This window comes from Tachypleus tridentatus, chromosome 7, assembly GCF_004210375.1.
Source record: "Tachypleus tridentatus isolate NWPU-2018 chromosome 7, ASM421037v1, whole genome shotgun sequence".
Taxonomy (NCBI): domain Eukaryota; kingdom Metazoa; phylum Arthropoda; class Merostomata; order Xiphosura; family Limulidae; genus Tachypleus; species Tachypleus tridentatus.
Window position 1 is genome coordinate 48,436,762 of NC_134831.1, and position 244,308 is coordinate 48,681,069.

Here is a 244,308-nt window from a genome sequence, read left to right on the forward strand (position 1 = left end):
ATAATACGGGCACAGAAATTATGAAAAGTTAACAAAGTTCTGCAATGTTCACTAGTGATTCTTGTCACACACACTGACTGTTTTCAACCCAGTGGGGCAATAATTTTTCCAAATAATATACTAAATTTCCAAGAAAAAAAAATCCTATATAATATTTTATAACAAAAACAAAAGTTCTGATGTCGTATTCATAAACACTGGCATATGACAAACTAACAAAAACAGTACCTGACACTGAGAAGAATCTGATTCTTTCAAAGATGTAGCATTGACAGAAGGAAATAACTCTGCACAGTGACACAATTCTGCATTCATAGAACTTGAATGTTGCTGTAGTAACTTTTTCATCTTCTCAGCTGAAATATCTTCAATTCTTTTCATACAGGATAGAAAGTACTCATCTGTGTAAACAAACATAATATCCTATATAGCTGAAACAAAATTTTCTAGTACTTTAGGACAATTTCAAAGTATTGAAAAATAATTAAATATGAACCCAAATACAGTGTAGCAATTGCTTTTGTATTAACTGTTCATTGATAAACATACATATGTTACAGAGTTTATGGGTTAGTAAAATGGAAAGTCTGATTAGACAACAAAGAAAAGCATGGTTTCCTTAACCTTCTAGACACAAGTATGTCAAAGTGAATGCACCATACTTTTTACAATTACATTAAAAATTTAAATAAACTACCGAATTATCATTGAATGTCATTTTATATCCCACATTATAGCATATACCCTGGCATTCTTTCACTTAGTGCAGTGTTTTTTTACTTTATTTTTGTTTCAATATGTTTTTGGTTATAACAAACTAATATAATTACTCAGAAGTTTAAATTTGCTATTTTTAATGCAGTCCTTCCCTTTGTTTTAAATTACTTAACTCTATCAGTATTAACATTCTCTAAAAATATATATGATATATATATATATATATATATATATACACACACACACACACCCATGGGAGAAAAAACAGGTTTTAAAAGAGATAGAGCATAATATATCTTCAGTACTATATGTACATTTAAACATGAATATTTGCTAAAGATTATAACATCAATATCTATGTGCATTTTGTATATATACTAATGTGATGCAGTATATTTTTGGTATATTTTGCATGATACAGCTGAAAGGATAGTAACTCATTTCATCTTTAAAATTCAGAATGTCTGTCAGTATTTCATGTATTTATATGAGAATATTACAAGAAGATAACAAGTGCATGTTTCTGAAAGAACAAACTGCTAGATATGTACAAAATAAAAAAATCATTTCTTTCTGGTTTATCCAGATTTAAAAGGAGAAGTTAGTGGATGTACTACCATAAATTGGTTTTCTAGACACCCTGAAAAGTCATGAAAGATAACCTATGACATGTTACAACTGTTATTTGTACAACATGATCATTAGAACTATCAGGTCATTGTCATGGTTTCAATCTGAATTTGAGACCACTTTTTATTGGTTACCTGTGAGAAAGTGATAAGTAACAAACTTCATCTATTTAACTTAAGGAATAAGACATATTTCAACTATGCAGCTGAACATTTGAGTTGAAATAGCTTTGTTTTGATCAAATTTATGGGATGCAATTATGTAATAACTTGTACCAAAAAAACTACTAAAATTCTATAATAATAATTACAATGGACTAAAAACTCTTACTACTGAACAAAACACAAACTACAAAAAAATTATATACCATTCTGATCCTGTTAATTAAGATGGAAAAAGTGAAAACGTAAAAAATTGTGCATAGTTATAACATGGAAAGTCTCATACTGCAGCACCAGATTCTGTTGGTGAAGTATGAAGCACAAGGCAACAGAAAGAATAGTGGTAAAACAGTGCACTCCCAAAATAAAGCAGTGGAACTGAGAAATTTTTTATCAGATGATAAAGTAGTGCGAGCACAATGATTGGGATCAAAACTGCAAATAATATATAGGGGAGGTTTTCAAAATGTATGTGAGATTATAATGACCAAAATTGTGGGAAAAATTTAAAAATGCAACAATTTCCAAAGAAAGACATGGTAGTGGGTGAGAAAGTGTGAAGAAGAAGATGATGAAATTGAACAGATTATAGTAAAGCAATGAAAAATGAGGTTCTGAAGTAAGACAAAAAAAGATGGCACTGGCTACTACTACCAAACATAGGTTGTATGCAAAGTTGTTTAAAATGTTGAAGGAAAGATGGGATGGAGGAGAAAACTTGTTTGCAGACTAGCCAAAAACCAGGGGGAAGGAGATTAAGGTATAAACAAGGAAGTGAATTCAGTTGAGGAAAATAATGACAAAATGATTGCAAATGTTGCAAACATCAAAAATAGATGGGATGCATACTTCGCCTATTAATACTTTCCACATGGGACACAAGTCAAATACCATGTTATAGCATTTGTTGCCTCACATCCAAAATTTTACTGAACTTTTATTTTACAAAAGTATTTCAGTAAGTTTGGTATTAAACTGTATATTACTATTTAGAATACTATTTTAGTATTATATATTATTTATTATTTTAATTTAAAACTAAATATTAAAAAAATCTTAAATATTAATTTTTCTGTATCACATAGTATGGTGAATGCAGCACTATTTCAAATAAAATGTTTGTGATGTCCAAGTGCAAATCTGTAGTTTCTTATGAATTAGTAATTCAAATTACTGATATTGAAAAGTTATAACATAAAATCAGAACTCCTACTTTTTCCATTTGCTGAGATGCAGCTCACATACTAAATCAAATAGAATGGTCCAGTTCACCTCTTTCCATTTTTTGAAAACACTTTCTCATAAAAACTGCTTCTGTCTGTTACAAGCCAATAACTAATCAAAAGCTCAGAATTATCCCCTAGTGTCTTTTGTAACAATTTTCAAGTATTATAATGTTAACTTTTTTTTTTTATACAAGACTTCAAGTTGATAAAATTGAGACTTTAGTATGCTCAAAACTATATTTTTAGACCCAAATACAGCTCAATTACTAAACTTAATAACTTATAGGGAAATTCTATGATACTCTATAGTAATCTATGATTTTTTTTTGGTTGTTTCAAACAAATGTATCAATACAAAATCTAAAAAAAACTTTTATTTCTCACCCTTCATGAGCAAAATTTTATAATACTAAGCAACCTATGGCAAGCAGCAAACAAGTACAAAGGTAATAAATGGAAGAGAGAATTGTTTGCTATACTTATTTGTAAATAGTAATAACCATATATACATATATAACACTATGTAACAAAATTTTTACTTTTTCTTGTTTCTGGTCATTAAGTGTTATTTCCCAATTGCTTATGCCTAAAGTAAATGGAAAATACCTATTTTTCTCTTCAAACTTTGCTCTTGTGACCTGGGTAATGACATTTTCAAATTTACCCATTTTCCAGAAAATTCCAGGTAGAGTCAGTGCTGAGTAGCTAACAGAGAATTTTCTCGAACTGACAAGAGTCTTCTAGAATGTTGTAGAACTTACAAGAATTTTCAAGAACATTTTAGAATGTTACAGAACCTTCCATAGTAATATATATATACAGGGGCTCACCACTCACCACTTCAGTTTAGTTCTAGCTGCCTAAGCGAACACATAGACCTATCTGATTTTATCAGAGATGACATCAAGAAGCTGCAAGCATTCTCAAGATGCATTCTGCTATTATGTGGCCAATTTATCAAGACAAGAGCAAAAAAGTACTCTGTGAAAGAGGAACACAACAGCATCAAGACCTTGTTAGAAGCCTTGAAGTATTATAAGTATGGCTGGGAGGTTACAGAAGACTTCAAAATGGTGGCATTCTTGATGGGTCTCCAAGGAGGCTTTACTGAGTTTTCCTGTTATCTTTGTCTTTCAGACAGCAGGGATACCGCAGCACATTACAACAGGAAGTACTGGTCACAATGGACCGAGTTCTCTGTGGGGAGGTACAATGTCAAATGTGAATCACTAGTGGACCTCCAGGAGGTGTTGTTCCTACCATTGCACATAAAATTGAGTCTTATGAAACAATATGTCACAGCTTTTGATAAGGAGTCTGCAGACTTCAAGTAATTTCAAGACTTCTTCCTTAAGCTGTCTGAGGCAAAGGTCAAAGCTGGTGTCTTCGTTGGACCACAAATAAAGATGATCCTGAAGTGTACAGAATTTCCCAAGCTCAGTAGGAAGAAAAATAAGCCTCGGACATCTATGTCGCAGTGGTTTGGGGATTCATAAGGCCAAAAATTATGTGGAACTGGTTAAGGCTCTGGTGAAGAACTATAGCAAAATGTGCTGCAGGATGTCCCATAAAGTCCATATCCTTGATGCTCATCTTGATAAGTTCAAGGAGAATGTGGGAGCCTACTCAGAGGAGCAGGGTGATCACTTCTAACCAAGATATACTGGACTTTGAATGCCGCTACCAAGGAGCATATAAAAAAAACATAATGAGAGACTATATTTGGGGGCTGACATGTGAAAGTGATTTACATTACAGTTGCAAATCTTGAAAAATTACTCACTTCTAAACATTTTTATAGAACTTTAGTATAAATACATGTAAATGTTGATTCATATGTTGTTTTATTCAGACCTTATGTAAATGAAAATGTGCAAATTTGCTTGTTTTTACATAGAAAATAGGTTAATTTCTAAATTTCATTATCCAAGTCACAAAAGCAAAGTTTGAAGAGAATAATGGCCATTTTCTGTACTTTTACAACATAAGCAATTAAGAAATAACACACACTATCCAGGAACAAAATTTGTGTTACATAGTCTAATGTATTATAACTGAAATGTGACTGCATTTTATAAAATTGTAATCCACTAAAACAAAGCCAAGACAGGTTACTTTGTAAAGACTAAAGGTCATTTTTACACTCTTGGACACAGTAATATGGGTGCACATGTGCCACATCATTTAACTTCTGTAATGTTAGCCAGGCATGACTGCAAAGTCAGTATAATAAAAATAATACATATATATAAAAGTACTATGTTATGGCATTTAAGCTATTTAGACTAAATATTTGTGTTTTTGAGTCATAATATGTAGTCATTCTAGAATGAAAAAAGCATAAGTAATATTTATTTCCTAATTTTTACGGTGGTTATTAGATCAGTCAAACATACTAAACCTGTACAGAGATTCAACAGTAAAAATGACAGATAAAATTTAAAGTTTTTTCTTTAAAAATATTTGTCAATTACCTGGAAGCTAAAGATTTCAAATATGAAATCTGAAAATATTCGAAGGCAAAACTATTCTAAATCTTAAAATGAAAATTACCTTTCATGTTGGATAGGCAACAAGTGAAAAGAAAAAAAGGCATAAGACAAACATTTCCTTAAAAGCCTTAAGACTTTATAATAAAAATGTGATATTTTGTGCAACAAAGCTTTTTAATGTTTACCAATAATATGAGTTATAGCATTAAAGCTATAACAAGCACAAAATGGTTACAAGATTGGTGCTAGGGACCAAGCCTGTTCTGAAAGAGTTAAATGAATAGAACAAATGGAAACCAAACAAAAGCAAAAAAAAAAACAAAAAAAACAGGGAACTGACTGAACATATTACACTGGTGGAAGTACAGAAAGAATGTCAGAGAAAACGAAAAAAAGGAAAAGCATCAGGATAAATAATATATGTATTAAAGCACTTTAATAATAAAATAGACAAATTAGGACCTTAAGTGTTGTTTAGGCTTTTCAATGCTCTAATAACAAAAAAAAAATATATGCCTGGAGGGAAAGTATTCTTGTACAAACATCCAAAAGGATAGGTGAAATGTAACCATTAAAGCAGTGGTTCTTAACCTTGTTGGAGGAACTGAACCCTGGAAGTTTCATACTTGCATTCACTGAACCCTTCGTAATTGGAAAAATAAAATATGATTTTTTCAAATTCAAAACATAAGTAGATATTTCATTAGTGCACAAAATGAACCATGCATCAGTTGCATACAATATCAGTGTTCAAAGAACAAAACCAACAAAACACGAATTTCACACAAAATCAAAAACATAACTCAATGAACATTTACTGCAAATCAATGTGACTTTTGCTGCTGCCTTTCAGAGACAAGTTCAGAAATGCACGGCTTCACTTTGGTGAGTGCCACTCTTATATTATTTTTGCAACAAAGTCTGTTCTTTTTCTTTGTTTTTATGTCTACCATCCTCGAAAAGGATTGCTCACAAAGATACGTTGTAACAAACAGTATGAGTATCTCAAGGGCTTTCTTAGCAATAAGAGGGTAGGCTATGATTTGGTGACACCAAAACATTGAGAGCATTGTTGTTCTGAAAAGTTGCTGCTGAACCTGGCTCTGCTGAAGTTCAATGATTTCGAGATATTCATTATTGACATCTGCTGTCGCAACACTAAATGTGAACGGCTGTCTCACCCATGCTGGATATGACTCTCTGGTGGGGAAGTATCCGTCGAGAAACTTTGTGGGCTCATCTAAGAGCATGGCAATTGCTTGTTTCAGTTCCCCAGGTACAGAAATGTCTCCAATATCAAACACATCTTCAATCTTACTTATACAGTCGTCCAGCAGGGGAAAGTTTGCAAAGTTATCATTCTCTATTCATCGTTTCCATAACGGTAGCTATTTTTGAAAAGTCTTCAGGATTTCTTCCGCTTTGATGATGTTGACACGACTGCCCTGCATCTGTTGATTGAGAGCACTGAAGATACCGGCCATGTACGCCAAAATGAGAATGAACTCAGATTTTTCGAAGCAATCTGCATGACAATGTTGGTGCTCTCACAAAAACAGGGCTAATTCCACACGCATGGCAAAAACACGATTCAGCACCTTTCCTCGGGATAACCACCAAACATTAAAATGGTACAGAAGTACCTCAAACTTATAGCCCAATTCATTTCACAGCTCTTTGAAGATGCGGTGCTTCAGGGCACTATTTCGCACAAAGTTCACACATTCCACTACAATTTTTAATACTTCTGCCAATTTTGAAGGCAAGGTTTTTGTTGCCAATACATGCCTGTGCAGAATACAGTGCATTACAATAATGTGTGGTGCATAGGCTTTAACCAGCACACTAAAACCAGAATTTCGTCCCAGCATGACTGGAGCTCTGTCCAAACAAACTGCAGAAACCATATCCCACAAAAGATCATTGTCTCTGAAGAAGTCATCCACAAGTTTCTTCACCTCCGCTGCTTTAGCTGTTGTTGTAAGAGGCTTACAAAATAAAAAAATCTTCTTTTATCTCGTCATTCTTCACATAGTGCACGAATACAACAAGCTGGCTTAGATTAGAAACATTGGTGGTCAAGATGAAGGCTGAATTTTGCTGGGCTTGAAATCAGATCTGCAACTATTTGAGTCGAGATGTCATCGCTCATGTCATCTATTCTGCTGCTGATGGTGTCACTTGAAAGAGGAATTTGGGATAACCTATTTTCAGCAGCTTTTCCCAGCATGATATGTGCCATTTTCAATCCAGCTGGTTTTACGAGTGCTTCACCAATGGTGTGTGGTTTGCTCTGCTTTGCAATCAAGTACACAACTTCATACGATGATGTGAAGATCGGTTTGTCGATGGGTACAAAGCCGAGAACAGGCAAAATAGCCTTTTCATCGAACCTGGCTCTCTTTACCTTGAATTCAGCAAATATTATGTTTTTGTATTTCCCATCTCCATGCAACTTTAAGGAATGTTCTCTTAGTTTTGCCAGTGCTAGACTAGAATTGCTCAACTTGGCATTGCAAATCATGCATTGAGGACGCTGACTCTCATCATGTTCCGTTATATATGTGAATCCATATTGTATGTATTCATCCGACCACTTTCTGTTTTTGCTTGACATAATTAGTATGAAGGGATTGAAAGATTAAGAAAAAAAATCACAAATGATGCACGATTACTACAGTCACAAGTTGACTACTAAGAGCACGAAGTTCCCTGCAGCACAGATATTAAGGCAAAGTGATGTGACATGATCAGCCACAGCCAATGATGGCCAAGTGGAGCATGACTTTACGAATCATACAAGTGGGGTGAATGGAATGGACACACACACAGTGTGTGTGTCTTGACCTCTGCTGATCCCTGAGACTGACTCACCGAACCCCTGGGGTTTGATTGAATCCAGGTTAAGAACTACTGTGTTAAAGCATAAATTTGTTGTTTCATACAAGGATGCTTTGAAAAAGTGCTATGGATATAAGATAGAGAGCTATGATAGGAATAGGGACAGAAACTTTTGAGTATCTGCCTGGTAGATCAACAACAGATGTCACATTTAATTAATTTCTGTACAGTACATTGGTTTACAGAAGACATTTTAATAATGGAAATGAGGTATCTTATAAAACTAAATTCATTTTCTTAAACTGGCTACTAAACATTTCACTATGCTACTTCTTCAAGAGTGGCCCACCAAACTAGTGGAATGTTCATGAAGGAGCTGTTACTTGAAACACTGAGTGTCCAGTTAAAAAAAGATAAACGAATTTGGTGTTATAAGGTCATTTATCTCTAATATTAGGATACCATATATTTATTGAGAGGGTTGACAGAGAAAAGTCTGATAAAAGTGGAAAAGACCTCTATGTGGCATTCACTGACAAGGAAAAAGCTCATAACAGAGTGCCAAGGAAGTTGATATACTAGTGCTTAAGAAAAAGGAATGCACCAGAGCTATGTATGAGGCTGATCATCAATATGTATGAAGTAGCAGCAATATTTGCAAAGTGTGTGGTTGGTGCTGGACCCAATATTTAAAAGAATAAAGACAAGTGCCATGATCTATGTCATTTGCACACAATGGCGTATCTTGTGAATAGAACATAAGTGAAGTCAGAAAGGTTGAAAGGTTGTCTAGGGATACACTTTAAAAATACGTAGGACAGGATACATGGTAGCAAAATTCAGTGGAGAGGAAGTAAAAGATGATGAGATGCTTCTTGATGGTTATGAGTTAAAGAAAATGGAGATATTTACATATCTTAAATAAACTAAGAAAGCAGACAAAGGAGTAAATTAAGAGGCCAAGAAAAGAATAAACAAGGTATAGATGAAGCAGAAAGAAGGTAATGGAGCAGCATGTGATAAAAAGATGTCAAAAAAGTTGAAAGGGAAGATTTATGAAATAGTGGTAAGACCATTCATACTGTATGGACTTAATGCTAAAGTTCAAGAAAGAAAGAAGAGCAGAATGATGAACATGGCAGAAATGTAGATGTCAAGGCATCAAAGAAAGACTGATGTAGAAAACAAAATATTAGTGAGAGGAATGAAAGTACCCTCAATTATGGAGAAGGTAAAAGAACTCAGCTGCATGATAAGACAAAATATGTTGGTAAGAGAGTGATAAATGTAACAGTAGAAGGGCAAGAAGAAAACTGAAGAAAAGGTGGATGGATGTAGTGAGAAAAGACCTAAGAAAATATGGTCTGAATGTAGCCATGACACTGAACAAGAATGTTGAATGTGTGACTAAGTTCAACGATAGGAAATGTAGCTTATAACAAACATAATTTGCTTTTTGAAGAAATAAACTAATTTATTATCATCAGCAGAACTGGAATTGGCATTATGTTCACCAAATAATCTAAAAGAACCCACAGAATGATAGAATATGTTAGAATTATCCTTCATAAATTTTATGTGACAACCAAAGATGTTTTTTTTTAAAGAAGTTTACTCACCTATTATATTCTGCTCTTAGATTTCCATAGAATGAAAGAAATGTGTGGTTAAATTTAAAAAATGATAGTATTATATGGTTTACAAAGCTGCATGTATTATTTCTACATTTATAAAATTCTGGCAAATAAAGCATTAAAAATTTATCTTGGCCATTATGATAAATCCCCTTTTCTATAAAAGCTATTCAGAGAATCTTATCAACTAATGTGAAAACTTTTTGAATTTATAAATGTATATGATAATATTTTATCAAGATGCTACACTTGTCTAAGCTTTATAAACACCATTACTTATATTTCAATTAAAAAAAAAACCTTTGGAAAAATCTCCCTGTAGGTAGTTAAAAACCTGTGTGAAAAGTTTTGTACATAACATGTTCTCAGGGAGCAGATAAATCCAAGTTTAGTGTGTGGTCTCTGTATGCATGATTACAATAATACAGTGCATCTCATGGTTTTGTGGTGTTAGAAATGAAACATTTCTATCTCAACTTCTGCTCCTTTCTGGTCCACTACTTTACATACTTTTGTAAATTTTTAACATATACAAAGCATGATTAGAATTGAAATTTAATAAATACTCTTACTTGTTGAACTGACAATTTCATGTGACAAACTTATATGCTCTCAGTATATAAGCTGTTTATTATGCAGCTTCTTACAAATAATCTAAAGTAAACTGTCAATTGTTTTTCAAACACAGCTTTATTTCAAAACTATTATTTTTGGGTGTTAAACTACATGGAACCTGTAGTAGATTTGCATATGTCAGGTTGCTCTATGAAACTAACAGTGGCATTTTGGAGTAAATTATTTTACACTTACAAACCTTGCTATACATGATAATCTAGAACAGGAAATATCTATTTGTATTATCGTATCTACACAAGTAACCAATGCCAATCATATCTTCATTCAATACAAGCAGCTGAAAATTAATCAACTAAATTCCATCAAATGATATCTTAATTTTCTACGTATGTAACCATGGAACACAGTTCACTTAAGAAGTACCTTCATCTTTTATTTATGATTTCCAAAACGAGTAATTAAAACAAGCAACATACATTATCTTTAAAAGGGAAGAGACATGAGTGATAAATGCTATTGAATATCAGCAATGAAACACCATTACAGCTATATATCGAAGAATAAGTACTGGTCAAAAGTAAGGAAGAGCCACAGTTATTCCAAATGCTGGAATGCAACTATTCTTGAATATTTTGAATAGATCTAAACACTCTTTCATCACATTATTAAAAAAAAAAGGTTTTATATCCGTTTCAGATTAATTTGATTCTTTATGTTTAAGCACAAAAATACACAGTGGGTTGTCTATGCTTTGCCCACCACAAATATCAAAATCTGGTTTTCAGAGTTATACATCTTTCAACTTACCATTGAGCTACTGGATGACATCTTGGAATAATAAATATAAGCAGTCAAAAAGCAGGGAAAATTATTATACTTCTATTCATTAACAGGTAAAAAATACAACAAATGAGAACTGACACAAAAAAGCAACAAACAGTAAACAACATTAACCTGAACTAAGATTTGACACTGCAGCACATACATTTCAAGTCTTTATGAACATTTCTTTGATAATTTTAATGGTGAATTAGTCTCTACAGTCACTATGCTACATTTTAATTGGTTGTTTAATATTTATTGGCTAAAGCAACTGAGCTATCTGCACCAAACAACCAGTAAAAAAAAATGTAATATAAAAGTAAAATCTTTACAAAATATAAAAATTAATCAAGGTAAAAATAAAGAAAGTTCATAAAGTAGATAAAAAACCTTAAATAGAATTAAAACGGCAAATGGCTCTCAACAATTTAAATTCACAAGGTAAATAATGTCCAGTATTAGGAGTAAACCTATGGAAAAAAACATGTAAAAAACAGTACCATCATTTAGAGTCATAATGATGTTATAACAGTATAACATGAGCTATTTTCAGTTTAGTGTCACAAATGCCACACATTGGTAGATAATTCTTATATAAAACACAAAACAAGTTAAAAAACTGTGATCAATGTATAGGCTATCCAGGACAACTCCCTTTTTCTGACCCTTATGGAAACAAGACAGCCAAAGAGCAACAGAAGGTTTGATCTGAAAAAGCTTGTTACCATGTAGCTCACTCCAAGTCTAATACGAAGTAGCATCAGATGAGACTTCAATACAGAACAGTAGTCCATATATGGGATAGCATCTTCAAGACAGAGGGCCTGGCAGAACCACAAATCAGAGATCCATAATACAGCTTGAAACATGAGGGCTTGATAGATCTTCAACACAGAATATCAGTCTGATCCCCAAGAGGTAGAAGAGAGGATGCAGAGGATGTTCAGTGCCCCTGTACAATTGAAACGTAGCTGCTTGATGTGTGTAATGAAGGTCAGCTTAAGGTTAAAGATTAGCACCAAGATCTTTGACTCAGGAACCATGGGAAGAACATCATTACTGAGATGGATCTCGAAATCAGGGTAAATACCCCATTGGCAGCAAAAAGTGCATGCAATCAGTTTTAGAGAAAGAAAAGGTAAAACAGCTTGTTGTGGTCCACTTCAACAAAGAATTGAAGGCAGTCTGAAGTTGCTGCTCAATAAACTTCCCTCCAGTTAAATAACTGATACAAAATGAGTAAATTGTTGACATAGAGCCAGTTTGCAATGGTACGAAGAAGTTGTGCAGTTATGCAGTAATATTCACACTGAAAAATGTGACATTAAAGACACAGCCCTAAGAACTGGTGATGCACCAGGCATAAATAACTTTCTAATCAGAAAACAAGATCAAAAGGACAAGGGAAATATACTGCCCACTGACTTTACAAATCTTGTCTCACAAGATTTTGTAACTGGTAGTGGAAGAGGTACTAGTTGTGAGCTTAACTCGAAGATTCCTTCTGCCTTCGACATCTTACCCATTGATCATGGACATGGGCCTGCTGGAAAACAATATGGTTTGAAAGTGTGAGATACCTATGAAAGATATCCCAGTCCCATTTTTGAGCCTTCCATCCCATTTGGCTGGCAGGATGTCTCCATGAATGAGAATACCATGGAAAAATATGTCTAGGTTTTAGAAATAGACTGAGCAGCTGCATGTACAATATAGCAGTCACTGCTACCACAAAGTCATCTATCAACAACATACAGAAAATGGCAGGATCAAGTTCTGAAAGAGCAGTAAAAGAAGGCCATTTAGCCTGGTCCAATTTTCATCTAGGCACATGAGCTGGTTGACATCAGTCACTGCCAGTCTCCCTCAAAATGATAGGAAAATGATCACTGCCCTGTGGGTTACTGTCAACCCTCCAGTAAAAGTGAGAGAAAAGTGAAGGGTAGCAGATACAGAGACCAATTGCAGTAAAAAGACTGACTAGGTGCATGAAAATAAGTATAAGAACTGGTACTGAAAAGAGAAGGGTTGTGATCTGAGAGCATACATTCTACAGAATAACCCCTCCCATCAATATTAGCACCACTCCAGAGGGGATTGTGTCCATTAAAGTTCCCCAGGTTAAAAACAAAGGAAAGCATCAACATGTGATTGATCATAGGTCTCTCCAGCCAACAGGTAGAGAGAACAAACAGTAATGGTATGACCCAAGGAAGCACAGATGTTTTCAGCCTCCAATGTTAAAGACAGGGCAGTAACATGTTGGTCAACCAGCAGTGCTACCCCTCTATGCACTCATTCATCACACAATCTGTCAATCCAGCATAAAGAAAACTGCCAAAACATGACTGTATCAGCAGGTTTTAGAAATGTTTCCTGCAAGAAAATACACATAGGATGATAGGAATCAATAAAGGCTTTAATGTCATCTAAATTAGAATGCATTAATAATGACAATTTTATTTAGGTGGAGAAACCTTTGATTTATGACCACATCATTTTTCTTTATTAGAAGGAAATCTTTCAACCTTCATGGCTTCTGCCCTGGATCAAGTGGGCAGGTTTCTATCAGTGGATTTAGGTTCCACCAAATAAGGGGGAGAATGAATAACCATTCTACATCTCAAGACCAAATAAAGTGAACCCAAGTAGTCACCAAAAGTAATGGTAGGAAGAGAGGAAAAGTAAATGTGAACTTGTCAACATGCTTATCAAAAGAGCACAACAGACTCTGCATACAGTTTGAGAATGACTCTGTTGGAGGCATGGAAAGACCTGTCTGCACTCCTACTGAAGCAGTGAAAATAGTGCATCAGCAAATGTCTGAGATTGAGGTGGGGACAATAACTTCTGATGCTTGGGTTGAGAAATGTTGTGAACTGTTTTAAAATGTTGTACCTCTTTCTTCTCCAACCACATTTGGCAAGAATGAAAGTAAAAAGGGTGAGAGCCACTACGACTAAAATAGTAAGGGTCCAGTTCATACTCACAGACATAATGGTCTTTGCCAACTCAACAAGCATATGTCAAAGAACCATGACTTGATGTCTTCAAGTGACCAAACTGCTGACATTGGAAACATTAGAGAGAGTAGGGAATACATGGCAATACCGTACAATTCAAATAACCCCGCTTGACAGCTGTGGTGACATAAATGTCAAAATTAGAACACTGGTAGGCAGCATAATTCAATGCTTCAGCGTGAAGACATGCCTCACTGCAGAAACCAGCAAGATCTCTGATTTTGGGAATTCCAAGAAGCATGGGGAGTAACCTCAATGGGTATATCCCGAACTGCCTTCAAATTCAAGAGGAGTTCACTGTATTTTGGAGTAGATATTTCCACCAAGATGTCCCAAGAATACAGCTTCTTGAATGACTTAGGAGAGCCAGCAAGTACCTCTAATTCCATCTGAACAAAAAAGGGAGACTTTTGCCCTAAACATTTGTCTGACAAAGAATGTAGTATGAGAAAATAAAGTACAGGTTTAGAAGAAGGTGAAGACTGTTGTTCAGAGTTTTTAAAACAGGGCCATTTACCAATGAGTTGTTTTTATTTGCAGAATCCATAATAAAAGAAGAAAGATTCAGTACATACTAATCCCATCCACCATTATATTTAGCATTATATTGCCAAACAACAACACTGCAGCAATGCCAGGGTTTCGTAATCACTATACCCTAACACCAGCATAAGACACAACACAATGTCCACAACACCTGTTGAGAACATCCAACTCTAGTTTTCAGTTGACATTTGATCCTGGGAAGGGGGCACTCCAAGGCTATCTATTTACAGAAATTCAAGGTCAAAGCAGTGTGTTAGGGTTAGATCCCTAAATCATGAGGATCCTCTCCTCCCCTTCATGGGTTGCCACTCATGGCCAACACGAGTGAATATTCAGACCCCAGGAAGTAAAATGAAAGTACATTTCAGTACAGAACCTTCTCTAGGAGGTTCCCTCACCACGTGCAGGAATCCACCTCAAAAGGTAAAAGGCTAAATCTAATTACTTAAAAAACCTAATGGCACATGGAAAATCTGAAATGATACAGAGATGTAATGGTCTAAGATGTGTCTGTGTTGGTAGTTTCCCACTTTAAATAAAGTACCATATTAAAATGTATTATAGCTGTTAAAAATTAAGAGAAATAAGCACTTAAAATGTGGTGAAAAGATACTGCTTGCTGTTTTTATCCAATGTCACCTTGCTCTTTATCAGTATCAGAATTTGAATGTTTAACTCTCTCACTACAGGCTCAGACCAAAGAAACAACTTTATAACCATTCTGTGCTTGTTAGTTTTCATACTATAACTTTAATACAGTACAAAGTGACTTGTCTTGACTGTGTTCTACTGAACCAGTATTTTGTCAAATAGAGTCACATAACAGTAACAATACATTACACATGTGAGTGTGTGTGTGTGTGTGTGTGTATATATATATATATATATATATTACTATTTGCAAATAAATCCTTAAATTTCAGTTACATTTTTAAAACAGAAAACATTAAATATACAAATACAGAAAACAATAATTTCTATTACTTAAGATTGTAAAGAAGTTTGCACTTGCTTGCTATACATCTTGCATATTAAGCCTTGATGAATTTTGCATGTTGAATATGTAAAACTTTTTAGAATTTAGACATACATTTTAGAATGAAATAATTATAAGGTACTCCTCAAAAATAATAAAATTCCAACATAATGTATCAGGCTTACAAACAAAACTGTATTTGGGTCTAAAAAATACTGTTTTACAGACAACATTTTCACTCCTCCTTTCCTTTCCAGATTATAGACAAAGCAAATAATCTTGGGAAATTATCACCTCAAAAAGGCTGATAAAACCAAGTGGAGAAAACTCAGAGTTTCTAACTGGCTATAAAAACATGATAGAGCAAAGCAGGTATAGATAAGCAAGTATTTTTTTAAATGTAAGAAGTGGGTGGAGCCACCTTGGATGATTCTATAAATATATTAATATCACAAAAAATAGAAGAAATAGGAGGTTCTTAACTTATATCCTAGCTTGTCAATATTGATAATTTAAGTATCTAATTCATAATAAACTACAGACACAGTATTTGGACATCACAAACACCAATTCTGCATTCAACAACACACAAGACACAAAAAAATCAATATTTAGGATTCTCTTTTTAATATTTACTTTTAAATTAAGATTTTTTTTCTGTTTAACTTATACACTTCTATATATCTGTAGAGTTAGTATTTAACTTATAATAGTGCCATTAAGCCATATTTTATTTTGCTGCAATTGATTAGCAAGATCTGTATATATTGTTGGTCTAACTAGATCTTGATATTCAGGAGGGAAAAATGTCATTCAGACTTTTTGTTCATGTTGAGCTATATATGCAATAAGATTTTATCAGATCTTCAGGTATTATTTTATTTATATAAGAAGTACTAAATGATGTTTTGTTTTCATGTGTATAATTGACAAGATCTTTCTTAATCAGCTTCCTGTAAATGATTGTTGTAATTATATGATAACGTTTTATCTGACATCACTCAGATTAGAAGTATTAAATTATATGTTTTAGTTGCATGTGATTAGCAATATCTGTGTAACCTTCTTCCTTTGTGTGGTTGATCTAATCAGATCTTGATATGCAAGATGAAGAAATGTCACTCAGATTTTGTGTTTATGGTGAATAAAACCTTACGATGCTGATTATTTTTTTGTTTAGAAAGTCAGCCATATCATGGCTAACAACTTATGATGGAATTATGGCCCATAGGAAAATATTAAAACCTTTTATTAATGAAATCAGCAGAAGTAAGTTTATTTTCACAAAATATTTGCTGTTATAAAGTGTTAGTTTGACACATTTTTAAAAAAACAGAACAAAATATAACTGTACCTAAATGACTATTACGAATAATGGATATAGAAGTTAATATTAAAATTTTGTCAACAAATGTAAAACTTGCTGTTAAAAGTTTTTTTTATTTACTAAATAACACTGCTTCCATGTGCAGGAGACAATAGCATGGAATTTAAATGTACAAGTTATCCAAGAGTAAATATTGTGTAATTGTCTGCTGCAGTGTTCATACATTTTTGAATAGGGGGAAGATAGTATTTTAAGCTTATTTTGTAATTTTTATAGTAGTTATGAGACCAGTCAAATTAACTGAGTCTGCACAGTTAGAGTACAGAAAATAACAAATAAAATATCAAGTTTTGCTGCAAAAAAAAAAAGCAGAAACATTTGATATTCATTTAGGAGATTTTTATAGGTTAAAGAAATGAAAACTAAAAACTGCAAGATAAAGTATTTTCAATTTTAACATGAAAATCATTTTGCACTTGGACTTGTCAACACTCTGACTATACACTTCTGAAGAAATTTCTATACAAAAGGCTTGTAACATTTACCGAAAATTGGTTAAATTTTGTGAAAATACATTTAGTGTTTTCAGAGTTATAGTATATATAATGCAATGGTTTCATAGTGGTTACAGTGTTTTGTAAAATACACAAGCCAATATTCATAGGGTCAGAAAACAAAACCTATATATTTTTCATCAGATACTAATGATTTATAAAAAAAAGTTAAAAATCATTATTCTTTGCATAACGTTTTTCCATGGTATCTTTTATCTGAGTAAATCTTTGTCAGTAATGGGCAAGAGTAAATTTAAATGTTTGGTATTTGTTAGATATTCTTTTAACTTGTAAAGGCCATACTGTCATCTAAGAAAAGCAATGCCACTCACTATAAAATTCCTGTAGAACGTGGTATACATACTTAATTTTATCTATTTTGATTCAAAATAATATCTTGTTCACTTGCCGACTACGGCTACAATACACTTTAAATTCTGAGGAAACATAAGCACACTTCAGGTGAATTTTTATATCAAAACTTACCATTTTCTGTAGTGATCTCATTCATGAAGTTAGAATCAAGTACTTGACTGAGAAGGGCCTGTAAAACAATTTCAAAACTCTCCCGTTATGACTCTGTTCCTTTCTTTACTGCAGAATCAGATTCTCCATTCCTAGATATATTTCAAAATAAGCATTTATGCATATGAAATACACATATCACTTACATGCCTAAAAAGTTACATTATGCATTTTTCAAACGAAAGAAAATGTGCATTTTTATGAAATTATCATCAAGCTAAAATACTAGAAAACTAAAACATGCATACCTTCATTTTTAATTAGCTAAATAACATAATAATTATACAAATACAAAATTAGAATATATTACATTAAAACAATATTTAGCATCATTACACTGTTACAGTCCATACCATTTACATCTAACCATGTTCTATCTCATGCCTGTGTAGTTTCCATTAAAAAGATTCCATGATAACTGTTATATTCAAGGCATACCCACCTCCTGCCTAATGCTTTCCATAATTCACCTATAAGAGGGTGATTGTTTTGCAGCATATATTTCAAAAGTCTGATTTTAAAAAAATCCATAAGCTTATATTAAGCAACTTGACTTGCATGTATTTTCACAGAGTAGCATAAATACCAAAATATAGACAAAACAGTACTGATATTTTGTAAAAGCAACGTGCATAAATTACTTGCGTCACAATACAAATTGTAATTCTACTTGATTGTGTTACATACTGGTATCTGAGATACGTGGAATGTTTTTGACACTGAATTTGAAGTTTGTGGACTCTCATCTCTTACAAAACACTTTGCTTACTACAGCTGTGATACATCTTGTTTCATGTTTCTTTCTCTTACTCCACGTAACCTGTTTACCAATGACATTCAGTATAAAGAATAGCTTCATCTTGAAAAGTTACAATTCCCAATCTGTACATGCCTTTATGATCCAACGATATGAATACTTTCCATGGAATTGGCTATAACACACTTTTACTACAGTATCACAGTATCTTAAAAAATGCCTATGTCAAAATACAAAACATTTCATTCCACTGAAACATCATATTTGCTGTACTGTCATATGTCTTGGTTACTTGCATATTAAAAATTGTTTTAATATAATGTACTCAACTTGTTATTACATTGCACAGACATAAAAGTTCACTCACGATGTATTATCTTTTCTCTCTTCCTCTTGAATTTCTAGAAGCTCAACAACAGCACTGTCACGTGTGCTTGAAATTAGACGAACTGTTGCTCCAATATACTGACTTGGATCAATTAAGTTCCATGACGTGTACTAAAAGTAAAAAAAAAAAAAAAAACTTCTTAACAGATACAAGATGCAAGTCTATATTCATAAAACAAATTGTGAAATTATGCTAGTATAATATTTGGTAAGAATATGTCTTTGGTAGGCTTAAAGCCTGGATTTTAAATGAATAACATTAAAAATATGTGCCACTGACACACCAAAATGTAGATTAGGTCAAAAAAAAATATTTATGTTTTTCATTACAATGAATTTAAAGTTGGGAAGGTTATGCAGTAATTTGTTTTTCTTTTAAAATAATCCTAACTAACAGCTTAAATTTAAGAGTAGGTAGTTTCTGATACTCTTCTTCATTATTTCCTGCAAAGTATTTTTATCCACCCATATACACCTTAACCTCCAGACATTCCTTTTGGTAACTCATCTAATATAACTGAGTAATCAGAAGAAAAAAAATGTAGGTTAGTAATACAGTTATCACTTATGGTGTGTGTGTTTATATATATAGGCCTATTGCATTACACTTAAGAATTATTTGTTGTTTAGCTGATGACTCAATGAAAATCTCTTTTTAACAAGCTCCACAATACATATTAGTAATAAATAACACTATTAATATTGTCAGCATAATAGCAATATGAAAAAATGTCATGTTGACTCTTTAAGAATGCAACCTCAGGCTTAAAGGTTCTTAAGCTAGTTTATTCTTACCTTGCTACTTTTTAAAACCAGTTTATGATCTTGATCTTGAATAAAATATAGTTTGATTGTTTGTTTTTAAATTCTGTGCAAAGCTACAAGATGATTATCTGTGTTAACCACACCTAATTTAGCAGAGTAAATCCAGAGAAAAGGCAGTTAGTCATTCCCACCCACCACCAATTAATTGAACTACTCTTTTACTGATGAATGGTAGGATTGACCATCACATAATAATGCCCCAAAAGTTGAAAGGGTGAGCATGTTTGATGTGATAGGGATTTGAACACACAACCCTCAGATTATGAATTGAGGACCCTAACCAACTGGTCATGCTAGTCCACAAAATATTGATTTTTTTTAAATAAATACATGGTATATGACAATCAATAAAAATATCTAAAAAACTGAAGAGAAAATTCAGATGCAAGTCAGTAACATGCCTACGTGAGGTTGCTGAGTCTGCTCAAGCCCCAGCCTATTTCTTGTGCCACAAAAGTGTCCTTTTTATCATCTATAAAAATTTTCCACAACTACTAAAATACATTCCTAATTTCACATCTGATGTCACAGTTTATATTAAAAAATAACTGTGATATGCTATTATGTGTTAATAAGCAAGAATTCATCAGATAGTTTCGATTTTAATTGTTTATAAGACCAACTGAATGGGAAAAAATGAAGATCAATTTGTTTCTCATGGTTTTCTACTCTATGTATACTACAGCTAACTCCCAGTTCTCATAGTCTCTCTATAAACCTCCCTCCAAAACAAATCTTATGTTTTGCTTTTGCAACTTCTTCAGGACTCGTCTATAAAACTGCTTATTATCAAACTATTATCAACAGGACACAAGGTTGTCTTTTTCAAATGTTATGTGTGTGCATAAGTATACAATGTTTCATTAACAGTTTCAGCATCCAATTTGTATGGGAGGTGCACTTTGCAGCTGAAGGCAACTTTTGATGATTATGATCACAGCAAAATACAACAGTTTATTAACTACTGTGTTCAAGCAATCATTCACTGTATTAAAAGACTAAGAATTTACAGCAGTGAATGAAAGCATTGGTTTTACAGTTCAGATATTTTGTTGTACTGCAGAGAATCCATTTCCTACTCTGTTTTGCATATGGAAGCACATATAAGCAAAATAATCGTACATCAGATTGAACAACCAAATGAAAGAAAAAATGTAAGATATATTAATGCTGCTGTTGAGTACATATTAGGTTACTTACATCTACCTACAACTAAGGGTCTTAATGAATCTCTGTCAGAAGATGTAATATTACAGTCAGAAGAGAAAACACTAAAAATATCTGGGCCAGAAATACCCAGACAAAGAGGAGCAAGAAAAATGGCACACAGAAGAAAAAGAAATACAAGAGTAGCATTTCAAAACTTAATTAAACAACTTTACTGTCAAAGCATGTTAGTGAAATAGCATTATAATGTTTGTTATAATTCAAATGTTTTATGTTACCCGAGTTTTATTTCCTTTATTTAAAAAAAAACTTTAAAAAAATTAACCTTCAGTTTTGTACTCACATAATGCATGAGTGTTCACAAATCTGAACTTTCACAATCTCTAACTTAAACCAAAGAACTAGTGTATGTAGATATACAGCTAAGCTAAAACTACATTTATTGCAGTATTTCAATGTTTGTTCCAGAGTACTTCGGCTGAATGCATTTGAAAAAAGGGATAAATTTTACCAACCTCTAAAAGGTATTATGCCAAACTTGCCATATTTAGCAATGAAATTAAAAACCAACATCTACTTATTTGATACATGTATTTTAACCATCAAAAAGAGTTAATTTCACACAATAATCCACAAATAGTTATTCTGAAATTTCTCATCTAGTAGGTGTAAGTACCAGTAATATTGTTGGTTACTTTGTCCACAACAGCTCTTAGGTTATTTTTTACCTAAATATTTTATTTTTAGAGAAGCTGTTAAACTATATTAAAGTTCTGCTTTCATATTTTAGTGAATATATATTATAACATGCCCCGATGATACTCCTTACTTGTGTCAAGATAAACAATACAATGAAAATAAAATTAAAAATTCACCATATGCAAAAAGAAAATATCTGAAATTACAAATATCACCAAAAGATGATCTTTTAGGATATTCTCTTTTTTAATTTCAAACATTTCATAAGGCATTATGTGGATAACAATACCTACAGTTAGTAATATAGTAGAGAAAATAAAAATATACAAATATTTACTGCAAAAAACTTTTGATATTCACTAAGGAGATTCTATAGATTATGCAAATAAAACTCAAAACTGTAAAATGAAAAAAACTATGTTTATACTTTAAAAGAAAATCATATTCAATTGCACTCAAACTATTCAGAGTTTAAGTACAAATAACTACAATCTCAACAGTTTTGTTTTAGGATAAATTTAGAAAGCTCAGAGTTACCATACATACTGTTAGAAACTATCCTTCTCAAAAAAAAACTTGAGTATTTTGCAAAAGGGTTAATAAACAGTCAGTGATCTAAGTCCAGTGTAGTAATTTCTTAATCTTTGAATTGTATCAAAATATGTACTGTTTCTAAAACTTACAAAATACAACAGAAAATATATGTAACAAGACTGTTATGTGTTGTTCTTCTAAAAACAGCACAACCTCAGAATATGATAGTAACAGTTAGACTTGTCATGAAGACATGCCCCTGAAAGAGAAGAGGTATATCACAGTCTCAAGAAGTGAAGAATAGCAACAGATTATTGTCAATATCTTGACAAAAAAGAAAAAAGAAACCAATACCCAAAAAAAGAGAAAAAAAGATGAATGAATAAAATACAGTCCCAGTGCTCAACAGATGAAGTACCTTCACCTGATGACAAGGCAGACATGCAGGAAAAAGGGAGATGCAGGTTAAAAGGGTAGGTTTCTGGATTTGGTGTTTTATGGCACAAAGCAACTATGCTATCTGCACCAAACATCTTGCAAAAAGTTAAAATTAAAGCAAAATTATTAAAATTTGAATTATAAACATAAACAGCATTAAATCCAATTTCTACATCTAGTCTACAGCAGTAATAGAAAAACTACATTAATACAAGTTGTAAAGGATTTTCTGTAGCATAACTGTAATTATCATAACTCACTAGTAAGACCAACAGAACCATAGTCCATGTATGGAACAGACACAGCAGTGATAGTGACAGAGGAGACAGATTTAGCCTCGATGTTGACAAGTTCGTTCGTGCGAATACCAATGTGGCCCGGTATCCAGAAAAACTGCACAGAAGTAGATATTAAAGAGAAATGAGTCAGTCTGTTTTGAATATCTGCAAGAACAGGGTGTGAACTAACATGAAGTGATTCCAGGGCCACTAGAGAACTAACTGAGCCAGTATAAATAGTGCAATTTGAGTACTGCTGATCCAGGCCAAGAGAAATGGTGTATAGTTCAGAAGTGAACACAAAAGCTGTAGGGGGGGGATTCTGCATGCAACCACCGAACCATAACAAACCATGGCAGAGCCCAAATGTGACTTATCTAGAAGTCATCTGAGAAAAGCAGAAACTCCCAATTGGAAATACTGTCTGTTACTTGATGGACACCTTTCGAACCATCTGTCCATTCCTATTTATACAGATGGTTTGAAAGATGTTCAGCAAATAACAGAGAGTATTTCTAATTGGGAGTGTCTGCTTTTCTCAGATGACTTAAAGATACGTTACATTTGAGGACTGTAATAAGCCGTAGTGTAATGGGGTGACCAGTGAATACAGCAATGTTTTCCAAGGACAGACCCAATTCATTCAATTGTACCTGGATACAAAGGCCAAAAGGAGCAATGGCAGATCATCTATTCTGAAAAGGTATGGCCCACCAAGGGAGAAAAACACAACCCTGGGAGAGATGATTTAGTAATGAACAAAATTTCGAAGCATACAGTATATACAGTTGCAAATGGCACAAGTGCAAAGAACGTTCATGAGACTCTGTGTATAAGCTCTGAACTGGGGGAAGTGCCAAAAGTCCTAATACAGATCCAAAGTCCCAGATGATGAACAGGATCCAGCATCTTTAAGGCCAAGGTCCTGGCAGAGCCCTAGACCAGTAATTCATAATCTAGTTTTGATCAAATAAAAGCACAATATATCTTTATCATAGAACATCGATCTGCCTCCCAAGTTGTGGAAGAGAGGGCACGGAGGATGCTCAGAGCTCTTATACATTTGACCCGTAGCTCCTTGATGTGTGGTATAAAGGTCAGCTTACGGTTAAAGATAAGCCCCAAGAGCTTTGCCTCAGGGTCTATGGGAAACACAACTTCACCAAAATGAGCTTCAGGATCAGGATGATTTCCCCTTCAGCAACAAAAATGCATGCAAACTGTTTTAGAGAGAGAGAAGTTAAAGCAGTTTGCTGTGGTATACTTCAGTAAATGATTGAGGATAGTCTGTAGCTGCCGCTCAATATATCTCATGTTTGACGACTGAAATGAGATATGAAAGTTGTTGACATAGAACCCGTTTGCAACAGTAAGAGGGAGTTGTTCAGTGATGGCATTAATCTTTATAATGAAAAGTGTGACACTCAAAACACAGCCCTGAGAAGCTCCAAGTTCCAAAAGAAAAGAATGTGAAAGTGTCGAACTTGGAATCGCTTGTCCATTAGCAATTTTTTAATAACAATGGGCAAATGGCTACGTAACCCATATATATGGAGGTGTCACAAAATGTCATACTTCCAAGTTGTATCATAAGCCTTCTCAATGTCGAAGAATACTGATACAAGCTGTTGTCTTTTGAGAAAGGCTCTCTGACTGATGTTTCAAGTTGAATAACGTGGTCCACGGTGGAGCACTGTCGTTGAAACCCACACTGGGTGAGTGAGAGGAGGTTGTTTGATTAGAAAAACCAAACAAGACGAGCATTACCCATCCTCTCTAAAGTCTTACAGAGACAGCTCATCAAAGCAATTGGACAGTAGTTTGAAGGATTCTTGGAATCCTAAATTCCTCCGTGAATACATCAGTTTTTATATCACTGGCCAAATTAACAACACTGTGTGAACTGGTGAAATTGCATCCATATGTGGAGATGAATGCACTGGGTGTTGCCTTTTCCTTTTCCAAACACCAGCACTTAGACAATATGATCAGGCTTTTTACAAAATTGGCACACAGACCTTGTTTGTTTTGATGCAATCATTAGAAAGAGCAGCTGCCTCCTGTAAGTGATTCAACTTTCCTTAAGTTAAAGTTAAGTTTTAAGGTTGTCACATGCACAATGTTTAAATTCCTGAAATAGACATAACTGTCTTAATTTATCAAAATTGTTGCCAATATGAATAGAATTACATGATCCATTAAAATAAACCTCTTTTTCGTGGGCAAATTCCACAAAGATTTCATTATCTTGCTCAAAATAACATCTACAATTTTGGTGATAAGCCTCTTGTACTAACACGTATGTTTTGATAATAACTGCTTTAACCTTATCATAACTGATCCAGTCTTCGACAGAAAGAATAGCATAAACATTCTTTACTTTACCAGAAAAACACTATGTAATAATGATGATCATTTATTGGTGAGCCATTCTATGGTTCAGGCAACCTTCTCTAAATATTGAATATATTTATCAACTTCATTTTTATTGAATGGTGGTATTTAACATATTGATTAAGTTAAAAGTTGTGATTTTGCATTGGTCGATTGGAGCAGAGTCTAATTTCCATTTCTTTCAGTCTAACTACTTCAATGCAAGCTTGTTTTTCTTGGCTTTGATATGGGCTTGATCCTTCCCTACTTCAATATGAGCTTGTTCACCCTTATGACGTTTTTTTCTCTTTCAGCTTTAATACAAGCTTGTTTTAAGCTCAAATTGTCTGAATCTTACCTGGATCTCTAGCTTATCTTTATCATGCAACTCTGACTGGCAAGATGGGACTCTATAGTGTTCCTGTAATGCTTCCTCAGACAACAAATCATCACCACCTAGTGTTTGAGGAAGGTTGATTCATAGAAACCTTGAATAATTAGCCATAATTTTATCTTGTTGGCACTGATAAATATAAACTGAATTATAATTTGAATTTATTTCAAATTTTATCTCTGGTTTTTCTCTCAGACATGAGCCCCCAATTTATTATGTTAAGTATTTTAATTTATCTCAGACAAGACTCTGATCTATCATGTTACATAATAAGATTTCAAATAACTGAAAATGTTAATTTTAATACAGAAGTTAATTAAATATTGATATGTATCACATGTATTATGTTTGCCAACAAGACTAATACACACAACTTTCTGTCTTAACACATATATATTTTAATATACAAATAATAATACAACTGATAATAACAGTTATTACAAATAATGGTTTGTATACAAGAGTTTCACAAAACTCTTAAACACAATACTCAGTCTCCTATATGGTCTAGAACTGAGCATTTTATTGACAGTCCAGGTCCATAATGAGCAAATTAATTCTGAATTTATAGTTACACTTTACTTAAACTAGCTAGCTCTTTATTCTTGGTTGGCCTCACAGCACTTACAAGCTCTTACCAACTAAGATATTTAATGTCCTTGTAGAAATACTAATGTCTGAAGTTAATTCACAGGAGTTTCTAATGTTCAAAAGCTATGAATGTTCCTGGTTAAATATCTGTAGTTTTCCGATTAACAAGCACTTACCACAATTATAGTTTCCGAGGCTTACAGTATATTGACTGTAGCAACCAAACAATACATATCTTTCTCTCTTGGCACTTTGATTTATAAACTATTTAGGAGACATTCTCAAAAGTACACTTGGCAAAAACACTGTCAATCACCAGTGCTACATACACACCTAGTATATTGTTGATTCCAATGCTCAGGAATCTTCTACAAATTTAGAGAACAGGTGCGACACATTAAATAATATATGTTACATGCAATAAACTGAAACAAACAGATATTAAAATAAATGTATAATAGTAAATCCATTATGCTATGGATGAAGGTTATTGACTTACATGAATAACATATAATTTTTGCTACCCAAATATTTTATGTATCCAAATTATCCTTGTTTTTTTTGTTACTTGCAGTTTAATATATTCTGTGTCCATTACATTTCACAAAGAAATTTACCACATCAGTTCTAATGAAGCATCCTGATGTATTACAGTAAAATAAGAATTTTCTTCCATCAAGTAAGCTTTTCGCTTTAACGTTTAGTTTAATTTTTAAATAAGTATTTTAATGTACCATTACATCATACTTGTATATTTCAAATTTTCAAATCTACATATGTAGATTTTGTTTAGTAAAAGAAAAAAATTATGAATCTTGTATTGTTAAATTTGAAAGATATGATAAAACAAGGTAAACTTTTGGTTTCATTCACCAAGCAGTACAATGAACTGTTGCAAACTTAAAACCAAGTCAGTTTTAGTTTGCAAGTTTTTCTTAATGTTACCTGGTAGGCTTGTCTGCTCTACATCTCCAGTGAGGATCTTATTCTGTATTCTACACTCTAAGTTACTTTCATCCCTTTATTAATCTTGCTTCCATAAAAGTGGTAAAAACATAAAGAAAGAGATATAAATATAAAATTCAGTAAATGCATATACATATGATTTACATGAAATGAATTTTTAAAAGTGGTGTCACACCACAAAATACTAGTTTTATGGGAAACAGAAGTACCCCAATAAAAATAAAAAACTTTACACTAGATGTCCATTGAAATATCAACTCTATATTAGCTAAGAATTGATATTGGGGTCTCAGTGAGATAATAAACAACTTTATGTATTCAGTACTTGTATATGCAAGTTATTTTTAATAATTACAATCCAGTAACTAAATCAGATGTCTCTACATATATTGATATTAACCAATTTGAGAAGACAAACAACATATTTTGTCTTCACAAAATGTATCCTAGCTTTATGCATATTTAATATAGTTCAATTTTAGGGAAATTTAGAGGTTGTCCGAGAGGTTTATAAAAACTGCATATAAAAAACAACAAAGACCCTAAAAAAAGATTAAACTATGACAGCTTTAAAAAACAGCTTAAAATTTTCTTTATGTTTTATGTCTTATTTTTTCTGAAAAGTACAAAAAATAATGTTGAGTTAGCAATTTTGCACCTTTATTCAACTAATTTTTTTATGCGTTATTTCCTAAGAAGGTTTATTACATTGGAAAAATAAGCTCAGACCAGGCTAATGTGAGTTGAAAACACAAGTTAAAAACATACATCACCTACATACATGTTAAGTGGTTGAACCAGCAATAAAAAATTGAGAAGAGTAAGGAGTAAAATGATTCAGTGAAAGCATCATGTCATATAAACTTAACCCAGAGAATAAAAAGAAGATCATGAAAGTTCCTCTCTGGTTGTTCATAGACAGTCAGAAAAGAAAAGACAGTAAAAAAACAGTTCAGCTGATGTAAAAGATTTGCTGCAGTGTCATCAGAGCTGACACCAAAGCTTATCAGCTAGCAGAACTACCTTAAAAACTCAGGTCACTGTTATGCATGGCTTGGGAGTCTAAGAGAGACAACAAATCATAGCTTTCTATCCTTATGTTATTTATTATAAAGGGGATTTGTGTGATTATCTTACAGAACAGGTTAGCTGTATGATATTTTTGGAGATGGAAGTTAGTGTGGTGGTAAGAGTCTTCAAAAAGGGAGTCACTCTCCTTACTTCCCAAATTATATTGTGGAATTACACAGTAAAATACTTATTTTGTTTAAGACAGTAGTAATTTTCAATATGAATGACAATGGTACAAAAATTAATAATTACTAAAAAAAATGAACACACTAAGAGACTAAAAGAGTTCTGTGCTCCTTGGTTTTAAAGCAATTAGGAGGAATTTCATAATAAAATTAGCAAATATTTATACAAGAGACTTCTTGTGTATTGTGACTACACTTAGGTTGAGCTTCCATTTTTGGATGTGATACATCTGCACCAATCTTCATGATGTACAGTAAAAGAGTTGTGCCTTTAAACAGTACAAGTAACTCAGGCTTTTATTTAATAAAACATGGTGGAAAAGTCCTTCTTGGTGTCCTTTATTTCCATTCCATCTCAGAGTTAAATACATTTTTACAATATTGATAATGTATGCTGAATGCCCAATGTAATATTTATGGTATAAAAAATGACAAATCTAGACCATTTGAAAGACAATGTAGGTTCATTCAAGAGGTTGTGTACCTTCTAAGGACTTACAAGTTACCCTGGTAACAAAAAAAACTAAATCATGTGAAGCATGCCAAATGCATTGCAGTATATATGGCAATTTCTTTACACAAAAGTAACCACTTAAAGCCAATAAATAACTAAGTTAAAATCATTAAGTTGTTAAATTAGCTAAAAAGTAATGATAGGATGAGTCAGTGAAGTTCAATCAGCTAAGCTGGCCTTTTTTTGCTTTATAAGAAAACAGAGAAGTGGCAACTAGTGAAAAGATAATGAAAAATGACTGTACAAATTTGGACACTATCAAGTTATAATGAACAGAAAAGTTATATTTAAGATAAAAGAAAAAAAGTAACAGATGCAAGTCCACTTTTTATATTTCAGGAAAAACATTTCAAATTTGTTTATTCATGTGTGTGTGTAATTTCTGCAAAAATAATGATCAATAAAATCATTAAGTTGATTCTGTTCTGACCACCTTTGTTTCAATTTCATTCCCTTACAAATAACACCTGGTCTGTCCATGAAATTTATGGCTGTAAAGTTGCACATTGTGAATGAAGGTTGACACCAGTGTCCTCTAATGATAGTAAGATGATATTCTGAGGTTAAAACCTCCTTACTGTTAAACAGGAATAACCAGTCACGTGAATAGTATCAGTTGCTCTGGACACGAATAAAATCACTGATTCAACAAAGTAATATAAGATTTAGACATTCTAAAATAGCATTTTGAATAAATAAAACCAGCCTGATCAATCCAAAATTTGTGAAGGCAACTGTCCACCATCCAATGTTAGCACATACACATAACGTTTGGATTTGAATAAAAACTGTTTTTATTGCGTATCATACTCGATTTCCAGTCCAGTTATTTCTCAACACAGACTCAGTAGTTTTAGGGAAAATTAGCATTATTTTGTAATTTATATTGCTGAACTTCCAATTACATGGCAGACCTACCTGATCATCTTTTGGGAAAGTATCACACCAGGTTGCTAATGATGAATTTCTATTTCTTAACATTTTACTTAGTTTATTAGGCATCACATATTCATTCAAAAGGTATTTCCTCCTGAATAGGAACACTTTTGTCAAACTGATGTGTCCCAAGTTCATATGGTTAAATTTAATGGATTAAGAAATTTGTATTTTGTTTTTGTTTTTTTGTTATAATACTCATAACTTGATTACTTTATTCTTTAAATTCATTTAGAAACCACGACAAATTTCAGTTTATTTCAATCATTCCATCAACCTATACATTTAAGTAAAACAGTCTTGTAGACCATTTAAACAACTTTAAGATATTTACAGAAATTTTAAGTTAACATTTTCATGAACTGAAAATTTATTTCCAACAGATACTTATTTCTTTCCACAAAATATCTTTTCTCAATTAGTACTGCCATTGCCCTCAATCGGTACTGATTTTTAATGCTTGACACTAGTCTTTTACCTCTTGCTTCTGCATATCCATATGTGAGTGAATATGCAGCAGCTGTCCACCAACAGGAGTACGACACTACCCCTATTGTAACCAGCACCCTCTCCACATCTGCAATTTTTAATCACTTTGAGATTCATCAGAAGCCTTAAATCACACATCACTGCCAGTGGAGAGGATAAGTGGAGGTAATTCTCTGTTATAAATACAGTTTTAAAAATATGCTAACTTCTGATACAATATCTTCCCACCCTTACAAAATAACTAGAAACCCACAATGAACAGGTGGAAGGCCAGGAAAAAAAAAGATCTAACTTTAGGAAGTGTCAAACAGAGACCACGAGGTGTGGAAACAAAGAAGAAAATATTTGACCTAAGCAGGAGACTGTGCCACATTTGATCCAGATATACTATTTGCCCTTTCCTAAATGTGTGACAAATATAAACAGTAAAAAAACATGAAGTAAAGCAACAATATGTATTACTGATTAATAGGACCACTAGGTATCTCGTGGCTAGGGGATGACAGACCACAATGTTAGTTTGACCTCATCCAATAACACCTAGTAGCATGTGGAGTTTTACACCAGTTCCACAGTAGGTGGAGAACAGAGAACCACCTACCCTTTCACCTCAAAACCTGAATTAATAAGGAAGATGAATTTCTGTACCATGATCTGTCTCCACTTGTGTGCATTTCCAACCTAAACAACACTTAATTCACCATAAACTAATATCCATTGGATGGTAGGAAGGATGAAAGCTCCAGCATGATGACATCTCTAGTCCAAAACTTGGTGGCACTGGCCATTTTCCATGCTGTCTGCAGTAGGAAAAGAGATGCTGGCCAGAATACATGTGAGGACTTTCTTAACTGGACTGTCTCCAACCAACATGAGAGGCCCTGAAAAATGGTATTGGTAAATAGGAATAACGTCTCAGCCTGAAAGACAAAGTCAATAAATAAATATATATAGTTGTGACATGAAGGAGTTCTTCAATCAAAATCTAGTATCAGAAACACAATTCTCATAGGAAGGGAGAAAGAATAAAAGCCACAATGGAAAAAAGCAATGTGTTAAATATATATATAAATACAGTGTAGTGCTATACTATAACCAAACCTTGGTAGCATAGGGTATTGTACATCAGGCTTGCAGAAGGAAGTGCCACACACAATCAACCCCTACAGAATGCTACCACTCTATTCCCAATTGAGTGATAAGATGCATCATTTAGGATGAAAGCCCTCCATGGTCCACCATCCTAAAGGCTAGGAACTGATAAGTGGCAAGAAATCTCATGATCCACAAGAAGAAAGTAGAGAAAAATTCACTGGAGAATCTGGAGAACCATATCACCCAAGACAGCATTAACAGTTGACCATAATACATGATTTCAAATGACAGAATTACCATGACAACAGAGTTAATCACCCAACACGCAGTAGCATCTAGAAATGTACATCAGATTCACAGCAGAAAAAGACTCAATCCAATGGATAATCAGGGATAGAAAGTAATCCTTGTCTGTTTTACTCATGTCTGCATATAAGCATACAGTCTGCAATGAATTTACTTATGACCCAAAAGATGACTAAAGAGAATAACTAGTGGTCCTACAGAACACGTCATCTCTATCATGTGCATAACCTAATCTTGTAATTTAATTGGTTTCACACAAACAACAAATGAATGGAAACACACAACCAAAACCAGGCAGCATTTGTAATTGTACCTCAAGTCCACAGTAGGAAAAGCTACAATGTAACTGCATTGGTCACAGAATAGACAGTACTGATTTTGAAAAAAAATTTACTTGATCATGTGTCACTCGCCACGGAGCAAGATCCACTATACTCTATAAAAAGGCCCCAGTATATAAAGAAAACAAACACATAGTGAAGGCAAACTAAGTCTGTAGTATAAAAACAAACATCAACAAATTTGTGAGCCAAAACAAACATGCTTTTAAGGTACTACTGCTAATCAAGAAGTGATTAATGAGTGCAAATGTGTAGCGGCGACTGGCTACAATCGTAGTTGTGTCATGCCCTTACTGGTGAAGAGCTACTACACAGTTGTTTACATATGGATATACAGAAACAAGAGGTAGAAGACCAGTGACAAGTGTTGAAAACTTTCACTGATAGAGGGCACTACTAATGAAAAAAAAGGTATTTATTGAAAGGAGGTAAGACATCATGTTTAAGAAAATTTATAGCTAAAGCCAAGCACATTTTTACTTTCCCAGTGATTTTCTTTATATTTATTAGTGATTTTATTTGTAAGTTCCTCTTTCTATTATATTCACATGTTAAGTTTTTGTAATTGCCATTTTATGGCAACCTACTCAAGTCATTTCAAGCTGTACAAGCAACTTGGTACTGTGAGTTCTCTGAGCAGTTGATTTTTTCTTACAGTATAATGATAAACAGGTCTTTAATTTTCCAAGTCTTGTCTTGGCAATAGCTTAAATCTAGCTTTTTAAAATTGCTTTATATTTGCAATAGGTACCGCCCCATAATACATTTCGAAATCACTTAAGAGCATATGATATTATGATTTTAATGCTTCAACTGCTTTTCAATATTCATAAGCATAACAAAAATAGTACAGATATATTTGTCCAATTAAATGATGTAATAAATAAAATGACACAAAAGTCAATTATCAATATGGTGTTGCTTTGTTTGTTTTGAATTTTGTGCAAAGCTACACAAAGGCTATCTGCGCTAGCCGTCCTTAATTTAGCAGTGTAAGACTAGAAGGAAGGCAGCTAGTCATCATCACCCACCGCCAACTCTTGAGCTACTCTTTTACCAACAAATAGTGGGATTGACCATCATATTATAATGCCCCCATGGCTGAAAGGGCGAGCATGTTTGGTGCGACCGGGATTCAAGCCTGCAACCCTCAGATTGCGGGCCTGTGTTGCTTTGTGTTTGTTTATTGCTAAACACTAAACTATATTTGCTCTGCCTACATCAGGTATCAAAACCCAATTTTTAGAAATAGAAGGCCTCAGACTTACCACTGAACAACAAGGTGGCCTGCCTAGTGTTGATATTAAAATCATGAGAATATTGCACAAACACATAACAGTAAGTACCTTAATATGTACTTTTCTTAAACCAAGAATTCTGGCACAAGAATACTACGACCCTCTACAAGGGAAACCTTAACATGAGACTAACCACACTGGCATTATAAGGTTAAAAAAACTAAATAAATGGTTTTGAATTGTTTTGTCATTACTTAATACTACACCATTTGCTGACATACTTGTAATAATGTATTTATATAGTGTTGATCTTTTGATTTAAAATACTCATAAGGAATTAATAAAAGTATTCACTTGGAAAACAGGTAATAATACAATGATACGTACAGAGCTTGAATTTTTATATAACACCTTGCCATCACTATTGTAGGGTTCAAACCTCTGCAGCAGTGTTTTTCCTTCTATTCTCCAGATTGGAGGATGTTTAGCAAGTTTATCATCAACATGCAGGGTGAAATCACCTGGCTAAAAAACAAAAACAAACAATGACATATATATTGCCTTTGTATGTTAATGTGCTTATTCTGTTGGATAAGCTTGTTTGTTAAAATATATTATACTTTACACAGGTTAACTCTGCCAAACCATTTTTGAATCATCACATTATAGGTGGTGGTTTTGAAATCAATAAAACATTTACAAAAATCAATGAAAACTTTAATGTTAAGAAAAACAAAAAACATTAATTTGGATGAATATATTACATATTTTTGCTTACACTGATATAACTTACAGTAATGCATAACCATAACATTCAATACAATTACATATACAATCAGGATTTCAGTATGCTTCACATAAACAATTTTTTAAAAAATACCAAAAGGAAACATATCAAATTATAAGTTACATCTTTATTATGCATTTCAGCAACTCCAAATCAAATTGATTCATTTTAACAGAACAAGTCAACACATACCAAATAAACAAAACTAAAATAATGCTTTCACTGTATATATGAATGTTTAACTGATGAAATACCCACTTAATCAAATATAATGAAAAAAATAAATACATGAAATTAAACTAACCTTTTATAATTGTAACCAAATGTTTAAATTCAATAAAAAACTGCAATTACAGTTATTCACAAAAGACTGTAGCTTGAACCATAAGTTAAGGAAATTCCACAAATGAATAAAGTAACAGAAATAATGGTGAAAAAAGTTAAACAGATCAATTTGTAATTATTTATCATTGCTTGTCATTACCCACTCAATTAATGAAATTTTACGTTCTATTATTATTACATGAAACTGACATACTTTTAACATTAATTATCACTACCTGTACAATTCATCAGATTCAAGGTATTCTACTTTCAGCACTATTATTCATTTAATGCTATCTGCCTGAGCATCATTTACCTTGCATATCACAAAGTTTTAGTGGCTTATATTCAAAATTTTATTCAGCTACTTTTTGTTTTGTTTACACCATATTAGTATAGCATAAAATTGGGGCTAATAAACCATATTTTAATAGTATACAAGTTTTAATTTTATAGGGAAATATTTTAATATATCCTGAATTCCTCTGGTGTGTGACAGTTGACAAACATTCTCTGGGCATACCACCATCTTTATTCTATTCAACATCCCTCCAGTACGTACTAAATTCAATAATGTACTCACTATAACACTGTCAAAGCTCAGAAACTTTATAATTTTCACAGCTTTCAATTTTGTTTAGTTACCGAAACATCAAATAGAAAATTGAGCCCTCTTGCCACACCTGTCATATCCTCTCTTTGAAGATTTGTTAATAGTTCTCAATAAAGTTTAATTCTATATTATCAATAACCAATAGAAAACCAATGTTTTCATCTATCAAATGACATATTGTCTTATGTTGTTTTTTTTTAAAAGAGAATTTTCAATTTCTCTTTTGTTTCAAGCTTCATTCCCATGGCTTTTGTCACGTAGTTAAAAAGCCAAAAAAACTGTAATAGTTATGAGAAATTGTCTGATTTTTGTATGTTTTTTAGTCTGTGTTATTATTTCCAATATCTGATTAAATAAAAACTATTATCTGCATCACTACCATTAGTATAAAAAAGTAGGATTGAGTGTTGTCCACTGTCAGCACAAAATCAAACAAAAAAACAAACCAACATTTGGAAAAAACTTACAACAAAACATAACATTCCAGTAAACACTAAGTTTAATTAAAAACCAGAAACAAAACTAAAATCTATAATGTGTAAAAACTACTCTGACAAACATAACACCAACATTATTTATAAAATACAATGCAACAACTGCCACAACTTCCATATTGAAAAAACAAAACAAAAATAGAAACCAGATTCAATAACACAACAAAAAGACCTTTCTGCACTTTTGAACATTGCAAATCACACAAGCACAGCCTAACCAGAGAAAGCATCAACATAGTAAGGAAATGAATACAAACAAATGCAAAATCAAATCCCTACTATACAAGAACTCAAACCAAAATTAAACCAATATAAGGGAATACCTTTATACCTATATTAATTAATAACCTGACATCTAACTGCAACACCCCCTACAACCTTATACCCATTTATACTCTTGTCCCTAAGACACACCCAGCAACAGGCAGTTGCAAACTCTGTTAACCTGAAGATGACTTAAGAAAGTCAAAACATTGTTCTGTACTTTAAAGTTTTAAAACCCTTACCAGCCATCTTTAAAATGTATTTTTACTTCAAACGAGTTCCTCATCACCATGAAACGCTTCAAAGAGTAATAAAATAAAATTTTATGATAAATAAGTGTATGTTGTTACAAGCTTAATGTTACTTAGGATAAATAGATGTTGTTTCATGTTACATTTGAAGTTATTCCATAAGGAAAAAGAGTTTAATGTTAATTTATTTTGATTTTTTTAACGGTTATGTGGTCAATCAAACTGGCAAATCTGGTATACAGAGTAGCAAAAATAAAAGATAAAATATAGTTTTACTGAAAACAAACACTAGGGGTTTTTAGAGAATACACAAACAAAGTGTGTGATTTCTGAGATGAAATGAAATATTTTTTAATCTTAATATAACAGTAAATCACTTTGCACACACACTATTCAAAATGAATATTTGATATATTTACAGAAAAACTCTTCTTTAGCTTACTGAAAATACTTACCTAAAAAATATGATTTTGTTTTAGTGAAAGACTCACAATGTTTACTGAAAGACTGCCAAATTTTGTGAAGATATACACACCATATCAAAATTAATGATATCAAATGTATAAAGACTTTGAACAAGTACAAAAAAGTTATGTGGTTGGTTGAGAGAGTTATATGAAATCAAGTAAAGCAGAAATTTACTTCATTCCTTTATATATATGTTTCTACTTAATATTAGTAAAATGTACACAATATACACTAGCATTTCATACTAAATTGTCATATTATTTTACTCCATCATGCTCATATATTTTTCTTGACTTTATTCCTCTTATTTCAACCTTTCCTTAACTTTTATTGCAAAGACATTTTAATATCATGTGGACCACCTTATGAAGATGTACTTCTACTAAATAACAGCCCACACACTCAAAACAGTGGATTTGATGTTATAGCAAATTATAAGAAAATAATTTTACAGTGATAGATTACACTTTTAATTGTACAAGATGGCCAAATTTTCAAACTGAATCAGAATCTACATCAGTGTTTTTCAACTAATGGGAAGCATTCCACTAATGGAAAACAAGGTTGAAAGTTGAAAATAATTATCAAGAACTCCAAATAAATGGCATTACCTTGCTGTGTCTTTTGTACCTACTAGTAATTTTTTTAACCTACAAGAAATAGAGAATATTTTTTTTTAAGTTAAGATATTAATTGTTTATACAAATAAATATATTCGACTCAGTTGCAAGTAGGGGGAAAAGGGTATGTTTGAGACAACTACATTTCTAAGAAAGGAGAGTGGTCCATGGGCTCTAGAATGAGAGAGAAAGAGCATGATGTTTTGATGATGTCATAGCCACCATTAGCACAGAGCTGTCCCACAACATAGCTTCTACACATAAAATTTTACATTTGTCTACTTTTTCTATGTAATTTTTGGGTTGCTTTTTGCTAGCCTTAATTTTCAGAATATAGTAGATGTTGCTCACATATCAACTGCAGTGTATCCTTAAAGTATTAAGCTTCTCCCTAACACATCCCAATACAATTGTGCCTTTTCAGTCCAATCTGTGACCTTCACAAACTATTAATATGAAACTAATTATTTTCCTTTAAGTATATATTTCATGATTTTTATTTTTATTTTTCTTTAATTTTATTTATCTGTTTACATGAATGTACACATTTTGTGCAATCTCACATTTTGAAAACTACCCAACATTTTGTGTTTTGTAAAATTTTGCAGTGTAGGGCTTCCATTTACCAAGAAATTTCCTCATTTTCAGAAAATTAGATATTTTTTAAAGAAAAATGTAAACAATCAAAAACAAAGGAAATTTTAAAGAAATCAGACTTCACTGTAACAATTCAAACATTTTATGAAAAAAAAATGTCTAAAAGATGTTTCAACTAATGATAATTTGAATTCCATGATTCACAAAACTGAAAAATGTCACTCTGTACACTTAGTCAAATATGGTCAACCATTTGATGATAATAACCAATGAAGTGGCAGGTACTAGCTTTATATGCTTGTAATCAAAATTTATATCATGTTACCTCACCAAATGCATTGTAACTTATTTTACTTAAGTATGATTTGACTCCTCATATTAAAAGTGCAGTGCAAGATAATTTTTTTTTACTCATATTATGCTTACCATGTATCAGGTCATCCCTTAAGTAATGTTCGATTTTAGTTTCAGAAAAAGAGAAAGGATTTCAAATGCTTTTAATGTTATTTAATCAATAATGTATGTTCCATTATTATTAATTACTTCCTGCCATCGATTCACAAGCTTCTTAGTACCACTTCTATAAAATTCTTGGGGTTTGGAGGAAAAGAATGTAGAGAGGGTAGTTTTTACATCTTCATCTGTTCCAAGCTCTTTTCCACTAAGATAGTTCTGCAAACTTTGGAATAGATGATAATCAGATGGGGCAAGTTCTAGAAAATAAGGAGGATGTGCAATCTTTTCCCAGTCTTGCTCTTCAATCTTTGTGGATATGATCCTTGCTGTACTGGGCCATGCATTATCCTGGTGTAACATAACACCTTTACAATTGATCAAAGCAGGCCTCTTTGCTTTCAGTGCAACATTCAAGTGTTCTAACTGTTGACAATAGAAGTCTGATATAATTGTTACACTGAATGGCAGCAACTCAAAGTGGATCAACACCAACAATATCCCACCAAGTGCTTAACAAGATTTTCCTTGGGTAGAGGTCCACTTTGGGTTGTGATTGAGCCAGTTTACCTGCACTGAGCCATTGTCTGCAGTGTTTAACATTTGTATAAGATATCCTGTCCAATAAAGGTAAGTTACGTTCACGAGAGTGCAGAGAAGTGCAAATGTCCACTCTTGCTCTAAGGTTGGTTTCTGTCAAATCATGGGAGACCCATTTTCCAAGTTTTGACACCTTTCCAAGCTGTTGAAGATGACAGTGAATGATTGAATGGCTTGAATTAGGCTTCTGTACTAGTTTTTCAACTGTTAGAGCACAACCTTCATCAAATGCAGCCAGCAGCAAGTCATCATTAAACTCAACAGGATGACCTGAACATGGCACATCACTTAAGCTGTAGTCACCTGATCTGAACTTCTGAAACCACCTTTGACATTTTCTTTCATTGAGAGACTCAGCACCATAAACACCTTGAATGTTTCGTGTAGTTTCTGCTACACTATTGCCTTTTTTTAATTCCTAAAGCACTATATGCTTAATGTGCTCCTCAGACACATCCATCTTCATAAGGGTTTATTTGATTAATGATCTGAAAAAGTGGAGTTGGGTTAGTTTATTTTATTTGTCTGAACATCTTTATACACAGCTTACTAGATATTTTAGTCATTAAACCCTTCTACAATGACAGAAATGATGAATGATGCATTTTCTGTATTAAATTTTCAGACATTACTTATCGGATGGCCTAATACTTAGCTAGGAGGAGTTAAAATACATGAGCTGATATTCAAATGCTAGCTTCATTTTTATTTCCACTACGTTTATTATAGTTTCTTTTAAAGACTTATGTTCTCACTACTTATGAGGGCTACAGATGTTGTTTCAAATTTTTTCTTTTCTTTTAAAATATAAATACAATTATTCTACTATTTTTTAAATTGTGGATTTTCTCTACATTTACTTATATATTGTTTGCAAATGATTTGTTTGTAAGTGTTTTGTACATTTATTTTTTGACAGTTGTGACATACTAATATTGTGAAATTGTAAGTTTGCATTACTTTGCTTTCACCTCTTAGAAACCCGAAAAAAATCTGATTGAGGTATTCCAGCCAGAAAGAAACAGAAGAACATTGTTAACAGGAAGTATAACAATAACGACACTCAGTGCGAAGTCTCAAAGACTGGAAATAATAATGCATCTATTCCATTATTTGTTTTAAGTGGAGAAAAATTAACCAGTTCTGGAAAGAAATCTCACAATTTGAGGCAAAGGCATGCTCACTTCAAGAATAAAACTAGTGACTATTTTCAATGTTTAAAGTCAGCAACAAAAACTCAACAAAAAAGATATGTTTGCTTTGACAAATACTGGCACCATCATACTTTGGTCAGCCTTTATAGTCTCCTTGCAAATTACTAAATGCAAAAAGCCATACACAATAGGAGACCATTGGTGAAGTCAACAATGTATGATGCCAAGAAAGAGTATTTTAGTGGTGGAAAGGCAAATAAACTTTCTAATATCCCACTTTCAAATAATGCAGTTAGATGTTACAATTAAAGCTTGTCTTATGATATTTAAATTGAAGTCATTGTCCAACTGATAAAATTAAAGTTGTTTGCACTTCAAATGGATGAATCACCAGATCTTAAACAATGCAATTTTGATGGGATTTGTTTGATATATGAATGAAAAGAAAGTGCTCTAGGATATTTTTTGTTTGGTTCAGAACATGCTCACACAAACAATAAGTTCAGAGATATTTCATACTCTTGATAAGTATTTTTGAAAGAACAGCCTGGACTGCAAATGCATTGTTGGTATCTATAAAGTGACAGGCATTCATTCTGAGGTTGCTGCAAAAAAGTTGCAAATGCTGCTTTGTAAGCTACATACTGCACAAGCCTTCATGAAATGCTTGCAAGCAAATAAATAGTTCTGAAACCATCTGATATGGTATCTGATTGCATAAATGTAGTAAATCTTGTTAAAGCCAATGCAATGAACAGTCCAATCTTCAAAAGATATCTAAGCAAGCAGTTATTTGACAATAACACTCATTGAATTTCACCATTAGTACACATAACAAGCATATATGACCTCCTGAACAAACTAAATTTGCAGATGCAAAGTCCAGTAATTTCATCCTTCCACCTTACGACCAAGGTAAAAGTTTCTAGAAATAAAATGTTTTTGGAAAATAAAAAGATTGATTATGGAATATATGATATATTTCATCGCTTTGCAGACATAACAGAGAACACTAAATGAACCATCCATAATATTGTTAAGCTTGTTTTCAAACATTTGGATAAACATGAGGCCTAGATGATTCATGATTTTCATACTGAACTTTTGTGGGTTATGGATCCATTCATTATCTCCACCAGTAAAAACATAAAACTTGTTACTTTCACTCTCAGAAAAGAGTAGTCTCGTTGAATTGGCAAGTGATCCAAGAATTATTCAAAAGTCTGCCTTTGAACATTTTTTGGCTTAAAGTAAAGAAAGAATACAAAAACTTAACAAAAAGTTATTAAGACTCTACTATCCTTTTCTTGCTCATATCTTTATGAGCACCTACTGACTATAGTATTTATACCTCTTTGAAAAAACGTTTTACAAAAGTGAACATTTTCTATAAAAAAAATGATTTTTCTCTGAGATGAACTACATGGGAAAAATTGCTCAGCTTGTTTTCTTTAGTCATATGAAATTCACTGCATAAAAATAATTTAATGTACAGAACTCAAAATTTCATAAATTTCATTGATATAAACTGTAACGTGTTTATACATTTCTACTCTTTATTGAAAAAGTAATAGTTTTTTAAGAACTCCAGTTTCTTATTACTACATTTGAAAATTATATCAATAAAGATAAAATCAAACCCTCATGTACAATCCTAGTGAAAGTAGTAGGTTCGTGTTTTGGTTTGTTTAGAATTTCACACAAAGTTACCCAAGGGCTATCTGTTCTAATCATCCTTAAATTAGCAGTGTAAGACTAAATGGAAGGCAGCTATTTATCACCACCCATAGCCAACTCTTGAGCTACTCTTTTACCAATGAACAGTTGAATTAACCCTTACATTATAATGTCCCCATGGCTGTTTGATGTTTGATGTGACAGGGATTTCAACCTGCAACCTCAGATTATGCATTGAGCACCCTAATCACATGACCATGCTGGGCCAGTCTTATTGTCAGGAGAGTACTTATATTTAGCACTGTTTTCTAATACAAGGAAATGTTGTCTAAATCTTGAATACCCAAAGTGAAAATTTTTTTACAGATTTTTATTTGTAGTGCCATTTTGTAGAGGGCACATTTTTTTTTGGTTACATAAATAGATACTGTTATATACACACACTGTCCATTACAAAAAGATTATCAGAAAAATATATATCAATTTCTAAGAATATATATTTTCTCATATATTTTTATTTCTCTCTCTCTACATGGGCTTGATCAATTTAACTGACCATGTGACCTCTTTGTACTCATTTAAAATCTTTATGGATTATATACTAATAACGTTTAATATATGTATCTTTACAAGATTCTGCAGACTTTCAATAAACATTATAGGTTTTACACATACAAAAAAATAACATATTTTAGGAAATTACTTTTAATAAACTAAGAAAATATTTGCCCATGAATATATCTTGTTCTTTGTTTTACTTGTCTTTCATGTACAAAGTGATTCTCATGTTAAGATTAAAAATACTTTTCTTTGTCTCAAGAATCTCAAAATTAATTTGTGAAATCTTTAAAAATCCTAAATACATTTCAAATGTTTGTTGTAAATATAACATTATATTTTACCTGTTATTTTCTCTACTATAATTCTATACAAAATTGGTCAATTTGACCAACCACTTAAACAACAAAGAAAACAAATCAAAATAAATCTAAATAGCTTTTTTCTTTCCGAGTACAAATCATAACACAAAACTGTGTGTGTTGATTCTACATAGCTTTAAACAATATACATTTATTTATACTTAAATTTTATTGCTTTATTGCTATATGATTGTTCTATGAACCATGTCTAACTGGTACTATTCATGCTATTATAGGTTGTAAATCCCTTGGGAAACATGCATCTCATGTTACATTACTAAATTACATTATCCATGAATTGCTCATGCAGATTTTTTATCATATTTTAACTAACCTAAAGAAATTCCTAATTCTTACATTTTTAGTTACTTTATTATAACAATAAATAAAGAATAAACATGAAAAAAGTACCTATCCAGATTTTTTTTTTTTCCTGTAGACTGTCGATGAAACTTAACCCTACTTTTTTATACTAATGGTAATAATCCACTATATAATATTAACTTAATTAAATAATCCATCAAAGAACATAGAATAATAATATGCAAAAATCAGAAAACTTCCCATACCTATCACGTTTTCTACTTTCTGACTATGTGACAAGAGAGATTACAATATCATCTATGCTAGTCATCTTTTTTCATAAGAACAAAACATGTACTAACAGAAAAAATAACTATTCTCTGTTCTGAAAACAAAATATTATGATACATCATTTGACAAATGAAACCCTTGGCTTTCAACTGATTATACATAATACAGTATTAAGAATAACCTAAAACTATTTACTTTTCCTGATTCAATACTGCCCTCTATACACACAATTTTTACTCTTCACTAAACATGTAACTCTCACCTAATACAGTAAAACCTGTCTAAGCCAGAAAATGCATAAGGCAAAAACTTGTACAAGCCAGAATATGAAAATTTTGCAGCATTATTTTAAGATTTCTCTTATAAAAGCCCTCTATATGGCAGAACCTGCATAATGCATATGGAAAACTATCTTTCAACTACCTCATCTATCAACAAGTAGGATTAGAACCTGAATAAGGCAGAAAAATGTTTTTGATTAAATATTAATTTCTTATTTAATTAATAATTTCTTTAATCATCAATAACTTTTTATTTAATTAATAATTTGTTCAAATATTAATAAATTCTCTGATATTTTGTTACAGTAAGCATTAGTTAAATATATTCTGTTCTTTTTTCTGCCGTCATTATTCTGGAGGTTGCTATTCAAAAGAGCGACTGACTGTACTTTTGGTCGCATTTGTTTATGGAAAACTGGACAAACCATTGGTAATAGGTAAATGTGAAAATCTGGACTGTTTCAAAAATTTAAGGAAGAATCAACTTCCTGTGGAATGGAAAGTAAGTAATAAAGCATGGATGACAAATACTATATTCATGGAATCTTTGAACAAATTAAACAAAAGAAGAGAACAAGCAAATAGGAATATTCTACTTTTCCAAGATAATGCAACTGTCACCCAAAAGTTCAACTTTCAAATGTTCATTTAGTCTTTCTACCTCCATGTACAACATCAGTCCTACAGTCACTAGATAATGGAACTATACAGTGTATAAAATTGAAATACAGAAAATTGATGCTTTAGCATATTATTGCAAACATAGATGACTGTAAGAAAGCATCTGAAATGACCAAGAAAATTGACATGTTAGATTCAATTGTATTTTTAAGTCATTCAAATCAAATGCATAAAAGATGAATGTGTAATAAAGTGCTTTCAAAACTGTGGATTTATTCTTGATAATGGCAGGGATTGTGGAGAAGTTGTTATGACAATTCCAGTGAAATCCAACCTCTGATTGAGAAGATTGATGCAGATGATTCTGTGAATGCAGAAGGTTTTGTGAATGTTGACAAGAATGTTTTAACAGAAACTGATAAAATTGACTTAGAATCTATAATAGAATTGCAAGATGGTAACAGTGTAAGAGATTCAGAATATGAACAAAATGGAAAAGATAGTGAGGAAATAGAAATTCCTACTTCATAAAAAGTGTTAAATTATATTAACATTATTAAATTGTCTGCAAAAATGAAGGGGGAAATAAACTTCATGAAAAGGTCATAGAATTGGTGTTGTCTTTTAACCACATGAGAAAGCCCATTAAAAAAACAAAACTGTTGAAACTGGACACTTTCTTCAAATACATTTGATTAAGATTTTTTGTACTTATGTATATTTTGAATGTATATTTTTGTTCTTGTTCTAATAAATATAGCATGAAGAGTATACTAACTCTATTCAGAAACGTCTTATTTCCCTTGAGTCAAACAAAAATAACGTTCCACTCAAAAATTATATGTAATTAAGGAAATGCATGTTTACTATCTAAGCCGGAAAACCTGCTTAAGCCTGAAATTTTACTCAGTCCTATGTGATTTGGCCTTAGACAAGTTTTACTGTATAACAAGTTTCCATGTGATATTGCTGCATTGTTTCATGCAAATGGTCATGCAACAATGCTCCACCAACAGGAGTGCAACATACTCTCCTAGAGATACTCTCCTTCTACTCTGATTGTTCAATCACCACTTTGAGATTAAGCAAGAAATAATGCACCAAAATGAGAAGTACAAATGGAATATGTACCTAATGGAAATATGTTTTCAGTGTTGGAAAATGTTAACTTCCAAAACAATGCCTCATCTAACTCTCACATATTAGTTACAATTCATCACTGAAGTGATGGAAAGACTGGTGCAAAAGTTACCCAAATGAGCTCCATTCAGAAAATGCCTGAGGGAAACACATGGAGAGTAACATTATATAGAAAAAAACAAAACATATAGAAACATATCTATGGGAAACTGCACCTCATCTCTAGAAGGGCACACTCATTGTTCATCATTTATGTTGCTATATCAGGCAGAAAACAAGCACAATCTAGAGCATCAGTATGAAACACAGAGAAGCCAAATGGTGTAACATACATGATGGGTCAATGCCAATCAAAACCCAGGTATTTTTCATCCAGTCTGAAGTAACAGGAGAGTCTCCATCATCTTCACCTCAGTTCCAAGAATAAAAAATGAAAAGGAAACTCCATTCCATCAACATTGGGAGTGCATATGTGTGCTTTACATGCACACATCCAATATCAAGTTTCCCAGGAACCTGACATCCAGGCAATGGTAGGATGGGGTGAAAGCATACAGATAGGTCAATTTCAGTCCAAAACCAAGTGGAATCAGATACTGAACACCAAGTTTGCAGTAGAGTAGAATTCCCATCAATCACATGAATAAGGACTTATATTGTCTGATTCTGTATCTATCCAACACCAGACCACATGAGAAATAATATCCATACAGCACTAGGATGGAGAAAGATGAGTTGAAAAAGTCAAACTGTGAGAATAATGGGAGAAATATTTCAGACAGAGGAAGAATTCCAAGGTATAAGCAGATAACCACAAAAACATGCAGTGCAGGCCAAATAACATTGAACAGCACAGACAAGAAAGGTGATCAGGACCACAAGTGAGAAATGGATGGAATTCCATAGTACTAAATACACTGGTCTTGAAAAAGAGCCACAATTTTTTCAAGTAGAAAAGTATGATCAGGATAAAGAAGAATAAAATAACAATGGAAAAACACAAGATGATTCAAAGGCATATGCATCAAAATATTGAAGGACACAAGCAAAAAGGAGTAAGTAATACATTTTACGAGAAAGATGGTATAAAGAACAAAAAGGATGTGTGGAGAATGAAATTCAGGTCCCAATTATGAAGGAAAGCATGATGGGTAGAAAAAACTGTTAAAAAGAATAGAAGAGCATATAAAGGAAATGAGAAGTAAATGCATGGTAGTAATTGGTAAAACTGAAAGTATTAGATTATGCTACTCAATAACCAGCAATGGTCAAAAGGAAAAAAAACTTTGGTCAAATAACCATGAAAAAAATGGAAAAGAAGAAAAAGAATAGGGCAATGAACAACAGCAAAAAATGCACTACTTTCTTTCACAGACAAGGAAGGTGGAATGAGAAAGAAGGAATCTACACATGAATATAGTTTGGATCATTTTGCAAAGGACTAGAAAAACTTCATGCATGAGGTCAGAGTGACTATACAGCAGAATGTAAGACAGAAGAAAGAGGTTGAAAAAATAGTGAGTATGACAAAGGTAGAGGAAGTTGAGGACTGAATAAAGTTCAACAGAGAAAACCACAGATGAGCCAGCCAAAATGAGAGGCTATCAAAAGGACTCAACACAGAGTCTTGAATGAAAAAATAATTCGAAAGAGAAGATGAAAAGAAGGGAAATCAAAGACAAAAATATTGGACCAGTCCTGACTGAACACATTTCTTAGTTAGAGTTGATGGGTGAAGAACAAAGAACCACAGAAAGGGAAGTCTGAAGTTTAGATGAGTGGGAAATGCATCTATAAGAGGAGTGTTCAAATGAAAGCATGGTCACTTGAATGCTCAAGGATCAATGGTTGGTTGGTTGTTTGGTACTGAATGGTACAAAGCAGCTATGCTATCTGCACTAGACAACTAGAATAACAAGTAAAATACAATAAAAAGCAAAGAGATAAAATTGAGTGAAAGTTAAAAAATATCCATTCTAAATAAAATTAAACAGAATTAAAAAGAACCATGACCTGCAAAAAATAAAAACATTATCAAACCAGACAGCATCCCCATTGCCAATGGCACTATCCAACATCAAAGGTTAATCTATACAACATACATGACTAAAATGGTGTTGCTGCTCACAGTCACAATGATGGCATGACAGCAATACATGGATTATTCTGATTTCAGTTTCACTATGACCACACATTAGTATATCAGTTCAAAATAAAAGAAAACAGTAAGTTGAACTGTTGCTCTTTGGTTGTTTTGCCTCCATAAGGATCAGAAGGAGGAAGTTGTTTTGGCTAGGCTATGCATTGGCAAAGTTTCCCAAGTAAAGTTTCATTGATTATGCAGAGACTACTGAAAATGTTGCACATAAGCACAAATCAAAAGAATAAAGAATTCCAGAAAAGTTAAAGTTCCAAAACAGAGAGAAACTCTCATACATTGAGAGAAGAAATGTATAGCACATTAGGAACTGTTTCATGTCTCCCAAATGAAGAGAAAGGCAGGACCCTACCAGATGCAAATTGCAAAACAAACTCAAATGAATGAGATGCTGAGTGGGTGTGATTTTTGATTTTTGCAGTTTGACTAAACAAACACACACACAACATCTCTTGAAAAAGGAGAAGAGTAAAATACTTGATGAGACTGAGTCAAAAGAAGACAGTTGTGAAACAACAATGGTGAAACCTCAGTCCCAAGTCATGCATGTGCCAAGATAAAAACTTTCATTATCTGACCAAAATCTTGTGTGGTTGAAGCTATGCTGAGAGGAAGAGAGTGGAATTGAAAAACATGATCCCATTGAACAAACTGAAAGTAATGTCTGGATGCATGAAAAATCGAAAGGTGAAGGTAAGCATCCAAGACATCCACCTTTCTCATTCAAAGACCTAAACAATAAGACAATCAGAAAGTGAAAAAAGTACATGGTAAAACTAAGGCATAAAATATCTATGACTTTGGAATGAGGAACAGATGAAAAACAGGTCTGGAAGAAAGATGAAAAGCCTGTTTGATAGTGCCTTTTGCCAATTGGTCCAACACTACCTCAGATAAGCGAGGCATCAAATTAGATCTCTTAAACAAGGTAAAGAAAGTGAATAAGAGACAGAGGAAGAAGAGAAGAAAAATAAAAAGTCAGACCATCTGACAGTACTTGAAGAACCTAACAATTGACTGCAAATAGGTGCCAAAGGTCTGCAAATGGAGTCAATGGTGCTCCTACTATATCTAAGCCTAAATGACAGTCAACATCAGTTCTGATTGTTCTGAAACCTGCAAGTACTATAATGATAGACAGAAGCAGAAACATGAGATGAAGGAGAATAGAGGAAGCAGGGTAACAGGGTACAAAAATGGATGCAAAAGAAGTGTGCAAAAGATTGGGAACAAAGAAAGAAATGGAAAAATGTTAGTATGCAGATCTACAAAAGATTCAAGAGAGTCTATAACTCCCGAAGAAATATGCTGGTGGATTAAAGGAACAAGATAACACCCACTAAGTGAGAAAAATATCCTTGTCTAACAAATCAACCATGTACAAAAGGAAAGAAGGCAATTGTACCAAAGTGTAAAAGATAAAAGAAAGATTATCTACCCAAAATCTATCCTTTGAAAAGTAAATTGCCTTTGAAAAGAGATGAGTATAAGAAGGATAGTACAGAGGAGTAGTAAGTGTGAAATGAAACATTAGAACTGAGATGGCAAAAAATGAAGAGAAGATAATGGTGTTACCCTAAAGATTGAATAAATTACTACAAATTCTGTGTCCAGAAAGGGAAAATCAGCTTTATGAAAGGTCAAAGCACGTGTATCCACCAAGTGAAGAGAACAAGGCATGAAGTATGAAGTTAAAAGTGAAAATGAGAAGGACTGAAATCATAACAATTATCAGCAGTACAGGGGCCAAATGAAGAAGAGAGGAAGAAGAATTATAAGACAGCTGGCAAAAGAAGTATAAAAGTAACAAATTTGTGAAATCATATCCAGGAAAATCAATGGCAGTGGAAGTTATAACAAAAATATCTGATTGGAAAGGGCTATTAAAACAGTTGTCTCCATGAACTAATTCAACCAGGTAGGTATTATCTGTTACCGGAACATGCAACAAGTAGGAATCCAACCCTTCATGCACAATGGCTGACATCTGCTCATGAGGAACCCAACACCATAGTTAAATATATCCAGCTTGAATAATATCTTGTTGATAAACACCAGACAAAGGAGAAATAACTTGAACATGTGAGTTTAAATTAGCCAGAATAATCTTTACAATACTAATCAAAGACAGCAATAAATTTTGTTGTTAAAATTTTAAAAATTTTTTGGAAAAGAATGCAAATTTAACTAACTTCACTATGAATAAACAGATATTTGAACACATAACTGCTAAATCAGAAATAATGAATAAACATTCAATATAGCAGAAGCTAGCTGTGCTAGGAAGATGTGTTGCACTCACTGATTGGTGGAAGGTTGTTAAATACTCATTTCTTACATGGAACAGAGTAGCAACACTACATGAAGAGGCATGATTTTAGGTGAAAGTTATAAGTCTGGTGGCAAGCATAAATTGTGCATAAAGAAGATACCAAATCAGGAAAGCTAACTGTAAACAGAGGTATCATATTTTAATTATTTTCAGCTTACTAAATCAGTTAAAATTTCATTACTTTTAAGAAGAATGTCTTTAATCCAAACATAAACTTTCAATGCAAATTATTGGCATTTACCTCTTAAACAAAAGAAGTAACTGTCTGGTCTAAGTAGTGTATAATGAGTTTATTTTCTATTGGTTATAAACATGTTCAACAGCAATGTCAAAATTACAGATGTTTCTGAAAGACAGGGGATATAGAAGTGCATCTAAAAATGTTGAACAAATACAATGATAGGCCAATAAAGCAATAAGATAAAATGTTGACATTTTATACTCTGACTTGTCATTATCTATAACATGTGTTTCTCATTGGTTGAACAATTTTCTAAAGGAAAATAAAAAATCTATAAATGAGGAGTCATGGTACCACCAATTCATGTGACTCAGAAAGGTGTGAATTGAGAATTTATTTAAATATTTCTTTCTAAAATAAAGAAAATAAAACATGGATAATATAAAAAGTTGAACCATAAACTACATTTTGATGCCAAGCTTATTGACACACATTGATAATAAAGTAGTTCACTTACAATTTGAATGTGATTCTTTAAAAAATTATGACCTTCACAGTTTCACCCAATCATTACACTGATGGCCAACGTCTTAAGGCCAATGAACATAAAGACAAAATATACATTTTGCGTTTTAGACTCAAACACTTATTTGAGTACAGCTTTGAAAGATGGAAATAAGAAAAGTGAAAATAAAAATAAAAAACCTTTTAGCATTTAATAGGGAAAATGTGAACACTATAAAATTAGCCTAAATACTAGCTTGTCAAAAGTTTAAGACCATACAAAAAAGACATCCTAAACAGGTTAGGAAATGCCCAACAAAAGGTCTCAGAAATGAGTTGCACAGCCGTCATTGTGAATAACTTCAAACATTCGCTTTGGCATGGTCGACATTAGCGTTTGCAGAAGGCTGGCTGGAATGTTATTCCAAGTGGTGAAGATGGCTTCATGAAGAACATGCACTGTTTGGAATTGATGTCCATTTCTACAAATTTCCCTTGCCATTCACCACCAAACATTTTCAATGGGGTTCAGTTTGAGTGAACACACTGGATGGTCCAAAAGAATCACGTTATTTGCCATGAAAAAGTCCTTTGTCCTGTGGGCATTGTAGATCCAGTCATTTCCACACATGCAAGGGCCTTCAGTCAATAATGGTGCTCTCTCCAACATGCCAATGTAGCCAACTGCTGTTTCATGCCCCTGTAAAACCTGAAGCTCCATTGTTCCATGGAAGGAGAAAGCACCCCAGATCATGATGGAACCTCCTCCACATTGTCGTGTAGAAAATGCCTCTGGTGGGATATCCTTACCGTGCCAGTAATGTTGGAAGCCATCTGGACCATCCAGGTTACATTTTTTCTCATCAGAGAACAAAACTTTTGTCCACTTTTCTACGTCCCATGTTTGGTGCTTCTCAGCAAAGTTTAACCGAGCTGTTTCATGGTGTGGAAGGAGGCATGGCCTTTGAAAATGTTTACGGTTTTAAAACCTTTCTCTCATAGATGCCGTCTTATTGTTCTTGAGCTGCATTCTTCGTCCGTAAGGGCCTTAATCTGGTTCAACAATTGGCTGGTGTCTTGCTGGACAACCTGTTGAATCCTCCTGCTCAATGCCAGCTGAAATTTTCTTGGGCCAACCATTTAAAATTATTGTTCCATATCCCTCAGGGTCTTTTAAGAAATTTACAACAGCAGTTTTACTATGCCCAATCTCACCAGCAATGGCACGTTGAGAGAGACCTTGCTTTTGTAGCTCGACAATTCTGCCATGTTCAAACTCTGTCAACTTTTTAGCCTTTGCCATGTTTTTAGCCAATGTAACACAGGAGATGTCAGTGGGAGATGTTGACAACACAAATGACTAAATTTTGTTTCGTGTTTACTGATTAATGCTTCATTTCAGTATAGTCTTAAACTTTTGTAAAGAAACCTTTACAAAGATAATATTCTGTATACTTCCAGAAGATCCACAGTAACACTTAGAAATATCTACCAACTTTATTAAAGTTAGTTTAACCTATCTATGCTATCTTTATTCTTCAACAGTTCAGTTTTAATGCCCTCTTCCAAATTTAAGGATTTTGGTGTTTACTTGCCAATCCTAAAACTGGTTTTCATAATGCTCAACAGCCATATACATCACCAGATAAAAGCTTTCTCTTCATAATGGAAACAAAAACATTGTTTGCATTTAGTTGTGCTATGATATAACCTCTTATAACTGCTTTTCTTACAGCCTTTAAAAGCACTAGGAAATGTTGTTAAATAGATTTTTTCCATTAGGAGCGAAACTGTTCATCTCTAAAACTAATTTAACTGTCTTAACCAGTTATCTAATGCACTAAGTGTTAACAGAAAGTTAAACATCCTTTGAGTCTTGTATTCTTTCAAATAATTTTGACTATCAATGCCCACTCTAACTACAGGTAATAGTGTTTATTCTAAATACTTTAAACACATTAAAAGATACTCTAATTGAGCAGAAACTGGTTTATACAATTTCTTGCTACTGACAGTCAACATACATAAAAGAAAAATATGATTATAAGTTACTCTCTGAGCAATGAAAGCTGGCAAAGCATTAGAAACCATTAGGAATACATCTTTCATTAACCATAGGCAATAAAAGTAGAAAAACAATCTCTTATTTGACTTCATGGCCTTTTTCAGAGAATAAAGCAATACAAGTATTAAAAGACTTTCTGTGGCATAATTTTAATTATTATAACTGCCAGGATGAATAATGGGTGAGTTCAAACATCAGTCAGTCACATCAGTGTTATGTGATGTTACAGCTATTTTCTAATTTCATCACCTACTAAAAAAAAGTCTAATCTATGAATAAAAAACTTAAATAGCATTAAAAAGGTCAATGGCCTTTAAGAAACTAAAAACATTTGTAACGTGGACAGTGTCACCATCAGCAATGACATTGTTAAATGTTATGGAAAAACCTTGGGATAAAATGTCTACAATGGTGCCGTCACTGAGAGTCTTAACGATGACAAGACAGTGAAATGTAGCTTATTGTCACCTGAGTGTCACATAGATGACACATTAGTGCATCAGTCCCAGATAAAAGAAAATAAGTTAAAAACTGACCAATGAGTAGTCTAGTTAGGACAACTTTCTCTTTTCGTTCCTTATGGAAACAAGACAGTCAAAGACCAACTGAGGGTTTTATTTGGAAAAGCGTGTTTTCACATTGCTCACTCCAAGTTGACAACCAATTGGCATGGAGCCAAGCCTTGAATACAGGACCATAGTCCATGTATGAAACAGGCAGAGCAGTGACAGTGCCAGAACAGACATACTTAACTGCTGTGTTGGCAAGCTCGTTCCTACAAATACCAATGTGGCCTGGTAACCAGAAGAACTGGAAAGAAGTAGATGCTAAAGAGAAATGAGCCAGTCAGTTTTGAGTATTAGAGAGATCAGGTTGACAACTAACATGAAGTGGTTCCAGGACCAGTAAAGAACTAAGCGAGTCAGTATAAATAGTGCAATTTGAGTACTGCTTAGCTTCTATGCAATCCAGGACAAAAAAAATGATATAAAGTTAAGCAGAGTTCAGGATTGGGATGAATACCCCATAGGCAGCAAAAGTGCATGCAAACGGTTTTAGAGAGGGAGAAGATTAAAGCTGCTTGTTGTGGTCCACCTCAATAAATGACTGAAGGCAGCCTATAGCTGCTGTTCAATATACCTTATGTTCGACAACCGACGAGATGTGAAAGTCATCAACATAGAGCCTGTTCACAACAGTAAGAAAAAGTTGTTTAGTATTTGCATTAATCTTTATATTGAAAAGTGTGACACTCAAGACACAGCCCTGAGGGACTCCAAATTCCTGTAGAAAAGAACAGGAAAGTGTCAAACCCACACAAACTTGAAATCATCTGTCCATTAAAAAAAATGTTAATAAAAATGTGTAAATGGCCACGTACCCCATATAAGTGGAAATCTTGCAAAATTCTTTACTTTGTCAAAGTTGAAGATTATTAATATTAGATATTGTCATTTGAAAAAGGCTTCTCTGACATTTCAAGTCAAATCAGATGGTCCATGGTGGAGTATTGTCATAGGAACCCAAACTGGGTGGGCTAGAGAAGGTTGTTTGATTTGAGGAACCAAACAAGACAAACATTAACCATCTTCTCTAAGGCCTCACAGATACAACTTGTCAAAGTAATTAGAAAGTACTTTGAAAGAATCTTAAAATCCTTCCCAGGCTTAGAGAAAGGTAGGATAATAGGCATCAGGAAAAACATTTTCCTGCCAGAACCAGTTAAAAACAATCAGAAGAACAGCAACAGAAGTAGGAGAGAGATAGCGCAGCATTTTTTGTGTGTATTATTAGGTATGACCAATGTACTGCCACACTGATGAAGGGAAAGTTTGAGTTCCACCAGTGTAAAGGGGTGATTATGGTCATTAAGACAATCAGCCTAAAACAGGTGATCACTCTGCCCAAGGCTTGATGGATATAAAGGTGGAGGATGAAGCAGAAGTGCTAGATACCTAGCAAAAGCTTTCACCACAAGTATTGGCAATTATCCAGGGATCAGCTACTTCCTGGCCATCAGAGAGTGAGAAGAAAAGAGGGACAGAATTATACTGCCCATTGACCTTTCTAATCTTGTTCCATATGACTTTGGAACCAGTAGTAGAAGAGATGCTACATGTGAATTTAATCCAAGATTCCTTCTGGATTTGATATCTTACCTGCCACACATGTGCATAGGCCTGCTGAAAAGCAATGTGGTTCAAGAGTGTGGTATACCTTTGAAAGATATATCATGCCTGTTTTTGAGCCTTCCTTGCCATGTGGCAGGCAGGATTTCACCATGGATGAAGATATCCTGGAAAGCATGTCAAGGTTTTAGAAATATAGTCAGTCACTGCTGAGCTTCATGGATCCTGTCCTGGGTTAATTAGACATATCTCTGTTGGTAGAAGAATATTCCAGTGGCTGAGGTCATGAACAAATAATCATTTTGCATCTTGGGTCAGAAGAAGTAGTATACCCAAGAAAACGCCAGTACCCAGAAACAAAGGAAGTGGATCTTGGGGTTTGCTGGAATGAATGTTAAGGACAGAGATGGGTGATGGCACAGATTTATCAGCTTTCTTAACCATGGAGATCAAAAGACTTTTCATATGGATTGAAAACAATTCTTTCAGAAGCAAGGAGAGATCTGTCTGCACTCCCACTATAGTAGTGAAACAAATTGTAGCAGCATACATCTGAAGTGAAGTAGTGGACAGTAGCTTTCGAGCCTCAGGGTAAGTAATGTTTTGAATTTTTTTCAAATGCTGCACCTCTTTTTCCTCCAACCACTTAGGGCAAGAATGACAGTAGAATGAGTGAGAGACATTACAATTAACGTAATGAGAATCAGTTTCACACTCATAGGCATCATGGTACTTGCCACCACCACGAGCACGCATCAAGGAACCACGACATGATATCTTCCAGTGACTGTACCACTGACAATGGAAACATCTGAAATGGTTTGGAATAAATGGCCATACCTTGCAATTAAAATAACCTGCCTTGATGGTGGCAGGTGGATGTGGTGACATAAATGCCAATATAAGGACACTAATCAGCATCATAATTCCATCTTTGCCAGTGGAGATATGCCTCACTGCAGAAACTCCTTTAGTGGAGAAACCAGCAAGGATCTCTGACTTGGCAATGTTCTTCAAATTCCTCTCAACAATAACAATCCTCATGACAAATTCAAAGTAGCATGGGGTATAACCTCAATGGGTATATGCCCAATCACCTTCGAATGTAAGAGGAGTACACTATGTTCAAGAGTGGATGTTTCTACCAATATGTTACCAAAGCAAAGCTTTTTGACTGACTTTGGAGAGTCAGTAAGTCCCTCTAGTCTCTTCTGTATAGAAAAAAGAGACGTATGCCCTAAAGGTTTGTCTGAAAGAGAATGTAATATAAGAAAACGAGATACAGATGTTGAAGATTGTTGCTTAGAATCTTCAAGACGTGGTTGTTTACCTATAAACTGTTTTTCACTATTTCATTAAATTTTTTATTTAGGGGAACCATAATGAAGAATATTTTGGTGCCCACTGGCTCCACCCACCATGGAACCCTACACAGGGATGCATTATAGTGCCAAACAAGGACACTGCAGTAATGCCACAGTTTTGTGAGCACTATAACCAAACATGAGCATCAGATACAATGTCTACAACACCTGTTGAGAACATTCAACACTGGTACTTGGTTGACCCTAGCCCAAGTGAACCAGCTGATCAACTTTTAAAGAGCCACCCCAAGACTGCCAGTCTATAGGAATTCAAGTCCAAAGTATTGTGTTAGGGTTGGAACTCTCAACCACCAGGATCCTCTCTTCCCCTTCACAGGTTGCCACACATAGCAAACACATGGGTGGATACTTAGATTCCAGAGGAGGTAAACAGAAAAAACGGAAACTACTCTGGGAGGTTCCCTCACCACGTACAGAAATCCACACTGAGCAGATTGTGAATTCAACCAGCTCGCCTCTAAGCTAATTATCTTGGAAATAAACAAGTAGAAGCTGTTGTGTTGCTCTGCTCATTACCTGAGTCTTAGTCAAGGTGGTTATGTTATGCAACTCAAATAATGTTGCAAGATTGACAATACCATAACTTGAAAGTCTTATTAATCACAATAATATCTACCTTTTATTTCAATAACTTGCAATATAAATGATTGAAATAAAATAATCAATGCTGTATTGATATTCAACAGTAAACATTTACAAATTGTCTTTCTTAAATATGCACTCGCAACTTCCTCTCAATATGTTCTATTTTACTGGAAACAAAACACTAACCACTAATATGCTAGTTTGCCAACATTAACTTTGAGCTTTGTATTCATATTTTTTCTTTTTATAACTTTAATTTTATAAGATTCCAGAGCACAGATTCATTTGCAATGAACAATAGCCACCCTTTTTTGGTATTCCACACTATTTTCATTTTCTATGCCAAGCCCTCATCACACAATACAAACACACACAATGTATAGCAGCTTATGTTTTAAGGCTTACTTCCTTACCTATCACAATTGACATGAAAACACTATCTTAACTTCCAACTATTACTAACCCTACCTGCATGGGCATCTTTCATTGCACATCACAAGATTTTTAATTACTTATATTCAAAATTTAATTACTAACTTTTTTGCATATGCAACATCAATTTGTGTAGCATAAAATCTGAGCTAGCAATCCATATTTCAAATTTTCATACTTTCAGTTCTCAAATGTATAAGGCATCTAAAAAAAATCCTGTATTTCCCCAAGAGTGAAAAATGTAACATTTTTTTTCTCTAGGCATCTCCTCTTTAATTTATTCACCACCTCTCCAATAATCATAAACTTTAATGCAAGTTACTCATAATCAGATTGTCATCACTCACACAAACCATATAATTTTTAGAGTACTCAATCTTGTTTGGTTACAGATTCATGAAATAGAAAATCAGACCCCTTTTACCACACCCACCTGTCACATTCTCTCTCTCAGAATTTTTCATAGTATTCCAATATGTTTAATACCATAATATTTGTAACCAATGAAAAGGCAAGGTTTTCATCTATCAAACAATGTATTACACTACACAATTATGTGCTTTCTGAACACATAATTGTCAAATTCTATTTAGTAAAGGCTTCCTTCCCATAGAGACATAGTGAGTAGCTTATATAAATTTGTAGCTCTTGTTGCATCATCAGAAAAGCCAAAAAGATTTTGAGAATGAGAGAAAATTGTCTGCTTTATTACATGTTATTTTTCTATGTTCTTTCTTGTATTATTTAATAAAATAAAAATTATATAGTGCACAACAACTATTATTATGAAAAACGTAGGGTTAAAAAAAAGAAGAAAATCTAGGTGAATTATTTATTGTTTCACATGTGCATTCTTTATACATCATTATAAAATTAACTAAAAGATAAAAACTGAAATCTCTTTAGGTTAGTTAAAGTTAGATTAAGTAAAATAAATAACAATACAATAACAAATTTTCTCAAGGCAAACATGAGAGCAGCTCAAAGTAGCTCATGGATAATGTAATTTGGTAACTTAATACAAGCAATATATCTCCTAAGTGATTTATAACTTATAAAGACATGAACAGTAGTCAAACACAGTTCAAAGGACAATAGAACACTAAAGTATAAATAGTTGTACACTGTTATGAGTTTAAAGCTAGTTAGGATACACAAATGAAGTTTCATGTTACTATCTAAAGTCATTCTAGAAAGAAAAACGGATAATTTTGATCTATTTTTGTGGTTATGAGATTGTTCAAACTGACCAATCTTCTGACGAGTTAGTGTAAAAACTATAACAGGCAAAATATAAAGTTTTACTAAAACAAATGTTTAAAATGTAGTTAGAAGGCTTCACATGTTATTTACAGGAAATTTGAGAATTTTAGGACAAAGAATAATATTTTTAATCATTAGATGAAAATAACTTTGCACTTGGTCTACAATAATGTGCAAAGGTGTTAGAGCAAGAAGATATTTTGCCATTCTATCCATTTACTGGGGCTAATTCTTTTATCCCATTGCAGAATGTGAAAATCAGGATTATGGTAATGCTTCTCAGAATCCTGTTGATAATTGAATGAGCATGTCATAAAAGTTCTGCTTGAATGATCCAAAATAACTCTCACAGTATCCCATTCAGTGTCTTAACCATATAGAAAGATGCCAGCAAAAAGCTAGTATGCTGTACCAGTATACGCTAGTAGAAATAACCTTCTTAAAAATGTGATTACCATTATATATTAAGTTCTATTATCATGCCATGACCCTAAAAGGATAGAGAATTATTAGTAGAGCAGAAAGTTCATATAAAAGCATTACATGATGCTGATTGAACTCTACAACAAATTACAGCAGACTTGAAATGCTCCTCAAACATTTTGATGTATATCCTGGATCTTGAGACTAAGACAGGTAAATTTTAAAATAGGAAAGGAAGAGGCAAAGCACCTAAACTCGATACTGATTTTAAGTATCTTTGCTTTTGCAGCCTTTGGGACAGAAGGAAGACTGCCAATGAAATTAAGCATGCGATAAATTATCATGTACCAAATGACAGAAAAGACTCAATAAGAATGGAATATTTGGTAGTGTAGCAGTTAAGAAACCTTTACTTCCATCTACAAATACTGCAAAAAAAAGACTAAAATTTGCTAAAAAGTACAAAAACTGGACTGCTGTTGATTGCAAAAGGGTGTTATGGATGGATGGGTACAAATATGAAATATCTAGTTCAAAGCATAGGTTGTACATCCAAAAGAAGAAAAATACCTCAATGCACAGCACCTACCATGAGGTATGGAGAAGGCAGTGTGATGGTTTGGGGTGATTTTCTGCTGAAACAACAGAAAATATGCAAGTACCATAAGATACTGATCCATCACAGTATCCCTAATGGTTTGCATATTATTGGTAAAAGATTCTACTACTAAGAAAATAAAGACTCCAAGCACTCATCCAGGTATGCAAAAATTACTCAGCTAAGGAAAAAACTACTGGAATCATTCAAATGATACAATGAACTCCACAGTCCTGATATCAATCCAATGAGATGGTATTGGATTTGATAGATCAAAAGCTTGACATCTCAAAGTCACTACCAAAGAAATTGATAGAAGTGTATTAGAGACACTTGGAGTAAAATCCTAAAGGACATTTCAGTTAAATATGTTGTAACAATGTTTAAAAGACTGTAATTAGAGCAAAAGAGGTAAAGAAAATATTAACTGTTTGCTGAACTCAAGCACTTCCACCAAGTTTCTGTTGTCCTAAATCTGAGTATTAATTTTGATGTTTCACTTGTAGCTTTCAGTTCTTTAACAGTTACCTGAAATCTAATTTTTGATTATTGTAACAATTTTACATCATAAGGTAGTAACAAAACTGACTTGATATATTCACAAATAAGATATGTATATATCATTATATATTTATATAATCATTAAAAATCTGATTTTGTGTATAAAAGGCTTGCAAAGTTTCTCAAAAGTCTACCAGATTTTATGAAGATACACATCATATTATAATGGAACTCTTGCTTGAATGATACTGGTAAACCTTTTTATTATGCAGAGTGCAACCCTTAATATTGCAAAATGTTTATCCTGTGAACATACAGAATTGCAATAGGGATCACGATCTTCCCATTTCTCCTTCGTTTCCTATCACAGAGAACTTTATTTTTCTCCATTCTCAAAGTGCAGATCTAAAGAACTGATGCTGTCTATATAAATATTATAGTACTGTCTGTTGTATATCTGTGTAAATACTTCACAAGATGTGGATGGATCTTCACCAAAATTGGTAAGAAGGTTCATTAGATCCATAAGGAAATATGTATAAATATTCAATTTCACAGTTTGCAGTTTTCACAAGTGTTTTTGCAAGGTTTTTTTAACTACTACTTCACCCTGTTGATGGATCTTCATCAAATTTGGCATGAAGATTTGTTGGGTTCATGAGGATATACATACAAATTTACAGTTTCACATTTTGTTCTGTTGTTTTTATGGATGTATTGGAGTATTTTAAAATTATATATAATGGAAACAACTTTTCATGTACTAAGAATATAACCTTCCATTAATCATGAATTTACATAACTTCCATCTAGGTTATGGGTACCCCAGCAAGTACTGTACTAAATGTTGTAGTATAAATACTTAAAAGAATGTAAATGTGTATCTTATATTTGGTATATCGTACCAAGCTCACTGTGAAAGGGTGAAAATACAATCTAGCCACTTAAATTTATCATTCAAGTGAGAAATTATTATATTATGATTGAATTTCTACCTGTCTAATTAGATAGCAAAGTTTTTATTGGTAAAGCAGTCAATAAAGGTAATAATAAGTGTTCAATTTAATTTCACTTACAAATATTTATATAATTTCATCTGATTTCAAACTTACAAACAGTAATGTGTATGTGTGCACAGATGCACACAGTAGTAGCAATTCTTAAGACAATACCATACTTCAAGTTTTAATGTTTGATCAAAAAGAACATTCCAATAAACACACTATAATGATTAACTCTCTTAACACAGGGTTGGTCAATCTGTCCAATCATATGATCTCTTTGAACTCATTTAGTCTTTATAGATTTAATACTTCTAACTTCCAAAAGTGTGTATATCTTCAAAAAAATTTGGAAGTGTTTCATATACTAAAAATCATATTTCTTTTAGTTAAATATTTTTAACAAACTAAAGTAAAGATTTGCCAATGAATATTTGTTTTGAATAGTCCATGTGCAAAGTAATTTTCATATCAAAATTAATACTTTTTTCACCTCAAGAATCTAGCATTTCCTTTGTGTAATCATTAAAACATTCTAAATAAACTTCAAACATTTATTTTTCAGTAAAACTTTATATTTTATCTGTTATTTATTCTACCCTGTCTCTATACAGGATTAGTTAATTTGACAAAAAAATTGAAATAAATCTAAAATACCCTTTTTTCTATCAAGAATGATTTCATATAGTGATGTGAAACTACATCTGTTTATCATAAATGGTTTTAACCTTGTCACAGTGTACACCTATTTATAATAAAATTTTACTGTTTTATGACTCTTTTGATTGCCCTTTGAACCATGTCTAACTAATATTTGTTCCAATACAAGTTGTAAAAATCATTCAAGGAATGTACAGCTCATGTTATGCTATAACTTTTATTTTATTAAATAATGCACCAAAGAATGTACACTAATAATGTAAAATGTAGACAATTTCCTCTTAACTCTAAAAATCTTTTTAGATTTCAAACTATCCAAAAAAAAAACTATTAGAAATTAATTCAAGCAAGTTACCAACTTTCCCATGTAAACAAAGTTTGCACTCTGAGTGTAACTGACATTTATTTGTTTAGAGCACATTGTAATATAATACATCACTTCACAGATGAAAATCTTGACTTTTTATTGGTTATAAGTAACATATATATACATAATTAAACATAGGGGAAAACTACTAACAAATCCTGAAAGAAAATGTAACAGTAGGGTTCTAGTTTCCTATTTGATAGCTCTATAGCAAAACAAAATTGAAACTATCATATGTATCACTTTTAGGAAAATTAAGGATTTTTTAAGTACTTCCTTTGAGAATTAAGAGCTTAAAAATTATTAAAATATGTATTACTAGCTGAGATTATATGCTATACTAATTTGTATAACTTTCAAAAAATTAGTTTAATAAAATTTTGAATGTAAGACAATAAAAGTTTATGCATGCACAGCAAAGAATAACTGTGGCAATAGGGTTAAGGGTTAAAGGATTAACTGAACATGAACTTTTATCTGAAAGCTTCTAAGATACAAAATAGCTTGGACCTAGATGACAGAAAAAAATATGCTGTTCAGAAATATATAAAAAAAACTACAATAATTATCAATTCTAAAAAAATACAATATAAATAACTTCTCTTAAACTGGAAATATACTGACTAGTCCATGATGCCTAATTAATATAAAATTTTAAGACAAAATAATATAAAAACATTACTTACCTTAAACCTGCATTCTTTGGTCCAAGGTCTTGTTTTTCTAATCACTTTTTGGGCTTCTTTATTTTGTTGTTTTCTCTCAGTATATTTAATTCGACACAAACCACCAGTGTTTACACTTTTTTGAGTAGAATTAGCTTGACGTGGTGTAGCTGTTTGAGGTTTTGATTTTTTTCTTGTTCCTCTCCATCTTTTCTTGAAATTATCTTTACCTTTTTCTTCTCCAGGAAAATTCCCTTGAGGTTTTGGATTTTCACTAACCTATAAATCATTTTTTAAATGATTTATTCTAAATATTACACCTACATTAGAATCTTCATATATGAATCTATGCAAACAAGTTGCCTTAAGAAAGAAACAATATATTTTCATTTAACAGACGTAATACTTAATATAAGCTTGTAGTTTGCAATTATATATCACATATTTTCATATAAAATGATTCTCTACTTTCAACATTCCAGGCTGAAAGAAAAGTATTCCTTATAACAATTTTATTGTATATGTAAGTTACTAAGGCAATAAAAAAAATATTTGTTAAACATGATGACTCCCATTTTGCTGATACTTTCCAGAGTTCCACTAGTCATTTTACAATAATTATTTTTTTAGAAAGAGTGTATATGTAGCCATTGTGTCCCAGTCAATAAGCAGCCCTGTAAAAAGAAAACACAGCACTACCCATTGGTGGGTTATGTGGGAGCCAGTGTGTTAAATAAATTAAAAAGTACACATTATTACAGTTCAATTTATATATATATTAAAAACATGCATGAGAAAAGGAAATCTGAATATCAACTTAATAAGTCAGAGATACAGACACCACCTAAGCTTCCATTAAGCACCAGTGACCAAAAGTTAGTTTCTCAGTTTAAGAAAGTATAAAAGGACTTATATCATTTTTAACCATTTATAATAAGCACTCAAGAGCTGATAATCTATGAAACTTCAAACAAACTTTAAAAGTGATGTTTATTCATTAAGAAGTGAAGCTGATTCAACAAAACTAGTTCAATCTTGATATCTTTCTCCAGAAATATTTTTAAAATGTTAACATGTTACACATTAACATCAGTGATTCTTTGAAACATAATTTTAAATGGTCATATACACTGGTACTATTCAAACTCTGCAGTATATGTGCTGTAAGCCACTTTTAAATAACCACTTCAATCATAAATTGTGCCAGTTAAAATTTTGATTTTAAACTTATAACTGTATGTTTGTAAATGTAAGAATACTTACAATAGTGCACTGCTACAAGTTGTAAAATCATTGTTTACATCACATAAATGACACAGCTGATCTCATGTGGTGAAAAAATTATTGCTCAATGATTTTAATCATTTCTAAGTTTGAATATGACAGTAATCTTTATAGAAAGCATTTGTTTGAATTGGATCAAAACAAATTGTGTCCTCAAAATGTAAAGGAAAGACAATAATGGATTATTTTTGTCCAATCCACAAGATATGCAAAGTTTATAAAAATATGTTTCATTAAATCTGTTGTACTGAAGTTTTTTACATTTATACCCTAAAATTGAGATCTTTGATAAATATATTTCTTTAAAATATTAAAATAAAAGAACATTTATTTGCAAACTACAGTATCATTAGTAGTCTTTATTCCTGAATTAGTGCTGTGATTTCACATACAAATTAAAACTTTAAATTTTTCAAAGGCATAAAAATGCATGTATGGTCAATCAATATATTTAGATACTGAATAAGAGATAAAGTGACTCAAAATAGAAGCAATAACTTAAATTTTTAATTAAACTTATGTATTTATTATCAGAAAGGCAAAGATTTTTGAAGAGATGTGCTCAAACTAATATTTTCTAAAATTTGCTTTTCATCCTAGAGAAAAGCATGAATATCAGCAAACATTTAATTATACTGCTAACTATACTTTCAAGCACTCAGATATTTGTACTGTTGAATACAGAATTCTGCAATCAATGTGATGTAACGAGCACATGAAGCCTTGAAGGTTCATGGAAACTAGAGAGTACCACAACTATACAGGTTTTAAGGTTAGGTTTTAGACTAATATTAGACAGAGGTTTGAATTTGCTGTTTTTAATGCAGTCCTTCCTTTTGATTTTGTTTACTTTATCAATATTAATGTTCTCTCATACATACATATAAACACATTAAGACTGTTGAAGAGTTAGTTGAATCTGTCAGTGACAGTTCACTGTGTTGTATGAGGAATGGGCATGATGATTACTGTTAAACCAGTAGCAATTATTCATTATTTCAGTAAATTAAAATATTTTGATGATGTTAACAGTATATGTCATAGCATAACTTAATTTTTTTTAAATGAATACAATTTATTTCATTAATTTAAGAATTAAATTTATAGCCTAACTTCTCACTCTTCAATTTTCAAAAGTGTCAGTAATTCTCTCTGACATTGCACTTGGAATACTTTTAACCAACAAAAAGAGCTTCTTCTTCTTCTGAACAATTATTTCATTTAAGCACCAGTAAGTTTTGCAATAGTTTGTCTCTGCTCTGAGCAGCAAATAGTTTTTTTTTAACCTATCTGTAGCTCAATTAGAAAACTAGTTACATAACAGTAGTTTTCAAACATTATATTCTAGTACCCAATATATTACAAGCTCTAAAATATATATTGAAAAGGACCAATAAAACACCTCAAGAGAAAAAAACATGGTACAAAAAAAAACTAATGTTAAGGTACTATGCTCTCAAGTAAAAATTACTGAAACAGATTTCAGTTTAAGTCCAAAATTTCTTATATTTCAGGTATATTTTCATTTGTTATACACTTCTTTAACAAAAGTAACTAACATTTAAAAATTAGAAATGTATTATGTTAGATTAAAAAAAAGAAAGAAAAGCATCAAATAAAGAATATTCAAGATACCAGCCTGAACTAACTGTGTCATGTGACTGTAATTTGATCAGTTGTTTACACTAAGTTTCTAATGCTATGAATAACTGCCTGTATGTACTTACATGGAATATTGTAAATTCACAAAATTTAAAGCAAACAAATGTGAAAAAGTTAGAAAGCTGAGGCTATTAGAATAAATAATCATAATTGCCACTTACCACACATAGTCATTCAAGAAATATGACAGGTATCACTGAATTTATTTCATCTTATTCAATTTTTTTTTTTTCCACTGTACTTCATGATTTCACTAAGATTAATTTTAGGTTATAGAAAATATACTATTGTACCAAAACAAAAATACTTTTGATATTCACTTTGGATAGTATGGAATACATGTAAATGAAATATGAAAACTAAATTGACATAAAATGTTTTAATGTAACAGTCATCTTTCACTCAGGCTGACTCAGTAAAGGCTTTATAAATTCTCAGACATATCTTCAGAAAAAACACTTTATTGAAAAATCAGCTTTTTCTCTGTATATAATAGACTTAAGATGTCTACTAAAAGCTTGCAAAATTTCAGTATTACATTAGATATTACTAGAAACAGCTACAAAGAAATTGGGTTATCCACTGTTTCAGTAAAGTAAACAAAAGATTAACCATAAAATTATTAACATAGCAAACTCTAAATGGACAAACTAAAATGGTCTGAAAATAATTTGCAAAAGTTCAAAATCAGTTTCAAGTTCTACACAAGAACATCTAAGCTCAAACTTGTAAACTCAGAAATAGGAAAGACAGAAGAGTCCTCAACACAATCTAAACAAATATTAAAAAGATCTGCCAAGTGATGCAGGTCAGTGAAGAGGTGTCAGTCTCTCTTTTCAGTTCCAACAATCCTACCTCTGAGAGGTGGATTGTCAACTGAAGTACATTAGAAGAAATACAGATTATAAAACATATAATCAAAATCTAAATTAAAGCAGAACTTGAAAAGAGGAATCAAATTGGCTATAATGGCAGATAAAATGAACTAAAACACCAATAAAGATGAAATAAGACTGCCAATACTGTGTTCAATTATATGGCAAATATAATATTTAATGATATAATATTGTTGTACAGTATCCACTTGTACAACCTTACAATTAGACAATACTTTCTCCTGATGCCTATTATCACATTTCATAGATTATCTCACACCACCAAGAATAATATGCTACAGCTATTATGCATTAGTTTAGCATTAAATTGGACATAATGCTTTGGGGTCTCCAGAAAAGCTATTTTAGCCAATGCCATAACCTATTGTATGACGTAAGATAACTTGGTATTTTGGTAACTGAAAACAAAGAGGTACCCTTTCACACTGTCATCTGCTAACCGAGGCTACAACTTGGGATAAGGGTGGAAGGGAGTAATATTGTTGATTAGATTAATTAAATAGTAATTTGTAGTGCAAACCAAAATATCCTAAACTTTAATATTAAATTTCTGCCTCTAAATTTTATAAAATCCAAATCAAGTTCCAGATCCGAGATAAGGAGAAATCTGACAGGAATTAAGGCATTAGACAAAACATTATATGACAGACAGAAATAAATAATAAAAACTGAATTATCAAGTCCCATTCAAACCTTTGTTCCTGGCATCCAAGCTGGATCAGAATCGGAATCATAAGCTTGGTCCTCTTCATCTTCAGACAGAAAAGTGTTATCTTCTTCAGGTTGCTGATTGGAAGGTAATTTTCTGTTGTCTATACATAAAATGAAAAATGAGAATCAATATTTAACCTTATCTAATCCTGTTTTCTAAATTTAAGGTTTATATTTTACACTAAGCACACTGGAAGTCATCCCTTAATACACTCAATATGTCCACAATTTGGCTAAAAGAGTTAAAGAAAATTAAAAAGACCAATGGCTCATAAAAAGTTAAAAACTCAAGCAAGTTGGACAGCATCACCTTTGCAAATGACACTTGTCTAATGTCAGGGGTAAACACCTAGACAAACCATGATTAAAATGGAGCCATTGCTCACTGTCACAATAACAACATAACAGTATAATGTGGGTATTGCAACATGAGTATCATAAAGGCAACACACATGGTGAACCAGACCCAGATAAAAAGAAAAACAATTAGATAAAAACTGTGACTAATGCACAGCTTCATTAGAACAGCTTCCTCCTTCCAATCTATATGGAAATAAGACAGCTAAAGAACAACAGAAGATTTGATAAAAGCTTGTTATGATGTTACTCACTCCAAGTCAACTTCCAACTGGTGTGAAGCCAAGACTTTTATAGAGGACTGTAGTCCATATACCAGAGAAGGACTTAACCTCAGCGTTAGCAAGCTTGTTCCAACAAATATCAATGTGGTGAGGTATCCAGAAAATACTGGATATGAAAAAAAAAAAAAAAGACTAGTTTTGAACATTGATGAGAACAGGGTGGGAACTAATACTAGGCAATTCTAGGGCTAGTAGAGAGCTAAAAGAGTTTGTAAATAGTACAATCTGTGTATAGCAAAAAAAAAATGACATGCAACATGGCAGTAAACACTAAAGCTACAGAGGGAATCCTGTGAGCAACTATCAAGTCACAATAAACCACGACAGATTCTGCAGAATCTCCTGTTTTCAAACCATCTGTAAAATGGCAATGGAAGAACATAGCCTACCAAAGAAGGAAAAAGCACAACCCCTGTTGAAATGCTGTGGTAAGTATTAAAGTTTAATGGCATACTGCAAATGGCAAAGGGAAAGAGCAGGTTTGTGGGGGTCAGTATACACACTTTGGAGTGGATAAGTTCAAAAACACCCCATACAGAGTCAAAGCCCTATATAATGAACAGAGTCTAGCATCTTCAACTCTGAAGTCCAGGCAGAACCATAGTCCAGAGACCCAAAGTTCAGTTTGATGGAAGTGAGGACATGATAAATCCTGAACACAGAACATTGATCCATTCCCCCAGAATGAGAGAGAAGACACAGAGGATCTTGCGTCCTTGTACACTTGATATGTAACTGCTTGAAGGAATGAAAGTCAATGCACTGTAAAAGATAAGCCCCAAGAACTTTGTCAAAAGAATGGGATACCTGAGAAAGATATTCCAGGCTTGTTTTTGAGCCCTCTGTGCCTCCATGGACAGGGTACTGTGGGAAGCATGTCGAGCAGCTACGTGGATGATACAGACACTTACTGCTATCATGCAGTCATATAACAGGATCTATTTCTGAAAGAATGGTGAAATAGGGCCAAATTGGCCTGATCCAATTTCCATAGAGGCATACAGATTGAGTAGCACTGACCATGGCCAATCTCCCTCCTCAAAATGATTGGAAAATTATAACTGCTCCATAGGTCACTGTCATTCCTCCAAGAAAAGTGAGAGAAAAGTGAAGTACAGCAGACAGAGATCAATGGCAGTAAAAGACTAATTAGATGCATGAAAATAAGTATAAGATACAGTACCAAAAAGAGAAAGGTTGGGATCTGAGAGAATACACTCTACAAAATGATCCCTCCCATCAATATCAGCACCACCTCAGAGGGGATTATGTCCATTATAGTCCCACAGAATTAAAAAGGGAGACAACTGGTTAATGAAAACATCAAAGTCTGACTGATCATAAATTTCACCACAAGACAAGCAAAGAGAGCAAACAGTGATTTTTATGACCTAAGAAAACACGGATGGTTTTGGCCTCCAAGGGTGAAGTGAGCTGAAAAGACAGAGTGGGAATATGCTTGTTGACCAGCAGTGTCACCCCTCCATTCACTTATCATTACAAATCTTGTCATTCTGGTATCAAGAAAACTGCTGAAATGCGTGACTCTTTCAATAAGTTCCAGAAAAGTTTCCTGTATGAAAAAACATAAGGGTGACATGAATCAATCAAGGCCTTCTTGTCATTCATAATAGAATGAAAACAGTTCCACTGTATCAAAGTGGCCATTATTATTTAAGAAGAAAAGATGTAGGTGGAAAAACCCTTCAGTTTACAAGCACGTTGTTTTTATTTATTAAAATACAGTTTGTCAACCACCATGTATTCAGCCCTTGGTTGAGTGGACAGGTTTTAGTCAGCAGATGGACATTCCATAGACTGAGGATATGAATTAACAACCATTCAACATCTAGGAGCAGAAGAAGGTGGATCCAAGTAAACTCCAGTAGCCAAGGCCAAAGGAAGTGGACCCATGCAGTCAATGAAAGAAATGGTGAGGACAGAGACAGGAACAAACACTGATTGTCAAATTACTTGTCCATAAAGGGCAGAAGACTCTTCACATGGTTTACGAACAGCTCTGATAAAGGCACAGAAAGATCTGCCTACATTCCCACTATAGAAGTAATACATAGTGCAACAGCATATGTCTAAGATGGAATTGTGGGCAATAACTTCTGAGCTTTGGGATGAGAAATATTCTTAATGGTTTTCAAATACCATTTCTCTTTCTCCTCCACCTACTTACAGTAATAATGAAAGAGGGGTGGAGATCACTACAGTTATGTAGTGTTGTTCCAATTTGCACTAAACAGTGACATGATCTTTACCATCATAACAAGCACCCATCAAAGAGCCACAGTATGATGCTTTTGAACATCCAAGCAATTGGCACTGAAAACACCAAAGGGGGGTTAGGAATGTATGGCCATACATTACAATTTAGATAACATGCTTTCACAGAGACAGATGGACATGGCAATGTAAATATTAAAATTAAGACATTGGTCAGCAGCATAATTCTGTTCTTGTGAGTGGAGATACAGCTCAAAACAGAAATGCCTTGGCATTTGGAGAAACCAGCCAGGATCTTCAAATCTCTCTCAACCATCACTTCTCTGGAGGAATTCAGAGTAGCATGGGGAGTAACATCAATGAGTACATACCCAATAGCTTTAGAGTGAGTTCAATACATTTTAGAGTAGATATTTCCACCAAAAAGTCCCCAGAATGTAGATTCTTGACAGACCTGGAAGAGCCAGAAAACCCCTTTAATCTATTCTGAATGAAAAAAAGAAGCCATGTGCCCCAAGGATTTGTCAGATAAGGAATGAAGGATTGAAAATTAAAGTACAGGATCTGATGATGGCAGTGACTGTGTAACAGTCATTTATGTGTGGTCATTTATCTACATATCTCATATGAGCTGTTGTCTTTCTTTGTTTTTGTGTTTTCTTTAAAGGATTGAGGTATCCATATCAAAAAGAGGAAAATTCAGTGCACACTGATTTCACCCACTATGGAGTCCTATGAGGGCCTTGCTAAACTGTTAAACAAGAACAATGCAGCAATACTAGAGTTTTGTGAGCACTACACCCAAACACCAGTATCAATGTCTACAACACCTGCTGAGAATGCCAAACACTGGTACAAGGTTGCACTTAGGCCAACAGGACCAGTCAAATGTACTTGGTGGGGCAGCCCCAAGATCACCCATCTATAGAAATTCAAAGCCAATCATTAGGATCCTCTCCTCCCCTTCTCAGGTCACCACACAAAGCAAACATATGGGTAGTGTCATTTTTCAGAGAAGGTAAACTGAAAAGACAGAACCTTCTCTAAGAGGTTCCCTTACCATGTACAGGCATCCACACAGAGAAGAGCAGCAATTACATCAATTACTATCCCATTATCTAATGATTACTAAAAGTTATGATTAATGTCACAAAAATAATGAACTAATCAAATACAGGATTTTGAACAATTTACATTTTCAATTATCTGAATATCTAAGTAATCAAAATTTTGCCATTATGTTTTGCTTGTTGTTAAACTAAAAGCTACATGTCATGTTGGTGATATGGGATTTTTGTGATTTGAGTGTCTTAATTCTGATTCCCATTTGTTCAAATTTACCTGCCTGTATTTGTAATTACAAAGCCACTAAGGCTATTTTGCCACTGTTACCAATTTTGAATTGCTAACTAGAGGGCAGACAACTGGCAGGTAGCACTTCTTGCCAAGTCCCTGGTTACTTAAGTGTTAAATAAAATGCACATTTACTGTTGTTTATATATACCAGGGCTGTTAAAAAAATATGCGGACTGTTTGAATTGCGCAGCTCCAGTTAGTTCCAGGGAAATCCGCTTGGTGTCGCTAGGTTCACACAGATCAGCTGATTACGATGCCATTTCCCGATTGCAGATATCTTCATTTGTGTATTAGCTACGCAGTTTTAAGTGAAGTGCGATTTTTTCGTTTGGCGGATTTCAGAATGAATGACCTGAAGGAGCAACGACTTGCTGTGAAATTTTGTGTTAAACTTGGAAAATCTGCGACTGAAACTTTTGCTATGCTTAACACGGCTTACAGTGATGTTGCTATGAAGCGTACAGCATGTTTCAAGTGGCATGAACGTTTTAAGGATGGTCGACAGTCCATTGAAGATGATGAGCATCCTGGACATCCTTCCATGTCAACTGACGACCCACACGTCTATAAAATCAACACCCTGGTGCGGGCAAATCAACATCTATCTGTCAGGGAGCTAGCTGAAGAGTGTGGGATATCAGTTGGATCTTGTTACAAGATTTTGACTGAAAAATTGAAGATGCACAGCATTGCTGCAAAATTCAGCCCTCAGAACTCGTGAGTTTTTGTCCAAACACTCGATCACTGTTCTTCCCCACCCCCCCTACTCACCTGACCTTGCTCCTTGCAATTTTTTCTTGTTCCCCAAACTCAAAACACCCTTGAAAGGAAAAAGATTTGAGACGATTCCCAAGATTAAGGCAAAGGAGGAGCTGGAGGACATTACAAAAGAAGCATACCAGGACTGTTTCAACAAGTAGAAACACCGTTGGGATAAGTATGTGCGTTGGGGAGGAGAGTACTTTGAAGGGATCCCAGACCTGTAACTTCTAAATAAAGTACATTTTGTTTTATGACGTCAGTCCGCGTATTTTTTGAACAAACCTCATATATACACTGTGTTTTCTTTCTAACCGATAATTTCAAACCTGTATTCCTTAATGCTGTACAAGTAGGCACAGATGTAGGATGCACTGTTTTTAAGTCATCCCTTTTTCAGGAATAAATAAAAATCAGCCTCAAAACAATAAAAAGAAATATCATATAAAAGAGGTTTAATAAAATATTTTTTAGTTTTTTGAAATAAACACAGCTTGAGGTCAGAGCAGTATGGTGATGGCCTAAGCCAAAAAAACTTAAGATTTATTTTCATCAACATTTATATTGCTTAGGACATTGCAGCTATTATAACATACACCTGTTACAGAATTGTTTTTTTCATACTGTTGGAGTTCAAAACAAGGAAAAATGCAAGTGTTACGACTGTTTAAGTGATGACTTAAAACCAAAAACCAAAACCAGGTGTCTTGTTAACAAATGTCAAAATAGGAATTTAGACGTAAAATATATAGTATTTTTCTCAATATAATTATAATGGTTTAATTTTAATTATATAATTAAAATCAAGAATTTTTTATACTTATATTTTTAGTTTCCTTAAACATTCAATATCAATTGCAAAAGTGTTTTCAATGGAAAGACTTCAGATAACTAGTTTATAAACAAGTTGAATGGGTAACAAGGAAAACTTATTAAAGTTTAGCAGTAACAAAAGTGTAGTATTTGAAAAATGTTTGGTTACCACCATGCACAAGTAGTTTACACAAACACAGATCCCAATAAAAACTTAAACGTTCTTAATGATTAATAAGTGTACCTTGTTGATGTTTGGTTCTGTTTAAAATGATGGTATTTTTCCTATTTAGTTCATTTAATATGATTTTACTGAGTTGTAATGTTTATAAACATCAAGTAGGGTTACTGTTTAGTGTGCATAATAAGCAATTGCAAAACACTGTGATGACTCAAACCTTCAAGGCCAAGCTCAAAATATTTGTGTTTGATGTTACCTACTTACTCCTCTGAAGTTAGGCTATTTTTTTACCCTTACGTTGTTTTGCACAGAGTTAAGAAATACTATGGTCACTTTTCAGGATTTGTTAGTCACCTGTATTTTCTATTATCCAGTAAATCAATCATTCTAAAAATAGGTCTGTGGCATATTAAATGGCAGTTGAATTTGTGGAAAAAAAAGTATAAATTCTTAAGTTGGTTACTTGGCATTCAAAATTAATGTTAACTTTTTTTTTGGGGGCGGGGCAAAAAGATATGAATGATTTGTTTGTAAATAAAAGCATAAATGGATGGCACTTTGTCTCAATGTTTGAGGCTTGTGTAAATCTACGTCCCATCCCATGTGCAAAGATTCACGAGTTTTTGTGGCAGCCCATACAAAATCTTGCTCACAAAATGCTTCCATTACATGATGTCAGCAGCACTTAAAGAGTTAAACATCTTTCAGTTTCTTTCTGTCAGAGCATAAACAACAGTTTTAACTTCAATGTTGAATCAATGGTTTCTTTTGGAGGTAATAAAAATGTGAGACACCACAAAACAGCACACATAACATTGACAACTAGCAGACTGCTTAACCAGATGATACAAACATACTCATACAGATGCACTATACTACGGCACATTATAAATGCTTCTTTCACGTACTGACACTTCTAATCTTTTGGAAATTACAATAAATCAATATTAAAACCTAAAAAAAAATAATTGATCTTTTTAATTTCAAAATTAAAGTTACTGACACGTAAATAATTGGTCATCAATGCTCTTTGTTTGTGCCATTTTAGCACATGGTGCATTCCTCATCAATCTGTTAAGTGAATTTGGTATGTTTGCATGTGCAGCCTTACACTGTGCTGGTTCTTTGAATTTGATTTTATATGTTATATATTTTAAGTTTGGATTTAAGATTCTGACCAGATAAAGTGCACTGTGTAAATATGTGTGGTAAATTTAAGTTGCATATTTTGAAGATGCACAAACATCTATTATGAGATCATCACCTGCTGCTTTTCCTCCAGTTGCAATTTCATCATAATCATCCTTTAAGAACTTAGAGCAAATTGTTTTATTATGTTCTTTATTATGCAGGAATGTGCAGTATAAGTAACACTGCAGCATAATACTATACTACTTCTCTAGAAAAACAGTATTGCCATTACTCTGCATGATGGGAAACAGTTCACTAGGTTTAGTTCTATGTGCAAATCCTTTTGCACATTTATCAGAAATGTAATGTGGTTTAATGCATGTTAGCTATCATATAAGCAGCCAATATGTTTTGCATAAAATGTTTGCAGAATGAAAAGACTACATGACAAAATGACAAGGAAAGTAGAAATTGGGGGAAGTCAAACTGTTAAAAAATTTTCAAGCTTGGCCATTTATTTTGTAGTTTGGCTACCAACATAAAGATTGGTTGGTTAGTTGATTTGATGTTTTATGACATAAAGCAGCTAGGCTATATGTGCCAAACATCTGGCAAAAAGTTAAAAATTAATGTAAATTTCATAAAAAGAAATTAAGGTAAAACAAAAAACTGTTTAGAAAAAAACAACATAAATAGCATAAAGCCAATGTTCATATCTACTCTACAACGTTAAGAGAAAAACTACAGTAATACAAGTTGTCGAAGACTTTTAGTAGCATACTTCTAATTATTATAACTCACCATCAGTCACCTGAAGTTGGTCTTTCCAGGCCTGGATCCGAGTTATTTGACAGTATAGCCATTTTCAAAAAGTAAAATAATAAAGTTTTAAAAGACTTGAAGCAAAATTTTAATAATAACTTGCCAGGATGACTAAAGGGTAGTTCAAACAGCAGCGTTAGTCACCTAAACTTGCCTTTCCAGTCCTAATTTCCAGTTATTTGATGTCATAGCCATTTTCTAATTTCAAATTGAACTAGATGGACTGTGATCCTTAAAAGGGAATCACATTAAAAAAGGTTTAATGTTGGTTGATTTGATGTTTTATGGTTCAAAACAGCTAAGCTATCTGTGCCAAACATCCAGTAAAAAGTTAAAATTAAAGTAAAATTACAAAATTTATAAAACAAAATGAAGGTAAAATAAAACAACATTAAAAAAAAGCATAAAACCTATGTTTACATCTAGTCTACAGCATTAAGGGAAAAACTACAGTAATACAAGTTGTAGAGGTCTTTCTGTAGCACAACTGTAATTATCATAACTTGCCAGGAAGACTAACAGGTAAGTACAAAAACCATTGTCAGTTATCAGAAGTTAGCTTTTAAAGTCTTGGTTTCAAATTATTTGACATTATGGCCGTTTTCAGAAAGTAAAGTAATAAAAGTTTTAAAAGACTTCCAGCAAAATTTTAATTTATAAAACTCACTAGTATGACTAACAGGTAGTTCAAACAGCAGCGTTAGTCATCTGAAGTTGGCCTTTCCAATCCTGGTTTCGAGTTATTTGACATTACGGTCATTTTCTAATTTCAAATCAAACTAAATGGACTTTGATTCTTAAAGTGGAATCACATTAAAAAAGGTTTAATGTATAAATTAAAAAAGAATAACTGCCTTTAAAAACTAAAAACATTTCCAAGATGGATAGTGTCATCATCACCAATAACACTGTTTTACTTTAAGGACAAACCTTGAGACAGGACATGTTCAAAATGGCGCTGTTATTGAGTCATTGCGACAAAAAGATAGTAAAATGTGGCTTATTGTGACCTGAATGTTATACAAAAAACTCATTGGTGCATTAGTCCCAGATAAAAGAAAACGATGAGTTAAAAAACTGTGACCAATGTGTAGTCTAGTTAAAACAACTTCCTCTTTCCGATCCTTACGGCAGCAAGACAGCAAAAATCGAATATAGGGTTTTATTTGGAAAAGCTTGTTTTCACGTTGCCCAGTCCAAGTCCACTGCCAGCTGGCATGAAGCCGAGCCTTGAATACAGGACCACAGTCCATGTATGGAACAGGCACTGAGGTGATAGTGCCAGAGCAGATAGATTTATCTGCAGTGTCCACGACCGCATTCCAGCAAATACCAATGTTGCCCAATATCCAAAAAAAACTATATAGAAGTAGATGTTAAACAGAAATGGGACAGTCAGTTTTGAAAATTGGTGAGAACAGGGTGTGAACTAACATGAAGTGATTCCCGGGCCAGTAGAGAATTAAGCGAGTCAATATAAATAGTGCAGTTTGAGTACTGCTTAGCCTCTACCTGATCCAGGGCAAGAGAAATGGTGTACAGTTTAGTGGTGAACACAGAAGATGTAGAGGGGATTCTGCACTCAACCACCGAACAACAACAAATTATGGCAGAGCCCATACAGTCACCTGATTTTGAACCATCTGTATGAATAGGAATGGAAAAATGGTTTGAAAGATGTTCAGCAAATAACAGACACCATTTCCAATCAGGAGTGTCTGCTTTTAAAGATAAGTCACATTTAGAGAATATGAAAAGACATGGTGGGATGGGGCTGACCAGTGGATACAGCAATGTTATCCAAGGACAGACCTAATTCATCAATCTGCACATGGATACAAAGACGAGAAGGAGCAATGGCAGCTCGTCTCTTCTGAAAAAGTATGGCCCACCGAGGAAAGAAAACAAGTGGGATGCTTTGGTAAAGAACAAAGTTTCAAAGCATATAGTAAAGACAGTTGTAAAAGGTAGAGGTGCAAAGGAGATTCATGAGACTATATGTATAAGCTCTGAACTGGAGAAGTGCTGAAAATCCCAGTGCAGAGCTGAAGTCCTTGATGATGAATGGGGTCCAGCATCTTTAAGGCAGAGGTTTTGGCACAGCCATAAACCAGTAGTCCATAGTTGAGTTTCGATCGAATAAGAGCACAATATATCTTTAGCGTAGAACATCGATCTACTCCCCTAGTAGAGGAAAAGAGGACATGAAGGATGTTCAGTGCTCTTGTACATTTGACTTGTAGCTGCTTAATGTGTGGTATAAAGTTCAGCTTAAGATCAAAGATAAGCCCAAGAACTTAGCCTCAGAGAAAATAGGCAGCACAACTCCACCAATACGGAGTTCAGAATCAGGGTGAATACCCCGTTGGCAGCAAAAGTGCATGCAAACGGTTTGCTGTGGTTCATTTCAGTAAATGATTGAGGGTGGTCTGTAGCTGCCGCTCACTATACCTCACGTTCGACAACTGACATGAGATGTGAAAGTTGTCAACATAGAGCCCATTTGCAACAGTGAGAGAGAGTTGTTCAGTGATGGCATTAATCTTTATACTGAAACATGTGACACTCAAAAGAGAGCCCTGAGGGATTCAAAGTTCCTGTAGAAAAGAATGGGAAAGTGTCAAACCACACAAACTTGAAATCTCTTGCTCATTAAAAAAATTTTAATAAAAATGGGCAAATGGTCATATAACCCATACATATGGAGGTCTTACAAATTGCCATACCTCCATGTTGTATCATAAGCCTTCTTAATGCCAAAGAATACTGATACAAGATGTTGTCATTTGAGAAAGGCTTCTCTGATTGACATTTCAAGTCAAATCAGGTGGTCCATGGTGGAGCACTGTCAACGAAACCCACACTAGATGTGTAAGAGGTAGTTGTTTGATTCGAGAGGAATCAAACAAGATGAGCATTAACCATCCTCTCTAATGTCTTACAGAGACAGCTCATCAAAGCAATTGGACAGTAGTTTGAAAGAATCTTGGGATCCTTCCCAGGCTAAGAGAAAGTTAGGACAATAGCCTGGTGCCAGGCATTAGAAAAAACATTCTCCTGCAAGATCCAGTTAAAAACAATCAGAAGAATAGCAAGAGAAGCAGGAGATAAATGGTACAGCATTTCATTGAGTATATCATCAGTTGATGGCCAGTTTGAGTTCCACCAGTGTAAAGGGATGATTATAGTCATAGAGACAATCAGCTCAAAAGGAAACAGGCAACTACTCTGCTTGAGTCTTCATGGCTAAGAAAGTGGAGGAAGAGGCAAAAGTGCTAGATACCTTACAAAAGCTTTCATCTAGAGTATCGGCAATGCTCTGGGTATCAGCTACTTCTTGACCATCAGAGAGCAAGATCAAGAGGGGGACAGAATTAAGTTGTCCACTGTCCTTTAGAATCTTGTCCCACATGACTTTCGAATTGGTGGAAGAATATATGCTGGTTGTGAACTTAATCCAATATTCCTTCTGGCTTTGACATGTTACCCACCAAGCATGTGCACAGGCCTGCTGGAAAGAGATGATATGCAAGAGTGTGGGATACCTATAAAAAGTGTCCCAGGCCAGTTTCTAAGCCCTCTATGCCTTGTGGCAGACAGGATTCCACCACGGATGAGGATATCATAGAAAACATGTCAAGGTTTTAGGAATACACTGAGTACCTGCTTGTACAATACAGTCAGTTACTGCTGCCACACAGTCATCTATCGATGGTTTACAGACGATGGCAGGATCAACTGCTGGGAGAGCAGTGAAAGATAGCCAGTTTGCTTGGTCCAGCTTCCACCAGGGCATGCAGGTTGGGTGGCATCGATCACAGCCAGTCTCTCTCAAAATTACAGGCAAATGATCACTCCCTTGTGGATTACTGTCAACCCTCCAAGAAAAATGGAAGAATAGTGAAGGGGAGAAAACTGAGAGATCAATAGCAATAAAGGACTGACTAGGTGCATGAAAATAAGTAGAAAAACCAGTATTGAAAAGCGAAAGGTTGTGACCAGGGAGCATACACTCTACAGAGCGACCCCTCCTATCATTATCGGCACTTCTCCAGAGGGGATGATGTCCATTAAAGTTATCAAGAATTAAAAACGGAGAAGGTAATTGTTCAGTGAAAGCATCAAGGTCTGATTAATCATATGTCTCTCCAGTCAACAGGTAGAGAGAACAAAGATTGATGGTATGACCGAAGGAAACACGGATGGCTACGGCCTCCAAGGGTGTGTCAAGTGGCAAAAACAGGGTGAGCACATGCTGATCAATTAACAGTGCCACCCCTCCATGCACTCGTCCATTACACAGCCTGTCATTTCCGTACAAAGAAAACCTCTGAAAGATGACTGTATCGACAGGTTTCAGAAATGGTTCTTGTAAGGAAAGATGTACAGGATAGTAGGAAGCAATCAGTGTTTTGATGTCATACAGATTAAAACGTAAAACTTACATTGTATCAAGGTGGCAATTTTTATTTATGTGTAGACAAACCCTGTAGAGAACCATTCTGTTTATGACCATGTCTTTTTTCTTTACTGTCTTCACTCGAAGACCTATAGACCTCCATGGATCCTGCCCTGGGTCAATTATGCAGGTCTTTCTTGTTGGAAGAGGATTCCAGTGACTAAGGATGTGAATAAATGATCATTTTGCATCTTGGGGTTGGAGAAGAAGATGTATCCAAGGAAATGTCTGTGCCTGAAACAAAAGGAAGTGGATCTTAGGATTTGTTGGAATGCATGTAAGGAACAGAGATGAATGTTGAAGTTGATTCATCAATGTTTTTTAACCATGGAGATCAAAATACTTTTCATTTGTTTTGAGAACCATTCCCTTGGAGGCACAACAAGATCTTTCTGAACGTTCACTGTAGTAGTGGAACAAAGTGCAGCAGCATAAGTCCGAGATGAAGTGGTGGACAGCAACTTTTGAACCTCATGATAAGTAATGTTATGAATCATTTTCAAATGCTGCACCTGTTTTTCTTCCAACCATTTAGGGCAAGAACAAAAGTAGGACAGGTGAGAGCCATTGCAATTGACACAATGAAGGTCCATTTCACATTCATATGCATCATAGTCCTTGTCACCTCAACCATTACACGTCATTACCATGACATGGTGTATTTGAGTGACTGAACTCATGACACTGAAAACATCAGAGAGGGCAGGTTTGGAATGTATGGCCATACCCTGCAATTAAGATAGCCTGCCTTGATGGTGGCAAATAGATATGGTGATGTACATGTCAGAATGAGGACATTGGTCAGCATCATAATTCCATTTTTGCGAATGGAGATATACCTCACTGCAGAAACTCCTTGGATGGAGAAACCAGCGAGAATATGTGACTCGGGGGATGTTTTTCAAATCCCTCTCAGCAATAACTCCTCATGATAAATTCAAAGTAGCATGAGGTTTAACCTCAATAGGTATATCCCTAATTGCCTTTGAATGTAAGAAGAGTTCACTTTGTTGAGATGTGGATGTTTCCACCAAAATGTCACAAGGTCGAAGCTTCTTTACTGACTTTGGAGAGCCAGCAAGTCCCTCTAGTCCCTTTTGAATGAAAAAAGGAGACATTTGCCCTAAAGCTTTGTCTGAAAGAGAATGTAGTATAAGAAAATGAGGAACAACAGGTGTTACAGATATTGAAGATTGCTGCTCAGAATCTTCAAGATGTGGTCATTTACTTATGAACTGTTTTTCATTATTTTATTTAAGTTATTATTTGGAAGATCCATAATAAAAAAAGAAAATTTCAGTGCCCACTGACCCCACCCACCATGGAGCCCTATGAGGGGATGCACTGCAATGTCAAACAAGGACACTGCAGCAACACTAGGGTGTCGTGAGCACTATACCCAAACATGAGCATCAGATACAATGTCTACAACAACTGTTGAGAACATCCAACACTAGTACTTGGCTGACCCTAGCCCAAGTGAACCAGCTAATTAACCCAACGGAGGCCACCCCAATGCTGCCTGTCTACAGAAATTCAAAGCCAAAGTGGTATGTTAGGGTTGGACCCCTCAACCCCCAGGATCTTCTTTTCCTCTTCACAGGTTGCCAAGCATGGCAAGCACGTGGGTGGATGTTTAGGTTCCAGGAGGTAAACTGAAAGAACAGAACCTTCCCAGGGAGGTCCCCTCATCACATAGAAAAATCCACACCGAGGAGCCAACATAAAGAAAGAACAATTTTTGGCCTGATGAATTACATTTTTATATTTATATGTTCATCCTATTCAAACAAATATGTAAATAAGTTGTCTAACTGACTACTTAATTATTTGTAATTACAACTGTGACATGCTTTAAATAAAACATTTTCATCCTCATCATGAAAGTAAAACATTTTTCCATTATCTAATCAGCAATCTATTTAATTGACAGAAATTTAATGTGGAATTACTGCATATGTGAGAAATAAACAATGGCAATTATGTGATGGTATTTAATCCACATTAATGATTCATTTGCCAAGTAGGAAATGTAGGAAAATATTATTTTCACACAGAAAATGTATTTTTCACAAATGTCAGGGACATACTGTTCCAACCATACTGGAATGTAACTGATTAATGAGCCCACAAATTAATCAATAAACAAGTACAACCAACTGCCCAGCTCTATTCTCAATACTGTTTTTTTTTCTTCTTTTTTTTCCAAATTTATGTGCTTACATATCCATAGATTACATGTACACATTAGTTCAAAGAAATAAAAGTAACACCTCTGTAAGGTGAATGGAGTTCTTGAAAAATGATTCATTATACAAATTACAATGTATTAAAAGTATAAATGTTTAACAAATTAAACATAATTGAACATCCCTGACACATATATTTATGCATGTAACTCTAAAAAAATTCATGAAGCTATATACATACAGAAATTTCTTTTTACTCACCAGGACTACTGGAGAAGTGAATTCTTGAATCACCTTTACATCTACGAGAAAGTCTTTGACGCTGGAGATTATTTTCCAGATCTAATATTTGCAACCTACTGTTTTCTGTCAAAGCTTCATCTGTAGCATTCATGTCACACTGTCCATCATTAATAAACTGTTTAGAATCCTTTTCTTCAAGATCAATCTTTTCATCAACTTTAGTTTCAGAGTCATTTCTCAAATTATTCTGTATATTTTCATGTTTCTTCTGCATCATCTTCTCACTGTTTTTTACATATTTGGTCACTTTTGCAGTTGTAGTAGAACTAGCATTTTTCTTTTTGGGAGGACGCCCACGTTTCCTCTTTGGTAATGGACTGGAAGTAGCACAGGTATCTTTCAGTTTCTTAGTTTTAAAATCATCATCATCTTTTTCTTGGATGTCACTGGTTTCATTCTTTTCATCATGATTTTGATGTTGTTTTACTTTTTTCCCTACATTATCCACAATTTTATCTTGTGCTTCAACACCTTCGTTCTTTTCGTACTGTAGTTCACTAATTTCTCCCTGTTTTTGTTGTAGCTCTGTCACAAAACATTCAATACAATTTAATTACAACTAAGTTTTCCACACATCTGCTAATATTAATATTAAATGTAATTCATATTGACACTATTACAATTTTTTTTTCATAAAAGCAACCAAATCTTTGATTTTATTTTGGCATAGTTTGCATACCCAGTAGATGTAATAATGCATATCTCATATCATGTATGTTTACATCACCTATTATCATTTACTTCAGCCATTTCTGAACAAAAACTACTTACCATTCTACTAACTGTGTGTACTAAAATGATGTTGGTCTACAGTTATAAGTATGTCTAATGTTAAACCTTTTCTAAATTATAAAAATTTCAAATTACTACACAAAAGTAACATTACCAAAAGACTTACTTTATTATGAAGCATATAAAGAAAAGGGTGATATAGCTTTATATAATTGTCTCTCTCTCTCTATGTATATATATATGACCTTCAACCTCTTTGGACTAAAAATAAAAAATTGATAGACATGAATTATATGAGTTATAATCAAGGTTTTAAAAGTAGAAAGTTAATCAACAGCTGTTACATGTCACCTATCAGACATGTCAAAAATAAATTGTATATTTAGATCAGTATTGTCTTTAATGAATAAACCAGTACAATAATATAATCATGGGAGACTCCGAACCTAGAAACTCTGGAATTATGTAAATTCATGTAGTGAATATGAGGGTTTCTTGAAGTGATTCAAGATTTCTCTTTACTAGATGGTCAGAGAGCCAATCAAATGAAATGCTGTTTCACATTTACCATTACTTATTAGTGATAATGTGCTTTCACGAGTTAAACTGGAGGAATTATTGGGAAAGACTGACCACTGCATAATTAGGTTTGCTTTTTTATCACATGATGAGACCAAGAAAAATGAATGTATATTTCCTCTTTTGAGAGAGCTAATTTTCAGGGTCTTTTGGAACAAGATTTATCATTGGCTAATAAGATAATGAGTCAAAAGATGATGAGGGACACATCGGATTTTTTTAAAACTACTTTTACTTCAAAACCAGCATTTTCCTAGAAAGAAAAATGGTAATAGGGAGGATCATAGTATGGATAGAGAGAAAATCATGGATAAATCCAAAAGTTTAAGTAGTTTATATTAAAAGATGAGTTGAAACATGTACTGAACTATAAGGAAGCTAGCGACTTGGTTAAAAAAGGAAATCAGAAAATATAAACAAGCTTATGAGAAAGATTTGGCAGATCAAAGTATAAGTAAAAGTTATCACTTTTTTGAGACTGACTCAATTTGTAGTCTTTAACAATAAGTGAGGAATAAGGGAAGAGAAATGTAAAAAGTAAGTACTATTAGAGATACATTTTTATTTTAGGAAAATGTCAATACCCAAAACACTTTTTTCCTCCCACATTACAGCTAGAATTTCACATTGATAAGAAAGAGGAGATAGTGAAAACATTACCCAAACAGAAGACCCCTGCATGAATCATGGGTTTGCCAATAGAACATTTGCAGCCTAGTGGGGGAACTGCACTACATCCAGAAGAAGTATGCTCTTCACTTAGAACTTAATTTATGAACTGTGGGTGGAATTTTATAATTCTGTCATCACTACTGGCCAGGTGTCCCAACCAGATAGTCAAGATTCCACTACATGGGGTTGGAATTATAAAGCCACAGTTCCTATATCCCATGTTGATGATAAAGGCATTTGAACAACAATATAATATACATTTGTGAATTGTCTTGGAAAAATAAGTTCTCAGCCACCAAAATACTGAGAAGATAGATAACACCAACATAAACAAACTTCTTCCTCAATTTGAAGAAGTTCAGAAGACAATACCACAAACTTGGAATGACAGGATTCTGTAAACCATACTCAACCTGATGAAAGAGAACTCATCTGCTCTAGTAATAAAAACACACACTGTCACTTACCAACTCAGTTGATGAAGTAAATTCCACTTGTTTCCATAATTATAGGGAGGATGTAGAACAAACTATGCTCAATCAAGGAACCTGGGTGGGATCACTCTGCATTCAGACTTACAAGGAGACAGTGGACCCCCTCTTCCAGGAACAATATTCTGAACTAATATTGGTATAAAAACCTGAAAAAAAAAGCATCCATGGTTCCTGATAAGAAAGCCCCTAACTTCACCCTCTTCTCCAAGAGTGGAGGTAGTTCACCCTACCACTATGGAGGAATAGACTCAGTCCACCACCCCAGTGACTGGAAACCAAGTGTTGTGAGGACTCAATAGTTCCACTAGTAGAATCTGGAGGTTGAATCACAATGGGGAGTCCAAACAGAGCAACAGGTAAACCAAGTTCTCTAAATGTTTAAAAGCAAACCACTTAATTCAATCCAGTGATCAGCTGAGATGGTCAGAACTCCCTTATGCTTTTCTTGTGATAGTCCATGAGTGGTGATCCAGAACAGTACAATAATACCAGTTGCTCAGCCTCTAGATAGTCTTACAGAACACTTAATTTCTACAAAAATTTAGATAATTTTTGTTGCAATTTAGATAAAAGACACTGAGTTAATGGTTGCTAGCACAAAATTGATTTGATAAAGCACACCAGTTTGGTCAAAACTTGCCACAGGGAGAGATTCTGTGAAAAAAAGGTAAGCAGCCCTGGAAAGTAAACAAAAGACAAGAGTAACAATAAAAATACTCAACTCTCCTTATAATCTAGTATATGTAGTTATAACAGCTACACAGGATAGTCCAAAACCTTTAAAACAAAATACTGCCAAACCACATACACAGTGCAAGGTAAAAATACTGGGATACGTCCATGTGCCAACCCACTTAACATCCTACAGTGGGCAATTCAACTGAGATGTTAAGGACTTGAATTTGTGACAAATTTGATGAGTGACTCACAGAAGTCTCTTCATCTTCAAAAATTAAAAGAGAGAACACAACAGTCAATATGGATCAATCTTTATACCCACCTTATCAAGTTAACTAAGCTGAGACTCGGACAGATATACCAACCTTAGAAGTTAAACTCTGATGTAATACTAAAGACTGAATAACATCTATTCACAAAGTTTGAGCTTCATGATTGCTTAGTGTACAATATAAAATTGTGACTGCCTCAACAGAAATGTTCAAACAGAAAATACAAAAGATGGACATTCTTGAAGGTACCACAAAAGTAGAAAACAGGGTTGAGCTGGCCAATCTGGTGCTACCAACAGAACACAACAGGGGGTTGACCAAACTACAACTAGAATCATGGGTAATAAATGGATTGATACAAAGGCATAAAGGTGCAATCCCATCAAAGCAATACTGAATGCATCTATTGTCAATGCCTGAGGGTGATGTACCAAAAACCAAAGTGCATGTAGCTGAGTATTCCAACACAGGGCAAATGCATCGATGACTGATGCCCTCAACCAAGAGCAAATCCAAGAAAAATGTTTTGATCTAGCATCCATTCTGTTGGGAGAATCTGTATGGGTCGAGACAGTAGATCACCTATCAAATTCTTCACCACTGCAAAAATGGCAAGCTAATAGGCTGATATGATAGGTGCAAACTAAAAAAAAAATCAAATGTTAAAAAAAAAAGAGACAGAGAAGGAAATCCCCCGTGATGGAAAAAATTACACACCACTGTGGAATTGTCAGAGTGATGCAAGACAATTTTCACCAACAATAATTTCAGATCTTGAGATGTTACCCTTTGAACAGTAAGAAATTCTAAAACACTGATGTGAAAGGAAGCCTCATTATCTGTCCATATGCCCTGGTATTCTTGACTATTGAGATAAGCAACCTATCCCTAAAGTAGGCATATGGATCACAGGATGAGTTGGCAGCAGAGGAACACCTATCATAGTACTGTTCTGACTTCATCACCACTCAAGATTTCATATATTGGTCCTGAATAAGAAGACTGGATATCCAGTGGATCGTTGTTCCTGAGCTACTGGTCAAACAGCAACTACTGAAGGGATCTCATATATGCTTGTTCCAGAGAAATAAGAGATTCAAGTGATGCTAACATCCCCTAAAGAGGAAAATACCATCTGAACACTGGGAGAAGGAGATGTGAGAGTTTAACTGCCTGTTTCACAGTGTGCAATCAGATGGGAGTTGCTTGAACCCAACTGAGATAAATGTTGAAAATGACACCCAGATGGATCATATATTTGTGATGGAGTAAAAACAGATTTATCAGCTGTTATAATAAAATAACCTTTAGTGGGTTTTGAAAAGAGATTCTGGTTGTGACACTCTGCCAACTGACAAGATGGTGCTTGTAGTAACCAGTTACCTATATAATGTTGTGTGCATGGCCAAGGTAAAAAAAATCACATGAAAAAGCTTCTCAAATTCTACAGAACACATATGGTGTCAATCCTAGTCTGAAAAGTAGAACTTTGAACAGCAGCACCTAGTCTCTGTTTTAGTAATATGTTGATCAGTGTCAACAACATCAAATATGGTCATAAGCAGTCCTGGCAAAAAATATCAACTTAAACTGAGAAATGACTCCATTGTTAGCCTGGAAAAAATTTGTTTAGGCTCAACAAACAAATAGAAATAAAAACTTGTAAAAACTGGAAATATGCTATGTACTGTTCCTTTGACAAACAAATCTCTGGAATGAGGTTCTGAAATCCAAGGATCAACAAGTTGAGGGATAATGGTAACAGTGATGTGAAATGAATGACCAATCTCGACACAAAAACCTGTAGCATCCACTTATCCATAGTAAAGGCATTTTATACATCCAGAAATTCTTGCAGCCAAGCCCACACACACTCCATAGATATAGTATAGTCACCACCAATGCTATCATTCTTCCAGTTGAGTAGAGGAGCTTCTTGAATAGGAACAAAATCTGTTCTCAGTACCAATGGAATGAGGGACTAATGTCAGTTGTCAGGACACTCAAATGGGGCAGAAACATGACTCCCTGTAGGAAACAAGGCAAATCAAGAGACCAACCAAGACAGGGATGGATGCAAACAGGTGACATCAATCAGTGATTCCAAAGACTGTAATGACCACAAAAATCAAGGGTTGAATATTAAGATCCTCATGTAACTCACTTAGGGTGGCAGCAGGTAGACAAACACCCTCCAAAAATAAATTTTAAGTAACAAATCCCAAACAAAATACCTTCCAGCCAAGAGACAACAGAAATTCACATGGTGGCAATCAAATAAAAATGGCTGATAATTACAGTGATCCCAACTCATTGTCAAATTGATGTGGCAATTGCTGAAAGGCTTTCCACATAACTCGGAGGAATGATAAATATCTCAGAACCTTATTTATGGTCAGATAATTCAAGAACATTGTGATCTATTCAAGATGACAACAAACTCTGTTCTGAAACCACACATTTCCAGAAATGTGTCTTCTTTGAAAGTATAAATAAGCATCCACCTGGAAGCAGTTAGCTAAAGCATGTTGTTCCTACAAATCTCTTCATGCTACTGAGCAGTAAAACTCTCTGCAAGAACACCAGTAGAATGAAGGAAAAACTAAGTATTTGCCCTCAGACCTTTCCACCATCAAGGAAGTCACAGATCGAAAAGCAACTAGGGAGAGATTCAAATAAGACACACCCAAATGATCATCTAAAGAGAGTCAAGGGTGGATGATCCAAAGTAGCCTCATGAGAAGCCAACTTAAAGCAACTTCCCTCTGAACTATTGAGCAACATTATATATCAGAAATGAAATAGAAGAGACCTGACTAGCCTTCGTGCCAAAAACTATAATCTGGGAATTCATGCCGTATATTGACAAAAATAACTAGGTGATGAGGAGAGGCTCAATATGTCACTAATAGTTGCAGTACAAAAAAAACTTTCCCTGAATGTTTTGTTGAAAAAAAGGTGATAACATTATTTAAATGAGGTGCTTATACACAGTACCAGAATAGAGGGTGTACTGATGAAAAGTGGGATATAAAAAATTGAAGTATACAAAAAAAAATTCACCAAAAGTGAATGTGTGGTGTCTCCTGATATTTGGATCATTTGTATTTGATGAAATAGCTGTCAAAGCAGAAATTTACCTAAGCATGTTAGAAACATTTTTGGTACTTCAATTCCATAGAAAATGTAACTTGCGTTCACTTCATATGCAGCAAAAAGGTGGTTCTCCACATTTCTCACAAGGTATTCATAATTTTCTTGATGCAACATTCCCAACCAAATGGATTAGTCAAGGTAGACCCTGAAAATCCCCTGACCTCACTCCATGTGACTTTTTTCTATTTGTAGAGCTTAATTAAGGGCTGTGTTTATGCTACATGTCCACAGTCCTTGAATGGGAAATCAGATTGCACCACTGATGTTGTTCAGAGTATATCCCATTTAACCTGTGCATAAGTTATGGATAATGTTGTTGAATGTTTCCAAAAATATGTTGAAGGGAAATGTGTTTTAAATAATAATTAAAGATTATATTAATTATCTCATATCGGTTTCAATGAAAAGTTGTACAATACTGGAACAAACAGAAAAATAAAAGATATACCTCCAAACTGGACACCCTACATAACTTTACACCAGAATAACTAGTTAATGCATGATTTTTGTTTGTAATAAAGAAAGCTTCTTTTATTTTTTCTTGGATTTATATTATTTTCTCCATCAATAATTTTAACATCCAACAAAACCAAATGTTTAGATTAAGCTATGTGCTCAAACACAAAGAAAGGCTTTTGAACATTCTTTTGGTTTTACACTAATTTATTTCTGAGTAAATAAAAATGATGTAATTACCAAATTATCTGTTAACTTAATAATCTTGAAATAATAATATTAACATATGGGTTATATTTTATACTTGTAATAAAAACATTGTAGTTTAATACATGTCTACCTCCAAATATTTGGCAAAACATTTGAAGGATTGTTCTGTATCTCCTTACACTGATGAGACTTTCAATTTAGTGAAAACCCACATCAGTAATTTCATTCTTTTTTATGCATAAAATGCAAGAAAGAAACCTTACCCTGTCTAGACAAAGGCTTGAAAATTATACAATTAAATAAAAACAAGGTAATTTATAATAAATTTAAGTTACTTTAAACAAAACTGATTACACTGGTATGGTTAAGCTATCAGATGAAATTCATGAAATTACACAAAGATCCAATCACTAATACTTCCATGAGAAATACAGTCACAAAAGTCTGTTTAACTTAATCCTCTTGCTGTGAGTAGATCAAGGCACACTTATCAGGACCTCATACAGAATTACATTCAAAATTTAAATAACTTTGTCATCAATGTATACAAATAAACTTGCATCAAAACATAGCTAATAAACCATATTTGAATATTATGTATGCTTCATGTTCTTAAGTTTATAACTAAATATTAAAAAATCCTCAATCTACCCTAACATTTGTTCTCTAGATCTTTCTTCTTCTCTGATGTATTTATCACCTCTCTCTGAAGTATACAATATAAATTACTCAATACAAGATACTCTTTAAGATAGTCTAATCTCTGGAGTAGTAATCAAGACACCAACATTGGTATCCCAGTAAATAAAAGCAGCAGTGATAACCAAAAATTATTAGGGCCATGTACATAAAAAATTTCTGACTGAAAGGATGTTATAACCCTTACTTTCCAAACCCCAAATGATGATATAGGATGTGACATATGTGTTATACTGTAAAGTCATCACTTGTGAAAGCTAAAACAATCACCTATTTGAGCAACCAATTCTGTAAGCTATCTGGTAGTAATGTCCTGCAGAAGGTATTAATTACATTTTTCAATTGTTACTCAGTTATTAACAATTAAAACAGTTGTCAATATGAATGATCCCAGTTTGAAAAGAAGTGACATTTATTTCTTTCCAAGCTATCAAGAATTACTGATATATCTACCACATCATATAATTTTATATTGACTTTCACAAGTTATGATCATCATGTGACCAAAAAGTCAGGGAACGAAAAAGCATTGCAACCCCATGCTTTTCGAGCCACTAAATGTCAAGATCAATAATAAGTGATAATGGAAAGTAAAGAAAAACATTAAAAATTAAACATACATGAAAAAGACAAAAACCCTGAAATTACAAATATCACCAAAAAAAGACCTTTCAAGATACTCAATGAAAAATTAAATGGTATATACATTTTTCTGTTTCTTAATTTTAAACATCTCACTGTACTTTCTACTAACAATAATATCTACATTTTGTGATATGGTAGAGAACAATTTTAAAAAAAATGAACATTTACCTTAATAACTTTTGGCATCCATTTCAGAGGTTTTAAAAGTTATGCAAATAAAACTTGAATAAAAGTATTTTTATACTTCTAGAAATCAAAATCACTTTGTGTTCAAACTATTCAGATTCCAAGTACAAAAATTACAATAAATAGATAACATAATTAAAAGTAAGGCTCATTTGAAATAATGTCATTCTTTGTGCACAAGATACTTGTACTCTAACAAAATCATAAGTGTTTGTGGCAATACCTTAAGAAATCTAATAAGAGTTACCTTACATACTGTTGCACATGTATCATTCCCCATGTTAGGTTCCAATGCATAATGGTTAAGAAACATAACACAAATGAATCAATAACACAGAGAGTGCAGTAGAATACAAGAAAGATATAAGGCAGTGAAAGCAAGGAGACAAAAAATTTGATCTGATAGATAATAACTGATAGAAATGAGGTTAACTGTGAAAACTAATTTGGTGAAAATTATTGAAAATGTTGTGTAGTTGTTATTTTCATTAACAGTACTAAAAGAAAGATCTGACTCTGATGTTACAATGTTTAGCAGATAGTGCATTTTTCTTAGAAGTGATAAACGTGAACTTACTAAGATTAGAGGAAGAGAAACCCAGTTTTACAAAGGTTTTAAAGTATACAGTTTTACCTGGAGTTCCTCATAAGCAAATAGTAGAAGAATTCTACAGTTATTAACTTAATTTGCATATTGTGTTTCAAAAAGTTATTTCAGTTTGGTTTGTCAATTAATATTATAAAAATTGTCAAAAATATTTCTTTCTTAAAAACTTCAAAGTCCAGTAAATGGTGCAATAAAAACTAGCAATTTATGTGATAAAGTTGACACAAAAACAAAACTGATTGAAAAGTAAAGGTATTATCAAAGGTTTGAAACAAAAAGAGCAATATCATGTTTTTTAGAATACAAAATGTGGGAAACTATAGAAGAAAGATGCCCAAAACTGACCATGGAAATGAACAATTCATAAATTCCAACACTTATAAATAAAACCTAAAAGACATTATGTAAGACTCTAAAGGTAGACTGAGTGATTTTCTTTGTAGGAAGTGTACAAAGATTATGAGAGAAGTAAAACATCTTTTACAGAGATTAAAAATGTGAAATGTGTTTTGGTTGAAGCTTCTAAAAGAAAATAGAAAATATCTAATATTGGCATCTTCTGCAGGTCCCCTGTGCAGTTGGTAACAAAAGTTGTGTACATTTACAGGACAATTAGGTATATTGCAAATAGAAACTGGCTTATTATTATGAGAGAAGCTTTTTATCTGTTCTCTCATCACTGTGACATAGAAAATAGTTTCTGAGTTTGAACGTTTTTTCACCAATAATTTAAAGAAATCTTCAAAGGGAGATGATATTTTTGTTTATTCATGGAACTGAAGAAAATGTGGTTAGAAATTTTATTTTACAGGAATATTCCAATACCAGTAGTTATAATATCATTGCTAACATTTACTTTCAGATTTTGAAATATTTTGAGAGAGAAAAAAAAGTGGTTAATTGAATTGGAAAAGTATTTGTTAAACATAGTAACCTTTTTTTTACTTCAATCAGACTCTGAAATAGCATGTATTACTCTAAAATTTTCATTTCAATGTAAAACTCATTACTTTGTGGAAAATTAGTTGAATTATTGGCAAAAGTTGACAAGAATGTTCTGATATTTAAGCACTAAAAACATCATAAAACTATCATAAAAATTAAATAGGTAAAAATACAAGAATCCTAAAATATCTGATTAAAGTTGACTTCAAAGAACATAGGCTTGTTAACCGAGAAAAATTACTGCTGGTGTTACATGTAATGATTGTCAATGTTATGTGTAGTTTAGCTTGTGTGGAAAGGGCTTTCTCAGCAGTCACATTTAAGTACTGTTATCAAAATGTTTTTTTCCCCTTTAAGTATTTCTATAAGGCTGTTTACTTTAAAAAAAAAAAAACAATGTCTACGAGTTATTACTTGGTTAACAGACCAATCTGAAACAAATTTGATAGGATGATAAATGGGACCAAGTGACATGTGAAAAGGTGGTTATAACCTGGCCAAAATTACAGCAGAAATGATTTATACCAATAGCTTCATTGCCTTAGACCACTTTAAAATATTTTACGTTTTTTCTTGATGTTCATTTTTGTTTGGTTTTTCATTAAAATTGCCAAATATTCACATTTTTTCGAAAGAAAAATGGTGATCAAAGCACAAGATCAAACCTTTAAAAGGGGGTGGGCTATATCTGAAAACTCCATGATGTTGGATGTTCAAGAGAAGTGTCACCAAGAAATCTTTTTATGTTGGCCCAAGACAAAGAAAACTTCTCTTTTGGTCCAAAAAAGAAGTATTCAAGAAAATCAACAAACACTGATGCTGCAGAGAGGGATTAGTAAAAGTAATAAAAGAAAGTAAAATAATTTTAACACCATTTATGTTATGTGAATTAAAATAAGTGTGAATAAAGTATGAAATAAAGTAGTTGTAATGAAAATTGTGTGAGAAATGAGTTAGGCATATAAATACAAATTTTTGATTTAATTTTAGTTCATGTCCTATATTCAATCCTGATGACCCTTGATATAGGATTGGTGCCTTTGGTTGAGAATACAAGGTCCATGTACATTCTTCAATATTTTGTAAAAGCACCAAGTTTTATAATATTTCCACTGTTGTGGAATTAAGCATAGTAAGTTAGATGAAAATTGGTTTGCTACATTGCAATACAAAAGCAAGGCGATAAAAAATTGAAGAATGTAATCAGTAGCACCCTTCATTGTTTTTATTCATATGTGCTTGTCATTAAATTACCATAGCTTTCAGATGAATATTTAACTGCAGTCAATTTTGGATTTAGTTGTATGAATTTTAAGATTACTAAATTATCATAACTTTCTGGGTGGTGGTTGGGAGCTATACCAGTTTGTTTGGACAGCTGAATGGAGCACTTCACAATGGTATTGGTAGTTTGTTGTGCTGTCAATTAGTACCTTTCTACCACATCTAAGGCTGGAACACTAATATCAAGAGGTACATTTCCATCTTACTCACCCCCAAAATAGCAGTAACCTATTTCCTTTTTTTTTTTTTCATATAGTTCTTTACTTTGGAGAGCAGCCACCTTCCCACAACTGTCTACAGTTTCAACTATAGTTATAGTTTAAAGCTGTAACCTGGAATTTGAAGTTTCTTAAAAATGTTAATGATTCTGTTATTTATTACTGGTGTTATCTTGTCCTGAAAAATTTATTTATATTAGCATATTTCACATTTTTTATTAAGTTTTTTTAACCAAAAATGTGGTCAATGAATGGAATTTCCCTAAGTTCTTTCCACCATAAATGTACAAAGTCTAATGAAGTTGTTAAATGCTTCATAGTTTCAGAACTCAAACCCACAAGTACAGAATTCTTCAGAATTTTAGTATACCTATAATGGTTTTATACTGATTTTTTAAAAAAACAACTGAGGATGTGGGGCATGAGCCTTTGTGCCAATATCTAACAATACCTTTTGACAGTGCTTATGGTCATGTTTTATAAAACAAGGTAATACACATACCCATCTTCAGTAAAAACGAGAGTCATGAAATAATTAGATAATTTTATTTCTCCAAATTACGATCTAGTGTTAGTTAGGTAATGGATCTTTAGTTTGCAAAGCTTAAAAACTTAAAGAATATCTAAAAAATTATGAATATTGGGGCAGTTATTAAAACTAAATTTCATGATAACGTTTTATTCTGTCCTGATTGTGAGAGGTTTAAAATGAAAGATAGGAATTTCCCCCGACAATTCAAAATTCCCCAATGCCCCATAAATTACAAGGAAAATTCTTCGGCCGAGTTATTCCTGTAAAATACAGCTTAATAATAATGGTATTTATAGTTATTACTAATACTAATAACAATAATTGAAATAACACTAACAGTTAATTAGGCCTAAATAACAATAAAAAGCTAATAACAATACTAAATGATATTTGGTCAATTATTTTCACATAAAATCAGGTAGTACATCTTCGTTTTTCTATATACATAATTCTTAGGACAATTAAACTGACAACGAATTTACATAAACCAGTAACTATCAATCACAAATCTTTCGAAATGCCAAGTAACATTATTATTTGTTACCTTCCATTTCGATCCTGTTTTCCCCGGGTTCCATTACAATTGCGCCCTCTAAGTAATTTTGATATTTAATGGAACATAAAGAAAATAATGAAACTTTATAGAATGGACGGCAACTGCCTGTTGTGGAGAGAAGTGTAGAGGACGACGTTTCGGAAATATTTGTTCAACTTATCAATTGATCCAAGTCATTCTATAATACATCGTAATTACGAATACGTCTAAAATACACCACAGTTTAATATCATCAGCAAACTGTACTGGTTTACTGAATATGGTCATACTAATATTGTTGTGTATTTTAAACTAATTTCCCAACAAATGTTCGATGCAGATTCACAGATAGTAGCAGACTTGCCCATGAATTAAGGTTGGTTTCGATGTTAGATAAGTGGATTGAATTATTTTATATGTAAAATAAAAAAGTCTGGACAACTTTGCAATATTGAAGAAAATGCTTATTTACAAACAAAACAAGAAAATGTGGGTGTGCTTACACAGTTGTTGGAACAGTCTTTTCTGATATACGAGAGCTTCGTGATTAAGACTTTCAATCTGAGGATCGCAAGTTCGAATCCCCGTCATCAATTATGATCGTTTTTTTTCAGTTGTGAAGACAAGATAATGTAACTGTCAAGCCTACTATTCATTAGTAAAAGAGTTGGCGGTGGGTTTTGTTGACAAGTTACCTTTCCTCTCGTCTAACATTATTAAATTAGGAACAACTATTGCTGAAAGCCCTCATGTAGTTTTACACGAACTTTAAATCAAACTAAAAATTAGACCGGAGATTATAGTCTTTTTCTCTTGATATTGATTTTTGAAAGCAAGTCCTCTTCATTGATTATATTGTAGAAAAAAAAACTTAAAATACACCCTGAAGTTCAGCATGTAAACTCACTTTCTTTACCCAGTGAATAATGCCACTTTGTGACTTTTGTTTCCTGATATCCTTGATAATATGTTACTTTCAACTGATGTCATTTTGGTCCCGTGAAAGATATCACAAGGGTAATCTGTTTAGCCCAGATGCTCTATACAATACGGCTTTATTTTTGGAAGAAAATATGTCATCTAAAAACAATACAACAACACGCACTGATGTCAACAACTTTCAGCATATGTTGTCGCCACGACATAAATAAATAAGCAAAGAATATTTTCAAACTTTTATATAAGTACAGGAAGTCGAAATCTCATGATTTGCACACTTTCTTCCATTTTATTTCTCTTAAGCCTGTCAATATCTGTGCTGTTGGCGTTCTGGATTTAGTTGCTCACTTAAAAGTTTTGCATGGGACTACACTGTCTTTGTCTTTCTGGGATTTGTACTTACCACAACACATGTCTAATGTTAGGAAGCTAACTTATCAGCTTGGGGAAATAAATATATATGTAGTTGCATTGTCTTATTCATGCTGTATACTGTGATAGACTTCCTATATTTCGTCTTCATCTCCTTGGGTGACATCAGCAACAGTACATATTCCTGCTACTGTGCTGCTTTGTGGCCATTGGCAGCGCCAGGGGGCTTGAACCCCCAAAATGAGCCAAGCCTCCTCACCCCCAATATTGTTACTTACATATATTCATAAAATATGGAAAACACAGTTGTCGTTGTTGCTTAACAATTAACGTCAAAGAGACATAGATCTGTAGAACTCAACGTTTTCATTAAGACGGAAGTATGTGTCATGCGTCCCATAGAAACATACTGAATGCACTGAAACTCATGTGCTGTATTGCCGCTTTCTGTGTAATGCCATTCTATCTTGAGCTTTGACGAAGATTAGACAACCACGTTAATTTCAAGTTACAACAGATCATTAGCGATTTTACTTGATAAACCAAATGTTTCACAGGTATTTACCCATTAATTTCATTTATCTTTTAATGAAAAGTAAAACGTAGCATGCATGTATAAGTGTATTGTATATAGGTCAAATCTATGAAGCATTTAGCCAGTGTTGTGTTTTCAATAAGATCATTTGGCATTGTGTATCAGCCATCCAAAATTGTACTGATGATTGTGGCATACACTTAAAATTGTGACTTACAATCCAATTAATGTTATACTTGTGATTCAATAATAACCTTACATGTTAACTGACCAAATAATATTTCTAAACAATTCTAGAATTAATTTTGAAATTGTCATTGGGCTATTTAGAAGTGCTTAATTTAAAGTAATGTAGTAGTTACATTATTGGAACAGGAGCTCGTCACACTTAGGATAATAAGAACAATATCACAATCACAGTTTGGCCTGTATGAATAATTTGAACTTATAAAGAAGCCAACCTTTTTGTGAATGTCAACTGGAATTTAGACATTTTGTTTTGGTGCTACTATGATCATTCAATGTCCAGGCTGCGGGTTTGCTTTGTTCGAGCGCGCGATTCTCGCTTCGAACGTCTTAAGTGTATGATCACCGAGCCGCTGACCATGGTGTACACTCTGCGTACGGGTAACGATCGGCTCAGCCCGATCGAGATCCAGATGCCAGCCGCACGCCACACACCCCCTGCTCACTCCCATTATCTGCCCACAGTTTTACAACATGCCCTATCAAGCTGAGTTTGTGTTCCCTAATTAGCCCTGTAATTTTACATTATCACTACCCTCTAATTAAGTACTTGTGCTACATGGTTAAAGATAAACGTTTTCTCTAACAGTATTTCACAGATATATTTTGGATGCCAGGAGACACACCTTGTATGTCATCATAAACAGGATGCTCAACAAGCCGAATAGAAGATTCTCCTCTGAAGTCTGCAGTATTATGATGGGTGCAACTGCGTTGAACCCCAAACACTCCACATTTCTGGACAAGCAAGCACTCTTAGGAATGCCAGCAAACTATGGTGTGGCAGAGAATGACCTCGCAGTGGAGGTCCACTAGTTGAATCGGCTAATTGCCAGAAAGAAAGACAATGGTCAGGAAGTATCCACACCACTGGAGCTTCCTACTATGCTGGATCCATACAAGAATACCTTCATGGATCTCCACAAACTTGTATGCATCGCTGTGACCCTGCCTGTCACTTTAACTGCCTGTGCGAATTTCTCATGTCTGAAGCTTCTCAAGACATACTTGCAAAACAGCAGTGGTAACAACCTCACCAGCAACCTTGCTGTCATATCAGTAAATTCCAGGAGAGCAAAACAACTCGATATTGATACTGTTGTAGACACATTTGCTGCCAATCACCAGAAAGGCACATTGTTTTGAAGTAATATATACTATAAACACAACATGATGAAAGATAGTTGGCCTGATAGTGGCCTTACTTCTCCTCAGAGTGTATTAACTTCACATGGGATAATTCGTTTCTGCTATGTAAACTATGTTTTTATGTTATATGTCTTTTGATTTGTAGCTTTACTCTTAATGGTATATTAAATGTTCAATCTAAGCTAATCTTGAATCTTTTTATTATTATGTATTACCTTGGGTGGAATTTAGGTGAGCTTCCTCTTTTACATATACGCATATTTTCATAAACAGATTATTTCTAATTTGTAATAATAAATTATTAATCAGAGTATGAGTTTCCAGTGAAAACTGTATTGAAAAAGCAGTTCAAAATAGCACACCTTTCTGAAATGTACATTGGTATCTACATTATTATAATTTACTATCTACACTTCATATTGATGATATTTTGGGAAGCCCCTCCACAGTTTATCTCAGCTCCCCCCCAACGAAAATATTCTGGCGCCGCCACTGTTTGTAGCAGGGCTTTTGAGAACTTGGTGGAATTGACTCTGATTATATAGTGCTGAGAATCTGCTGAACTTCTCAGCAGCATCAAAAACATAGTCAGCTGTTGTGGGCATTTCAACATTTGGGGCATAAGTGGCAATCTATCTATTGATTTAGTAGGCTCTCCTAAGTCACCAGGCAACATATCTAGGGTCGACTTGTTTTTAATTTCAAGCAAAGCTACACGAGTAGTTGCCGTCCCTAATTTTGCAGTGTAAGACTAGAGGGAAGGCAGCTAGTCATCATCACCCACCACCAACTCTTGGGCATTATAATGCCCCAAGGCTGAAAGGGCGACCATGTTTGAATGGGAATCCAAGACTAGCTGATCCTTCACCTTTCCTAGATTTACATTCAACAAGCTATCAATGGCTGTGCTGCTAACTGCTGTTACACATATATAATTTAAGCACACATGTCAAAACAACTTTCTCATGCAGCTTTATCTCTAGCCTATTGTCTGGTTGTCACATATACAGAGCTCAGCTCCATCAGGGAATGGGGTTAAACTGCTTAAATGCTACACTGTCAAGCTGTTCACGATAAGATCATTAACCTCACTTTTGACTGCTAGCTCTTGTCAACTCGTTCATTTTCCTTTCGTAATGAAAATATTCTTATCATACCTAAATACTCAATGAGTACTCCCGTATATATATATAGCTGTTATGATATCTAAGCAAATACAAATTAATTCTGTTTAACTCTAATAATTTAATATACTCTTCGGTATTTCAACTTTATGTTAAAGTATTATCTGCACTAAACCCGGCATGGCCAAGCTTGTTAAGGCGTGCGACTCATAATCTGAGGGTCGCGGGTTTGCATCCCCGCCGCGCCAAACATACTCGCTCTTTCAGCCGTGGGGGCGTTATAATGTTACGGTCAATCCCACTATTCGTTGGTAAAAGAGAAGCCCAAGAGTTGGCGGTGGGTGATGATGACAAGCTGCCTTCCATCTAGTCTTACACTGCTAAATTAGGGATGGCTAGCACAGATAGCCCTCAAGTAGCTTTGTGCAAAATTAAAAAAATATCTGCATTATACTAAAACAAAAACAGATAAATTCGTGTTGCTATAGCTACCAAGTAATATTATGTCCTTCTGTAGCTGTAGAGGAGTTTTCCAATGAAAATTTATTAACCTGCAGAATATCTCAATAACAAAACTGAAACTCCTTCAGCATAAATAAATATCACAAGTGCACTGTATTTTCCAATTATACTTTTCAAGTTATTTATACTAGTTAATATAATATTCATCAGTTTTAAATGCTGAGGCCAAAATCCTTTTCTCCAAACCAACTTTGTTTCCTTATTTCTCTTTTCTTTTGTTTTCCTATTATTTGTTAACTTTCGTCATGTTTGATTGATTCATTTGTTATAGGTTGTTTAAAACATCTAAGATGGACTGCAGGTAATGGTCTCAACATACATGTATTTCTACACATATATATTCCACCGTTGCAACTGATAGAGCATTCTAGTGGTTTATACCTTTTGCCTCTGGCTACTGCATGGACTATTTTGGTAACATTCCAATACTTTACTGAATCTATATTTTGTAGTGATAATGGTGCCATTTAGTGGTTGTAAAATTTAAGAATTTTTATTTCAAGGGTCATGAAATATATAAGCACTGGTGAATATCAAATGAACCAAAACTTTTGAATTTAAAGTATGTTTATCAAGTTTAAAATTTGTAATGTTACAATGTTGCTGTTGCACTCCCATACACATTTAGAGAAAGCTGAACGACCTTTTCAATCACAGATCTAGAATTCTCTTCACGAAGATCAGTGAAAAATCTAACAAGTACTGAGTGAGTGATAAACTCTGCAGAAATCCCCACTCAACTACATCAGATAAGTCACTGTATGACTGTGAAATAACAGATCACAACACCCTTTCAAGAACTATTTCTTTAATCGCATGATTGTCTTGATTGTCACTAATCAAGTAGCAGTTACAAGATGTATAATATAGTCTTAGCTCAGAAAGAAAAGAGTCTTTAAGTATCAGCTTCAATTAGGAGGTCAACATTGACGTTTTGTCTGCAAGTAGGAGATGATTGTTGTTTTTAGTTTCAGTGGCTTCTTCTCTGACTCACTGAAGACCACCAGATAAGTATTTACAACTTTCTCTCCCTTATCACACAGGTCGAGATGACTCGAGATATTGTTCTCACTTTCCCCTGACTCAGCATTTTGTTTTCAAGATTCATGACCAAGCCAGTGCACCAAGGGGTCGTCTGTAATATGTGGATGTAGATTATCAATCTGTTTCACGTATTTTTTGTGCCTTGTGCTTGTTGTATCTCATACACCAGAGGACCAGCTTTCTGAGTATCATGTGCAAAACAATCCATCCAGTCTCAAGTTACTTTTTAGTTGCTGGTATATATTTGATCTATACTCAGTCACTGTGTTGGAATGTTCATTCTTTCACCATCCAATTACATTACCTCTTCTATCATTGTGTAGCCGTTCTGAGTTGCTGTTGGGTGAATTCACGTGTGTTGGACATCATTGGTCTTAGCTGCCCCACATATTCTTGAACACAGAAAGGAGGACTCTTTTGCTTAAAAAAAAGACACATATTAAGTCTACAAGGAGTGGTACTTTCTTTTCATATTTGGGTAGATTTTTTGAAACAAGTTGTTGATCCATGTTCTGTTGTGCTATATACTTTCATAATATACAGTAACTAATAATCCCAGTAACTTCTATTGGAAGTAACAAACTTCACAAGCATTGGCTTGGAAGTTTGTTCTGTTTATTATATCAAATCGTTATACATTAAGCAACAGGGTAAAACTCAGAACTTTACTACAACTAACACCTTGCCAAACTCAGTGAACAGTTGCCCATTAAAGACGTTAGTCCCCTGGATTGTGTAGATTTTATTTATTGTTCCAAGTATGTGTTGCCCTATTATTAATTGGCCGAACCATTTATAATAGTCTCTGGTAGTGCATTTTGTGTTAGATAATCTTTATCCTAGATCATGAAGTAGCTGATGACCACGAGTATGAAGCAATGACAGTTTAGTCTCTGAAACAGATTCGCAATATCAAAGGCTATACTTTCTAAAGGACACCCAACATTTTCTGTTGGAGTTTGCGTTATCTTGGTTGGCTTTTCCTCGGAGCAATATACACTGTATAAAATTTCTACCAGTGCCCATAATCGCGACTTATTTGAAGTCAGAACTGCCAACAAATGTTATTACAAGTAAATATTACACCATGGTGCCCTACAATCCTTTTCTGCGTATATTTCAGAGTATTTCCTGCATAAACCATTGCCTATAGCACTACCAGAACACAGACTCTCATGTTGATTGCAATTCTAAGTCTCCCTTCTTGCACCCACAGTTGTTTATACAATGTAACATATTACAATAATTCTTGCTAAACTACTTCACTTATACTGGTCAGATTTGCTTTTGCTAACTAGAAGAAGCACAAATCGTATACTAGGGTTCTTTATTTATGTGTCCTGAAGCTCCTGAAGCATTACATATGGTATCTATCTGTTAGTAGATTTGACTATTTCATATCCAATCATCTCTTCGACTGACACAACAATGATTTTAACTCACACATGATGCCCAGGATTACAACATTTCACAAATAAACCAGATCTCACCATGCAGCATGGTAATCTGTGCAGTTTCAATGTTGGTGGCCCAGACAATGAATTGTGACAGATTCATACTCTTGTATGTTGTTACCCAACGTGCTATCATACTTTCTAGATTTTTAAAGTTCAATAGTTACTAATCACCTCAGTGAAGTATGATTCATCTAGCTGGTGAACCTTCTACTATACAAGTAACGATGAAAGAGCTTTATAAATACAACAACAGCCAGCAGCTCTTTATTTGTCAGACAGTGTCTTCATTCAGAAGCTATAAACATAGACTAACATAAATTATTATATATTCTGCTTCATTGCTAATTATGTGAATGTACAAGAACAATTTACATCCATTTGGAATAGGCTATCTTTGAAATATCCACTACAGTAAGTTATATAGATCAGAATGCTTGGCCACTCATCTAACTTAACTCAAAACGCATTTCTACTTGAGAGCTGACAGCGGTTTTGATATCATTGAGAAGTTGTTCACAAACTGTAGTTAGTATAATATGAACCCACAAAAACCGTGGGCCTTTTATTACATTGAAGGTTGAGTCTAGTATCTAAATGAATCTGTCTTAGCCAGGTCCATAGAGGCTCTATTCTCTCTGTTAACATTGTGAAGAAACTCGACTTCTATTAGCAAGGACTTCAGTTTCAAACTCACCTTTCTCACATGCTAGAGTACCAGTCCATAAACTGCTTTAGAATCCAGTTGAAAAGCTGAACTACCTTTCTATATATTTTTAATTTGAACAATAACAGTGTTTAACTCTCTTATTTCTTTTACATTTGTTGTTCCTTTTATCATAACAGTATCCTCACTTTTGATACATGTCTGCTGTTTTTGTGAAAGGTAGGTTCAGTGACCTTAGAAAACACTTTGACGACACAAGTTATTCTCTCAAAAATGTCAGAAAATTGTTTGTTTTTGAAATTCGCACAAAGCTACTCGAGGGCTATCTGTGCTACCCGTCCCTAATTTAGAAGTGTAAGACTAGAGGGAAGGCAGCTAGTCATCACCACCCACCGCCAACTCTTGGGCTACTCTTTTACCAACGAATAGTGGGATTGACCGTCACATTATAACGCCCCCACGGCTGGGAGGGCGAGCATGTTTGGCGCGACTCGGGCGGAGAAAATTGTTAATCTTCCTTTAACATATTAACCGTTAGGCTATTCTTTTTGACGACGTTTAACTTTTCGTTATCTAACCTTTCTCTGACCGAATCTATCTTTCAAATAATTAATTTCGATTTTCGCTCTCTTCCCCCTCACTCGCCTGGTTGTTGCATTTTTATATCTCTCATTGAGGCGTTGACATCCAGATCAGTAACTTACAAACACAACTTCCAGATCGTCTGCTTTTAATTTTTATTATGAAAAAATTAATAATATTGAAATATAATCTCAAAAGATAAATAAATTAATAATACTTACACTAAACTATATTTTATATCTAAAAATGTTGGTTGCAACAACAAACCAACAGCACAGAACAATACAGGAATTGTAATTTATGATGAAAACACAAGAGATGGATTTTTTTGTCTAAATAGGAGATTTAACATCATTCATATATTTAATGGTGTAATTTAAAACGTTCTGTATAGCAGTCGAAACATATAATTAGGCCCAGTATGGCCAAATGGTTAGAGCACTCGTCTCACCAAACATTCTTGCCCTTTCAGTCGCGGGTGCGTTATAATGTAACGGTCAATCCCTCTATTCGTTGGTAACGAAGATTATTTTTACAACAGATACAACGTTCTGGGCATTAGTGTAATAATTCTCAAGAACTACATACATATCGGATTGGCCCCGGCATGGCCTGGTGGTTAAGGCACTTGACTCGTAATCTGAGGGTCGCGAGTTCAAATCCCCGTCGCACCAAACATGCTCGCCCTTACAGCCATGGGGGCGTTAGAATGTGATCGTCAATCCCACTATTCGTTGGTAAAGGAGTAGCCCAAGAGTTGGCGATGGGTTGTGATGACTAGTTGCCTTCCCTCTAGTCTTGCACTGCTAAATTAGGGACGGGTAGCACAAATGACCCTTGTGCAGCTTTACGCGAAATTCAAAAACAAATATTATAATTAATCTTTGTTGACAAACGCTTATTTATATTTGTATGGTATATTAATTGCTTTTATATAGTTCTTAATATTATTCAATTTCGGTAGTGCATAAAAGACATTTTATTAATGATATTAAATTACTTGAAAATTTGTTTGTTCGAATATCAAAACCAGATTACCAGCGGCACAAGTCCGCAGACATGCTACAGTACTACTGGGGGCTTTGATATTCATTTTTCTTTGACTCAATGAACACTCATGTTTCGCTTTACAGCTTCTTGAGAAGTGTTCCAGTAAAATACAACCCATAATTGACAGTTTAAAGCTTAGTTGGTTTAAATGATAAATTTCAGTAAATAAGGATTAAAAATTTAAGTGCCACAAGATTATTTGTTACTCATATTAAAAGGCCCGACATGGTCAGGTGGTTAAGGCACTCGACTCGTAATCCGAAGGTCATAGGTTCGAATCTTCGTCACAGGAAACATACTCGCCCTTTCAGCTGTCGGGGCGTTATAATTTGAAGGTTAATCCAACTCTTCGTTTGTAAAAGAGTAGCCCGAGCATTGGCGGTGGGTGGTGATGACTAGCTGCATTTCCTCTGGTCTTAACACTGTTAAATTAAAAACACACCAAACTAATATTAAAATACCATATGTTGTTTTATAGCTTATAAATGTCATAATTATCCAAAACAGAAAACGTATTTCGAATAGGTACTTTCTATTTCACTAACAAGAATTAACTTTTTCTCCCTGAGCCCTTATGTGAACGTTTTTTATAACGCATGCCACAATAATTCTGCACTACGCACCACACCCCTATTGAAATCAAAGATTCCAACATGTCTTTCATGCATCACCTCTCCAAGCATCATCACGTAACACATTTGTCCTCCCGTATGCACCTCTACCGAGTGTGTGTGTTTTTCGTATAGCAAAGCCACAAAGGGCTATCTGCTCAGCCCACCGAGGGGGAATCGAACCCCTGATTTTAGCGTTGTAAATCCGGAGACATACCGCTGTACTAGCGGGGGGCACCTCTACCGAACAATCACTTCCTAGTTTTGCAGAAGATAAGCTATGGAAGATTGGGGGGGGAGTGTGAGGGGAGAGAAGTACAGATCGGAAATACATTTCCATTTTATGGAAAAATGTAACTTCCGTTATGGTATTTCCTTCTTATCATAAGACTAGCTAGAATCCCACATTGAATAGGAGGAAGGACCAGTGGAAATGAAGAACAAACGTACCTACAAAAAAATCCGAATGGTACTTCTCTATATAAGAGAAACAGATCAAACGATCAGAGTAAAGGTACTGTACCACTTCTGAAATACATTTTGTCGCCATAAACAGCTACGAAAAACGTAGCAGAAAAGGAAGGGAGAACATCTGAGTGGGAAAATAATCCCAAACAAATAATTAACAAAATTCAGTCCCACAGAAAGAAAGTAGGTAAAGGAGGATGCATTTCATGGTGTAGAATTGGAACCAACATCCACGTGTGAGTGGGTTGAGGATAAAATGTAAATGGTATATCTACATTTTAAGCCATGAAGTTGGGAATGTGAGGAAATGACTGCTTCCAGAGCATGACACAGGAGTGGCATTGAGCCATGGACCTGGAAGTATGTCATCTGGTATCCAAGGGAAGTCTAGTCCATCGCATGAAATCAACTTCCGCAACCACGAGACTGGTACGAAACATTTAAAGGTTACTAATATCACCATCACAAGAGAAAACAAGGACATGTTCAGGACAGAGGCAGAAATAATCCCCATATACCCTCTGTTACCCACAGCACAAAAGGAAGAATTGTGGGAGAAAGATAGACAACTAGAAACCAGTATGAAAACTTACGTTGATTTATTCACTTTAAAACGAGTCCACATTGTACTGACGTCCTTGCAAGGGTAGGGTGATAGCATCTAATTGAAAGAGCGATTTGTACTGAGTTATGTCACTCTGTTTATGTGTCTAATTGGAGAGGATAATACACCTTCTGGACCAGCAGAAAGCCACCACCCTATTCTGAAATGAATAATTATAGTAATATATGTGGAAGCCATCCAGTAGGATACGTTCATGGTTAAACACCACAGTGTTGAAAGCAGTGAGGACTCCTATAATCCACAAAAAGAACAGAAGGAAAAGAGCATCAGTATGTGTTTATGGACTGCAATACCCGAGATATTGTAATGGGTGATCATGAAACCCTATTTTGAAAAGCAGACTGTACAGTTTTATTCAATCATGACATGGCAGTTATTGGCAGCCATCCTCTTCTGCTTAACCCATCTGTTGATAGGTGATACAGTCCTGGACTGGCCTATTTATCACAGATATATCACGAAGTCATTGATCCTGCAGTGATCTTATGAAACATCCCACATGAAAGGTGAGCGTACAAAGCCATGGAAGTAGCATGTGAATCAACATGGCATACAATGTGGATTTGTGTATAAGAACATTTGCTCAGGCACCATTTGCTATGGAGTGGGTTCCAAAAGAAGATATTTGAATCAAAGTACCCAGGAAGAAAAGAAAGCATTAATAAAGACCTACCTAGTGTAATACCCACACTGATGTCTGAAGTGTAGACACAGGTAGCAGGTGATACTCCAAAGATGAGAAACTGCAACTCGATAGAATGAGATATGAATATCTAGGGGGTGGTCCACATATGCAACTATGCTAAAGGCCAAATTAGATGAAAAGCATTGGAAAGGTAATGTGATATTATTGGTAATACGAAACACATAACAACATATTTTTGATAGGGGTAAAAGAGGAATAAGGCAACTGGATTGAACAATGAACCAAATTAGTAAGGGTAAAGGGAGAAAGATCTTTAAAGGGAGGAAGTTGTCAAGAGATAAAGAGATGGGTATTGAAACTTGTGAACATACCATGCAGGCAATAACAACAAAGACCACACATCAGACATAGAAGTTTGTCTGAATCAGGAGAGAGTTTAGATAAAGTTGGTTGGTTGGCATTTATTGGCACAAAGTAACTAGGCTATCTGCGTCAAACAACCAGTAAAATATCAAAATAAAATTATTAAAATACATAAAAGGAATGACGTTAGAACAAAACAAAGACCAATTTTCGAATTAAAAACTTAAATAGAATTAAAATGGCAATGGCTCATCAAAACTTAAAAGCACAACTGAGGTGGACAGTATCACTATTGCCAATAACACTGTCCAACGTCAAAGATGAACCTATAATAAAAATATGTCTAAAATGATGCTGTCATTCACAATCATAATGACGACATGACAGGAAAATGCGAGCTATTGTGACTTGAATGTCATACAGATCACACATTGGTGCATCAGCCCCAGATAAAACAAAACGACGGGATAAAAACTGTGACCAATGTGTAGCCTAGCCAGGACAACTTCATCTTTCCAATCTACATGGAAGCAAGACGGCCAAAGAGCAAGAGAAAGTTTGATCTGGAAAAGTTTGTTATCACGTTGCTCATTCCATGTCGACTGTCAATTAGGACATAATCGAGCCTTGAATACAGGGCCATAGTTCACGTATGAGTCAGGTATGGCTGTGAGAGCACCAGAGCAGACAGAATGTCAGAGAGTTCATTCCTGCAGATATAGACGTGGCCTGCTATGCATAAAAACTGAGTAGAAGTAGATGATAAAGAGAAATGGGCCAGTCAGTTTTGAATATGAACGAGAACAGGGTTAGAACTAAGGTGAAGCAAATCCAAGGCCAATAGAGAGTAAAGCGATTTGGTATAAATAGTAGAGTTTGTGTACTGCATAGTTTATTTGTGATTCAGGGCAAGAGAAGTGGCGTACAATTTGGTAGTGAGCACAAATGTTGTAGAAAGGGATTCTGTGTGAAATCACCAAACTATAGCAGAGCCCACAGTCACCTGATTTTGAACCATCCATATAAATGGGAATGAAAAGATGGTTTGAAAGATGTTCAGTAACTACAAGAAGGTACTTCCAATTGTAAGTATCTACCTTCTTCAGATCGGCTGACCAGTGGATACAAAAGTGTCATTCAAGGACAGACCTAATTTAGCAAACTCCACCTGGATACAGAAGCCAAAAGGCTGGTTGATTGGTTTGGTATTTTATGGCACAAGCAGCTTGCCTCCTAACACTAAACATCTGGTAGAAAGTTAAAATTAAAAGTAAATTTAGTGAAATTCATAAAAATAACCGTGGGGGCGTTATAATGGGACGGTCAATCCCACTATTCCTTGGTAAAAGAGTAGCCCAAGAGTTGGCGGTGGGTGGTGATGACTAGCTGCCTTCCCTCTAGTCTTACACTGCTAAATTAGGGACGGCTAGCACAGATAGCCCTCGAGTAGCTTTGTGCGAAATTCCAAAAACAAACAAACAAACATAAAAATAAATTAAAGTAAAACAAAACAAAGTTCAAAAAACATAAATAGCATTAAAACCAATGTTTACATCCAGTCTACAGCAGTAAGAGAAAAACTACAGCAATACAACTTGTAAAGAGCTTTCTGTAGCATAATGGTAATTATCATAACTCCCCAGGAAGACTAACAGATAAGTTCAAAAACCTCGATCACCATCAGTCACTTGAAGTTGGCCTTTCCAATCCTGACTCCAAGTTATTTGACATTATGGTCATTTTCAGAAAGTAATAAAAGATTTGAAAGACTTCCAGCAAAATTTTAATTATAAAACTCACTAGTATGACTAACAGGTAGTTCAAACAGCAGCGTTAGTCACCTGAAGTTGGCCTATCCAATCTTGGTTTTGAGTTTTTTGACGTTAATGCCATTTTCTAATTTCAAATTGAACTTGATGGACTTTGATTATTAAAATCGAATCACATTAAAAAGGTCTAATGTATAAATTAAAAAACTTAAATAGCATTAAAAAGATTAACGGCTTTTAAAAACTGAAAATATTTCCAAGATGGACAGTGTCATCATCACCAATAACACTGTCTAACGTTATGGATGAACCTTGGGACAGAACATGTTTATAACTGTACCTTTATTGAGAGCCATAACGACGGAAAGATTGTAAAATGTGGCTTATTGTGACCCGAGTGTTACACAGAAAACTCATTGGTGCAACAGTCCCTAGACAAAAGAAAATGATGAGGTAAAAAACTCTGACCAATGCGTAGTTTAGTAAGAACAACTTCCTTTTTCCAATCCTTCAAAAGCAAGACGGCCAAAATCCAGTATAGGTTTTTATTTGGAAAAGCTTGTTTTCATGTTCCTCACACCAAGTCGACTGCCAACTGGCACAGAGCCGAGCCTTTAATACACACCATTGTCCATGTATGAAATGAGCACAGCAATGATAGTGCCACAGTAAACAGATTTGACTGCAGTGTCAGTGAGCTCGTTCCCGCGGATACCAACGTTGCCAGGTATCCAGAAAAACTGGAGAGAAGTAAATGTTAAAGAGAAATGGGCCAGTCAGTTCTGAATATTGACAAGAACAGGGTGTAAACTAACGTGAAGTGATTCCAGGGCCAGAAGAGAACAAAACAAGACATTATATAGTGCAGTTTGAGTACTGCTTAGCTTCTACGTGATCCAGGGCAAGAGAAATGGTGTAAAGTTCAGCAGTGAGCAGAGACCTCTAGAGGAGATTCTGCGCATAACCACAAAACCACAACAAACCATGGCAGAACCCACACAGTCATCTGATTTCAAACCATCTGTATAACTAGGAATGAAAGGATGGTTCAAAAGATGTTCAGCAAATAACAGACAGTATTTCCAATCGGAAGTGTCTACTTTTCTCAAATGACTTAAAGACAGGTCACATTTGGGGACTGTAAGAAGCCATGGTGGGATGGGCTGACCAATGGACACAGTAATGTTATCCAAGGACAGACTCAATTCATCCAACTGTGCCTGGATACGAAGGCCAGAAGAAGTAATGGTAGATCATGTGTTCTGAAAAGTATAGCGCACTAAAAAAGGAAAACACAATCACAGGGTGGACACTTTGGTAATGAACGAAGTTTCGAAGCATAGAGTATAAACAGTTGCAAATGGTAGAGGTACAAAAAAAGTTCACGAGACTCTATGTATAAACTCTTAACTGGGGAAGTGCAGAGCTGAAATCTTTGATGATGAATGGGGTCCGGCACTCTTTAAGGCCAAGGTCTTTACAGGGCCATAGACCAATGATCCATAGCCGAGTTTTGAGAGATAATAAGAGCATGATATAACTTTAGCACAGAAGATCGATCTGCTCCCCAAGTGGTGGAAAGAGGACACGGAGGATCTTCAGTGCTCTTGTACATTTGACCAGTAGCTGCTTGATTTGTGGTATAAAGATCATCTTACAGTCAAAGATGAGCCTCAAGTAATTTTTCTCAAGGACCACAGGCAGCACAACTTCACTGATACGAAGTTCAGGATCATGGTGAATACTTCGTTAGTAGCAAAAGTGCATGCAAACAGTTTTAGAGAGAGAGAAGTTAAAGCAGTTTGCTGTGGTTCACTTTAGAAAACGATGGAAAGCAGTCTGTAGCTGCCACTCAATATACCTAATGTTTGACAACAGACATGATATGTGAAAGTCATCGACATAAAGCCCGTTTGCAACAGCAAGAGGGAGTTGTGCAGAGAAAGCATTAAGCTTTATACTGAAAAATGTGACACTCAGAACACAGCCCTGTAGAAAGAACGGGAAAGTCGCACCTACTCGAACATGGTATCTCCTGTCCAATAAAAAAAATTTAATATAAATGGGCCAATGGCCACATAACCCATATATATGGAGGTCTCGGAAAATGCCATTCCTCCATGTTGTATCATAAGCCTTCTCAATGTCAAAGAATATTGATACAAGATGTCGTCGTTTGAGAAAGGCTTTTCTGATTGATGTTTCAAGTTGATTCAGGTGGTCCATAGTGGAGCACTTCTGTTAGAACCCACAATGGGTAGGCAAGAGAAGGTTGTTTTATTCGAGAAACCAAACAAGATGAGCATTAACCATCTTCTCTAAAGGTCTTACAGAAACAGCTCGTCAAAGCAATTGGAGAAAGGTAGAACAATAGCCTGGTGCCAGACATCATGAAAAATATTCTCCTGCCAGATCCAGTTAAAATCAATCAGAAGAATAGCAAGAGATAGATGGTGCAGCATTTTAAAGTATACATCATCAGGTTCAACCAATGTACTGCCAGACTGATGAAGAGCCAGTTTGAGTTCCACCAATGTAAAGGGACGATTATAGTCATGGAAACAATCAGCTCGAAAGGAAAGAGGTGATCACTATGCTTGAGTCTTGATGGCTAAGAAGGTGGAGGAAGAAGCATCAGTGCTAGATACCCAACTAAAGCTTTCATCTTAAGTATCGAAGATGCTCTAGGTATCAGCTACATCTTGACCATCAGAGAGCAAGATCGAAAAGGAGACAGAATTATATTGCCCAATGACCTTTCGAATCTTGTCCCACATGACTTAGGAACTGGTGGTAGAAGATATGCGGGTTGTAAATTTAATCCAAAATTCCTTTGGGCTTTCATGTTTTACTCACTGAGCATGTGCACGGGCTTGCTCAAAACGATGAGGTGCGAGAGTGTGGGATACCTACAAAAAGTATCCCAGGCTTGTTTTTAAGCTTTTGTGCCATGTGGTAGACAAGATTCCACCACGTATGAGGATATCGTGGAAAACGTGTCGAGGTTTTAGCAATACATTCAGCAGCTGCCTGCATAATACAGTCAGTTACTGCTGTCACACAGTCGTCTGTTGATGGCTTACAGATGATGACAGAATCACGTTCTGTGAGAGCAATGAAGTGTGTTTGTGTTTTTTCATATAGCAAAGCCACAAAGGGCTCTCTGCTTAGCCCACCGAGGGGAATCAAACCCCTGATTTTGGCATTGTAAGAGAGCAATGAAAGAGGGCCAGTTTGCTCGATTCAGCTTCCACCTGGACACACGGGTCAGGTGGCATCGACCAAGGCCAGTCTCTTTCAAAATTATATAAAAATTATCGCAGCCTCGTGGATTATTGTCAACCCTCCGTAAAAATGGGAAAATAGTAAAGGGAAGCAAACTGAGAGATTAATAGTAGGAAAGAATTGACTTGGTGCATGAAAATAAGTTGAAAACCCACTACTGAAAAGAGAACGGTTGTTGTCAGAGAGTATTTGTTCTACAAGGCAACTTCTCTTATTAATATCAGCACTTCCCCAGAGGGGATGATGCCCATTAAAGCCCCCCAGGATAAATAGGGAAACAGCAACTGTTCAATGAGAGCATCAAGGTCTGATTAATTATTTATCTTTCCAGGCGACAGGTAGAGAGAACAAACAGTGATTTACGACTAAAGGAAACACAGATGGCTGTGGCCTCCCAGGGTGTGTCGAGTGTCAAAGACAGGGTGGGCACATGCTGATCAACCAACAGTGCTACTCCTGCATGCACTCATTCATCACACAACCTGTCATTTCGGTACAAAGAAAACTGCTGAAAGGTGACTCTGTCAGCAGCTTTCAGAAACGTTTCCTGTAAGGAAAGACTTACAGAATGGTAGGAAGCAATCGATGTTTTGATGTCATCTAGATTAGAATCTCGACAGTTCCATCTTAACTAGGTGGCCATTTTTATTTATGTGTAAACAAACTGGGTGGAGAACCCTTCTGTTTACAATCACGTCTTTTTTCTTTACAGTCTTTATTCGAGGGAGGTCTATTGACCTTCATGGATTCCGCTCTGGGTCGATTGGACAGGTCAATGTTTTTGGAAGAAAACTCCAGCGACTGAAGATGTAAACGAATAATCATTTTGCATCTTTGAGTGGGAGAAGAAAAGTACCCGAGGAAATGCCTGTACCCAGAACCAAAGGAGGTGGATCTTAGGATTTGCTGGAATGTATGTTAGGGACAGAAATGGGTGTTGAAGTTAATTCATCAACTTTTTGAACTATGAAGGTCAAAAGATTTTTCATTTGGTTTGAGAATGATTCTTTTGGAAACACAGAGAGATCTGTCGGAATGGAATGCAGCACCATAGTCCGAGATAAAGTGGTGGACAGCAACTTTCAAGCCTCAAGGTATGTAATGTTATGAATTGTTTTCAAATGCTATACCTCTTTTTCTTCCTACCATTTAAGGCAAGAACGAAAGTAGAATGGGTGAGAGCCATGTCAGAATGAAGACATTGGTTGGCATCGTGATTCCAACTTTGCGAGTGGAGATATGCCTCACTGCATGTTGTAATGTAATTACGAAGAATAAAATTACACTATAGAAAGGTATCATTATCATGTGAACAAGGTTGCAACGTTTATAGGGCAAAGTAAGCCATAGCATCATTAGTATTATTATGCTGAAAAGAAATGCATTCAGTACAAAAAAGGATTAATTCATGCATGTAGGCTTAGCTGAATTACAGTATTAAATGTTCAAAACTAACATCACATAATGGATGCATCTTGAACAGGACAACAGAATTACTGTATAATAGTGTAAACATACAGTGTTACCACCTTACAAAAATACAAGGTTTGAAACATGTAATAACCCATTATTCTTTTAAAGACATAATAATTTTATTACAAGAATGTAGTAACGTCTTTGTATCAGGAAGCAGCACACCAGAGATTTTAATGATATTTTCTTTTATTGTTTCAGTGCTTCAGGAACTGTTTATAAGGCAATAGAAGTAGGTACTGGGATGTAAGTTGCTATAAAGCAAATAAATCTATCCCAGAAATCTGAAAATGAACTCTTCATTATTGAAATCCTGGGATTATGGAAACATAAACGCCAAGGCCTAATGAACTACTTTGATGCTTATTTTGTAGGTAATGAACTCTGGTAAGTGTTCATAGTTTACTTAATTCTATTTTATTTATAATTTGACATGTTATAATGTGTAAGTTAAGATACTGTCTTTGTTAAATTAATTTGTTTAATTTTAAGCAACATGACAGGTTTAAGAAAAGTTTTACATGTCACTTTCACAAATCTGTGTTTTTCTTAATTTTGATTATAAATAATAGTTTTAGTGCAAGAATTGTGAGTTGGAGTCACGTTTACTTCAGATACAATAATTTTTAATTCATTACATATGTATATTTGAAATGACTATATCCTTGTATACTGTGCTCCTACAAGTACATTATCTCTCACCAGCATATGGTTTATCTGTAACACTCTTTAGTTTATACCATTGATTTGTTCATCTTCTCTATATGTTAGGTTAACATAGTTTTATGTATAGTTGTTGAAATTGTTTAATACAAGAAAAGTTGAGTTTGTTCAACTACTAGCAGCTTTCATGACACACTGAAATACAGTGTATTAGGGAAAGCTATAAACATTGTTTAATATGTAATACAATGCATAATAAATAATCAGTTTCTTACAAAAAATAGTCTGACAGAAGTTTTTATAATGGTTAGGAGCCAGATCACAGATTTATTCACCAATTATATAAAAAAATGTAGTTGAAAAATCTTCTCAGTTATAAAAATGAAAGTTAGAAATAGAAAAAGTAACAAAGATGTAGAAAAGTATTCTTTGCTAGTTCAACACCCTTAAACCTGAATTTGATATATTTATTTTCTATGAACCACACATCTTTATAAATAATACAAATCTAACTCTTAAAGAATGCTAAAGAACTGTTGTTACATTTTTTCCTACCTTATGAATAAATTGTTGGAAGAATGTCGGTACAAGTATTTTTTTATAAATGTCATTACTGACAGACTCATTGGTATGTATGATTTTAGTAAAGAACAAAATGAAAGTGGAAATTTAAACTTTGTTTAGGTTGTAATGAAGTGAGTCTTTGACTGATGTTGTGACCAAAGTTTGTATGAATGAAGATGAAATACCAGCAATTTGTAGAAAAATATGTGAGGTTGATTCTTTTTAATAGATATGTTTTACAGAAGAGATTTCATGATTGTATTTTACTTAAGTCTGTAGAATGATTGTTTTATTTCCTTGCAAAAACTCTTATCACCTAAGTAGCAAAAATGCATACTTCTATAAACTTTCATTTCTACAGGTATAACGAACAATATAAATAAGATTTCAGCCAGTAATAGTGTAATCCCATCTAAAATTGATGAGGTTATCATTATGTAAACTCTGTGAAGTTACTTCTGAACTTACAAGAAGTTTCACCTCCATTGCATTATATGGAAACATATTTTCAACAAGTCTACAGCATTTTTTTTAAATTTACCACTGGCAAGTTTTAACTGTAATAAATATCAGTCTGAACCATGTTAAAACTTAAACCTTTGATATTAAGTGCATAGTATATTCCAATGAAATAAATACCAGAAACATTTAACAAACAGTTCAGCCTGAAAATAGGTTAACATTTTACAATCTTAGAATTGATTTACCCCCCTCTCCCCAAAAACAAACTAGTTAAAATTGTGAAGAACACATAATTTAGATACCACTGTAGGGAATGGCTTAGTCTTTCAGGAGTAAATGGAAACATAAACTCAATTGTGTATGTTGTGCAAATAATATTATGTTAATAACATTGTTTACATATAATAATGAAAAGGTGTGTCTGTTTATCTCTGTGTATGTGACTCTATATTTCCAAGAAAAAAGAACACAGAGACTCAGATTTTGCATATTTGATGGATCCCTGAGGGTGTGCACCTGAGTATTAATTATCCATGTGCGTGTGCATCTTTTTAATGAGACAAACTAGTGGAACAACACAGAAAAGAAGTATTTTCCTGTATAGCAACTTCTAATTTAGAGAAAAGTCAGTGCATTTTGGTAACAACATGCTCAAACAATGGTTTTTGTGCTATGTTGTTTGGCAAGAAAAGTGTACAAGGTATACTTTTATCCTACAATGGGCTCAGAATACACACACACTGACACAATGATGTAGCATAAGCAGACTTGAGTCTTTACCATTTCATTATGAGTTGGGGCCCCTATCATCCCACCAGCACTGACAGTCATGTCTTACCATGGGGCCCATATGCTGTGATACAATGGTCAGTCCACCAAAAGTTCTGAGCAAATCTGGGTACTTTAGTTTGTGTAACAACATCTAATATACAGAGAAGCTAGTACACTTTGGTAACAATGCTTTCCAGTAATGGCTTTTATATCATGTTGCTTGGCAAAAAAGGTTTTGTCTAATATTGGTGTTAGCCTATGCATAAGAAATATATGACATATACAAATGACAGAATTGGGAAAATATTTGTTTATTTCTTTATTTACTGTCTCCATTCATTAAAGATATTTGTTTTCTATTAAGAGTATTCATAGTTTAACAGAAAATACCTTAATTCAGAAACAATTTAAGAATAAAACTGCATAGGGGCAATCCTTCAAGGTTTTTGGTCTCACCCTATAAAGCCCATGCTTTTATCATGATCAGGGCATTGGAAACCAACTAATATTTCAACATAATAACTTGTATGAAGCCAAATACTTTTCATAGTTGCCAATATAAACAGCTTTAATACTTTCTTCTTTCACTCTATTTCTACTGTTGTCTCCAAATATTATAATATCTGTGTGTGTATACACACACACATAGAGTTTTAAATATCTGATCCTGATTTCTGATTTCCTAAAACATTAATTGCTCACTAAATTCATATTTCATTCAGGTTTTTCAGGGATTAGAGTTTCTTCACCATAACCATGTAATTCTCAAAGATATTAAAAGTGATAACATTTTATTTGAATTAGATGGTGATATAAAATTAAGTAAGTTTTTAGTCTTTGTGAAAAGTGTAGTTCCAAATATTTTAGCTTGTTTGTAACAAAGTTTCCTCTTAGTGTAGATTTGTTGACAATACTTTAGTCTTGTAGTTTTATTAAAACAGAAGGATTTGCTAGTGTTTGCAAGATGAAAAGAAGTTTGTTTAAGTGATGGTTTGTTTTTAAAAGCAAGAATATTTATGTGTGCACATATATATGTACACTTCTGGCCAACATTTTATGAACAATGAGCATAAAGAAAAAATATGCATTTTGCATTGTTAGACTCAACCACTTATTTGAATAGAGCTTTGAAACATGAAAATAAGAAAAGGGAAAATAAAAATAAAAAACTTTTTTAGCATTTAATAGGGAAAATGTGAACTCTGTGAAATTAGCCTAAATACTAGCAAGTCAAAAGTTTGTGCTATTTGTGCTAGCCATCCCTAATTTAGCAGTGTTAGACTAGAGGGAAGGCAGCTAGTCACCACTATATACTGCCAACTCTTGGGCTACTCTATCACTATTTACTTTCCAAGATTTCTTTAGAATTATGTACAAAATAATCATTGTTTTGAAAATTGTTTATCTAGTTGAATTTTGCCTTTTTTTAATACCAGAAACTAAAATATAACATTTTATTACATACTATGTATTCTGGAACTAAGCAACAAACATATATAAAAAGAACAGGTTTGTAGCAATGTTTTGTATGTTTACATGATTTAATTGTGAATTTCAATGATTAAACATTTCTATTTTACAATAGCAGCAGAATAGAATAGAGTTAACCACTGAATATTTATTTTATTAATTTATTTATAATGAATGATAATAATTTTATTTTGTTATAAATTATGTCATAACATTACAAAGATAGCTTTGTTATATGGGTCATTTGATAGGAGGAGATTGAACAAAAATAATGCAAGGTTATTCTTGTCATGTGTACTCATGAAAGAGCTATTATATACCTGGCTAGATAAAGTTAAATTACTTTTTTAAAAATCTTAATATTTTGTTAGCTAAGTTGATTATATTGAACTGACTACAAAACTGTAACAAGTTTTAATATGCCTTAAGTTAATTTTTTGAGGCTGACGAGAAATTCTTTACAAGTCATTTCTCTCAACTGATAAATTTCATTCCATTATGCAGCAGACTTTGGGTCATGTGTCCAAGTCACACCAGAACAAAATAAAAGGACAACTAGAGTTGGCACTCCCAATTGGATGGGCCTAGAAGTACTGAAAGAGAAAGAATATGGACCCAAGGCTGACATATGGTCACAAGGAATTAAATTATGGCTATTGAGATGATAGAAGGTGAACCACCTTATTATGGTGAAAGTGATTTCATGGTAAGTGTTGCTAGTCAATACTTACAGCCAAGGAGTAAGAGTAGATAGAATTTCAGTTTTCTTATTTGAATGTCTCCTGTTTCTCTTTTTTTTTACAATTTGTTTAGGTCTTAAATGTTATAAAACCATTGAATTAGAAAAAAGAAAGTTTAAAAGTTTGAAGAAGAATAGAATAAAATTTATTTGATAAATCTAGTTGAGTCTTTCATCAGCAATTTCAAGATAATTCAAGAACTTGAGTGCATTGTTTTATAAACACAAATGTTTTTTACATTAATGTTGCTCATAAAAATTACCATTGTTTCACAATACCAGGATTCTTAAAACACTAATTCTTTTTACTTGAAAACACAATTGTATGCTTTGGCCACTATATCTTCTAGCAACTATAGGAAACAGCTGTAATAAAGACAAAAACAATGCTTTGTATAATAATCATACACATAGATATATTGAAGATAATGATGAACAGTACAACATTGGCAACAAGTATGAACATTTGACAAATGTTTATACAGTAATGAACATTTAAGTCTTGAATGTTTAGTAATGTTTTGCTATACTATCACCACAATAGTGATAACTCTATAATTAAACAGTAACATGTTAAATAATTCATCAATAATGTTCATCTACCCTATAGTTATACTTTTGGAGCCATTTAAACATAGTTAAGGAGGATTGTCCAAACGATTTAATGCTAGTGTCACTAACAGTATTGGTTAAAATGTTTAATATATACATATAAATATGTATATATATTTCATTATATATACATAAATTTTTTAGTATCAGAATTATTTTAAGCAGTTACATTATTGAATTATTCATCCAGTCACGCTCTTTTTTCTTTTTCTTTTTCAGATATATCATCTCATAGCAACAAATTAGAAGCCAGAGATCAGAAAAAAAAAATCTTTTGTTTTCAGTCTTCAGAGACTTTCTGGACAAGTGCTTGGACGTTGATGCAGGCAAAAGATACAATGCTTCTGAACTTTTAAAGGTATGGTATAAATTACTGTTATTTTACTAGGATATTTTCTTTTACTTTGAACCTAACATCCTAATGAAACACAATAAAAAAACAAAATATCAGTAAATGTAAAAGTTTACTGTTATACTTGGGTGTTCATCTAATAGTATAAAAAACTTCAATTTAAGGCACCACTTCATAATCAAGTATTGTTTATTTTGTAATATCCATAATTTCCATACAGTATCAACCTTTACTAGTGAAAAAATGGAATAATTTTTACATCCCTTACCAACTTTTATGCAAATATTTCTAGATAGACTTAAATCCATCCATTCCAGTTTATTTTAGTTGATTTGTAACTGGGAGAAGTGTTTGAACTGAATAGTAATGTTCATATGATAACATTTTTAACATTATAGAACTTGGTTTTGTTGGAGTTCATTTTGAGATACTTTAAATTTTAATGCATTCACCATTGACAGAAAACACTTAATTTTTACTATATTTTGTACAGCTCATCTGAGAGGTAATTCTCTTTGTATATTAGTCATGACAAAAAGTTGTTCAGTGTAAGCATTTTTCCTTGTCATCATTCATACATACACATGGTATACATACATAAACAACTTGTATAAAAACAATTCCAGTGAAGAAGAATATTAATAACTTTTATATTTACATATATAAGTTTAATAAGATACAATTTGTTGTATAGTAGTAAGAGTTACTTACCCATTTGTTATGTTTCCATAAATTTGTGCAACAGCAAATGTTTTAAATTCAAAAATAAATGAATGGCGTACCTGTAGTATTATGTATTATAAATAGAAGTAATAATAAGAACTGTGTTAGTGGGTTATGTAAACCCTCATAAAAAAGATAATTTATTTATATCTATACACATTTTAAACATGATAAAGAATATAGCACCATTTCACATTTTTCACTACTTTCTTAGATACATGAGTGAGAGAAAACTAAACAAATCTACTAAAAATGAGGAAATTAAACTCCCACTGGGAAACAAACATTTATTTTTGAAAATGTTTATAATAATTTTGAATATTTTTTAAAGAAATCATGGAAAAATTCATTTCTTTAATGGTTTGAAAAAAGGAATCAGAAGAACCTTGTTGATTTTGTTTTTCTTCTTTTATGTGATCTTTATACCTGCTTAGAGTTCAACTTTCATTTCAAAGTAAGGAAAATTCTATAGTGTATTGTATATTTTTATACAACTGGGAATTGTCCAAGAAGTTATTGAAAGACCAGTAGGACTGCTGATGTGTAGTGAATTTTACTTTATTTTTGTAATTTTTTTATGCTGTTTATGATAAAGTATATGTAACATTTTTATCAGTAGAAATTTCAAACCTGAAGACGTGCTTACAGATGAATGGGTTGAAAATAAATTCTTGTAGATTCTTATACAGTTCTTGTTGGATTTACAGATTTATAAAACTTACTCTTTCTTTTATTCAAGCATAAAAAATTTCATCGATGCTCAGAATGGTTTAGTCATATTTCAGTTCAACTTGTTGCCCTTTTTTGTGCAAATCGTGATGGTAAACATTTGTAGTTCAGTATATGGAATTATTTACTCTGAATTTGTCGACATGTCGTTAGATTGCTGTACACTGTAAAACTATAGTAAACTTATAATGTATAGAGACTAATTTAATAAAATGGATATAATGTAGAAAATGCAAATTTTTGAAACAAATATTTTTATTTTACAACAGCATCCTTTCGTGAATCTGGCATACCAGTGACAACTTTTCTACCTCTTCTAGTGTCAGCCAGTGTGTAACAGATTTTATATATTTGTTTGTGTATAATATGTGTATATAGAAATGTATGTAACATGTATTGTAAAATGTGTATTGCAAACTTCCCACCTATTCTCTTTATATGTAGATTTTTTACCAACAATGTGCAAATTATGTATGTAGTATATTACATACAATTTCTGACTATTTTGAAACATAACATTAAAATCAGAGACTCATCTGAGATAAAATATAATATGCAATATAATAAAACACATAATCAAAACTCATATGTCAAAAATTAAATATACCCACACACATTTAAATGGCTTGCAAAAACAGTTTACAAAGCCAGCATCACTCTTCCAAAAGTAGGTTAACAGTGTGTGTGTTCACCAGATTTCTCCAAGAGTAGTAGTATATTGTGTACACAACAAGCCAACAAAGGAAAATAAATATTTCATTAAAGAATTATACCATGAACAAAGTGAAATGAGTTAACAAAGAGTTTGTTTTACTGAATATTTGTAACGTGTGAATTGCAAGCACACAGTAATTTTTCATAATTCAGCTATGCAGGATTTGAAAATAATTTATTTCTGTCATGTAAGAATTTTTTTATGAATCAGATAAAGAAAAACGTACTTAGATCAAATTATTATTTCATTTACCACAATGAACATTTTTTTGTAATTATGTTCCTATATAAAAATACAAACAAACTAAAGAAAAGGGTAAAATTGGTGTAAAATATGCATCCTCATTCATTATGATTTTTTAATGAAACTATGCCTTTTAGTCTCATAAACTGTGCTGTTTTATGTACTGTATTTTGAACATCTCATTTCAATGACAAGCAGTAATTGGTCATCATGCTACACCTTCCCTGATACCTACTCCATTTCCTGATGTCTTGTTGAAGCAGTCAAATTGCTTTTCCATTGCTTTAGTCGCTCTGATCTGGCTAGCCCAGTGGGTATCAAAGTAAATTTTAAGCTCAACTGGTTTGTCAGCCAGATACAGGTCTTTCTGGTATTTAGTTCACTTGGCATGTACTTATGAACTACTGAGGAAAACATAGCTTGTTTCCAATGTTGAGTAAAAATCAGCTGCAGGAATGACTAATTTGACTACATCCATAATGACCAAATTCAGCTTATGGGCAAGTCAATATTCATATAGAGCCTGTGGCATGATCTCTTTTATTCTTTGCTAAACATCACTACACTTACCATCCATTACACTGACATCATCATACTCTGAGCTGTCAAATTTTGTATATCAATTACACTTTATAACTTCTCCTGGATATATGTATATGAACTTTTTGCTGTCATGAAACCAATAAATGCTTGATGGATTTTTCATTCAAAGAAATATCTTATAACAACTAAAAATTGCCCTCTTCTAAATAAATCTTTGAATTTATCCAACCAACTGGAGAATAGCTTTGCATTTGCTACTTTTTCCCTTATTTCATCTAAAATTATATCTGATATAATTTCAATTAGCTCATTTTCTAATGTGTGATGATTATATTTATCAGTAGCTGGTTCTTCTGTCTGCTTGGATCAGTGTTTTTGAATATTTTTGCAATAGATCTGATACTGTTAGGAGATTGACTTCATTAACCTCATCATTTGTCTCTCTCTGTCTCCTTTGTGCAATGTTTTGTACCACTGTTAGGCTGAGGGTATCCACTATAGTTTTTATGTATTAATGATTTTTACTCATTGTCTCTTTATGCTGTTCATTAACTAGATGTGATACTATATGTTTTCGCCATTTTTCTTTTTGTAGGCAGCATATCTGCCGTTAAAGCCAACATGTCACTCTCATTTCATGTGGTTAAGTTGTCGGTTAGTCTTATATGAATCACCTGTATACTTTTTCCAGCAGTTAAAGTCGTCTTATATGAAGGCACTCTCTTTGCTTGTTTCTCGAAAATATATGTCTTTGTCGGATAAGTAGATTTGAGATGAAAAAACAGCTGACAGCCTAAAACTGCCATTTTGGTTATGTGTGTAATTCATCTGATCTAAGTGGCTATCCATAATTCAAATATTTTAAAGGAACATCATTCAAGCACATGACAAAATTAACTAAATTTTAATGTTTGCAGGTCATTAAATTTTTAATATTTATTATGACATACACATCAAGAGAAATATATCTGAAGCAGCTTTATAATACAGAACACCTGTTTTGCGTATGAGTAAAGATCGGTCAGTCTATGCACGTACATATATCCGTGTATATTAATTTCTCATGCAAAGTCCTGTCAAGATATTTCAATGTCAAAACCTTCACCATCTCACACATCAGACAAGTATACTCTACTAACTGAGCTGAGGGTTTAATCAGCTATAATCTACTAATAAAGTTTTGTTTTTTAATCTTGAACTACCTTTTCTTTTTTAGCAAAATTACTGGTCATCATTAACACAGAGATACAAACCACTGGATACAGTTTTGAGTCATCCATGTCTGTGGATCCATCTGTGGCTAAACTGTAAACTCTGTTAGTAAGTATGCTTGAAATTATTTTGTCATCTACACAACCCAACATTTGTACAATGGCTGTAGTTTTGGTTCTAGCACAGCCATATTTTTTCACTATATCAAACTCTGGGAACGTTTTTCTTAATATATTTACTGCATGATCAGCTACAGCTAGGGGTAAATTATGAGCAATGACAAATTGCGTGAACATTACTTCTGCATTTATGGTTTCATATTCTGAATTCTTACTCATAAATGTCATTATCTGCATAGTTTTTGTCTTCGTCTCAGCCTTTTGTTGGTGAGATGCCAATTTTGTATGTCTGGAATAATTGTTTATCCCCTCATGCACCACAGAAAAATCTATGTGACAAACTGTACAAAATGCATGACTGTCACTGACTTTTGATGCAATGATCAGATATTTTGCACTATAATCTTTCCTAAATTTTTGATTCACAGTTTTAGTCCTTTTAGATTTGCCAAAAACAAGACAATCTGGTGAACGAGGCCTCTTTTTTTTCCCATCTTGTGAATGATCGCATTGATGTTTCTATGCCGCTTAGAAAATGAGAAATACCCATCTACGCGAGCGCTGATTGGCTGACAAGCACTGATGAGGTAACTATGGATTCCCCCACGTACCCAGTATGGAGAAGTACCGCACTCAAACTATTGGTAGACATTGGAGATACAAATATTTTTTATTATTTCAAGCACAAACATGATTATCACAGGTAGCCATTTGGAGTATGTCTTTTATTTATTATCAAAATAATAATTATTTATTATTTATTTGTATCTCTCTAGAAATTTTCTTTTCACCCCTTTCAATTCCTGGGGGAACAATTTATCGCTTTATTGTATAGGCCTATATAATATATAATAATCTGGGAGTTGCAACAAGTCGTAATATTTGTCTGTATGAGCATATAGTCGTAACGTATATACGAAAATTGTAATGATTACGCTCAAATCGTAATGGTTGGCATCTCTGTTAACAGTAATCCAACTTTATCTAGAACTTCTTGATGACGAGAAACACACTTGAAACAAAAATGTATCTCAGAACGGCTGATATGGGTATTAACACGTTTTTAGTGATGAGGACAGAATAACGTTTTGACCTTCCTAGGTCATCTTCAGGTTAAGAAAGTGAGAGTTTGGATGTGACCGTTGACAGGCACGTCTTTTGGACGAGAGGATAAACGGGTATGATATTGTAGTGGCCATTGCAGGTTGATGTTAGGTTTTTAATTAGTGTAGGTACAGAGATGTTCCTTTATATTGATTCAATTTTGGTTTTTGTTGCTGTGTAAGTAAGGCTTCAGCAAACAAGTGTTTTCTTATAGCAAAGCCATATCGGACGATCTGCCAAGGCTAGCAAGGGGAATCAAACCCTGATTTTAGCGTTGCAAAACTGTAGACTTATCGCTGTACCAGTGGGGAACTCGACGAAGATTATATATTACAGTACTACTATCATTTGAGACAACCTCCTTATCTGTCTCTGATTCCTGGAATAACTAATTGTCTAGAGGCTTATTGCCGATATAGATTTTCAATTTTTTTATGTATTCAATGCACATAAATGCAATGTGCAGTACTACAACTGTAACTAATAATTCACTTTATCATTCTGGTGATAGACAAGATAAAGTTCATTTCTAGTTAAAGGGGTGGACCTGCTGAAAAAGAACAAGCATCATAGTCTCTGAGGAATCACCAGTAAAGCAACCATGAGAGGCATTCCAGAAGAGACCCAGTATAGAACTCCTTTCCAAGTCATCTTAGGTTATCACAAACTGGTCCATATTGAAGAAGATTAAATTCATCAAGTATCATTACAAAAAATGGCACTCAAATGGACACAGATCTGAACACATTAAAACCAGGTAAACATTAGTTGATGGAAAGATCCACTCCTTCTGTGAGATATAAAGGGAGGCCTGATGTTCACAGGATAGGTAGCTGAAACTAAGAATTTGGTGAAGGCCCAAGCAGAACTCATGGCATCCAGTCACCAATCAATATGGCATATTCAATAAAATATGTATCTCTGCTTCATAAGTAAAATGCAGGAATAAAAAACGAGTTTAGAGGGGATTCAAACAATGCATTGCAGATCGTGCTGGTTTAGGCACATGACTTGGCTACAGCCAATACAATTTGTCATAAAAAGGAAGAAAATCTAAAGACATACAGAAATGAAAATATTAAGAATCAAACATTAATTAGAAGAGAGGAAGTGAAAAGATGGGAAGTTGCAAATTACTAAATAGTATTAGGCAATAGTCTTAAGATACACTTTTGGTGATGAACTACGAAGTGAAAGGGACAAGAAAAATAGTGGTTTAAACAGTGTACCATCGAAATAAGGTGGTGAGGTTGAAAGAAAGAAATGCATCAAGAGAGTTCTTAGAAAGGATGGTAATGGAGTGTAGGAATACTTAATGGGATAAAAATGTGAATGTGATATGGGAAGAGGTCAAAATATGTTAGACGTGGTGATCAAAGAGGGAAACTACTTCCAGAGTGGTGGAATGAGTAAGTTCAGACTAATGTAAAAGAGAAGATAAAATTTATGAGGTGGCAGTGAACCAGTGAAATCTGAATTGATACATAGTATTGAAAAAATAAATACATAAGGCTATTTTGCCAAGCAGAAAACAGAGAAATTTGAAGGGAAGAATGGAGGGAGAAGAAATTTGTGTAGATTAATCTGTGATGACGAGAAAACCCACTTGTAGAGAAAATTATATATTTAAAAATGGCTGTTATGGATAGAGAAAGCACTAGTAGAGGAGCAAACAAGTTCCAACCTTCTTCAGTCCTTGTCAGGTTCAGATTAGCCAAAACTAGAAAAGGAGAACGGATATGTGTGAGGTGAAATTTATTAAAAATAGTATACAGAAACAAGTTTAGGCACTAAAATAAATGTACAACAGTAAAGCTGTTACATATCCCTTTCACATTTCTTTAAAGAGAATATTATTCTACTTAAAAATGCAAACAATTTTCCATCCTGAAAAGACGTAGTGTTTAGAATGTCAGGTTGCATATTGGAAAGTCCATCGTTCGAGAATACACAATGTTGTTATACAAGATTCATACTTCCAGCAGTAAATATTCAATGAAAGCAGTAGTTCAGTATCAGTACATTCCATTAAAGGTATGCAGTGGATGCTACTGAATGATTCACTCTCCCACCCAAATCTGATCACCAGTTATAAATTAGGAACAGTTGCTTCCGAACCTTGAGATTTCTGATAGTCCTTTAACTAATGTATTGTTTGAAGTGTCGAACAGGTTGAAAATACTAAACTCCAAATATTTTAAAATATTTTTTTAGAAATGAAAAAAATTAATGGAAACTGTTGGGAGAAAATAATTAATATACCTATCTTCATCTGATGCATTTATTGAAAGACAAAATTGTATTAGCGTGTATAAACGTATCAAAAGACTTCAGAAACAAACCTTACTTTAATAGTTTCATTTTAAGTTTACTTATTGGTTAAGTATTATTTTATTACAGGTAACAACTTTTACAGTAACAAAGATTGTTTTTTAAAACAGATAACGTTTTGGTCATTAGTGTGATTATTCTCAAGAACTACATACACACTGGGTTGGGCATAACATACAGATAATGAGAAATATATAGGATGTATTACTTGTATTGTTAGTGAGTATTCCACGTTGTTGATGAATTATCTCAAAAGAAACATAAATAAGATGAGAAAACAAAATCAAGATTAACCAATCAGATTACAGAAACAATATTTAACTAAAAAAAAAAAAAAAAAAAGAGGGCAAAACAAAAACATATTTAATTGAACTGAGATTAGCCTCTTAACTATAGTCATAGAGTCGATGATAAGAGTGCCCCTGCCAATGATATATCAGACCTAAATTTTGTTTTATTGATTAATGGTGCAGAATTAGTACACATAACAACATATTTTTATCATGGAAACCTTAAGCACCTAAAGATATTACAACAGTGAGGAAAATACAGGTAAATATTAACATTAATGAACTTTCCTGAAGACTCAAATATGGAAATAATTATGTACACAGAAAAATATTTCACTTAGACCTTTTATTGACACAATTTTTGCTTTAATAACACTATGTAATAAAATTTTTACTTTTTCTTGTTCCTGGTCAAAAACTGTTATTTCCCATTTGCTTATGCCTAAAGTAAATGAAAAGACCTATTATTCTCTTCAAACTTTGCTTTTGTGACCTGGGAAATGAAATTTTCAAATTTATCCATTTTCCAGAACATTGCAGGTAATTCAGTGCTGAGTAGCTGATAGAGATTTTTTTCGAACTTACAATAATTTAAGAAATTTCTAGAATGTTGTAGAACTTTCCATAGTAATATATATATATACAGGGGCTCACCACTTCACTTTAGTTCTAGCTACCTAAGTGAACACACAGATCTGTCTGATTTTATGAGAGGTGGCATCAAGAAGTTGCAGGGATTCTGCTATGTATGTGGCCAGTTTATCAAGACAAGAGCAAAAAAGTACTCTGCAACAGGATCTGCTAAAATGTGTAAAGCCTACAAGGCATATTTCAGCATTTCTGTCGGGGATCAAGACACACCCTGGGCACCTCATTTTACCTGCGAGCACTGCAAAGAACAATAGAAGGAAGATGGACAATTTTTGCTTGCTTGAATAATAAGATGTTATATTATACAAATTTTATACCTTTTAAAATTTAAATGTATAGAGTTAATGTGATTGAAAAAATTAAGTGTGTGTTCTGTAGATGTGAATCCCGCAATCGTGTCGTCTACATATCTGTACCAATATAGTGGTGGATGTAGTGCTGTGTTAATTGCTTGTGTTTCAATTTGTGTCATAAAAATATTGGCTGGAACTGGTGATACTGCATTGACCATGCTTAGGCCATTTGTTTGTATATAGTTGTGGTTGTTGAACATAAGGGTTTGTTTTCATTGTGGTGAATTCTATGAGGGTTGCTGGGAATGTCTATTGATGGGTTAGGGTTTCAGATATGTAGTTTTAAGGCTATCTTGAAGGCTTCAGTGGTTGGAACTTCTGTAAAGAAAGATACGACATCGAAACTAGCCGTTAAGGTTTTATAATCAAGTTGATTAAGGTTAGATTTGAAATTAAAGGAGATTTTGATGAATGAGCTAGCTGATGTTACAAATTTAGAGAATGCCCACGCTATGTATTTACTAAGATTGTAATTAAAAGTTTTATAAACGGCCAGTAAAACCCATTATGCATGCTAGATTTTCAACTAGAAACTTGCTACATTTCTCAGTCTTGGTTAAATTTGGCTCTGGAAGCTTGCCTATGATTGCAATGGCAAAAATTTGAAGCTGGGTTAATTTGACTACCTCCCATGGAAAAACTTCTGTAAACAAACATACTTACAACACCTTCCGAATTTAACTTCATTATTGCAATTCTGTGGATCCATCTTCCTGCCATTCATACCGAATAATAACTAGCAAATAACAGACTTGTATATTTTGAGAAATAACTAAGTTTTATACTTATACTAATTAAAAGAAACAACAAAAAAACTTGAAGTTGTGTTTTTAAAATTACGAACTTTCGGGCTGGGATATTTCAACATTTATATGCTTAGCTTTGTTGTAATCATTTTTTGGATCAGACGATCTTCTTTCATAAGTAACCCTTCATTTTTTGGATGACAGCAATGCTTTAAGTTTGGTTTCAGAGCCTGTTGCTGTACTACATTCTTGGTTGCTCAAGTGAAATATTTTCTATTATTCTCAAAACATTTAAGTACTTAGAAATATTGTGTTTTGGCTCTACATCACTTAACAATTGCAGGTTTGAAAACTTTTGTTGTTAAACTGTTGAAGCAAAGCTACACAACTGGCTGTTCGTACTCTGTCCGTCGTGAGAAATCAAGCCCCGAATTTTGGATTTGCAAATCCGTAAACCTTCCGCTGACTTACTAGGGCGTTATGTATTGATATTATAGTTTTAGCCTTTTGTCAATAGCAGCATTTCATTATTGAATGGTTCTGAAATCACTATAAATCAAATATAAAGGTGCTGGTCATATAACACTGAATTGCAATACATGAATAAATAGTGAGAATAAGGTGTTATTACTACTTTCAAACATATAGCAATACTGAAAATCTAACTATTATATTTACATTTGTGGTAACATATGGATCATACATAACTTGCAGCATCCAGATCTGTTTCATACATGTATACAGCTCAAGTTTTAAAGGAAAGATGGATTCTAAACTCATTCTCTATTTTTTTAATAAAAACAGGATATACTGATAGACAGGAATAAATTGAAGTTGCATAATAGTAGTTTTTTACACTGATAAGAATTCTTTAATAATTTAATTGGGTATCTTAGATTACTAAGATTCACACTTGTTTCCATTTCAATTTTCAAGTTGATTTCAGAAGCAATGTGAAACCCGTGTGGTGCACTTTAGTGCACATGTATGTATGTATGTATGTATGTATAGTAACATTTGTCTCACATACACATCAAGTCACACATATCTTCAGTTAACTCCAATTCTCACCTGTGGTATTCCGAGGAACATCTGCTCAAAGAGTTGGTAAATTTACAATAACAAAATGTCCTTGGAAATATCTGCAAATCTGCTTAAGTTACATTCGACCATACAAAATAATTTAGTTATTTCCCTTCAAAACAAAAATTATCATAGAGTAAACAGCAAACGTTAGTTGACAATTGTGGCAGAGTATGGAAGTGACAATGGTAGTTCTTCACTTCAGTAACCCAGTGATGTGAAGAAAAAAAAAAAGAGATGTTCCAAAGATCCTTTTGATGAAAAGATTATTTAAAAAAGAGAAAAAACTTATCTCAGTGATCTTTTTTATACTTGTACTTTACATAAAACTTATCATTCAAGACCTGTTCAACATGAAGATATTGGTTGGGCTAAATTTATTGTAGATCATAAGTATTGAAAAATACACTCTGGATTCATACCTTACTTTGTTATCTTACTGGCTTTGCTTGCATTCAACATAAATTAGCTTTTTTATTTAAATCTCTTGATTAAATTTAGTATTTGAATTAAAGCAATATACAACTTTGTGTCTGCTGGAGGTTATGTACATCTATATACCAATATATTATATTAGCAATTAAAATATGTTCTTTTTCTGAATATATCCACATTATATATGCTGTAAGAGTAATTCACACTTACTAACTAACTGCAGAAAACCCTACAGCTCTTTTCTATGGAAAATATGCCACATGCAATAATTTTTTACTCTTTAGAATTTTTTGACCACTGCTTTATGGATAAATGAACCATTAAAAACAACTGTTCACTTCTGTCAATCATTTATGATTATAGAGAACTTTACTGATACTCATTAACTTTATTCTTTAACCCCAACTTATTTTAGGGTAAAAAAAAAGTCATCCAAACTGCTGGTAATGCCACAAAGACAATGTTCTTCGATGAATAGGTTCTGCAGTCACATTTCCAGCACACCACTTTTGATGAAGTCAAATTTTCTGATCTTATCCCTAGTATAAGCAGCAGGGCTTACATATCTAATTACTGTATAGCTAATAATCTACAAGGAGGCAGAGACAATTCACAAACTTGAAATAAGAGGTGCAATGCAGTTAGTGTCAAAGTATTAGCTACATTCTTTCCAGCTGCTATGCAAACAAAAACCATTATTAATTCCCCCTACAACAGTTTTGTTCAACAAAAAAGGGCATTTCACACATCTTCGTTTAAGAGGTACTTGCAGCTGGATTACTATGAAAGTAACGAATCTGTTCTTTGCTACATTAGCATAAAAACACACTTAGGAGGCTGTTCAACGAAAAAAGGTATTTTTATACAAAAAGTATTTTATAATCCTAAAAAATGCCTCACAGAAATTTAGAGAATACAAGAAGTTCTTGATACCAGATTGCTCTGCAAGAAACAATGTTTACCAGATAGTGCAGAAGTATTGGTGAAATGTTATCCCAAATCCATGATATTAATGAGAGAACAGATTTTGTTGCAGATTCTCAGAAATGTGCACTGCTTAAAGCATAAGAGCCAGCATTGATAGGTCAAGGTGATATCCAAGAAGAAAATATTATAAAGTTGTCAAAATTACAATAACAGTCTGCCACTTTTATTGATAAGTGGTTGAGAATGTAGATATATGTCAAAATATTGTACATAAAATATTTCAAGTAATGGAAAAATAATTGCAAGTGCACACTCATGATTGACAAAGTTACTGATTGCTCAAATGATGAACAATTTGTTATTTGTCTTCACTTGGTAAATGAAAGACTTGCAACATTGTTATAACAGTGACAACAGTTTTACAGGGTCAAAAGCTGGCATCACCATTTTGATTCAAAGGAAAGTGCCACAGTCATTTATAACATTGTTATTTTCATTTTCTTCAACTAACTAAAAGTGATATAATGAAGTCAACTGTGCAATTTTCAAATGTCTAGCATGAACAAGGAGATACCCAAGCTACTAAAGTATTCTGCAGAAATGGATAAAATGTTGGAAAAGCTGAAGAAACTGGCCACAGGCAACCTCTGTTTTTCATGTCCAACTGAATGGAGTGTCTGAGGTAGCTCTCTTTAGAGTACCACACGCAACTGCAATGGTCTTTACAGAACAAGGGATGAAAGTCTAGATAAGGGAGACTGGACTTAGAAACTAGAAAAATAATTGGTGTAAAAAGCCAAACATTAATGTTTGCAAACCTCTCTTCCACCAGACTGGCAATTTGTCAAGGACACTTCAGCATGAGAATTTTTCTTTGTCAGTGGAAGAGGTGGTGGTTCAAGGTATGCTGGAAATACCCAGTCATAGTGAAGTGATTCTTACTGGGGTTTAATTTTGCACCACTTATACCATGAGGCTATGAAGTTAAGTCTTTCAGAGGTGACCTTGCTTGAAAGTAAGACATGATCTACACAGTATGTTGTGCATATTCAGAGTTTGGGTCCACTCTGAAACATTTTCACAGGGTATGGAATGATTGATATGGCATGGTAACTAAAGGAGTGAACAGCAGTTTTTGTTAGATATTGAAATAAAGATTTAATATAGTGAAATGTGGAGAATCATTTCATTCAAAATTGTAAGGAGTTTATTCTATACCACAAGCTTAAAAAGCAACATCCTGATTCTGAAAGTACAACTCAGTTAGGCAAGCACATAACTTGTTGGCAACAAAAAGGCATATCAAATGGAGACATTCTGAAGGAACTTGTATAGTACAGCTACAAATGTGCTCATTCATAACCAAAGTATTTTATGAAGTTGTAAAGCTTTTAAAAGTTCTGTTGGTGCCTGCAACAAGACATTAACTGAAAGATCTCCATTGGACCTATGTCATGTGAGAATGTATCTTAAAGAAACACAGCATCACAAACTAAGAACTGTAATTAAATCCTGATAGTTATTACTCTTTATTTCAGTGTTAACAGTATCAAGATTTACTACAATTGTATCATATTTTGTTTTGAGATTTGTTGTAATAACTGTTCAAATCTCGAAAGTTTCAAAGGAAGAATTATGAGCTTCAAACTACATCTTAGCACATTCTTTTCTATTTCATTTTAAACAATTATATGTATCCAGTTCACCATTTTATCACTATTATTAAAATATCACTAGATTCATCTTGGTGCAGGGTGACTGATGAAGGTTGGAATCCCTCTGAAACCAATTTAATTCAGACTACTCAGCAACAAGCAATAAATAGAATAACATTAGGTTTCATATTGTTTTCAGTATCTTAAACAGTGTCTGCTGAATAATCTATGGAACTGAATAATGAGTATCAATGCTACAGTTTCTTCAAAACCCATATAAACATAAAATTCAGTGTTGTGAGTTAGTGACAACCAATGTACTATATGCATATGTCACATTTGTAAACCATGTTAAGAGGACAATAATGCCCTATTCTTAACATATTTTTTAGCATTCTTCACTGCAAGTCTAACAGATCTCAGCATGATTTGTTCAATGAAATATAATAAATTATTGAAAATACTACAGTATGGTAAAACATGGTTCAATAGATTCACTGGATTATGTATGTTGTAACCTTCTATTTGTATTAAACAAACTTCACAGGAAATTGTCAGATCCACATTTGAAACACGATGTAGAACAAATAACTTAGTATATGCAATTCAAAATGATTCAAAACAAAAAATATCCTACTGGAATACTTTATTATTATTATTACATAATTAATAATTATTTACTCTGTCAAAAATCAGATATTAATGTCATATAAGAACAACAAATTTTTAAACAAAAAATAATTCCATGTAATTTATAAGGTAATATAAAATTTTACTTTTAATTTTTTATCAAAGCATATGAAAGCAAGCTTAATAATTATTATTGCAGTAGCATAATATTTATCTTGATGAACATTAAATGATGACAATGAGTAAGTTATTAATTCAATCATATCTTTAATAAAAAATTAAAGTTTACACCAATGAAAAAATTACACCATTATGTCATTGTTCCAAATACTGGGTTGTGACGACATATACTAGGGCCATATTCCTCGTATGCTGCTTTAGTGTGGCACACTTGGTAAAATTCAGGCTAGAAAAAGTAAAAACAGAAAAAAATGCTATATGTAGTATTCCAAGCTATTATTAATTCACATTATATTTGGAATTTGTTATAAATATTCATTTCTGTACTGCAACTTGCATGGTTTTGCTGAAAATATGCTTTCATGAAATATTTCTAATGGAGAACATCAATAAACTGCTTAAAATTCTTAGTGTTATGCTCTGTAACTATAACTCTAGACAATGAAACAATAATTAAGAGGTGAAAGAAGGATTCAGATTCACTTAGTAATTAAGTTATTTGAGATCTTATGGTAGTTATTTAAAATGCTACATAAAAGAGGCCAAATTTTGAGTTTTGTATTTAAAAACTAGTGAAGCTTTTAATGCTGGATATAGAAGCCATTTAATAATGACTGTGCCTCAATTGTAATGTTTTAACCAATTAATTTATATTTCTCATCGAGTCCACAAATAAACTATCATTTCCTCAAGACTTTTTTGTTAAGCACAGAACTACACATAATAGACTATTTGTGCTGTGCTATCCACACGTATCTAACCCAAGTTTTTGCATTATAAATTCCAATGATTTGCTGCTGAGCCACTGAGATATTTTTCCAAAATTAGAGTAAAAGCCCGAAATGTAATAAACTTGAAATTGAACTGAATTTTGTAAAGCAAAGACCTCAAGATGTAAAATGTAACAGCAAAATGTTTTTGTGATCTTGCAAATGTATTATGAAGGATCAGGATGAAAAGCAGCAGATATTACAGGAAAAATGGAAGAACAAGACCAAAAGTATATTACCAATAATTACAGACTGCAGTTACAAATATATATATAAAAAATAGTAAAATACTATAATTTTCTTTATTTCATAATATGGTTAATTCAACAACCCATGATAATTATCCTTAGACTAGTTTTCTCCTAGTCATATGATGAATTATTAGTCAAACCAGTTACTGAAAACTATCATAACCTTATTCTAATTTATTGCAGCAGATTTTATATCAAAGAATAAAGCACATTGTTCAGCAATATTTTCATAGTGAACATGCATTAATTTTTACATAATACATTTGAAACATAAAATTAACTCTCGATAAAAAATAACCAATTTTTCTACATATCTGTATTCAGTTACACTGTAACTGGGTGTATCTCCCAATTTTCTCTTTATAAATACATGTACTTAATACATAAATCACACTTAGCTATAAATGGAGGATGTATGAAAGAGCAACACAAAACAAATATTTAACAACTGGTAGGAAGATGGTAAATTATGATAAATTTTGCTAAATATGCAAAAAAAATTATAATAAATAATTTAAGCACCACATAAATGGTACTTAAGAAACTAGACAGTTATCTTTTAAATAATGCCTAACAACTAGATGGACGATTTTATACAAGTGGTTCTCAAAGTCTGGTTCACAGACTGCTAAATATGAAAAAAAAACTATAATAAATGATTTAAGCACCACATAAATGGTACTTAAACTAGAAAGTTATCTTTCAAATAATGCCTAACAACTAGATGGACAATTTTATACAAGTGGTTCTCAAAGTCTGGTTCACAGTCTGATTAAAAAATGCTAGCCACATTAAAAGCAGCACTATTTTTCCTATCAGTTCTGATGAATTTTTGGGATGGAAAGTGAAATCAGGTAGGGAAGGACCAATAAGTGGTCTGCAAATGAACAAGTTTAAAAATGGGATGTATACAAGGGCCAGTATCAAGTATATTAAAATTAACAAGTTAACAGATCGTGTTCTACCAGAAGTTATTTTGGTATTAGGACAGAATCATTTCTTTTGGTATGGATTTGTGAAAAGGTTTGTAAAGTTAATAAGGAAAAAAAATTGTTTCCTCTTCTGGAACACTTAAAAAATACTATCACTATAAATTTAATTTTACTTAAAAAACAAAACAATAAGATGTACCAAAACCAAGATAACACTAAATGTTAGTCTCAGTTCAGTTATTACACTGTAGAGATGTTTTTTACTTGCAGATTTCATTTTTTTAATACAAATATTTTGGTATTTCACAAATGTATGTTTAGAAAAAATATTCACCAGTGGAACAGGACTACAGGGCTGGAGGAAGATCAACTTGCCCAACAATGCATGCTTTACATATATTTTTCTAATTTCATATAGTCGTCAAAATAAATAAAAGTTGTGGAAACAAAATTATGATTATTAACTGCCTAACTGTTTTATTTCTGTGTCAGACATTTTATTCTTAAATCACGGCTTAACATTTTTCAAAGACAGTAAAAGCATGAATTGAGGAATTTTGGTGGTATTCTAAATTTAGTAGCACATGTATTAACATTTACTTCAGTCTTTTTAAATGAGAAACCCTTTATTCTACACTGCTTTAGAGAAGGATGTAATGAGGATTGTTTTGTTAAATTTTTGTTTTTATTTCAATGCACATTAAAGATGATTTATCAGAACCAGTTCAGAATGGTTTCCAATTTATATCATCTTGTTGTCACTCAAACATATACAAAATTTCATCCTGATGAACAAAACACGTTTAAAATAAATTAGTCTATAGCCAGTGTTACTGAAAGGAAAATTGATTTAGTAAAAATAAGTTAATGTCTTGCATTCTTCATTCCTTCTAAAACTAAGTTTTTTGGTGCATAACTTTTTCACTTAATTGCTTTTCTCAAAAACACCAGCTTTGGTCTCATAAGAATCTAATAGACAATATCATTAAGTATTTAACCCCCCACTTTTTTTCACACACACACACACACACACAAGAAATAGGTTTAGACAGGATGCCATAAAAGGAGAAATAAACATCTGGCTCACATCGGTGCTGCTTAAATACTACCTGGTATATTTTTCCACTTTAAATTGTTTGTTTTACTGATTTCTCAGCATTCACATATTCATTCAGTTTATTCCAGCCTTATAAAATGTAAACATATAAATCATTTTTAAATTTGTTATTTTAAAATTTATTTTTATGATGTTTTCTATATTTATGTTCTTAACTACTTTAATTTTACGCTATTGATGGAATTAGAAAAAATTCCAAAAAGTCTGTAACTATATTTTTTCAAATTATCTTAATTTTAATGTTTCTTGTAATACTTTGTTTTCCACCTAAGTGGTAATCTATTATTCTCACACATTTTGTTGCAAAGATGTAAATATTTTACTTCTTTCTGTATTTGAATTAATTTGTTTTCAGTGCAGTGTGTGTGTAATTTTTCATACATTATAACAATAGTTTTATCCCATGAAATCTAAAGATAAATTTCTTCAATGAAGGATTAGTTTCTTTAGTTTTAATAGCCTTGTGAAAATATGAAGGGAAAACATATGATATGGTAATAATTCTTTTTTTACCACCATTATGGGGGCTAGAATGCTAACTTCAGCAGGTAAGTTTAACTTACTTATCCCAAAATAGTCAAACCTTATTTTCACTTATGTATTTTTTTCATTTAATTTCTTCTTTACTTTGGAAAGCAATCGCCTTCTCACAACTGTCTGCAAGCAGTGAAGGGTGATAAGAGATATGGGATGTGTGGAGTTAAGCACCCACATCTTGCTCTCCTCTAATTCCTGTTTTTATTGTTTCAATTTCTATTGCTATTCCTTTATTTTATTTCTTTAAGTGAGATTAGTGAACAGAAGTTAAGACTGATAGACAGTGTATCTCCACTGCAATGTGGGTCTTCTTCAGTCACCTCCAAAATCTAGGGTACATTTTATAACCCACATTATAGTCTGCACTGTGAGGATCCTTTCAATGGGTGCAGCATTTTTTATTTTTGTTTATAACAAACTATATAATGAGTAACTTATGTTACATGTAATCATCTCAGAGGGGTAATAAATTCAAGTAGAGAAAAAACCTTGAGAACAAATGTTACAATTATCATACAAGGTGAGATTAAGGATTTTTAAATATATTTTTCATAAAATTAAAATTTACATAATATTAATATTTCCTTCACTAACTGTTCATCAATACCAAGTTTATTTGTATGCAATGTCTTAAAAGTATGTAGTATCATCAGTTATCTATAGCAAAAGGAGTTATCAGAGAATTACAAAGCACATGGGGAAAAAGTCAGTAATAGTGTATGAGCTTAAGATACTTGCTGTTTGTAATAGTGTATGAGCTTAAGATACTTGCTGTTTGTAATAGTGTATGAGCTTAAGATACTTGCTGTTTGTAATAGTGTATGAGCTTAAGATACTTGCTGTTTATATACATGTATGCAAATGTCAAATATGTATTTGACAGTCAGAAATTAAATTACAAAATGTATACAATAATACATAAATGTAAACTGTGGACAAATTACTGCAGAATCAATAGAAATTGGGTTAATTCCCATATAAACAAATAGCTATTATGTATACATTCAAATATTTTGGTATATTTGGTACTGAAAATGCACATGGTGGATAGTACAGAAAAAGACTAACTTTAAAATCTGTAAAGCAGTAAATAAGGTGATAAAAGATCCTATGGAATGAAACAGTTAAAGAAAATCTTTAATACACGTGAAACTAAAGATATCTTATATGTCTGTAATAGATGCTGCAAATATAACTACTCTTGTGTATCTTCATAGGTTACTTTTTTTGGAGACAAGTACCAGGAAATTCAATTTTCAATTGAAAATAAAGAAATACATTATTTTCATAAGACTGCAGAAAACGATATACTTAAATTTACTTACTATACGATTGAATAAAAGAAGAAGATAAATTTGTAAATAATCAATCGATAATATAGACCAAAAAGTTGTGTATTACATGTGCCATAGCAGATACCATTAGGTATGAAATCATTTTGAAATACCTCTTAGCTAGTCTGAGATAGAAAATGTACCTGAAGACATTTCAGCAAATCAAGATATTCTTTGATTGCAAAAACAAAACTGAAAGAATAGATGTATGAGAAGAATAATCTTGAATCTCAAAAATATCAATTCTACTACATACCCTATAAGACAAAAGATTATAGCAATGTATGCACTGTATTTAGGAGTTAATAGATGCTGATTTCATTACCTAATGAAATATTTTACTTTTTACAACATCAAAGTTGAGAACTTAAGACCACATGAAAAAAAAGACAAGTAACTAATCAAAAGTAACACATCTAAAGTTATAGATAGACAGATGAAACAATCACCAATAAACTTACTGTGGATGCTAGCATACTGCCTCCAAACCATACAGCATACCTTTGCATGTGGTGTGATATTACTTGGACATCAATAGGCTTGGGCTTTAATAGAAAATATAAAGCAACTGAAATATTCATTGAAAAGAATGCAAAACAAAATATATCTGAAAATATATGATGTTACCTAAAAAAGAGGAAGTAAATATCATAAAGATACTATATTTTCCTGCAGAACTGAATATCTTTAAATAAGACATTATCAATAACACAGTTGTTAAGTTTAATTATCATTTGGATCACTTGTACAAATAATTCAATGGGTATATAAATACCAATTTGACAAAACCAATGAAATGCCTGAAAGATTTCATTTACTGATGAAAGTAATTACAGCATCCACTCATTTCGTCAAGTCACAGAACAAGAAATTACACTAACTGTACAGGACAGCAAAATACAATTTTTTGAACATCAATACACACAATTTAAGACTTCCTAAGTGGAATACAATTGTAACTTTAATTTTGAAGACCTGAGGAAATTGAGGGTTTGTCACCTAAAAACATGTATAAAACATTGGAAAGTAAACTAAGTTTTTAAATATCAGAACAATATAAAGCATCTGTAAATTGATGTACACTTTTGTTAATACCACACAGCTACATTCTTGAGTAAAATATGATTATGTTATTAATTATATTTCCAGTTATCTTTACTTTTGTTCATGATTAAGCATATTCAACACTTCTTTATTCATAATGCTAATTCTTTGACAGTATCCTCATTTAATTTTGTGATTAACTGGTTTGTCACATGATGTAAATTTTCCAAAGTACCAATAAAAACAAATAGTTACAAAAGTTTAATTTTAGACAAAATTGAACCTAAAATAACAATATAAATTCCTTAAGACAGCAAACTTGAAGAAAATATAGTTAAATAGTGCTACTTGCTCTGGAGAACACAAATTTGATTGTTAATATTTTGCAACAAACTACCTATAGTACAGAGAACTTCTGTTTTTGTAACTGTAAAATAATGTTTACACAACACCTAAGCAGTCAGTTTAGAAATGTATACAACTCAGATAAGAGTGGGATTCCCAATTATACAATACCACTGCAAAAGAGCAATATTTGTTGTTAACCATATTTAAATTAAAATGAAACCAATATTTACCACATCTATTTACTGTAAAAAAAACATTTACTGGTTTAGACACTTGTTTTGACAGCTTCATACCAGACTTGTTCATAAATAACCATGTTCTAAGTCTTTTAAACAAAATATATAACATCTGTTCTGACTACTACTGTCTTCACTCAGATATGAACAACATAATACAAAGTAATGATTATTTCCTTAATTTCTTAAGTTTAATCACACAAAAAATTTTAACATATGAAATAATACCCACCAAAAAGTCACACATTGTCTCAAAATATTGACCAATGCTTATCACTCTTTTCATTGCTTAACACAGTTTAAATGTAAATATCTAATTCAAAAATAATCAAAACGTATTACACACAAACTGAAATAGGTTTAGTATTTACATCAACAAAGAATTAACAATATGTTTAAAACCAAAGATTCTCTATACATTCATATGTGCACATGGGTGATTTATAAATATATTTATAGTAGCTTTAGAACTTCCTATATTGGTAAAACTACATCACCTACAAATATGTGCATGAGTGGATATAAGCTCACTAATCCACCAGTCGTGTATCCAATTGAATAGTGAGAACAATTACCCCATACTTCTAGGAAACTTTAAAATTCTCAACTCTGGAACCACACATTTCAAATACTTTGGTAAAGAAAGCTTCTCCATTTTGAATGATCATCAAACACAAGAAAACAACTTCTGTCATCATTAATGTAATCAAGATTCTCATGTTTTGTATTTGATATTTATTATTATTTAAGAGATACATTGTTTATACTTACATTTAAATCTTTCTTGACATCAATTTCTCTAAATGTTATTCATTAAATATGTATGAACACTCAAATAGTACTCCTCAACTTGATCACCCGACAGATGAAGACAACGTTGAACAAAAAAATTGCATAAACTCTGAGCTCATTAAAAACAAAACTGGGAAGTTTGAAGAATGGCCAGATAACCTTTCCCTGAGGGTTTTAAATGGGATCAAGGATAGGATATGTGAGCTACGTGTGACAATTTTTTTTTGCAAGTCCTTGAATAGTCGATGAGTACAAACACATCAGAAACTGGGTAATGTCACTTTAGCTTCAAGAGGTAGTAACCATTGTCCCAGTAATTATAGGAATACAAGTCTTGCATTGGTTGTAGGAAAATTTATGGAAACTGATAAACTTGCACATAAAGCTAAAAGTCACTTTTAAATTTCCACTCATATCTAAATAAAACTGAAATACAAACAACTCTCTAAATAACAGCTCACTCTGTCTATACAGTTCCACTGCCAACTTCATTTGTGATGTACACCTCTACTGCTTTAACTTGACATGCATGTCATCATCCACTTTGCCATCTATGAATTGACCATGTGCCAATAAATCCACCATTTGATATGAAGCATCTTTGTAAGCTAATTGTAAGAGTTTTACCACGTCTTCACAAGTTGTTTGAAGGTTTTGTTTACTCTAACTTGCTTTTGAACTTCATTCTGGTGTATATTTAAATGTGTATACACTCTTTCTACAATGTGCCCAGAAACCTCACCTATCGACAATTTTTACTTTTTGAGATTTAGTTTTAGGTTCTCTTTCCTCAAAGTTTCAGTCTTTTCTCTAATCTATCATTACAAGCATAATTAATTCTTCACATGTGTGATTATATCATCCACAGCAGGACCCTGTGAATCTATTTTACAAGTGTAACAGTTGATGTCAAAGGATTTGTATTCACAGTTATATTACTCCTTGCTGTTTCATGACTTCTGTTTCTTTGAGAAACTGACCTATTTTACTACTAAAAGTACCTGGCAAACTAATGTATTGGGCTGCATCTTGTATTAATCTTATGAGATACCTTCTTTGTATGGCTTAACGCATGTGGTTCCCTAGAGAAAATATAACTATTTTATGTGCAAGTCACAATCTATAACATCAATAAGTTGCAAGACCTCCATACATCCTTTTTTTCTAAATTCCTTTTGATATCTGATCTTACTGTTCACTCTTTTGGTAGACAACAGAGCATAATGTTGTGTGTGTATATCATTTTGGGTCCAGGATAGGTTGGAAGTTTAAATAGTAGAAATATTAGGTTGGCTTCATTTCTTCTTCAAGGAACTTGAGGGTACCTGCATTCCAACAACTGGCTATAGACAGTGATAAGCAGTAGGAGCTGTGAGTGTGAACATTCAGCTTCATAATCTTATCATTATTTTTTTATAATTTTCCATAACAGCTGGCTTGCTTGACACTGGCATTTGGATATTCAGGTGCTATTACCACAGACGTTATCCATTATGACAATACACTGACAGCATGAACTGACATTGGCATTTTAATAACCTGTTAAAAGTTAATCAATAATTTGTACCTATTTATATATGATTTTTGCTTTTCTTTTATTAGGAACATTATGTAGCTTGGTGTTTTGCCACTGACATTCCTTAAGAGTTCTACAGCTGGTAAGGAATACCTGAAGTTTAACAGAAGGGGTAGTTATTTACACCCAACTAATGCAACACATTTCCTTAAAAATTCCTCATTTCTCCCTACAGATAAAATGCAATGGATAACTGCAATAACTTTTATACCATAAACAGAAAGTTTGTGGTTTAATCAAAATTATGCAAGTAAAATAACATTTAAAAGACGTTTTTAATAACATATAAGATCATTCTTCCATTATTTTGGTATGTTTCTTGCAATTAATTACATTACAACTGGATTTAATTTCTGACAATACTTACTAGATTTAAAGCCAGTTTCTACAAATCATCACAAAGTACTAGAAACTGATCATAAAGTAATGAAAAAGTGCCATAAAGTCAATAAATCAGACAAAAATATATATATATAATTTATGCAAGTATACTTAATTGTCTTGCAGTGAAGTTAACAAAACTTAAGATGAAAATAAAAGGTAACTATGATAATATACCTTCATGTGAAAAAGTTAGGACACCCTATGAAAGTCTGTATATTATTGTAACATTTTTGGATATATAAATATTTAATCTCAATTTTAACAATACTGAAAGATTATAGGAATATAACTAAACATTTAAAACTGAAGAAAAGACTTTTCAAGATCTTCTGTAAATGTAATTCTACAAAAATGCATATTCTAACTGAGGAAAAAGTTAGGACACCCCCACATTTACTCCTACTTAAAATGGCTCAATTCACAGGTGTATCACACCAGGTGCACATAATTAGAATATCGTTACTCAGCATTTGGAATGAGACTTGCCCTATTTAAACCTCAGACATTGAGTTTGGCATGCTCCTGACAGCTGAAGTGAGCACCATGGTGAGAGCAAATGAGCTGTCTGAGGCCTTCAGAAAGAAAATTGTAGCAGCTTATGAGTCTGGTAAGGGATTTAAAAAGATCCCAAAAGATTTTGAAATCAACCATTCCACTGTCCAGAAAATAGTCAACAAGTGGAGGACTTTCAAAAACAATTGCCAACATGCTCAGGTCTGGTCATCCAAGCAAGTTCACCCCGAGTGCAGACTGCAAGATGCTAAAAGAGGTCTCCAAAAACCCCATCATGTCATCACGGGACCTACAACAGGCTCTGGCTACTGTTGATGTGAAAGTGCATGCCTCTACAATCAGAAAGAGATTGCACAAGTTTAACTTGCATGGGAGGTGTGCAAGGAGGAAACCTTTGCTCTCTAAGAGAAACATCAAGGCCAGACTGAAATTTGCCAGAGAGAATGTAGACAAAGACCAGGACTTCTGGAACAATGTTCTTTGGACAGATGAGTCAAAATTGAATTATTTGGACACTAAAACAGAAGACATGTTTGGCATAAACCAAATACAGCATTCCAGAAAAAGAACCTCATACCAACTGTGAAGCAGGAGGACCTGGACAGCTCACAATCACAGAATCCAACATGAATCCTACTGTGTATCAGAGGGTGCTTGATGATCATGTGATACCATCTGTAACTGAAAATTAAAGCTGAAGCAGAACTAGACCCTGCAACATGACAATGACCCAAAACATACCAGTAAATCTACCAAGGACTGGCTGATAACTAAGAAATGGAGAGTCCTGGAATGGCCGAGTCAAAGCCCAGATCTTAATCCCACAGAGATTTTGTGGGGTGACTTGAAATGGGCTGTATATGCAAGAAACCCCTCAAACATCTCACAGCTGAAAGAATTCTGCATTGAGAATGAGCAAACTTTCTTCAGACCAATGTTAGAGACTGGTAGATGGCTACAAGAAGCACCTCACTGCAGTTATTTCAGCCAAAGGGGGTAATGCTAGCTATCAGGGGGTAGGGTGTCCTAACTTTTCATCAGAAGATGCAATTTTGTAGAATTACATTTACAGGAGATCTTGAAAAGTATTTTCTTCAGTTTTAATTGTTTAATTATATTCCCATAATCTCTCAGTATTGTTGAAATTGAGATTAAATATCTATATATCCAAAAATGTTACAAATACACAGGCTTTCATAGGGTGTCCTAACGTTTTCACATGACTATATATTGAAATGAAGAAATTAGAATTGTGTTTTCTTCTGATGCCACCATTTCTCCCTACAAATGATTTAAAGTGAATAGCCAATTACCTGTGTTATACATATAACATAAATAATGAAAGTAAACATAATACATACACTGAACTGATAAAATGCTCGAATATTTACTATAATGTAACAAAAGAATTACTTGGGTGAGGAATTTACAAAACGTAAAATAAGATGTGTTTCTCATGGCAAAGCCACGTTGGACTATCCTCTGTGTCCACCAAAGGGAATCGAACCTTTAACTTTAAGCACCGTAAATCTGTTGTCTCACTAGGGAACAAATATTGAACATAAAATATAACAATGGTGAAAGGTTCTCCAACCTAAAACAATTTTATGGGGGAACACAAAAACAACATTTTGGGCAATTGCCCTTCATTTTGTTTCCAGTGAGATTAAAACCATTATCAGAAGAGTGAGTAAAATGATTGAAAAAGAACAAGTAGCCTGTGGCTTAAAAGCTCAAGAACAGGTTCTTAAGCTTAAAATGAGATGAGAATACACACACACAGAAACACACACAAAAATATGTTATTTTATTTCTGTATGTTACTTCCATCAACTCGTTTGTAGCTGAATAACTTGTTTCCAAGTCTTAGAACCATATTCTACTTGTTCTGTTTTCACCTTAACTCTTCTAATGGTTTCCAGTCTTACTAGAAACTCAATGAAGAACTGTTGCCTGAAACACTGTTTTGTGTGTTCACTAACAAATTATTTTTATTTGGTAAGACTCTCACCAGAATATTTTCTTTATTGTAATGATCCATTTTGACAATTAATACAAAAGAAATTACAATGTAGTTGTTGCTGAAGGTAACTAATCTTATTGTACATGTATTTGTGGTACTTTATGTGAATTTGTTGGACTAGCCAAGCTTTCTCACCATGTAAAATATTTGTTTATATAATCATAACGCAATTGTATGTATATGTAATAAGTATTTGATTGCATGTTATACTATCACTTGAAGCTCATTTTGTAAACTTATATAGAAAATGTAAAGACAGAAAAATCAATAACTTAAAATGAGAATGCTGTTAATCAGATGTTTTTTTTATGATGTTCATTTTTTTTTCAACTGCACACTTCACTTAAAATAGAATTATTTATCCACCTGGCTTCATAAACATGCTTATTATCCTACCGACATTTTTAGAATATTTTGCAACTTGTGTATTAGATGCTAAACAAGTCTTTTGTGAAAATTCAGCTATCTTCACTGACACTTAGATTTTTATGGAAGAGGCAAATTTATATATATATATTTTATGAAAAACTACAAAAAACAAATAATGCTATTTCAATCAAAATGCTCATTTTAATTTTCTTTATCACCTTCTATAAGATCCTTGTCAGAATTTACACATTCTGCTTTCTTCTAAAGTTTTGAATTCAGTGACTGCCAATTTCCTGTAACTTTTAAACATTTTCAATTTGATTTTACTGATTTCTGCTGCCACCTTTGTGTGCTTCACAAACAATCATAACAAATAAAAAATCTATTACCATATTACTCAATGCATTTTCCTAAATAACACACTTCCACCTTCAAGAGTATTTAAAATTATAATATGATGCTTGACCAAACATGGCTTTTCATGTGACAAACAGCATGTATATTTAGATTTTAAACTGCACATTTTAGTTATTACTATAAAGTAAAAAATTATACACAAGAAACAAGAAATTTAGTACTTATTTTTCTGGATTCTTGTGCTTTTGTTGTCAACAGACAAAGTCCTATAGGTCTGCTTTTATATAACAATATTAGTACTTAAAAATATTTTTAAAATTTATTTCAACTACAAAAACTGAGAACCCCCAAAAAATTATCCTGCACAAAATATAGAATGTCCTAAAAACTACTATAACTGAAGCTGCTCCATAACTAAGCTGAAATAGATTAAAGTTCTTAGTCATTCAGAGCTCAATATAATGAGCACATGTATAATATGGGGTAAATTGTCTAGAAGTATGCACCATAATGAAATAATCATTAGTAGATGCTTTTAGGGATACAATTCCTTTCATAGTCACTATAAATACAACACTAAAATAACATAGTAGAGAGAAATTCATTCAAAGCTATGACAAAACAAACCTCAATGGTAAGTATCACTAATTCATTTATATTTCATCAAGTCAAGGAGTTGAAAAGTTTATATCTTAAATTATGATTTGTAAATGTTTATAACTTGAGTCTCTGATTGGATAACCTCTCTGACAGACTTAGAATGGAATGGAGAAAAAAAAAGAATTGGATGTTAAAGGAATCACAATACACAGAAGTCAAGATTAAGAATGTATTCAATATTTGTGTTTGGAATTAAATTAAAACTTAGACAATATAGAATTATTTATAAAATGTCTTATGCCAAGTTTATTGACACATTAATAACAGAGCTATTTAACTAAATTTTGATTGTGACTGCAAACTGGTTGTGAAATATCTGTGCTAATACTTCTGGTGCTAGAAACAATGCTGTAAATTTAAGTCCCTCTGTACTCTTTAAAAAGTTAGTTACATAAATAAATTAAACATAATTCACAATAACAAGATTAGCACTAACAATTGTTTTAATGTCAAATGAGAACCAAATCTCTAATAATCCAGCATTATTCATTACAGTAAACAAATATTTCTACAAAAGATGCAATAATGTACTTTTGTTCATTTCTTGTCTTTTAATTAATTTTCACTTTAACTGGTGGGACCATAAAAAGTATCCATTTGATACCCCTTATGGCCCTTTAATATTGAAAGAGAGGAGAGCCAATGAAAATGACTTCTCATAAATTGATCTATGCATTTCTTAATCAAACAGAACATGACAAATCAAGAATAGATCTTCCAAAATTTATGAATGCTCATCACTATGAATAATCATCTAATCAAAGTAAATACACTTTCAATAATCAGGATTCAAACTTTCTGTATCAGTGTAATGGAACTCATATATAAAATTTCAAATGCAGAGCAATTATTTGAGCTTTTATAAAGATGACTACTGTCTTCAGTCAGAATGCTACTTTAATGTTTTATATGTGACATGAAGCCTGTATTAAGGCTCGCACATTTAAAATATATAAACATCCAAGTTATTTTTTGTCATCACTTTCCAAAACAAGTGAATAATGCAAATTTGTAAACTGTTTGAAAAATCTACCTTATTGCATGTACATTTCTTGTAAATCATGCATGTTAGGGGAAGCAATTTTAAATCTGACTATGCAGACTGTACTAGTAAAAAAAAAACACAATGCCCCTGTTTTACCAATCATGGCACAATCAGAAATTACCAATTGCCAATTGTTATAGCAAGCAATAAACCCAATTCCTATTATGCTCAATAAAGCTGATTAGTATTGTTGATAGTTTAGCCTTAAAAATTACAATGACTATAGAAAATGTAATTAGAAGCTCCACTAAATTTGAAATGATTGAAGTTACCAACTATCCCATTTCCATTTTTTATGTGAGTGGGTGTGAAATAAAAAATGGGGATTGACCTCCTGAATGGTACATGAGAAATACACAGTTATGTAACAGTAGTGAATGACAAATTATTGAGGTTCATTACCTAAATTCATTATTTTCAACAAATGTTTTAAATCTCGGCACCTACAGTGTCATTTCTATCAGTTATCTAAAAATCACAAATTAAGGTTATACTGTTGATAAAGACAGATACTCTCCTGTTAGTTAGAGTAAACAATCTCCAGCAGCAGAGCAAATGGGGATATTAAAATCCATGGATACAATAGTTGAGGAAAGTTTTTATCTTTTTAAAACTAAATAACTCTTAAGAATCCCCGTTTGTTAACAAGTGCAATAGGCAGTTCATAACAATTGCCCACCTTCATGATTCTTGTTTTTCAATTATTTGCTTTCAACTAAAAAAATAAAAATAATAATAAAAAAACACCATTTTCCCCCCCACATTCAAAAAACAATCCAACCAATCAGCAAGTGGCTCAACTAACTTTAACTCTCTCAACATGCAATTGGTCAATTTGACTGAACACACAACCTCTGTTTGTTTCCTAATAGTAAAAGCCACGAGTCTTTCTTACGCATCTACAGAGGGGAATCAAACCTCTGAATTTAGCATTGTAAATCTAAAGGCTTATCATTGTCTCAGTGGGATGACCTCTTTGCACTCCTTTAAATTCTTCACTGATTTAATACTTCTAACTTTCAATATAATGTGTATATCTTAAAAATTAGACAGTCTTTGAAGTTAACATTACAACAAGTCTTTCACATAAAAAAGTCATTCTTTAGTGGCATACTTTTAATAAAATATAATAAAGATTTATTCATGAATATACTTAACATTCGTTTTAAATACACTATGTGCAAAATAAGTTCCATGTTAAAATTCAACTTTTCCAAATCCGAAAAATCTCTTAGTGCAAGTCCTATAATCTCCTAAATACAATTTAAATATTGTTTTTCCAGCAAAACTTTATATTTTAACTATTACTATTTTCTCCACCCTATTTCAAAACATGATCAGTCACTTTGACCAACACTGTAACAAAAATAGATAATTTAAATTACCCTTTATTTTTTCTATAATGACTTGAAATTGTAAGGTAAAACTACATTTGTTTATCTCAAGTGGCATTATGCTCATAATGGTATACATTTATGTATAATTAAATTTAATTATTACATAAACCATGTCCAACTACTATCCATGCCATTGTAAGTTGTAAATCACTCAGGGCACAATCATGTGCATCTTGCATGTCAACATGACATGCAGCTCATGTTGGGTTATCAGAATAAATTACCCATAAGCTACAAGTTGCTCATGTGCACATGCAGCATGAAGCATTTTTATAACATTTATTATTTATTTTACCTAATCTAATTTTAACTTACCTAAAAAGATTCCTGTTTTTACATTTTAGTCACTTTTATAATTAGAGACTGAAAATAACCAATACAAAAAACAAGAAATAAAGTACTTACCCAAAATTCCTTTTTCTTGCTGTCAACTGTCAGTGAAACTTAGCCTTATTTTTATACTGATGGTAGTAATACATTAAATTTTTATTCAATTAAATAATGCACCACAGAACAAACTAATAACATGCAAAAAACACTTCTTTCTAGCAATCATAATTTATTTGGCTTTATAACTACATGACAAGAGCCATTACAAATTCATCAAAGCTCGTAGTTGTGATTCCTCTGAGAACTGAAGTTGAATTTGCAAGTTAAACTGACGCTTATTTATTAATAACAACACATAATACTTCTTTTGTTTGATGAAAATCTTGACTTTCTATTGGTTATAGATAATGTAAGAGAAAAACTATTAAAAAGTCCTGAAAGTAAGGATGTGACAGGTGGATGTGGCAGAAGGGGTCCAAGTTTACTTAATAAGTCTGTAACCAAACAAAACTGAATATCATAAAAATTATAGTTTGTATGAACAATGACAATTTTATAGTGAGTAAATTTTATTTAATTTTGTACTTCTTAGATGATTGGTGTCACAACATGGGTAATTCAGGTTTTATTTCATATATTGCCTCATAAAAGTAAGAACTTAAACTTATATATCAGGTCATCCTTCAAGTAATCTCTGATTTTAGGTTCAGAAAAAAAGGGTTTCAAATACTTTTAATGTTATTTAATCAATAATGTATGTTCCATTATTATTACTTCCTGCCAACGATTCACAAGCTTCTTAGTACCACTTCTATAAAATTCTTGGTGTTTGGAAGAAAATAATGTAGAAAGGGTAGTTTTCACATCTTCATGTGTTCCAAGCTCTTTTCCATCAAGATAGTTCTGCAAACTTCAGAATAGATAATAATCTGTTGCAGATGACTATGAATTGTTGAATGGGTTGAATTTAGCTTCTGTGCTAGTGCTTCAACTGTTATAGCACAACCTTGATCAAGTGCAGCCAGCAGCAAGTCATCATTAAACTCAATAGGATGACCTGAACATGGCACATCACTTAAGCTGTAGTCACCTGATCTGAACTTCTGAAACCACCTTCGACATTTCCTTTTATTGAAAGAAACTGCACCATAAACACTTTGAATGTTTCATGTAATTTCTGCTCCACTATTGCCTTTTTCAAACTCAAAGCATTATATGTTTAATGTGCTCCTCAGATATATCCATCTTCATTAGGGTTTATTTGATTAATGATTTGAAGAAGTGGAGTTCTGTTAGTTTCGTTTATTTGTCTGAATGTTTTATACATGTCCTGCTGTATACGCTAGTCATTAAAGCCTTCTACAAAGACAGAAATGATTATGCACTTTCTGTATTAAATTTTTGGACATTACTTATGGGATGACCTGATACTATTAAAATATGGATTATTATTTAAGAGAAAAACTTAAACTTTGTGTCATGCATGGTAAAGAATAACTAAAACAAGAAGATTAAGGAAATTGCTTGGAACTATACACTTTCATAAATAACAAGACTATGGAATTCAGCATCACTTTGCAAGAGGAGATCAAATACTGGAAGAATCCATTGTGAGAAGCAAGCTCAGGAGACTGAGAAAGAAGGAATCCAGGAAATGGATCTTGGGACATCAAACACTGGCATTGATGCAAACTAAATTTCCTTTTATTATTTATTTTGATTGGGAAAGGACACTAATTTTAGTTTAACTCATTGTCACTTAAGCCATTTTAGAGCTGTTAGCACATTTTCCATATATTTCCAATTTGAGGATTTTGCTTTACACAAATTTGGATTCATAAACAACTATGAAAGAACTAATTGCTATAAAGTTAGTGGTGATGTAAATTGTAAGATTTTTCTTCCTATTCATAAAAATTATCAGACATTTTATTAACCAGTATATCAGCTACATGATAATGGGTTATATGGGAACAAGAACAGTTCACACCAAAAGTGAAGCAGAGATTTCCTATGATTTATTTTTTATCAGGAAAGGACACTACTTTAAAAGGAAACAAAGAATTACTGTTATACCATGCTTTAGAGAGAACTTAAAAATCATATCAAATAATTATTTAAGTGGTCTGAAAAAAATGAAATGGTTTGACTTTTTTTTTTCCTGTGAAATATGAATTTACAGCAAAATAATTCAATACATGCTGAAATATTTAGTTTTCTTTCAATTTAAGTAACATGCCCTATTCAATTCAGATTTTTCTGATAACCTTAAAAAAAACACAAAAGTGTGAGCCCTACTGATATTCACTGATAAGATTATAGAAAATATGCAAATGAAGCATAAAACTGTTAGATGAAAGCAACTTAATTCACAGAGTGAAAATCAGCTTTCACTCATCTCAATATGGGCTTTCAAAACTCATACAAATCCCAGTATAAGTACTCTGTAAATCATGTACTTTGTGTTTAAAACACTTAATATTTAGTAAAAACTTGTCACATTTTGTGGTTATACATAATTTCATCATTGCAGTAACCATTACTCAATATAGTAGTAGTAATTGCCACAGTTTAAAAACTACCATAGCTAAAATTACATAAATAAGCAGATGACAGCTTAAATCTTGGACATTCAAATCCACATCACAATAACCATTACGTAAAGTTCATCCTATTCAATCTCATTTACCAAGATAAGAAGTAATTAATGTAATTTCTAACATCAAGTGGAAACCAATATTGTTCAATAAACTTACCTTAATTCTGCCCCCACTCAAGGTCTCACTCAATTTAAGGCGGGCATCCACAACTCTTTTTAAATCTCTCTGTAGTCTTCTTCCAAAGTCACGGAACATAGTAGATCCACCGACAATACAATATTCTGAAAAATAATTCAAACACTTGATTTGTAAGTCTCCAACACAATGTGTCAGGTATTACCTCTATAGTTTTAAATCATTACTCTAAATAATTTATCATGTATTAATCATACTATAATTATAACCAATATGTAATATCTATGTAGATTCCAACTATTATATAATAACAACCAATATTAAGCTGGTTATCATCCAAGATTAATAACACCAGTATTTTGTAAATGCAAACTGATGTTTATTTTATCAAACTACTTTAATAGTTTAATATTTGCATAAAATTGTACAAATACATACATAATTAATTAGCTTATTTTTAAGTAGAAATAAACTATTCTTAATCCTTCAAAATTATTTTAAATTAAAATGTGATAAATTTACATTTAACTCTCTTTCCATGGTTGTCTTTTGCTGTGCATGTCTTGAGGTCTTTGATGAGTCACATTTAAAATTCAATTAAAATACTCGGCTTTTATATTATACCACAAGTATAGCATAAAATAGTAGCTAATAATCCATGTTTTAATAGTACAAGTTTTAAAAAGTATGAAACCTAATGTGAATTATTCATTACAATGTTGCTTTTACTCAGATAAAGCATAATTTTCATAGTCTTTAATCTTGTTTAGTTAGAGACACACAAAATCAGACCCCTCTTGCTAAACCTACCCATCACATCTTTTCATTCAGGATTTGTCAACAGTTCTCTTACATTTAATTGTAATTATTTATAACAATAAAAGTCCACGGTTTTCATCTGCCAAATGACATATAATATTACATTTTCTGTACAGAAGATTATAAATTTATCTTCTAGTACAAACTTCATTCCCAAGCAAGACATATCAAGCTTGGACGAATTTATAATAGCTTTTGTTGCATAGTTAGACACCCAGAAAAACTGTGATAATTATGGTACATTGTCTACTTTTTGAATGCTATTATTCTATGCTCTTTGATGCATTATTTAAATAAAAATTATTTAGTGCAATACTACCAATAGTATAAGAAAGTAAGCTTAAGTGTCATTGGCAATTGGTAGGAAAACAAGCTTCTGGTATGGATTTCTTGTTTATCTTGTATATTCTTAATAATTATAAAAGTAACTGAAATGTAAAAATAGGAAATTCTTTAGGTTAGGTAAAGTAAATAATAAATTTTTGATAGGCATGCACATGTGTAGTTCAGAGTAGCTCATGGGTAATGCAATTTGACAGGGTAACATGCCAAGTTATTTAGGAGTTAGTGAGATTGATAAAACAAGTCATGAATTTAAAGCTACTTAAGATAAAGAAAATATCTTCATCTTACAAGATTAAGTCATTCTGAAAAGAAAAAAAGAAATTTAGATTTTTTTGTGGTTAAAGAGTCACTGAAATTGACAACTCTTGAATAAAGTTAAGGTAAAGAAAATAACTGATAAAATATAAACTTTTAAAATGCATTCAGGTGGTTGAAATTTAAGCAAACAAAATTTGAGATTGAGAGAAAAATCATTTTTAACCTTAATATTAAAAATCAATATTCATTTTAACTAGTGGAAAGAAAAAAAATAAATGATATATTCATAGACAAATCTTTAGTAAAGAAAATTTCATGAAAATTGTGATTTGTATATAAAAGACAATGTTTACAGAAAGACTGCCTAATTTTGTGAAGATACATGTACTATATTAAAATTTTGTACTATCAAAATATACCAGGTTAAAAATAGTCTCACTTGGTTGGTCAATTTGGCCAAGCTCTTGTTGAGACAGTTAAGTTGATATGTATGTATATCTAGTTTTGTTTTCATTCTATGAAGACTCGCATAACTACAATTAAATTTACAACGTAAAGTTCTATCTTATACTGTTTGTGATCTTTCATTGATAGTTGGTTTTTACTTGCATTTTGGCCACACAGAAAAGATGTAGAATTGAAGAACACTTTTGATAAGTGGAATGAAATACAATACCCAAATGTAAAGCAGGAGTTAAAACAAAAAGAAACTACCAAGTCAAAATGACGTTGGATTGAAAATACTTTATTACCTAGTTAAATAACACATTGTGAGTAAAGTAAAACAAAAGTTTAACAACAGTAATTTATAATAACTAAACAAAACAATACTATTTCAAATGTAGTCAGAGATGAACATTTAATTTGTGTTGACTTCTTGTACATCTGTTTAGCAGCATTGCCATACCAAATGAAAAAAAACTACCAAGTGATTTACTCTCATACAGTAGTGAAATTCAAATTCTGGTTGAAAGACAGAAGAATAATGTTGTATAGTCAAAGTTATGACAAAGAGTGAAATATATGGAGAAGGTATCGATGACCTAGTGTAATAGTAGTTACTGAAAAACACTTAGCAAAAGAAAGTGCATTGAAGTTGAGGACACCTAATGCATAGAATTATTCACAAGCAGAAGGGAAAAATGAAAGTAATACACTGTCAAAGTTGAAAACTATGTCTAAGATAAGATAAATAAGGATAGTTTTTCAAAAGTTGACTAAAACACATTCATCCATTGGTATTAAAATGAAATAGACCTAAAACAAAAGAAACTGAATTAAATAAAAAGGAAAAGATAATTCTAAGGAATTTTACCAGAAGTTAACATAAGATAGATAACATGAAAATAAAACTAACGAGTAAGTGCAAGTAACTTTGGAACAAGAAAAAAACAACAACAAAGGTAAAACAAACATGCAGTCTGAAGGAAAGATTTAAAATTTAACAGAAAACTTAGTATAAGTTGGAGGAATAAGAAGTAAACTGTTTCAAGTGATCAAAAGAAAAAGGGAAGGCAAGTAGTAAACATACCAAGATAACTGAAAGCCAAAATTTTAAATGCAATGAAGAAAAATTAGAGATGGTAAATCAAAGGATATCAAAGATCATCTGGTATGTAAAATGAATAGTCAAAGAAGAAAAAACCAAACAAAGAAAGGAGGCAAAAATAAAAGTATTATAATACATAAAAAAAAATTCAGAGGACAGAAAATAAAAGAAACATAACAATATGTTAGTTAGTGTGGAATGTGGTAAAATTATTTAATAAAGATTTCTTGGTGAATGTTTGTTGACAATAAATGTAATTCAATGGGAGAAGCAGAAGTCAATAAATAGTATAGAGAAGAAACCTGATGAATGAATGGGAAATTAAGTAGACAAAGAGAGAGCAAAAGAAAAAGAAAAGAGGGGCAAAAGGAGGTCATATTATAGTAATTAAAGTGGAATTATAAAATGGAAGAAGAAGCAATAGGTATTTCAACAAAATATAGAAGTGTAAAGAAGAAACCTGATGTCAAGTACAAATGGTAAATTAAAAAAGAGAGAGAGAGAGAGTAAGAGAAAAAAATCAAGATTCAGACAATTATTAAAATAACTATGGACTGTGCAACAACTATTTCTCAATAGCTGAATATAATTTTAAATAAAACTACTCTCCTCACAACAGAATAATGGGTTTCACCAGGACAGGAGTTCCCAACCGGTGGGTCGTGACCCCTCAGGGGGTCGCGAAGCCTTGGCAGGGGAGTCGCGTAGCCTTGTTAGAAGTAGCTTGGGATAACATTAGTTTTATTTCATCAATTACATTTTCATGCTCTTACATTTTTTTTGTTTCGGTGCAAAGCAAAACGTGTGCTACGTTAGTTCAATGTCATTAGGTGATATTATGGGTGTATGTATGCATGCCTGTGAGTGAATGTGCCTGTATGAATGTGTATGTGTCTGCAACTGTATGTATGTGTACTAGTGAGTAGCGAGTATGTGAGTGCATGCACATGTACGTATGCTTGTGTGTCTGTTTAGCCGAGATTAAGTGTGAGCGTGCTCGCTGTCGACACGTGAGTCACATGTCCGTTGCTGATTGGTGGATGACGAATCGTGCAACTGGCCATGCTCCTTCCCTCCCAATACTTACCCCATCATTACTCTACCTGCACCCCCCACAAGTAGTCAGTGTAAGATCTACAGTTGCCAAAGCGTTCATTATTCAACATTTTTATTTTATTTTAACAAGGAGATAAGTAAGCAGTAGAGGTGAGTTGTGTCCATGGCTAAACGGTGCAGATACTCAGAATGCTACCTCAACATTGGTTTCACCACTGTGCTCGCCAACGACGGCATCGAGAAACCACAGTGTGTTTTGAAACATCCAGAACATGCAAAGAAGGGTTTGGATTTCTTCAATCGGCATGAACGGTGTCTTAAAAGCCAAAGAATCGATAGAAGTGGGTCGTTTCAGCAGCAAAGTGCAGCCGTAGTTGAAGTTTCATATGAGATTGCATTCAAATTGCTAAACAGAAAAGCCTCACACGATTGGAGAAACTTCTTAAACCCTGCATGATGAAAGCAGTAAATCTTATTCTTGGAGAAGCCAGTGCAAAGAAGATGCAGCAAGTATCCCTGTCAAATAATACTATACAGAGGCTCATTTCTAAAATGTCTATGGATGTGAAGGAAGAGGTTTTGACTGAAATCAAGGGTTCCCCTTTGTTCTCCTTTCAGCTCAACGAGTCAACAGATGTAAGTTCATGTTCTCAGGTGCTTGTCTTTGTGAGATACATTAATTCAGGTGACATCAAAGACAAATTATTATTCTGCAGTGCACTTGAAACCACAACAAAAGCTGATGATGTCATGGAAAAGTTTCAACTTTTTTTCAAGACTAAGATCTTCAATGGGAAAACGTGTGGGGTTTGTACGGATGGGGCACCGCTATGCTGGGATCAAATCAGGATTCCAGTCAAGAGTGAAGAAGCTAGCACCTCAAGCAAAGGGCATCCACTGCATGATTTACCGATATGCTCTCGCCAGTAAGACTCTCCCTGCCTCTCTGCAGGAAGTGCTTGAATCTGTAATCAAAACTGTAAATTATGTGAAGACTCAAGCACTCAACACTCGCCTATTCAAAGAACTATGCAAAGACATGAATGCTGACCACGAAGTCCTTCTCTTCTACACAGCAGTACGTTGGTTGTCGAAAGGAAACGTTATTAATCGTGTCTTTGAAATGAAAGATGAAAGAAAGCTATTCCTGGAGACTCAAGAAAGGAAAGATCTTGTAGCTCACTTTAAAGATGAAGCATGGAATAAAAGGGTTGCGTACCTAGCCGACATTTTTGACAAGCTGAACAAGCTCAATCTAAAGCTTCAAGGAAGGGAAACTCATGTTCTCCTTTTTCAAGAAAGTCTTCGGGCCTTTGTTTCCAAACTGCAGAACTGGCGCGAAAACCAATCTTGGAAGCATCGCTATGTTTGAAAAACTTTGTGGAGTGACGGATGAGTCTCAGATCCAACTGGATCAGTTCCTCAAGGATGAGATTACCGAACATCTTCAGTCTCTAGAAAAGGAAGTCGAGCATTACTTCCCTGAGCTATCACAGGAACAGGAGGCCCTGGTAAGGAACCCATTTTGTACTGAACTTGATGTATCCAGTATCCCAGATGATATCAAAGATGAATTTCTGGATCTAAGGAACGACTCTTCAGCTCGTGATCTCTTCAAGGTGAAATCCATGACTCAGTTCTGGTGCGCTATGTATCAGTCATACTCCAAAGTCAGCATGATAGCTTTACGTGTCCTTGTTCCATTTGCTTCTACCTACTCGTGTGAGGCAGGATTTTCCACTCTTGTCAATATAAAAACAAAGAATAGGAACAGATTGGATGTTGAAGATGACATGAGACTGGCTCTAACAAATGTTTGACCACGAATTTCAAAGCTTGCTGCTGAAATGCAACATCAGGCATCTCACTAGCTGGTTTGGATAGCTGTTCAAACCTAGGTTAGTATTATTTTAAGAAATATATGTTCTTTTTGGGAATTCAGGTTGGAACAATGTGATTTAATTTGCTAATAAATAATTACAGAATTTTAAAATATTTTTTTTAGATGTTTCTTTCCCTCTCCTTCACAGAAAATAAAAGAAAAATTAAGCTGCTGATAGTAAGCTCTAAGTAGGGGGTCACATGGGTTTCAAACTTTTAGGTAAGGGGTCGCGAGTGCCAAAAGGTTGGGAATCCCTGCACTAGGACTATAAAAGGGTTTGATTATATCTTTAATGATATAATTTTTAAATGTAGTTCTGAGAAACTTGTCAATAAATGGTCCCAATTTTAATATATAAAACATTACAGTTTAACATTTATAAGAATGTTAATGCAAACGAGGTTGCATGTAACTAAAGAACACAATCTAAATACCTCTCCTACACAGTATTTGGCACATTAATTTTTTTTGTTTGTTAGAAAATGTCTAAATTTTTTACAACTGCTTACAATGAGGTAAAAATACTACGATTACTAACTGCTAGCACAAACAACCACCCATAAAGTGATGGTTCTGCTCGTAAGTAAAAATATAACAGTATTCCAAAATATTAACATGCTCATCATCACAATTAACTCATGTTTGTTCTTCATACCAGTAAATTACTAGTGTGGGATCCTCCAAAATAGTTGGAAGCTATGAAAGGATCCACAGTTAAGGAAAGTCTGGGAACTTCTAGGATACAATATGAAGAAAAATGTTTTACTAAAATGTATAAAACGTATGAGAAGAGCCATGATATTTAAAAAAGAAACCAGGAAGACATTTTGCAGAAGATTGATATGGCTTGGAAAATGGTAGCTGAGAAGATGGGAATGAAGCATTAAATGTGAAATGGAAGTAAGTGGTTTGATCAAGAATGTAAAACAACAAAACAAGAAAAATGGAATTTAAAACATTTTACAGGATGGGAAAATAAGAAGAGAGAGAAGAATTATTAGAAAATGAGGAAGTTAAATAGGATACAAGAATGTTTATAATCGTAGGACAGAAGAGGCAATTGAAAATAATTAAGCACTGAAGAAAAGAAAAAGCCTATGGATCATATGAATTTTACTACCATACTCATTTCATAAACATCTGTCATCACTTCCAGCATTGAGGTCTTGTAGTATTTCAGGACAACAGATGGCAACATTGTATTAATTATTTGAGTAACATAAATAGATATATATTGCTGTGGTATGATAGTGAACTCAATGACCAAGTGTATCACAGAAACTGTAGTCATAGTAAAACAAAAACAAACCCAACTTGACTAAAAGCTACTGATCAAATCGTCAAAGAAAATTACTTCTCAAACCTCATTTATTCAGTTACAGAAATCCCCATGCACTGTATGAAGCCATGAACAATAGATAAAAACTGTTGCACTGATGAATCATAAAACAGGAAATTCATACACAAAAAGATCTAGTTCCTGATAAGAGTAAGAAGTAATAGCAGAGTTAAAGAATTGATTAAATCCATTATTTATAAATTAGTAAGTTATGAATTTTCAAATTCTCCACTGATGTTTTGACTTTGAACCTACATCAGACAAATATTCTTTCTCATGTTGGTTTAAAAACCAATGTGTAACACACATTAAACATTTGGGGGGAGAGGGAATAAAAGAAAGAATACATCTAGGATACGTTATTTTCTTTACAAAGTAATGATACCTGTAAACTTTTTAAGGTGAACACCTTTAACATTCAACAAAAAGAAACAGTTATTCATCATACTGAGAAAAGAAAAGATATCCCATTTGTACAAGTGTAAATAATTCCTTGTATAAAATGTTATCACAGTACCTTGTATAATGGTCTTCTGACATCAATGGGACAGTTCTGGATACATGTGTCCACAATTTCAGAGATAGGAGTCATAAAGTCTGGATTAGCAAACTAAATTAAAATATATTATGTTAGAGATTTAAAAAAAAAAATCTATGCAAGTTGTTTTTTTCTATCAAGATTAAAAGAGAGATATTCATATAACTGGAATTAATGATATAAAAAGATGATCACAATACTTTTTGAAAATACTGAACTAAAATATACAGGATATGAAAATTACATAAGAGATGAAGTTTTAAAATAAAATAAACTGAAAACATGAGGTGAAAGCACAGGACTGTACAAGTGAATTAAATTGCAGTGCAACTGTTACTGAAGTAAAAATAAGTGGTATTCCCAGGTGAAATCTGATTATACACTGCTTATAAGAGAGGGAGACAGTCAATCTCAGAGTAAATCTTAATAATTTACTTAAAAGACCAAATTTAAACTGAGGGGATAAACTGACTGGATACATGATGAAAAATAATCTTTATAAATAAAGGCACAAACACTGCATACATACGTTCATCAAAATACTGGATGCAAATTTTTATTGATAAGCAGAGAACAATGTTTCGATCTTCTTAGTTCACCTTCAGGTTAGAAAAAAGAGAATTTACAATGACCCTAGACATGAGCTCAACAACAGTCAATTGCAAACTTTCTCTTGTTAACCTGATGATGACCTAAGAAGGTCAAAACGTTGTTCACTGCTTATGAATAAGTGTTAATACCCATACCAGCCGTTATGAGATGCATTTTTATTTCAAGTGGGCTTATCATCAAGAACTGGATGCAAATCTACTGAACCAGTGAATCAGTCCACAACTGTGACCTCTAGAGATTTTTCTGTTGACTAACTCACGTAGAAAACAAAGTAAAAGTATATCAATCTTGTACTCCTTACTCAAAAAAACACTACCATATGAATGATCATTCTCATATAATGTGGCTAAGGCCATCTACATGGCTAATAAAGAACACTGCTGTTCTTGACCTCTTTGAATGATGTAAAATGTTGTAGCAAGCTTCTCCATGCACATTATTCTTCTGAAGTACAAAACGAAACAAAAGTGATTGAAACAAATATAACAGTGGCCTTCTGGACCAGATGTTTATATATAATAATAATAATAATAAAACTGCAAAGAATCAAACTACATAAACAACTTTAAAAATTCTGATATCAATATACAAACAAATACGTAGTATGCTTGCATATTACAGTATATGGTACTTATGTCAACCGACATCCAACAGAAAGTCTTAAATATCCAAAATGAACTGAAGGTTAGGAAATATCCAACAAACAATAAAAGTAAACAAAGATAACGTTAAAAAAATAGCAAATACACATGTAGGTATAAATGAAACATAGCTCACACAACAAATAACTGTTAAAAACAATTATTATGGTATGTGTTCACTGTTTAAGCTATATCCTGTTTAGAAGCATACCAAATACTACTATATGAACAGAAATCCAAATAAAATACACTGATTACTAATTATGGAAGGGTGAAATAAGTAGTTCTTTCAATTATGACAACGTCTGCTATTCTGAACCATTCTTAAGCTTGAGCCCTTAAAATTAATGAACCAACCTACAAGTTCAGCTACCAAGGTTCAAATTTCCTATAATCTCCTCCTCACTCTATATGCATAAAGCTATGATTTTGATAACCAGAAACAAAATGAAACTTTAGCACATTGGCTTCAACAACTAGTTTAAGTTAAAATTACAAGACTTACAACAGAATTACAAATATAAAACAGGAGAAAATTATATAGATTAAACAAATACAAAATTTAGACAATTCAGTTACAAAAAATAAAAACATTCATAAACTGTGCCAATTCAACAAAATAATTTACAAGAGAATTAAATGAAATCAAAATAACATAATAGACTAGATCAAATTAAACAAACTATAATTTTGAAAAATACAATTACAAAATTTTCAGACACAAAACTGAAAATATTAAAATAAAGTTATATAAAAATTGAACAGCAAACATTTAACCAATTAAACCTAACCAAAATATTAAATTAATGACAAATTAACTCAACAGTGCTAAGACCAAGTCCACACCATTGAATTCAATTGAACATTCATTGTTTTGTTTAAGATATTCTTTAACCCTTTCACTACAGGTTGTGGATCAAATGCCATGTCATTGAGTTTGATTTACATTCAACATTTTATCAGACTACTATTTTATGAAATTATGACAATAAGTTCAGAATGAAACTGTAGATTGTATTTCAAATTTTAAAATTATATCAGAGTTAATTTCTGAATTTAAAAGTACATATTAGAAGAACCTGCCTTAATACACTTTTTTGTGAGTCATGTAGTATGTTGAATGGAGCACTGGTTAAAAAATTAGATGCCTGTGATGTCAAGATACTATATCTATAGTCTTGTACAAATTAGGAACTCAAATTACCATTACAAGCTAGAAAACAAAATAAGCACCTTCTAGTTTTTTTGAGATATGGCTTATATACTGAAACAAACACAGTGGCCTTGTTCACCTCTATTTTTAGAAATGGTCCCTTATATACTGCTACTACAATTCTTAACCAAATGACAGCTCAGAATGTCTCCTTAGTGGTTTTTCTCAACCATTTAAATCTGAAATGTCTTTTTTTGATCCATTTCTGGAAGGTATATTGTGTCTTTAGTCTGCTCAAAGTTTTACTTTTTTTTTTAGACCTAAATATAGCTTATTTACCAAGCTTAATTAGTAGAATTCTGTGGTATCAGTATAGTAATTTATGATTTTTTTCGTTATTTAAGTGTGTTATGTTTTAAATGCACAAAAAGTCCTAGTGAAGAGAATTGTATGATTTATTTCTTAATTCAATGCTCTATATTTTAAGAAAAATACATTACATAACTTATTTCTAAATAGTAATAATATATATACATATGTACTTTATAATACTTTATTATAAAACGTTAAGGTAGAAATTTCTTCTATATAAAAGATTTATTTTATTTCACATACACTAGTTATTTAGAAAAAAATCCCAAATGTCAATTATGGATTTGCTTCAGTATGTTCCACAAAAACAACCATGAATTTTCAGATTTTTTTCTAAGAATGTCATTTAGAGCCCTTGATAAAAAATCAAAATAGGTTTGAATAAAACAGCATCAATATGAACTTTTTAACCACAATACAAGTGTAGTTTTATTACAATTTAGTCAATTTTCATTTGCCAAACTTGGTTCTTACAGCAATAGTATTTCCTGTACCACAGCCGAATAGGTTTTTAAAGACAGAAATTTGAGCACTTGTGAATAGCTGACTTTCACCAGAAGCAAAAACAGTCAATTATTTGAAAGTGCTCAAACTATTGGATTTTCTTCTTTAATCTATTCACATTTTATAATTGTTTATGATTGTTAGTAATATAACTATATAATTAAAGCAGTTGTTATTTTCAAATATAATGCCAATAGGGTTTTAATCTAAGTGAACAACTGTATAAAAGTGAGAATAAAGTGATAGGAACTTAGCTTGTCAATATCTTGCTTGAAGAATATCTGTGAACCACTTATGACAGTTACAGCACTGATGTTTTTAAAAAAGTCTTATTCATCCCTTTATGCTTCATTTGAATTATGATGCAGTTTAAAAAAATAAAAAGTAGAAATGTATCTCAGAACAGCTGGTATGGGTATTAACACTTTCATTAATAAACAGAAAACAAAAGTTTGACCTTTCTAGGTCATCTTTAGGATTACAAAGAAAGTTTACAAGAGACCATTACCAGATGCGTCTTAAGGACGAGTAAAAATGGGTATGAGATTGTCAGGGGTATTGCAGTTGGACATTAGGTTATTAATTAGTATAGGAATAAATGTGTTCCTTTATATTGGTTTAATTTTGGTTTTCATTGCTGTATAAGCAGGGCTTCTTTGATTTTGCATTCATTTATATTTGTCTTCTTAGTATCCGAGCATTTTCTTCAGCTACGTCGTGTCATTTTGATTTGCACTGTTCGAAAACATGTGAAGGTGTGTGTTCTTTGAATCTAGTTTCCATTTCATGCTTGTTTCTCCAATATAGAAGTTATGCAGCTGCATTGTATTTTATAAATTATGTTGGTGTTGTGTTTCTCAGTGTAGTTTTTACATAGTATGGACTTCAGTTCTGCACCTGCTTTTTGAATAAATTTGGTGTTTACTGAAATAGTGTTTTGTTTCAAGTTCTTTTTTCTAAACTTTTATTTTGTCACTGATATCATGAATATATGGTATGCAGCAGTATAAGGTCTTGTAGTTTGTTGTATTTTGAGATTTTTGTGTGCACGCGTGCTTTTCCCATGGTTTTTGAGGAAATTTGTTGATGAAGCGCAGTTTTATTTTGTTGATTTCACAGTTAATTTTATCAGATGAGCATAGTTTTGTGGCTGTGTTTATTTGGTTTCCTAGTATGTTGAATTTTTCTTTTATTTCAGGTGCTGAGTCCCAGGGAATGTATAACCCAGTATGGGTGATTTTCTCTGGATTTTGAATTGTGCATCAGTTCTAGTATTTTGAGGTTAAAAAATATTATTTGGTTAGTTTTTTCCTGTTCACAGATGAACTTAATGTTGAAAAACTAAGTATTAATGCCTGTAGCAGTTGTTCCGAGATGCTTTTTTTTTTTTTTTTTTTTTAAATTTCAAGTGGGTTTTTCATCATCAAGGAAAACAAAAGTAGTCTGGTACAGACAGTATTGTCTATTTTTATGCTGATCAGTTCTTTTAGAATGACAATTGCTGAAGTCAGTGTTGCTGAGAGAGAGAGAGAGAGAGAGACTTTGGTTGTTCACAAGGTGAAACGTTTTTCTAGAGCACTGCATCCTTGAGAAGAAATTTTAAGAGTCGGAATCTTGTACATCTTTATGGGGCAACACTACAGATCTAAATCCAGCATCAGCTGCACTTTTACACACATCATTATGACCAACTCATAAGCTTTGGTAACATTCTCAAGATTAAGACCACCCTACCTGAGGCAGTGTTCTGAATACAAATATAATCCCAGATGGAACTGAGGAAAAAGACTTTCCTGCCATGATCATCCATTTATAATGCATTTGATGTTAACTACAAAATGTATAAATACTGATACAGTGCAATGTAGTATAAGTATCATGAACAACAGAAGAATTAATTTTGCCATCCTAACATCAGACAGAGTAGCTGTGCTCTCCTGCTTTTACAGTTGTTCATAAACATGAACAGTTCAGACATATCTAATGAAGTGTCAAAATTTTCCTAAGTGTTACAGGTTATGCCAGTTTCTCATACTGTGTCAGAGCACAACACATCAGAAACATTGTGTCATCAGTATATATTTCACTCTACCAAAGATACATCAGCTTGGACTCAAGATCAAGAGTTTACTCATGAAGTGTTTATTGATCAACATTTGCCACAAAATGTAACCCGAGTGCTCAGAAAGTAAGAACTGCAATTCTTTCAACACATTTGTATGTCAACAGTTGCAAGTTATCAGTTGCTGAAGCCAATCACTTTTTTTAGGGACAATTTATTACCACTTTACATGTCCCATATCTTTTTCCAACCAGGCTCAGTCAAATAAAATGAGTTCATAACTTTGTGCTCTTTACAGTTTCCATAACTTTTAATAGAGTGTATGTATCTTACAAAATTTTGATAGGGTATCAGAAAACAATAAAAGGCATTTGTACACAGAAATTAATTTTTAATTAAGTATTTTTAAAGATTTGTTTGTGAATATATACTGAGTAATTTTGATTACTAGTTGAAGTGCAATGTGATTTTCATGTTAGGAATAAAAATACTTATTCTATTAAAAAAATTCAAAGTTCATTTGTAGAATTTCTAAAACCTTCTAACCTCATTTATTTTTATCTGTTGCTTTACTCTCTCTACCCTAACTACATACAATTTTGGTCAAATTTACTGATTTTGTACCTATCAACAAATCTTAAATTACCCTTTTCTTTCTAGAAAGACTAAATTGTAATAAAACTACTTTTGTTTAAACTCATAACAGTATTCATCTGTTTGTACATAAATTTTAATGTCCTATGAGCTTTGTTCAGATTAATATTACCACAATAAAATTACCACTGGCAAATGTGGAGCTAATGTTACCCATACCAAATTCTATAAATCAAGGGCTGCTCGAGTATTGTGAAAACTTTACTTTTCATTTTACCCTACCTAAAAAAAGTAAATTTTTTTACATTTCAGTTACTTTTATAAATTTAGAATACAAAAGATAAACAAGAAGTAAAGTTAACTATGCAACAAGAGCCATTACAAATCCAGCTAAGCTTGAATGAGTGTTTCCATAACAAAGTTTGAACTGGAAGCAATAAAGACAATTCTTTTCATGGAAAGCAACACAATATAATCCATCATTGTACAGATTAATACATTGGATTTCTACTGGTTATAAATATTAAAATATCATACAGAACTCTTGGCAATTTCTGAAAGAGGATGCGACAGGTGGCAAATTCCTTTCCATACAAATAGCAGGAATAATGGATAAAAAATACTTAAACTGCAAACACTTGTATTTATTGTACCATATTTGCATTACAGTCAGTCAGCATATAGGCCCGTATATACAACTATGCTATGTCATTCTTTATCCAAGGTAAAACAGCTGAATTTCCACTATTAACAGCATCAATAAAGTATTAATGGATTTTTTGTACTTCAACAATAGCCTGCTTTAAAGACAAACATCTGTTTACATTCCTGCTACCATGCAAGTCACATATCAACCTTAATCAATGGATACAATAATGTGGCTACTTCCAAGAAACTGGTCACAAATGATTGACAATACAACATAAAAACTTAGAAAGCTGCATACTTCTTTAGTTTACAGATTAGCAGACACTTCATCTTCATCATCCATATAACCAAGAAACTCTATTTCTATATGCATGAACTGTAGAGTTTCATGGTTTCAACTACAAGCTTGCACCCTTGTAATGCTAGAATATCAATTTCAGATTCTCAGCTATGTCCTGGAAGGGACAATCAAAAACCACTTTTTGTTCCACACGTAAAATACATCTCCTGTAGCATTTCTTAAAATGTTAGTTCTATCAGCATTTTGAAAGTGGCAAGTACATTACACAAATAAAATGATGTGGAATCGACCATCTAGGTACCTTCCAAATCTCTAGTACAAACAGATTTGTTTGTATGCAGTACTGGCTCAAGTTCAGAAACTGAAGGATGCAAAAATACCAGTTGTGCCTCTTTTCAAATTTCCATATTTTTATTTTTTGTACCTTACAAAATTGCAAAAATTTTTTGACTTCAGAATATAGAGTACAAAATTAGATATAAAAGACAAAATTAGTTTTTAGAAGATGTATTGCAGAACTTCCTTCATTTCTGCCACATTAATTTTTCATTTCATTTTCTACAGAAATTACTGCTAAACAACTTTCTCTTGTTCCATTGTAGAATGCAAAAATGTTATCAACTTAGTCTGAAAAAAATTTTGCCACTTACCACACTAAAGAGAAAAGTTAAAATTCTTAGAGCAATAAATACATTTAGGAATATTCAGTGATGTTGAGAAAACCCACTTGTAGAGAAATATATATATGAGAAAAACTGCTCGTTTTGGGTTGAGAAAATTTTTTACGTAGAGGAGTGAATAACATTTCGACCTTCTTCGGTCATCGTCAGGTTCACAAAGAAAGAAAGAGGTAACTGTTCGGAAGCTGACCACATGTTTGAAGGGGTTGTGTAACTGAGTGTCGAAATGTAGAGGGCATGCTTAGATGTTTGAAGATATAATTTTATATTTTTTTATTCTAAGCCTGCCCTCTACATTTCGATACTCAGTTACACAACCCCTTCAAACATGTGGTCAGCTTCCGAACAGTTACCTCTTTCTTTCTTTGTGAACCTGACGATGACCGAAGAAGGTCGAAACATTCACTCCTCTACGTAAAAAATTTTCTCAACCCAACAAGCCGTTTTTACATATATATTTGGGAATATTCCTTCGATTTGGTTTACACAGGTATAAAATAAGGCCTTATAATGAGGTTAATTTTCCAGTGTTTTTATTTGATATTAAGTTTTACACAAACTTTCACCACATGTATTCATTTTCTCTTTCCTTGTTAGTATGTTTTCTAAATTTATACAATTTTTGAAGACTTAAAATTTTCTCAGATTTTTTTAGCCTCTTTTGAGCTAGCCCCATCTGTATGTAGTAAAGAAAATGTATCAGTGTTACCACAATTACCATCCCTACAGTTGACAGATTCTTTTATTCTGGACAAACACCACTTCAGATACCAGAACAATCTTTATATATTTGTCAGTTTCAATACTGGTCACATCCCTGGTTCTCAAGCAAGTCTACAACTGGGTTGTTTCTTGCATGCATTTCATGTACATCTACATGATAATGCAGGATTGTTGTCCAGCCAAAATGACAATTTAGACTTGAACAACGACTCTCGAAATTGAGCAATCATTATTGGGTTTAGTAAAATGTTGTAGTTAGCTATATGGCTGATTTGCCTCACTTCTCCCTAAGTTATTATGTCAACAACCATTCCATCTAAGGGATGAATAATTTTGCATTCATAACAAGTTAACAGTTTTAACATCAGAAATTGAGCAGACAGGTGTTTGAACAAGTGATGCCCAATTTTCTGATAAAAGAATCAGAGCTATCACCTATGCAAATGGTGGTAACACACTGAAGTACACTCATAGCACAACATTGAATCTACTTTTATGCTTGGTAGTATTACAAGCTCCTCCTCAACACACAAAACCCTTGACAGGCCAAATTTCAATAGTTTTCCTGTTGCATAAATAAAACTGACTGACAATTTCAGCAGCAGGTCTGTCCCTACCAAACCAATTTCTGAACCATGACTGGATATAACAATCCTCATGTGGCAAGAAACATTGCTAAAATGAAGAGATAAAGAATGGGGTTTATTCATTAATATCCTCCTCTTTCTAATTGGCATAAGTGATGACTTCCCTTCAAGTATTTGATACAAGCCAAGGTTAAGTACAGTCCTGACAGTACCAGTACCCAAAAAATCTCAACTTTGTGTCAATATCTATATATAAATACAAACATACCTTATAATCCAAATTCAAACATTCACATATCATGTGACTAAATAAGCAGTAAATGAAATGAAAGCTCCTTCCCTCAATTACAAGGACATTATCACATGCTGCACAGGTAGTTTTACTGTAGCAAAGGTGCTAGGACTGTCATACTGGATGAAGCCATGGTAGCTATGCTGAGACACCCTGTCTCATCTGCCTTGGAGTCCTAATAGACCCAGAATATTGCTTTAAAACACTAACTCATTGTTACTAGTTTCATTTTCTATTCCTTGTGCACACACAACTAAAATTTGTGAAGTCATTACTGTTAAGTTTGGAACTTAACTATGTATCACAGTTGAATCTTAAGCATAATCCATACTGTTCATCAGCATGGTCGTAATCAAGTTACCACCAAAACTGCTTTCATCAAAAAAACTTCTCTAAGACCATGTGGTGTTACATGGGTTCACCCAGGAGATCTTCAAAATACTTGATGAATATCTTGCTGCAATCAGCAGAAGTCATCCAGAAACATCTTCCCATGCAATCTTATTACATCAACAGAAACAGCCACGTTCTTATGAAGTTATCACCTTTGAACACTGAACTGGATCCTGTGGATTAATTAGTTTTATATAAGATCCAATCTTGGGCAGAGCTTGCTTACAACTGTGTTTAAGTTTCTCCTCATCCTAATACACTCTCAGATGTCAAGTGCTAACCTGTTTAAATTCTATACTAGATGCTGTAACACCAATCCATGAACCTATCTGTTCCAAGCAACAGCTCTGGAAAATATTTGAGAAAATGGTCAAAATAGTTATTCACCACCTTCTTAAGCACTTGCAAATTCACCTATATCATTTTACCAGTACAATTAAATTACTGTAGACACATCTGTTACCAGCTTCCATATTATACATATAAATTGTTATTATTTGTGGGAGATACCCTTTATCCTCCTTTAAAATACTGTAAGAAATCTGACAAATATGTTACAACGTCCTCATCCAAAGTCAAAAGCAGAACAATGCAAGTTAAGGATACACAGTGCTGCTTTCTGCATCATCCTCAACCAAACAGTAAGTGATTCAGAGAACAAACAATTAGCAATGTCCAAGATCCCTCAAAGACAATCAGCATTTCTTGGAATGCCCAGGCTGAATATTGCCATAAAGACATATCTTTACTGCTTTACACTACTACATGCAGGAGGTAATCACTTTGAGAAAGCCTCAACAACCAGAATTTTCCTTAGGCACTTCATAGGAAAATGGAAATATAGTGCAAATATATTGGTTGAGGTGAAGGTAGGTGCACTGTAAACATTTTTATACTCAGGGAATTACTTTTATAAGGGTCCCAGAGGTTCTTAAAAATCCAACGACGAGATCATGGATATGCTGAATAGAGCTATTGAAGGACCAGCCTCTGAATCACTGAGTAGTTCGACCGAGAGTTCCGAAGGTGAAAACTCAGGAGCTGAAGAATCACGAAGACCACAATCCCATGAAACAAACGAGACATCCAACAAGAGGAGGCTGAAGAAGAAGAAGAAAAAAGGACATGGTAAGTATAGTTTCTGACTATTCTACCAACCCTAACCTTAACGACGCTAATAATAGTTCTAAAAATCAAAGTATTAATAACATAACCCATGTTAACGAAGACAAAGCCACTTGCTCTAACAATAATTACTTGAATACAAACAACACCACCATCGCCACTAATTCTGAGAACACCAACACTGTCACACAAACACACAATTCTCCTAACTACAGAATCCCAACTCTGTTCATCGAAGGAGTAAACAAAACAACACGCATTCCACAGATTGTCAATCAACTGAGGTCCTATTACCGGGCATTCAGTTTAAAGACATCAAACGTCTTCCTAATGGAAGAATCATGATTAAATGTACCGAACCTCAAGAGTTTATGCATATTTTGGCCCACTGGCCCAAGGATGCCTTCGTGTTCAAGCCACCATCACAACACCAAAACAAACACACCAAAACTAACAGTCATAATCAGAGGTGTCGATTTCGACATTGAAGATCATGAAATCACTGAAGAATTAACAACTCAAGGCTTTGACATTGCATCATCGAACAGAATCATCTCATTCAGAACGAAACAAAAAACGCCACTGATCAAGGTAACCGTCAACAAAAAGACGATCAAGAAAAATTATTAAAAACGGTTGCTTTTATTTTTCAAAAGACACACGACCGAACCGGAAAGACACATCAAAACCAATAATCCAATGCTACAAATGTCAACGGTTCGGACACACAAAAACTAATTGTATGGCCAAGGATAGATGTGTCAGATGTGGCGGATCTCACGAGGTCGCTCAGTGTCCTAACGAGCGTAACCAAGTTAGATGCGCCAACTGTCAGGCCCCCACGCAGCCAGTTACAAAGGCTGCCCCAAATACACCCAAATACGTAACAGATTCCTTTTCAAAACCACGAACATCAATAATCAAACCCACGGCTACCAAAACAACACCAAACAACCTTTACTACCAACTCCAACCGACTCGCAAATCAAACACGCTCAACCTCAACCAACACGTACTTACGCGGACGTAACACGCCCAAAAGCAACACAAGCATTTAACCCAACAGATTTCACCACAAACTTGCTAGCAATGCTGATAGAATTGAGTGATCTCCCCTCATTCGAATCGAGGCACGAGTCACTCAAGGCTGTTTGCAGCCTTGCAAGTCACTATTTTAACCTCCCTCACCTGAAACCACACCATCTCTCACTCAAAATTCACGCGAGGAAATAAAACAACACAATGATACAACACATTAAAATCTTACACATCAACTGCCAAGGAAATCTTAAAGACAAAGGATAGAAATATACAACATAAACAAACATATAAACGCCAACATAATCATCATTTCAGAAACACTTTGCACAGAGAAACAAAACACCACAATCCCCAGTTCATCTCACACAACATACCTCACTCAGAAAACAACAGAGGTATAATAACTTACTTTAGTACAAAAAATATCGCATCTAATCTCGATAGAAGATTCATTTAAATCTGACATTAATGAGACCATTTTTTGTAATATACACTTTAACAACCGGCTAACTATTCCGATTCTAGCCATATATTGCTCACCAACCAAAAATATCGACATTAACTTCCTTCAAAAATGTGTTAATCGTAAACCCAAACCAATTATTATTGGAGACTTTAATTCACCGCACACAGAATTAAGGGGTAACAGAGACACACGCAGAGGATCCTGCATAAAAAATTTTATTTCTAGCAATAAAATGCACTTAATTAATGACAATACACCTACACACTTCTCAGCCGCCAACGGCTCATATGATGTAATCGATTTCATCATCGCTCCCAAGGACATGGTTAATAGAATATCTAACTTTAAAGTGCATGATGAAATCACCAGCGACCACTTCCCCGTATCATGTATGATTCACCCGCGCCACCCGGCTGTGGCGTACGTGACTCCTTCCGCATACACCTACACTGAAACAGACTGGCTCACTTTTAACGCCTCTCTGGACTCATACCTACCCCACCCAATCGAACATGTAAACAACAAAACAGAACTAGACAAATATGTTGATCAAATTACAGAAGCCATAAAGAAAGCCACAAAAACACAATTCCTAAATCAAAAGAAAACAATCACTTATTCAATGGACTCTAACACCAGAAATTCACGCACTAATAATCAAACGCAGACAATTACGACGAATACACTACATCACACGTGATCCACACATTAAAACAGAAATCAATAGAACAAATACAAAAATTAAACAAGAAATTAAAAAGTCAGAGAAAACAATTGGCATAACTTCTGCAAAACTTAGAAAAACCAAGAAAAACCCAAAAGAATTCTGGAAAAATTCAAGAGTATTGCGTCAGACAAAACACAAATCACATGTTACAACACATCACACACAACAATAAAATCGCAAGGACGGACGAAGAGAAAGCTGACTTATTAGCTGACTATTACAAATCCGCTTTTAGCGATTTAAACTCAGTAGATTTCGACACACAACACCAACACCATGTCAACAACTACATAAATGCAAACCAAGCTTCATTCTCACCAGGATTTCCCGGAGACACTAGAAGCATACTCAAATTCAATCAATAGAAAAATAACCATAACCGAACTAAAGATTAATATCAAAACTTGAAGAACACTTCCCCGGACATGACCAAATACCAAATATTATTCTCAAAAAAAGTTCCACTCTCCTACTACAACACCTCACAAACATCATGAACATTTCATTAGCGACAGGGTATTACCCTGACACATGGAAAAAACCATCATAACAACGATCCCCAAGAAACAAACTAACAGAACAAATCCAGATAATTTCCGCCCCATCAGTCTGTTAAGCTGCCTTGGCAAACTGATGGAGAGAATTATCTCCAACCGTCTCCTCCATTTTGCGAATCAAACAACATCCTTCCAGAATCTCAAAATGCCTCCAGAAAAAATAGACAAACAACAGATCACCTCACACGACTCACCGAATCAATATACAAAGCTTACAACAACAATCAAGTAACCATCGGGGTATTCCTAGATGTCAAAAAAGCATTCGACAGCGTTTGGCACAATGCCATCATATACAAACTAAACCACCTACAAATAAATCCTACGATAGTCAAATGGATTTCAAATTTTTTAACCAATAGAACAGCACAAGTAAAAGTCAATAAAACCATATCCAAATTGTTTAATATAACGGCAGGAGTGCCCCAAGGATCAGTCCTCTCTCCACTTCTTTACATAATTTTCGTCAGTGACATACCTTTTCCAAATCTAACATACACACACAATTCACAATACGCAGATGACATCGCAATCTGGAGCACCTCCAGAAACCCAGTAATGGCCATGTCTCGCGTACAAGAATCACTAAACAACGTCTCAACATGGAGCAACAAGTGGAGGGTCGTGTTAAATCCGACAAAAACACAAGCAATCACCTTCTATAGAAAACTAAAGAAGCAAAGAAAAAATCTAGGAATAATAAATCTATCACTTGGAAACACAACCATCAACATGAGCAAAAAACATCACATTCCTTGGCGTCACTTTCGACACAAAACTAACATGGAAAAAAACACAAACAATATACACTCATCAATAAGAAAAAGGATTTCATATCTAAAGACTATAACTGGAAAACAATCAAAATGCGCACCGAACACCATTATACAAATATACAAGGCTTACATCCGTCCACTAATAGAGTACGGATGTCAAGTAACATACAACATGTCAAACAACACACTCCAAAAAATCCAAGTGCAACAAAACAAAATATTAAAATCCGCATTCAGTTTACCATCTTTTACACCAACAAATTATCTACACCAAATTAGTAATTTACCAACTATAAGAGATAGAATAACAGAACTTTCTATGAAATATTATCGAAAAGCAGAAAACAGAAACAAACTAACGGCATCACTACACAAATTATCAAGTGCACCAACAAAATACATATCACCATACAACATATTTCAAGAATCACAATCCACTCAACAAAGAGTCTAAATACATAAAAACTATGTTATTAACATGAATTCCTTTTTTTTTCAGGTACAGGGCACACGACAGGCAAAACTTTCGGCCTGTCGGGTGAAAGTGGGTTTTCTCGGGTACTCCCGTTTCCCCACATCAAAATCTTCAGGCATTGGATTTCTAGATCCCAGCCCAGGCAACCTTTTGCCAGACCCAGAATCGGGCGTTTGATTTGATCTGAACTTGAATGAATTACATTCATGTTCACATCTACCCAACTTTTCTTTTCGAGACAGGTCCGACCTTTCCTTCTTTCCACTGCCACCTTTGCCTCCACCCAAAAGACCATTTAGTGAGACATTCCCCACCCAAAAAGTCAAGAATAATAACGATAATTAATTTATTAAAATAATAATAATAATAAAAAAACCACCACTTAATCCTAATAACAATTCACGAAAGGGGACGAAGAGGAACTACAAAGTTCCTGAACACCCCAGTTGGAGAGAGAACTCTTCGGATTTCTCTCTCTCTAAACTGAACCCCTGCCACGTTAGTTTAGTTTAGTTTAAAAATCCAGTGTAGACATTTTGGAAACAGCAATATGGGAGAAATTCAAGATGGCTTCTAAGAGAGGTAAATAATTGTATATTCTAAAGCAGATAGCACAATAAATTTGATGTTAAGGTATAGAATTTTGAAGAAGTAAAGGACACCACTGGACACAAACAAAATCAGTCCTGACCATTTAGGTTACTCAAAATGGTGGCCCTAAAAAGAAGATAGCAAAATTATTTTAATGTTAAAATACAAATTTGGGGGATCAAGGAGTTAATTTTCCTGTGTTAACTACAAGCAATTTTGAGCTTCTAATGGTATGAAAAAGTACTTCACACATATCAGGGAATATGCAACTATGAATTGCTTCAAATATTTGAAGACAGATTAACAACATACTACACAAAAGCATTTGTCAATATTCAGCCACAAAAAATATACAAATATTTATCTCTCACTAAAATTCATTACACTTTATAGTGTTAGATGACTTGAAGCTGACCTATTTACTATAGAAATATTACATATAACAAACTATACACAAGTAGTGAACATAAATATGTATGTGCTGGAAGAATATGTTAAAGCCCATAATTATTAAAATGTCCCAGATTAGCATTCCAATGCAGAGAATACAGCAACAATAAAACGGTAATCTTGATGGTGGTATTGGTTCAGGCATCTCTAAAACAATAGGACTTTTTCAAACAGTTCCACCTAATTGGAATCCTTTACACTTGCAGTAAATGCAGCAATAGCAAAAAGCAGTAGCTAGTGGCACACATTGTTTATGTGCAGTTCTGTACATAGAAAATGTAAAATATGCTTCCTTACAGTAAAACTGGTTGGTGGAAACTCAGCAAATGTCATCTTTGAACTGTAATAGTTCAAAAAAAATTTCCCTTGTATCACTGGAAAAAATTTTACTCTAGTTCTGCCAATAATTTATACTGTCAAATAAAGGTATTTGAAAAATATGATTCTTCAAGTATAAAAGATCTCTAGAGTCACTATATAAAAACAAGTTATGAGCCAAGAAAAACATAATACAATTCTGTTGAAAAATGGGTGATTAAATAGCAACAAGTAAAACAGATTAAAAAGATAATGTAATAAATTAAACGTAACCTTTTCATGACGCCATTTTGGATTGAAAGTGAAACAATATGAAAGTAGGTCAAATGCTTATATGGTGCTGACATCTAGCGTTGAAGTTAGGTATTATTGAGAACGAATTAACTGTGTTACTGATCGGCTTGGACGAGTTATCTCATCTACAGCACTGAACAGGTTAAAACGCAGTCACCACTAACTTCAACATATCATAATATATTAATATCTAAAATATTTCACATAGTGGTCTTAAAATCACTATCTTCCCCAAATGTTCAGATAATAAATAATGAATAAAACTTTCTGCATTTAAAAATTCATGTGTCATAATTATGCAACTAAAACATTCCATGTCACAATGTGTGTTTTTAGTTGCAGCCCAGTGATTAACAGAATGGCTCCAAGTATATTTCAAGTACAAACTTATAGCTCATAACTATCTCGACCAATTTCAGATTTAACTATAGCTGTGGCAACTGAAGATTCTCTTGATTTTAAAGTACAAAATTTTAGCATGTATCTACATCAAATGATTTGTGATTAATTACAGCCACAGCTACTGATAATTCCCTCTTGTTTTGCCTTTAGACAATTTCATTTTACACAATGGTAATGAAATAATATTTCAAAACGTATTTAAGTAAACTTAAAACATTAGTAACACCCAAAAATTTTAAAGGAAGAAAATAACATTCTGGAAATCCAGAATAATTTTTGCATTCCTTGAGTGTAATACCAAACTTTGTTTCAAGGATTTTAATGACAGATTCAGCACTTCACGTTACTTCAGGAAAAAAAAAAAAAGTGATGCAGTTGCAAATACATTGCTAATTTTGTATCATTTTGTTTTCTTGCACATATTTATTCTAACAAGATCAAAGGCAGTTAGTTCCAGCAAAATTATCCAATGATTGCTGATATCATGTGATCAGTATCATGCACTCATTGCTGTGAAAGTAATTAAATATAACACTAGTGCCTAGATTGTCCATACTGGGAATAGCAAAAAGTCACAGTAACACAATCAGCAGTTTCTCACTAGCTAACCTGTTGTTTAACTTAATATATTTAAGATTCTTGTTCTGAATTAATTTTATTGCAATTTAATCATATTATCATGAAAAATGCTAAGTCATAACAAAAATAATAATCATAAAACCCAAGTTTTGGTTGGTCAGTCAGTTGGTTCAAAGTTACAGAAGTCCAATTCCACTTTTGTAATCTTAAATAACTCCTAAATTTCAGCACTTTTCCACTATAAACACTGAAGTGTATTTGCATCCTTGTGCAAAATAAATCAGAAAATAGTGCAAAGATAGGATTCAGAATTACTACAAGAAAGGCTTTGTTAAAACAAACTGAAGATACCAGTTACCTGTAGCAAAGAGGATAATGTATAACTAAGCAACACCCCAATACAACCTGAACATAGATCTGTGGTTAAATGACACCCACCAAGAAGCATGGATCAGTAATAGTTAACCAACCAAAGAAAAGTTGCAGATAATTAAGAATTGCAGTTTTAATGCAGGCACAGATAACGAAGACACGAGTAAAGATCCAATTTCCCAGTGCAAATAATAGCAACATTAGGTTGAACACTCCTAACTCTCATGTTTTGGGGCTAGCTCCTATATCTAAAAATACCCGTTAAGGCCTGGATTGCCTGTAACCAAGTTAAACACCTCATTCCAAATTATAAGTTCTGCTTTGTCCAGCTTTTGTTTATGTAATAAGGAAAAAAGGTCACAGCAAACATTTCAATTCTATTTGAAATTGTAAATAATTATTTTATGTAAATAATTCAACACACCTTCCACAGAGTTTGCTGGTTTTTCCCTTGGGGAACCATCATAAATGATGAATTAAGATAACAGAATGCAAGTTAATGTAGAGAGTGATATATAAAAAGTTAATTGCAAATGCTTTTTTTCTCTCTCTCTCTCATTACTCTTAATCTGAATGCTATTTACACACACACACACACACACACACACACACACACACACACACACACAGTTGATAAATTAAAAATGCATAAAAAAGTTGCAAGTAACTTGTCTGTCATGTTTCACCAGCTTTTGGCAATGAAACTGAAAGATAAAAGTTAACATACAACAGAAATGAAGAAGGGTGGCTACACTAATGATTTTTAGCTCTTTTAAAAAGGTTAAAATAAATACTGTACTTTATAATTTCATCTTAAAGTGGAAAATAAATGAGGTTCTCTTGTAGCAAAAACAACAAGTAATGGTTGATTGACAGAGGATGACTACCAACTGAAGGTTCACACCTGCAGTACATTAATCAATTACAAGTTAATTTCACCCAAAGAGTTTTAACTTTTATATTAACAAATCAAAGACTTGTGACACTCATCCTGATTGTAGACACTATAGTTACTAGTTACAAGTGTAAGAAAACTATCAATTATCAGTTACAAAACCTCCACCAATGGATTTTAGAACTAGTTTGCTTACACTTGATACATTTCCTTTTTATTAAATTTGCTCTTAAAAAGTAAAAAGAATAAAATTTAAATATGCATAAAATACAATCAAATACAAGAACATATATTCAATGAAAACAGATACTATTACAGAGAAAAAGTAATAAAAATTAGATTACAACACATACTGACAAATTACCCAATTCACAGAAATTATGAATGTTGAACCTGACCAGAACTTAAAAGGATTTTTTGTTTCAATTTATCAATTGAAATGTTTTTTCTCAAAACAAGTCAATTTTTTTACATTGTTACAAATTCAACTACAATAAAAGATTCAATAAAGGCAGACATATGTCAACAAATGTTTGAAACTGCTTGTTATTCATCCATTATTAATTCATGCTTTTATTTTTTTCCCCAGAGATTCCGCAGTGTTACAGCAGTAAAATAAAAATTAAAGACCTATACCAGACAAGTTGTCAAATTTTATTCATATGTTTACACACACACACACACACACACACACACACACACACACACACACACACACACACACACACACACACACACACACACACACACACTATATGTATATAAATAAAACAGAAAAACCATACCTCAGGGTGAAAAAAAATCTCTGGACCAAGGAACCTTTCATACCCAACATCTACAGAAAATGTCTGTTTGGTGACAGTATTGATTCCTTCATACTTTTTCATCCATTTGGCAGGTTCCTGATCATATTTTGAAAATTCTTTGGCAATGTCTGGGCAAATGTAACAGTACTTTTCCTATTATAAAAGTATCAAAAGTACCACATTAGAAAACCATTACTAGATTTTCAACAAAATGAAACAAAAATAATCTTTCAAGAGAATCTGGATTCATCAAAACTAATTTATAGCAAGGAAAAGGAAAAATATCACAGTAACAAGTTTTTATATACATTCATAGAATATACTTTAAAAATTTAGCTAAACTTGGTTGCAGTGATTCATAGTTTGAGATTACACATTTCTTCATACCATGTATTTGTCTAAAAATATACCTTACACTGTACAGGTGCCACATCTAATAAAATGCAATTACACTGGTTTATTTTGAAATACCATTGCCTTCCAGATGGCATGACTGACATTTTTGTAGATTTCTAATAACCATGAAGTGTTTTGACAGACCCAAAACATCACTGACTGTAATATCTTAGCTTTCTATACACATTATTATCATCTGGTTGTTACCTTTCTACAAGCTGGCTTTCAAAAGTATTCAGTGCTCTGTGATAGAAAGTTACAAGTACTTTTGCACTTAAGATTAAATGAATCAAGCCAAAACAATTATACAAATGTAACACAGAATTACACTACAAAAACATCACACTTATATCCATATGTTTAAGGTACAAAAACTTCCGTGAATGTGCACGCATATATAATCATAAATGTAAGCCTTAACACATGCTATATATTAATTATATCCCACTACAATGTTGGGAGCAGGAATGCTAACTTCAAGGTAGAGGGAAGGTAGCTAGGCATTACTACCCACCACCAACTCTTGGGCTATTCTTTGACCAACAAATAGGGGGATTGACCATCACATTATAACTTCCCCACAGCTGAAAGGGCAAGCATGTTTGGTGTGACAGGGATCTGAACCCTCAGATTATGAGTTGAACACATTAACCCACCTGGCCATGTTACACCCATTTATCATGAAATTTATACACGTTTATGCATTTGTAAAATAATTTAGATATACATAAAAATATTCATTGCAAGTAAACTTTAAAAATGATAAATTAAAAAAAGATTATTTCAAATGTTCTTCACATTTTTTTACAAAATAATGCAATGTTGAAAACAGAATTTAGACCACATTTAAGCAGCAGCATTTTCATGTTTGTAAAGCACATATTTTTCCCTTTAACTGTTCTTGTATACTAAATTCTAACATTGAACATTTTGGACCAGTATCAACACAACTTTTGTAATCTAATGGATGCCATATTTTTGCCACTGAGTATGATTTACACAGTATATTTTCTCCTTATATATTCCAACTTATACTATTATTAAATTATTTTAACATTCAGTATTTTCAAAGAATCATTGTATTATAAATAATTTTATACAATACTACAAGAAAAAATTTTCTACAACAGACATGTGTATAAAGATGAAGTATCAAAAACTATAATTTTATTGTTTTTATTATATGCTTCATCAGAAATGTATCATGCTATAAAATTGTTTGTAAAGAAGAACCCAACAAAAAATACAATATGTTGCTAAAACAATTTAACATTAAAATTTGTGAAATGTCAAGGTTAAAGATTTTAAGGTAATTTTTGGTATGATGTATGAGTGACAATAGGAAGTATTCTATTCAGTTTTCAACCCTTTGTAAACCTTCTGTATAGACAAAAACCTTACATTTAACAACACTAAGCCACTACAGAAATAAAACTTCTTTACAAAGTGGTAGTTTACTGTAAAATAAAAGTTAGTAAATAATGTTTTGAATTCACAAAACTGGACAATCAAGTACATTTTGCTATCACTTATGAATGTTCCACCTTGTAACAAGTTTGCTTGTAAGTATTGAACAGTTTTGAAAATCACAGCATATCTCATTTACCCATGAAATGGCAAAGCACCTTCAAATAGTGCAGCATATAAACTGTTGGTATTTGTTTGGTGGCCAAGTCAATGCTTGGAATTTGATTTAAAAATATTAGAGTTTCATACAGTACTTTTAGTTTTCATTTTATTTAGACTGTTAATAAAGATTTGTAGTTACATTTCACTCATAGTAGTAAATTTAATTGAAAACAATTGATTGATTGATTTAGTGTTTTATGGCACAAAGCAGCGAGGCTATCTGTGCCAGACATTCGGTAAAAATGTAAAAAAAAATAAATAAATGTAGTAATAGACATAAATGGAAATGAAGGTAAAACAAAAAAGTATAAAACCAATGTTGACACCTAGTCTACAATGTTAAGATAGAAGGCAGAGTATAAGAAGTTGTAAGGTATTTACTCTAGCAAAAAGGTAATGATCATAACCCGCCAGGAAGACTAACAGGTAAGTTCAAGAACCACCGTCAATCACCTGAAGTTGGCATTTCCAGTCCTGGTTCCGGGTTATGTGTCATAGCAGCTATTATCAAAATGTAAAAGAATAAAAGTTTTAAAAGACACTCCGCAAAATCGTAATAATGAGTAAAATTTGTAAAAGTAAATGAAGGTAAAAACAAAACAGCAATTAAAACAGAAAATGGTGTAAAAACCAATGGTGACATCCAGTCTTCAAAGTTGTAAAATATTTACTCTAGCAAAATGGTAATGATCATAACCCACCAGGAAGACTAACAGGTAAGTTCAAGAACCACCGTCAATCACCTGAAGTTGGCATTTCCAGTCCTGGTTCCGGGTTATGTGTCATAGCAGCTATTATCAAAATGTAAAAGAATAAAAGTTTTAAAAGACACTCCATAAAATCGTAATAATGAGTAGCCAAATGTCCAGTAAAAAGATAAAGTCAAGTAAATGGAGTAAAATTTGTAAAAGTAATTGAAGATAAAAGCAAAACGGCAATTAAAACAGAAAATGGCGTAAAAACCAATGTTGACATCCAGTCAACAAAGTTGTAAAGGACTACCTGTAGCAGAATGGTAATGATCATAACCCGCCAGGGGGACTAACAGGTAAGTATAAAAATCACCGTCAGTCACCTGAAGTTGGTCTTTCCAGTCCTGGTTCCGGGTTGAGTCAATATGGCCAGTACTAAAAGGTGTAGTAGTAAAAGTGTGAAATGATATGCAGCAAAAGTATAATAACAACTCGCCAGGAAGACTAACGAGTAGTTCAAACGAATAGTTCAAACAGTAGCGTTAATCACCTGAAGTTGGCCTTTCCAGTCCTGGTGTCGAGTTATTTAATGTTCTGGCCATTGTCCAATGTCAAATTGAATGAGAGAGATTAAAACTGTAAAAAAGGAACCACAATTAAAAAGGTGTAACGAATAAATATGCAACACTTAAATGAGATTAAAAAGATTAATGGCCATTAAAAAATTAAAAACATTATCAAAGTGGACAGAGTCACCATCACCAATAACTGTCCAATGTTACAGACTGGCCATGGGAAAAAATATGTTTAAAATATTGCTGTCGTTGAGAATTGTAACGATGGCAAGAAAGTAAAACGTGGCTGATAGTGATTTGAGTGTTACACAAACTACACATTGGTGCATCAGTTTCAGATAAAAGAAAACGAGTTAAAAAACTGTGACCAATGCGTAGCCTAGTAAGAACAACTTCCTCCTTCCGAACTTTACGGAAGCTAGATGGCCAAAGTCCAATTTTGGGTTTGATTTGAAAAGTTTGTTGTCGCTGCTCACTCCAAGTGGACTGCCAGCTGGCACGGAGCCGAGCCTCGAAGATAACACCACATTCCATGTACGGAATAGGCATAGGAGTGATGGTGCTGAAGCAGACATTTAGCTGCCATGTCTGCAAGCTCATCCCCACGAATACCAACATGGCCTGGTATCCAGAAAAAACTGGATTGAAGTAGCTGCTAATGAGAAATGGGCCAGTCGGTTTCGAATATCAGCTAGAATAGGATGTGAGCTAACGTGTAGCGATTCCAAGACAAGTATAGAACTAAGCGAATCAGTATAAATAGTGCAGTTGGAGTACTGCTCAGCTGCAATATGATCCAGGGCAAGAGATATGGCATACAGTTCAGCAGTGAACACGGAAGCTGTTGAAGGGATTCTGCGTGCAACTACTGACCCATAGCAAACCATAGCAGAGCCCACTGAGTTACCTGATTTGGAACCATCTGTATAAATGGGAACTGAGTGATTGTTTGAAAGATATTCATTGAATAAAAGACGGTACTTCAAATTTGGAGTATCTGCCTTTTTTAGGTGACTGAAAGAAAGGTCACATTTGGGGGCTGTAATAAGCCATGGTGGGATGGGCCAACCTGTGGAATCTGCAATGTTATCCAAGGACAGACCCAATTCATCCAATTGCGTCCGGATGCAAAGGCCAAATGGAGCAATGACAGATCGTCTGTTCTGAAAAAGTACTGCCCACCGAGGAAGGAAAACACATTTCCAGGTGGGATGCTTTGGTAAGGAATGAAGTTTCGAAGTATATTGTAAAGATAGTTGCAAACGGCAAAGGTGTAGAGAAGGTTCATGAAATTCAACGTATAAGCTTTGAACTGGAGAGGTACGGAAAGCCCCAGTGCAGAGTCGAAGTCCTTGGTGATGAACGGGGTCCAGCATCTTTAAGGCCGAGGGTCTGGCAGAGCCATAGACCATTGATCCATAATCGAGTTTCGATCTAATAAGAGCACGATATACCTTTAACATTGAACAGCGATCTGCCCCCCCCAACTGGTAGAAGAGAGAACACTGAGGATGTTCAGTGCTCTTGTGCATTTGACCCGATTGGCTTAGATAATGCACAGGGAACGTGGAAATTGCTAGCAAGCACATCCTAAAAATATTTTAATGTAATTTTACTTATTTTTCACATTTTAGTTACTTCTATGCTAATAAAGATAACAAAAAACAAGACATGTAGTATTGACCTCAATATTTTAACTGTCAACCATCAATGAAATTTAACCTATTTTTGCAGCAAATTTAATTAAATAGTGCACCAACGAACACAGAATATGCCAAAAGAATACATCTTATAAATATTAAGATCTTTTTTCTAATTATATGATAAGTAGCATCAAAAATTCAGCTAAACTCATCAATGCATTTCTTATGGGAATACAGTTTGGACTAAAAGAAAAATTTATAATTTTCTGAAAACAATGTTATATAATAAATCATTTGATAAACTTCAATTCTGAATTTTTATTTATTATAAATAAGCATTAAATATTAAAGAAAACTTATTATAGAAGTTTCCAGCAAGGATATGACAGGTAGATGTGGCAAGATGATTCTGATTTTCTAGTTTATTGCTCTATAACCAAATAAGGTTGAAGGTTATAAAAATTATACTTTACCTGATGGATGACACATTATGATGGATAATTTACATACTTCATACTTTGCACATGAGTGGTAATTAAACTGAGTACATACCTAGACATCAAAAGTCAATTTTCACACTAGGAAAAATGAGAATTTTTTAAATATTGCCTTATAAAATTAAAACCTTTTAAGCTTATATACTACTAACATCATTTATAAAAACAAAATAAAACTATTGAAATTAATGTTCCTGTGCATCTGCAAAAAATCTTGTCTATAAATAGAGCATTTAACAATTTTGCAAAGAATCTTTCTGCCCATTCCCATGTACAAGTTGAAACAATTACTTTGCCATTAAATTCATCACCTCTGGGATATGGCAAATTAGTAGAATGATATAAAGAAAATTAAGGTTTAAAATAAAGTGACTGTACTGACTATCTGTGATGGGAGATGTTGGGCATTCCTATGAAATCGTAGAACATCATGATTTTTTCTTTAATAAGTCCAAACCTTGAAGTATCACCATTTGAACAGCAAGAAGGTCCAAGGCATTGTGTAGAGAAGCCTTGTCAACTGTTGATAGGTGGTGTAATTCCTTATCATTGAGATATGCACTCTATCCATGAAACAAAGCATCTGTGAAGCAATGGATTTCTGGACAAGGTGGCAGCAGAGGAATACCTATCATAGTATTGTTCCAGTCTAACAATCACTTGAGACTGGAGATATTGATCCTGAACAAGGAAAGTGGGGAATCCAGTGAATTGCTGTTCATGATCTTCTGGTTGCATAGACATCACTGACAAAATGTCCTGCACACTAGTCCAAAAGAATGAGAAATTTGAATAACACATCATGAAAAGATAAAAACACTTTTGTAGTAGAAGAATGGTGAGTAACAGTTACAATGCCTATTACACAAGTTAAATATAAATCTGCTGAGCCTGACTAAAATACCTGTTGAAAAAGACATTGATATAGATGATATATTGTATTGGAGAGAGAAAAAATTTATAGGCTCTGATAAAGCCTGCTCTAGTTGCTTCTGAAAGTAGAATCTGGGTATGATGTGTCAACCAACAAGATGGTGCCAACAAAAATCCGTTATTTATGTAATGGTTGTGCACAGGTCTAGGGAAGGGAAGTGATGAGAAAAAACTCATGATCAGCCAGAACACACGTAGTTCTGATGCTAAACTGAAAGGTAGAGCCCTGAAATGTAGTACATAACCCTTGTGCATAAAAGAGGCAGTGGCAGCATGATTTCACTATGGGAACTTGCAGGTTGGCGTTGGCAACAAACAGTCTCCCACAGTTCTTGTAAAAAATTCCCATGCACACCAAGGAATGACTCACTAAGCCTTTGAGGGTCTCAGAATTGATTTAGACAAAAAGACCACAGTGTACACAATCTGTCTTCTTGGACACAACAAAACAGATAAATAAAATTTTGATAGAACTAATGACTCTTTTCATTGCCCCCTTAACTAACAAATTTCCAATAGCTCTAAAATGAAATTCCAAAATCATAATCTGCAAAGGTAGAAACATTAGAGGTTGAGTGGATAATGTTGGTGAAGAGGTGAACCGAATAATTAATCCTGATACAAGTACCTGCAGTACCTATACATTCATGATAAAGGTTTTTCCACACATCCAGAAATTTTGATTCGAGCACCTACAAACTCTAGAAGGCATACACTAGTAACTGCCATCACTGGCAGCATTCTGATTGAAAAGAGAAACCTTGTTGATATGAACTAAAATCTACACTGGTTACCAATGTACCAATGTTGTAGGCTCAAACAGTTTAATAGGGATAGAATTATGACCCTCTGTAGCATCTGAAGAAAGATGAGAAATCAAAAATGACAAAGATGTATGCAGATAGGCATCAGCAGTCCTTGATTCCAAAGATATTGGAACACCTACAAAACAACTACAGTCAGTGAAATGGGCACTCACTAAACTTATGCAGGATGGCAGCTGGTAGACGAAACACCCTGAAGCAAAACATGCATCTTAACTCAAATCCCAACAGCATACTAGCTAAGAGACTAAAAAAATGTAGATAATAATAGTCCCAACTCTTCAAATTGATGTGGTGGTCAGTGAAAAGCTTCCAAGAAAAGTTTGAGGCATAAATATATTAGCACTATAGTTAGGGACACAAATCCTAGAATACTGAGATCTATTGAGATTAACAATAGAATCTTTTATGGAACCCCAAATTTTAAAGGAACAGGTCTATTCTTTCAAAGTCTAAATACTTTTGTACCTCATAGTGGTAGGCTAAAGCATGCCATTTTGAGTGACAGATAAAGTATACCTGCCCCTTTGTGTAAGTTAGTGATAAATCTCCATGCATGAACTTCAATATCAGGGGATGGATGGAAAAGTATTCACCCTCAGATATTACCACCAATCAAGGAAGGCACCAACTCAAAAAGAAAATATGGAAAGACCCAAAATTTCATACACTATTTATCAACTGAAAATAAGCCAGAGTAGACTGACAAATTTGGCTTTTAAGAAGCCAACAGAATAAAGTTTGATACTGGAAAAAAAACAACTTAATATTATCTCCAGAATATCCAGGATCACCCACAAGTGTAGCATCAGGGCCACCTTGAGTAACAGACTAAACGAGTCTCCATATCACTACAAATGTCACAGGAACAGTACAGGAACAATGAAAATGAGATGCAGCACTTAAGAACCAGGAGGTGGAATAGATAAGATAACTGAGATAATATTCAATGAAAATATTTATTCAAGATATTTATAGCTACTGGCAAGTTGAGCATCTTTACCAATGGGATATGTCAGGCCCAATAACATACAAGCTTCCCTCTAAATATTTGCTTTATAGTTTAGTAAGTAGTGTAAATAATAAAAATTAAGAAAGTAAACAAAGATTTAAACCTGTAAAACACTTGTTCAACATTAGAAAAAGAAAACTGTGTGACAAGTATGGTTACCTTTCTTTTGAAGTATAGGAAAAAACATTTCTAGTTCTCAATGTTAATATTCTTGATGCTATGAATGAAGCAAAACAATATAAACAAACTAAAAAAAAAAATCACCTTGATAGCCTTAGCCGTTTCCAAAGATTGCTCAGGAGGAATGCCAATTTCTCTTTCTCGAAGAAGGCTCTGGATGAAATAGGTAACATTGCGTCCAGCAATAGGAATGTGTTTAATACAGCTTCCAATTACATATCCTTCTGCCTATAAGTTAGCAATAGTTTCAAATTACAATTAAATAAAATATTTACATCAGAGGTTAATTGAAACTAGACAATTTAATACTCCACATACATATGTAGAAATTTAACATTTATTGCATGTACTTATACTACCTTCAAACTTTCAGTCATACAATTCACAGATACAAATGTTTTACTTTAAAGTAATAAAAGAATACAAGACAGCTTCATACCATTTTATTATGTAGAACAATAAATTTAACTTTTTTTTTAATACAGCTGAAGTGTTGTACCACTCTTGACACTTTTCTATGAAAAGTTGCTGCATTATATTCAAAATTTAGTTAAAAACACCTCTACTTATGATGTTATTGAACTTAAGTTCATTTTAAAACTAATTAAAACTTCAAATGTACTGTTAGGTATCCCACTTCAGCACACTGCATCTTCAATAATACAATGCCACTTGTACAAATGTATGTTTAGAGTATAAGATGTTTACATAACCTACTGACAGATACAATTTAAATTTTTCTGAAATAACAGTTGAAATAAGTAAATTTTGTCAACCCTTACTAGTACTATGACAGTTTTCAGATTTGTTTGAGCTTTGTAGCCTAGATGTAGAGATTACAAAATGCATGTTTATAGTTATTAAAAGGAGCTCATTTCACACTATAATCTAAAAAGGTATTTTCAAATTGGCAGTGTTTTTGTCACAAAGAAGATTCAACTGACTAGTATTGTTAGCTTAGGATTGATTATAGCAGTTATGATTGTTTCTTACCTAAATATCTTATAGCTAAAAATTTTTCTTTACATATAGAATTGCAAGTTCAATGACTTATTTCTAAATAGTAATGATCTATATGTATATTCACAAAGTTTAATAGGGTTTTAGTAAAGGTTAGAAATATTTTGTACACAAAACAAACAACTTTTAATGAAATTTTACTAGTTCGAGTGCAAAGTCATTTCACGTTATGATTAAGAAAACTATTCTTTGTTCCAAAAATCTCATTTGCATAGTCTCTAAAACCTCCTAAGTACATTTCAAACATTTGTTTACAATAAGACTATTTTCTGTTGTTTTCTATACTTCAACTATATGGGGTTTGTCACTTGACCAACTCCATAACCATCATAAAAATATTAGGAAATATAAATTATGCTTTTCTCATTCTAGTATGACTACATATTAACACGAAAATATAAAGGTTAATTCTAAATAGCTTAAATGCCATAATGATATATACTTTCTTCTTCTTATTATTATTATAAATGACCTTCCAGTCATCATATAACATGCATTGACACTATGCACGTGCACTCATGTTAGATATCCAGTAGTAACAAACTCACAATAAGTCTTCCCTGTCTTGGATGTATTTTAATAGACTAGTATTTTGTAACATACAGTAACATTTCAAATAAAAATATCAGTTTTGGCATATTCAAGATAAACTAACAAGTTGTTTAATTTTAACAGTAATTCAACATGATTAGAAATGTGATTAACAATTTTGCCCTCTTTCATAACCCACCAAAGTGTGGAGTGAAACTTGTTAGAGAGAATTAAACATCATGGATTATCTGCAAAAATCACTATTCCACACTTAGCCCACTGTGCTCTTAAAATTAATAAAAAAAGAAATGAAGAATGGAGCAAAAGTAAAACCATTTATTGTATGTCAGTCTATAATTAAAAACTATTTCAAAAACTAGGATTTTCTTGAAGTCTTTCGTACTAATCAATATCAGTTTGTTTATATATTAGTGAAAGCTCTAAAAACCAGTTATGTAACTACTTTTATGAAGACAAATATATCTAAAGACCATAATTGTATTTTAAATTGTTATTACTTAAGAAGTATCCAGCTAAGTACTGGATAAAGTTCTACATAAACAGACAACTCGTGGATGTAACTGCTATAGTTTTTTTGTTTGTTTTTTTTTTTTTTTGGGGGAGCTATTTTAAATGACATTTATTTTATATCAATCTGAATTTAACTGAGCAAAACAAAACAGTTATAAAAAATCTCAAATTGCAATGCTAATCAGCTAATGATATGAAAAACAAAATGTAATGATCCACAATAGGTCTAGTCTAATCAACTCTAACTAGATGATTTATATGCCTTTACAAACTTTGAACAATATAAACCAGTTGAAAATTCTACACTTTTCCTGCTATTTGAGAAAGTATTGAAAAAAAACTTAGGTTTTTCTAGAAAAGTAGCTGAGTTTCCAGTTCAAGCCCATTTTGTTCATTTCTTGCTCATTTTAGAGTTAACTTCGAAAGACAAAGCTAAAAAACAAAAATAAATGATGTTTTCATTGTACAACTTAATACAGCTCTTGGATATTGTGAAAGCAACAACAAAACCAGTAAGTAGTTGTTTAATGTTTCATACCTGTGTGGTACTAAAAATCATGTATAAATTCTAAAACTTCAAATTCCATGAAATCAGAAGAGATAAAAAGGCTTTGTTATAATAATTGTGTTTAACTGAAAGGAGCATTAAATTTTACTACACCCCAAACTTAATAAGAAAACTGTAGTTAAACATTTTCAGTTTGAAAGCTATATAATCAGAATCAATTAATTATCTAGCTGTTAAATTTAAGACTTCTTAAATCTAAAAATGTGGTCTAAGAATGTCACTGAACAGGCATGGTGAAATGACTAAGTACCCAGCTTAAAAATATTTAATACAGAATTAATTACCCATTATATACTTCAATACTAATGTGATTTTAAAAAGGTGATCCTGAATAATATAATTCATAGTAATCAATAATTCATTATCAAAACAGTTAAGCATTAACAAAGTCAAGGTTATTACAAAAAGTTTAAATAACCAGCATGTCAAATATTCAGTGCCAGCCTGACGTGGCACAACACTGCGTGTATGAACACGCACAGCAAGAGAGTCATTTGAAACCAAAACACATTTCATTAGTAAAATAATGAGTTTTCCCTTTTGTATGTAAAATTAATTTTAAATAAATCTGACTAGTAAGACTATTACAATTTATGTAATATTCTGCTACTCACCACTGGTATACAGTGTGTAACACCATCTCCAGAATCAATCACAAGACCAGTAAGTGTTCTCTCTCCAACTTGTCTTGATGTCCAAGATGCAGCTAAGGCCAACACTGCCTTGAAGATTAAGTATTTCTTAGTTATGTACCACCAATACTTAAAATTAAAAAAAAATTATTTTACAAGTATATAATACTATTCCTAATGTTACTGAACAAGAAGTTGTACACAGAATGAACATCTTAAAAACACAAGAAAAAGTTTTAAAGAGAAGCAACACCAACCCTCATTTTGCTGGGTGACATACAAAGTCACTGATATGTAAATACAGTTCTAAAGCTATTAAATACATTAATTGTAAAAAGTAATTTTTAAGAGTAACTGTTTCCACAACTAACTGCAGACAACAAAAGGCAGTAACAGTTGAAATGTTGCAAGTTCAAGCACTCAACTCTTAACATTTCTTCTTTAAATGCTGACTACTTTGACACTGGCATCTGGATCTTTTCTAATAGATGGAATATTCCTAACACATTACCCTTTATCTATAGTTACTAAAATAACTACTAATTACTAAATTTAGTAGGTACATCACTAAAAACAGTTTAGAAAAAAGTGAACATATTCTAAAAACGATTTGTTTCTGGGAATTACTACATGGGAGAAGTGTTTGTACGATTCTTTTCAGTCATGAAAAACTCAGCATCAAAATCATTTAAATGTACAGAGTTCAAAATTTTCATAAATATTACTGATAAATGGTTTATATATACTACAAAAAAATTCTATCCTTCATAGATTAAGAACTTCAGTTTCTTCATACTTTACAAAATTACATCAATAAAGATACCATCAAACCCTCATTTATAGTCCTAATTGAAAATTATGTTCTTGATGTGAGGCAAGTACATTTATTTAAAATTAGGTTTTACTTTGAAGAAATGAATTGTTTCATATACCACAGTTATCCTTGTAAATGTATGAATTTTGAACATCCAAAGTCTGAAATGTTTCACACATTTTGTTTGTTTCTGATACCATTCAGTAGGTGGTACACGAGTTGTTTACATACACACTCGACATAATGCAACATCCATTACATCACAAAGAAAACATTTTGATGCATACAGTAGGAATGTTTATTGTACATTAATTAGCATGTATTTTAATCATGCCTGTACTACATTAACAAAATGAATTATTTCAAAATGTATAGCATAGTAAAAGGATAATAAGCATTAAAAAATATTAGCCAATAACCATCAATGTAAAAATTGTTTTAGTTACTGAAGATATCCTGATATTAGATTGTGTTTTCTTATAGCAAAGCCACATCGAGCTATCTGCTGAGCCCACCAGGGGAATCGAACCCCTGATTTTAGGGTTGTAAATCCAAAGACATACCGTTGCACTAGTGGGGGGCATTAGATTATTAAAAATAAGTAAAGAATAGAGAAAAACAATGAAAATTGCATCTTTCATAAATATTGTGGTTCCATCTATATTTGACAATGCTTGTTTATGGATGAAACTATAGTAGTAGTAATTTTTTTTTTTTTTTTTTTAAATTTACAATTATCTTCATTTTCCGTAATTCTCTTACTGTTGTGTATATAATAAGTTGATTTATGGTATGGAGAGAAGAACAGAAAAGGATTGCCAAAAAAACAAACATTTTTCTAGATTACATTGCAAATCCTTTTTACCAATACAACTAGAAAAAGCAAGCTCTTATTTTTCTCAATTTCCTACATGAATTGTAGAGTTATATTATCCAAATAGCACACAAAATTAAACTAATGACTTTTTACCATATTTTTAAATCAAGAATGTGTAATCTACATAGTTATCAGGTTTACGTTTGCCATTTGTAGCTTTAGTTTAAAATAATATCTACATACAAGTCACACCTTAATGGTGAAAGTGGGGATCTTGTAGCTAACTCTCCATTTTGTTTATAAACATTATTGTTAACTAGAAATAATGAATTTGTCACAAATTTGTTATATTAAGTATATTGGGAATAAATTATTAAAAGACAAGATTTCAGTAGTAGAAATTAGAAGTATTTAACAGCATCTTTTAATAGAATATTTCATCAATAGAAATATTACAAGCAATACTAACAAGCTATCTTGATTTAAAATTTTTAAATTTAACAAATTCTGAAACATTTGACTATCTTTTTATTTCTCAAAAATAAACACTTCTGGGATACATGTTTAACAGTTTGATAATATGATGAACTTGTACTAATAACTAAGCATATCTCAAATTTTGTACATGAAACATACAGTATTGCAGGGAAAACACTGGCTCAAACAAAAATATTTTAGCCAATAATATTTGTGAACAGTTGAAAATAAATGTAAAAAGGATCATGTATTATTAAATACACATGAAGGGTTGTAATATATTTATGCAAAAGAATAATTGAAATGAATAAAGTGCACAGGGGATCTAAACCAGCACATAGGTCACATGACCTATTTAAAACAAGTATAACATTTGTTATTACTCTTGAAAAACAAAAACACAAATACTAATTTTTGTAAATTTTGAAAAGTTCCTAACTGATATTAAACCATTACCCATTTGGATTAAAATCAAGTACACCTTTGATAACTGTCACAAAAATATCAAGAATAGCTTTACCTGATGTAGTGCTCTCAAATCCAAACAAAGGCAATTGAGTTGCTATTCTCAACAAACAAGATTACCTTAAAGTCTGACATCTTAAATGATTCCAGCACATTTAAAGTGTTAAAGTTCCCACGCAACAGAGATATTAAACTTAAAAAAAACTATTAAAAGTAAAGAAAAAGAATGTCATTTTAGAGCAAGTATACAACCACATTAGACCTGTTGGATTACATAATGGCATTATGCATTGTCCATCTGAACTACATAAAACAGAAGAACCAAATCAGACATTGTATGTAACACAGGAGCAAACAGTCAAACTACAGTTCATTTTCTTAAGCACATTATTACTTGCTTTTCCTATGAATAACTTCATTGTTAACAACTCTTGAATTCTCTAATTTTATCAAATATTTGGAATTTGATTCATCTGTATACATCACAGGTTTACATTTCTTTATACATTTTCCACCTGATAAAATAGTTTAGGTGATTTAGTATTTCCTGATAACACTAAAGTCAAAGGTTTAACTAAAATTCAATTTACAAAATGTTTAAAAGTATGACCAAGGATCTCATTTTGTGTTTAGTAATAAGACATAAGATCAAATGGACAGTAACCACAGGCTCAACACTTGCTTCCATACTAAATTTTCATCATGCAACCAGTTGATTAGTTATGTCAGACCACATTTAAACCTCTAGTTTATAAGAGGTAAATTGAAACTTTCATTGTGTTCAGAAGAAAAAAAGTAAAAAAGCTTTAAGATTATTTCATTTCAAAGTATGGGAATATCAAGTTCATGTATGAAGAGCAAAAAGAAACTAAGCTGCCTTTAAGAGCCAGAAGCCATTGATCAGAACAATAAATTTGAAACTGAGCTCAACCACAAATTAACCTTTTCTGGTCTGTACTGTAATTTCAGCTCATCTATACATCACTGCCAGAAAACCAATTTAATAAGTACTTTAGTTCATCAAGCATATAAAGTTTCATATCTTACTGTTATTTTCATAATAAACTTGCATTTGATTAAAAAATGGCTTCCCCTTATCACTCATCAACCAAAGTATTTTTAAATATTACAAAAACCTTTAAAAATTTCCAAGTTTCTGACCACAACGTTCTTAAACGTCTTTCACTTTGGTGTTAATTTTTGCTAGTTCCTGTAACAAACTAAAGTAAAATCAAAAGCATTCTATAACAAAAACTTATCCCCAACAAATCAGCATAAAAGTAAACTTTAAACTAAATAAACAAAACATACACAATTGATTCCTGTTTAAAAGACAAAATACCTCTAAAAAAATAAATATTGCTACAAATCTGTGACCTTGCTGCAAACAACTATATATTTGATCAGTGACTCAAGCCTCAGCTATCATAATGAAGGAGCATCTGCATAACCATCCTTTAATAACTGGAATTGAAAACCACCTAAGCAAAGACTAGTATAAAAACCAAACAGTGAACACTTCAGAATAGACTCAGTGAAAGATGAATGAATGCTAAAAAAAGAGAAAAAAAACCCTCTTAATTTGTAACCAATAACCTAAGTTGAACAATCAACATCACTGGATCTTAAACTATGATCAACTCATTGTGCTTGAGACTGGCAAAAAGTGAAAACTTCATCCAACAAAAGACAAGATACAATTATTTCTTGCAACTAAATGCCTAAAAATTCTTTAAGAGTAGACAATCACTTGTACTTGTGTTTATTGGAATTGACCATTAAACCATATTTAGTGACTAAAACACCACATTGTTTATTTTAGGCAATAAAGTTACATCAAAATACTAAATCTGTTCTGGATTAAAACTATTACATATTTACATCTATAATCCATCAGCATTCTAAAAAGACACTTATAAATATACATTTGTAATTGCACATCATACTATTGCAAAGAAATCTAGGGATATGGTATACTGCAAGTATGAAAAGCATCATAATTCCGTCATTGATGACTTTTACATGCTATGGCTCATTATGACAGTTTATGTAATATGCAAGATTCAATCATTGTGTTTTTTAGCATTTATACTTTAATATTCTCAACATCAAAGCAGTATATACCATGGAAACTGCTTGTACTAAACTGGATATATATAGTTCATGAATTACAGGTTTTGGAGTTTAAGATGCTTGAAAACTCAGAGCAAGAGAACATTTGAAAATAGTTTATCTAGATGTATTATGTACCAACTAAACCCAACTGGTTTAAAATGCTTCTGACAGTGGCTGGACTTTTTTAAAAATCAATTATATGTAATTTGAAGACTGGTGGTTCACTGTATATGGTATGGTCCAACCTCTGGTAATTTAATGAAAATGTGATCACATACAGTGTATGGCTTGCAAAAATTCTGTGCACACTTATAGTAGCTGCAATCAGCAGGTTAACATTCATGATTTTGAAAAAAATAAAGTAGATTTGTACGTCATAGTACTTTTATGACAAAGTATACTCATGCAAAATTCCTGTATTGTTATTCGTTAAGACAAGTGTTACCACACTGTACAAACATTAACTTTCAATAAAATATATATTAAATGCTTCTGAGTAGGAAATAATGATTCATTATCAGAAAGGTATCACACTTACAAGAACATACAGTTGAGATCAAAGAAGAATGTGTTAGAAAATTTAAACATCAAATGCTAATGACACTTTTAACCCAATACACTGTACAAAGTTTTTGCTTCTTGAACACTGTTGGGTGTTCCTTATTAGATTTGTGGCTGCTGATCAAGAAAATCACAACCAAATTTGCCCATCAGGTACAGTTTCATCGAAATCTTGGTTTCACCAGGTCATTGCTACAATGGAAAAATGATATCAGGGTAACTGGAATCAGTCAATGGTTGCTGATTACGGTTCGACACTGCAACGTGATGCACCGGACATTGAATACAAACGAAAATAAGGAGCAAAACACTTTTAATTATGTTAAACTTAATAGCATATTAGAAACAAACGCAATTAAATACGTTATTGCCGGTAAACAGTTAACTGTATTTCTCAGAGTTCCTACGTGATGAAGCTAAACCAAAACTATCTTTGTGCATACCCATCAGATACCTGGCACAATCAGCAAAAACTTTTCAGGAAGCAAAACTTTTCAAAACAATTTGTTGTACAGTTATATCACAGCTCATCAAAACAACTACAATGTGATATAGTAGTAGCCCAGGTGCTATTCATATAATATTTCATGATCTCTTCAAAGTATGAACTAGATCAACTAAGTGAACTGACCATTTTTAATTTTTATATAAATCATTTGCATAATTGATTTTTTATGGTGAGAATTAATAACACAATATTAATCTTTATTAAATTTAGTCTTGGGCAAACAATTCATTATTGATAACTGATATTTTCAACCAGTAGTTGAATTTTAGGGTCAGTCAGCATCTAGCAGCCCACCACAGCATTGACAACTTTCTAAAAGCAATGAGGAAACTAATTTAGGAATTTGACAGAATACAATGCCAAATTTTCTATATAATTTTCATTTCATACATACCTGAACAGCTATGTAAAGACCTGGAACATTGAATGATTCGAACATTATTTCTGCAGTATATTCTCTGTTTTCTGGAGTGTTCAGAGGAGGCTCTGTCTAAAGTAAAATGAAAGTTTGATAACAACTTACAAAATTTACCTAACAACTTCCAATAATTTCCAAGCATACAATGCATAAAACAAAGTGAAATTAGTATAAAAATGTGTTGTGTAAATGTTTGTAACAAATGTTCTTTCATTGAGGGATTCTTTTAAAATCAAACAGGAAAAACAAAACCAAGTCCATGTAATCAATTATTTCATCCTTAAAGTTTCTTTATAAAAACTTAACTTTAGAACTTTATGCCCAAGAAAAATAAGTCAACTAATTTACCCCCCCTAAAACTTGCTTGTACAACTTCAAAACTGATTAAATAACTGAAAACAAAAACTATCTTTGTCTCACTGACTCACTACAGAAGTTAACCATTTGCCAATTTAATTATATTTATAATTTAACTTTTACTTTAGATATTTTACAAACTCTTTCATATAATACATTCCCAGGTACTCTAGTATTAACTTAATTTTGGAGTGATGTGTTCTCTATCTCTGAATTAGAAGACAGAACATTTGAGATTTTATACGCTTATGATATAGATACCGTTATAAGCTAATAATAGCTACATTTTTAATTAGAGTAACAGCAGTCTTACTGCAACTAAGAAATAGATACTTAACTGTTAAACAAAATAACTATGTGGACAGGTGAGGGTGAAAGTGCACATGCCATGACCTTCTAGTAAACTACCATTTAACATGGTATGCATTTGATGTCAGAATTAAACTATTCATTTTACCCTACATTACTGTTTTACTGACAATTTTTCAAAGTTGATACAATATACAATACTGAAAAAAACTGTAGCAATGAATGAGATTTTAGAGAGGATATGTACATTCAAAGTGTGCAAAACAGACAAAAGTACTCTTATTCTTCATTTATCAGATTCCAAGTCATACTGATGTCACAGAAATATCTTGAACACAAACTTGTAAAACACCTAACCTCATATGTTAATAAATATTTGTACATTTAACTAAAAGCCTGCAACATTTCATAGAAATATGTATGTATATATATATTTGGAATTTAGTCAACATTCCTTCTCCAATACAGGGTTGGTCTAATAAACTAACCCAGTGCACATTTCATTACATGCTGGGAATATAAATAACAACTTAAAAACATGAACCATACTTACAAATTTCAGATATTCATTTGATTTTCATGAAAGCTTCTAAGATAAAATGTTATGTTTTGTTAAGTATTTTTATAGAAAAAAAAATGGATGTGAATATTTTGACACAAGGAAAGTAGACAATTGTTAAAAAAAATAAGGGAAAACTTATTAAAAATTATCTAGTTGAATTCATACCTTTATAAACAATAATCCTTCATTAGTCACTGACAATTTAGATTTTTCATACAGACTAATCTTTACAAGAAAATTTAACAAATCTGAAAATATGCATTTCAGACCTGAACACCTATTTCTTATAACAAATATGCATATTCTATGGATACATGATTTAATAGTGCAAACAATTTCAAGTGGAGGTCAATCAAAACAGGATAGGAAGTAATAGTTGTTGACCATAAAATACTACACTAGCTGTGGATACCTTTTTATGACAATTTTTTTTTTTTTTTATAAGACTGACATTCAAAATAGGTATATAAAACTACAACATATCCAAATATCATTTGAGTGACTTATGCTACAATTATGTAAAGTCTCAGTGCTCCAAAATGAAGGAAATAAACATACTGAATGTGCAATATTTCTTTATACACAAAAGCAAATTCAAGACTTTATACCATCAATAAGCATTTAAGTGTAAAAAGAAATATTCTCATGGACAAGTTAAACAAAATAAAAAATGTAGGTAAATGTTCCAGAAGATTCAGGTCAACAAAAAAGGACAAGATATTCAAACCATGCAGACATAAAACAAACCTTGTATCTTTGAATGTGTAATATTACATAAGAAATGTGTTAATAACAAAGTACATTTTAAGAAAGGTAATCAGTGTGAACAACTCCTCAATGTAGCAATTCTAATAATTGAGAGGATGTCTGCAACATCTGAAAGGACTTTGAGACAAAGACAAAGTTCAAAGGTGAAGCAGAAAAAGCAGATTAAAACAAAAAAGTAATGATGTCAACTAACGAGTAGTTCAGATTCTGCAGATCCAACAAGTCAAGGAGTTGTCAGATGAAGATATTGTCAGTGTGTAGTGACAGGGAACCCAACATACAAATTGACCTTCCAATTGAGCTACTTAATCCCAGTAAAAACACAAATCTTAAAAGATATCAAAAAAAGGTTTAAAAAAAGAGAGTTTATATGAACACAACAGCAATGTGTTTTTGCTTGAAGCAACTTAAAAACATAAAAGCATAACTTCAGTTCAAATTCAGAATGTGATTATATGCTTCTTTGGAGAGTAATTTGATGTATAACAAAGTACCATTTTGATCATGCAATTTATATAATTATAGAAGTATATCAGTGGATAAACCTCTGTTACAAATATCATAAGAGCAAGAAAATTACAATGTGTTGGATATGTTGGAAGACAGGATGGAAGACTGCTCAAGATTGCTACATTTAAGACCATAACATTGGAAACAATTAGAAAGATGGTTAAGACCACAACATTGGAAACAATTAGAAAGATGGGAAAAAATGGAAAGTTAATATTCAGAAGATTCATTTGATACTGATATAAAGAAAAAGAATGGTCAGAGGATGCACAGAACAGTTCTGAAAGTGGTTAGGGGTAAATTGGTATGGAGTACTATACACAAGTGAATCAACAAAATAAAGATTAGTTTTAAAGAAAGTAAATTATTTAAAATAAAAAACTAAATCACACAAACATACAAATATAAACAATTTATATTGTTTAATGATGCATTAATATTATTCCTCCTATTACTTAACATTACACACACACACACATCTTTACTTAACTTGTTTTAAGTTTGAATCAGCTAATATAAAACAAGACAGCTAATCATAAATTCACTTTCACATGTTAATATTTTGAAAAATCCTCACGCCACTCTTTAGAAATGTCGCTGCTTTGCACAAATCAAACTTTTTTCTCTCACATTTTCTCTTGACTTACCAAAAGAAAATAATGATCTTCTGGTTCTGCACGCAAATATTTGAAGATGGACTGTTCCCAGAACCTCTCCATCAGATCCCAGTCTTCCACAATACCATGACGAATTGGATACTAATGAAATGAGAATGTTTTACACAGGTGGATAATACAACTTAGCTCTTAAAATTATCAGAACAAATAGGTGTATATTATACCAAAAATGATTATACTATAAAAAAATGGAATAAAAGACTATTTGCAAATACTGACCCTTTTCAGTCATGCCATAACAAAAGCTGATTTGTAAGGTCACTGAATGCAATATCCCACCTAAATAAAAATGAAGCTACTACTATTAAACAGTGTTGTATCCCATGGCATTATGTTTTGTACATATTTAATGTTCTGTTATTTGTAAAAAGTTAACATTTTCTTTACCTTAAAATGTATTTTAACAAGATACTGATCTCTAAAACAGAAAACTATCTTTCACATGCATGTCGGAAAGATTCACATGCCACTAGCCATTAATTAACTCCCACCTAAATTCACAAGATTTGAGATTTATGCTACTACATAATGACATTACTATGCAGCAAAAGTCCTCCACAAACAGGAAGGTGGCTTAATCTCCTAATTCAATAACCCCCCACCCTGCTTCTGCACTCATAACTATTCTATGACAAGACAGTAAAACTATTTTGCACCAGAATTGGAGAAGTGTTGGAATTATGTTACAAGTATCTAATGGAAATGCATTTAAGTTATAAATTACTTTAAAAAGGTGACTGCCTTCTCAGCCTTCTCACATCAGGCTGCAGATAGCAAAATTAAGAGGAGGTAAGACATTGTGGGTTTAAGCACACCTTCATATCCTTGTTTTGATTTTCTGTGATGGTCAATTTGTTTCACTTCAGCAGTTTGAACTTTACTTGATGAATGAGATACTGTCAATGCTCTTTTGGAAATTATAACCATAAGCTTTAAGCTGTTACAATTACAGATGGCTAAGAAGGAATAAAAATAAGTGCATGATTACATACACACAAATGTAATGAAGTAACCAAAACTCAGGATGTTCATAAGTACTTTTACACTTATACTACAAAAGTTTACTTGATGAGATAAAGCTTTGTACAGAGTAATATCTTAAATGTTTTCTTTCACTTTAAGTACCATAGGCAATTCTTGTTGTAATCACTGGAATATAAAGAAGTTAGCAAGTTCTACTCCACTGCATCTTCAGAACAGAGGCTCAAATAATTTCTGCAAGATACATCCCTTTATGAATTTATTGGATCAATCTGAACTTTCTAGAAAGTCAAACATTTTGCAATACTTTAGACAATTGCCAAAGTGACAGTTATACTGTCAAAAGTTAATAAATGCTGCAGTACTGCTTTTTCAAAACATGAAAAGTTTAACAAATTGAGCCACACAAGCTTACTTCATGTTGATAATGTTAAAGTACAGTAAATCTACAGAACTAATTCATTCTATATATTTGGCAAATTTATTCTTCAGCCATTAACAGTAACATAAGCAGTAAAAGTAGGTATTAAAAAAAAAAAAACCTTAGAAGATTCACTTTGGAACTTCATTTTTTTAGTATGTTCAGCAAAGTCCTATTCATTTTGTTTCTTGTAGTTACAAACCCATGTACTAGTAATAAAATGACTACAGAAAATAAGTAGAGTAGAAAATGGGAACATGTTTGGCCTGCTGCCAAAAGATTGAGCACATTAATATGGAGAGAGGATCTGACCATAAGTACTTTGAAATTTTAAATCAATATTAAAACATTTTGCACTGGCAACCTTTATTTGCATTATGTATTGATTATTTCCCTACATCCTGAGAATCAAGTAATGCTGTAGTAAAGATAAATAAAATATAAGAAAAACTTTGTTGAAGATAAAAATGTTTGATATTCAATTAGGAAGTATCTTTCATTTGTTTTCACTTTTTTAGTTATAAAGGTAACTAACCTTTAGACAAACTTATTAGGTACAAAAATGAAAGAAAAAAATCTTAAGATAATTTGCACCAGCAGTTTGTCCATCTATGCCCAATGTCAGGGGAACAAAAATTGTCACAAATGCAGACAGAACAATAAAGGGTATTGGTGCACTATGAGGCTATGTCACCCCTTCTATTAGTGAAGGGCTTTTGCTATATAATATCAATATACAACAACAGGAATCATGAGAAATCTAATTGTGGTGAAAATTGCCTAAAGGCTAACAGTATGCAAATCTTTAAAGCACATGCATGAGAAAGATGGTTTTCTGGAGGTAAAGAATTGGATCATTTTACAAAAGCTGTTTTACTAAATTTCCATTATTAAATAGTATTGTATATATGACACTCATGACAAAACAATATGTACACAATTTTATTCTCCGTTCACAGAGCTCAATCTCACGAAAATCATGAATTATTACAAGTAGAGTAATATATTGGATTATGGCATTTTTTTAATAAAGTAATTTTTTTTTTAAATGTTAGTACTAAGTTGTATTGTATACAAAATTTGTTTGGTACAACAGAACTGAAGAATTTATTTCAGGTAGAAAAATACTAGGGTAGTTTGTTTTGAATTTCATAAAACTACAGGAGGACTATCTGCATTAGCTGTCCCTAATTTAGCAGTAACAAGCTATAGGGAAGACAGCAAGTCATCACCACCCACCACCAATTCTTCGGCTACTTTGACCAACAAATAGGGGGATTGATTGTACATTATAACAACCCACAGCTAAAATGGACCATGTCTGGCAGAACAAGGATTTGAATGTGTCCTTTAGATTGCAAGAGAAACATCCTAACCACCTGGCTATGCCAGACCTGGTAAAGAAAGTGCTCAAAGTTTCATTGTTTTATATCTAAATATAGCTTAATTACTAAGCTTAATAAATTAGTGGAATTCTATGGTATCAGTATAGTTACTTAAGATATTTTGGTTATTTAAACAATTTGTACAATTTATTTACATACAAAACACTGCCTCATCTCTCTGATTGAAATCTCTGAGAAATTGGCATACACATAACAGGGGATGACCTGTGCTACACTGACATGGAAACCCTCACCCCTACTTCACATCTCTGAAGAGAATGCTCAAATGGTGATGTGCCACCATAACTGCCTATCATAGTGGCTATTAAATGGGAATGGTAAAGTTCTACACTATTTGAATACTGGGGGTGTGAATTCATGCTGGAAAGACACTGAATACAAGCTCAGACTCAACAGGACCTGACCACCTCAGAGGAGAATCAGATCAAAATTATAAATGAGCCAATTTCAGTTCCCAATATCCAAGAGACAAAAACCCAGAAGGGAAAACTGATTTCTATGGCACTAAAAACAAAAAACTCCAATAATATATACTCAAGATGGAAGAGATGCTGAGGAACACAAAAGGGAGTAAGAGATAGAAGTTATGAGAGATAAAATAGGTAAGAACACAAGTGATGCAATGGTTAGCAGAGAAGTACCCTCATAGAACTTGTGTTGATCAGGTATAAAAGTAGTAGTCAACACAGGATGGACAAAAGGTAGCTCTGTGGGGAGTAGTGGTAACAAGAGGTATAGGGGCAAGAAGAGGAAATGCGAGAGAGTACAAGGGTATAACGGAATGAACAGGAGAAGATAGAGGAATGAAAAGGATGGGAGAGAAAAGGAGAAAAAAAAACTTATATCGAGCAGCTTCAGCCCAAGACTTCAAGGTAAGAAGATAACCACACACCTTTCATGGCAAATGAGAGAAGCGAGATAAAAGCCACATAAGGAGCACTGAAGAACATGAAAGACAAGAGTGTGTCATGAGTATATCTCAACTGCACAGAAATTGTATGACGAGACCTTAATTTCAACAAGAGAAAGGACTGACTGGAGGTATTCCAGTGGCACATCTAAAATAAGAAAGAAAATATACAGCAAAGAAACAGAGCAAGAATTCAAATAAGAAGTTAAACCTGATAAGCAATACTTGAAAAAGGTCAATCCTCAAGCAGGTAGAAGAGATTCCATATATTCAGAATCAAAAAGGATAAAAGAGGAGTGACTATAAGCCCTATTCAAAAATAATAATAATGGAAACGAGGAGAACGAGGCAAGAAAGAAAAGGAACAATGAGACAAATATCAGCATGGATACTAAAGTCAGATGAGGAGGGAAATAAAACTAAAGCATGGAATAAAGATCATAAAGAAACAAAAGTATAAGAGAAAGGAAAAGCATACAAGTATGAAAGGGAGAAAGAATAACATGTTCCTTAAAAGGCAAATGAGAAGGCTAGAGCAAAACCAAGAACATTAGAAAGAGCTGAATAAAAACAAAGTTACACTCAAGCACAAGAGTGGACAAAACAGAGGATAAAAGGAAATGAGAAGTAAAGTAAAATTCATTAGAAGTTAAAATTTTCCAGACAATGAATGTCTAGTAGCAATAAAAAAAAGAAAAACTGAGGAGTTTTGAGACATAACATTGCATGATGTATTAGGTTCTGCAAAAAACCTTAGTAGAGGGCATTAACTAACCTCATTCCAGATGAAAAACAGTGGCTTTGTGAACAGAACTAGAACCTTTAGAAATACGAGTTGGAAGGCTGGAAAAATAGTGTGAAAGGCAACCCTAACAGTCTATATAGTGTAAAAGTGTTGAGAAATTAACAAATGTTAGAAATGGAAACATCTACCTCTTGCAACTTGAAAATGAAGAACAGGTGTGCATTCAAAGAAGAATCAGAAAGACAGTATTAACTGTAATAAAAATCAAAAAATCATGCAAAAGTCATGCAAAACTTTTTAAAAACTAAAAGAAAAAATTAAAACACCTGTTAAAATCAGTGGTGTTTGAATAAAATTAATTTTGAGTGCAAGTATTTATGAAAATGTACTGCACATGAAAACTTTATCACCCTCCTATTGGTGTGCATTACCATTACATGATGAACACACGTTCCAATGTTATTCATGTCAAAATGCAATTTGGAAAGATAATTCAATAGTGGCATGTACAAAATCTCAACACAGCCCAAGAAAAATAGCTACTGTGTGCAGAGAGGTAAGTGAATCATTTTTGAAACAAAAGTAACTAATTGTACACTGTATAAGTAGAGAACAGGGTGCATTAGAGTTAGAGGTAAAAGTAATGGATGGTAAAACTAAGATTGCCTTAATGAAATTGTTCTTTATCACATTAAAAGAGTTAATTAACAGATTTGTACAATTATAAATTACTTGCAAAAAATCTTGAATTTACTTTAAAATAAAATTAACCTGGTATTCAAAATACAGTAGTGCAAAGCTTGTTTTAAAACATTAGTTTAGTTTATGAACCATGCATAAAATTAGATAAAACAATTTCTCCAACATGGAATCAGGAAAATAACTTATTTGGAATGTTCATACTTCAAAAATGAGAAATTTAAAAAAGTATTTTGCGGAAAATTATGAAGTTTGTCATTTGATTAACAATACTTGTATCAAAAAAGGTGATGTACTTTGTATCAAAACATTTTTTCAGAGCAAGTTCTGGTGAACTTGTCTGATGTAGTAAAAAAACCAAGACAATTTCAAACTGAATATCAGTAATATATTGCTCACAAAGTTTTGTTATAGTCTTTCTTGCTTCATACTCAAGTATGAAAATTAGTGTTTAAATACATATAAATTACAATTCATGAGTAGATGTATTCCATTGGTATTCCTTATATCAGAAACCCTGCATTTATCAGTACAAAGCAAATATTTACCTGAATGATCTAAAAATCTTGAAATTGTTAACAAGTCTTTAAATTTATGAGTAAAAATACTAGTTTAAAAACTACTAAACAGCCAATGTTGCTGTTATTTTTGCCTAAAGGTCATAAGTTATCTTTTCACAATCAAAGGTGTTACGAGTGATAATTTGCATTTAAATTGTTTTTAAAATATTACAATATTTGTTGAAAATTCATTTCATGTATTTCAAACATTTACCAAGTAGAATTGATAAATCTAAACATGCAATACATATAGAGCATTAAATGATCCATTATTTGATGGAACAATTCTACAAGGTCTGAAAGATTTCTGACCAATTGAACTGATGATGAGACAGAAGAAAAGCTGATTTCAAGGTCTGTTTCTCATAAGACATTAAATACACTAACCACTGAGTAATGCAAGGTACTTAGCTAAAATTAGAATTCAAAATTGATCTAGTAATTACAGGGATGTGAAAGTGAAAAAAAAGTTTGAGGAAACACTTTAGTAGCACAAGGAGCAAGCCTTATAGGGAGAGCCATGTGTTTTATGATGCATATGTTGAAAATCTCTCATTCATATATAATTTGTTACTTTATAAGTTTTCAATCTCAATGTGTGACAGCATTTAAGGGGGACAGTAAACTCATCACCTGCTTCTAGATGATTTGCTTGAGTCTCAATCATGACAGTTTTGGGGTGAAACAAAGGAATTACTATGGATCTGCAGATTTTCATACCCCTGTAATCAAACATACCCACCTAACTGCATGTACGTAAAGTTAAATAAATGATTAGAATGAATTGCTTCTTCAGCTGGGTGTTCTTGCTATTATTATAGATTGTAATATAACCAGATACATACACACAGTAAGACTAATAATAGAAACACTATTACATAGCAATTAATAAAAAAACAATTGTTTAAATTCACATCAAAAATAGTGCTATTATTACTACAACTGAATACAGATATATTCATTTTACACACACACACACACACACACACACACACCCATTACCTTCACAGCATATCCTGATGCATCTAAAGCCTCATCTCCAATATAAAAATCCAAGTCTTCTATTCCACGTCCCAGTCTTCGAGTAGCCTGATCACCAATTTTTGCAGTCTCTTTTATGCCTATGGCTAAAATAGTTTGACAAGTTAAAGAAACAAATGAAACATTAAATTTTAAGCCTTTACTTATGGCTTTTATTTATTAAAAACATTTACATTATTATCAAAAACTATTCTAGTAATTTTTTTATTGAACTATACAATACAGTGTCTTAGTTCCTTGTTAACTGGGCTATTAATTACAATAAAAGCTTAAGTTTTCCCAAAATCATAATAATTGGAATCTTGCAGCAATGCAGCTAAGGTCTAAGCTAATAACTACTTACTTCTAAACTAACAAAAGAAATATTAGACACTGCCATAGTAAATTTTTGTACCTTGATTTTATTCCAAATAATAAAAATGTAGCTAAACTTTAGAGATGGGTTTCAAATTTAGTATTGTTTGGGATATTTACAGATCTTATAAGCTTATTACAAAATTGACTTTTTAGTCTTCTATAGTTAAAATTCTCAAAAGGAAAAATATTTTTCACTGTTAATATCTAAACCAAGTGATAATGAAAGCAAAACAACTGTACAAGTAATGACATTTTATAGTTTTTTTCTAATAGGGTGGATGGCCTTTGAAATGAGTTGCCCTCAGATATGGTAGATATGATTTAAGATAAGATTTAACTCTGGGCTTGCTGGATGTTTTATTCTTATTTTAAAGTTTAGTGAAGTAGATGAGATCACCAACATGGTCCAAATTATATTTATGCATACATAACATTGATTAATCCAAAATACTATACATATTACAGTAAAAAGTTGTCATTTCACACAAAAAATACCAATAATCTGATTAGTGTTACCCTGCTAACTTTCAAAAGGGGTAAATGGTATACTATTGCAAACATGAAATATTGAAACTAGTTTGGAAAGGTTAGGCAATCTTATTAGTTATTAATACAATATCATAAATACTTTCTAGTGTTATTCTTATTCCCTAATGGTTTTCAAATTTGTAAGATATATATTTATAATGCATCAAAAGTTTTATTTTGCAAAATGAATTGATGTTATTTCACATATTTCTGTCAATTCTATAGATATGTAAAAATAACAAAATAAAAATAATTACATCTGGTGTATGATAGACCCATTTGATCTGCCACAAGTAGTATGCTAGCAATACTACAATACATTAACAAATCTGGAGTAAAGTTTGGAACATGATATTACACTTTCTTCACAAAAATTAAAATAGAAAATAATTGTAATTTAAATTTATACTACATTATTTGACTCTGTATACCCTATGCTGTGGGCTGTAGTTTTTCTCAAATGCACATTAACACAGCTTAGGATTGCAAATTAAAGAATAAAGTAAAGTATCAATGATGATGTGTATATAATATTTGTAAAATGTACAACTTTTTGAACTTCCCAGTTACAAACCTAAGAAATAAAATTTGTAATGTAGAACTGGTTCACTGTACAATACTGAAAAAATATATTTAAATGTCAGTTAAAAGAGCTTAATATTTCATAACTATACATCTTTAAAGCAAACATAATATTGTTGCATTAACCCTTTCATCAATTTGATTAACTATCACTCAAAATTTTATTCCACTATTATTTTAGCAATTTATAACATGTTTGGTAGCAAACTGTATATTATGATACAATTTTGTCTTCTACATCATTTAATATCTGAATTTAAAACTAAATATTTAAAAACACATCAAAACATCAGTTTTTGTGTGTCACTTGGTATTTTGAATGTAGCACTGGTTCAAATTAGATGTTTGTAATATCCACACAGTCTCATTTTGTATGAATTAGGAACTCAAAATTACTGATACTTAAAAGCTAGAATATAATATACAAAATCCATTATCTTTTCCAAAATATATCTGTGTGTAAATAAATAACAAAGCTCAGAAAAGCTTCCTTAATGGTTTCCCAGCCATTTAAAAATCTAAATGGATTGTTTCTTTCTTTCAAGACAAGCCTATGTGCTGACAAGTTTTTAGTATTTTTTTTAAACCCACATAATTCCATTATTAAACTTGATAAACTATAATAAATTTCTATAGTATCAGCATAGTACTCTATTTTGGTTTTTCAAATGTAACAAGAGTATTTGTTTTACTTTATTAACTGTTGTGTTACAAGAAAAACAATTTTTAAAATCTTATTTACAAGTTATCACATGTGTACACAAGTATGCGTGCACCACAAATGAAATGTGAACATATTTTACTTCTACTTTAGCTAGTAATGGCTGAAAGGTTAGTATAATTAAAAAACAAATATATAAAAACATTAAATATTTGTGTTTGAGTTATAATTTGCAGTCATTCTTGAAAAGAAAAAATTTACTCACTAATTTTTGATGGTGGGTAGTGAAATCTCTCAAACGTACAAACATTCCAATATAATAGTGAAAACAAAAGTTTCTTAAAGACATTTGATAAGTATCTGAAAAGACAGATTTCAACCTTGTATGCATAAAAATGTTTAATCTGAAAAAGAAACATTACTCTGCACATTGCCTAGTCAACAATTGGAAGAAATTTTAAGAGGAAATCTTTGATTAACATATATTTTAAAACAATTTAAAAACCCTCATATGTGATGTATAAAAGTCTTGTGATGTTTACTAACACCTGCAAAGGGCAAATGCTTGCTTGATCTTGATTTTCCATATGAATACGGACCGCGAAAGTGTGGCCTATCGATCCTTTTGATTTTATGAGTTAAGCAAAAACTTGCTTACATTACCAAAAATTATAGTATAATTAGTCTTGTGGATACTTTTCTGGTTATCAGCTGGGTAGATTCCACCCAACCCATAATGAAAGGGTTAAGTGAATGATAAGGGTATAAATCTTAGTTTAAATGTTAAACAATGCAGTTCCATTGTGTGCAAGATACAACCTAAAAATTTAGGAACAAACAAGTAGCTTGATTCTAAATTACAATGTTTGAAGTCTGAGGACAGGGTATCCCACAAGTTTTTGTTTTTGCCACTTCCTAAAAACAGACATTGAAGTCAATTTTCACTAATTCCAACTATGTCAGAAATTTAGAGTGGTTACTAAAGAAAAATGAAGTTTGTATGTTAGTTTAATTTTTTTCCCCATTCCAAATAACTTTTTGCTAATAGCCTATGAACACTTGATAATATTATGTATTGATTTTATAGCACATTCCCGAGTTTCTGTATTTGCTTTTGTTAAAATTTTACAACAGTGGTATGATCATTTACTAACAAGACAGCTTTGAGACAAGACAGCTTTGAGAAAAGCAGTAATACAGAAACAAGCTAAAATGATTCGACAGTTAGAAGCTACTGCCATTTTATTGTCAAGATAGATAACATTTTTGATGTTTAATAGTTTCTGTTAGTTAATGTTGTTAGTGTTAAGTGCCACCATGCAGTCACCATTATGTTTGTTTATAAAATGTAGTAATTTCACACTAATCTTTTATAAATCAAAGATTACCACTAATTATCTAACTGTAGTTGTGGGTATATATTAATATATAATTATGCACTAGTTAAAGAAATTCATTTGTTTTTCAATTAAAATATTTATAATTGTTACTTACCCCCTTAATTGAACGTATTATATAAAATTTATTTATATTAATGCATAGCATGGGTTACAAGTGACCTGCCAAAGTAAGAAAGAATTAAGGATAATGTTATGTCTAAACTACTTTTATATAAAAGTACACAAAAAAAATGGTCACAATACCAAATAAGTAACAAATATCCATGAATACTACACTATCAGAGATCATATGTAATAATTCCCCGAGTAAAATATCTATAATTTGTTTTTAGTAATAAACAATGGTTTTTAATTTGTATAAATGTACAAAAGAGAAGTGTGGTGCATTTCACACAAGATACAAGTTTTTTTCCCATTTTTAGATGTAGCGCATAAACATCTTTTCTATTTGGAGGCTGTAGTAGTGTACTTTTATATTCTCACTGTATTCTTCAGGAAATTTTTCTGCATCATACTGTTTCAAATAAAATGGCCTTTCATTAAAAATAATTGTAAAGTGCTGTTGTTTTTTGTGTATGTGCAAGTATGTATTGGCAAAGATTAATGTGATGCATTCATAAAGATAGATCATTTAAAGAAGTGAAAAATAATTAGCATTAGTTTCAAACCAATCATGCAGGTAAAGGATCATTTGTAATCACAGCTTGCATTTAAGGGTTAAATCTTATAATGGAGCTTGTTATGTAGAAATCCTAAATTTAGGTGTTGTAAACTGTCACAGTTGTTATTGCCAATCAAAAAAAACTTATTACTCAACTGTGATGAAAAAGTACAAAAATATGGTTCAGTTAACCAATAAAAATTATAAAAAAGGAACAAGTTTCCTATATAAAACAACCAAAACTGGAAAAAATGTCTGTAGTGAAAATCTCAGTGCTGCAACAGAAAAGCAAGACACTTTCACTGACAACTGCATCCACATGAAATACTTTGATAATATATATATATTTCATAATAATAGCTCAAAAAAATTTCAATAAAATTTTGTTTAAGGATAGTTGTGTATATTATTGATTTTCAAGTAAGAGTATATTGTTGTAGAACTGCCATAATTCCAGAAAATGCCAAGTCTGCTAACAACCTGCACTTGTAAGCAAGAAAGAGCTACAGAACAAAATGTAACATGACAGTTTTCTTAAAATATAATCAAATATCAGTCATGAACTGGTAAACTAAATATTAGTGAAAAGAAAGACTTACATTTCATCATTTTAGGCTACTCCTTTTGAGCAATTTTTAGGTAAATGTTATGTCAAAGTAATTATATTTGTGACCAAAATCATTTGCACTATTTTAATTCAAAAACCTATGCTTTATGCCATTCACTTTCTTCACTTCAAAACTTACAAATTCTGAAGTTACATTTCATTTTTATATATTTTTTTTAAATGTATAAAAATAGGTTAACCATTTTATATAAATCTTCTGGCTTTGTTTTCAACTTAATTGATAGTTTATTTTCTCTACCATAATTATATATAGTCAATTTAGCCAATCTTATAAGCATTACAAAAAACTGAATTTAATCAAACTTATCACTTCACTTTAGGTATGTAAGAGACACTTGTTATTAAAAACAGCTGAATTTAACTGTCAAACTGACTAACTCATAGAAACTACATAATTGGCACTGTTACAGAACACATTTGTATAGTGGCAGTTATAGTAAATTGATAAACCAGTTATAAATATAATGCAAGTTTCATGTAAAGAATATACTGCATATTCAACAATCTTGACCAGTCTTTTATTACTATGTTTGTTATACATTATTTTCATTAGGTTTAAATTGATTATCATGTTACTATATTAGGATAACTTGCCTCTACATTGAGAATACTATTACATGAAGGTGTGTGTGTGTGTGTGTGTGTGTGTGTGTGTGTGTAACATGGTTATTTTAAACAAATGCTACTTACTACATTAAATATAAATTGCTAAGTGAACCTTAATACATGTATTCATGTTTATTTAGATATAGCCCTAGGATTTAGACAAAAAACTAATATATTGCCTATAATCAACCAACTTAATTACTTTCTCAACCTTAAGAGCATATTGTGGTCTGAAAGCCCAGTTCAAAACACTATCAAAGCTATTAATCAAAGTTAATTATGCTTGACATTCTCATCTTCACCTCCAATCTTTAAATTCTCTCTCATCTCTAATATATTGTTTGTTGCTTGACAAACACTAGACTGACAATTTTTATGAATCTGTTGGAGTGACATATTCTAAAAAGTACAAAGTTTTTAGAACACAAGGTCTCAAAGTATTGAAGTCAATCCTTTTCTAGGAATCCAAGGACATGTCCTCCCACATTCTGTTTTTGCAGATAAGTGAGAAAATCCTCTCATAATTTGCACTGCTGTGTGGTATATTACAAGGATAAACTTCTAAATTTAAAAAGTTTATCATACTTAACCTTTTGACATCACACTTACATTCAGTTGCTGGAGGCAGAATGTACCCTATATAGCAAATCAAAAATCAATGGGTTGAAATTGCCTAGCTCATTTTGATAATACTACACTAACAATGTCTGCTAGCTCACCAAGAAATCTCTGCTCAAGGCAATTCATTATTCTAAGCCAAAGTTCATCTCTTGCAAATAATGGCTTGGAATTTTCACATTAATCTAATCAGTTCTAAAGAACAATTTCTCTGACAGCTGTTTACATGTTCTAAAGTTGTTATGAAGTGGGAAATTCATCTTCATATATTCCAAAGCAGTTCCATAGTAACTTCTTGCATCTTCATAGAAGATGTGGATTCCTTTCTCAAGTATTGCACGGAAAAGATCACTCCACAACCAATTATTGCAGTGTCATTTTATGTGAAATTATCTTTAAAATTTAGAACCAAAATATTTGAACAATTTCAAATTGCATTGAGCATAAAGTCTTGAGATCATAGTTTCAAATTATACTTTTCAACGATTTGAAACAACTGTTCAGAAATAATGCAAGAAACCTTGATGCAAGTAACCAAGTCTTTTTTCTCAAACATTTTACCTGGTGATTTGGTATAATTTGTCTATCTTACAGCAACTATTTCAGATCTAGGTCCCTGCCCAGGAAACAAATTGACTGCCTGCACTGGAAGTTTTCCTTTGTATTTTTCTAAAAAAACTTTTTCCCCACTTATCTCCAATATGCATAAACCAGACTTTACCTTCATATGGATTTTGTTTTGTTTTCCTTTGTTATAATTAGCCTTATTAATGGAACATTCTTCTTATTCTATTATCTCATTTAATTGATAAAACCAAATCTATAGCATATCTTTAACCCTTTCATAACGGACTCAGTATAATATATACAAGACAGTCTACACATTTGCACGTTATGTATGTGTTATATAAGTTAATACAGCATGTGCATCTTCACCAAATTTGATAAACTTTTAGTAAATATTACAAGTATTTTGCACTGCACTACAAAAAGTTTGATTTTTAATGAAATATTTTTTTTTACTAAAAAGGTGCGTATGTGAAAATAGAGTGGTTTATTATTAGTTTGAATATCAAATGATTATGTTATGATTAAACAAACTATTTTGTCCCAGAAATCTCATTTGTGTAATATCTAAAACTTCCTAAATACATTTCAAACATTTATTTCCGATCATGGCTAGATAACATTACATAATTTGCTTCGATATGGTGCACTCATGCATCTTGTAATATACAGTAAGATTTCAGTTACACATTATATATTCATATAGATTACTGCTATTTAGAAATATATTAAAGTAATTGTCCTCAAAATATAGAACAATAAATCAAGAACTAAAGCAAACAATTCTCTTTTTACTATGATCTTCGAACTCAGTTGCTTCAGGATTCAGATTGCAAAGCCTTTTAAGATTTCGGATGTGGAGGATATAAAAATTAATTATGGTTTTATGCATATACAGTTGAATAATAAAAAAACTCATAACTGTACTAATACTATAGAATTCCCCTATAATTTAGTAAGCTTAGTAACCAAGCTGTATTTCAATTTTAAAACATATGAAGTTAAAAGCAGACTAGACACCTTTCAAATCAAAATCTCAAGAAGAACATAATAGCTTTTTGACATATTAGAAGTGGCCAAGAAAACCACTAGGGGATATTCTAAGCTGTCAATTGGGTATTTCCATCATATATTGAAGTGTTTCCAAGAAAAGAAAGAGGTGAATAGGACCCACTGTGTTTGATCAAGTTAAGCCATATCTCAGCAAAATAAAAATATACAAGGATATTATTTCATATTCTAATTTATATGAAACTAGAATATAGTATTTTGATATCAAACATCTAATTTTAAACAGTGTTGTATTCAACATACTACATAACCAACTAAAATGTATATTTAGTCGAGCTTTTTTAAGATTTACTTTTAAATTAAGAAATTGAATCATATACAATACTAAAGTTTGAATTATAATCTAAAATTTGATCCCAATCACATTGACATAACTTCATAAAACAACAGATGAATAAAATATTGGAAGCAAGTCAATAAATGCAATAGCATGGGCTTTGATTTATAATCCATCACAAAAGGGTTAATTATTTGTTAAATAAAATATTTATTAAAATTATATTGGGGGGGGGGTATATATAAAAAAAAAGTTTGTATTTTTTAAAACTGTTCCTAAAAACAAAATCCTTTCATGAAATTATAGAAACTAATTGAAAGTTTCCTGCTGGAAGTTCAGAAGAGTCAAATCTGACAGCGGATAAACTTAGTTTGTACTATGTCTGTGATAGCATGTACTGTTAGGGTAGTATGTAAAAATGGTTTTGAGGGACTGGTAGACTTCAAGTACCAGCACAGTTCTTTAGCATACAGTCAGCAGTCATTTTACTAGGTACACCTGCTCTTTAACATAAATATCCAAACATAAAATCATGTGCTGCAACATGACATATATAGCATGCAGACATGGTGAATAGGTTCAACTGTTGTTTGCCCAAAATATTAAAATAGGGAAGATATGCAATACAAGTGACTGGCCATGGAATGATAGTTAGTACAAGACATGGTGGTTCTAGCATCTCAAACTGGTATTTTCATGCACTACAGTATCTAGATTTTACAGAGAATAATGCAAAAAACATCTAACAAGTGGCAGTTCTGGGGAATCTTGTTGACAAGGTCAGAGGAAAGTGGGTAAAATTGTTCAAGCTGACAGAAAAGGCACAAATACTCAAATAACCACTATTTACAACAGAAAAGGCATCTCTGAATGCACAATGCACTGAACTTTGAAGCAGATGGGCTAGTCACCAGTATACCATGCCAGGTTTTACTGCTGTCAACTAAGAACAGGAAGACGAAGTTACAGTGGGCATGGAATTACCAAAAAAGCTGGATGACTGAAAACTGAGAAAATGTTACCTGGTCTGACAAATCTCAATGTCTGCTGTGACATGATGATGATGATGATAAGAGTCAGAATCTGACATAAACAGCATGGATCTATCCTATCTTGTGTTAACAATACAAGCTGGTGGTGTGAAAGATTTTCTTAGCACAAGTTAGACTCCTCAACATGAATTGAGCATCATTTGAATGCCACAGTACACATGTTGCAAAGCATGCATCATCTCAAGCTGGTTCCAAAAACATGACAGTGACTTTAGTGTGCTTCAATGGCCTGCACATTCCCCAGATCTCAGTCAAGTACAGCCAATTTGAGATGAGATGGAGTGGGAGGTCTGCAACATGAATGTGAGGGAGACAAATCTGCAGGAAATGCACAACACCAGTGAGCTGGCACAGATCAAGTTTAATGTTTTCAATTCCTTGTTGAACCAAAACTGTTCTGGAAGAAAATAGGTCCTACACACGTATAGATAGATGTATCAAATAAAGTGGCTTCCGAGTTTATATTCAATTGCCATGTCACTGTTTATAAAAGTGAGATCAACAAAAGAAAGAGGAGATGGACAAGCTGGCAAGATAATGTATGGACATTCATGGAGATAGAGTAACTGGAAAGTACAAGAATATCATCTAGTTAGATCTGGAACTAGTTAGTTGTCCATAAGTAAGTCTGCCAAAAGGTTACAGCAGATTAGACAGAAGGGAGAAGGAGATAGGTTTGTTATAAAATGGGATATGTTGTAAAAGAGTACACATCCTTCACCAGCAAAGAAACTTCAACACAAAGCAGACAGAACTATTTACAAAGTTAGTGCTGGTAAAAAACAAGAAGACTGAATGGTACTAAAGATCCTGCTGCTAGAAGAACAGAAGACAGCTCCTCAAATACAGTATACAAAGAAAGCATAACTGATCAATAGTGCCAATAGTAATTCGAGCATGGGACAAACGAAGTATCAACAAGCCATAATTTGTTAGTATGTGAAAGATTGTTGAAGATAAGAAAGTAAAACCTTCTTAAAGACACTGACTGCAGTGGCGAGATTCACACAAGTATCTAATGATTAGATGAAGGTTAGGTACACCAGTGTGTGTGTGTGTGTGTGTGTGTGTGTGTGTGTGTGTGTGTGTGTGTGTGTGTGTGTGTGTGTGTGTGTGTGTGATAATTGATAGGATAGTGAGAAAGTTTATCCTTGACAAAAATAAAAAAGGTAGATACTTCATATTATATAGGAGATCTTGAGGCTATATGTATCAATGCACCACGAAATGACTGGAAATCTACCAGGCAGCAAGGATTTAGAGGAACCAGACAAAAAGAAAGTTGCCAAAAGGAACTGCAGTCATCAAGAGCTCAAAAGGTAAAGGAAGAAGTATAATATGAAACCTCTTAAAGTTTCAGAAAGAGAACTCTACTGCAGTTGAATGGAAGCTGAAGAAAATACAGAAGGACACTTCACTGCAAAAAAGTTCAGCAGAGTGCCCAAACAAAAGAGAAGACAGAACTGAAGACCAGAAAGGAGAACTGAACTAGACTTATCAAAACAGCTTTAAATGGGAAAGTCAAACCCAAAGAGTCAAATATTTCTATAACAAAAAGGTCTAAAGTCAACATTGAGGCAGAACAAAAAAAGTTTGTTTTGTTATATGCAGACAAAGTCATGCAGCACTGTAAATGATCTTTCATAGTAATGGTCAACAGAATGCACTGCAACACTAAAATAGAAGAAATAACCAAGGTCATATCTATCTGTTCAAGAGATACTTTGAGGGGGAAAACGGGCCTTGTGGGTATAGCTACTGATATATAAATGGATACAGCAGGTGTGGCTGACAGATGTAGAATTTAAAGAAAGTGACTTCTTTAGAGAAGGTAAGGACCTAGTATGCCTTAAATATAAGACAAAGACATCCACAAATAAAGTGACCAGTAAGAATGAATACCAACTGTGTCAGGTGTACAGACAGATTAGAAAATGCAGCCTCAGGCAGTATGAGGTTTGGATGAAGAGAAGCAATCCTGTTAAGGAGAGGCCCTACTAGAAATCCCTACCCTAGAAGAGAGAGAAAGGCATTAAATGTTAGTGTACACTACATGAGAATAATCAGTATGTCAACTACAAAGTTTTCATACATCGTGAAGAAAAGTGCATAAATACTTTTCTTATAAAGTGGTTTATGTCGTGATATAAAACTGTTTAGCCTGGATATTGTTTATTTTATGAGTGAATACTGTACACTTTAGTACTTATTTTATTATTACTGTTAGGAGTTATAAAGTAGACAATTATTAGAAGTTATGTTTAACTCAAATGATAAAACAGCAAGGAATAAACAAATAGTACAAGATGAGCAGGGTGGTTGTTTTTGACAAAGCAACTAGATACCAAACATGTAGCAAAAATGTGACAGTGAAATTCTACAAAAACCAATTTTTGTAATGATGCTGTTTAACATCTGGGGTAAAATCATAGAAAAGGTGTTTAAAGTGGTGCCACCACTTACAATTGGAACTATGGTAGAGATGAGCAGTAAACAGCAGAAAAACAAAACTGATGGTACAAGATTAAAGTTATGGTCAATGAAACTTCAAGCATGAAGGTAACTACAGAAGTGACATTTTATAAGTCAGATTAACAGTAGAAGAGGAAATAAGAATTTCTTCAAACAAAGTATGGTTCTTAGTAATTGAATTAGCATGAATGAATTTTAAACAAAAACAGGATATTCTGAAAGAGCAATATACAACTGTGGTAAATCATGCCAAAATTTTAAGTGAATTACACATGGAATGCTTGTGTGATATGCAGCTGGGCTTGTCAAATGAAGTTCTAAAGTAATAGGCTTAAGTGCACTTTTGACAAGAAGAGAGATACTGTTCTCAATATTCCTGCAATTTCTATAGTGTAAGGAATTTGTTGCACATACATTAAACTAGTTTTAAATGTATGTAGTGAACACAAGTACGTGTTGTTCAGTTATCATTGAATTTATTAGCTAAAAAGTGAGATAGCTGTTACAGAAGAATCCTAAACCCAACAACACAGTATATATTAGTATAGAGGTAAACGTTTGGTTTGTTTTGAATTTCGTACAAAGCTACACGAGGGCTATCTGCCGTCCCTAATTTAACAGTGTAAGATTAAAGGGAAGGCAATTAGTCATCACCACCCACCATCAACTCTTGGGCTACTCTTTTACCAATGAATAGTGGTATTTACCGTCACATTATAAAACACTCCCACAGCTAAAATGGCGAGCATGTATGGTGTGACAAGGATATGAACCCAAGACCCTCAGATTACAATGCAAGTGCCTAACCACCTGGCTATGCTGGGCAAGTGAAAGTGTTTAACAGTTATCACAACAGATAATGGGATTGTATAGTACAGTATAATAATTTACAATTTGTTAGTTATTCAAATGTGTATACTAAACCTTATTTTAAAAAGTTTTACATTCTCTACTTGAACAATTTCTTAAGGTTTATCAGCTCACATGAAGCAGCAACTGAGTATAAAAAGGTCATAACTAGAAGAAAAATTATGTTTAATAGTCAAAATCCTAAAAGAAAATTTGAGAAAATTAAAATCTTAATATTTAATTCATAAGCATTTTGTTTATGAAAGACTTCTAATGTTAACCAATAACCTGCAAAATGTTTTAAACATATGCATGCATTATCAAAATTCATAGTATAATTACAGAGATTTTTATGGTTATGATTTGAGTGCATTTCACCCAACCTGTAATAAAGGCATTAACTACTTTCACCACAAAATGTAATAGATACATCAGTGTGAAGCATTTTAGGTTCAAACCTGCTTCAATATGACCATGACAGATACAAAACACAATGTGTTAAATATTTGCTATTTTGGCAGATAAAAGATCTTTCAACCATCCCTTGAGATTAGCAAGAGGAATATCTCTGGAAGAGTAAGAATTCCAAAGAATAAAATAGATTGGAACATGAACCATGAAAATGAGTAGAATGGCTCAAAGAACGATGAACCACATGAATGGGACAGAAAAGATTCAGAATAGAAAGAATAGTATGAAGAAATAAAAGGAAACAGCAATAGCAGACATCTCCCATGGCCTCTAGTAAAAAGAAATAGAACCTTGGCTGAAGATATTACAAGAAACAAGGAAGAACTGCAAGACAAGGAGAATTAAGAAATAAAAGGGAAGGGAAGCAGCAAAAGAATAGACAGAACAGAATACATGATAAAACCCAAATTAAACAGATCTTCCTGGTAACCAGCCATATCTAAAAACAAGTCTAAGTCAAACAACTAAGAATTAAAAAGAAAGTTTGGAAGTAGAAAAGAAATGGAATAAAACATGACAGACCAAATTTCCTGAGAAATATTTCATTTTCCAAAAGATGGAATCAGGTAAAGATTTTTCAGACCATAATATATACATGTTATAAATAAAAGATGCTGTTATATATACAGATGGATTTGCCATATACAATCATCAATAGAAGTAAAACAGGAATGCTTTGTGAAAATAGCAATACATACAATGTGACAAGAGCCAGTGGGAAAATGGAGGTCGTGATTACTTATTACATATCAAGATTAGTAAAAAACAAGGTATTCACACAATTATTAGCAACAAGCACTAAAATAATGTTGTAGAAAATATGAGCTGGATCAATTCAATGGAGAATGGCTAGTCACTCCTTAAAATAAGATTTAAAAAAACTGACATGGATATCTTGTTTTGGCTATGCCAAAGTAAAAGGGAATGAAAATGCAGACAGACTGGCTGGCACTGCATCTAACAGGTGTCTAGATCCGCAAGAAATAGGATGCAATTACTATAATCAACAATAAAATAGAATCCCAAATTATGAGCCATTATTTAAGAATGAAGTCAAAATAAGAGAGTTATCACAGCAAGCAAGAAATAGTTAGTGATGGAAATCAATAATCCACACATACTGCAATGGACACTGGAAAGGAAAGAAGAGCAGATACAGATGTGTCCAAAATGCACTGATGCTGGTTCTATCAACTTGGCCACACCCAAAACCACTTCAATGGAGCCATATCATGTATCCAACTTCATCAAAAGAGATAGTATTATTGGCATGTATTACAAGCTTCCATTTTGCCTAAAACTACTGGAACTTCAAAAGAAGTAAAATATTTAAGAATAAAGAAACTTTCACATTAATGACAAAAAATGTTTAGGCACTCTTAGCTGTTGGTAGTTAATAAAAACAACTTACCAGAAGGAATGATAAACTGAGGTTCTCTATTCCCAGCAAATCCAAGTTTAGTATACCTGTTTAATAAAAGAAAAAAACATTTCATAAAATGTAACAGTTAATATTTAAAAAGCAACATTGAGACTTTCAGGGTATTATTGTTATTGAAAAAAATGTGTTCTGCTTAAATTATCAATTTTTTAGTATTCAATACAAAACATGTAATTAATTGTTTATTACATTTTCAGTGAAGCCAGTATTTCAGTTTTAAGCATTATTTACAGAGAAAAGGAAATTTTTTTTGCAAGGGTCAGAGAAATCTACTTGCCTTCACTTTAGAATCTTGCAAAATACACATACAAATTGAACTTTAGGATTTTGCTTTTATTAAAACAATGAACAAACAAAAAGAACAAATAAAAGCAGTCAAATATGCACAAGTATTTATGTATGGAACAAAAAAAAGATAAACTAATTCACTCAAAAAAAAAACTTATCAAAACTTAAGTGCAAATTTTTATGCACTACACTTGGCAAAAACAACATTTTACTATAAATTTGTTAGAAACTAGAGTTCATAATTGTTTTTCAGAGAGAAATTGAGGTCCCCTTAGACATGCATTTTAGGGGCCCTACAAGTAGTTTTAAGGACCAATCCTATAGCTCATTGTAAAATGTAATCTACAGCAGAAGTATGGATAGATCCAAAGAATCAGCCTTTTCATCTGGATTCCAAAATTAACTTTTTTAGTTTTGTCTAACAGTTCAAATTGTACAAAAATGATGGAAAAAGTTACTTGTTCATTCTAATACATCTGTGAAGCAATCTTGATAGTAAAATCTGCCCTGACCATTCATATACCTAAAGGTTTTCTGTAAGCTTGTTTACACTTATTGTCTCTGCAATATCCAAAAGCAATCCATTTCAGAAACAGACCTACCAGTTACAAAACTAAAATTGTCTTAGACTTACCAACATTCTATAGTCACTTCTCTTTCCATTATGCAATTTAAGTTTCTAATAACTTTCATTTTGTAAGTGGTTAATTTTTTTCTCTCCACACACAAAATGACTGGCAAACATACTAATCCAGTTATCACAAGGCTATACTAGTTGAGATTAGACTTCAAGTTTTATGCACGAAATCCCCACTCTGAAGAAAGCATTTTAAGATGTTCTAGCACATCTATAGGTCACTTATAGATCTTTCCACAGATGCATTTCCTCTTTCAAATCATTAATATTTTGAATGTTTCACAGATGCTCTGTGCAGAGTAAACATGTTTACACATTAATTTCACAAGTCACAGAATCCTTAACTTCTAGCTTTAAAGAAAGCACAGACATGAACAAATCAAACCAACATATGTAACTACATCTTTGATGTAATCAATGTCATAACTTAGGCCATCAAAGAATCAATCCCTAGACAAAGTAACAAATTCTTACCTACAACCTGGAAACTTGCTTCGAAATCTACAAGTTTATAATTACCTGCATAAAACTTGGACAACTTTAAACAAACCAATAATGTTATGCTCAAGCCACTTAATACCATGAACATAATCTTAAGAATCTTGTATCACAATAATGACATAACAGCTGAAACTTTGACTATTAGTAGATAAATTCAAACTCAACCCTTTCACATTCTAGTAGAATTTGAAATTATCATGAATAAAACAAAACAAATTCAATATAACAAAAATATTGGCACTACTGATAACAAACAATCTGAACATTTTGCCCAATATTTTGGGAATACTTTTGTAACCTCAAATTTCACCTCATATGACACAACATAAATCATCACATTTCTGAAAACCAAAATTGCATGAAACTTTCCACTTTCTATATACAAAATTCCTGGTTTTATCAGTTTGTATATATGCCCTATGGAAAATTAACATTAAGAAAATAAAATGCAGCCTCAGGAAGGGAAGGAGTTAATTTAATCCTGAAAAACCTATTCAATGCAATCATAACCACTTCATCATTACTATTAAGATATTACCCATCCATTTGGAGATAAGCTATTAAGATACTACCCAAGGAAAACAATAACTTAAACACCACAGCTAAAGACCTATTAGCTTGATAAAAATTCTTAGAAAATTGAAGCTTAAGTAGAAACTAATAAGAAACATACAATTCAGACAGAAAACAAAAAACACCAATTACTTCTTTAGCCTTACCAAAACCCATCTGTCATAGTTACAACAGAAAGCATATAGTTAACTACATTTCATGACATCTAAAATTTCTTTAATTCAGTATGGTTCAAGTATAAAGTAATTTATGATAAAACACACCCACACTTAAAGTGTGCTTAGTATCCACCTTTCTTTCTGACAGCACAACTGAAGTTAATGTAAACAATGGAATTTAAAGTTGCACATATTCAAAAGGTAGTATCTCTCAAGGGTCAGTGTTAAATACAACCTTATATAATGCCTTTCTCAATGATATCCTATTTTCTCTGAACCATGCACTTTTGTCTCACAATGTGAAAACTGCAACATGGAATTATAGCAATCTTCATACCAAGATATTTAGGATTCAAATATCACTGAATACAGGCAAGATGCTTCGGTAGGGATCAAGTCTTGGTAGCATACTGTAAAGTTACAAATGGTAGAGATAAAGAGAATGTTTATGGAACTCAGTGTACAAACTCTGAACTAGAGAAGTGTAAAAAGTCCTTTTCCAAAGCTTAAGTCACAGATGGTGACTAGGGTCCCACATATTTAAGGCAGAGGTCCTGGTAGAACTATAATAGACCAGTTTGGATCAAATGAACAACATGACCAATGACTGCAATCACACTAGCAGCCCAAAATGTGGAAGAGAGGACAAGAAGGATGTTCAGTACTCTTGTGTTGAACATGTAGCTGCTTCATGTGAGAAATGAAAGTAAGCTTATTGTTAAAGATAAGCCCCAAGAGCTTTACCTAAGGGACAGAAGGAACATCACCAAGACAGAACTTGGGTCTGCTGGTAGCAAAGAGGGATGTAAACAGTTTTAGAGAAAAAGGGTAACTTTACTGTGACCCATTTCAACAAGCCAATGAGGGTAGTTTCAAGTAGGTGTTCAGTAAACCTCAACTTCAATGACATACATAAGATGTGGAAGTCATCACTATAGGCTGTTTGCAACTGTAGCAAGAAGTTGAGTAATAGCATTGATTTTTACTCTGAAAAGCATGACACTCAAGTCAGCCAGAGGAACTCCAAGCTCCCGTGTAAAAAAAAATGGGAAGGGGTCAAACCCCCACAGACTTGGAAGGGCCTGTTATATGAAAAAAATACAAATAAAACTTGGTATATAGCCATGCAACCTATATGTATTGAGGTCTTACAAAATGCTGTACTTCCATGTCACAAGCCTTCTCAACATTAAAGACAAACAAGATATTCTTTCAAGAAAGGTTTTTCTTACTGAGGATTTGTCAAATAAGAGGGTGCACAGTGGAATGGGTTGTTTGATTCAAAGAAATAAGAGTAGAATTAACATTTGTCTCAAAGACCTTACTACAACAGCTAGTTAAAGCAATTGGACAATAATTAAAAAGGAATATTGTGCTTCTTTGTAGGCTTAGTGAAAGGTAAGAATTTCCGTGGGTAAAGCAACAAGAAAACTGTTCTCATCCTACATCTGGTTAAAAACAATCAGAAGAGGAAAGAGATAGTACAGACTTAGTTAATGTCATTGGTTTCAACTAATGTACTGCCAGACCAATAAAGAGCAAGCTTAAATTACAAAAGGTGCTATTGTAACACACACACACACATATATATATATACGAGAAAGAGGGAAAGTTGTGGGTACCACAACATGATTGCATGAGCACCTTTTCATTGCGACAACCTCTGATAAAAATGTTTTGAATTGTATATAATTTTCTGCCAAACTTAATTTTTGTTACTTGACTTTACATTTAGATTATTTCAAGAATATCCAAAATACTACCCAAATTTTTACCTTGTTCAATTTTTACCAAAATGTTATTAAAATGCAGAGATGAAAAAGACATGAAAGTTTGCAGACAGGGTTGCAGAAAAAGCCTGGATCACTACATTTATTTTTTCTCATTTCCCTCAGTAAAAATTAGTAATTGGCAGAAAACACATACAAAAAGTTTTTTTCCAACCTGAAAGCGTATTTTTTCTAATCACTAAGAGATGAAGGTCATAAATAGTGTGAAAAGAGGGAGCTGCAGTTCCCTTCCAGTCATTTTTTAAGAACCCATGTGGTTTTAAATGCAAGTGTATAAACTTAAACATAATAAATCACACTCCCTCTGTATTACATGCAACTCACAGGACAAAATGGTAAAGCATTCTATACAATAAACTATTTTATATGAGACTAATGTTGAAGAATATGACAAAAGATATTGCTTGTTTTAGTTCAGCATACAAGATTAAACGAGGGTTTCATATAACGTGCAATGCTCAGAGCTAATACAAATGATGAAGAGTTAAGATATTGTCACTTAAAAGAAAAATAAATACAACACATTTTCTACTCCATTTTGTTTCAGGACATATCCTTTATTGGACCAACCCCAGTAGCACATTACAGTCTAGTAACATTAATGACAATTATAGAAATAGCCAAGGAATTACAAGCAGATGAAATACTGAAATAACTTTCTAGTTTCAAGGATTTGGTTGCAGAGATACAGAAAAACTTCATAAAAATTAAGGTTTGGTTATATCAAATTTAAGATGCATGTTTAAGATTCAGTTAAAAATTATATACCAGACTATATTCTTAGCACTGAAAAAACAGCTATAAGCATCAGCTCTTCAGTTGTCTTAATTAGCACTTATCATAATGGTCAAACAGGTCTCACCTATAACTATACGACAAATTTTCCATTTTGAAGTAGCAAAAATTAAGATATTTATTGTTTTAATATAATGCTTACATTTACAGTAATTAAGTAATTTAAATGGTCATATTCACACCATTACTTGTATGTTGACTCTGTCATTTTGCCTAAATTGAGGATAATACAAGATCTAGAAAAAGTGGGGCTACACCGCAGTTACATAATTTTTCTAACAAATCAAATTACTTATAGAATGAGATGCTATTGGCAGTAGTGAACATTTGAGGAGTGAAACTAAGGAATCAAATTTAGATGTTCACCTTTCCCCAAGGGCAAGTTGGGGAAGGACATCCTTAATGGCTTAAATTATTTATTGCCCATAGATTTGGTTCCATTTAAAAAAGGAAGAAATCATGGATTTTCTTCATCATCAACACAAGAATGAAGTTTTTATTTATATTCTCAAGATTTTCATATTCAAGCCTACATTACCACATAACTCACTAATTGTAACTTGCACTGAGCATGACTGTTAGTGTAAAATTTTTGGCACTTTAATACTATTAGTTTATTATTTAAAAAAAAAAAATCTTAAAAATTCCAGAGATAATTAATAAACCGTAAAATACTTATCCCCTACCTTGATTTTTGTTACTTCGTCACTTATAACAGCAGGTACAGTAAAAACAGCTTAATATTAATAGCATATTTATTTAATTTTTAAAATTTTAGTACACAAATTTAACGAACTGATAAAACAACTCATATTTACCCAGTTCCATTGTCTATTACTATTGCAGGTAATCGTCCGGCCATTGTAATTTGTAAATTGTAAGAAAACTTCTATAAATTATAACTATTTCTATAATGGTTTTGCTTTCACTACCTTAACCCACAAATATGTTGAAAAACTTAATCAGAGTTAAAGAGCGATTATAACCAACTTTCTACAATCAATTAACGAAGTTATTCCACTTCCACACACCGAACCTAATGAATTTTATGAAACCAACGAAAGGAGGAACCTGACAGGAAGTTTATGCAAATTTAGGATACTCCCTAGTGGCGCTGTTTATTATTCCTGACATAATTCGCCATTAACATTTCTTCACAAAAACAAACACCTAAACAAATGCAAAGACTTATTGAAATCTGAACTCGGCAGCAACAATTTTGTGTTTCGTTTAATATAACACATAAAAGTGGGGTTATCAGTATAAGTAAAAATAGTCTATTCGCAAGAATGAAGTTATTTTACTATAATAATGATAACATGTTTGTTTGTTTTTGAATTTCGCGCAAAGCTACTCGAGGGCTATCTGCGCTAGCCGTCTCCAATTTAGCAGTGTAAGACTAAAGGGAAGGCAGCTAGTCATCACCACCCACCGCCAACTCTTGGGCTACTCTTTTACCAACGAATAGTGGGATTGACCGAATATTATAACGTCCCCACGGCTGAAAGGACAAACATGTTTGATGTGACGGGGATTCGAACCCACGACTCTCACATTACGAGTCGCACGCCTTAACCCACCTGGCCATGCCGGGCATAATAAAAATAATGTTGTTTGTTATTTGTGTAAACGATACATTTTCTACATTATTTAATCTACAAATTGCGGGTGGTTTGTCAAAAATAATTTTAATTCATTGGCAGAAAAATTTAAACAGTTCTATTAATAATAAAGAAAAAAGTTTAAAATCATATGCTATCTGAAGTACTGCGTCATTGTTTTAAGTGTGTCATAATCTAGAAGCTCCTTTTATTACATGTCCCCCACAAGTACAGCGGTAAGTCTACGGATTTACAACGCTAAAATCAGCGGTTCGATTTCCTCGATGGACTCATCAGATAACCCGAGGTGGCTTTGCTAAATGAAAACACCCACACCCTCTTACTAGATAGAATAGAGTAATAATGTAAAATGAGTGAATATTTGTTTTTATGTAGTACAAAATATGTTGTAATTCATGTTTCAAGTTCAATGTTTCACAACATCTAGATGGAAAACGCATCTCTGAGGTCTACAATGCAGAGTTTTTTTTCTTTTTTATCTATCATTAACTTTAAAGCATAGATTTCTAGAATCGCAAAACCTAGTCAAGGGTTTTATCTTTCTTGTAATATATAATTTGAAGTATGTTCGACCAAATATAACATTTTGACTCAAGTATCAAATTATGTTGTGTAGCAAGCTTAGAAAAGGAAAAACCGATGTCGCTGCAGAGCAACATCACTAAAGGTTTCGATTATGTGGTGTTTGAGGGGAATCCTCACAGAACCAAATGCCTGTCCAACTTTAGCCTAAACTTGAGGTAACGCTAATGTTGTCAGTTTGGTCTGTGTCCGACCATCCGTGCAACTTTAGATCTGCAACTAGAACCGCTCTAGCAGGGGATAGAATGGGGTTGGGAGGAAGAAAAGTAGGAGCAAAGATAAAACTGAAAAACGGGGAAGATATTTCTGCTATAATTTAAAGTCTGATCAGTATTAACAGTAAACCTACGTATTTTGGGGCCAAAATTTCAGGGATGAAAACTATCATCAAATAATTTTACTTCCCCGAAAAATAGGAATATTCCTGAGGTAGAAGACATAGATTTGCTAGCACACAGAACAGTGTTTGTATCTCCAAGATGAAAGCTAGGAGATAATATCTGTTAGTCATCTTTCCACCACTTCTGCATAGATTTCGATGTCCACAGGATAATGCAACACATTGAGAAAATTTTATTTTTGTGGGGACCTAAACAAACGCCAAAGATATCTCTTTATCGAAATTTGAACAAGTCAGTGAACTGTTCCTAATGGCTTGTCCAGAGATTCTTGTGTTGTTATGAAAATGTGTTATTTTTGCTTGTTTTTTCCATTGCACATAACAATCGTTCATTTATATTTTTATTGTATGATGAAATACTGACTGGGGTTAATTACTGATAAAACTTCACATCAAAAGCACCAACAGCCCCAGCCTAATTACCCCTTAAACTCCAAAACATGATACAATGGTCTATAATATGTTGTTTTGAAATAAAGACTGTGTGATGTTTGTTTAACATTAAAATTTATCACCAACAAGTCACAGGCACCTACTGCAAAGAATTATGAACTTATAAAACCCGACAATGTGCACAGGATTGAATATGTAACCAACAACAACTAATTGAGTGTATCTGGGAACGATGGGTACGACTAATCTTTATATTTGTCACTAAAGTCTTCTTAGGCTGGTGTCAAAATTTATGGTGATTTTTTCTTCTCTAATAGTAGTGTCTACTGAATAAAATATTTCACTGAATAGTTGATTTTTGAAAATTTACTAAGATGGCAGATTCAGTGGTTAAGCTCCAGATTTCTACTTTAATCACTGGATAGATTCAATGAAAGGAGCTCACCATCTTATATTCATTAATCTGCTGTACGTGCTTAAATAGTTATCTGTCCAAGTAATTGTAATATCCTACTGGAAATTCAGCTATTTTGTTCCCACAAGGAATAGTTACCAGTAAAAGGCACAGCAGTGGCACTATCAAAGTTAGAAGGATGGAGTAACACAACTGTGACATTACACATGTGTGTGGTGATTTGTGATTAACTGACTGGCTTGAAAAGAAAAGTTTGAAACATCCCTAAAGACATAAAAGACACTTGTTTTTAAAGATATTTTTCTCCAAATGTCTAATTTTTAGTCGAATCTGGAATATTGCCACATCTGATTCAAAAGCTTGTATTCCTTTATTTTTATATTTCTAAAGATATCGCAACAATTCTTACTCTATAGGAACAAGAAGCAGCTTCGTGTCTGTTTTCAATTAAGAGAAGTATACAGTCAAAAACTGATGAAAGTATTTTTCTTCTCCTTACTAAAGAGATGAAACATATCATAAACAAATGAGATATGAAATAATGTGATCTCTTACTGGTAGATGTCAAATTTAAACTATAGTTTGACAACTGTAACACACACATATGAATATTTCTGAATATTTTAATTGCTCTCAACTTTTACGAGATTAATCCCGATAAGTAGACAAATAAGATTTCGCGAAATTAAGAAATGACAAAGTCGTCTAGGAGGTTGGAGTGTGGTTTGTGGATTGTTTTGGGTTTCGCGGAAAGCTACACAAGGGCTATCTGCACTAGCCGTCTCTAATTAGCAGTGTAAGACTAGAGGGAATGCAACTAATCATCACCACCCAACTCCAACTCTTGGGCTACTCTTTTACCAACGAATAGTGGAATTGATTGTTACATTATAACGCCCTCACGGCTGAAAGGGCGAGCATGTTTGGTGTGACGGGGAATCAACTTGGACCGTAAATCAGCAGAAGGCCCCCCAGTGGCACAGCGATGTGTCTCCGGATTTACACTGCTAGAAACAGGGTTTCGATACCCGTGGTGGGCAGAGCACAGATAACATCGCGTGGCTTTGTGCTTAATTCCAAACAAACAATCAGCAGAATATTATTTTTAACCAGTTTTAAAGTAATACAGCGTATTGAAACACAATATTTCTGCTAGAGCTTAAGAAAATTAATTACCCAAAAGAATGATAAAAATATTGCTTTTGTTTTTATAGTTCATCTTGTTACTATTTTCTAGTATCAATTCCATAACGGTTGTTATAGCCTAGATAAAAACAAAGCTAATTTTATTAAATTAAAAACATACGTAATAAAATGATCAATATTTTAATACGTATGTTTCTAATTTAATAAAATTAGCTTTGTTTTTATCTAGGCTATAACAACCGTTATGGAATTGATACTAGAAAAGAGTAACAAGATGAACTATAAAAACAAAAGCAATATTTTTATCACGTATTTTTATTACGTATGTTTTTAATTTAATAAAATATTAATCATTTTATGTGAAAAACACATAATATTTTCAAACATAGAATATAAACTATTTAAGTTATTTGCTTAACATGGCTCACAAATGGACCAAAGATTAGGGCACTCGACTTGTACTCTGAGGGATGCGCCTTTGAATCCTCCTCTCGGCATGGCCAAGCGTGTTAAGGCGTGCGACTCGTAATCTGAGGGTCGCGGGTTCGCATCCCCGTCGCGCCAAACATGTTCGCCCTCCCAGACGTGGGGGCGTTATAAAGTTACAGTCAATCCCACTATTCGTTGGTAAAAGAGTAGCCCAAGAGTTGGTGGTGGTTGATGATGACTAGCTGCCTTCCCTCTAGTCTTACACTGCTAAATTAGGGACGGCTAGCACAGATAGCCCTCGAGTAGCTTTGTGCGAAATTCCAGAACAAACAAACACAGAATCCTCGTCTCACCAAACGTATTCTTTTTTTTTTTAGCTGTGAGCATTCGTTGGTAAAAGAGTAGCTCAAGAGTTAGCGGTAGATGGTGATGACTGGTTGCCTTCCCTTTAGTGCTAAAATAATGACGGCTAACCCATGTAGTTGTCGTGTAGCTTTGCGCGAACTGAAAAACATTTTGCTGTTAATGGCATGCTTTTATGACTGTTTAAATTCTCGTCTGCTTATTTTAGGCTGATTTAGTTAAGACTTTTGGAAACTAGAATAATATATTTTCTAAATATTATTTATAACTAGATGATATCGTTATTATGCTTTTAAAATAGTTAAACAGCCAATAAAAGTAAATTCTTGGTTACTTTAAGACTGAAAGAAAATTCAAAATTCTACAAATGTATGTAAGTATTTGTAGTAAGCGTAACATGCCACAAAATCTTATTTGTGTTTGAGGATTGAAGTGAGTAAATAGATAAAGAGGAACAAAAAAAAAAAAAAGCTCTGAACCTGAAGGGTACAAGAAATTTTCAAAATCCCTGAAATTTTGGTTGACTTGCATTATTCGTTATGCATAGATAACCACTTATGTTGTTAATTAAATTACAAAATATTCTTATAATAAAAGAAACTGTGACATTATACCAGCTTAGAGTTCATATAGGTGATAAACGTGATGACTTTTGTAAAAATATGTTCAATCCTTTTAATAAAAATGCGCAATTTTTATAGGTGCTTATCATAACTTTATAAATACTTCTAACATCCTCAAGCAGAGAAATTACTCATATCATTAAATGCGCCTCAAGAGCGGGTATTCTCTCAGCTACTAAAACTGATTCAATTAACCAATTATTTTGTTGTGAGAAAAAAGGCTTATTTGTTTTGAATTTCGCGCAAAGCTACACAAGAATCACAAGGGTTATCTGCGCTAGCCGACCCTAATTTAACAGTGTAAGACTAGATTGAAAGCAGCTAGTCATCACTACCCACCGCCAACTCTTAGGCTACTCATTTACCAACGAGTAGTATGGTTGACCGTCACATTATAACGCCTTCACGGCTTAAAAGGCGAGCATGTTTGGTGCGACAGGGATTCGAACCCGCGACCCTCAGATTACAAGTCGAATGCCTTAACCCACCTGGCCATACCGGGCCAGAAAAAAAAAAAGCAAACGTAAACCTGGGTTTTCTGGGTAAGGTGTGTGACAAAAAGTTTAGAACAATGAATAAAGAAAAGTTCAAAAGAAAAAAAAACAGCAATATATTGATAAAAGCACAGAATATTGATTTTATTGCTTAGGAGGCACTATATTTTGCTTAATGACTATACTCTAATGATTTTGGTCTGGAAAAGAAAACACATATTCCATGCAAGGGCTTTTAAGCATACTTGTCATAGAATACAGTATCATCAGTGACTTATTTATTGAACATGTATCAATGCGAAAATATACTTTCAGTATATAAAAGACCATACTTCAAAATTTTACAATCTACAATGCAAGACTGATAAGTTATGAAACATTTTGTTTATAAAATATACATCTCAATCTGGAAGCACTTAAGCATTGCCCCTGAAAGCATTCGAAACTTTTTGTGGATGGAGAGGGGCGATATTTCTTAAATCAGCTTGAATATGTTCCGAGTCATGAAGTCTTCACTTGTGCAATGGTGAATGCATACTGTGTAAGAATATTTAGCCTCTACAATGACTTAAGAAAACAGTCCAGTAAGGAGAACTACCCTATTCTGACTGGACCACACTGACAAAATTTTTCTCCTTATTATAGGAGTTAAAGACCAGGTGTTTCAGAAAAAGATACGTTGAAATAACAAGGGAAGTATCTTAAATGGGAAGCCGCGAGAGCAGCTCAAATAAAGATGTTCAACAAAGGAGAAGATATAACGAGGGCAGTCAGCGTAGTCACAATCCATTTGGTGTTGCCTGTTCTCAGGGGAATAGCAATGAAAGTTGATCAGCATATTGCACTCTTAGCTTACATCTTAAAGCGAAAGATCTACAAAAACTTTGTTCAGCAGCAGCTGTAGAAGAATAACGAAAACTTCTAGGTACGAATATCTGATTGGACCTTCAAACATTTGTATCTCTTAAACATTGTGTCAAGATAAGAGGCTTTGCAAAGAACAAAAAAAAATGCAGTGTGTCTGACTAGCTTGTCTTGTTTACACCAAAACATAAGATATATAAGCACAGAGAAAGTATACGGTAGACATACTCAAAAACCATCAGTTACAGATGGCTTTATCAATTACATTTAAATACTTAACAGTAAAAGTGTTTGAAAGTTCTCAAAAGTACAGGATGTTAAATTTGTGGCTGGCATGTATCTTTCCTTGACAATCGCAGAAGTACAACAATACAGTGGAGTATTTAGATTGGGTCTAGAAAGGGCTAAGCCCCAGGTCCCATTGTATTAATAGGGGCACATTAATAATATTATTCTATGTAAAATTACATGGGATGTAGGACCCACAAAAAATGTTAGCTCCTGGACCCAAACAACCTTAAATCCGCCACTGCAACAATAGCCAACTTGATCAAAATTCCATTGATAAGTATCCCACAAGATTGAAAGTACTCTTGTCAACAACATGCAATAAGCAGCAGCTTACAGAAGGGTAGGTAAAACGTGTTTGTTTATGAAAAGAACTTGTTTTCTTGCCGAGCTTAGAAAATGAAATACCAGTAACAGAACAGGTAAAATATCTTAATTATTCATGATAGAAAGCTAAACAAAAATAAATTTACGCTATCCACACGACTTCAACCTCATAACAATACTTAGTTAACCCCACAAAATCCTTAGACATTTGTGGTTTTATTTTGCTGTTGAACTTTACATAAAAGATCAATCAGCATGTACTATTTGACATAAGTACATATATATTTTTGTGCTGATGACCTACTTACTACTCAGTACATAGTCTAATATAATAGATTTGATAAGTGATTCGACTATTTCAGTAAGATATAGCCCATTCTCATAGTAAATTCATTTCCACGTAAGGAATGGGGGCAGTGTTTGAAAATACTACAAATGTAATTAGTACAGAATCAACGTTTAAAACACTTTAACATACAGCTTTTATATGTAATTACATGACCCATAAATTTTATGTGTCAAAATTGATACATTTCCTCTATCACTTGTGTCAATATCCAGGATCAATGGACAGTAACGTGAAGTATAAACTATCAATGGTGCTTTGACTAATGCACACTTAAATGGATTGAACACTATGCAAGTTCCTGAGTCCATATATAGCACGTAGTAGCCATCTTGTAGAAACTGGTCGCAAACTATCATTGACATTATGTAAAATGCGGATATCTCAAGTTGACACAAAATCAGGTGACACTCTATTCCTCCAAACTGTGTGATTAAAAAATTCCAATTTTGTGCATATATAGGCATACTTTTTGGTTTTAATTGTAAGTCTGCATGTTTGAAATGTTAAAGTGCTGAAATATCACTTATGGTTTCTCATCAACGACATGAAATATATAAAAAGAGCGTAGCAATTTCTTCGCATAAATGAGTAATTACACCAATTGCATAACTCTACGTACAAGCCACATCATGTTATGAAATTGGTAGATTTATTATAAAAGTTGAATTACATGAGTAGAACTCATACATGTCTTTCAAAATCCTGAAAGTTTCTTGGGTTATATTAACTCTCCAGTACAATTTGCTAATAGCTGGAAGCTAGATCAAGCATATTAAACCCATGGGTCTCCTCCAACACACCCAAAAATTAACCTATATACAATAGCAGAAATGCATTGACACTTGTTATCACATTCACCTGAATAAGGTTCATACAGAGCTTTGGCATGTATTCACTTCATGTGACCAAACAGTTTTCTGAATTTTATTTTGTACCTTCTTTTAAATAATGGTTGCAACCCTGGTTATTTTATTAGTCATATATTCATATATTGCCTGTATTCATATAATGATGATGTGTGATCAGGCCCAAAAACACACCAGCAAACTCTATGAACAATTCATGGAGTTTATGTCTTTCAGTTTAGTTTAAATTTTAACACAATCCTTTAGGTATCTGGTAAATTGCGTGCTCTTTCACTATTACAGAACAGTGTCTACCACCCAATTTATACGATTGTTTTTTTATTAGTTCTGCCTCCTGCTTTATAGGAATGACAAACTCCAGTTGAAGACTACATTTTTATAATTACAGACCAACACCACTACAACTTTAGCACACGGACAGATAACTGATAAAGTATGCGCAGTCTGCTTTCGACAAAAATGTCATGATCATTGCATCTTTTAGCCTCTGTCATTGTATATAATGGAAATCAATTAGCTTAAATCAATTCCGTGAAAGAAATTGGAAGATTTGAAATATTTATCAGAAGGTAAGAGCAGTATATTAATAGACTTCCAGTGAAATCGGAAGAGCTGGCAGATATATAATTCATAGATTCGCTGATTTTCTGGCACACCATAAAATGTACTGCAGAGTAAAACTCTGAATCTTCTTAGCTTTGAATAAGTTGCTGCAACAAAAAAAAAAAAAAAAAACGTTCACAAGTTAAACACTTATAAAAAACATTATTTTTAACAGAGACAATAACATTTATAAATTATGGTGTAGCGCTATGCTTTCATTGAAAACAAAGCTATGTGTATTTCTATGACCTGTTTCAAAACTTACAAATAAGGTTTTCTTACATATCTCTTTCTAGACTGATAAGATATAGTATTGTATACTAACAACAACAATGTCATTAACCCAGCGTGTGGTTATAATCTACACGACTGATGGTCACTTGGATCCCTTGAGCATCATCTGGTTTGACAGTAGAAAAGATCAATGCTGATTTTTCACAAAATATTTTATGTTACAGCAACACTTCCCACTAGAAAGTTCACTTTGATATTTTGTTTAATGTCCTAGTGCCAGTTCTATGAATTTCATGCGTGCAATAATTTTGAAAAAAAACAAACTATATTAACTAAGGGAGTAGGATATCTGTGGAATGCGTACGCACCACCCTTTTCTTCTTCCATTTAACTTCAAGCTAACCTAAATCTCTCTAACTTTAAAATTTAAATTCAATCAAAACATCCCATAAATCAGTTAAAAAATCACCCACACAAAACAATACATACGAAAAAGAGGGAGTAAAATTTACATAAAACAAAATACGATTAGTAAAAATTAAATTACAAAAAATCTAAAATCTAACAACCTTTTCATTACATGTTAAACGAAGTATATTCTTTACTGTTGCATAAATTTGCAATACAATATAAATTAAAGTAATCAATGCTAAAAAGCTAAAGTACAAAATAGAAATTCCTTACACAACTACAAAATATATTATATAACAGCAACATAAAATAAAACCAATATTTTATTGCATATGTTGTACATTGACTGTGATACCAATATATTCTCTGTCGTTAAACAAACTACTGTTGGTTGTTCACAAGCAAGTTGAGCATGAATACTACTGTAAAGAACATCTTTCTTGAGTTTTTCTTTCTACTGGATCGTCATATATCACGTAAAGTGCATGTTTTGAGTTAGTAAAAATAACGTTAACATAACTTAAACAGTTTAGACTTTCCACCTCAACTACTTATGTCATCAATAACACTAGTTGCATTTACACTCTAGAGCGTCTATGCAGCTTTTACTGTGACATTCATTTTTACCACAACCTGTCAGGTTATTCAGAATACTATCTTGAATTCATTCATCATACTACATCTGGGTGTGTGTGTGTTTTCTTTTAGCAAAGCCACAAAGGCTATCTGCTCAGCCCACCGAGGGGAATCGAACCCCTGATTTTAGCGTTGTAAATCCGGAGACATACCGCTGTACTAGCGGGGGGCACTACATCTGGGAATAGCTTGTAAATTATCATCATGTTAGTGTACTCTGAAACAGTTTGTCTTCATACAATAGAAGAATGGTATGACATTTTATATCTCGTAGATTTATTTCAGAGTAATCAGTTTAGGCCTATAAACTAACGGGTTGTGTTTTGAATTTCTCCTTGATTTATGATCACGTTCATTACGCCGTAAAATATGGTATATAAATATACAAATAAATGTATATTGAACATCAAAATAAAACAAATAAATGCATTACAAAGTATAAGATCGAGTGTATTCAGTGGATATGTTGGACAAGAAAGAGATGTATGAAAAAACCTTTAATAGTTTCTCTTATAATGTCAGTTTCTTAGCATCGTAAGCTACACTAAATGTTAAATAAAATTTAAGAAAAGTACTAACAAATTAAATTAAAATTGTAAAATAGGTAAATCAAATGCTGAAACTACAACTTTAAGCGAAAGCAAGCATAACTATCAAACATTAAGGCTATTTTACAAACTGATATTACTGTACGAAAATCTTCGCTAAAATCATGTTAAAACGACAGTTAAGTTTTAAATGAACCCTTTAAAATCTTAAAGTAAGAGTCTAAAGGTAAAGTTCGAGCAAAACTCTTAAACTACCAGGATCGTAAGTTTGGTACTAGGAGCAAACTTGGCTTTATACAAAAATCCATTCACATCACACAACGCTAGTTTCATGCAGAGCTTCACTTTTCACATCTTAAGGTCACTTCAAAGGGCGAGGAAGCTTTTAGCTTGCATCCAATTCACTGACAAGAAAACACTAGGCCCGGCATGGCCAAGCGTGTTAAGGCGTGCGACTCGTAATCTGAGGGTCGCGGGTTCGCATCCCCATTGCGCCAAACATGCTCGCCCTTTCAGCCGTGGGGGCATTATAATGTGACGGTCAATCCCACTATTCGTTGGTAAAAGAGTAGCCCAAGAGTTGGCGGTGGATGGTGATGACTAGCTGCCTTCCCTCTAGTCTTACACTGCTAAATTAGGGACGGCTAGCACAGATAGCCCTCGAGTAGCTTTGTGCAAAATTCCAAAAACAAAACAAACAAACATAAAACACTTGTATCATTCACGATGGTTGTGAGTTATCTTTTCTGGGAAAAACAACAACAATTTGCCAATTAGCCAATTCACTTGATGTGTGTACTGGAGAAGGAGAAAATTGAGTAATTTACTCGGGTGACTCCTGCATATAAACTGAAATACCAAGATTTCAAAAATATTTACACATTAACTAAGGGCAAGGGGCTGATACATGATACACTCTCTCATCTTAGAGGTAATACGTGCCAACAGGTGAGCAAGTGGGCACAGAATGGGGAAGCAATTGGATCATAGAGCAGTGATGAGTTTTTACAGCTTGGGGCTATTCTGTCAAAACAACTATAAATAAAATTTAAGTCTGGGATCATACAGAGCTGATGGACAAGTTGCCATTCTGTGACCTTATAGTAAGAGTCTACCACTTAGTACTTGTGTCAGTAAGTAGGCTACCACGCCATTACACTGATGTTTAGGGCGTCTCAGTCTAATCTTGGCCAAGAAACTGCAGAAGAAAGGCTTAAGACATATTCATAGGTCCTTGTGTGTAAAGTTGAGCACATTTCTACAATGACACTTAAGAACACAACCAAGGCAAGTGTTGTACCACTTCCTTAATAATTTCAGGCAGCTATTCAAAGGCAATCTGCACTACCTGTCCTTAATTTAGGAGTGAAACACTAGAAGGAAAGCAGCTAGTCAAAACTACTTCTTGCCATCTCTTGGATACCCTTTTACAGATTAATAGAAGGATTGACTATCATGTTATAATACCCCATGGATTAAAGAGCGAGTACTTGTGGTGATAGGAATTCGATCCCACAACCCACAGACTGTGAATCGAATGAATTAAGGCAGGTTACTGTCTGGAATGAAGATATTTAAGGACAGAAGGTGCAATGACTGATGCTGTGTCTGTACTGGTTACTGTCTGTTCGAATCAATAAATTATTTGGATATAAAAGAAAAGACTAGAGGTATATGTCACGATGAACCAGGTGAGGCAATCACCAGCTTAAAAGATGAGAGATAGTTCCAACAGTATGCTGAGTCACTGGCCATGAGCTCCCAGTCAATATGGTTGTGATTACCCGTGATCATCAAAGACGTAGGACTGTCATTTTGTCAAGAAACCAAACACTCAAAGGAAGTGGCTGAGAGGGCGAGCATGTTTGGCGCGACTCGGGCGCGAACCCGCGATCCTCAGATTACGAAGCGCACGCCTTAACGCGCTAGGCCATGCCAGGCCTATTTCGTTTGTATAACTTTAACTTTATAGCTTTTACAGTATCTAACTAAAGTGTAATATGGATACAGTTTTAAATGGAAGTAAGATGGCATGATAATGCTCGCAAGTGTGGTTACTGTCTTATGAATTTCATAAATACATCACCAAAATAAGTTATATTTTCTTAAGCTTGACATTGTTATGTCTGACATAGTGTTCAATACTAAATTTCACTGAAATTACACTCGCACAGGCCTTTGCTTACGCTCAATACTCTATGACTGCAACACTTGAGTAAACAACGTTTAATTAACAAAGAAATAATATACACACTACAAAAATAAGCCTTTTCACTGAAAGTATATTAGGCCTGGCATGGCCAAGCGCGTAAGGCGTGCGACTCGTAATCCGAGGGTCGCGGGTTCGTGCCCGCGTCGCGCTAAACATGCTCGCCCTCCCAGCCGTGGAGGTGTATAATGTGACGGTCAATCCCACTATTCTTTGGTAATAGAGTAGCCCAAGAGTTGGCGGTGGGTGGTTATGACTAGCTGCCTTCCCTCTAGTCTTACACTGCTAAATTAGGGACGGCTAGCACAGATAGCCCTCGAGTAGCTTTGTGCGAAATTCCAAAACAAACAAACTGAAACTATGTAGAATGCATAACTTAAAGCCCTTTAATACTGAGTATAAAAGTAAACCCTTTAACATAAAATGCAGATACTCACGTATATGAACAAACTGTCCTTTAGTTATCATTTTTTTACATTAAAAATCCTTTCATAAAAAATTGAGAAAAACTTTAAAATTGAAATGCACCAAGTGCACGTAAGCCATTCACCAACAAAATACATAAAAACAATATATAAATATATAAAATGCCCTCCATATATGCATCAAAACAAACACCCAAGGTACCTCCTAAAATATGTTCATAGATGTAATACATGGAAATCTCAATAAAACTTATATGGAACAAAACGCAAATACTTATATGGACCGCATAAATTGAAAAATAAACCCTTAAACATTTAAATGTGTTATACACTAATTTATACATAATAAAAGCTATAACTTAGCTAATTAGTCAGGAAAACACTAGTATAATAATAAATCTAGAGACACCTAAATATATATATATACACACAACATATACCTTACTCAAATCAAATACGCTGAAAGAAAAACACATTAAAACACACACAAATATATATATTGAAATAAAACCAAAGAAAATATAAATATACAGCTAAATACTGTTATATAGTAAATATGTATATTTACTCATCAAATGGCAAGCATGAACTCCAATTCCTCCCACCTCAGTCCTGGTAGCTGACTGAACTGCTAAGGTGGTTGTTGATCACTTATTATTTCATGAGTCTAAGCTAAGACTTATTTGTTTTTACAGCTTTGAGTAAAGCTAGTAAATATTTTCTTTAAGTTAAGATGATGAAGTGTTCCTCAAATGTAAGCGATACTCCTCTCAGTTGAATAAGTTCCAGATCTTTGTGCATTTTGCCACTATTTCTTGGTAAAGCTCTAATGTCTGAATTTTATATTGAATTAGTAACGTTGAGGGTATGTTAGTCCTTGGTAGCCATTTTGGTGTTATGTATAGCCTCTTTTGCAGCAGTGGTTTGACCACCTTTGAGATGGTTCCTTCATTCTCCTGAACTTTTGCTTATTATTGTTTTGTTGATACTATGCTGATCAGAACTTGGAATGGCAATGATTTCCTTATAGTTGTTGTGGATAGTTATTCAACTTGTGGTACTAGTTGTCACAAACTATGTCTCAATCTCTGCACATTAGCTCCGATCCTTTGAAATATTTTCCTGGAGTTACGTCAACCATTGAGACACGTTCAGCTCTGAAAATATATTTCTCTTTTGTTTTTTGGATGCAGCAGTCCTTGTGAAGATGAGAACACTAATGGTACCATTTCGTCAAGAAGGTTGCACACCTTAATACAAGACAGGAGCTTTGTTACCTTCACATGGGCTGAGTCAAGCATCAGGGATGTCTCGTTGCACTTTATGGACAGTAGTTACAACAATGAAGTTTTCTAGTCTTTTAGTTGCCAACATCTGTATATCCACTGTTATTTCTTCAGGGTAATCTGGACATTAATTGGGACTGTTCTCCTTTTGAAGACATCGTAATTATTCTGAAAACTGATACAAGGTCCTCTAAGCCAGATGCACTGGTAAGCAAAAAAAACACGTCTTCTTCTATGGGAACCTCTGAAGTCTTTGAGTCAGCCTCAAACATGATTCTTCATTCAAGAGGAAGTTCTAGACGTATTCTTTGTCATTGTCGTAATACTAGATACTGCACATATATTCTGATTCAATTAAGTAAAATATATCCTGCATATATGAATCATTACCTTGGTCAAGCAACATTTATATAGAGTCCACATATGCTCATACCCTGATGGCTCATACAACATGCATCCCAAGATCCCATTTATTCCTCAGTCCACAAGTTCATTGAGCCTTTTCTTGACCAAGAACTTAATAATCATGTTGTCAACTCTAGCCATTCTCAAATAAACAACACAGGATATGACTCATATCTATTCTTTTCTCTACGGTACTTATTTTAATTTATCTCGGACGACTTTCCAATTTATTACGTTATGTATTACGAATACAAATGGCCTGAAACTGAACTAACTTGTAATTCAAATTAAAAATTTGATTAAACGTCGAGATATATCAAACGTATTATATTTGCTTACAAGATTGATACACACAGTGTTCTTTCTTAACACAAATATGTTTTGATATGCAAACAACCATACAACTTACAATAATGGTTATTACAAATAATTATTTATCTACAAGAGTTTTACAAACTTACAGATACTGAATCTTCTATCTGGTCTGGAACTAAATTTTCTATCAACAGTTTATGGAGAGTGAACTGATTTTATATCGATACACAAGTACGCTTCTCTTGACGGGAAAGCTGGCTAGCTTCATTCTTGCCTGGCATCACTCGGTTTACAAGTTCACATTTCACCGATGAATATATCTAATGTCTTCGTAGAAAATACTAACGTCTGAAGGCAATTCCATGAAGTTGAATGGTTTTTAACGTTCGAAATCTTTAAACTTTTCTGGTCAAATATGTATAGTTTTATGGTTAAAGAGTGTTTATCACAGTTACAGTTTCCGAAGTTTATAGTAAATTGATTGTTCCAAGCCAACAATATTATACTATCTCTCCATGTGTTGCGATTTATAAACTTTAAGGCGATGTTCTAGAAAGTTCATTTGGCCTAACAATACTGGTATTTACGTAAATATATACATTGTTGATTCTTACGTTCGAGAATCTTCTAAAAAGCTATGGAACAAGGGGACTTTCACAATACACATATGCATTTATAAATATACTTTAAATTGAAGCAACCATAGATAACAAAATAAAATATAATAGTAAAACCATTACAACTACCATTTGCTTGCGATATAATGGCATCTAGTTCCAGTAGGAAGCAAATGAAGCCGATGGCTTCACACATATGCGTTGAATTGGGTTAAGTAAAACCAATCCATACTTTTGACGGTTAAAATTAACGAACATAGCTACTATATGTATTTTAGTACTTTCTTTCAGTTACAAGTGGAGTAGTAAATAGCAGTGATGTAAATTATAAACTTCCACTTCTGAGATGTTAATTACTCCTTGCTCTAGCATACATACACTTTGCATTTTATGCCTCTCTGAAAGATATT

At 33.0% G+C, this 244,308-nt stretch overlaps 2 protein-coding genes and 1 long non-coding RNA gene across 8 annotated transcripts; 1 reads left to right on the forward strand and 2 right to left on the reverse strand.

Moving 5' to 3' along the window:
• Positions 1-228: 228 nt before the first annotated feature.
• Positions 229-95,146, reverse strand: LOC143255605 (uncharacterized). Of its 2 annotated transcripts, XM_076511493.1 has the most exons (8): positions 95,093-95,146; positions 82,142-82,708; positions 67,277-67,395; positions 62,763-63,020; positions 34,022-34,159; positions 19,175-19,305; positions 18,012-18,142; positions 229-401 (listed from the first exon to the last, which is right to left on the reverse strand). In XM_076511493.1, exons 1-7 carry the CDS (start codon positions 95,124-95,126, stop codon positions 18,097-18,099), a joined length of 1,293 nt encoding a protein of 430 aa, XP_076367608.1. In that variant the 5' UTR covers positions 95,127-95,146; the 3' UTR covers positions 229-401; positions 18,012-18,096. The 2 variants fall into 2 exon arrangements, with proteins under 2 accessions (XP_076367608.1, XP_076367609.1); XM_076511494.1 differs by lacking the exons at positions 229-401; positions 18,012-18,142 and adding an exon at positions 27,439-27,522 and having other exon boundaries at positions 19,174-19,305.
• An 18,105-nt stretch (positions 95,147-113,251) lies between these two features.
• LOC143255607 (uncharacterized) lies at positions 113,252-129,134 on the forward strand. 5 transcript variants are annotated; one of them, XR_013030741.1, is made up of 5 exons: positions 113,252-113,628; positions 114,209-114,394; positions 118,442-118,643; positions 119,508-119,646; positions 121,362-129,134. It is a non-coding gene; the product is annotated as an uncharacterized LOC143255607 (long non-coding RNA). The 5 variants fall into 5 exon arrangements; XR_013030744.1 differs by lacking the exon at positions 113,252-113,628 and adding an exon at positions 113,695-113,829; XR_013030743.1 differs by lacking the exon at positions 113,252-113,628 and adding an exon at positions 113,736-113,873.
• A 4,994-nt stretch (positions 129,135-134,128) lies between these two features.
• LOC143255606 (actin-related protein 3-like) lies at positions 134,129-228,177 on the reverse strand. Its single transcript, XM_076511495.1, is given in 13 exon segments — positions 134,129-134,535; positions 139,712-139,795; positions 153,081-153,193; positions 153,196-153,205; positions 160,825-160,917; positions 180,261-180,434; positions 188,747-188,890; positions 191,927-192,034; positions 198,096-198,191; positions 201,273-201,383; positions 208,027-208,151; positions 222,277-222,332; positions 227,867-228,177. Coding segments are annotated over 13 exon segments (1,254 nt in total). The 5' UTR covers positions 227,911-228,177; the 3' UTR covers positions 134,129-134,439.
• Positions 228,178-244,308: the final 16,131 nt, after the last annotated feature.

Excerpts from the sequence above, each read along its gene's own strand:
- LOC143255605 (XM_076511493.1), bottom strand. The coding sequence starts at position 95,126 with ATGGAACCCGGGGAAAACAGGATCGAAATGGAAG. Across the intron at positions 63,021-67,276 it reads CTTGGATGCCAGGAACAAAG|GTTAGTGAAAATCCAAAACC; the intron begins GTTTGAATGGGA and ends AATGATTTATAG. Across the intron at positions 19,306-34,021 it reads TATATAAAAATTCAAGCTCT|TACACGTCATGGAACTTAAT; the intron begins GTACGTATCATT and ends TTTTACTTTTAG.